Genomic DNA, 243,793 nt, shown 5'->3' on the forward strand with positions numbered 1-243,793 from the left:
CCTGAAGTCTCTTCTATTGAATTAAGATCTGCCTACATATATAAAATTTTCACCAGTAGACCTTTTGATGCTGTAAAACTTTTGCACAGTAAAGGAAACCATCAACAAAATGAAAAGACAACCTGCTGCATGGGGGAAATAGCTGCCAAGGACATGAGGGATGCAGGGTTAATATGCAAGATATATAAACCGCTCATACAACTCAATATCAAAAAACAAACTCAATTTAAAAATGGGCAGATAATAATCATTTGAATATATTTCTAAATAAAGACTTTTAACTTTTAAAAATTAAAAAAAAAAAATGGGCAGAAGACCTGAAGAGACATTTTCCAAAGAAGACATACAGATGGCTATAAGCTCATGAAAAGATGCTCAACATCATTAATTCTCAGAAAAATACAGTACAAAACCACAATGAGATCTAGCCTCACACCTGTCAGAATGTCTCTCATTAAGAAGACCATAAATAAAAAATGTTGGCAAGGATGTGGAGGAAAGGAAACCTTTGCACACTGTTGGTGTGAATGTAAACTGGTGCAGCCACTGTGGAAAACAGGGTGGAGGTTCCTCAGAAAACTAAACCTAGAACTACCATTCCTGGGTGTACATCTGAAGAAAATGAAAACAGTAATTTGAAAAAATACATGCACCACAATGTTCAGAGCAGCATTAGTTACAACAGACAACCTATGGAAGCAACTTAAATGTCCATCAACAGATGACTGGATAAAGAAGATGTGGTGTAACACTGCTATATATAAAACAGATAAACAACAAGGACCTACTGTGGAGCCCAGGGAATGAGATTCAACTTCTTGTAATGAGCCGTAATGGAAAAGAATCTGAAAAAAATGTATCTACATGTATTTATAACTGAATCGATTTGCTGTATACCTGAAACTAACATTGTAAATCGACTACATTTCCATAAAAAATAAGAATTAAAAAAATGTGATATATAGTGCAATGGAATATTACTCGGCCATAAAAAAGAATGAAATAATGCCATTTGCAGCAACATGGATGGACCTAGAGATTATCTTATTAAGCAAAGTAAGTCAAACAAAACCAAATATCATATGATATTATTTATATATGGGATATTTAAAAAAATAATATAAATGAATTTATTTACAAACCAGAAACAGACTCACAGACATAGAAAACAAACTATGGTTACCAAAGGGTAAAGGGGGAAGGGGATAAATTAGGAGTTTGGGATTAACAGATACACACTGCTGTATATAAAATAGATAAATAACAAGGACCTACTGTAGAGCACAGGGAACTATATTCAATATCTTGTAATCTATAATGGAAAACAATCTGAAAAAGAATATATATATATGTATATAGAGAGAGAAGAAAAAGAATATATATATGTATATATATATATATGAGTCACTTTGCTGTACACCTGAAACTAACACAACATTGTAAATCAACTATACTTCTATGAAAAATAACAATAAATACATAATACTTGTTACAAAATGGGATCATGTTCTTGCAACTTGCAGAATCAGTGATGTCTGTTCATCCTTATGAGTTCAGCTGAACGCAACCCTCCCTCCCTCTTTTCAGTGACTACCTAGCACTTTCGTATTGATGGGAACTCGTTATTTATAATAATGTGCTGCTATCAGTAAGATACAGATTCCTTCCAAGGACACAGACAGACAGATCCTATAGATCTATCTGAATTTTTGCAGACTACAGTCCCGGAGAAGAATTGGATAGATCAGGAAGTATTTTTAACATTTTGAGACCAAAAAGCCATATTGCTTTATACTCTCATCAGCAATGTACCTTTGTGGTCCTATATTCTCCAGCTCTAGATAGAATTGTGGGGGAGAGAAATGGCTTTTTCATAGCTGTTTTAATTTTCAAGTCCCTAAAACTACTGTGGAATGAGCATCCTTTTAGGGAGTTATTAACAGCTGTGTTATTTCTTTTGTGAACTACTCACTTTCCACTGGCTTTTTTGTTTGAAGGCACTTTTATAGCAGCAATACTGATTCTGCGCATACACGTTACACACATTTTCACAGCCGTGTGTCTTTTAACCTTGCTTGTGCTGCAGTTTGCTTTACAGGAATTTTGAATTCCTATGGAATAAATCTGTGATATTTTCCAGAGCCAGGTCAGTGCCCTTCATTCTACACATGTGGAAACCACCCGAAAGAGGTCAGCCACTTGCCCAGTTTTATATCCCTAGTTAGTATGAGAGCTGGCATCAGAATCCATGCAAATGACCAGCATGTACATAAAAAGGTGCTCAACATCACTAATCATCAGGGAAATACAAGTCGTAACCATGAGGTACCAGTAAGAACAGCTATTATCAAAAAGACAAGAAATAATAAGTGTTGTGCAGGATGTGGAAAAAGGAAACCCTTGTGCACTGCTGGTGGGGATGTGAATTGGTCCAGTCATTAAGGAAAACAGTATGAAGATTCCTCAGAAAACTTAAAACTAGGACTGTCATATGATCCAGCAACTCTGCCTCTGGGTATTTATTCGAAGGAAACGAAATCAGTAACTCAAGAAATCCAGAGCCTCGTGTTCACTGCAGCATTATCTACAACAGCCAAGACATGGAAACAATGTGCTTGGATAACAAGAGATAAATAGGTAAAGAAAACGTAATACACACACGCGTGCGCGAACATTATTCAGCCATAAAGAGATGGCAATCCTGCCATTTTCAACAACATGAATGGACCTTGAGGGCATTGTGCTAAGTGAAATAACTCAGACAGAGAAAGACAAATACTATATGATCTCATTTACATATGGAATCTAAAGACAATAAACAAAAAATGCATCAATGCAGACAACAGACTAGTGGTTGCTGAGGTGGGGTGGGAGGAAACCTGTAAAGGTGAACAAAATGTGCAAACTTCTGGTCATAAAGTACATAAGTCCTGGGGGTGTAACTGACAGAACAGTGACTATAGTTAACAATTCCATATTGTATATTTGAAAGTTGCTAAGAGATTAGATCTTCAAAGTTCTCACCAGAAGAAAAAACAACATTTGTAACTATGTGCAGTGATGTGTGGTGACCAGTTCACAACAGGTACAGGTATCAAATCACCACGCTGGAAACCGGATACGTCACACCGATACAATGTTACATGCCAAATAGATCTCATCAGAGCAAAAGAGTCCAGTCCTTTCCACATGATGCTCTCCAACAAGGACAAAATAACAACAAAAAATTGATAAATGTAACTGATGGGTCTAATCATGTTCTAGCAACTGTAAGTTGGAGCAGGGCACCAGGGGAGAGAGAGAGCTTAAAAGGGCTGGAGTGGCCGGGACCATCTCTGTGGAAGAGAGCGTTTACGCTGGGCCCTGATGCGTGAACGGTTCGTGAACTGTTAGGAGGAGGACAGGCACAAGGACGGAGAACCAGACTCTTCTTGGCGTGTCCATGGAATTACAAAACCATCCCGACCAGATCACGGGATGTACCCTGGAAGTAGGGTGGTCAGGGGATAGTCATCCACAGAGAGGTGTTGCTAACGCCATCAGAACAACGGATGCTCTGAGTGAAGAGCAGGGGAACTGAGTCCTTCCACCAAAGACTGGCTCTGTGCTGCCTCTAAGCCACAAGGTAACAGAGCTGTGAGCTGGTGGTAAGGCGCCCGGCGGGAAGCGGAGGAGCGGCCCTGCCACTGCACTCGTCCTCTCCCTGCTGGGTGTTGAACAAAGGGGGGGGGGGCAGCACCCAGCTTGAGATCTACCCACCAAAGTCTGCAATCTGCTCACAGACTATCAAGGGCGGAGTTTTGAACATCATCTGGAACATCAACTGGAAGGGGCAAGAAGAGGAAGAGGACCCAGCCTCGGGACCACAGAAGGAGCGTGGAGTCGGAGGGGAGGCAGCAACAGAACTAAGGAAGAAGCTTTCCAGAAAGCGAAGGTGGTCGGTGGCATCAGCCGCAGCACAGAAGCCAGAGGGAAGGTACCGGGTGCAGGTGCCGGACGCAGCAGGGAGGCTTCGGTGGCCACGCTTTGTGCGTCCTGGCCCTCCCTCCACAGGGAGCTGCCCTCTGTCCAGCCTGCTGAGACACACACATCTCGAACCAGGGGTGACTGCCCATCGTGGAACCGTGGCCAGAGCGGGCTGGCGCTTGTCCCGAGCCAAGCCCGTCAGCCCTTCTCAGGAGCGGAGCGGAAGCCGCTCTCCCAGGGGGACAGCGCGGAGCGGGAGGCGCAGAAGCCGCCGGCAACTGGCCGCGCGGAGGCCACTGGCGTGCGGCAGCAGGAGCGCGACCGGCACGCGAAGGGAAGGCAGGAGGCCGATGTGCGGGGACAGGACTTTCAGGCTCCACTGGTCCCTGGCATCAGCTGCGTGTCTGTCCTTCTCTGGTCTGTGAGACCAACCCCAGGATCATTCAAATAAACCCCCTCCTCACGTAAGGCAAGTCGTTGTAAATCACACAGTACGCATTTAAACGCAAACCGGGGGCATGAGTTTCTCCGCCAGGCTGGGTATTTTCTTAACCTGCTAAGTCACTGAGACGAACGGCTCAAGGGGACGAGGGGCATGGCGACGCCCAGGTCCACCTGTCCCACCCCTGAACCCTCATTTCTGTCCTGCTCCATCTCCACGGATGCCGCTTCAGCTCGAGCCCGCATTCCTGAATGGACGTTCACAGCGGCCTCCTAGCTGGATGCGCTGTCTCCAGCACGGTGTTCCTGAATTCACTCACCACACTGATGCTTCTAAAGCCTGAAGCCAGCCTTCTCGCTCTCTATGGACAAAGCCCAAGTTATTTAGCACCATATACAAGGTTCGTAACGACCTGGGGGGCCTGCCAAGCCCCCCAGGCCCACCTGCCGCTAGTCCCCAGCTTGCGCCTCGCGCTCCAGGCACGTGTAGCCGTCCGCTGAGCGCGCCGTGCCTTCTGGGTCCCGGCACATGGTAAACATTCGCTAACAGCTCATGGACGGGAACTGCGTCTGTGCCTCTGAAGCTGCTCTTCTGTCTGAAGTGTCGTTTCCACCTCCCACCTCCCTGATCCACACAATTCACCCCAGTACCACTTCAGCCAGGTCTCCTTCCCTGATCCTTCACCGCCCTTTGTCCCTCCATGCCCCTCAGGCATGACCACCACGGCCCCTTCTAACATAAATCGTGACTGTTGGCCCACTCCTCTCTTTCCTCCCGCTTCCTGCCCCTGCCAGGTGGGCTTCGTGAGGACAGATCCTTCCTCTCTGTGTCTGCAGCCTAGGAGGTGGGGGCGACCCACAAGCGATCACTGGCAGAGGGGCCGAGCGGACAGAGCGACACCCACGCGGCTGTGGGAGAGGCTGAGAGCCACCCCGCCCCCCCCAGACGCAGGTTCTGCGGCTGTTAGTTTAGCAGCCAAACGACACCGGGTGACTCACGTGCGAGGCACCGCGCTGCTTGCAGAGCTCACCTTTAGCAGCACGTGCCGTGCTGCTTACTGTGGGGGCCCCACACGGGGCTTTCCAGGACACAGCCTTCAGGGTGTCTGGACGCTGCCATACGACTTCCCCAAGGTCAGTTATCTGCACAAGGAACTTTCCCGTTTGGTCGATTCCAGGGGTTATGCCGTTGACTTCCTCTGTTCCCGAAGAGTCACGTTTTCCCTGAAGGGAAGGTGACGTTATCGACACAGGATGTCATGGGACAGCGGAGACTGGCTGAAGGGAGGTGTCAGGAGACGGTGGCATGGCTCCGCCCTCGAAGGCATAAACCCTTCAATCCGCAAGTCCACATCCATCACCATTACTAACGTTATTCTCAGCCACCTCGACACGTGGTGGGTTGCCAGCCTCTGCAATAGAACATGGTGTATTAGGAAATACGTCTCTGCATTGTTCTCAGGGAGAAAGCGGTGAGAACAAAAGGAAGGAAGCAATAAGGAAAGCAAGCACTTTACGGAACACTTACGATACGTGATTCCATCTATTACTTAAACCTGTTGAGTCTGACCTCCACACTTTCACAGATGGGAAAACTGAGTTCAGAAAGATTAAGTAAAATTTGCCATCAGATTTTACAGTTTGATAGAGTAGGAGTCGACTGAAGTCTAATTCTAAAGCATGATTGCTTCTTACTAAGCCATCTTCCTCTCAAAGAAAAGAAACAGAGACGCAAAGGCAAATGCGACAGAGTCCGAAGCCAAACTTTCCAGCCTGAAAGCTTACTTAAGAGTGCTTATTTCTGAACGTGATTTCAGAGGATCTTCCCCTCACACTTTATATATTTCTTGGTTAATTTTCTTTTCTTTCTTGGTTTTTTAAATGAGCAACAGTGCTTTGGTAAATAGAAGTATATTTTTTAAAATACTGTTAAGTACAGAAAACTGAACCAGACTGGTAAAAAAAAAAACTTTTTAAAGGATTATCCAGCACTGGTGAGAGATGCAGGGAGAAAAGGGTACATCACACACTGCTGACACGTAAACTGATGCAGTTTTTTTGGGAGGGTAATTTGGCAACTTCCACCAAAAGACATAATAAACTTACCCTTTGATCCAATTGTACTTCTAGAAATCTATCCTGCAGAAATATTTGTACCGATACACTCAGATCTGCATGTATGATCAGAGCAGCCCTGTTTGTAATAGGGGGAGAGAGGAAGTGGGGGCACAGAGGGCAGGGGAGGGGAGGAGAGGAAAGAGCCTAAACTCATTAACGGGGGGCTGACAAAACGACGTGCAGTAAAACCACATCATGGAACATAAATAGTGTGATCATTAGAAAGGACGACGAGCACTGCCGTGCGCGGACGTGGCGGCACCTGCACCGACGTGGAGCACGTGTGCCAGCACCGGTGTGGAAGCCGACCTGAGACACAGGTAAGACACCAGCACATATGTGTGGTGACGCCATTATGTTCATTAAGTGTGAATATAAGTTGTGGGTACATAAAGAATAAAACTACAGAAAATATGTATATTCATATAGAATACGTGTGTGTGTGTGTGCATATGTGTGTGTGTGTACACACAAACACACAGATCTAGCAGAATGTGTGTGTGTGCGTGTATGTGTATGTGTGTGTGTGTGTGCATATATGTGTGTGTGTATATATGTGTGTGTGTGTGTGTATATGAAGTGGAAAGCCTATAAAGCGGTCACTTCTGGAGATGGGTGTGGGACCGGGCATTTGTACAGGTGACTTTCACTGTCACCTGGACTGAGGCCGACCAACATCTCCTGTAAAAGTGCAGCAAGTAAACACTCCAGGCTTGTGGGCCACGCGGCCTCGCTCACGACTTCTCGACTCCGCCACTGACAGAGGTGTGTGGCTACGTTCAATGACATTTTATTTATGACAGCTGAAATGCGAATTTCACACAATTTTACACGTCACAAAATATTATTCATTTGATTTCTCAGCCATTTAAATGTCGAAACCATCCCTAGCTCCTGGGCCGTAGAGCAGCTGCCTGGTTGAACTTGGCCGGGAGGCCATTGCTTGCTGGTTCCCACCCCAGAGCTACAGATAATATTTCAATATATTGGGTTACGTGTTTATTTAATCTCACCTGTTTCTTTTTACTTTGTTTAATGTAGCTACTAAAAAAATTTAGACTGTGTGGTTCATGTTGTAATTCTAGCAGACAGAACTGCTCTAACATACCTCAATATTACTTTGAATTGTTTTGCAAGAAGCTTCTATTTATTACTTCAGTATTTTTAATAACATTGAGATGATCGATCATGCCTATAATCTACAAGCCAAAGATTCACATAACTTTGAGAAAATATATTAATTTCGCTGAAGAAATTACTGTAGTAATTGCAGGAAAGAAACTTTTTATCACTGCTCTGTTAACTGCTTATGGCCAGTAGAAATGTCCAAATATTCTGCTGTTTTTACAAAGAGAATGTGTACAAAACAAACATCCAGCTGAAGAGTAAGTTTTTTAAACTGTGTAGACAGCCATCAAAATGTCAGTGATGCGTCTGACAATGTAGGGACGGTTTCATCACCAGTCGCTACTCAAATGTCACATAAATGCTGCAGAGACGCAGGGAAGCCGTCTACACAAACGTCTCTGAGACCCTTTCCCACTCCCTTCCAGCATATTTTTTCATTAGGAAAGAAATATGCATCCCCATATTCCTTGCAGAATCACTTACAACAGCCAAGGTATGGAAGCGACGCAGGTGCTCATTAACAGATGAACGGATAAAGAGGGTGTGGCACGCTTACACGGTAGAATATTACTCAGCCATAAAAAATAATGAAATCTTGGCATTTATAACAGAATGGTTGTACCTAGAGGGTATCACGCTAAGTGAAATAAGTCAGATAGAGAAAAACAAACACTATATGATTTTATTTCTATGTGGAATCTTAAAAAAAAGCCACAAATGAACAACCATCACAAAACATAAACAGAGTTACAGAGTTATAGGTACAGAGAACAAGCAGGTGTTTGCCAGGTGAGGGAGATTAAGAGGTACAAACTTCCAGCTGCAGAATGAAGGAGTCCCAGGGACGAAGCGCACAGTGTGGGGAACACAGGTAATAACGACGCAGTGTCTGTGTGGTGACACATCGTAACAAGCATTATCGGGGTGATCAATTTGAAATGTACGGGAATATCGAGTCACTACACTGTGTAACAGGGACTAACACAGTGTTGTAGGTCAGTTACACTTCAAAAAAAAAAACACACAGAAAAAGAGACCAGATTTGTGGTTACCAGAGGCAGGGGAAGGAATTAGATGAAGGCAGTCAAAAGGTACAAACTTCCAGTTACAGGGTGAACACGCGGGACATAACATACAACATGATACATGGAACTAACACTGCTCTCTGCTCTATATGAACGGGGTTGACAGTAAATCCTAAGAGTTCTCATCACAGGAAAAAAATGTTTTCTATTTCTTTAATTTTGTACCTGTATGAGCTAATGGATGTTCACTGAACTTACTCTGAGAATGACTTTACGATGTGTGTAAATCACTCTGCTGCACACCTTGCACATACACGGTGCTGTATGCCAAGTATTTCTCACTGAAACTGGAAAAAAAGAATCTTTTTTCACTTGAATCCCTGTTAAGCTCTCCTCTGTTATAACTATCAAATGAGACAAACACCTGAAGTCCATGAATGCACTTCGCACATGAGTAAAAGATTAATGACAGTGGTTTCAGGATTTTAGCCTCATCTCCGCCTTACAAGTGGGACATGTTCTAAAAAGTTCATTAGCAAGTCAAATGTTTAGAACCCGGCCTGCATATATATGCATATATATTCACAAGTGTATGTGCACATGTACATACAATTTAAAACAACACATACAGTAATACACATACATACCTGCATATAATTTAAAGGTACCACGTCAAGATCAGGATGCAGATGCCAAGAATAAGTTTCCTCTTCCTGGTATCAGAGGGACTCCCTTCCCAATTTTCTGCAGCACTGGACACTCTTAAGCAATTAGGAATTTCTTGACACATTCTTGGTTAATGATTGTGTGTGTTCATCACAGATCGTTTTGTCCCAGGGGACCTTTAGTATGAAAAGGAGGAAACGTAAGTGTGATAATATGATTACTATAGTATCTCCTTATATTTAGAGGGAGACCAGAGCCGCAGTGCGGCATCAGAGGGTTGAACCGGGACTGACCCGTGCCAGCTGGAGTGACACAGTCAGCTTCAGCACAAGAACCTTCTGGTAACCAAATTGTCACGATGCTGTGATTTTTATGAAGTTTCTTTGAAAAGCATGGAATTCATTCCTGGAATATCAGAAGGTCACACACATCATTTAGGCCGCCGTCCCCAGAGCTACCGTAACTGAGCTGATTCGGCACCGAGGGCTCAAGTGTTTGAGGAACGGCCACTGTGACAAGCCAGCGTCAGCTAATACTAACTCCATCTTCCAGAGAACCAGCAAGAAGTGCATCTTCAGTGTTTCCTACGTGAAGCCCCCTGTGAGCAATTTCTTTCAGACCTTAGTGTTGGAAGTGCTTCTTTTCCTGAGGAATCAGGGTTGGGTTGGGTTTGGTTTTGTGTTCCCTAAAAATAAGGGACGTGTAACTGGCTTTTTGAGCTGACCCCTGGGGCGCTTAGAGCCAGGTCTGAGTTCAGCTGCAGGACCTGGTCGGCTCTGGGGCCTGCAGAGCTGATTTTTTTTCACCCATATCTTAACTTTTCACATTTATAAGATCCTTATTTACGAGGTCCTGATTCTTACTAAATGTTTAAAGTACACAAATATACTTACTTACAAACTGCCTCATGTCCTTTATGAATCAAGGTAGAAGTATAAATGTACAACTAAGCTTTTCTATTTTTGCATCATGTAATTAATTCTCACTGAGTCTCTAAGTCAAAATATGCACATGAGAGAGACACAGCTCACTGCCTGATACGTGGAAGGGTGGCAGCCCAAACGCACACACAAAGCTAAGGACGGCTGGGACTAGACGTCCTCGGGTATGAGCCGTGTTTGGTTTTCACGCGTGTTCACCTGTGTAGCTAAACGCAGGCACGTATGGAACCCTGAACAGACAGAACCTTCCCCTTTTCTCCTCTTGAAACAGGTACAGAACAGACACTCTGATCTGCTCCTTTAAGATCCATGGCCAAGGCATCTCTTTATGCCACACAAATATTTTTTCTCATGAGCAGAGCACGTAAACAACACTTGAATCTACTAAACCCGGCGTTTGTGTGAAAGTGATTTTAGAGGCCACTGGAGCCGCATGTTTCTTTTCGATCCTCTGGTGTCTCTGGAAAACAGTTCCTAAACCGCCATTCCCATCGCCCCTTTAATCTCTGTGAATCGGCCATAAGAGCTGCGTCAAGGCGTCTGCCGTCAGTTATGTCCCCGACGGCAGCGTGACCACATGGGCACTACCACTGACTATTCTAGAGAAAGACTGCTTTTCTAGAAGAAACCATCACACACAGCAGACTATTTATGGAAAACTAAAACTTCGTACGTGAAGCAGTATTCATTCAGATCTTCCAGGCGGCTTTGTAACAGTGAGCACGTGAAACACAAGTCAAAGCCATTACCCTGTAACGCTCTCCATCCCCTGATTCCTGGGACAACTTGTGCGCAACATTCACCCCAACGCGCCCTCCACGGCTCAAGGCTTATTTATCCTGTCAAGAAGTGGGCTTCAAACAATTACAAATTTGATTTAAATGTTTTCATCGTGTAATTGTGAAAAATCTTTCAGCCGCTGAAAGGCTTCCATTTATTCTCGTAGGTAAGTTAGTTGTGTCCGTTTTTTTCAAGCTGATTCTGCATATTCATAGATGCTTTTTATTTTGGAAGAGATGGTCTACTCCGAATGTTCCATGTTTCTTCCATTAGATAGTTATTGATGTTAGGGGCATACTGTATGCCAATGAGAAGCTGCTTTCACTCAAGCCGGGGCTGATTTCTCAAGAAATTATTATTTGGTGTTTTTGGCCAAATTCCAATAGCTTGTGGCTTGTGGCCCTTTCCACAAAGTGAAACTTCCACGGCTTCTAAAAGCAAACACCTCGTCGGAATCACCTTTTCAGTACCACCGCTGTGGGATTCCCTACACAGTTAGAAGATCAAATTTAGTACCTAATTTTTAAAAACTTAATAAGCACTGGGTTTACTGAAGAGTCAGATCTCATTACTAGTTTCCTTTACAAGCTGGGTATTTTGAAGCAATAATTAATAATTTTCAAGCCCGTCTGACAGGTGTGTTGTGATTTAAGACCATTTTCCTAGGTATTTATTTATTTTTTTAAAGGAAACCCTATGAGGTAGGTTTTCTCTCTCAGGGCACTCAATCTCTGTATAAAGTAGCTTAACGAAATCATTTCATATCAAGCTTTGTAGTGCAAATTATTGAATCAACAATTAAAACTGTTTAAAATCTACCAGAACTGATGCTGCCTCACGCAGTGAACACTAGCCTGTTGCTTCAAGCACGGCCCCAGCCCTGCAGCACGCGCCCGCTGTCAGCACCGCCCTAGTTCTTACAAAGTGCATATAGTAAAACTTTATTAATAAATGCAACAAATACTTTATCAAAATGCCTAAAATTGAAGTTTCTCCTTCAAAGTAAGCGCTAGCAACAATTAACCCGATGACCTGACTCAGGTGTCAGAACGGATCCCTCCCTTGATAATGACAAAGTCACCTGTAAACGTCAGGTGATACGTGTTTAATGGGACTTGGAGAAAAAGAGACTTTGCATTAAATTCAATGAGCCTCTTAGATTTGGATAAGTTGAGTGCATGTGAGACAAAAGTTACAAAAGTATATATTTTTTAAAGCTCTGTATATTCACTCCAGTCAGCTGTGCACAGAGCTCCGGTACAACCTTTAGAATGACTAGCTCTCCTCACACAAACTAATAAACAGAAATACAATTTTGCTTAAAATTCAAAGGATTCTTTTTTCCTAGAAAAGAGACATTTAATGACATGCGAAGACGTGTAAAAAATGTCAGGCGTTGTTCAGGGGAAATGCTATTATATTCCAGAAAGTTTAAACGTCTACAGAAGCAAGACACACGAGTAAACTTGTTATTCACAGTAAGAAGCAGACCTCAGCACTGCCCTCGCTTCCCATGTCATGTGTTTCAATGCTCGCTCTGAAAGTCATTTTTAAAAGACGGAAAAACTTGAGTTTCCAGCCCAAGCCCATCATCCTGGGCTGCGAGAGCCGTGCCACACTGGCCGATTTTTGAATTTTCACTCCCCTGGTGCAGCTGAATGCTGTCTCCTACTGAGACTGAAAAACCAGAGGTGCCAGCGGCCCTAGAAGGGGGGCTTCTAGTTTTTGTCCTTGTTTTTAGGAATCACTTAATTGGACCTCGCTATTATTATGATTCCAACAAATATCATGTCTTTAACGCCTACCATTTACTCTCACGTTGTGCTAATCATCATGTTAATTTAAAATACATCCACTGGTCAGGAAACTATCTTCACTCTAAAAATCTGATTATCAGATTATCATTTTTAAAGTAAGAGTTAAAATGCAAGGAGTTTGCATTTTGTGAAAAATTACAAAAGGAAGAGGTGGGGGCACCAAGTTCTCCAGCCTCCTTCTCCTGTCCTCCCGGCCCCACTTGCCCTGGCCCGGCCCGGCCACGATTTAGTGCGCAGGGAGCAGCGACCGACCGGGGGGCTGAGAGCGAAGCCTGGTGGGACACTCTGGGTCTGTGAAAATCTGCTCCCAGGGGAGGGGGAAGAAGGAAGGACGTCATACACACAAGGTGTAAAGTTATCCCAAGAGACTCAAATAACTGAAGTGAACATTTAAAACCAAGACGCCACAGGAGGACGACAACAAAATGAGAACCAAATTTTAGAAACTGGTGAAATCGGCAAACATTTAAAAAATGACTTTTTAAAACCTTCTTTCATCTCTATAGCAGTTTTGCTTCCTCTTTATATTCTCAAATGTTGCTACAAGATACTGGTATCCTGATATGTTTCCTTTTATTCCTTCCCCACTGTAACGCCAGTATTTTAAAGCTACTTCTTCAAAATGAGAATTTTATTAATCAAATTATTTCACAACTATTTTAAACTAATCACAAGTATAATTAAGTGTCTTGTTTCTGAAAGGCATCTATCTTTTTGAGTGTCAAGCAGAAAGTTATATTTTCAAATACTGTTTGTCTTAAGACGTTAGAAATCTGTTTGCTACCCTAGAAAAATAACGTTCCCCTTTCAGCAACTGGCTGGTTTCTCAACATCTCTCACGCCCCTTTCTCTGAGCTTCTGTCTGACAACAGCAAATCCTGTATCTGGGGAAAGCTTCTACTTCACAACTGTTTTTGCCAAATATTTTTGGCCCTAAGGTTAATTAACACATCAGAAATTTTCAGTAAATACCACATTTTTGTCAGAAAGCCAAAAGAGTCTACTGAATGTTTAGGAAATTCTTCTCTATCTGTCTCAGCCCATTTATTAAGTTTTCAGTGGTAAGTGTGATACATAAAATTACAAAAACCTAAACTATGAAAAAAGCAAGGGATCAAACCACATGGAGCCTGCCACCCCTCGTGTAATGGCAGCACGCTTCCAGACGTACAGACACCCCAGAAGAAACAGCTACCAGTGCCTCTGAGGAGGGCAGCTGGGAGGCCGGAGGGTGGGAAGGGGAGCGACAGCTCACTGTATTCTCTTTGAGCGTTTGTATTTTTTCGCTGAGTGCCAGCATTGTTTTTACGGAAAGAAAAAACCCAACAAGAAAACATTCCTCAGAAATACGTTTCCTGTGAAATCCAATGCAGTCAACAGTGTTCAAGAACCTGCTGAGGATGTATTTTCATACAAAATTCAGGCAGACAATAATGTGAAATGAATTTGATAACAAGTTTTAATGGAACATCAACTGGCTGGTTCTCATTTCTGTCTGTATATAGATGTTCATACACCTCTTCTAGGCGACGTCTATTTTCAGAATCATCTGCACACATCCAAGCAGTGTTTCCAGCATGAAGACACATAATTTCTGGAACAGGACACAGACAAGTGACAGGGAGAGATGCTAAAGCTTGTGGGGTTTTGCCCCAAACTGACCACCTCCAGGAAAGGAGTGTGATTTAGGATGGCAAGTTCCCAAGTGGCCAGAAGGCGACTGCAGGGAGCCTCCGGATACGATAAACGGCTTTTTTATTTAAAGGTGGGGGCTTTCCAGATGGAAATGGGCTGCAGCAGGGCCCACTGCAGCCGAAAAACAAAATAAGCAACAACTCGTAGCTTAACCACTCGATGTGAACTGCTACCCTGAAGTTCTATAAACATATTACATGAGATAAAATGTACAGCCTGAAAGCAGAGTAAATGACAACGACTGCCTGGGGAAAACCTGTCATTGTGAACACTTCTGCAGTTTGGATAACTAATCACCATGAAGATTATGATAATAGGTCTCATTTCTGAAACATGTTTGAACTTGAAAAATAAAATACCGTGGATCATAAATGACGTTTATACCCAAAGATGTGTTATAACAACTATTTTTACTTACCCTGTTGTCTCTGAGGAAAGTTTGACGTGGAAGACTTCCTACTGTTATTTAAGCAAATCAAGTAAACAATACAGTTTGAATTAAACCAAAACTTAAAAGCCAAACTGCAGCTCTCAAGATTCCAGCAATCACTTAAATACATACATAAATGCTTTTTGTGTCTCGCCAATTTAAAAAAAAATTAGGTAGGCAACTGCAGCACTGGTGAGGATGAAGACCTAGCCTGACTGTCTCAAGCTCCGGAAAGACCTGGAAAGGTATCATCGTGTTAAAAACTGTAGCAATTTAATCTTGCTAAGTCAAACTAACATCTGTAAACAATCATGGTAACTTTTCTTTTTTTCTTTAGGGAATTACAATTCACTAGTATTCTACACACTTGCCTGGTTGACTCGTTCTTCCCATAGGTGACCATTTTGGTCTTTTCCTGGCCCCGTTCCCCCCCCCCTTTGAAAACTCACTGAAATGAACAAAACAGCGAATAAAACAATTAAGAGCAAAACCACACAAGACACTCCAACAAAAGGGCTGAAGCCAAACAAGAAAAGAAATGGCTAAATGTCCTTCCCTTCGAGATATGTGCTATTTACTAGGTCTTATGGGCTCTTGGGTTAAACTGGAATTGTTCTCACAATTCTGTTCTTCTTTTGTAAACAATAAAATCTTGCTTAAGAAAGTTCTCTCCTTGTTTTCTTCTGCCCTGGTCTCCGGGAAAACTTGAAAACTGCATCTTCCTTTCCCTGTTGTTGCTTTTTTTTTTTTTTTTAACTTCAGGGCTTTTTCCAAAATTTAGTCAATATGCTTTTGCACGCTTCTTTTGTCTTATTCTTTGTCGTGTTCAGCATTCAGTGGAAAGTTCACAATGTCGAAATTCTTCACTATGCAGGTAAATTTACAAACCAAAGGATAGCAAAGTTTTTTTTTTTTTAAATCAGCTTACCTACGGTTTTGTATTTTTCAAGAGAAACTACCATTTTCACCTGATCTCTGCTTCTATTTCATATTCCTTGAGCAGGTTATATTTTTCAAAGAACAACAAAAAGACCCATTTCGGGTGGCTAGAAATATCTGGATTTGGGGGCTGTTTTCTTTCTCTTCTTTTTGATCGTTGTAGGGATACCCTAAGCTGGATATTTTTACTTTGGGGGGGGGGGTGGAGGGGCACAGAAAAAAACAAAGGGAAAGAAACCTGCAAAGAAGTTTACAGGTGCAAACTGAACAGGAACATTGAAACAGACGAAAATGGACCCTTTCCCTTATCCAACCTCCATCCCCAGAGAGTAGAAACAGCATACTTACAAGTTAGCACCTCTGCGTTTGACTCTGTGTGTTTTCTCTCTTCTTTGGATTTGGATACTTTGAGCTAATTTGGAAGTGCCCGTTTGGTTGCTCAGAAAATGATGCTTAAGAGTCTAGGTATGCATAAATTAGAAGCCCTGTAGCGGCAGAGGACGCTCATTGTACCTCGTCTCTTTATGTGCTCTTATGGTGGGAACCAAGAGCCTTATTTTCTTTTTCTTTCTTCTTCTTTTTTTTTTTTTTTTAAACACTTTAGATGACGGAGCGAATGAGAGACTGGTAGCGGAAGAGGACCAGGCGAGCCCTGCACCCGCCCGCCCGCCGCCCCCCCCCCCCCCCCCCAGTTATACTGGACCTCGCTAGGCAGTCACTTCAGGAAAACTGGGGTCTAGATGCGCAGAAGCGCGGAGCCCTTCACACCAAGCCTCGACGCCGGCCTCGCCTCGTAGTTTCTGATTCTGGGGCTCGAGGGCGGGGGTGACCGCCGGGATAGGGGAGGGAAGGATGGAGAAAGCAAAGGGGGGTGATCTTCGCAAGGAACAGCCAACTGCCCCCTTTACCTTTTTTGCCTGCACTGTGGGGAGGTGGGGGTGCGAGAGAAAAAGATGTCAATGACCATTGTTTGCTCGTTTGGGATGTTGCTCCGCCCCCCGAGTCTGTCGTAAACCTGGCGCCGGACTAAAATAAACCCCAGATCCCGCAGCTCGGGGGGTCGCCGCGCCGCCGACTCCTGGTCCCAGGCGCTGCCGCCGCGGCCGAGGTGGCGGCCACCAGCGGCCGCCGCATCCCGCCCGCGTGCGCCCGGGGCCCCCCTACCTGGCCGTCCGCCGAGCCATGTCGTTGAGCCCCAAGCACACGACGCCCTTCTCCGTGTCCGACATCCTGAGCCCCATCGAGGAGACCTACAAGAAGTTCGGCGGCGCCATGGACGGCGCGCCGCCCGGCCTGGGGGCGCCCCTGGGGGCCGCGGCCGCCGCCTACCGCGCGCCGCCGCCCGGCCCCTCCTCGCAGGCGGCGGGCATGCAGCCCCCGCACGCCATGGCGGGCCACAACGCGGCGGCGGCGGCGGCGGCGGCAGCGGCGGCGGCGGCGGCCGCGGCCGCCACCTACCACATGCCGCCGGGCGTCTCGCAGTTCCCGCACGGCGCCGTGGGCGGCTACTGCAACGGCGGCCTGGGCAGCGTGGGCGAGCTGCCCGCCTACGCGGACGGCATGCGGGGCGGCGCGGCCGGCGGCTGGTACGGCGCCAACGCGGACCCGCGCTACTCGTCAAGTGAGCGGGGCCAGGAGCGCGGGACGCAGGGCAGCGGACGGCGCGGGCTCTTCCCGCCGCAGCGCGGGGCGCGCGGGGGGCGCAGGGGCCCAGCCGGGGGCGCGCGGGGGGGTCCTGGGTCCCGGGGCGCGCGGGGTGGGGGCGCAGGGGCCCAGCCAGAGCCCCGCTGGCTGACCGGCCTTCCCCTCGGGCCCCTCCCCAGTCTCCAGGTTCATGGGGCCGTCGGCGGGCGTGAACGTGGCCGGCATGGGGTCGCTGACCGGCATCGCGGACGCCGCCAAGTCGCTGGCGCCCCTGCACGCGGCGGCGGCGGCGCCCAGGAGGAAGCGGCGGGTGCTCTTCTCGCAGGCGCAGGTCTACGAGCTGGAGCGGCGCTTCAAGCAGCAGAAGTACCTGTCGGCGCCCGAGCGCGAGCACCTGGCCAGCATGATCCACCTGACGCCGACGCAGGTGAAGATCTGGTTCCAGAACCACCGCTACAAGATGAAGCGGCAGGCCAAGGACAAGGCGGCGCAGCAGCTGCAGCAGGAGGCCGGCCTGGGCCCGCCGCCGCCGTCCCCGCGCCGCGTGGCCGTGCCCGTGCTGGTCAAGGACGGCAAGCCCTGCCAGAACGGCGCGGGCCCGCCGACGCCCGGCCAGGCCGGCCCGCAGCCGCCCGCGCCGACGCCCGAGCTGGAGGAGCTGTCGCCCAGCCCGCCCGCGCTGCACGGCCCGGGGGGCGGCCTGGCGGCCCTGGACCCCGCGGCGGCCGGGGACTACGGCGGCGGCGTGCTGGGCGCCAACCTGCTCTACGGCAGGACGTGGTGACCGCGCGGGCGCCCGGCGGGGTCCGGCCTGCGGCCCGGAGGGCCTGCGAGCCACGGCGCGGGCCGACAGGAGACGCGCCCGAGCGGACTCTGCACGCGGCGATCGGAAGCGAACGAACGCGTCCCGGGGACGGGCAGGCTCGGAGCCTCTGGGCTGGGGGTGGGGACAGCGACGGCCCCAGGGCTGAACGATGAAAATCACGCCGGGAGGCTCTGAGGTTCCTAAGTTACGTGAAAAGCCGGCTGAGTCCACATCCACCGCGTTCCTAGCCAGAGCTCTCAGAGCTTTAAGCGTTGGAAACTTGGTGTTTGTAGCTCTAAAAATCAATCCAGCTTTAACAATTTAATTCTTCTTGAAGTGGAACTTATCTTGGGAGATTAATTTTCGAAACCCCTCCCCCTTTAAGTGCAATTTCATTAATGTTTGGAAAGTAAATTGAACTGTAGCTCAAGGTGGATCACGCACACAGCAACATTACTGCCGAGGAATTACTGCCACTTAGAGAAATGGAAAAAACATAATCAGAACACTGCTTATACAGATTGGTACAGCTTTTTTAATTTAATGCTGATTTTTAAATGTTTTGATCATTATCTGGCAAGTGAGTGTTTGTGTATTACCCTAAAAGAGGATTTCCCTCCCCCAGGACGCAGCTCATCAAAAGAAGGAAGGGTTGTAAACTACTTTTTATACGGAAACTGGCCTCCCAGAATCAACGGATGAAATAAGTACGCCTTCGCCTTCTGCAGGCATGTTATGTGCTCTTTCTAAAGCATTTGCTTGCCTGAATGTGAACACCTTGGTAAAACACTAGAACCGGTACGCAAAGTTGCTAAAATAGACGTCAATTAATCTACATTTCAAAGCATACCTAAAGAAGGAAGAGAATAAGGTGATTTATTGAATTGTAATCAGTATGTAAAGAGTAAGTATTTATAATTTTCTCATACTTAGAACTTAAAAGGGGTTGCACACCGATTTTGTTGGTGTTTTCTTGTACAAATAATATATTTACTCTTTAATATGCCAATTTATATTTCCTATGTTTCAAAGGATATTTAAATATAACTTAAAAGAACCTTAAATGCTTTTTTTGGTAAAAGTCAAGTGGTCATTTCTTTTTCACTAAGTTGTACAGCTTTGTTTTGGTTCACACTATTTGGCATGAAGTGACAACAGAGCTCAGTTTAAAAAATTAAAGCTGAAGAACGTGACCTTGTGAAATGAATGAAAAGTCAAGACATGACGTGGATACAGTGTGATTCATAAATGGTCCAAACAGTTACCAGAGACCCTAGACTTCTTATACGTTCGAAGTTTTAGAATTACAGTTTGAAGCATTTTATTTCACTTTGTTGTTTGGGTGTTTTCTTAAGTGCATTCTTAAGGTGTTTTAGAAGTTGCACGTTCTCAAAATGTATGTTGTATAGTAAATAACAACGATAAACTCCAGGTCCTTTCACAAAGGGAAAAAAACAAAAAGGGCAAGGGGGTAAGCCTTTATCAAGGGACTGTGAATGCAGTTTTGTAAAATGAGAACTGACTTTTAAAACATCTTAGAAATAATTTTCGCAGAAACAGTAATGTGAAAATGATGCAATACACCCACAGAAAATTTCTCCAATTTGGGTTTTTGCATATTAATAGAGTTGACTTTCAAAATGTTAACCAAGCTAGCGTAACTATTACTGCTGTGCCAAACTTCAAAATGCTTGTTTATATTGATTTGATTCCCTCCTAGTGGTACCAGAATTCTGAAATTTTACTTTGAGAAAACGTATTCCAAAAGTTCACATGGCTTGTAATTTTTTTCTGTATAGCCCACTACTTATAAAAAAAAAAAAACAATGGCTTATGGACTAGAGGCTCCAAGTAACATATTTGAAGAAAAAGTTCTGCACGGACAGCTTTTTCCTTGATAATTAATTTCTGGAACAAAAACCCCTGAGACTAAGTGAACTCTCTATCAAAAAGATCATTAAAAAGAAACAGCCTTCTTTATGCAATATTCTCTGGACGTGTATTTGGTGTAGGCGCAACTTTTTCCTTTCAGCATTCCTTTAAATAGTAAAGGACCCAAGCCAGAAGTAACTGCTGGAGGGCTTAACATTCTGCACCCAGGAACGTGCTGAGTGTATGTGTGCACATCCTGAAATTAGGATAAATTTGAGTTTTGAAACATTGAAATAGAAAATGTTTTCACTATAGAATTCCACATTCTGATGAATGCAAAACAAGAGCTTTTTTCTTCTTTTGCAATTAGTGCTTTGCAGATCTTTTATAAAAACACAAGCGGCCAGACTAGGTGAAACTCATTAACTGAAGAGGAGGATAAGTGTCTTCACAGCTAAGAGGGAGGGCTGGCGCAGGGTCTGAGAGGAACAAAGCCCCTCCATGGTTTAGCAGAGGCCGCAGCAAAACTGGGCTTCAGAAATGCTAACTGCAGATGTGAGACTTTCCTAAATGTTTTGGGAGTTTATGGTAGTCTAACTTGTTCTCTCCCAATTGAAGCACAGAAACCAAAATCCAGGATCAAAGTTGCAGAGAGGAACAGCAGGGACTGCAGGTACTTTTCTGAAATCCGTGTTGGGATATAAAGTGCGTGCGTGTGTGTGCGTGCGTGCGCGTTCGCGCAATGCTGACGGGCACAGGAAGAGTGCTTTGTATCTGGAAGGATCGGAGGGGGGTTGTAACCCAGCTGTCTTCTGTTTAAGGCTTTGCTTAGAACTCAAACCTAATGTTCAGAACAAGTAGTCAATCAGACTTTTAACAACACAGATGTTGTGTTCAAACTCCATTCTGCTATTGACTGTTTACTTTCAATTTAAAGCAAATCAGAGACACAATCCTGTTTGGTAAATGCAAGCACCTTCTGAAGACTTGCTTTGTTAGCTGCATTGAATACTGATGATTTAGAAAAACTTTTAGAATAAATTTGTGAACCATAATGACCAAGACCCACAGGTTGCACTTTTAGTTATGAATTTGTGCATAAAGTAATGCACTATTTAGTAGCAAAATAAATTTCAGATGTAGTTCAAACCATGAATGATGCTAACCAGCTGCTTAACATAACACTAACATGAGTGGATAAAACCCTGTATGTTAAAATTAAGTCCAGTTTTTAAAAATACCGCTACTTGCCATGCCCAAATCCAATGAGATACATCTTATTAGAAATAAAACAGACTTTTACTGCCAGTGAGAACTGGTGAGCATCTGGAGAAGAGGCAAAGACGACTGGAAGGCTGGGAAATGCATGCCCATCTGGTCAGGAATTCGCTCTCCAGTAAGTACTGAGATAACTCTGATTTCAAGATCACTTTTATTAAGTCCAGAGGTAAAGGAAGCTTCTGAGAGAGGTTTTTTGGTTTCATTTATTTTTTGCTTTAGAATGTTTATCTGCAATTGAATGAAATGCCTTTTCTTTCAGTTTTTTAAAATTCCACGTAACCTCCTTTTTCAGTAATTGTTTAGGCATTTCTAGCAGACTATTTTGCAGTAGTGAATGGCTGTATTCCCGTTTCACACCCAGAAACTGAAGCATGTTCCCTCTTTGGCCCTCATTCCATGTATGCCGTATCAGGAAACAAGCAACGCAGGCGAGCGCGCAAGAAATCCATCGAGAACGGGCCATTTGTCATTTCGCTGGTTCGACTCCCCCGGTTAGCACTGGTGGAGCACTGGGCCGCCAGGGGTCTGGGGGGCCCGGCTCCCCGTGGCTCTGGGGGCAGGCGCGGCGTCAGACGAGTGGGATGCAGCCGGGCAGCCGCTCCCGCCCGCGAGTAGGGGTGGGGGCTCCAGTGGACTTCGGAGGATGTCTCCATTCTCGATTTGGAAGCGCAGCTGAATTCGCTTCCGTGCAGACTTGGAACTTAGAACAGCAGCCTCGGCAGCAGCAGTTTCCTTCCAGGTGCGGTGTTTGCACCCGCGCGGGGAGCGGAGACGACGCGGGGCCGGGGGAGAAGCGGCCGCGCTGCGCCCAGGGGTGGCGGGGGGAGGCGGATGCGGGGGACGAGCCGCGCCCTCCGCCTGTCAGTCGCGCAGCCGCCGGCCTCCCTGGCGCGCACGGCCACCGGACGGCAGCACGCGGACCGCCTTGTGCCCAAACCTCACTTGATCTTTACGGGGATGACAAGGGCTCATCAGGGGCTCTCAGCGCCACGTTAAGGTCGGGCTGTTCCCACGTTCGGAGATTCTTCAGTCTTAGATGAGGCCCCGAAAGACTTGGCCCCACTTAAAGACAACATAATGGGGTATAGTTAATTAAATAAAATTGACCCGTTGATTTCATTTACATCCGAATATGGAGGTGATATTTATAGCTTTAAACGTTGCATTTAAAGTTGTAAAAAGTGTTTACTTGTTGAAGTGACAGGGCATCTTTCTGGAAGATTCAAACGTGGGGACAAGTTGGAACGAGATGAAGACAGAAGGAAGCGAGGGTGAAGGGCTAGCAGGTCCGGAGGTGAGGGCTCACCGCCGGCCAGAGGGGGTCAGTTTTCCATCAGGCTTTCTGTTACATGGAATGGTGGAAAAGCCAAGTCAAAAACGGTTGTTTTACAGACACAGGATAGCTTAGGACAAAATTAAACCAGACCAAAAGTAAAGACCCGAGAAAATGCAGGTCGCGTGGAGGTGTGGGCAGGGGTCCGCGTGAGGCTCCACACAGTGAGACGTTAACATGGGCTCCTTTGGAATAGGCGACGCCTGGTTTAGGTGCCACACCTTTTAACATCTGCAAGATAGCTTAACAGAGACATTACCACCACTTCAGCCTATCATGAAGGAAGTATGTAACGGGTGTGTTAACTCCCAGGGGAGAGACTCTTTATCGCAACAGTAAAGAACCCTGCTCTACTCACCCATCAGCAGCAATGAACTCAATAGCTTCAAAATTCCTTCCTATCCAAGGTTAAGGTGGGTTTTTTTTCTTCCAAATAGATTTAAGAGTAACAAGTGTGCCTTTGTTGACTATTAAAGCAAAAATGTCCTAAGTCAGAAAGTCAAAGAGAAGCCTAATTTCACAATCTGAGGCTAGAATGGAAAAATGGAAACAGAGCAGCAAGTCTTTATACGTGCTTCTAAGTTTTTTGTGGCAAATGAAAAATGCATATGGAGTGCTGTGTGTGACTTGCAAGCACAAATGTAAAGAATCATACAGTGTGCTTAGTAGCAGGAAAAAAATGAGTACAAACTGAAATCTCTTGTGAAATAATGCAAAATATATGCCAAGCAGCATAGACTATTTAGCTAGGAATTAAACTTTTCAAGTTTTCTCTCTTTTTTCACGCCCTCCCACTGTGTTCTGTGCACTTTCCCAACTGCAGTGTAACTGACCTACGCACTGTGCTGGCTCCAGGTCCGCAGGCATTTGACGCTTCTACGCGCCGCGCAGTGATCGCACGTAGGTCCGGTTTCCCGCGTCACGGTACAAAGGCGCCGCATTATGATGAGTGCATTCACCACGGTGTACATCTCACCCCGCAGCTCGTCCACTTCGTACCTGGGAAGTCTGCACCTCAGTCTCCCCCAGGAACTCATTCACCCAATCCCCGAACTTTCCAACTTAAAGATTTAAACCAAGTCCTTTAAGCTGCAGCACAAGTCCGCATGGAACCTATGAAGTGTGAACGATTCGCCCTCACAGAGACCGCACAGCTGGCCAGAGCAGCCGCGGACACACACGCTAACACACGGGCTGGCTGGGCCGCCCTGCTGCCCACGGCCTCTCAAAGGCTACTTCTGCACTGCTTTCTCTTGACATCTAATTGTAGAAATGAACTGTTTTCTGAAATACCCATTTAAAGAAACCATATGCTTGGCCAAGATTTTCAAAGTTGAAATACTGTAAAACAACAACAACAAAAGAGACTGGAATGTTTTGTTTTTGTTTTGTCTTTTTTTTACTAAAGTCCAGAAATTTCCATATGACAAGTACGTTAATGAAATGTTCCCAAAGAAATACTGAACAATATACACTCTAGTTGGCTGAGGGTTCCAGCTCAAGAGTTCATACCTAATTCCTGTGCATTAAAAATCAGCATGGCTCTTAGATGATCTAGAATACACTGTGTTCTGAAATCCACAGCTGGTTTGATTTTTAGCCATAATGAAAAACCAGTATTCCTGTTCCACCAAATGTGTTTTACAAGCAATAATAAATTCAGATCCACTGCATTATGCAACACACACCTTTGGAAAGCAACATAAAACAGTGAGATCGGATCAGTAGAAATATACACAGTTAAAAGAAATACACAAAGTACTGTAGTTTTATTAAAAACTACTACTTGAGAAAGAAATCTTTCCACAAATAGCATAAAATTGTAGAACTGATGAAAGAATTTGGGAAAGCTTTACAAAACCCTAATTCCAACTGTATCTTCCTGAGGGCGGTGGCAAAGGGTATTTCCTTCCTTCTCTGGGATATCCCTGGGGGAAAAAAAAAGAAAAACAAAATAAATGAAGAGTTTAGTTTCTGGATTAACACCCCTGCAAAGAAATCAATCTCACTTCTCCATGGAAAGACACACCATCAAAAAGGTGGCTGTGTCTTAAAAGTACAGCACATGCGGGCTTCCACAAACAGGTGCTTTGGTCTGCAGCTTCACAGGAAGCTGGCTGCAAAGGTGGACATTAGCATAAATGCCACCACTGACTACTGACCAAACAAGCCTCAACAAGTGCTTAAGAAGTTCCTTAAAATGCACACAAACGAAGGACAGTCAGGTGTTCTGTGCAGGCCTCCCTCCTCCCCACCCCCCACAGCAATTCAAGCCGCACTGCGGTGTGAGGCGCCCGCACCACCTCCAGAAAGTCCTCGCGCTTAACCAAGGCAGGCGCCTGCTGCTGCAGCTGAGGCCTAATGAGCTATTAACTACAGGAATTTTTTTGTTTGTTAAGCTACAAGTAATAGAGCGTACCACGTCAGCTCATTACATCATCAATTACCAGCAACATACTTCCTCATATGCTTGCAAATCCCATTTCTGTACAGCCTACAGACAAGACGTGCCGCCTCCCCCATCACCATGCCCCTCAGGCCTCCGGGATTCTGACGTGGACCCGTCCCCCTGCTGTCACCCAGGGCACTTCACTGGTTTACAGTACAGGATGAGGATGTGCAGACCCTCAAGGCCACAGGATGTAGGCTAAGGCTTTGTTTAGCCATATAAACTCCACTAAAAATGTAGTGAAGTCATAATTTCGTTTTTAACAATGAACTTTTATAATTTAATACTGCTTCAAAATTGCGATTTAATTAAAAATCTCAGCAGAAGCATGTACTTCCAAAAAGTCTTAAAAGAATTATAAATGTACCAACTGGTTTATGTCTTTAAGTGAAGAATTTTACCTCCTGTAGGGGCTCTGCTGCTAAAGGGAAGGTCTCCCCTAAAGGAGGCAGGAGAGGCGATGAAGCAGGGGCAGGGGTCACAGACGTCCCAGCTCTGCCGCCAAACAGCAAGAGGTTTAAGGTTTTAACTCCTGACTTGGAAGCCGAGCTGACCGCACGGCCCGCTCTGCAGGGCTTCCTGCAGCTGTGGCACGCCTCCCTGTCAGTAGTGTGCATTTTCTAGGTTGCCGAGTGCCACCTGTACCATAAACGGTCTCAGCCTACTGGCTCTGATGACACCAGTGTTAGCGATTCTGGGCCGTCAGTATTCATAGTAATAGTCTATGAACTGATTCTAAAGAACTATAATAAAATTTTCTCAAAAGACAAGATGATTATTTTCTTGTAAAGTGAACTGAGACTTCTATGAACACACCAAAAATGTGTGAAAAAAAAAAGACTTTTCTTAGCTGTCAGAGCAAAGGGACACACGGCAAGACCCTGGGCCGGAAGAGTAACGAACGCCCGTGGCCCCGCAGGCGGCGCCAGGCGAGCAGCTCGAAGAGCGGGGCAGGTGGCCGCAGGTGCCGGCCCGCCGACACCACGCACCCTGCGCCCCAGTGCCCGGGCCCCGCCCTCTGGCAAGGATCTGATGAGACAGCATGTGAATACTGGCCAGGTTGCAAATGGCCAGGCAAACAGTCCACAGTCTTAAACGCTGCTAAAACTGGATGCTAGAAAGAGAAGGAAATGAGCTCACATGGACTGCCTCTGCCCAGGAGCTTCCGTGCTCACTCAGGTAGACACAGCTGTTTAAGTCTAGTAAAAACAGCAAAAAATGTGTATGGAAAAATCATGTAGGAGATTTCTGTCCATGAAGAGAGAGAGCAAACGAATGAAGACAGAAAACTTCTAGGAGGAATAAGGAGCTGAAAAGGTGTGATGTTACTTTCAGTTTCTAGAAAATTACCATTTATTTTGGGAGATCTAGTTTCTATTAAAACAAAAAGCGATTTCCTTAAAGGATAAGCAATGCGTTTTGGTGAGGGCCCGTGTTTAGCACACTAAGTGTCAGACTGCTGTGAGCAAAGGGGCTTCTGGTCTCAAAATTCTTCAGCATCCTCAAGGTAGAACGTATTTAGCGGGCAGATACTCACCAGGTATACACATTTTTAACGAGGGATCCAAGTTCCGCCAACCTATTCTACCAACACCTTATCGAGCTGTTTCAATTGAAATATTAAAAAAAAAAGAGTCCCAAGAGGCATGGCAAAGGGAGCAGCAAGCTTCTGCCCACACCCGCGCTGCGTCACCTGTCTCCCCCCGCGATCGTCGCGTCGGGGTGGGTACCCGCCCGGCCCCGCGAGCATCTGGTACTGGCTTGGCTGGAAGGCTGCGTTTTGGGTCTGGAGCATACGGTTCCACGGCAGCAGAGGTTCAGCCCCAACACCTCTGTGGAAAAGCATAACGTCTGCATTAAAAGCCACGTGCATCACACAGTCCAAGCCTAGAAACTGGCGGGTATCCTCCCCAAACTCTAGACGACCCAGTCTGCCTGCAGCTGTCGTGTGCGACGCGCAGCACCAGAGTGGGCTTTATGTCGCTCGTACCTAGTGTGGTTTAAGGTGTTTCATGAAGTATCAGACTATTTAAAAGGGTGTTTAAACCCACTTGAATCAGAAAGGTCTGACTAAAAAAAATATTCTGTTCGCCTTCAACTGTAAAATTTCCTTTTTTAGTCACTTAAAGATTCGGACCCAAGATCACGAAGCTGGCAACCTGTGAGATGCTATCCGAAGAGTAAACATGTACAAGACAGGAGAATGAGGCTTTATTTCTAAAAAAGTCCAGGCTCGTTCTTGGAGTCTATTCTTTCTAGTTAATTGCAGGTTGCAAATGAATTCTTACTGCTGAGTATTTTGAATCCAGGGTAGGGGACTTGGCTGTTTTTTCCCATCCATTATTCTGCTCAATATGTCAGAAGGTCTGATCGGGAGGAAACCTTTTCAAGTTCTATTGATGCAGCTTTCAATTGACCACGGTGACCTAGCAACACGAGCACTAATTGGCCTGGGCTGACTGGCACTGGGTGTGCAGCTTACACGGGAACACACATTCAACAGCCATTGTAACCCAGTGTGCCGGCCCAGGTTACTAGTCAAAAGAAATGTTTTAATTGTCTTCAAGTGCCTATTTTAACTTTGCAGATACAAAGCAACAGGTATGATGTTATCAAATCATAACAATTTAAAACTGTCACGTAAATAATCCAGCAAAGATCTACCCTCTAAAGGCAATCACCGCGCAAGACATTCTTGGCACATCTTCCTCAACTTCCACCTTACAGAACAGTCACTACACGGAATAAGCAGGAGCAGAACCCTCCAGTATGTTTTAACATTAGAAGCTTTGGAGCCATTACTGATACTGGGAGGAACTACAATAGAACTTTAAATGGGCTGAAGCTCTGACCAGCTGGGAGCAGCTACAACCACGTTGGCACATGGATCTCCCTTCCCAGGCCTCGGGGGGGGGCCCAAAGCCGGGCTCACCGGTCAGTGCGCTCTCCTCACAGCCATTCAAGCCCGAGTCCACCCTCTCTACCCTCCCCTCTCCTCCCTTCAAGCGGAGCTTCCCTTTTTTTTTAAACACCAAAGATCATTACTTTGTGTGATGCGCCAAGAACAGCTCTCTGAAGGACTCTAGAAAGGCCAGTGCTATTCTTCATGGTTAGTGGTGAAACCACAGTCCTAATAATACAATTTGCTGTATAATAAATATAAGTGAAATAAAATGAAATGAAAAATCTGTATCTCAGAAAGAATATGCATATATTCAGGGCTGTCAGTTAGCTTTTGCATTCACTGATACAAAGGTATTTTAGCAAGACTGCCTCATCTGTTTAGCAAGAGCAGCTCCACACAGAGAGAGCGGCGTCGTCTGCCTGGCCTCCGCAGGACTGCGGGCTCAAGGTTTACGCTGTGACCAAGGAGGTGCATCGAAACCGGGCCATTAAGGCAAGAGCCACTGCCAGACAGAAGTGCAGCCCACACACTGGATTAAATGTGATCTATTCTTCTTTTTGGTTTTACAACGATAAAACTCACTTGAGTTTCAGGAAAATCTGCTGGTATGGATAAAATACATTATAAATGCAATTTTAAGTGATTTTGTTCTAAAAATAAGTTAGGAAAAAAGCCACAGTTTAAAAGCACAAAGTTCTCCTTTTTGTTTGCAAATACTTACAAGCTGAAATTTGCCCTGGAAAATAAACTCTAAATCTGGGATGGAAGCACTGAGAATGACACGTTTTAAATGGACTGGGGCAACTTACCTGAGGCGATTGGCATTGGGAACAACAACGATAGTCTTAAGTTTCTAAGCTAGTGTTTTGGAAAGCAGCTGGCAACGCGCCATAACTACGTGCTACCCTCTGGGGTATTTCTCATTTACAAGTACGGCAAATCAGCTTTTAAAACTCTTCTGTGACTAACTGAGCTTAGCACCTGTACAATGAAAATGGAACAGCCACCTTGGATCTGGCCGGCAAAAAGCCTCCTCCGCCTCCGCTGGCAAGAAGGAGACAGAGGCGGGGGCAGGTGCGGCCCCGCCCAGCACCCACACCGTGGTTGCTGGGTGTCGCTGTGGGGAGGTGGGGGGGGGCAGGGTGTTCCCCGTGTATTGTGAAGTGAAATGAATTTATGAATTATAAATTTTATCTCAAAGTAGGAAATAACTCAAGAAACAATGTAGTTTTTTTTAAAAAGGTACAAAGTTTTCTTCTCCAACAGGGGTCTCAACCAAAAGCTCAGAAGAGTGCAGTGGAAAAGCACTGAACTAATAACAATGCTCAGTAAACTGGTCCTAGCAAGAACTCTGCCCACCAGCCGCGACATCTCAGCCAAGTCAAGGTGACTCCGGGCCTCTATCTCCCCCCGCGCCTCGTGAGGCCAGCGGCGAGGGTGCTGCCCGCGCGGCGGGGCCGCGCGAGGGGCTTCCTGTGTGCGCTGAGCGGCCAGCGGTGCAGGAGGTGGAGGCTGTGCTCAAGTGCTGTTTTCTTTACGAATAAACAGTGTATTTCTTAAAGGACCACAACTTAAGACGTAAGAAAGATTCTATTTTGCTCACATTTAACTTTCGCATTATGGTGTGATTTCAGTTTCCGAGTAAAATTAAACCAAAAATGTCCCCCAAACTTGTCCCTAATCTGTTGGGCTCAGAGTTGGTCAGGAAGACAGTATGTGGGCTGGGACAAAGACAAAGGGTGTCAGGACACACAGTGGTGACCGTAGGAAACCTGTTCTGTGTAGAGCTCTGGGACTGAGGAAGGTGCCTGGGGCCGGGGGCGGGGAGGGGCTCCTCCCGCCTCCTGACAAGTCCGGAGGTTTTACATAATATGACTCTGGTGTCAGTTGTCCCAAGGAGTTTTGCTCCAGGGAACAGTTCCTTGGTAAAGAATGCTACGGAAGAAAGACCTCAGATTAACTGCCGCACTTTTGTGGGCCTCAGTCTCCCCATCTGTAGAAACACCAACATCGACTTCACAGGGCTGCGAGGGAAATCAGGGAACTCGCGTTTCTAAAAGCATGTTAGCCCAGGGCTGGCACTTCAGAAGCAGATGGTAAGTATCAGTGATTAAAAATAATATGGGGGAAAAAGCAAGCAACAAAGTGGGGAAACCAAATTTTAAAATCAAACGACAAACGTAATGCAGAAAATTATTTAAAGTGAGATTAGTTTGAATGTGATAATATGTAATTTAGGAAAAATTTACCCCTTATGGATTTAATTTGTTTGAAAATGGTGCTACTCTGAAGATGCTGAAATAGTATATACTGTGCGCTTTAAGCACTCACACTGAAAACAAAACGTAAATACAGGCGGTATCAGTTTTTAAATCAAAATGCAGCTTGCACCAAATAGCTGGTACTATTAATAAACAACCGAATAACAATTTCCTTTATCTTCTTGGAAAAAATAATGAAATCAAGTTTTGGAGTCGCTAAAGAAAGAATTTTCTTAAAGGGCAAACAGGCTATAACCCTGTTCAAAGAACAACACTTAACTCATTTCAGATGTGAACAGATCAGACCGCTAAAATGCAAGGAGAGAACAGAACAGAACAGAACTGGGAGGGCAGAGAGGGAAGCCTTACTATGACGGGGCTTAAATTCATTTCAGCATTTACTGATGCTGGCAAAACCAGCATGAAACGATGGACTTTAAAGCTGCCCTTAAAAAATTATTCCTCAGATGTTAATATAATTATTCGTGGCACGCCTAGCTGTCATGTCGCGCAGAAACCACCTGACTCCAGAGTGCACAACTTATCAATGGAAGAACACATGTCAAACATCCCTCCTTATTAAACCATGTCACATTCCTTCCAGTCCGCCGGCCTTATTAGACTGCAGATCCCATAATCCTCTCCTGAGACCCTTCTGCGTTTAATTCAGTTCAGCCTTAAGTAGTTAAAGAAACTGTTTTCAGTGGCAACTAATAACCACTGCCCTGCAGTGACACTGCACCACAATAGGCCTGTCGGCCCTGAAAAAGCTGCACCAAAGAAGCTGATTAGGACTTCAAGAGGTCTGCAGCGAGAATCAATGGCTGGTCTGTACCGACGCTGTGTCGCCGGCGCAGAGATGATAGAAGTGGAACACCATTAGTTATGCCTCATTAAGCTGCACAGAACTTCTTAAAAGAAATTTGTTTAGCCTGACCAAAACCTAATACAATTTTAAGCTCTCTGTGTTGCATTTTTCAGGGCACCTCAAAAGCTTCAATAAAATAAAGGCCAAGAACCAAGAAAAGTAGGGAAGCGTATGCACACGCGTCCTACTGCAACGTGCGAACAAGCTATTTCCCTAAAGGACACGCACATGAGACCCCACCCGGGGGGAGAAGGCGTGCTTCAAACCACCGAGGACGCCCAAAGCTCAAAGGCTGATGTGAAAAAGCATTCGAAGGTCGTGTTTGCTTCCATGTTACCTGTCAAATCTTTGCTGCTGGAAAAGTGGAGGAGGGCCCCGCCAGGAATCCGGGGGCCTCATATCTGGAAGGCAAACAGGAAAGGGTTAAACAGGAGATTTTTTTTTTTTTTTGACAAGTAATCACTATTCAGCTACCCACATATCTTATAATGAAAAATTCTTGAAAAAAATGGAGACAGGCTATAAACTAAATAACTAGCATAACTACGTAAACTGGAAATGTCAAAAGACACGGAACCAACAGAGTCAGCACATTTGATTGTTACACTACTTTTCCTTTGCTGAATGAACAGTTTTAGAAGCCATGGTCATTAAACTTACACATTTCTCTCCCCCTTGCTGTGTGTGTGTATGTAAAGGTACATTTTTTTTATATTTATATTTTGAATGCCGTACAAAAGGGATTTCAGTTTTATTCATAAATACAAACTGAATGAAAAGTAACTTTAATAGAAATCCTAACATTTGCCCCAAACATGCCCACTGTACGAGAGCCCTGACTTGCCTGGCTCTGCGAACAGGAAGCAGACAGCTCTCTCTCCAGCACAGGCCAGGAGACATGTTCATAAAGGGACCGCCCACTTCCCTATTGTTTTCTGACAGTCAAACCTCTTCCCCTAACACAGAGCTAAGCTGGCAACATCCAATTGCAAGGAAGAGGCTGCTGGCCCTCTGTGTAAACGGTGTGATGGGTCAGCAGGCTGATGTCAAACAACCGCCATTCTGGTCCCCAGTCCCAGTCACCTCGGCCACCCTCCAGCAGGGTCTGAGTGTGACCTAATTAAAACAGCTGTTCCAGGAGTTGTCTAATGAGGTCTCCGTGTAAGGACAGGAACCTCCTCCAGACTCCCGAGACCCAAGGACAACAGGCTTACCATAATGTATTCAGGCTCACATTTTAATGGAAACACAAACTAGAAACATGCTTTTCGAAATTACTTTCTTAAAGGAAAGAAGAAATGAAAGCTTATCTCTGGTTAGGAACCCAAAAATGCTATCTGGGTTTCCTTGAAGAATAGAAAAAGGGAAGGAAAGCAGCACCGTGCTCTAAACCCCTGCGAAGGAGACTGGATGAGTAAGGCCCACGGCGCCGACAGCGCGCGCAGCAGGGAGCACTGGGCTCCTCCGCTCTGGGCTTTCTCCACCTCGCCCCGGCCGCGGTGCCGGCCCGCACGAAGGCCCCTCTGTGGGCAAACCACCCCTGGGGAGCTGCCGCCAAGAGCCGCCACCCGCAGCCACGACCTCCAGGTCCCTGGCCAGGGCGAGCGGGAAGCCCTCACCACCGTCACTTCTGAGCTGGGAGAAGGCGGCATCCTGGCCGACCTGGATGAGGCCCCGTTTCTCTCTTAACAACCAGACGGGTGGTGCTCAAGCCGAGAGCAACGCTGAGGAGGCCTCACAGACGTGGTCACCGCACGCTCGAAGCCTGGACGGAAGCCACCTGACCCCCAGGAAGTGGGGCCAGGGGCCCCAGCCCAGGCCCAGAGTAACTTCTGAACCACTATGCAGACGTACACTGTCAGAAGGCACAATTAGAAGAGAGAAAAACCAGAAACTCTTACAAGACAGAATCATCTCGCCTGTGCGGTTTCCTTCTATGGGAAAACTCAAGACACACTTACTGCGACACATCGTGATTGTCCCTGAGTTCCGGGAAAGCAGTCTACTGAAAGCAAACCCAGCACTTGGGCCACTTTTTCTGATCACTGCTTGGCTGAATTTGTAGGCCATAACTACTCAGATGGTGTACAAAAGTTAGGTTAGTGAAAATCGGTTAAAATGTTTCCAGAAGCATTGCATTTTCATGTCTTATATATACAAAATTAACTAACGTAACAGAAGTCACAAAAGAAACACAGTGACTTTCATGCAGATCCCTGCCTCGCTCTACGCGTTCCTGTCCCAGAAGCATGGCGGTCCCCTGGGAACGTGCCCCTTTTTACCATGAAGACTTAACGCCACGATTCTGGTTGCACAGTGCCCCTACATACGATACCCTCACGGGACACACACTCCCTCCATGGTACTAATAAAAGCATCCATGGTACTAATAAAAGGATCCCTAAGAAATGTTAAAACTGAAGGAAGATTTAAAAAAAAAAAACACATTTACATTAAGAAAAGTCCTCAGAAATGTTTATCCTAGTGTTTTATAAAAAATGAAGGCAGGGAAAAAGCAGGTACCTTTCCTCCCAGAACCGTGTCAGTGGAGGGCAAGCCCTCACCACCCAGAATACATGTTCGTCAGGCCTCAATGGGCCACATGTTAGGCTGAGCACAACAGAGCTTCTAAGTGGAACTGGAAAGTAAAGCTCACCAAGTACAAACGGTTCTTGTTTGGAGGGGGCGCTTCTCAGTAGTCTAACCACACACCTGTAAGTGCCCAGACGGCGGCCAAAGTCCCCCCGTCAAGTCCCATATGCCTGGGGCTTCCCGCCCTGTTTTGCTTTTACTATTTCTCACCTTCAGGACAATTTTCTCTTTCACATAAGCTTGGCACAAGCAAAAACTATAGTTTTTTCGTTTAAAACCTAAGCAAATTTGCTAAGACTTAAAAAAAAAAAAAAAAAAAAAAACCTCTGTCACACATTTAAATATCTCTTGCTTTCAATCCAAAAAAGAAAAAATAAAAAGGATCAAAGACAAGCTTCAAGGCTGCCTCTAAGCAAATCTCTTCATGTGGCTCTGAGCAATATATATGGCCCTTAAGTGTTCGTAAAGCAGGAATACTTCCTGGCTGAGAAGCAATGAAGTGGAATGTAAAACAAACTCATCCTCCTCCGTTTGTGCGGCTCTAGCAGGAGCTCCGTCTGAGAGGGAGGAAAAACTCTGAGGCGGTGAACTGCGCTTCAGACAGGTACCAGCCAGGGAGACAAGCGACAGCGACTTTCTCCCTTTGGTCTTGAACGGCGTATCCCGTTCCTCACGCTCTGAGGCCACAGGCACCCAGCCTTCGCCCACAGCTCCTCGAGCCACAGCTTCCCTCTTCAGCGCGGCCGTCACAGGAGCCCCCGCGCCCCTGACCGCACCGGTCAGCGATCCCTTCCCACACGCGGCTCCCCGACAGGCTTACCGACTGGAGCGCGGCGAGACGGCCCCGCTCCCCGCGCTGCACACGCGGCCGCACCACTCACGCCGAGCGCTCGGCGCCGCGTCCCCGCGCCCGGACCGCCGCCATCGGCCCAAAACGGACACGTCACAGCCAAGCCCGAGAGCGACAGAGAGGAGTGCCTGCGGCAGACACTGGACAGAGCTGGCAGTGTCACCAAGGCTCTGCTTGGGCCTAACTCTGCACCACGTGAGGAGCAGCTGTGACACTGAAACTAAAAGGCTGCCGAAACGGTTCAGAGCTCAACTTTACCAAAACAGTGTCTAACCAAATGTTAAAGTTCAAAATTCTACGAAGAGGGACGCGGACCTTCTCTCCCTGGGCGCTTGCGCAGTACTGCCCGCGCGCTAGGCACCGCTCCGGCGTTCCTGGGAGGCGGGCGCGCTCCGCGCCGTGAGAGACGAGCGCGCGGGGGCGCCGGCAGAAGCCGCCCGAGGCCGCAGGGCCACCGGGGGCGCCGTGCTCTCAGCCCCCACGCTCTCGGCGGCTCCAGGGCGCATGCTGCCGGCTGACGTGGCTCCAGGTCATTTCATGTCGGGAGGGCCAGAGGAGAGCCGTCTCCGAAGCTCAGGGTCTCAAGAAGGCAGGCCTAGGGCCTGCAAACTACCTTCAGTATTTTCAAAGTTCAGAATTCACATTATTACACACATCTAATCAAGACAGCATGCTTATTAACACATGCACTTTGGTAGTAAGCGTCTTGACAAACAGATTTGTGGGGAGAAAATAAGAAAAGGTCTTGGGTACAACATTTAGCACTCAAAAATACATATAAATATACACGTTAAGTGTGAGGGATCAGATACAATTAGAACAGGACAGAGAGAGATGAATGAATATGATGGATGGATGGCTGGGTGGGTAAGGTGGGTAAGGTGGGTAAGGTGGGTGGGTGGGTGGGTAAGGATGGGTGGATGGGTGGGTGGATGGATGGGTATGGTGGGTGGATGGGTGGGTGGATGGACAGACGGACTGGCCAGCAGACAGGCAGGGATGAGTTCTGCCTGCATAAACATGAAATCTAGAGGTCACAAGAGACCATGAAATAAAAATGTCAGAAAAATCCTAATGACAGTAAACTTAAAGAAAAGAAAAACCAAACCTTACATTGAGCTGTATGTAGAGAGTACTGGGAAAACAGAACCATGAGCTTCCTTTCCTGGCACTTGGCAGCATCTGTCCGTGCTAATCACACAGCTGTGCCCAGCGTGCTCCCCGCAGTGACCACTCCAGATTAGAGACTGCAAATTCCGCTAAAGGCCTCCTTCGCCCCCCAGTGCCCACAGTGCACCCAAGAGCCTCATCCCAAGTCTTCTCTCGCCCTCACTTTGCACGTTCAACTGTCAAGTAGCCCTTACCAGGGAACAGGAAGGTAGGAAACACTCCTCACTTGTTTTCTGAGGTCAGAGCGTGTGAAGAAAGTTATAAACTGATCTCTTGTAACACACAGATGAAAAAAACCCCATAATATTCTGACACATAGAAGGTAGCGACATCCAAAAAGCGACATCCACAAAGAATCAGGCTTATTCCAGCAATGCCAGCTCGGTCTAACAGTCAAGAATCAGCCTGTGTAATTCACCATGTAACAGAATGCGAAAAAAAAACTACCATCCCAAGAAATGGAGGAAAAGCATTTGATAAAATTCAACACCCACTAGAAACAAGGAACAGAAGGAAACCCCCTCAGTCTAATAAAGGCTATTTATGAACAAAAGCACTACAGCAAATACCACATTCAACGGCGAAGCAGGACAAGTTTTCCCCTTAAGACTGGGACTGAAACAAAGATGCCCCACCACCACTGACACCCAGTCACACCAGGGTCCCAGCCAGTGCAATCAAGCAAAAAGACCAAAAGGCACTAAGATTAGACAGTGAATAAAACTGTCACTATTTGCAGAAGACATGACTGAGCAGAGAAAAAGTCTGAAAGAACATACAAACTTACAGAATAAATGAATTTTAGCGAGGTTGCTGGATACAAAGTCGATGTTCAGAAGTCAGCTCTTTATACAGAAGCAAGCAACCAGAGAAGGACATTCACAAGATATTCCTTACAAAAACATCAAAGTACATCGAGTATCTAGGAGTGTTTCTGTCCTCCGTGTTTTACTGGGGTGATTTTAGGACCTACAGAAAAGCTACGAGAAGAGCACGAGGAACCCCCACACGCCCTTCACCCCCACTCCCCGGACGCCGGCGTAAACCTCTGCTCTTCATGTGACCCTAAAGGGAAAAGGCAAGGCGGCAAGAGGAAAAGACATTTCCAGTACAAAAACTCTCACACCCAGAGCATAAAAGAACTCCTACGGAGCAGAAAGAAAAAGACCATCCCGCAGAAAAACAGACGAGAGACTCAAGCAGGCACGTCACCAAGAAGGGCTCCCAGGAGGGCAAGAAGCATGAGGAACGATGCTCTACTACGTCACCAGGGGAGGCTAGCTCAACGGCACGTTTTTTAAGTTTTAATTTTTATAAACTATTTGGAACATTCAGAAAAAAATTTAAATGATCTGACGCGTAGATTTAACAAATGTTAGCGTCTTGCCACACTGTCTCTGCCCGCCATGCTGAGGCTGTCTGGCTGAATGGAGAAGCAAAGGCTTCACGAAGAAAGTGGCTTTGAGAACCTGGCACATGACTTATACCTTCTTAAAAATGAGCACAGCCACGGAGCTCAAAAATAACATCAAATGGGAATGCAATTTGACATTAATGCAAAATCTGTGAAGCCTAACATTCAACTATTTCCTCCCATTTCCGCTGCAATCCAAACACTATGTAATTATTTTCATGGTCAACATTTCTGATCCACTTCTGTCCACAAAACAAGCTATAAGGGGCCAGGGAAAGGCCAAGGTCTTCACAGAACCCCAAGGTAAAGGCGCATTTCTACCCAAGGCAATGCCTGTCGTCCTGCCAGGTAGTTAACGAGACACAATCTGGATGAAGAAAGGGATACTGCTGTTTTTCAAGTAATTAAGTGGTTCCGGTTCCGGATCTGCTGCACCTGACCTAACCGCTCCACTGCTGGCGTTAACCGACCATCAGCAGCGTGCCCTGCATACCTGCATACGGCCGCTCAGTAGACTTACAAATGAAAACAAGAAATCCAGCGCACAGTATTCAATTAGCTACAAACAGATAAGATACAAAATACCTGAAAGATTCTGCATGGAGTATTCTCTTCGAGTTCTTCTAAACGTTGTAAGCCCACTATCTCTGCACTGACACAATAAATCTTTTCAGCCATGAAGACCAGAAACCACCCTTCGTTGCCGTACTTCATTCAGCATGTAAAATAACCAACGAATGCAAACTTACTTGACATCAGTTTGGGGATCTGGGCTTGTCCTCTCAGCAGCGGCCGGTACAAGCTCCCCTGGTAGGTTGCAGGTGGTGGGGCAGCATTGTTGTAAACGCCGGCTCCCGAGCCTCTCGGCATGACATGGCTACGAAAGGACCCGGACCAGAAAAAAAATTATTTCCAGATATGTCCATCACGCCGAGGACGACATCGCGCCCCCGTCTCACCCACACAGCGGATTAAGACAACGCAAACCTGAACGACTGGTAATGAACCAGGCTCACAACACTGCCTGATGACGGCGACAGCAGCGCTCACCTGTCACACCAAGACTCTTAGTGGACAAGCATGTCAGTATTTATCAATTACTTTATGCAGAAAGTAATTTGAGGCCATCTTTTTTTTTTGCATTGTATTTAGTTTTGTCCTCAAAGAGCCGCACTGCTGCTGTCACTATATCGCTGCCCTTTGAACAAGGTGGGTCTGAACGGTGCAGGTCCACTCACATGTGGATTTCCCCAACAGTAAGTACCAGAGCACTGCACAGCCCATGGGGCGGAGAGCGGGCTCTAAGTCACACACAGATTTTCAACTGCTCGGGGGTCAGTGCCCCTGACCTGCAGCTGTCAAGGGGCAACTGTATATGCTACTATTCTTCATCTTACGGTTTTCAATTGATGACGTTGAACCTCCCCCCGGTGTCTTTCACAGCCTCTCTACGTGTGGCACGCACCCCCGCAGAGCACTTGCATGCTCCGGTGCCTCGCACTGTACCACGCCTGTCCACTCGCTCAGCACCAGCAGCACACACGTGGGCCCTAACGATGCTCCTCTAAGATCACTTTCTCAGGATAAATTCCGAGTAGGAACCCGGATCAAAAAAAGTTCAGAGTACCTTCAGAACTTAAAACGCTAGAGATATTTCTATGTTGCTTTCCAAAATGGCTGAAATAATGCAAAAAATCTTAAGAATATTTTAGATTTGCCTTTCTTTTGCTATTAAGAATGTAGACTTCCAAACAAAGCAGCACAGTGACAGCAAGCACTCACACAGTGTTTAGGAAGCAGAGCGCCCCATGACAGCTCCGCAAGGCAGGTGTCACTGTCATTCCCATCTCACACACAGGAGATGGAGACACAGAGCGGCTCCGTAACTTGTACAGAGACACCAAGTGGTGGACAGAGCGTCTGAATCCAGACAGTTAGGATGCAAAGCCCGTGGCCTTCACCACCATGCCACACTGTCCCCTACGAGTCACTGTGGAAAGGACATGCCAACGGTGGTGAAGCCCCACTCTGAATCTCAGGGTTTCCCTGTGAGTCGGAAGTATATGAGTTCCCGTCGTCGGTTCGTGAACAGGAGCTCACCAGCATTCACCCGCACACGCGGCCCTTCTTAGCCTAGCTCTCCCTGTCACTGTTTCAAAGTCCCTCTCTGTCACAGACAGCTGTCCCTACCACCAGGAAGAGGACAGTCTGACAGCAACAAGGGCAGAGGGCAGAATCAGAAATTCACACAAGAGGAAATAAAAATGGCCAGGAGACATAACAAGAGACTTGATCCCACTCACAGGCAAAGAACTGCAAACTCAAGCGCCGGGGAGGCCACCACCCAGGAGCAGTGGCTCTGGGCACTGAGGCCCTGGGCCACGCGGCCCCACGGGGACTAGGCTGGAGTTTGCTGAGGGCAGAGGGAAGGTTCTGTTCTTCTGAAATAACTGTCAGAGAGACAGTGAGATCTCTTAGGAGAAAATGATGGAAATCTCAAGCAACACAACCAAAGTAGCAGGAGGGAATTTTTTAAAATGAAGGAAGAAAAAGTATCAAAGTCATTAACATGTCTGCAAAGTGGCTGTGTTTAATGGTCTCAAATGCCCGTGGCCTAAATGCTGGCTGATGCTCTGTGGAAGACCCAGGAAAAGCACAGCACACACAGACAGGACCTCCCACTCACCCCAAAGTCCTGAAGGCCGCGGGGTCCAGGTGGACGGGCCGCCGGTCCCGGCTGAAGCCCAGCTGGGGCTTCCACTGCCGTCCGTTGCTGGATTTCTCCCAGTCGCTGGGTTTCAACACCGGTGCAGGTTTTCTAACCATTTGAAAACATAGTATTTTGTTATAGGGAAGAGCATTATTCACAGAAAACCAGCCCAGAAAGTATATTTTATAACTGCGTTGTTACCTTGCTCCCGGAAGCATTACGGCCTTAAAAACGTAATCTTCAGCGAACTGTGGGTCTTTAAAATTAATACTAGAAGAAAACAACACAGGATTAAGTGATGTCACTGGATTGGCCCTGCTTAATTATTATCTAAAGGTACTTCTGATCTTCAAACAGAATAACTAAAATTTAAAATCTTCTCTAAAAATTATTTTGTCAGTAGATTTTGCCAAATGGCCAAATGGCTAAAATCTTCCCCACCAAACTGGTGCTAATTTCTAGGACAGTCCTCGGGTAACTTTCTGGGGAAGAGCCGTGTTCTAGCTAATTGTGGGTGATCACAGAGAAATAACAGACACTGCCTGCCCAACGCTTGAGAAATTCCAGTATGATGTCAGAGACAGGTCGAAGAGGTTTACAGCAACAAGAAAGAAGAAACACCTTTCCTTTTGTTTGGCTCCTGGCAAACACTCTCCTCCTAGCATCTTAGGGAAGATCAGCTCTTGTTCTAAGAAGGATGCAAAGACCAATAGAAGTATTTGCAAAATCAGAAACACCACCACAAAGAAGCCACAGGGGGAGGAAACAAAACCTCCCGTGTTAGAAGCCTGCTCTGCTAATGTGTGCTTCTTCGACAATGTTAAGAGTCATAATCTGAAAGCTACGTGAAGGCTGTACATTCAGACTCTTACAAGCTGGGTCAAACCACCTTGCTGGGCGTGTGTGTGTGCTGGTGACACAGCCGTGCCCCTTCCAGGGCCCTGGATATGCGCCTGGTTTATACTTAAGGCTGCTCACAGCTTCAGTGCTCACAATGTTGAAAACTGTAAAACCTAAGAGTATGAACACTACGAATAGTAGTGGACTGGTTAAAGAAACCATGGTTCTTTCTAAAAATGGCATCCTCTATGAATATTTTTTTTAAATGTAGCAATGAAATACGTAATGACATGGGGAAAATACACACACTGCAGACCGGACACATACTCATCATAAGGTTATTCGTACAATCAACCGTTTCCTCCTCTGTGCTTTTTTCATATTTTCCAAAATTCTTCTGAAGATTACAAATTACAGTTGCAATCAGTTAAAAAAGCTTTTACCGAACTAGTCGACATTTTAGATAGCTAACTTTTTTCTCTTCAAATACTGACACTGTAAATAATTAAGGGCCCACCTGTTACAGACAATTTTCACTGCCGTAGGATTTAACTGCATCTTTGGGTACTTGGTAAAAGAACACAGAAATAGTTTCATTTACAATAAAGATGCCATGAGCTCAGGACAGCTGACCGACACTTCATTCACTCAGTCTGCTCCTCCTGGGAGGCCCTCCCCATCGGCAACTGTCTTCAGCTCAGAAGCTCGCCACTAGAGGCGGCTTCAGGCAGGGCCAGGCAAGACTGGCAGGCCGGAGGGTTTAAGAGGGCGGTAGGGGACGTCTCAGTGTGCGGGTTTGTTAGGACTTTGCAGGTACAAAGTAAAGACAGAAAACCGGCAGTAAAGCAAGACTTGCAACAAAAGGATCTCAAAGCAGCTCTCCTGGTGTCAGCAGAGCTTTTCTGCAGTTTACCTAACAACTTTCCAGAGTGCCCGCTGCACACGTGGCCTCACGGTGGGACTGGAGGGCACAGACACTGACCAGGCCTCAAGCCTGCCACCCCTTCTAACTGGGAAAAGAAACAGCAAATGTCTACTAACAGTGCAGCAGGGAGGAAAGTGGAAAAGACAGCCACGGGCGCAGGCAAGACGCTCACTCAAGGTGTGCACACGCCTCCCAAGTGTGGGCTACACGCACGTGGGGGACGGAGGGGGGGTCCTTCACGTGGGACCGACAGGCTGTGGCTGAAGGTGGGACAGGATTGGCTGCAGGGTGACAGAGGAAATAGATGGAACAAAGACATGGAGGGGGGCCCACGCCAAGGAGCAGCTCTGTTTAATGGGAGCGGCCTTCCCAACGGGGCTCTGGGAGAGACGGAACAAGCCCCACGAACAGGGTCTGAGTGACTGCTCTCTCGGTTCTCCCAGGGGAGACACGTCACCAGCACCACTCTAAAGGCACAGGACCCAGACCGATTCATGCAACAAATGCTTTAAGTTCTCGAGACTTAATTGTCAGGTGGGACCCCAGGGGAGAAGCGACGGCTTGGAATGAAGACGGACGTGAACAGAAGCGGGCGGTCAGACGGCGGGCTGAGCTGGAGCACGCCGTGTGGGGCTCTGCGGCCCACGAGCGGGGGGGGGGGGGAGCCACTGCAGGCTGCGGTGAGGGAGGGACACGGGATGCGGGTCAAGTCACCATTCAGAAAGAGCCACCCGGCCACCCAGTGTGAGAGAGAAGGGCGTGATGTCGCGTCTGGGCAGGGAGCGCGGGGCAAGCAGAGGGGAAGGCAGGGCTGGAGATGGAAGCAAGGCCATATTCGGGGCAGGGCTTGAGGTCATGCCCAGGAAGAGGTGAGTCTAAGAAATGAAGGAGCCAGCCAGGTAACTGGCTCCCGGGAAGGAGAGAGAGTCCCAGGTTATGGGACAATCTCTCCTGAGGGACAATGTTACAACAAGAGGTCTAATAAGACAGCTGAGACTAATGTTTGGGAAAGCAAATTCATTTACTCATCAAATACGTGCAGTTTATTGTGTGCCAACTATTCCTCAATAAAACTGCTTTAAAAATTCCATTACTCACGCTGCTGCTCGGAAAGGGAAAAAGTTTCCAAGCCAACAGGGAAGCCACCTCCAGGGTCCTCCCCTCCGAGACCCGTGCTCTGCAGAGTGGCCTGCATGCGCCACACAGGGCAGCCGGCAGGAGGCATGAAGGGGTCTCAGAAAAGAAGTCTGGGGGTCCCTGCAGAAGGGACACAACTTCTGATCTGAAAGATTAAGATTTTCCCTTGGATCTTTGAGAACAATCTGAAGACTTACTCTCTCCTAAAAAGAGTTACTAAGCTTCCGCTGATTGAGACATTTTAGTATTTCAGTTTGTTCCCCAAAATACATACTAAGAACTATGATGCTTTCAGAAATTAAAGAGCTAAAACACAACTCTGCTGTACTGCCCCCCTGGGGTTAACATCAGCCACAACCTAGACCCCCTGCAAGTCAAACAGACTCAGGCAGGAATCCGCAGACAAAGCCCCAAAGGGTAACGGGTAACTTTATTTGGATCCAAACTTTCAAAGTTCCTGTGGTTTTTTCAGGTTGATGTAATTCCAATTCTTTCAGAAAGAGCATCAAAAATAACAGAAATAATCTTATTATGCTAAAATATGCAAGTAACGATGAAAGCGATAAAGGGGAGAATACAGGTTGCACTTTGACCATCTTCCACGACCAGAAGCACAAGGCATTACTCGGGGAGAGTTCTGCAGGGGAGGGAAGCAGGGACACCGAGGCAGTGAGAAGCAGCCGGAGGGAGGAGATGAGGTAACAGCGGCCTCTGGGCAGGCTGAGGTCGAGACCTGAGTGTGGGGTCACACTGTGTCTCCTAGCTCGGTTAAACAGGAGTATTTCTGCCACTTCCAGGTGGAACAGCGCCCACGCACCCAGCTAAGCTTCCAGCTCCCAGCCCAGCTCCCACATGGGTGTACAATGGGTCCCTTCCTTGGTGGGTAACTGCCCTATTATTTTAATCACTTAACTGTCTTCATAAACACACGAAGGACAAAATAAATAAAAAACTTAAACCAAAGCCTAGCTGGAAGGAAGGAATCTGAACAGCGCTTCTGTGTCACAAGCAGCACTTTAAACACCAGCCCTAAGAAGAAAACACCACGGCTAAGTTGCCACAGAAAAGGACGAGAAGGCGTAACACCCTGCCCACTCCCACTCGCTCTCAGAATTCTCCTCAGAAAGGCTGCTTTAAGGACTAGCACCGTTGGAGTGTGCTAGCAGAAAACTCCAAATAACAAGGTTCATTTTCACTCTGTGTTTCCCTGACACGTTCCATAACTGACGCCACTAAGCAGTGTCCCGGTGCACGCTGCTCCTGCAGGGGAAACGTCATGGTTCATACACCTGACATTTTAGGGCACTTACAGAGTTCACAGGACCTAAGATGCCTTTTCTGACGCCCCGCCAGGAGAGGCTACCCGGCCCCGCGCCCTGGGAATTCAGCACTGCAGGCAGCGAAGGTGCCCCCTCCCGAGCGCCCTCCACCCACGTCTGGTGCTTCCCGGCGCGCGGTGCTTCTTCAGGCCTGGGACTCCAAGTATCTGCTGGGAGTTGTAGGGACACTGCAGTAATGGTTACACTAAAAAAACCCATCTTCACGTACATTCACATTTAAAAAAAGTCCCCTTGAAGAGACAGAACATCCTATCCCGTGCCTGCTCCATCCACAAGTGAACACAGAAAGTGAGAAACAGCCTTTGAAGAAGGAAGTTTGGGCTCCTGGGAGACTTCGGCAAACACGTGTTCTAACACTACCAACAACCAAGCTTTGACCTGGGCTTAGAAGGATGCCAGGTGCCAGGAGAGAAAAAGAGGACCCTGAGAATGCTGCTCATTAAAGTGACACCCATGAAGGTTATCTAAATGACAGGCTGCCTTCAGAAGAGCAGACAAGCAGCGGAGGGCAGGCGGCGAAGGGCAGAGCCCTCCCAGCAGCGGGAGGACGGCACAGAGATGGGCACTCAGGAGGCACCACCTGGAGAGAGAGGAGGCGGCGCCCCGGAGCGGTGGGGACTCAGGCACAGCCCTGGGCTCTGCCAAACTACAGCAGGAACCAAGGTCCAGGAGGGGCGGCAGTGTTTACGGGGAAGACAACAGATTCAGTGGGAAAGAAGGCGGGAGGAAAAAAACCAGCTGGGAGGGCACTACAGCAACCCAGGAGAAGAACGCGCAGAGCAGGCTCCGTGGGAGAAGCCAAAGACTCAAAATGATTTAAGAAAAAACTACTGCAGAGCAACGGTGCAGACACACAGAGCAGCGCGAAGTGAGAACCGAGCTCCTCCATCCGGGCACCCGGGGAGCAGGCGGCCCGGGGGCAGGACCATGAAGCAGGTGCGGACACCGGTCTGAGCCGAGACAAGCAGGGTGTGCATCCACTCGCGCAGATGAGCAGAAAACTGCGCTGCTGCACCAGGAAGACAACTTTTTTATAATTTTAAACCATGTACAGGTTTTATAGAATTAAAGTTCACAAAGAATTATTCTAAAAATACTATGCCTAGGCAATTTGCCACGGTGGAGGACGAGCAGGACGAGGAGAACCAAGGGAAACAGCGCAGCTCTCATCAAAGGTAAACCACTGCGTGCTGAATCACTGACAGAGTCACTATTAAAAAAATCCCAGGTCACAGCTGGCTGTGTTCTTCACGGGTCCTTCCGTGAACTTAAGACACTTCAATAACCTCTAAAATACACTTTCTCAACGCCGCAGGCAAGACCTAAGGCAACGAGAAGGACACACCTGAAGCCAGCGTGAGGACACAGCTCCTCGATCTGGACTGTGACCTGGACGACACAGAGAGGGGACGGGAAAGGCCAGGAGTCCAGAAAGAGGGACACCACTGGCGCCAACGGCGACAATTCCAGACCTTTGTCTGTAAAGCAAAAACGACACTGGGGTACACAACAAGCCTGGAAACAAACACACGCCACGAACCACAGTGAACTGGGTCCTGGTCTCAACAACACCCCTCCGAGAAAACACTGAGAACTACCTCACAAGGTTAAGAATTAACTTTACTCTTTCACGAATCTCTAGGAAATCAACTCAATTAAGTCAATCTTATCACGAAGTTATTTTCAACATACACCTGAATATAGACCTGGATCTGAGATCTGCTTTATAAATTTAATTATCTTGTGAAAACACTAGACACTGGATGATACCAAAGGCCCCTGCAGGCTCCGAAACCACCACCACCACACAAACAAACCTCCAGGACCCCTCAGCTTCGCAGCTCTTCCCCTGGGCAAGTCTCCACACTAATTAGAAAGTTAAGTAGAACTGACTGTTTCTAGAGGGCTGGGAAGGAAGGCCCCTGGAAATAAGGAAGAAACTGCATAGCACGGGCAGACACGGGGCAACCCAGAGAGCACCGGCGGGGAGAACGGGCCCCCAGGGCCTAACGCACAGAGTCCTCGCGGCTGCCTGGGCCAGCCTGTGTGCCGTGGGCAGAGCCGGGCTGAGGGTCCGCAACTCCGCCCTGAACAAAAGCCCGAAGACAAAGAGCCAGGACAATTACGTGTAAAGATAAACAGAAACTGGGTAAAGGTGAATAAAAGCAACTCCTCTGGGAAGCGCTCCATATTCACAACAGTTTTCCTTAAGTAAAAGCCTAATTGCTATTTAAACCCATTAACGGCGGGAAAAGAGACACGCTTCTACTTCACAGTAAGAAATCCAAGACTCGCTGCGAGTGGGAAATGGCACGACTGCGTGGGACGAGCATTCAGGAGCAGCTTCCAGTCCTTGAATCAGCACAGCATTTGCCCTGCTTCTGTCTAGAGACTGAAGAAAACGAACACAAACCTGCCACCGGGGTCAGTAACTACACACAACAATCACACAGATGAGTGGTGCGTCTGCTGATTTTTTACATTCTAAACATTTTACATACTCAGCAGAAAATGCTGTCACCACTGAAGAAATGAACTATAAATTTTCCAGACAGTAGATATCAGTCCTTATAATAATTGTTGACAAAAAATTCCCAGATTCATTCCATTTCATCTTAATCAAAATCCAGGATACAGAAGTTTTGTTTCCAAACTCCATAGGGCCACGACTGTAATGTAATTAAAATGGTCACAAGCGGCATGGGTCTCTGCGCCCCCACGGCGAACCCCCTCCCTAATCCAGGAAGAATCAGAGGTTGTCAGGGGAAACTGGAAAGCAGAGAAGCAGGCTTGTTAAATCAGGAGCCTTAACAATATACATAATTTAAAGTCAAGAGTCTCTGCTCTGAGGTCTGCAACACGGGGACTCGCCGATCTCAAAGTGCTGGTGGGATAACAGCCACAACCTCCCTGAGAACCGGAGGTCCTTTCTGAGCTCACGTGCAAGTTCACAGCTGCGTCCTGGGCGGCTGCCGTGCATCTCGGGACACTCACCTGACCGCGGTGTTCTGTGTCAGGTCCCGTAACAAGGGAACCGGAGAGCAAACCACCCTGAAGAGAAACAAGACAAGAGCCGCCTCTTTGTCAGCTGCTCCTTCTGGGCAAGCGGCAGCCAGACGCTGCTGCTCGTTAGGCTTTGAGGAAGGAAATCGTTAAAGTGCACCAGCAAAAAGCAATATAATCCCACATATCTTTAAAAAAGGACCCTGTCTTCCTCGTTTGTAATCTCACTAACAGAAAACAATTAATGGGCAAAGGGTTTATATCAGAATCTGTACAGGAATACCTACAAAACAAAAGGGGGGAGGGGACAGAGAACTGAATAGAAGAACAGAGCAGCTATTTCATAAATGAGGAAAACCAAATAGTTAAGTAATACACCACATGGCATTCCATTTCATCAGTAATCAGAGAAATGCAACTGTCAACAGGACAAGATAACCAGAGTCCGCCACATGGGCAAAAATTAAGGTCCTGACAGTCCCAAGGGTTGCAAGACCCCAGAGCAACAATCTCTCCCAAAAACTGGCAGCACTGAAATTATAAACCAGTGTAACCACTCTGGAAAACCAGCAGATCTACTCCTGGACCTACACCCTTGAGCCGCAGCTCTCCAACTCTGATCTCAGAACCCCTCTTATGCACTTAACAACTGAGGACCCCAAGAGCTTCTGCTTGTGTTGGTTGCAACTATCATTATTTACCTATTAAAAATTAAAACTAAGTAATTTTAAAAATACTTTAATTTAACAGTAACAGTGATAAACCTATTATTAAAAATCTAGTAAGACAACCTTAGTAATAAACTTAATATTAATTTAAAGAACTTTTAAATGAAAAACAACTACATTTTACAAAGCAAAACAAAAAAGACTATCATTACTTTAAATTTCTTCAATGTATAGCTTAGTATCTGTCTTAATATTAATATTAATAGCTGGATTCTGTTATCCACTTCTGAGTTGACCTCTTGCGTTATCAAACTACATTTAGCCTCTGGAAAACCAGCACACACTCGAGAGGAAGAGTGAGAAAGGCAAACAGCATCGTAACACCCTGGTCCTATTAGGAACAGTCTTGACCTCGTGGGTCTCCTCAACGGGTAGTGACAGGGCTACTATGCTGAGGAGCTGAGCCCCGAGCCCAAGTCTTCTTGAGTCCGGGGGTTTCTGTTACTGTTGCTTTGTTTTCTCACTGCTTTCTCATTATTACTAGAAAAAGAAACATTCAGGCAACAAAGCAAAAATGCTGACAACTAAACATCTTCCCAGCTGCCCCAACTACACACAGATGAATGCTTACTGATCTGGAAGAATGGCTTCTTCATCCAAAGAAAACCTTCCTTGAATCCCATGACAGAGTTCAGGCGGTACATCCACCGACTGTGGAAAAACACATTCCTGATCATACACCCCAAAAAATGGAAGGCGGGGACTCAGACGCACACCTGCACACCAGTGCTCACAGCAGCAGTGCTCTTAATAACCAAAAGGTGGAAACAATTCAAGTGCCCACCAACAGATGAGTGCATGAAAAAAATGCAGTGTATGCACACAATGGAATCTTACTCAGCCATGAAGGGAAGGAAATTTTGACCCGAGATGGCTGAACCCTGAAAAATTACACTAAGTGAAGAGAGCCAGACACAGGAGGACAAATGCTGACAATGCGATTCACGTGAGGGATCAAGTCACGCAAATTCACCGTCAGAAAGTGGCAGAGAAGTCACCGGGGCTGGGGAGGGCGAGTGGAGAGGTGCCATTTAATACTGGTTACTGGGTACAGAGCCTCCAACTGGGAGGACAAAAAGGTTCAGGAGATGGACTGAGGTGATGGCCACACATCATTGTGAATGGTCTTAATGCTACAGAATTAAACACTTAAAAATGGTTAAAATGGTAAATTCTGTTTACATTTTACCAAAATGTAAAAAGTGTACCCTGATGAAGTAACCCAACAAATACACCACGTGAACACGCTTCCTGACGGCGCGGCGGCCGCACCTGCGTGGAGCCCGCCCGGTACAGCTCCGAGATGAAGTCGTGCAGCGGGTGCTGCCGGCCCACGAACAGCACGTCGCCGCCCAGGCTGTTTCTCCTGGCTGGGGGAGGGAGAGAGGGGCATCAGACGGCTGTACTTGCAAAAGCAGTAAAAGGCATCCAAATTTTATAAACTTAATTATAAAGTTTATGAAAAATAAATTAACAGCAAGAGGCCTAAATATGTGACACGGCTCTGTAGGGAAAAAACTAGCAAAAAGGCTTCACAGATCAATGACAGTCAGGAAAGGATCACTAAAAGCCGTCTGAGCACAGGGCTGCACGGGGAGGCCCACGCTTCCTTCCCTCTGCGGAGCTCAGCGTCTCACTGCAAGACACACATAAACGCTCCCTGCGGAGACACAGATCGTGTCGCCTGAGCACAAAAACTATCCTAAGGATGGTTGACAGAGGAATTATTTCTATAGGTCTATTACACTGGTAGTCAACAAATTTTCCAAGAGCCCACCCTGCAATTTCTCAACATTTTGAGTATCAGAATTAACGACAAAATCCCACTTTTGTGAAAAATAACATGAGCAAGCACTCTCGTGTCACAATCTTCAAGCAAAGTTACTGGTACTGAGCCGGGGTTGGGGGCGGGTGAAGGGAAAAAGGGAGATGGAGGAAGTCAAGCACCTGTCAGTTTAAGATTTTCATTTAGTGATGATTCAATTTATGGATAATAAATTTTAAAAAACAAATTCAGCTTTTGTTACAAAGAAGTAAAACCAATGATTTATGCCCCCTTCTATAAAAAATTTGACAAATGGAAAAAGTCAGATTTTAGAAGGAAACGTGAAGTGTGTAGGACGCAGACTCAGCGGCAACCAGGTGAGTGCAGCCTTACCCTCTTCGGGAGTGAGGTCCGGGTACACCTCCTCCAGGGCGGCCCGCAGTCTCCGCTCGTCCACGAATGGCAGCAGTGCGACACCTGGGGAGACCAACGCACACCAACCCCGCCGCTGTTAGGTCGCCTAATTTCCAGCTGGTCCAAGCAAACAGTTCTAGTAGGATGCTCCTGCTAATATAAACACTTTGGAACTGAGCTCTAATTTTTAGCCAAAATTCAAATGTAAAAGAAAAAATTCCAAATTTTCCATCCTTAAAATGGCTCATATAGGAAACCATGTTTGAGCTTAACTCTGCGATAATAAAAATTCTAAATTAAATGAACAAGAGGCCACCTAGACACAGTCTCTTTCTCAGCCTCACTTACTGGGCGCCCGCGGGCAAGTGGCCAACCTCCCAAGGGCTTAGGTCTGACCATTCATCCTTCTAGGACCTTGGTGTCTTCATGTTGAGATCATTCAACAGGAATACTCGTAAGTGCTGTTCAACTAGATTATTCGAAATGTCTATTCCAGCTCTAAAACCACATAGCACTGTTTCCATGTTGAAACCTGAAGACCACCTTTTACACACAAACAGTGGAGACCTGTTTGCTTAAATAACTTTGGGGAGGGTAGGAGAGATGCTCATTTTCAGGCTGAAAGCTGTCGTCCGGCACGTGCTGGACTTAAGGTCACCGTTCTACCTGGACCCACGTGCACCACCACCAAGGAAGTGCGTCAGCAGCACGGTTACCTCCGACCAAGAAACGCAGGAAGTTACAAAGCGCGTCAAGTTCTGCTGTTACAGTAGAAACAGCATTTTGGCCAAATAAAAACTTCAACATAAACAGCAAAGAGAAATGCCAAATAGAGCTAAATAATTTTGAAACTACTGCCACTCAAAACTGCTGTGTTTGTGATGACTCCCTTTAAAGTGATGAGAAATGAAAGGTTTCCAAAGTTGTTTATTATTTAGCTCCCATATTTTCAAAGTTAGGAAACGTGTGCCATTGTACTACCTAGTACGGAGAATATATATGTATTTTCTCACGTTAAAAAGAAACTAAGTTCTAGCGGGAATCTTATAGGGTCTAAAACATGATTTCAAGGTTGTTTACATCTATCCTGAGTCAGGCTATTTCAATCACCGGTAAGCACTCAGATGGAAAAACCCAGAAAGCTGTTCAAGTTTAATTAGTCACACACCTAAGAAAAGTTGTATCATGAAAAACAGCAACATTATGTAGCTTTGTCTTCTACCTACTAGATTTAGGACCTAAAATAATCAGAAGGGCCTTCCTACAATGCCAGCGCCAGAAGCCAACTCCACGCAGGAAGCAACCTGCAGGCCAATGACAACCACCTGGTCCTCCTGGCAACACACGCGCCGCCCTGGCCAGGACAGCCGAGTGCCCGCACCAGCTGTGACCCCGGCGGCCCTGGCAGCGTTGGAGGACGAGCCGACAGCACCCACACCCTCCCGAGCACCCACCCCGTTACATGCTCTCACTCACTCGGTCCTCTCCACAACCCAGAGGCGGCCCAGACGGTAGTACCGTGCAGGTAGACACAGGGGTCAGACTCTCCGGATTCAGCTCTTAGCTCTGCCACTGTGGGACTCCAATCAAATTACTTAAATTTTCCATTCGTATGTAAAATACACAGCATTCGAAATGTCTCTGCTATACAGTCCTCTACATACTAAGCAAATATGAAAACACAACATTGCTACCATTACATACAATGTTGGTAAGTACACATGTTCAATAAACGTTGGAAAAGTACCCAGCTATGTTTCTCTTCTACCATTTTAAGATGTACTCGGACAAGAACCTAACGACTATCATTACTCTGCATGGGTTTTAAAGACGTGTGAAGAAAAGACTGCCTCTCCCAACAGGACTTCATTTTACCTCAAGAACAGTGTGTTCTTGTTAGAACCTAATAGATGAAAATATTTATATAAAATATAAAAATATTAAAGATCGGAGTTTAAACCCAGCCTAAAATTCATCTGGAATCTTAAGCCAAAACAATCTTGAAAAAGAAAAATACAGCTGGAAGACTCACGCCTCCGGATTCCAAAGCTTACCAGAAACGAAGGCAGCATGGTACTGGTGTCAAGACAGATACACCGACCAACAGAACAGACAGCCCAGAAATGAGCCAGCACACGCAGTCACCTGATTCTCAGTAAGGGTGCCAAGACCATCCACCGCGGAAAGGGCAGTCTTCTCAGCGAACGACGCTGAGAAAATGGACATCCACATGCAAAAGAATGAAGCTGGGCCCTTCCCCTACAACATACACAGAAATTAATTCAAAATGGCTCAGTGCCCTAAATGCACACACCAGAACTACAAAACTCTTAGAAGAATACAGAGGAAGTTCATGACACCAGATCTGGCAGTGATTTCTTAGATGTGACACCAAAAGCAAAGGCAACAACAACAAAATAGTCCAACAAAAACTGGACTTTGAAAATTTTAAACTTTTGTGCATTCAAGGACCCTGTCAACAGAAGATGATGACCCACAGAACGGGAGAAAATACATGCACGTCACGTATCTGGTGAGAGATTAGTGTCCAGCACATATAAAGTACTCCTGTGACACAACAACAAAAACCCGTTTCAAAAATGGACAAAGGACCTGAATAGACCATTTTCCAAAACAGACACGACTCCTCTGGACGGTTTCTACCACAGTGACAGTCAGTGGTGACCTGCACGCTTGCATATTCACTCATTTAACAAAACACTTACACAGACAAATGCACTTACATCTTCACTTCACTACCCCCGTCCTTCTACGCCTCCTCTCCCTCTCTTATCCTCCACAAACGTATTAAAAACAACCGAAGACCTCAATCCATTTACCTGGGAAACACGACCACAGAGCACAACACCTACAATCGACAAGACACAGGCCCATTATCACTCTGCTATGAAGTAATATGGAATTCCTGTTACTACAGAAACCAAAAGTCAACCCTAAAATCTCATCAAATAATCACTTCAATCTGTAAATTACTCTTTATTCCCCTTTGCTCCACAACTCTCTTTGAGTCATTTTACAGGTCTTCTGCACCATGGGGAATAATCAAGGAAAAAGAGTGAAAACATAATTTTACCAAACATGCTTACTACTCTAGAAAAACATATGGTGGAAGAAGAGGTAAACATGACTTGGTGAATGGGGTCTGGTGCACGACAGCTGGCTGGCTGCCTGTGCGAGAGACTTCACTGTGCTTTACAATCAGTCATCATGCATTTTTGAGCGGGTAAGTATCATCTTAAATTTAGTACTAATTTCATATATTGTCTTTCTTACAAAAGCTGTGAACAGAGGAAATGAGAAAATAATATACAAATAAGAAATAAACTTTAAATTATGATTAATGTCAAGCATTTAAACTAAATTTCTAACACACTTTTCAGAAGTGTCCCTGGAGTATGAGCAAACCTCTACAAGGGCTCACACCTCTACGTCCCTCAGCAGCCTCACAAGGGGTCAGTGACTGAAAGCAGCACGTCCCAAGTCCCATTAATTAACTATAAGGAGATTCAAAAAATAATGATTAACCTATTTCAACCCAGTTTACTGTTTATCAGAATGTTACTATTAAAATTACTAGCAATCACTGCTAATCAGGTGGGATGGAAAAATATCAAATTTTCACATATAATTCTGAAACATTTATCTTTTACAGGAAACGTTTTATCCCATAAATCATGTTTGCTCAGAGTTCCAGCAAAAAGAGAAAATTGTTTCAACAAAAAGGACTCATGTCTAAACCTTACCTTGCCATGCATACTTCTTCCCATTCAAGTCAATGGCAAAGTCTTCAGGGTAGAAGTCGATTATGCTAGAATCCTGCACCGGGGAGAAACGTAGACTCAAAACGCGAAGCCACACATTTCTCTTGTAAAGGAGTTAATGTAACTTCTGATCATGTTATCAGGCTTGATAAGAAAACGAGCTTTCATTCCTTTTTAAAATGGTATTCTTTAAATTGCAAGTTTAGTGAAACAAAATAAGTAATTTTATTAACTGTAATTTGTAAAAGATGAAAAAAAGGCATTACTATAGAACTTTAGAGTGGACAGCTGTGCGCCCAAGACAGGCAGTGAAGAGCTTACTGACTGTGACCACCCCACCTCCCAGCTGAGTCTCACGCCTCCCAGGGCACAAAACCAGCTTGGAGGGGATTCCAGGCGGGCCAGGTTTCTGAGCTCTGGCAGCCACCACGAAGGCTGGAACAAACAAAAATAATGGCTTACAGGGAGGCTGAGAACACAACACCTATTCTAAGAATTTTCCCCAAACACAAATCAATTTTATTTGCTGGTTAGGGTACCGATGGCCAAGGGAAGCAGGAAAAAAAAGCAGTGAAAAATACACAGAAGAACTCAAATACTTTCATTTGTTTCTGCACTTCACGCTCTTAAAGACGAGATGCAAAAGCAATTGTGACTATTGCTAGTAAAATGTACGACAGAAACCCAGGTCCCAACACCCTCAAAGCACTGAAAGACTCACAGGGTCACTCATGAGCTTCCGCCATGACGGAGGCAGAAAGTTACCACTTGCAGCTGGAAAAACCCCCATCAGTTGTTCCAGTGGTTTAAACTGCAAAAAGGAAAAAAACTTTAACATCTGACACACAATTTTTATCTAAGCCAGAATTCTATGAATTTTATGGCCCTGAATAATTCGGCTTACCGGTTTAGTCCCCTTCTCAAAGTCAGAGGGCATATCCGCAATACCTTCAAAGTCGGAAGCAAACGGCGCGTAGTGGAACGGGTAGTACCACTTCCAGGACGCACAGCCCTAGCCGCCAGACAGCAAAGCCCACAATGATGTCAGTGACACACAGACAGACAGACAAAGACTAGACTATTCAGCCTATAACATTCCATTTATAAAACACATGACTTCTGTTAATTTTTCCACAAGTCCTAAAAGTTATTTAGATTAAATCTGAACTTTTAAAATTTCATGTCAATGACCCCTTGATTTAAAAAATACTGCAAAATGTCTTTAATAATCAGTAGCTAATACCAAACTTCATATTAACAAACACAGTCTGGTGAAGATTTTCATCCTTAAAATGTGGCTGGTGGCATTTTTCACAACTCTGGAGCTGCTGTCATCAAACACAATGAAGAGCAGCTGAGCTGACACTCCCTGGGCCGGCAGGCCTGGAGGGGACCGCAGCGTGACTGAGAATAAAACAGGGAAAAGTCTTGCCTTACAATTCCCTGTTATACTTTCAGTGACAAATTTCTCTATTATAAAACTATTCAAGTAAGCCCACCAAAAAACCCCCCAAAAGAAAAGCAAGTTATGCCCATAGAAAAGAGAGGTCTTCCTGGTGTGTGTTTGGACCCTGTGCCTGGTGAATTAAAATCTCGGCAGGAATAAAACATGAAATTAGAGTATTTTATAGGTGATGCTTAGTGCATTACTTTCTACTTCCTAGGCTCCCCTACTCCCAGATCACACCAAACTTCACTTGCTTCCCTCTCCAAGCACCCAACCAGACAGAACCGCCGGCGCTACAGCCCCACGTGGCTACCTGGCCTCTCACCAGTCTGACAGCTCAGTTATCACAGGCCGTTGAGGCAGACACGGGCCGCTCCAGCCAGAAAGCCCCTGATGTGACACCACCACCTCAGAAGGAGGAAGTGGTATCATTCAAGATCCTCAGATTCTTACCAGAATTTTCCAGGCTTTGCCCTCTGTTCAGTCATTGAACGCCTATCTATTAGCTACTCAAGTATTTTTTCATTCCAATTTTAAAGAACACTAAACTTTAGTCATTCGAAAGACAAAGTATACTCAACGATACCCGACGTGGAAGCCCTTCAACACAACATACATTAGCTTTGTTTGTATATTAACACCTAAGGAGGTTTAGAACCAAATTTAAAGTGATGAATTTCTAAACAAAAAGCTTTAAAAAAAGTGAGTCTAGGTTTAATTCAGAATACAGCTCAATGGCACACATTATTATAGAAACTATTCTCCTAAAATGACTAAAAGCTGGAGATCTAAAGGAAAGCATTCCCTTTGTACCTGGTAATAATAGCGAAGAACCCAGCAGAGCCCTTCCACGTAAGACTGCACAACTTTGCGACGGAACTTCTCATCGGCCGCGTCCACGTCGAATTTGTTCTTGTAGTACCGCTGCTTCCAGCCGGCTTCCCACAGCCTAAAATGCAGGCAAAGCCAGTTCACGCTCAAGTAATGTGCTTTTGGCAACTGTCTACCTGTGCATCACCCAAACCAACTTACATTCAACATCCAGGTGCAGCGTAAATAAGTCAGACAGTAATGTCAACAAACACAGCTTCATCTGATTATTTCTAACAAGTCTACTTTCACAGGATTTATTACCAACTCAAAGACACTTAAACATCAGAAACTCAAACACTGATTCTAATCGAATCATTATAGAACCACATTTTAAAAAAGAATAATCACTAAAGTAGACAGAACACTTGTTTGCTCAAATGTTCGTATTTGTGGAATAATTCTAAAATTACATTTTAAGATTCAAATATTGCAGGTGTTTTTAATAGTGCAAGTTCCTCAGTTTGTTAAAATATATTTAAACTGTACAAAAAAAGTCAGTTAAATTACTTAAAAAAAAAAAGACTTGCTTGGGTAATTCTTTTAGAGGTAAAAGGCAGTTTATAAAAGAGTAAAGTGTCTACCTAACCCACTCTCCCACCCTTGGGCCTTAGGCGCTCTGAGCTAAGAGCCACCGGCCAAAGACAAGGCTGGGCACGCGCAGGCAGGCAGGCAGGCAGGCGTGTGTGTTCTGATAAAACTCAGAGGCAGGTCAGTCAACTCACTACACAATCATTAATCACTGAAAATACAACATGAAGAACCGCATTTTTCACCCGGAGCATATGTTTTCCTAAGCACTCACTTCTCATTCTCTAAGAAATTAAAACATTTTCTTGAAGGAACACAAAGCAGCAGGAAAACAAAAAAATCCCGCCCGACCAGGAACACCAGGTAGGGCGATCCTACACTAAGGCTGCCCACTGCCGGGCGCCGGGTCTCACACACTAATTGCGGTCATGTTTCAGGACACAAGTGTGCCCTGCTTTTCAAAAGTTTGCATTACACCACTCTGCTTTTGCAAAAGACCTACATGAATACCTGTTTTCTTTAACCGAAAGAAATCCAAGGAGGATTTCTGCTTTAACCAAAAAAAGAAAGTGGAAATGACGTTCAGCGTGTTTTCCGCGAGGCTTTACAGGGCAGCGGGAGTGGTCCCGCCAAGCCCTGCCCAGGGACCACAGCCGGCATCCAGCTGCCGGAGAGCTGAGCACCTGGGCTTTATCTCCGTTCATTCTGTGCATCTGCTGGCAGATGTGTCCTAAGGCCACTGCTTCTTCACTGCACGCCACGGTGGCTATGACAGGTGTCACGGGCACCTTCACTTTGGGACAGTGGGGGACCTCATACCCTACACACACAAAGGATTCACAGAACACCAACCAGGAGAAGGATTCTCTGTCTGTAATGTGGACTGTCACCATTTTACAGAAAATATTAACAAAATAGATGCTAAAAATCCCAAGCATTTCTTTTGGGGGTGGGGCAGTAATTAGGTGTTTATTTATTCTAGTGGAGGGACTGGGGATTGAACCCAGGACCTTGCACGTGCGAGGCATGCGCTCTACTACTGAGCTATACCCTCCCCCCTCAAGCACTTCCTGAGAGAAGCATTCCTACCTCGATTATCCTCAGCACAAGGATTAAATGATAAAGTACTAAATAAATCAAGCTAACAATTAAGCTAGTATTGATCATGATGGCTTCACAATAAAACAAAAAACACTCTCAGAGGAAAAGCCATTGTCACAGAAGCAGAGCGGTAAAACTCAAGTCAGGTAAGTGTTCGATGACAGGTCACCAGAGATCTCAGAATCCGACATCAAAGGACGTCTGGAAAGCGCAGAATCACACATGACACCTGTCAAGTTTCTAATCACAAATACAAATACAGCATCGACACCCCGTGTAAGAGGGTGAACTGTGGACCACTGCTGTTTGCTTAACTCTGAAACATACCATTCTGCTAAGTTCTTAATGAGTTACTGAGACTGCTGGCCTTCTGCACTTGAAGCCCAGGATTCAAACCTGGATATAATTACGGGAGAGGCTGTCAGTCTTACTATAATGATGACCTCAAACTTCTCGACAAATTAAAGAACAAAAGATTCCTACTATAAGGTGGTAAGTATACTGCTAAAGGAAAACTCTGTCATGAAACAGAACCGTGCATATGCCAAGTCTGTGGCTTTTAAAACTACATATTTATTTCTTAACCAAATGACTTTTGCATATTTCATCTTGAGGAAAAAACTTCTCAACTGAGATTAAAGCAAGCCACATTATGTATCCAACAGTAACTGAGCCTTCTGGGTTAAGCAGCTCGCAGATTCAATCTCAGCACAGCAACATTCAGATCGCACAGTCTGAGCTCAACACCTCGCGTCTAGCTGAGCCGGGGCCTGGTCTCAGAGGGAACGCGGCTCGGAGGGCGAGAACCCACGCGCATACTAATCTCCATGCTTGGGTTTAACGGCTACAGCTTACTCCTCTCCCTGGAATTGACTGGCTGTTCCAACCCTCCACAGTAATTACTGGTGGATAAAAAGATCACGGGCAAAGATCTGACGGCACCGAGGCTCTAGGCTAAACAGCATTAATTAGACCACCTCTATTTCAGCAATTTGCTAACAAAGTGCTACCAAAAAAAAGGCGTCACCTGACGTTATCCTCTGGCTCAGGTTCACTGTCACTGTCTTCCGCTTTTCGTTTAATCCCTCTCGGAGACGGGGAGCCGTCAGAGGTGAAGCTCGTGTTAGGAGACACCGAAGGACTCTGCAGACAAGGACAACGTTCAGAGGAGGATTTAATTATTCATTTCACACACGAAGTTACACCCAGCCGCTATCAGAACCATGCTTCGTGCTACTACGCTTTTTAAAGAGCTGGTAAACAGACATGGTAAACGTATTTAGAAAACCCCAAGACTGATCTGGCCTGTCGCACTTCCCCCAAGAGTAACAACGGCGCCATGCTTCCTGCGCTGAACCTGAAAAGAATTTGAACATTCTGAGGGTAAAAACTGCTTCAGAAGAAAAACGAAAATTTTAATTTTATAGATTTTTTTTATACTACTACTTAAATTGTCTTCCTTTGGTGATTCCCTGTTCTTAGGAATTCATGATCACTTTCTACCATCAAATAGCAAACTTTATGTAAAGGGGGAAAATACATACATACATAAATTAGTAATACATAAAATAGTCAAGCTGGTGAAAATGAAGTTAAATGCTACGTGTTCAAACTAGTACAACCCCTCTGGAAAGCGGCAGTTTAGCAAGACTCTGCCAGATAACTATTACATTATTTTACACATACTGTTTAAAAATTCAATGTAGACATAAACCTCTATTGGTCATCTTAGAAAAATGCACACCTTACTAGTACTTCAAAGACCTAGATATCACTTTAAATTCAGTACCACCTCTTCCTTTTGTCCCTAATTCAATGAAGACAGGAGCAGCCTACAGGATTTTAATATTTAATTAAAAAATTAAAATCTGCAACTGTAGTTTTATGTTAAATGACCAAAAACATAAGTGGCAAAAAAGGTTTTCATGGTAAAGGTTTTTCCTGTTATTCACGGTATATTAGGTATTTCGAGTAAATTATTTTTAAATTGAGAGCTCCGGAAGATATTTTAATGATACTGTAGCTAAAACCTTAGCATAAAGGTAACTCCCACCACAGGCTAAGAACGTTTGTTACAACAAAGCAAAATTGTATTTCACATAGAGTTTAAAACACTTTCCTTTTAAAAATGTATAGTGTCAATTTCACTCATGATGCCGTGTGGCCAACACTGTCCCCAAACCTCCACAGAACCAGTAAGGCAGTCAGTCCAGGAGGGCACTGCTGCACCTGCAAAGCGAGATGGGTGTGTTCGGGCAGATCTGAGCCGGGGGCACAAGGTCGCCCTTCCGGGCAGTGGAAGCTGCAGCCTCAGCGTGGAGCGGCGGTGACGGTGTTCCCTCTTCAGAGGTTATTGCCGGGATTAAGTGAAATGAAAGGTGTGAAAGATCGAGCGCACACCTGATTCACTGAGTCATCACTGCTACCTTTTAAACCCCAGGCTAATCCACCTGGATTAAAATTACGAGAGGAAGCTGTGTAAAAAGCAAACTTTCCCGTATTGACAAAAGATAAATTCCATCTTTAAATAACAAAAATACACTTCTGAGGAAAAGAAAAAAGGTGGGTGTTTGCTCTTTAATGCTAAACCTCCACCCTCACTTCTCCTGTCTCTACCAACAGAAGGATTCTTTCCTGAACATACCAAATTCATACTAATTCATAAAAAAATGTCTTTTTTAAAAAGCCGTTTTGCAATCAAATTCTGTTAAATTGAGAAATAAAGAAACCGTGCTTCAGAATGTAAAGATTAAAAACACATATTTATGAAGAAACAGAACCCACGTGACCACCGGCAGACATGCGTCATGCACTAACACGCCCAACAACTCCAAAAAAACAGGGCAAAGAAAGCCACGCCGAACAACAAAACCCAGAACTCCAAAGGTCATCTTTAAATGAACTGGTAACATGGCTTCATGACTTCCTTAAATTCGGAACATTCTAGATGGAAATCCCTCTGTGCAAAGACTCCAAGAGAAAAAACTGCGTCCAGAGGAATTAAATAAGGATCAAATAAGCAAGGTGAACACCAACCTCCCGACTCTGACACCATTTCAGCGGTTATCATCAACAGTGGGCGGGTTCTGTGGAGCCTGAACAACCACTGGAGCCCTCCTCAGGGTACTCACGAGCGGCAAAGTTCAAACCCGCCTGCCTCCCAGACATTAAGAAAGCAGCATTCTATCATTCTCATGGCCGAGAACGCCGGCCACTTCCAGTCCCACTCTGAGGGGTTGTAGTCCCTGTGACCTTAAATGACAGACATCAGCGTTTTCTGTTCTACTCAAGGGTCTCACTGCATCCCCTTTCTCTGACCCTCCACACCCAACCCTGTTCATGAGCAAGGGATAAGACAAGAAAACAAAAATGAAACCAAACAAAAACACAACAGGAACCCAAGCGCCTCCTCTCAGGAGATGCAACGCCTCCTTTCTCAAATTCCAAATCTAAGGTCCTGAAACATCTAGTTGAGGATATATGGGAATATAAATTCAATCAGTCTCTCGATATGGCAAAAAATCCCACATATGGGATTGCCCTGTAATAAGGGATGCGAGCATCAGCAGGATAACTACTAGAAAAGCAAAACTTCAGTGTCCGAATCTATGCCATTTCCTCGGGTGTATCACAGGAAAACTGCACACAGCATCTTCTCCTCCCCCTACAGAACTCCCTCTCACGCTTACGAGCCTGAAGTGAGCAACGGCTGCGACTCCCTGCAGCCTGTACGGTAGTTCCCGCACCCCTGCTCGCCGACCTGCTGCGGGCCTGGAGCTCCTGATCTCATCAGCACAACAGGGAGCTAGTGGACAGAGCACAGCCTTGCTGGCTGGGACCACCTGCTCCTGCAGTTTGGACGACAAAGTTCAGACGAAGAGGGGTACCATGAGGTACCCATTCAGTTGACATGCAGGGGGTTTACAAACGGAGCAATCAGAGCCTGGGCGGTGAGAGCGGCCCTGAAACACCCTCGCTCTGTCCGCTGACTGGGCTGGCGAGGGTTCAGGCGGAGAGGAGACCTGTACTGAACAGACTGAGGAATACTGTTCTGCAGAACGCCTGTAACCGAGCCCTGGAAGGAAAGGCAGGCCCTCCTCTCGGGTTGCACGCCGAGGCAGCTGGCCATCCCCCGTGCTCCCGGCGCCGTCGCCGCCGTGTCTTTGGAGAGAGGGGGCACCGCGGCCCGGCCGTGTCGCAGGCACACACACTACGGGGCTGTCTACGCTCACGTGCACGCTCTTCTCGTCCACGTCACTTAGGTGTTTTCGTATTGATAAAGATGGATTTAAGAGAATTAACATCATCTCAAGGCAAAAGAAGTTGAGAAAAACTACAAAACAGAACCACTCCAGGCTAAGGGATTACCTCACACACAGCGGCAGGGGGCATGCAACAGTCCCCACCCTCAGTGGGCACGGAGGCAAGTCACTTACGGAGCTGTTCTGCATCCTCATTTCATAGGCTGCTTGTCTCGGGTTACTGGCCACTTGAGATCCTAGCGAACTTCTTGAACCCAGGGCATGAGGAGTTAGTATTCCACCAGGGGAGAAAGACGGTTGATCTCTCTAACATAAGTGGAAATAAACGAACATAGAAATTAAATCACAACACAGAGGACAGGAAGAAACGAGGGCAGTGGGAAGGGTCCCCACTGTGGGCACTTCAAGGGCAGAACAGTTTTCCGCCAGCATCACGGGGTCATCCACATCTGACACGAAGGCGACTTGCCCTGCAAACAAGTCCGTAGCAGTAACCCTGCTCCAAGGGAACACACGGCGCCCGTTCTGCTGCGACTGCACGGACTGAGAGCGCCAGCTACTTTCAGTTCCACGCAGGAACTGTTCAAGCCTCATTAGGCTGTTCTGCTATGTTTACCTACAATTTCCTAACACGTTCAAGACATGATTTTAGGCAAATAAAAATAACAAATAATAACAAAAATATAACATTTACCTTAATGGTTAAAAAAAAAGTCAAGAGTTTGATTTCTCCGTAGGAAATACAGCTTCTATTAACCCTTCACCTTGCTAGAATTTAACTCTTTACTGCCAATTAATTAGAGCTATGATTACAGCTATAACAGGTGACAGCTGTGGCTGACTGATAGCTACTGACACAAAATAATATCTGGTACAAAATAATATCTAGTACTACATATAAAATAAATAAGCTGCAAGGATATATTGTACAACACAGGGAATATAACCAGTATTTTATACTAACCATAAATGGCATATAACCTTTAAAAATTGTGAATCACTGTAGTCCACCTGAAACATGTACTACTACGTGAATTATATCTCAATAAAAAAACTAATTGAAAAGAAAGTAAAAAATACATAAAGTAGAAACCAAATACGTTCCTCCCAATCTAAGCGGCTTGGAACCGTCCTGCAACAAGTAACTCTACTCTTCTCCTTTCTGGGCTCCTGAAATTGCTCAAACCCCATGAAAGAGGAGAATAAAAGGCAGTCTCTCAACTGCATGAGTTTAAAATTCAACAAGGAAGACAAGAATCGCTAGAGATAAAGGGAAGGACCGCTCAACCTGGACTACAAGCAGAAGCAGCAAGGGAGGCCGGGGAGACGGCAAGGTGTGCGGGGTCCGGAGCAGGCACCTTCTGGAGGGGCCAACGGGAGGCAAGGCTCCAAGTCAGGAGGGACGGGGTGCGCTGAGAAGAGAGCAGGGGGAGCTGGCGGCCAGGGCCCGACCAGACCTCAGTGCGCACGGCAGCCACACTAAGGGTCACTGGTGACTTCCAAGCAGAGGAACAACATAGCTCTGATACCTTGTTCTAGGAAGATGAACCTGACAACACAGGCTTGCAAGGGGATACAAAGGGTCGACTGTTCTTACCACAAAAACAATACCTGATTCTTGTAAAACCTCAGACAGCTGAGTGTCACCTGCCCGCTCCTGCCTACTGAGTGTTTCCTGCAGACTCTCTCTGGCTTGCAGGACAGTAGCAATAAATAAGGATCTCTTTAAAGTCAATACCAGGTAAGAAGGCAGCTGGGTGGGGACTAAGTCCCTAAGCAACCCCTCCTGGGAAAGGAATAAAAAGCTCAGCAATGACCACCCTCCTCCCCAGCTGCGAGCTTAACACCGCTGCCAGCCTTGTGAAATTCGGGAAGACTCACCTTCATTCTCTTTCGTTTTTCTTTCTGTCGTCTTCTAAAACTGTCCTAAAAGTATAAAATCCACATATTCTGTCAAATAATTACACAAAAATGTAAGAGTTAAACATTACCAGGAATGATTCAGGAGACAATTAAAGTTTTAAAGGAAGACCCCAGAAACCAAGGCAACAATTAAACTAGGCAGTGGAACGTGCGCTCAAAGTGCTGCAGAGCAGAACTCTGGATGGACAGAGAGCGTTCTAAACTGAGTTCAGATACAATTTAAATTTTCCCTCTGAATTTTTTTTTTCAGATTGCTTTTCACACCGTTTCAGGAAAGAATGCAAGAGTCGTGACAAAGACCCCTGGTTTCACGCTGGAGTGAATAGGCTGCCGATGTGGAGAAGACACACATGAGAAAACAAGTCTCTAAGTTGGAACTGAATACAGCTCATCATCAAGATGACCACTGGAAAGAGTCAACAAAGCAACTTAATAATGAGGCCTGACAGGTCCTAACCCTGAGACACGAACGGCACAGCGGCTGGAGAGCAGTGGGGCGCTCCGCCAATCCTACCCCCCCGAGTCCAGAATGCTGACCAAAGACAGGAAGACAACACAGACGTCTGCACTGCTTCTTCCGGGCTGAGCTGAGCCACAGCAGAGGGGCCAGGCCCCTCCACTCGTTTTCAAAATGCAGCCACGGTTTCAACCGGACAGGACTGAGGGCCGATCTTGTTCCCCACATGCGGGGCCACTCAAAGGCCTCCTTTACCTCAGAAAGCACTGAAGTGACAGCTGGGGTGGCCATGGTTGCTGTCCGTCACCCTACTCGCTGCACTGCCACCCCTCTGTGCCAGAGCTGCACCCCGACACGTGGTGACCGGCTGCCCTAAAACTCCTGAGACGGGAACACCGCCCATCTCCCTAACCATTAAGGAAACTTCTCCTATCTGACCACGGCCCTCCCTTCCTGGCCGCCAGGACCCTGCACTCACCTGCCCTCCTCTCTCATCCTGCTGCGTCTCCACGCAGCTCCCTGGCCTCTTCGTGCTGGTGGCTCTCCGGGCCCGACACTTGGCCCTCTCCACTTCTCTGCTCTCACGGAAGTAATCATCCAGTCTCGTGGCTTTAAACACCATCTACCTGCTGACGACTCTCCTACCAGGACCTCTCCCTACTCATCACCCAACCTGGGTGTCTCAAACGGAACACGTCCAAAGTGGAATCCCCACCCTCAGCGCTGCCCCTCCCAGGCTTCCCATCACAGCTGCTCAGAAAAATGCTTGGGTCATTCCTGACACCTCCTGTCTCACATCGAGGATTAATCCGTTAGCCACACCTGCTGGTTCCAGCTTCAAAACATGCTCAGAATCCTGCCACCTGTTACCTTCTTCACTGCCGCCACGCTGGCTCCGATGGGCTGGCTGCCTCTACACAGCAGCCAGAGGGATCGCTCTACAGTACGTGTCACACCTCTGTCACGTTTATGGTTACAAGATGCAGACTGAGAGCTGAAGTCCTGTTAACGACCTACAGGGATCTCTCAGCTCGGCCTCTGCCTTCTTTCCGACCTCTTCTCCTGCCCCCCCCCCCCACTGGCCCCTCCGTTCTGCGGACACCCGTGTGTGCTCCTGCTCTGCCACAGCGGTCCCCTCTGTCTGGGATGCCCCTCCCTCACACAGCTGCACAGCTGACCCCTCACGTCCTTAGCTCTTGGTTCTAAGCCGTCTGTCAGCAAAGCCTTCTCCAGTCGCCTCTTCTAGGACGGCAGCCTCCCCATCCTGCCTTCCCAGACGCTTCCTCATCTGCTTTATGTTTTCATTTTTTGGAGGGGGGAGGTAATTAGGTTTGTTTACGTACAACAGAGGTACTGGGGATTGAACCCAGTGCCCCGTGCATGCTAGGCAAGCCCTCTACCACGGAGCTGTGCCCTCCCCCCACCTATCACTCTCAAACACATGACACAGTTCACTTCATTTTTGCGTTTACTGTCCATCTCCCCCAGAGAACTCCAGCTCTACGAGGTCAGAACTTCTATTTTTTTGTCCTTTTGTTTTCTGCTGTATCGGTAACACTCAGAATACTACCTGGCACAGGGTGAGCACTTAATAAGGATTTGCCAAATAAATAGCATCTGCAAGAAGAAAGGCAAACACCAAAGCTTGTGGAGTAAAAGGCGTCGCACTGACCTAGCCGCTCAGCCTCAGCAGTGAGCACGGAGGTAGCCCCGGTCTCCTCTCTGGCCCGCTGTCTCTCAGGGAGGCAGTCACACAAGCAGAGCAGGCCCACCGCACACAGATCCTACTCATGTTCAGTCCTTTTCTGTCCTATGAACTCCTTTGGAAATCTCTCAAAAGCCGCAGACATGCTTTCCAGGAAAACACATGCACCCAAATACTTATACTGAATCTCTGAGGGGTCATAAATTTTCCCCAGTGCCCAAGCATACTGACAGACGTCACACGACGTCACGGACACCAAAAAGACCCAAAGCTGTGAAATGTCCTCTCTGCCAGGCCAGCGGGAAAACAAATTACACACTTAACCCTAGAGCACTGTGGTATCTATCCAGGGTCATACATCCCCCCAACACCAAACACCGATATTTAACAGGACGGAGCCCGCTGAAGCCACGTAGAAGGACTTTCCTGGCATGACGTTTGTGCACCGAGTGGCACGTGGCAGGTACAGCTTTTTCTTAAGCGTCAACGGCAGCAGGTCAAGTGTAGCCACCGTGCCTGGTGCAGAATTAGTTAAAAACGGCCGTTCCGGCAGATACGCGATATCCCAGACCAAGCGAGGTCTGTTTTTTGAATTTCACATGTAAAGCCTGCCAAGGACCCAAGGCTCTGAAAGCACACCTCCCTCTGCTCTGCAAAGGGGTACCCAGAGTTCCACAGCGGAGGCCGCCAGCCCCAGGCTGCAGAGCTGAGGGACAGACACTCCTGTCAGATACAGCACATGCCTCGCTCAGCCGGGAGACCATGGAGCAATGCAGCCGTGCTAGTACGTTACTACCGCTCAACAGCCACATGACTTAGAAAATCAGTCTCTGAGGGGAATTCCTTCACTTCCTTTCTGCTCATTTTACCCACCGCTCGCCTCCCTTCCACTCCCCCATGGTCACCCTCCAACCCACTCTGCCTCCCGGAGCTGCCCCTCCACCCTCGGCTCCCGGGGTGCCCCAGCCCTGGCCGAGGATGAGGGGCCTGTCCATTGCGCTCTGACACCTTGGGCAGCACCAGCGCCCCGCTCTGGGGGCTCCTCCCAGCTCCCTGGGACAGGCCCCACCTTCTCCCAAAGCACCCGCACTCCTGAGGGTCCCGCGGGAGGCACTTCACTCCATGCACGCTCCCAGGGAGTTCAAGTTCACTCTTACAGTGAAGTGTCTCCCCTCTGCTAGTGGTTCTCACATTTCCTTTCAAAGTCTGCTGCCAGGCGCTCTACATGTGCCCATCCAACTGGTCCACGGACTGCCCTCCTCTCAGGTGTCCAGTGGCCCCTCAAACTCAGTATCTCTTCTCATCCCCAACCCATCCTGCTCTCCTGGGTAGATGAGGGGGACCTGCTATTTCAGTGAACGGCACCGCAACCTCCCCACTGCCCAAGCCGGAGACCTGGGCTCCTCACCTGAGCCCTCACCCGATCATATGAAGCCAATTCCCAAGTGCTTTGTGATTTTATTTCCTTTTTTCAGTCTACATTTCTTAGAGCTGTAAGTCTCTGCTTTGGCGGATGCAATCCAACCCAGACCCCATCCACTCTGCTACCAGAGTACAGAGTTCCTAGATCCAGAGCAGAAACACTGCCTACAAAACTCGGCAGCCACTAGTTCAATTCCAGCACTCTTCTAGCTGTGGAATTCTCATTTCATGTCCCATTGATTAGACAGATGTTTGGATTTACATCTTAGTTAAGAGTAAGAAAAGAAAAAATTACAATGCAACTCTCACAGTGTGCAATACACAGCTCCACACAGCAAGCAGCACAACCTTTATACAATAGTCAAAGCACTGGCCACTCGTGATCACGTTGGTGTTTGATACACTGTAATGATTTAACAGCGCGCTCAGAGAGGTTAAAAGGACAATCACAGGGTCATCATAGCCTATTAGAGACAGGAGCAATTTAGCTACTGCAATAGAAACACTTTACCTCATCATCCTTTCTCTTTTTAAAAATGCTATCCTCAACTTCACCAACTGCTAACATGATCATCTGTACTCTCTGCAGATTGACATAACCACTTTCTGTAAGGTAACCCTGTAAGTGATAAAATACATGTAAAATGATCTCCTTTTAAAAGCAAATACTTCTGTTTTGAAATTATTCAAGAGTGAACTTACCCCAGTTTTGTGTACCACAGTTTTGTAAATGTTAACCAAACGGTCAATTGCACCTTCCCTGCCGCCAGGAAACAAACATTCCGCATTAGGACCAGCGTGCACTGCGAAGGCGGGAAGGCTGCGAGGGCGGCGGGGGACCTCCGCGCACGCGCACACACCTGATCTCCAGGGACGGCAGGTGAGGAAGGAAGTCGTTCCCCACAAAGAAGCACATGAAGACCCAGTCGTCGATGCTCCTCTCCACGTCGAACGTGAACGGCAGGCTGGCCATGGTGAGCTCTCTCTCCAAGTACTACAACCGACAAGGGGCGCCGCGTTACGGCTGCCAAGGGGCACCCCGCCTCCGAGCCCCGGGCTCGGGCCGCGGCTACCTACCTCGCGGAGCACACTGAGCCGGAGGAAGATGAACTCGCCTTCTGCACAAGGAAGACTGTCTGCAAGCTCATCGTGCTGCAGGGAGGGGGGAAAGGCTCAGCCCATCTACTCTGAGCCCTGCATTCTCACCAACCGAGCAAATACTGTGGCTTTTCTAAAGACAGACCCGCTTAACGTTACAAGTATTAACTAAAAAAAGAACTCACCAAACCATTTGAAAAATAAAAATCACCCATAATCTGAAACACACCCAGACCAGGGATCGGAACTGTTTTTTTGTGAAGGGCCAGACACTAAATATTTTGGCCTTTGAGGACATTTATGGTCTCTGTTGCATATTTTTTCATGTTTTATTTTGTTTTTACAACCCTTTAAAAACAAAAAACCTTAGCTCAGAGGCCAAATCTGGAGGGCTGTGTTGTGAACCTGACCCTCACCCACCCAGTACTGACATTCTGATGAACACCTCACCTTCCCTGTCAACGTGTATACTTATCAGCTGCTTTTCTCACTCAACATGTCTTTTAATGAGGCACCATATTCTTAAAACACAGAAACCCCTTTAAGAGAATGGATGGTGATCAAGTGAACCCCAAATATATAGCAACTAGGAGTAACTTACAAGTACCAAGAAGTTTAAAATATTTGATTCATAGTTCTTTTTAAGAATAACCACTGGAGATAAATAACTTCTACCAACAAATCGTGTGCAGTGGGCTTTATTAGCCACGAGACCTCAGCCTCGCGTGGAGACAAGCTGGGTGAAGAGACAGTGGAGAGCAGGAGCGAGTGCGCCGTGGCTCTGAACGTGTTACTTTAAGAGCTGAGGAAGACCACCTCTGTCAGGGTGACAGGGCAAGCAGGCAAAAACCCAATCAACCACGGTCTCCGCTTCAGCCATTCTTAAAATGAGGCACCTGAATATACTTAACGCCACTGAACTGTATACTTAAACATGGTTGAAATGGTACATTTTCTGTTACATGTATTTTATCACAGTAAAAAATAAAATTTAAAAATATTTAAATGAGGCTACTGGCATCTCAAAGTTCTTACCTTCCCCTTCTTTTCTCTTGGCAAACCTTCACAGTCCTTCACCTCATGTCCCAGCTGATTACAGAGCCCGCACGGTTTGGGCTTGTTTGGTTTGAACTCTTCTCTGATAATGGTAAAGTTGGGCTCATGTGTAGCAAGGCCGAGCATAATGAGATCAGCTGTCAACAACAACACCACGCATGACAGTGGGCACGTTCTGAAGGCCCTGAGTGCAACAAAGCAAGACATCGCCGCAACGGGAGGCACCAGCGCAGACAAGCCCAGACGGGCACAAGAGCAGAGGCAGCAAAGCCGCAAAGCCTGCAGACTCCCTAGCAGGAAACAGGACGGCCTCCAGACACGCGGGCCTAGGACACAGACTGCCTCTCGAGAGCCAAGCATCTGGAAATTTTCCACTTAAAAGACATGTGCAATCATACAAAGAGGGTGAAAAATGTTAAAAAAAAATTAAAGATAAGTGAACATTAATCACAGATTAAACAACTCCATTCTAGTTCCCTCTCAAACAGAAAATTTTTAGAATTTCCAGGCAACCACAAATAATCCATCACTGTACACCCACCCATCGACTTGCTATGTTTCAATCCAAGAGACTCAGACCCCAGAGAAGCAGCTTACCATCAGCTCCACACAGGCAATGGTGAGTGTTTGGGTCGTGGTTGGGCTGGGCTGAGGAGGGGAGACACGCAGTTACATCAGTGCACTTCACCTCACAGGCGTATCCCATGTCACCTAGTGTTTTCTACACAACGGCTTGTTTTTTTAAGTGAACATATAATCAAACATTTACAAGCGTGCTTTACCTCTTTGTCTTCTAATGTAATCCATGATTTTATGTTCCCCTTCACCAGGGACACTAGCATCAGATAAAATAACCTACAAAAAGCAAAAAAAATTTTCAGCCGCCTCGAATTTTCTAGCACAAAAATCAGTAGAACTGAATATCTTAAATTGGGATAATTCTATTAATAGAGTGTTACTAACTGGAAATTTTTCTTAGTAAGGTGTTTATGTATTAGACATCAAAATTATTTCACTGGTTAACTTACTACATGGAATATTAAAAAACATGAAATCTTTAGGTCAAACTTAGCCATTAGAAAAATAGATCAGTTTTTCCCAAGTTCCTACTGTTCTCACTGCTGCTCGAGTGTACAGCACAGAGCTACAGAAGCCCCGAGAGTGCCCATGAAATACAAGGTACTGTGCCTAATTAACAGGCAAACAAGCTTATGAACCTCAAATTATATAAAAGTTGCCTTAAATCTTACTTAAACACTTAGGAAACAGCTATTCTTTAAAGGCAGCCCCATGACTTTAACTTTGCTGTATTCCGATCTCTGGTAACAGAAATCAATCTCACGTACACATATTTTAAATACCAAGTCCCACTTTACGGCTTCACCGTGATGGGAACTGCCACAGAGACGAAGCTCGGCTGTCTACTCCTGGACCACGCAGGGCACCCACCCCATTCCTAACAGCCCTGGAAGCTTCTCTGTCCTCAGTCAACCAGCATTTTATGGTGGAAAAGGACAAATAAAAACAGACATATCAAAGTGCAGCCTCAAATCATCCCCCTCATCTTTCTGGAGTACCAAAATGCGAAACTTACCGTCAAATTTTTCCACCCAGGGTCATTATTTAAACGATCAGCTATGTAATAGCGAAGGCATTTAGCAAGATTGTCCATGAACTCAGTTCCCTAAAATGACAGAAGGAAATAAATTAACCTACCGTTTAAGAGTTAGCAATAGCCAGCAAAGTATGAGACCACTTACTGGGGTAATACAGTTGCTGTCAAACCTCTCTTTTATTTCTTCTGGAGGAAGAAAGCCACCTAGAGAAAAAGGAACAATGCTCTGTTTTTCTCATAAAAAGTGAAGTAAGTTAGTCAGTATTAGGCCAGAACAACAAAACAAAAAGTTCAAATAAAAAAGAGAAGTGCTGTCACCTGAGGAACAATGTTCGCCCTTTTCTGAAGAAAGGAAGATTCCTTCCCTCAAATTTAAAGTAAGATTTAATATGACTGCCAAACAATAAATGGTACACAAAAGATACATACTGTGTTATAAAAACAAAAACTATGTTCTTCCTAATGCCCCTGAAGCAGCACGCGCACGCACGCACGCGCGCACGCGCGCACACACACACACACACACACACACACACTAGGGGTTCTAATACTGCTAACAGTTCTTAAGATAAAGGGGTCTTAGAAAAACAAAATTAAAATGCGGAGTTTAACACAGCTTTATATGCTAAGAAATGACACCACCAGCTAGAGGGAATTTAAAATCCTACTTCTTCCTCTATCACTGATGAGCTTTTTCTCAAGACACAAATATATCTCTTAACATCTTAAGAAAGATAGCTTTAAATTCTGTTACAAATACACACAGGTTTGAGAGTATTAAAGACAAGCTGCAGCTGAAGTGCACAGAGACCAGAGCACCCCCAGCAAAGCTGAAGTGACACCAAAGGGACTGTCATGACAGGCTTGGGCGCTCTTTTTCCACCTGCTGAACACAATAAACTGTGGCTTTCTTCCCTGGTCTACCACTTTGCCTCCTGAACAGTACACCACGCACGCACCCCGCTGGCCGGGCCCCGCCTGGCACCCAGGCCTCTGGTCAGCAGCAGTGCCGCGGGCGTCAGGGGCCTGGCGGTCCTCCTCTCTGAGGGCAGCTCCTCCCTCTGTACCCTCAGGAATTCCCAGGCTCTGAGGAACTGCAAAGATGACCACGTTCCACTCCACAGCCCCCTCCCGAAACTGAAGGGACGCGGGGCTCTCCCTACCTGCTGCCCCAGCCTGCACTGAGATGTGCAGGGCCAGGGGAGAGCCCGGAAACACGGGTCCCCTCGCCCCAGGCCTCCTTGGCAAGTCCTGGGTTCTAAGGAGCAGCACTGAGCAAGCCACCCACACTGATCTGAGGACAATGTTCACGGAACTGTAGCTCTTTAACAGACCAAGAGGAAAAGGGAGTCAGGAGCACTCACGTATTTGCACTTTGCAGACACAGGGAAGTCAGCTGAGAGCTGCTCTCGCCCTCAACGACCCTGACAGTCTGCGCTCCCCGCCGGGGCTCCCCTCTCTCTATTCCCCAGTTTCCCTGTCACTACAGGGTTTAGAAATGAACAAGCTTATTAACAGAATAAAGGATTCTGTTAACTACTTTTCCTCAACAGCGGATATAAATTTTCCTTGGGTATCCTGGGATCCTGATTAAATTAAAATCTTAGCTATCTGTGGGGGGAAGCTGGCCCCCTACCCCTTCCGCACACATCTTGTAAGAAGTCTGACTCGGAGACGCACACTCTACCTCTTGCCAGTATCTCCTCCCGGACGCGCTGCTTCTCCGCCGCCGCCTCCGTTCCCTCTTTGGACGCACGGAACCTCCGAGAGCGCTGCTGGTTCATCTTCGCGCGGGGCGCCTGGGGATGCGTATTTCACACTCACGTGTGCTATTCCAAACACGCGCACGAGATCCGTGCACTGTTTTGAATCGGCTGGTCTTACAAAAATAATATACTAAAACATAGAAGCTAAGTAATAAGTCTAAACAGTCCTTCTGTGACAGACAGGAGATCCCAAGAGCTCAAATCTGGACCAAGCACCTTAAGGTCGAGCTCAGTTAGGTGAGCAAGTGACCTGCCAAAGGGACAAACATCCGACAGCATCAACACCGCAGGGCCCCCGACTTAATGCCGGGTCTGCGGGGTTATGGTGTCTCAAGACACCCAAGAAGGAAAGCTCACTTCGCTCAAAGACGCAGCCAGCACACAGTGAGCTGTTAGCACGAACCCGGACTGGAAGACCTTCCCTTTGCCATGTCTGAAAGGAAGGACAGTCTCCAAGTGGGATTCACACGACCCCCAAACCCTTTTTGTATTTCCCGCAATCAGGTTCATAATTACCACTCTCTCTGCAACGAGGCACAGCAGGTATAAAGGGAACAAGGTTTTAATCAAACGTACTTGTCAATCACTCTAAGCAAATAGAAACTTAAACCACAGGATGAGTGGAGTGAACTGAAGGATGCAAGGTTTGAAATCACTGAGCGGAGCCTGGGGCTAGAAGGGACTCTCAAGTATCCTGTCTACGTAAAGTAAGTTATCTCGTATCCTCTTTAAACAGTTCCCTTTCCTGCAAAACGAGACCACCTCATCTAACTCTCTCAGCTAGGAGTTCTGCACTGATATGTTACAGACGAGTGTGCAGGCACAGGTGCACGCGTGTGCACGCTGCACACCTGGTCTCGCAGGAGGGCCGCCTGCAGTAACGCAAGAGGCCTTCAAGACGCGGAACTACCGTGAGCTGGAGTATGTTTCAAATCAGACACACTCCTGTTCCCTTTATTCTTTCCTACGCTTTAACTGAAAGTTAGGTTTTCAAATATAAGACTTTGAGTAGAGAATCTCACGGAAAAGTTACTCTCCTGGGACCCAAAGTTTCCTGTATTTACGAAATCATCCCATTAGCCACTAAGATTACTAAATCTAAAAGAAAGGGAATCTATGTGCATACGGCTAAGTAAGTTTAGGGCCACAATTCACCCTAATTTCCATGGACCCTGATGTACAGTCTGGCGGTCATTCACAGTGAAAGCTACCTGATACTGCTACCTGAGTAAGTTGCTCTGCACTTACGTTATTTTGATGACTGCCCACCGCCTGCAGGACAGCATCCAAGCTGAGCGTGGCAGGAAAGGCCTTCTCAAGCCCATCTTTCTACTTTGCTTTCCCGTCTCAACACCGGCAGTCACCCAAACGTGTCAGTGCCATCAAAGACACGGGAAGGGTGTTGACCTGACACATCTGAGACACCTGGAGGTCCTCCTTCCCCACGCTGTCCCATCCACTGCCCCCATCTCCAGTTATTCTCTACCCTTCAAACGCTGGGGCCAACGCCCCCTCCTCTCTGTCTCCTAACGCCCCTGAGGCACTGACTCCCCCTCCCTCAAAGCCCTGCACGTGTCTGCACATGTGGTCTAGTGCAGGTGGGCGAAGGCCCTGAGTAACTGGCCCTATTCATTTAACCGTCTCTGTCCCTTTAGTGACAAGCCCTCCAAAAGCAACAGCCCCACAAGCAGCCCCAGCACCTCCCGGTATCTCGCCCAAAACAGGAGCGCGCGTGCGCGCACACATGCTCACGCACAAAGTTTGAATGAATGAAAGATGAAGCTTTCTTTCTCAAATTCACCACAATCAACGTTCTTCATTATTTAGCTGACTTCATTCTAGACACTGGGGACACAGGAAAGACAAAACCAGAGGATTCTAAGTTACTCAGCACGTACCACTCCATCTATCGCCATGTAGAGAAGGCGTCTTGGCCTCACAATATTGAAAAGTCTGTCGATGTATTCAAAAATCGCAACCATCATTTCATCCTCGTTTTTGGGTGCTGGTCTGGAATGACAAGCAAACAGTGTAATGCAACACAGCCCTCCCCTGCCGTCTGCCATGTCCCCTCTGCCGTCTGCGAGGTCAGTGACAAGAGCAGGTCACGTACTTGTCCTCAGGATGAGTGCAGGGGTGGATGATTCCGTTCATATCCAGATACAGATTATCAAACTCCACGTCGTTTGGGTTGGGCTTGCTGGCATCGACGGGAATCTTCACGCCGTTGCATTCTTTCGGCTGTGAGGAAGGGATAATTCGGGGTAGTTTGTTCAAGTCTGAAACTGACACATCCTAGGCTCAGTATGAACCCGTGTTTCATTTCTCAATTGGAAATAAAATACTTATTGTAATCTTTAATTCATCAGATGAGAAGCTATTTCACTCCTTAAAGCTTTCAACACAAGTTAATCCTGACTACACGGGGGACAGTTAGCAGATTCCCAAATCATTCAACGGTCCCAGTGAGAGACCACAGGAGCCATCTTAGACTTCATGTCCCTCACCCGCCCCACCCATTATCAGTAAGTCCTGTCAATCTAACCTGAGAAATGCCTCTCGCTTCAACTCCTCTCATCCCCGCTACCAACATCAGGCACCACCTCTCACCCAAAAGATGGCAGCAGCCTTCGCAGGGACAGCCCCACCTCCAGACTCCCCTGTCTCCAGCCCACCCTCTATGCGTCAGTCAGTTTTCTTTCTTAAATACAAATGTGGCTGTGTCTAAATCTTGCCTGGCCTTTCCGAAGCCTGCCAGAGCAGGTGCAGACCAGTGAGCCGGGCCCTGACGAGCCTCCTGCCCCGGCCGCCCCAGCCCCTCAGGGCTCTGGGAAGCTGCTCTTCCCCCTCGCGCTGCCCCTGCTCCCCCTGCCTGCTCCCTCAACGCTCACTTCCCGAAACCTCATGAACCTTCCAGGGTCTACGCTGCTCGCTTTGTAACACTCTGCACATGTCTCCCAAGAACCTCACTGCTCCTGCATTACCTCACCATTTCGCTTGCTCACTGGTTGTACGCCCGTGGTTTTATAATGGACTGGCCGCTGTAACCCCCACCTGCGCTGCGAGTTCTTCAAGGGCCGAGGCCTGCGCGGCGTGCACCCCTGCAGGCAGGCAGCTGTATTTTACAATAAGCATTACCTTTCTCTTTATCTTCCAGAACTTCAGCAAATGATAAGAATATGAGATAGGTTTTTATTCTTAGGTCTTTTATTCTTATTAGTAGTAAAAATTTAAAAATAACACAAAGTATCACTGGTAAAAATGAAAAATTGTGAAGAAATTAAAGGCCTATCATATACATGCTACATCATGGATGACCCGCAAAAACATTCTGCCAATGAAAGCCAGTCACAAATGACCACAGCCAATCCCGCTGACACGACCCAGAAGAGATACATCTTTACACAGAAACAGATGCGCTTCAGCCTGAGGTGGGGGAGGGTGCAGGACACAGGAAGTGACTGGAAATGGTTACATTTCTTTTAAGAGTGATGAAAGTGTTCTAAAATTAGATAACTGTGATTGTTGTACAACCGCATGTGTACTGGACCCACTAAACAGTATACTTTTAACAGGTGAATTTTATGGCATATAAATTATATCCCAATAAAGCTGTTTAAAAAAGGAAATAAACAAAAGGTCTACTTAACTAGGTAAAAGAAGAGCCCAAAGAATGGATTAGAAACTGCAGTACGTCCATATACCAGAATATCAGACAAAAGTAAGATTCAAAGAAATAGAGCTGGAAGCTCACCAACACCTCGCTATGCCAGTAAAGCGAGGTGCGAAGGAACGATGCGGTCCACCGCTTACAGAAAGTTACAAAGCAGAGACAGCAGCATCAGGCACTGTTCAGGGATAAATTCGTGTGCTGCAAAGGCACAGAGAGCCAGGAATGATAAACACCAACCTGAGGACAGTGGTCATCTCTGAGAGGGGAGGAAGGAGACTGGACTTCAGCTTGTATTTACAACTGGGAGAAATGAGTAACTAAGGGGACTAAAGGGCAAAACAGGGGAGAAGCTATCAAGGCTCTGGGCACACACCCCACGAATCAGCAAAGAGGGGCTTGATCAGAAGCAGGGAATGGGATACGTGGTAAGGAAGCAGGTCAATTTTGGGCATCTGTCAAAGAAGATAATCCGATGGCTCCAAAACAAAAACAAAAACAAAAACAAACTCTCTGCCTCTCCAACTGACCTCCACACTCCAAAGTCCACATTTCCCTTCCTCCTGAACCAAGCAGACTGCACATTCAGGAGAACCCAGACCCACTCTCATCATGCTCCCCTGGAAGCCAGTTAGTAAGTATTTTAGACTTGTTGACCATGTGATCTCAGCTGCAATGACTCACATCTGCCTTTTAAAGTAAAAGCAGCCATGAACAATATGGACACGAATGGGTGTGGCTGTGGTCCAATGAGACTGTTTACAACAACAGGAGGTCACCGGCATGCTACACTGAGCGATGAGTGCGGCTGCAGGAGAATTTCTACTCCCACCACCTACACAGTACAGCCTGGGGGCAGGGCTAGGCCGGTCCTTATTTTCAAAGAAGGACTCCAGGCATTCCCACTAAGAAAACTGAACGCATTTTCCTCTCAGGAGTTCTGAGGATATATTATTCAACACATTAATTATGTAAATTAATGTTTGTTTTTTCAAGAGAAGATTCTGCTACTCTACAAGGGAACTCATCCTCCAAGAGCCTTGTCAAATACAAGGCCAGTGCATCTCCTGCTGGGTTCAAGAGAGATGCTTCATTGATCCAAAGGCAGCTAATCTGAACCCTAAACCCAATTCACTTCAAATAGCTTTTCATTATCTTTTGGGTTTTCCAGATGATAAACTGAGCACACCTGCAGCTTCCTTCCCATCCCAGGCCACACAGAAGACTGAAAACAAACAACCACAACTGCGTAACTGCACTGGGAAACCAAAAGGAGAGCTGTCTGCGACTGAGAAACCCCGGGGCGGGGGGGCCTGAAATGCAGAAAACTGGCAGATCTGATCAGAACACACAAACGCAAACATGCAGGAGGAAGAGAACACAGGGGCTCGGGGCCTGGGGCTCACAGGACACCTTCTGCTCGGCCATCAGCACCAGCAGCGGGAAGAGCTGGGTGGGTCAGCCCCACGCTCCCCCGCCACCGCCCTCTCAGGCCCCAGGGGAGACAGGCATTCCAGAGGACACGGTGCTTGGGGAGGAAGGGCTGTCAGCGCCCTGGCTGGAGGGACGGGGTACCCCTGCCCAAAATCTGGAGGTCAAGGCAGCTCTGCGCAGCCAGAAGCCCCCTTCTTCAAGGCACAAAGGAAAGGACACGTATCCCAACTAAGCAGTGGAGAAATTACCCAGCTTGTGCACAGATATACCGAGGAATCAAGATAAAGGACGTCTTTACTGGAGTAAAGATAGTACAAATATACAGACAGTGAATCAGTATAAAAACACACTCTACAGTTTTGAATGAAACCCCTAAAGTGACTCTCACAGCGATCCACCCTTCTAGGCAGCCTTGTACGGCTGCCTGGTTCCTCAAACATGAGGCGGAAACCACCACTAGTAACAGCTAAGTAAACGCACTGTATCTCAGAGCAGCATTGGAAAAGCCACGGACATGCCTGCGCTTCCGCTGTGAGGGGGTTCCCACTGCTGGACGCCAGATGCCACACTGCAGAGCCTGGTTTGAAGGTTTCCTTAACACAGCTCGGAGCTCCAGGAAAGAACTGCAAAACTGGTGATATTTTGGAGAGAAAGGGTCAAAAAGCTACCGAAATACTCAAATTACAGTATTTTGGTTAAAAATTCAGGCCATAAATTTTGACACAGTTGCCCAGTAGAAAAACTTATTACTTTCAGTGATGAGTGTTTTTCCAACTTGTATGCACAGTAGGTCTCCATTTTTAGTGTTTCTCAGCACGGACTAATCACCACGAACACTCACAGAGCACGTAAACCGGGCGGGCACCGTCGCACGGGCTGTTACCACGGCTCCTTTCCCTCTCCCCTCACAACCCCAGGAGGTACAGAACAGCCTGCTGACACACGAGGACAGAGATGCTTAGCGGGGTTGGGGGTCCTTCCAAAGTCACCCTTCTGCCAAGTGCAGAGACCAGAATTTGAACCTTCTGGATTCAGGGCTGGTGTCTTAAGTCGCATGTTAGGCCGATTAACTGTAGCTTCACTAGATCCCACGTGGACTTACTGACCACTCAGAACGCGTGGCAGGGACGACGGGCAGAACCGCAGAGGACACAGAGCACCCAAGACCTGTGAATGCGACCTTCACCCTCCAAGACACAGCACGTGGGAGAGCTCGGCTCACCTGCCCCGGCTGAGCTGGTGGCAATCTTTTAAACAAAACATTTAAAGCCTTTGGAAACAGTCCGAGGCGCAAACAGTAATCTAGTCAGAACAGAAACCTAGGAAGACTCAGAACTGACCCCACTTGTAAGGAGAAGCCTGCACCCACAGGCACGAGCGCAGCGAGCTGTGGTGACAAGGAACCGAGCAGCAGATGCACCAAGGCGTCAGACGGCGGGAGGAGCCCTCCCGGGGTTGGAACGGGAATCCCAGAAACGAGTCCCTGGAAGGAGCCACATGTTCACAGGGTCAGGCCACAGAGGAACGCGTGCCGTGGGCACTGCTGAAAGCAGCGGTGCCATGGACAGCACTGAATGGAGACTGCGCCCGGCAGCCCAGTGGCTGAGTGGGAGCACGCCCCACCGGTGCCACGGCCGTCCCAGGGGGGCTGTGGGTGCACCGCACGGCACCTCCGGGGGGCAGCGCCGGAGCCAGGACACACCTCACTGACGTAGCCCAGCCAATACGTGACCACGAAAACCAGGAAGACACCTGGGAAGAGTCTGCAGGGACCAGCACCCAGAGTCACTAAAATATATTGCCTAAAGCGTCCTCTTTGCAGCAAAAAACCACCAGCACAACAAAACTACCAGGCAAAACACAGCAGAGAAACAGAAGGCGGCCCTGCACTGAGAAACAGAGGCACAAGAAACCACCTGTGAGTGTCCAGATGTCAGCTTTAGCAGAAGGGAGCTTAAAGCTGCCATTATAAACATATTCACTGAACTAGAGACATATGGTTAAAGAACTAAAGGAAGATAGCATGACAATTTGTATCAAGTAGAGAATATTAACAAAGGCAAGAAGTATAAAGAACAAATAAATGGATCCTCTGGGGTTGAGAAGCACAGCAGCTGAAAAAAAAAATTCATCAGAGGGGCTCAAGTGTGGACTGGAACTGGCAAAAGAATTTTCTTCATGTTTTCTGCTTCTTTTTAAAAATTGCACATTTATTTATTTGTTTGTTTATTTATTTTAGGGGGAGGTAGTTAGGTTTATCTATTCATTTTTAGAGAAGGTACTGGGGATTGAACCCAGGACCTCATGTATGCTAAGCGTGTGCTATACCCTCCCCCTGAGAATTCTTAAACTCAAACTCAGATAGATTAATAGAGATTATGCAGGCTGGGGAGTAGAGAGGAAAAAAGATCAAGAAAAATGAACAGAGCCTGAGAGAAGTCTGGGACAAAAATAAGTAAAGATATATATCCTTTGTTTTCTTAACTACTATTGCAAAAAAAAAAAGCAACTGTATAAAATGATACTGTGTAACCCACTACAGCTCACAGCACACAACGCAGTACAAACGGGATACGTCTCCCGGTAACAGCCCGAACGGTGGGTAGGCGCAAACTGCAACGCACCGTGGACGTGACTGCAGACGGTAAAGGAGTAATTCTCGCAATGCACTGTTGGGCTTGTAGCATTAATGCATATAATACATGTAATGACAGACCAAATAAAAAGGAAACTAGGAATCAAGCCATACAGCAGTAAAGGTTCCATATATTACTGGGTTTAAACTAGTATAAATCTAAAGCTGTTAAGATCTATGCAGTAAACCCTAGAACAACCACTTAAAACAGATTTTTTAAAAAGATCACTAATGAAATCTAAATGCTACATTAAAAACACATATAGAAAACAGAAACCCAACTATATTGATAACGTTAAATGCGAGCTGATTGAATAATCCAATCAAAAGACAACCGTCAGACTGGATTAAAATTGATCCAGTTATATGCTGTCTACAGGAGACACATCTGAGATTCACAGATACAGAGTGAAAGTAAATGGATGGGGAAGAATAACCACCACAAGAAACGTGGAGTGGCTGCACTCATATCAGACAAAACTGACCTAAAAAATTACTAAAAGTAATGGCATTTGATAATGATAAAAAGGTCAATCCATCAAGAAGATATAACACTTAGAAACATATATATACCTAATACCAGCATGAAAATACACATGACTTTTAATAAATGATAAAAATGAAAGGAACAGACAATTTTCAATAATACAAGCATTACCAAAACCTCTCTTTGCTATCAGGAGACACGACTGTAGGGTGGCCACTGTGTAGGAGGGAGCAAAGCCCCGAGTCCCGGGGTACTAACGCTGTGATAATACTCTGCTTCATGATCTGGGCGCAAGTCACACATCTTCAGTTCGTGAAAATTAACGAACTATACATATACTTAAAAAACTTCAACATATGAAGAGTTTAAACATTTAAATTCCTATACATGTACATACATATTTGCGTATAAATACTTCAAACAGCTTCAAAGATCCTTAATAAAAAAAAGCCCCGATCCATGCTAAACATGGATGAATCTTGAAAACATTATGCTAAGTGACAAAGTGAAATAAGCCAGATACAAGATGACAAATAGTATGATTCTGCTTATATTAGTCCCAAAACAGGCAAATTCATAAGACATGAAGTAAGGGGAAGGGAACAGAGAACTCAGGCGAGTAGACAGATTCTGTTTGGGATGATGACAAAGTTCTAGGAATGACAAACAGTAATGGCTTCACAATATTGCAAATGTACTTAATGCCACAGAATTCTATATATAAATGGCAAATGTCACATTATGCATATTTTGCCACAATTAAAAAGAGGAGGGGCAGCAATCATCAAACTGTATATAAAAACAAGAACCAGCCGTATGTTGTCTACAAAGAACACTTCCTATATAAAGACTCAAGCAGGCCAAAAGTAAAAGGATGGAAGTAGACCATGATAACACTAGTCAAAAGACCTGCTTATATTAATATCGGACAAAACAGATTTCGAAGAATATTACCCATTTTATAATGATAGAGGAGCATATTCAGCAAAAAGACATAACACTCCTAAGCGTTTGTGCACCTAGTAAAAGAGTTTCAAAATGCAAGGTGCAAAAAGCAACAGAGCTGTAAGAAGAAATAGACAAATCTAAAAAAAGTTTTTATAGAAGATTTCCATACCCCTATCAATTACTGGCAGAACAAGAGAGACAATCAGCAAGCAGTGTTCCCGTCTCCAGTACCCATCACCCAGCAGGACGACGTTTGTAGAACACGCTACCCAACAGCAGAGCTTGTGTCTTTTCCAAATTAAAATGAAACATTTATCAAGACCATACCCTGGGCCATAAAATAAGTAAGTTAAGCTTTCAAATAATTCAAATTACACAAAGTAGGTTTTTTCTTTGTTTTTTGAGAATTATATTTTATTAGGTGGACTTTCTGAGGACTTCAGGCCCAGGAGGCAGCTTCTCAGATAGCTCTGAGGGAATGCTCTGTAGAGGGAAGGGGGGAGCCAGGGTAAACAGGGGTTTTTGCAACAAAGACCAGGTGGCCGGAACATCAAAAGATCACTGTTAATTAAGGAAAACCAGATTATCTCAAGTTAATGAACTTCGTGCTTTTCTACATATGGGAAGATGCAAGAGTCTGGGCTCACCGAAATCATTCCTTTGATGAGCACCTTCTCTACCAAGGGCTAGTATCCTGATCTTTCCCATCCTGAGTCCCCTCAGGGTGCACCACCAGCGGTGGCTTCTGTCGCTGAGGGCTTGGCAGTGGGCACCATGGTTGTCTCCATCCCAAGTTCCCTTGGGCTCACCGTTGGGGGCTGTGGCAGTGGCTGATGCAGCATCCTTTGCTTGCTGATATGGCAGGCAACATTTTTCATTCACAAAGGGTAGGAAGATAAAATTCAAGAAATCAAAGTATTGCTTACGGTTTCCTTTTCTGTGCAAAAGCTTGTAAGTTTAACTAGGTCCCATTTGTTTATTTTTGCTTTTACTTCTATTGCTTGGGTAGACTGCCCTAGGAGAACACTGCTGAGATGTGTGTGAGAGAATGTTTTGCCTATGTTTTCTTCTAGGAGGTTTATTGTATCTTGTCTTATGTTTAAGTCTTTGATCCATTTTGAGTTTATTTTTGTGTGTGGTGTAAGGGAGTGTTCTGGCTTCACTGATTTACATGCTGCTGTCCAGTTTTCCCAACACCATTTGCTGAAGAGATTGTCTTTATTCCACTGTACGTTCTTGCCTCCTTTGTCAAAGATTAATTGACGAAAAGTTTGTGGGTTCATTTCTGGGCTCTCTATTCTGTTCTATTGATCCATATGTCTGCTTTTGTACCAATACCATGCTGTCTTGATCACTGTAGCTCTGTAGTATTGTCTGAAGTCTGGGAGGGTTATTCCTCCAGCCTCATTCTTTTTCTACACTAATGCTCTGGCAGTTCTAGGTCTTTTGTAATTTCATATAAACTTTATTACGATTTGTTCTACTTCTGTGAAATATATCCTGGGTAATCTGACAGGGATTGCATTAAATCTGAAGATTGCCTTGGGCAGCACAACCATTTTGACAATATTGATTCTTCCAATCCAAGAGCATGGGATCATCTTTCCATTCTTTTAAGTCTTCTTTAATTTCCTTAATCAATGTTTTGTAGTTCTCCATGTATAAGTCTTTCACCTCCTTGGTTAGATTTATTCCTAGGTATTTTATTACTTTGGGTGCTGTTTTAAAAGAGATTGTTTCTTTACTTTCTTTTCCTGTTGATTCATCGTTAGTGTAAAGAAATGCAACTGATTTTGTACATTAATCTTGCATCCTGCTACCCTGCTGAATTCTTTGATTAGGTCTAGTAGTTTTTGTGTGGACCTTTTAGGGTTCTCTATACACAGTATCATGTCATCTGCATATAGCGACAATTTTATCTCGTCTTTTCCAATTTGGACCGCTTACAAAGCGACAACCTGTCAGCCACATCCAGGGCAGATTCCATCCTGTCCAGGCCTCTGGCTATGCTGTCAAGCTGCTCATCCTGATGGTGAAGGGCTCTGGCTGTATCTTCCAGATGTTTCTGGGAACAGGCCATCAGACAAGTCAGCTCCTTCCCCTTGGTCATGGGGGAGGAGGATGCCTCAACAGCAGCTCCTGGCTGCGTCACCAGGGAAGTGTGAAGACAGTGAGACTCGGGGCCCGCACCGCTCGACAATCTCTGAAGCTGGGCGGACCTGGCACTGGGTCAAAGGCGCTGGAGCCCCTTCTGTGCCTGCACCAGGGGAGGGCCACTGCACGTAGCGAACATGCCACGAAGTAGGTTCTTTAAAATAATTCAAATTATGGAAAGAAGGTTCTCTAAACTAAAAATCAGTAACAGAAAAAAATGCTTGAAAAATCCTCCAAATATTTGAAACTTAAGTAACACTCTTCTGAATAACCAATGGGTCAAAGGGGACATGAGCAAGTATTTTTCACTGAATGAAAATGAAGACAATATGTCAGTGTGTGGGGCATGCTCCTGGAGCAGGGCTGGCAGGCAGTGTATGGCACTCAGAGAAGCAGCATCTATGCAATGAACTCAGTGGAGGCAAGAAAGAAGGACAAGAAACACAGCTAAACTCGAAATGAGCATAAGAAATTAGTCATAAATATAAGAACAGAAACTGATGAAACAGAAAGCAGAAAAATAATGGAGAAAAATCAATGAAACCAAAAGCTAGTTCTTTGAGATCAGTTTAGCCAGACTGATAATGGAACAAAAGAGAAAGGACAAAATTAGCATCAGGAACGAGAGAAGCAACATCACTACATTTTCTACTAATATTAAAAAACTAATAAGGAATAGTATGAACAACTGTCCAGAAAATGGGTAACTTAGATGAAATGAGCGTAATATGTGAAAGACACAAGCTACAAAAGCTCATTCAAAAAGAAATAGATAATCTGAATAGCTCAATGGTTATCCAAAAACCTGAATCTGTAGCTAAAACTTCCCCCAAAATGTCAGGTCCAGATGGCTTCACCGGTGAATCCTATCAAATATTTAAGGAAGACATAACAGGAAATGTACGGAGACTCTTTCAGAAAACTGAAGGCATACATCTCACAACTCAGTATGAGGCCAAGGTTACTCTGATACCAAAACTGGACAAGGGGGGGAGGGTGTAGCTCAGTGGGAGAGCGTGTGCTTAGCATCCACGAGGTGCTGGGTTCAATCCCCAGTACCTCCATTAAACAAACAAACAACGGATTATCGCCCCCCAAGAGAAAGGATGAAAATTCTCAGTAGTTAAACAACTAATGATTAATAAAAATTAAAAAACTTGAAGTCTAAAAAAAAAAAAAAACTGGACCAAAACATTACAAGAACACTACAGATAAATATCCTTTTTGAACAAAAATGTAAAAATTCTCAAGAAAATTTTGGCAAATTGACTCCAAGAGTATATAAAAATAATACACCATGACCAGGTGAGATTTAATCCAAAGAAATGCAAAGTGCATTTAACATTTAAAAATCAGTATGATTCACCATTTTAAAAAATTAAAAAAAAAAAAGAAGCACAGGATGAATTAAAGTATAAAACAGCTCTAAGAAAACACAAGACAAAATCTTGATGACCTTGGCTTTGGCAAAGATTTCTGAAATATACCACAAAAAGCAGGGATATAGAAGTCAGACTCTACTAAAATTAAAAACTTTTGCTCTTCTTTGCACTGCTAAATAAAAAGGCAAGCCACAGATTAAGAGAAAATATTTGCAAAAAATACATATGTTAATATGTAAAAAAAACCCTCTACAATTCAATTATACAAACAACCCAACTTAAAAATGAGCAAAAAATCTGAACAGACACCTCACTCAAGAATATATATGGAAGGTAAATAAGCACCCAAAGAGATGCTCACCACCCTTGGTCATTAGAGAAATCCAAGTAAGAACCACAGTGGGCAGCCAAAATTAAAAAGACTAACCATTCTAAGTGTGGACAAGGAAGCGGAGCAATCAGACCTCTCACACACTGCTGGTGGCAATAAAACAGCACAAACACTTTGGAAAACAGTCTAGCAAGTTTTTTTTAATCAGACACCTACCATACAATGCAACCAATTCACTCCTAGGTGTATTCTCTAAAGAAATAAAAGCACGTGCCTACACGAAGAGTTGTATACCAGCGTTCACAGAAGTTTTTTTAATTGCCAAAAACTGGAAACAGCCCAAATCATCAATCATCAATCATCAATCAGGTGAATGAATAAACAAAACGTGATACATGCACAACACAAAATACTATTCCAAAAAAAACCTCCAAAAAGCTATTGATACAAGTAACAACATGGAACACTTTCAAAATAATTATTCTGAATAAAGTTAAAAGGTTAAAAAAAAAAAAGAATACATATTGTATAATTCCACTTATACGAAACTGTAGAAAATGAAAACTTATGGAGAGTCAGAAACAAATCAGTCTCAACAAAGATGGGCAGCAGGGAGGGCTTGTGGGGAGCAACAACAGGGGGCAGAAGGAATGTTCCAGAGGTGACGGCCATTATCTTGGCTGTGGTGATAGGTTCACGGACACATGAGTCAGAATGTATTAAATTCTACATTTTTAAATATGTGCAGTTTGTTGTAGGTCAATTATATCTCGAGGGAAAGGCAGGGGAGAAGAGAGGAAAAAGAAAAAGAAATCAATCTAGGAGGACTGGTATTCAGAGTTCAGAGGGCACAGAGAAAAGGGGAAACAAGAAAAAAATTAAGAGCATTCCCCACAAGCCTCCAGACTCAGAGTCAGTCAAGTACTGATCAAAATTAATTGAAAAAAAAATCTCTAAGTACATAATCTTATGCCATCAAGGATAAAGAGCTTCACAAATTTCAGAAAGAAAAATACAACAACTACAAAAGAATGAACGCAAATGAACACAGACATGAAGACCAGGGGCTTCCTGGCTCTGACACATTAGCCACGTGACCTTGAGACACACTCAAGCCCTTTGTGCTTCAGTGTTCTCATCTGTAAGAAGGAGGAGGAGGAAGAGGAGAAATAGTTATGTGGCTGTTATGAGGATTTAATAAATTAATCTGCAAAACGCCCAGCACATGTTAAACACTATATAAATGCTACCTCAACAAACAAATCAAGTTAACATTCAACGTCTCATCAACAATTCTGGATGACAGAAGTCAAAAGAACAACGTTTTTAAAGTTTTGAGGGGACTTATTTTTAAACCCAAGCTCTGCCTAGCTAATGATCATTCATGTGTACAAGGGTAGTATGGACTTAGAAAACTCACACAACACTCCTTAAGAATTCATGTAAAAATAAAAAACAAGGAAGGTTTTAAACCAAGAGAAATAACGATTAGAAAATTGTACCTCTAATTGAAGGGATTTTTAAAAATCTCCGGGAGCAGCTTTCCAGCAAGCCTACATAACCAAGTGCGGCAGCAAAAGGAATAAAGACGTCAAGCAGTTAAAAAGAGGACTTGATATAACATCTGACAAAAGAGAGTTTGGATGGGGAACCAGGTGTAGTGGAAAACAGTCAACACACACAAAAGACAAGAGTGGCACAAGGGAAGAAACGGAATCACAGCACATACTGTGAATCTACACAGTGACAATAATCACCAATGCCATTTGATTTTTCCGCTTTTAAAACAAACCTGTACAGCCAGAGGCCTGACAACTTCGTTTTGGCGGCCAGCAAGGCAGAAGCGCAGCTGACAGGAAGGGCAACAGAGGTAGAAAAGCTAACATCCAACCTTTGAAAGCAAAGAGTCAAAAGATACTTTGTATAGGAGATGGAATTAAAAAAAATAACAGAACACACAAGTTACAAAGTTTACCAATAGAGAAATGAAGCTAGTGCTTAGGAGATGTGGGGAGGGCTGTGTATGGGACTACATCCTCTTCTATTCTTGCTAAAATTCAATAAAACCAAACATAGTTAAAAGTGGTTATCACTGGAGAGTAGAAATTTGTTAAGACGCAAGTAAAGTTAATAACGTTCGATAAAAGTTTTAAAAGCAAAGGAAATGAGCATTCAGTTTAACAGTTTCTCTTTGAGAAAAACACGGAGAGTACTGGAAACGTAATAAGAACAAGGCTTTCAGTTCTTCCTCGGACGGAATCTAAGCAAAATCAAGATCTCACCCAGCCTAAGGAAAAAGTTCCCAGTGTCGGACGAGCACGTCCTTCAAAACCGAAGCGGGGAGGAACATAATGTGGCCCTGAACCTTCCCAATCCGGACAGTCTAATCCAGAGTACAAAATCCAATTCGGACGGAACCACAGAAACGCTAAACACAAAAGTCAAAACCGGCCAGAAGTCTGCGTAACACTGACAAACTACAGCAGCAAGTGTCCCGTTCAGGTGCGCCAGGAATTCTGAAACTGTCAAAGGCATGCGGTCCAGCAGGCCGGCCCCTAGACAAGGGGCACTTGGGGGACCGCTGTCCTGTCCCGGACGTTTCTGAGGCGCCGCTTTCTCCGCAGGACCTGCCTCTCCCGCTAGCAGAAAACCATTCGGGCCGGGCCAGGGAACAGCGCAGAGCTCGCCGCCGGGACTACTTCCCCAGGTCGGTAGAGGCTGGCGTCGGCACCCGCGCCACCCTCACCGGCTAACTCAGCCGACCAGCCGCACGCCGACCGACAGCCCGGGAGCCTCTCCAGAAACCCCGACAGCGCCGAGCGGGAGGGAACAAAGCCATGGGCGGGGCCTTCCGGCCCGGGAGCCGGCGGGCGGCGGGGAGCAGCCCTCCCGCGAGCTCCAGCCGGCTCGGCCCTTGCCCCGCCCAGGACCCCCGCCCAGGCCCGAGTCCGAGCGCCCGCGCCCCAGCGCGCGTCGGGCTCGGCTGCCGGGGGCGGAGAGGAGGGCGGGCCCCCGCACGGCGCCCAGGGGCGGGCGGCGGACCCAGAGCACCGCGGCCTGGACGCGTCGGGGCTCCGGGCTCTGGCGCGGCCGCCCCGCGCCTCCTCACCTTCTCTTCCACGCAGTTGACAATGATGGACGGGTACTTGCGGCTGAGCCAGCGGAAGAAAGCCGGGACTCCCATGGCGGCGGCGCAGCTAAAGGCGGCGGCCCGGCCCGCGGACGGACGTAACCAGAGAGACCGGCAGCGGCGGGACCGCGGGCACCGGCACTTCCTCCCACGTGCGCGCCGGCGACAGGAAGTGAGGTCACGGCGGCGCCGCCGGGGAAGCCGGGAAGGAGGGTCGGGCTGGACTGGGCGGGGTCGTCTGGGGCGGGACGTCGGTGGGGCGGGGCCCGGGGCGGGGCTCGGGACCTGGGGCCGCACTGGGGAGGCGCGGGCTGTACGGAGCCCACTCCGGAGCTTCCCCCGCCCCGGGCGCCCCTCTGGGGGAGTTCCCGCCCGCGCTCCGCAGGCCCCGGGGAGGCTTGGCCGGTCTGGTCTCCTCTCTCACCCACCTCGAGTCACGGTAGAATCTAAGCATCTGCACGGCCTCGTTACGTCTACTTCCCGGTTTCTCTCAGTTCTGTGCCACAGTACGTACTTTTTTAAAGTATTTTGCATTAATGATGGCTGGTTTGCATAAATAACTCACTTTAAACGGTTATAAAATGGTATGTGGCCAGCGTTTGGCATCTAATTCGGCCTTCCAGATACATTTATGAGTGTAGAATAATTGCTAGCATCGCTCTCCGGCATTTATTGGAACGCTTACAACGTGCTGAAGCATTGGCTGAGGGGTTGTCTCGTTTGTGGGTCACTTGGGCGTTCTGAGGGTGCTCTTACCAACCTCATATGAAGGGTGAGAAGGCAGGTTGGTTGTAGAGGGGTTAAGTCACTTGCTTGTTCACACAGTTTGTGTTTCAGTCCAAGTAAAGATCACTTAATTCTCCGTCCTTGGACTAAGATACTTTTATCCTTTGTTTGCTGACGGCTTCAGATACGTATTTTCAGCATATGAAAAGGGAGGTGTGGAAAAGGAGGGTACTTCCGTCCACTTGCTCAAGCCTGGAAGTCTGTCTCCCTGGAATCCCCTCTTGGCTTGACACTCACACTCAGTCTCAAAGGCTCACGTCAGGCGGCCTCTGTAAAAGCATGTCTCCCTGCCACCTGGCGTGCGGTGGTCCTTGCCCCTCCTCTGTGGCCCGATGCCGCCCTGTTTAAACTGGCTGGCGTGGACATTAGAGGAAAGGCTATTAGCCCGTGTTTTACCCAAGGACAGCCAAAACTCTTACGGGGAATTGGTGGTGGTGAAATCCCTCACTCCCCCTAGAACCAGCCCCTCCTCGAGTATGTGGGTCCCTGGAGGGCGCCATGATCTTAGGGGCACACACGCTGTAGGCAGTTAGAACGAGGGTGGACAGGTGGGCATTTGGGCCATGGAGAGTCCTTGCCCAGCATGGACTTCAAGCCACAAGTAAGGCGAGGCAGCCCCTCCCGGATGGCGGAAAGCTGGAAGGCGAGAACAGGGCTTGTTACCAGTTTGCAGGGGAAGAAGCAGATTTCCTCCCTAGTTTCAGTGCTTTTGAGTTTAACTGAACCCCTCTTCCTGAAGTTTAGTTGGTAAACCTGTCCTGTAATCCCATGAGCCAGTAAATTCTCCTTTGGTCCTAAATTGTTTTGGGCTAAGTTTCTCTAAAGAGTTCAAACAAACCAGTAACAGAATCCGGAGTATACACAGCTAATTCACCTAGGGGCTGACATTGCTTTGAGGAAAAGAGGTACAAAAGTTGGAATCTGGGGCGCTTGGAAACGAGGCCTGAAAGGAGGAGAAGCGGGAAACGTGAAAGGTGATGGGAGGATGTAGATGAAGTGCTGCGGCACCTCCCCCAGCCCAGGGTTTCCAGCGGCGCCTGCCAGACTCAGGCTTGCTGGGGGTCGGGGGAGGTTGGTTGTCGTCGAAACTGAAAAAGAGAATGAGTCCTGTGTTGGGGTCACTGTGGTCTAGAACACAGTGCCAGGCTACGTAACAGAGCTCAACAGCCAGAGGAGACAAGGGGAATTTTTTAAGCATTGGAAATTAGCTGGAATATTGAACCAGTCTTCGAACTTCTGCAGGCTGGGAATCAGGAGGTTTTGAAACACTTTTGCCCAGACCTCCAGGGGGGCAGAGGAAGGCCCCCAGCTGACATCTGGATTACATTAATATGAAGAATAATATGAAATGTACAGGACCCAGAATGATTGTAAAAGGTTATAAATTCATTTTAGAGCCTCCTTTTCATTGTCATTATAGAAAATAATCTTTGAGCTGCCATAACCAAATACTGTTTACTGGGTGACATTCTTTTTTTTTCAGTAGCGGTGCTGGGGATTGAACTCCAGGCCTCATGCCTGCTAAGCATGCACTCTACCACTGAGCTATACCCCCACCACCCAGAAATGTAATTCTCACAATTCAGGGTGTTGGGAAGTCCGAGATCAAGGAGCCAGCAGGTTCTATGTCTGGTGAGGGTCTGCTGCCTCACCGACCGGCGTTTTCTCACTGACTTCTCACGTGGCCAAAGGGGTGAGGAATCCCCTTGAGGTGTCTTGTATAAGGGCACTAACCCCATTCACAAAGGCTGTGCCCTCATGACCCAGTCATCTCCCAAAGGCCCCACCTAATACCACCACCCTTGGGGTCAGGATTCCAACATGTGAATTTGGGGGAGAACACAGACTTCCACCCTATCTATAGCAGCCTATAATTCGGTACAAGTCCCAGCAGGCTGCTAAGGGTAAAGTATGAACTGGATTTTGTCATTTATACAGAGAATGTGTGGGAATTGATACCAAGGGTGCGGGATGAGGGCAGATGGAACCTAAAGTTGGATCAGGCCAGAGTTCCTATGCGGGCCCACGGAGCAGGGGTCCTGCATCTGATGTGGCTCAGGGAGTTAGGAAGGCCTCTAGTGGTGTGGTCAGTTAGTTGGCTGACACATGGACAAAACAGTGGCCCATAGTGAGTGAGTTAGAAATGCTGGAGCTGCCCTGGTTTAATGTAAGGAAGGAGAAAACTTGGGCCTACTTTCCAGATGGTTCTGCAGGATATGCAGGCACCCCCCCCCAAAAAAAGTGGATGGCTGCAGCCTGCAGCCCCTTTCTTGGACATCCCTGAAGGACAAGGTGATGGGAAATCCTCCCTGTGAGCAGAACTTTGAACATCACACCTGGTTGTTCATTTCACTTTGAAGGAGAAATAGCCAGCGTGTGCTACTGGCTCCTGGACTGTGGCCAGTGGTTTGGCTGCACGGAAGGGTCAGGAACAAGGAACACAGCTGGGGAGTTGGTGACAAGGATGGGTGAAAAGCATGAAGGTATTTGTGTCTCATGTCAGCGCCCACTAAAAGATAACCTCACCAGAGGCGGGTGTTAATAACCTTTTGGGTAGCATGACCCATTTTGTGGATAACAGCCTCTTTCCCAGCCACCCCTGTCATTGCCCAATGGGCTCATGAACAAAGTGGCCACGGTGGCTGGGATGGAGGTTATGCATGGACTCAGAAACAAAGACTTCCCTTCGCCAAGGCTGACCTGGCTACAGCAGCTGTGTGCCCAACTTGCCAGCAGCAAAGACCAGCACCGAGTCCCCAATATAGCACCTTCCTCAGGGTCATCAGCCAGCTCCCTGGTGGCCAGTTGACTACTCTGGGCAACTTCCATCATGGAAGGGGCAGCATCTTGTTCTCACTGGAACAGACGATTATTCTGGATACAGATTTGCCTTCCCTGCCCACAGTGCTCCTGCCAAAACCACCACCCTTGGACTTGCAGGGTGCCTTATCCACTAGCCTGGTATTCCAAGCAGCACCGCCCCTGGACAGGGAACTCACTGCATAGCAGTGAAGTGCAGCAATGGCCAATGTCTATGAAAGTCCCCATCTCTTCATGTCCGCCCCCTCCCCCCGAAGCAGCTGGCCTGATAGAGCCGTGGAATGACCTTTTGGAGACCCTGTTACAGGGCCAGTTGGGTGGCAGTACCTTACAGAGCTGGACAAAGGTCTCCAGGAGGCTGTATGTGCCCCGTATTTGCTGCTCTTCTCCCACAGTCAGAAGTCATGGGTTCCGGAAAGAGCGGGAATTGGGAGTGGCACCTGTCACTATTACCCCTAGTGACCTACTAGCCAAATATTTGCTTCCTTTTCCCTCAACTGCATACTCTGCTGATCTAGAGGTCTTAGTTTCAAAGGGAGGAAAGTCATAGCTCCCCCAGGAGACACACAGTGATTCCATTGACCTGGAAGTTGACTGCCACCTGGGTCACTTTGGGCTCCGCCTGCCTCTGAATCAACACTCAGGGAGGGAGTTACTGTGCTGACTGGGGCGACTGATCCTGAATACCAGGGGCAAAGGGGCTGACGCTCCCCAGAAGAGATGAAGAGTATGCCTGGGAGACCGAAGATGCCTAGGGGCTTCTCTTAGTTCTGCCATGCCCGGTGATTAGACTCAGTGAAGAGCTGCCACAGCCCAGTTCAGGCAGGACTGCTTAATGGCTCAGACCCTTCCAGAGTGAAGGTGTGGGCCACCCCATCCAAGTCTAGGACCGAGACCAGTGAAAGCACTTGATGAAGTCAAGGGGGATGTGGCATTGGCAAAGGAAGGAGGCAGTTCTGAACACCAGCCTTGAACCAGCGACCACCTACAGAAACCACCACTGTAACTGCCATATTTCCTTCTTATTTTGCTATGAATGTGTTTGTTGGTGTGTGTACAAAGCAAATATCTTTGTTTTCTTTCCTCACTTATCCTCTTATCATGTAACATAAGATGTATTGACTCTACATCACAGCATTTAAGTATCATTAATTTTACAACGTAGTATTTAAGCTACCACAGCATATGATTTGAAATCCCAAGTGAATTGTACAGATGATAATTGCTACAGACATTTTAAAAAGACAGAGATCTAGCCACCTAATGGGACCATCACACATGACAGGGAGGAGGTAGGATGACAGCGAGTCTTGAAATCTCGGTAAGACTGGATGGAAATAAGGAGGTGTGTGTGGAAGGAGACACTGTAAGTTCCCTAGAGGCGGGGACGTGTCTTTATGTATCTTGTGGGCATTCCGTAGATGGTCAATATTCTTACTGAATTGAATTCTTAGAGCAGCAGTTCTCAAAATGTGGTCCAGGGACCCCTAAGATCACAGAGGCCCGATCAGGGGGTCCACGAGGTTAAAACTATTTTCCTAATAATATTACAGTGCAGTTTTCCTTTTCACTCTCATTCTCCAAGTGTACAGTGGAATTTTTCAGAGGCCGTGTGATGTAACATCTCAGCAGGCTGGACATCAGAAGCAGATGTGGCAACCCAGTTGCCTTCTATTAAGCCAGACACTGAATAATTTCAAAAAGTGTAAAACAAAGCCAGTTTTCTCACTAATTTTGGGGGAGTTTGAGAAAAAATTTATTTTCATAAAAATATGTTAACATGTTATGGGCTTTTTTTAATTTCTAAGTGAATTAATAATAATTTATTTTAGTATTTTAAGTATTTTAAATTTTTCTCGGATTTGATTTCTAACATGGCAAGTATTGGCAGTTGTAATTAATTTGAACAAAAGCTCTCTGGGATGCTCAATAATTTTTAAGTGTATAAAGGAGTTCTGAGCCCCAAAACTTTGAGAACCTCTGTCTTAGAACATAAAAATGGAAATGGAGTCTGCAAGTTTCTGCTCTTAGAGCCCACCCAAAGCTACTTCTTCAGATTTCCATGATTTTGATATATTCTGATCTTGTCTCAAATGCTCCTGGCAACCTAAAACCACATGAAGTCATTATCACCAGGTGCAATCCACAGGTACAAATGGACATGACCTTGGTGAGCAAACATACCAAACATGTTTGTTCATCTGCAGTCCTGTCCTCACTGAACTTCAGAATGCAGCTCAGAAATGTGAGTACAGAAAGGTAATGCAGAAATGTGACTGACTGAAAGATGTGTCTGGTTTTTTTTTAAGGCCTCAATATGTATATTTAGCTCTAAACTTTCTCAGTCACTGCTCACACCTTAAGTTAACCAAAGACATAAAACAACAAACAGCATACCCAAAGTGTGGGAAAACAGGGTGTGTGTCCATAGTCAGATGGCTTGGGAGCTCTGGGTTAAACTGAGTTGAGTGCACTACCTTTCTGTGGCTGTCTTAGAGCCTGTTTGCACGCCCCATCTCTCTGTTTCTCTAACCAGGAAACATCTTTTTCTGGCGAGGCGTTTCGTGGGCCTTGTAACCCTCAGCTGCTATGGGAAATGATGCTGTGTACATGTGTGATTAAGCCATGACTGGTGTTTTAGCAAGCATGGCTGTGTGTATTCCAGTTTCAAAGAACAGGATTTGACCAAAACCACAAATTGAAATCCATACTTGTTGTTACATAGATTTTGAGGACAAATCTCATGTTCTGAAACATGACCCCAAACAGTTAAAGTCTGCTAACACATGATTTGCTTGTAAAGCAGGTACGAGAGGTCCTAGATCCAGCACCGTGAAAGGGTCTCAGTCTATTTCATTCCATAATGTGGTACTTGAGAAAATTCTGGCAGATTTCTGTTTATGGCCACAGGTTATATTGTCTCCTAAAGAAAAAAGACATTCTGTCTCCTGAAGTTTACAGAAGTCACATGTTCAAGGAGATGAACGGTAGTAATTCCCTCCAGGGGTATAAATGGATGGAAAAGGCCTCGTTTAAAGGGCAATAAAGTGTGAAGTACTCAGAAGTGTTGAAGGTGCGACCTTAACCCTGCAAGCTGATAGCAGGCCCAGACGTTTATTTACAGTGACACAAGGGACACTGATCTGCCTTTCACTAGAACATCTAATCCCCCTTGTTAAGGTGTGTCTTTAGTGGACACCTGCTTTCTGTTCAGAGTTGGCAAGCTTGGAATACAAATGTGACTGCCCCGGCTGACATTCCTGACTGAAAAAAAAATCATGGAGATAAGAAATCATCAGGGAAATATATCAACTCGATTTCAGTTTGCCTCAGAGAGGACCTTGCCTGAAGAGGATATTGGCTTTGTGGTAGAAATTGTGGTCTGTCAATTACAATAGAAGTGGAGATGAATTACTGAGGCGCACACGAACCCCAAGATCTCTCTACTTAGTCCCTAAGTATGATCGTAACAATTGTAGATGTCTCTTCCTGACGTCAAGTTGTTAACAGAGTCCAGTTTTTGGAACAGAAAGTCAACACGAATCAGAAACACCCACAAACACTGCCTGTCTGCTCCAGCCAAGGAACTGAGGGAGATCCGGAGTATGATTCTCTCGTCAGGACCTTGCAGAGGATGATATAAGGCATAACCACGTTCACAGCTAAGTAGCAATAAGCCATTTGGTTTTTTTTTAATTGAAGTATAGTTGATTTACAATATTGGATTCGTTTCTAGAGTACAGCATAGTGATTCAGTTTTACATATATATATATATATATATATATTCCTTTTCATATTCTTTTTCATTATAGGCTATTACAAGTTACTGAATATAGTTCGTTGTGCTGTACAGTAGGACCTTGTTGTTTAAGCAATAAGCAATTAGAATAGCAATTCAAGAAAAAAGGGGGGGGCACAGTTATTTTCCATCAAATTAAACAAACACAGCTTACTGTTAAGAGTTCAGAGCAGAAAAAGAAAAGGTTGGTGGGAGCAGGGAGTCGAGCAAGAATTTACAGGGCAAGTGGGACTGGGAACCTGTTTTGAGGAGCGAGCACGATAGAGCGAGCTTCACTAGAGCCCGCCCCCAAGCCCCGCACGCATGCGCAGGCTCGTCTCCTTTCAGTCCTGCGCTTTCTGGCCGCGGAAGTCACACTGCTGTCCATGGTGCTGAAGTGCGGGGCCTTTATGTCCCGGGCTGCAGCTCCTCTTCATACGAGAGGACCAGCACCGTAGGAAAGTCTCTCCTCTGTCCTCCTTTTGCCTTGTGCAGTGCTGTGCCCAGTTTTGTTTTTTTTTTTTTAAGGGACTCTACTGAGATATAATTTATATATATTTAAATGTATACATTTTAAGTGTATAGTTCAATGAATGTTGACAAAGATACGCACTTTGGAAACCACCACTACAACCAACATACAGAACAAGTCCATTGTCCTCCCCTCCCCCCACAATTCCCTGTGCTCCTGTGCGTGCAGTAACAACTCCCTCCTCACCCCCAGCCTCAGGCAGCAACTGTTGACCTGCATTTTGTTAGATTCGTCTTTTTCCTAGAGTTTCCTATAAATGAAAGCTACCATTTATAGTCTGTTGTTTGACTCCTTTTACTCAGTATTATGTTTTTGAAATTCTTCCACCTTGTGTGAATCAGTCTTTTTGACTGTATAGAGGCACCACAATTTGTTGATTCATTCACATGTTGATGGATATTTGGGTTGTTTCCAGTTTTTTGAAATGAAGCTTCTATGAACATCCATTTACAAATTGTGTGTGTGTGTGCGTAAATACTTTCATTTCTTTGGAGCAAATACTGGGAATTTGGGTTGCTGGTAGGTGTTGTAAGAAACTTGTTGTAATGTTGTAAGAAACTTCCAAACTGTCTTCCAAGTAGCTGTACCATTTTACCTAAACATATGTTTGATGATCATAGGAATGGCCTCCGTGAGCATTCTTGTCATTGTCAAAAACCCTGGGAGGCTCTCTGATTTCTATGGAGAGGAATTCATACTCTGGACTAGTGTCTTTCGTCCTCTACCATCTGCCTTTACTTTGCTTTTTTACCATCCTGGTATATACTTACTTCACTCATTCATGCACCATTGAATTACTTGCTTGTCCACAGTTGAGCCAAACATAAGTGACAGTGCTTCCAGGTCTGCACATGGATTTGCACTAGTCCAGCTCCTCTTTTTGCCTCATTGTCCCTGTGACCACACACCTACCACCCAAATGTTCAGGGTTAGGCACCAACTCAGATGCGTGACTCACCACATTCTTAAGACAAATTTCACAGACAACATTAGTCTGAAATTGTATTTGTCTCTAAACATTCCAAACATGTTTCTAGGATTTCTGAAATCCCCGCTTTGAAGGGAGGGGAGTACAGAGGGCTCTCTCTTCACAGATTCAGTCTACAAACATTTAGTGAACATCTGCTTTGAGCAAAGATGGGAGATACTGTAACCAAGCAAGACCCTGTGGGGCCTTCCCAAGACAGACTCCTTCCTCATATCTTCTGCTGTAGCTCCTTTCAGAAGGACCCAGGTAATAGTATCTCATGCAGATTTCCTGAGTTTTCAGATGCTAAAGTCCACCACCAAATGGAAGAAATCAACTATTCGATGATCACAGGCATGTAGCCCCCAGACTTTCTGGCACCTAAGGACAACGTGATGGTGAGCGATCAGAGAATTGTGCACAGCTGACCACATAGCTTGGGATGCCCTTCCCTCAGCTTGTCTTTAAAAAGCCTCAGCTGAAAAGCTTTAGGGAGCTCAGATTTTTTGGGCACCAGCTACCCATGCTCCTTGCATGACTCTGCAGTAAACCTTTTTCTACTTCAAAGCCCAACATTCCAGTTTGTTCTGCCTCACTGTGCATCAGCACACAAACTTGCCTTCAGTAACAGTTTTGGTGAAGCCAGCCTAGGAGTTTGTGCTCATGGTGGGTCCACCCCAGCCAGCGGTAGCCCTTTCCCTAGCAGCTGCCAGAGCTCATTTCACTCCAGGGAACTGAGAGGGACTGTCCTTGACGGGTGCTGGCCGACCCAGCATGAGTCTGTCTGGAGCTGAGAAACGTCCAAGGCTGCATCTGCATTCGGTGTCGCTGGAGGTGAGTGGCTCCAGCTTACACAGAATTCTCTCCACCCGATCTGGGCTCATCCCCTTGTGGGAAGTGAGCCACCTGGGCTCATTGTGAGCCACTTTGGGTCTGTTCTCTTTTGAGGGCTGGGAGGATCTGATCGGAGACCCCCACCTGGGAGTGGAAGTGGGATTTTTAGATGGACACCTCTGATTGTCTGTGCGACCATAGCTTATGTGTTGTTTGTGTTTTTGTGGTATCGTTTTAGAGCGAGCGACTCCTGCTTGTGCAGGATGGGAAAATTCTACCCGCTCCACCTGGGTTCATTTCCTCCTGGAAAGTGAACCATTCTGGGCTCACTGGGAGCCACTCTGGGTCTGTTCTCTTTTAGAGGGGGGCCAGGCCACTCTGGAAGCCTCTGTCTGGGAGTGGAAGTGGAGTTTTGGGGCTACACCTCATCTGATCCTTTGTTTGTGAGACTGTGTTTGTTTGTACATGTGTGTATCGGTACTCGCATTGGCCGGTTGAGATGTCTTTGCTGAGTAACAGGGCTCGCGTGGGACAAGTCCAGGGTATCCCTCCCTATGGCGTTGGCATCACCTGGGGTGGAGAGTTGGTTGAGATTCTCCCCTTTTGGATTGATGGGTGCTGGTTGGGAATCTCCCTTTTGGGGCCAAGGAAACTGTGACCCTGAGAGACTGTTTTGGATTGTTTTCTTAATTGCTTGATATTTGATAACATCAGCTGTGAATAATTCAGTGTGGCTGCTTGGAGCTCTGTTCCAGGACATAGTCGCCCTAGGGAATATTTTGCAAAACTGGGAGATCTTAAGCTATGCTCCCATAAATAAAAGAAAATGATACTTTTTATTGTAACACTGTGGGTTCAGTTCTCTCTGAGATCTGGAGAACAGTGGTGCCTGACGGCCCTGCTATTATATCAAAGCAGGCCGTTTGCAACCTGGCTTTTATCTTAAGGGTGTGTGTGTGTCTCAGTACCCGAGTCCAAATCCTGTTCTACCTGGTTTTACTGAAAGTGTGAATGTGAGTGAATAAATGACATGTCTGCTGGATATTTGGGAACCAGGGAAAAAAAAAAAATCCCTGAATACAGCCAAGATGGTTGGGTTTTGTGAAAACAGTTAGAGGAGGAATTTGCTCTTCTCCTCCTGAGTCTTTGAGACGTAAATGATCTACCTGGGCTCAAAAAAAAAAAAAAAAAAAAAAAAAGTTTTTGGTTTTTTTTTTAAATTCAAGTGGAAAAACAGATCCTTGGTTCTGTCTTTATGTGAAAAACTAACTTGTAAATGAGCTCTATTTAGTTGACTTGGAAGTATTTAATTTGTAAGCACTTACTTTTAAGTGTAAAAAAAGCTAGACAGAAGAGATTTCAGCTTCCCATGATCTAGGAAATATGCAATACGGATCTGATATTAAAGCTAGCTTAAGCTTATTGGTATAATCAATGTAAAGTTGTCTCTTACTGTACCCAGGTTTACTGAGGGCCAGTAAGTTCATGTTTCTGTTGCAGAGTTTGTTAGCAGAAAGAAAAAATTAACTCGGTACGTTGAAATTCTTGAGTGAATTAAATGCAAGCGAGCTTCTGGGTGAGCCCTTTAGAAGCAATTGCTTTAGGAATGTCTACTTAGAAATGAGCTCTCCAGATATTTGGTAACTTGAAATGTTAGGGTTGTGCTAAATTAAATTAAACAATGAAAGTTTATTGAATGGTTGAAAGCTAGGTCATTCCCAAACAAAATAAGATACTGAATCACTGGAAACTGAGATTTTTAACAGTTGGGGGTTCTAATTTAAATATGTAACTAAAGCTTCTAAAAATAATAAAGGAACCATTTCAATATACAATAGGAAAGTAAGATGATATGCTTTGAGTTAAAAAAAAATAGTATGAGGAATGGAATTGCATTTTTTTAAAAGAAAGCATTTGGTCCTAGAGCTGGTTATTTCTAGATGGGAAAAAATAAGGGACAAACTAATGTGGCTACAGGAAGTTGTGGAAAGTTTGTAGAGAGGGAGCCCTGAGAAAGGAGTTCTGCACGTGGTTAGGCTGAGATGAGGTTGAATTTAATTGGGTGAAAGGATTTTGTTATTAAAAGGAGGCTGGTGCAGGACTGGATCTGGTTCCTCTCTGTTAAGAGAACAAGTTTACTTGGATTGCTTCTGATAGCAGACCGTGTGAAACTTTTTGATATTTTTGATAAACGTCCTATGAAATTCTAATTAACGTTCTTTTGACTTCAGCTAACTTTGGGATGCTTCCGAGGGCCCTTGAGGCATCTCAGAGAAAAGCACTAAACTAGGACGGCTTGACATGCTGAATTGCACAGGAAGCATAGTCAACTGAGTGATAAACCTCCTCAGGCTACGTGGTGTGGATGAATGTCATTAATACAGACATTCTGGAAATGTACAGAGTTTCTGAAATTTGGACACGTCCTGGTATAATGCTGCCATCATAATTCTGGTTGTTCCCTTAGAATGTTGGGTGTCACAGTGACTTGATTAAACCTCCTTGTCAAGGACTTGGTGGTCAGACCGTTTGCCTTGCCTTCTTGGGTCTTTTGTCATTTTTAGACAGTTGAGCTGATGCTTTGCAGGGCTGCTTCATCTTGAAGAGTATTCATAAATAGGGCATTTGACAAGTGCAGCTTCCTTTAGGTGGTACCACTGAGATGGGTAAGTTATTTAAGGTTCTACTGGAGACTGATTTCATGGAACTGTTGCTAAGAGGGGTTGATTACGTGGCATTTGGTGAAGTGAACGTGGTTGAATGTGGTTGTAGGTTTTTTGGGTTTGTCTGAGATATGGCTGGCTTTGAGCTATGTTTTGTAATTGGACTATTTACCAACTGTCTCCTTTGTCTCCCTATCAATATTGCCTCCAATGTTTGGGATAGAAAGAGAATTCCCTATTGGAGTTGACACAGAGTATAACTACTCATGACGGATAACAACGCTTGCTTTAAGTCTACTGCTGAAAGCACATGTGCGGTGCTTGTGTAACAGCAATTGGGTGTGAGTGGTAAAACGTGTGGCCTCTAAGGTGTTTCCCCATTTACACACCTCTGAGCCTGCTCACGGTCTCTGATTAGTTCCCTCCCCCCTTGTTGATAACTAGGCGAATATAAAAGAGGGCTAGCGCCGAGGGACGTGATCTAAACCTGGGGCAGAATCTACCACCTCAGCGTCAAGGGACAGATATTTTGATCATCATTGCTTCCTACTGAAAGGTTTGTAATCAAAAGGAGAGATGATGGGAAAATCTGCACACATTGAGGTATGGGGAAGTCATTCTGCCTTGTGCATTGTTTGATGTAAACTTTACTGACCAAAGCGGCCTGTTTTATGGCCTTTTGGACAGGCATTGTACATCTGTTTTGGCCTGGAGGAGGGGAATGCATTTGAAAGTCAAAACGGAGTAGCTGTGGTTCATACATCCAGGGTAAAACTAGGTGGTCACTGTGGACCTGATTTTAGACACATTCCTGTACTGTTGAGAACTCTAATTTTCTGAGCTGCGTCATGCTCCAGACACCACCAGCCATCCCTAGAGCAGTGTCTACTGGCAGCTGCAACCTTATGACCTCAAGTTCTCTCCTTTTGTAACTATTGCATTTTTAGACAATAAAATTGCTTTAGATCAGGTATCAGCAGAAAAAGAGACATGTAGTGGCCCATAGCTCTGGTTTTATGTATATGTTAATACCACATCTAAAGTCAGAACCTACTCAGATAAAAGTAGACAGCTGGCTGCATGTCCCCGCAGAGGGCCTGGTCTCCAGGCTTCCTCTCCGGAACTCCTTGGGGAATGAGACCTTAATCATGCAAGACCAGGACTTGGGACTCAGGAATCTTTCCAGCTCCAGGCCCGTGCCCCGGCCCGAGGGAGGACTCCTCCCTGTCTCAGTGGGAAGTTGCCGGAGTGGTGCCCACCCCACACCCTGAAACACTTGTGGAGGGATGAGACAGGATTGGCGGCGGGAACTGAGTTCCTCTGCCGGGTTTGTGATGAGCCTCTCTACCCAAAATGCCACCCTCCGATGCATGCAGTGTGGCAAGAGGGATGTGGTGTGACTGCTGAGGTGGGTTAGAGAAGGCAGACAGCCTCTACCTGGCTCGATCTCTCCCCTTCTCCCTTTCCTCCCCTCCCCCTTCACCCCTCTCCCCCTTCCCCCCTCTCGGTCTCTCCCCATCACCATGCTGTGAGGAAACCCAGCAGCCACAGGGAGAGGCCGTGTGAGGTGTTCTGGCCGACAGCCCCAGCTGAGGTCCCCGCCTTTGGATAATTCCAGTCCCCAGCTTTTGAGCTTTCTGGCTGAGGTCCCAGACACCACAGAATGAATTGTCTCCACTGTGCCCTGTCCAAATTCCTTTGCCATAGAAACTCAGGGATGACAATAGTTTTGTGCGACTGAGTTTAGGGGCAATTGGTTCTGCACAAGAGATGATAGAAAACACCCCGTGCTCACCATCCAGAATAAACCAGAGCATTTCATCCCCACAGGAGGTTCTCTTGTGCTCTTTGCAGTCGATGCCTCCCCCACACCAGAGGTTCCTCTCTCACTGTCCTGCATTGGTTTTGCTTATTCTGCAGGGGGAAGACCCTGGGGAGGAAGGGAGTGAGGGATCTAGGCGGAGGGACCAGCCAGCGTAAAGGCCCCCAGACAGGACGGATGGAGAGTTGGAGAAGCAGCGAAGAGGAGACTGACGGGGTCTGAATGGTCAGCATGGGAGCCCGGGGTGTCTGCAGGTTGCAAGAACCGGACGTGAGGCCTGAGCCCTCACTTTCCACTTGTTGAGGCCTAGGTCCCAGTCAAGGCCAAAGACCCTCGAGGAGAACAAGAGAAAGAAATCCTGAGAGCCTAGGAGAGACTTCATGCTCAGAACTAGGAAGTTGCAAGACAGAAGCAGCCCTACTAGCACCCTGGGGTGGAGGTGAAGAAGTTGTTTTGCCCTTTAAATAAAGCCCCTTATACATCGTTCCCCCCGGGCGTGAGGAGGTTCCCTGACAGCGACCTCCAAAAAGAGTTAGCGGAGCCGGGTATCAGGGAAAAGAAAACTGACTCTTTTAAAAACGTGTTTTATTTTGAAATAATTTCAAACCCTCAGAAAAGTTGCAGGAATAGTACAAAGAATCCCATATCCTCTTTATTCAGACTCATGACTTGTAATCATTTCCCACATCTGTTTTATGGTTCTCTCTCTCTGTCTCTCTCTCTCTCTCTCTCACACACACACACACACACACACACACACACACACACACTCTCTTTCTCTCTCTTTTCTGAGCCATCTGAGTACGACTTAGAGGTAACATGCTCCTTTACTCCCCAGTATCTGAGCGCGTTTTCTATGAACAGAGAAATTTGCTCACACAGCGATCACAATCGAGAAAGCCATTGATAAAATACTTTTACTAAGGGAACATTCCCTGTTCCCTGTCCCCGTGTTGCCGTCTGCCCAGCCTCCTCCTTTACGGCCGCTTTCCCAGCCAGGGCGCAGTCGGGGACCACACTCTTGCACTGGAGTGTCTTGTCTTCAGCCTCCTTCAGCCTGGGGCAGTTCTTACTCCTTCCTTGTCCTCTTGAGCTTCACATTTCTTAAAAGTACAGGCCAGTCCTTGTGCAGGAAGTCCCTCTGAGAGACCGGCTGGCGTTTCCCCATGACGGCTGTTGGATTATGCATTGGGGGGGTAACTGCCCAGAAAGGGAGCTGTTTTCTTCTCCGTGCATCTCGGGTCCGTGTGCCCCGTGCTGGTGGCCTTAACATTGATCTCTGCTTTCTCCACCATAAAGTTCCTGTATTTCTCTTTGTAATTAAGGAGCAACTTGAGAAGGAGTAGTTTGAGACTATGTAAATATCCTGCTCTCAATCAAATGCTCATGCGCTAGTGTTGGCTTCCTGCCTCGGTATTATGACAGCTGCGCAGCGGAGATGCTTCTAAGTGCGTCACTCCTCCTACATTCATTACTCGGCGTTCTGTGGAGACATAAACAGGAGAGAAAGGGAAGCTCCTTTTACAGTAGAATGCCACCCGATAATGTATGCTTCTGTACATACGTACACACACACGTAGATATATACAGATACACCAGTAATGTGTATGTAATTTATATAAACTCTGCAGTATCCTTGGCATTCTAATGTTGAAACTATGTGTATGTGTAAATATATATGCACACTGTGTGTGTACGTAAACATGGGCCGGTGGATTCCTATTTATAGTTTAACCTGCCCTTATTTATCCTGATGCTCCAGTTTGGTCGGTGGGAGCCCCTTCAAGTTAGCGTCTGCTTCCTTTTGCTATATTTTCATGGCTTTTAGAGTATGTCTTTTCTTTCCAGCACAGTAAGATGTTTCCAGCTCATCTTTATTTATTGATTTTTGGGAGGGAGGGGAGGAGATAGTTAGGTTTATTTACTTATTTAATGGAGGTACTGGGGATTGAACCCAGGACCTGGTGCTTGCTAGGCTCGCACTCTGCCACCAAGCTACACCCTCCCCCCTCCGGCTCATCTTGAACTTCCCCTGCTCCAGTGCTGGAATCAGCCATCTCTCCAGGGTGCCCCTCGAAGCCCGTTACGTTTAGAAATGAAATTCAGTCTAATGAAGACGCAGACGTGTCCGTGTCTAAAAGCCCCACGTGCTCCGTTGGTCTATCCACTAAGCTCCCCGTCTTGTGACAACAAATCTTTCCTTCAACACCAACATTCCACATAAAATTGAATTTTATCTCATTTGATTTTCTTTTACGTCTTAATTATTTGTGGTTAACTCACTGTAGAATGATTATTAAAAAGAAAATTTTGACGTACTCTGTTTAAGTGTCTTATGAAGTATATGATACATTTTCCACCCTTTTGCTTTGTGCAGAATGAGCACTCTCAGCCATACGACAGGATGGGTAAGCTTTTATAAACCCATTTGGACACCTACTTAGCCATCACTTGGAGTACTGTTTGCATGGGGAAAAGCTTTCTGTGGGTAAAACAACCAATTAAAGGACTTTGAAAGACAGGTTATTCACAGATGTGTTCAAAAGGCAGGTGAACCAGCCAGTAAAGTTTAAATTCCCCTTTACTCCTGAAATTCTCTCTGTAATACCTTTTGAAACTTACTCAAAGCTCGATCTTGCAGTTGGGGGAAAGCATCCTTCTGGCACAGGACTCAGGCACAGCATCCTCTCCCAGGTCCCTCCAGGGGTCAGTTCAGGAAATCCCTGCCAAACGAACTTCAGGGGAAAAGCGGTTGGTTTCTTCTGTCGCATGTCTTGGAGACACGGTTTGCCCGAAGTGTTAGAGCGCCGACAAAACCAGGTGTGAAGGATAATTTGTTGATGCCACAGAGGTGCAAGGCAGTTCTTCTCAAAGTGTGGTCCTTGGACCAGGAACTTGTAAGAAATGCTTGTTACGAGCCCCTGTCCCCTCTAAACCTCTGTGTCTGAATCTTTGGAGGGGGGGCCCAGGAGTCTCGTTTGAACACACCCTCCTGTTGATTCTGATGTCCCTCAAATTTGGGAGCCACTGTTCCAGGGAGAAGGGCGAGGGTGGGGGCTGCAGAAGCCAGCTGGCTTCCCTGGGAGCACAGGCTGAGAGCAAGAAAGTGAAGCATCTCAGACTCGGAGGCAGGTCTCCTGCCCCCGGTGGAGCTCAAGCAGCGCAGCTGGCCCAGAACCACGCAGGCAGATGAATCTGAGCCTCCAAGGAGTGTTCTGTGTCCTCAGAAAATCCACGGTGGACAGTATTAAAAGACATGCTGAGCATGGCGGGGAGGGTATAGCCCAGTGGTAGAGTGCATGCTTAGCATGCACGAGGTCCTGGGTTAAAAAGTAAATAAACCTAATTACCCCCGGCCTCCCACCGCCTCAAAAACGCTGAGGCATCTTAAAATTTTTAGGGGTTTATTTGAGTAAAAATCAAACAAGAAGGAAGCAGTAAGGAGCACGTCACCACCAGGAGCTGGGGAAAGACTTTCACACAGTAGAGCTGAAAGCAAAGCAAATGATTTTTTTAACTGAAGTGTATTTGGACATAAAACATTGTGAAAATCTAAGGTGAACAACCTATTAATTTGATGCATTGTGTGTATTGTAATGGGATCACCAGTGTAGCAATAATTAGCATCTCTGTCTCGTTACATAGTTATCACTTCTTTCCAGGGGGTAGAGTGACTAAATCCTAGTCTCTTGGCAGGTTTGGGGATGATAATGCAGCACTGTGTCTGTACGCGTTATACTGGGCATAGATCGCCCAGGCTTCTTTACTGCTCGTTGCAGGGACCCTTCCACAGCATCTGTCCTATCCCTGCGCTGCCCTGCGCTGGGCTGCCCTTAGGTTCTCATGTCTCAACCTGGAGGCGTTTCAGGCATAAGTTTTGGTTTGCTCAGCTCGCTGTGTGGGCATGAGAGCCACCTCAACCTAATGGCCTCTTCTGAAAATGAGTTCAGTGCCAGTGAGAGCAAAGGTACATCTCTGCTCGCCGCCGTGGCGGTTCCCCAGCCCGCGCCTGGCTCTGTCTCAGCGCAGTCCTGGGGGCGCTGGTTTTCTCCTGTGGGTCGGACCTGGCAGGTGAGGATGCGGGGAATCCGAGGCACGGAGCGAAGGGAAGCCCAGGTGGACCTTCTTGTGGGGAAAGCATTGGAGGCCGGGGGCAGAGGGCTGATGGGCAGGGTCAGAGGTGCAGGGGGCTTCTCCCCAGTCTGTGGTCGCCTCTCGTCGGTCAGGGAGCAACCCCTCACCCCGCCTTCGTGATGGGAACGTGGCCTGGCCACCTCAGAGTCCTGTCTGTGATCACCAGGGTGGGGAAGGATGGCCGTCAACCTAAACGGCAGCTATGATCATATTTGATAACTGCCTAATGTCTCAGACTAAAGGTTTCTGCTGCCCTAGAAAAGGAGCTGGCTGCTTTCCACGGAGGAAGCAGAGTTAGAATGGAGGGGTCAAGAGGGGTCATGGGCCAGCTCCACAGCTGAGCAGGCAGATGGGGACCCACTGTGCGGCTCTGGCCTCACGTGGGCTGACGTCGGCTCCCGCTGTCTGACAAGAGAGGCTTGGAATGACTTGAACTTCAGACGTCTGCCAGAAATGATGACGCTGGCTGCTGTGATGAACACTCCTCTGACCAGGCAGCGTAAGATCCAACCATGCGCTCCGTGTTTGATGAGCTCAGGCCAAGATCGGCCTCCGAGGGGAGAGCCTGCGTCTCTTCTGCTCACTCAGAGCGGGACTCGAGAGCCCTACTGGGCCAAGAGCTCTTCAGGGATCTCCAGGCTGCCCAGCAGGGGTGCTGCCGACCTCTCGGTTCTAATCAGTGGCTTTTCCCCTGAGGCCCTAGAGAAGCCCGGACTGCAGCCTGTCTTCCCAGCTCTCGCAGGGCTGCTTCCGCAGGAGGACGGGGGAGCATTTAAGTCAGCTGGACATCTGACTTCCCAGGCCTAGTGCAGCCGCGGGGCTCCTGCAGCGTTTTGCTTTCCGGGGGTTTCCTAGGGGAGAGAATCAGAGGCAGGAACTGGCTAAACCAAGGTCACAGTCCCTTTCCCTCTGGGCAGAGGGCTCGCAGGAAAGGGCGCCACCTTAAAAGGACTGAGATCACAAATAAACCTCCCGAAGTGCTTGTAAGCATTTTTACATTTATTAGAATAAAATATTGCCTCCCCCACGCGGTGTACAGGCAGTCGGCGCCCCAGGCTCCTTCCACACAATGCCAGCTGGAAGCGTGTGGGTTTACCTGGCTTTGGGCCAGGTCGTGTGCAAACCGAGAAGAGCGGTTACTGAGCCTGCGCCCGTTTCTCCAGGCGAGAAACTTTGTGTTTGCTGTCCTGACTAGCGCTGCCAGCCTCCCGCGTCCTGAGCTCCCGTCTGTCCCTGCGGACGCTTGCCCGCCTTTCCCACCAGCACAGGCAAGTTGTTTCCTTTGGGTTGTTTCTTTCACCCTCTTCTTACCATTGCTGCAAGACACTGTCACCTTCCTCTCCCCGTCCCACTCCCAGGTCTCACACTTTCTAAGCACCCCCGACCCGAATGCTTCATCTCTGCTCAGAAAAGGTAGACGTGAGGGGGCCGGAGGCTCCCATGGTGGGGGAGCTCTTGGACTTGCTACCCAGAAGCCAGTGATCCACCAGGAAACAGAATTAACCTGGGACGAGACCCATGAAGAAGCCAAGACGCCGAACAGCGAGGACTCGAGGTGTTTATGTGCGACCATCAGTGAAAATGGTGCTCGGGGAGGCCCTGACTCACCTAGGCTAGGCGAGTGGTGCCAACCGCAGAGCAGTGGTGGCCCTCGTGATGCCCACGGCCTGTGAGGGAGGAGGGCAGGAAGGGAGCCCAGAGTTGCCCGGGTGAGAACCACACCATGGCTTCTAGTTGTGATCTTTTTCTTCAGTGAAATGCCTTTCAAGAATTCTTTTTTTTTTTTTTTTTCATTTCTGTAATGGAGGTGCTGGGGGTTGAACCCAGGACTTCGTGCCTGCTGAGCACATGCTCTGCCGCTGAGCTGTTTCCCTCCCCCGTCAAGAACTCTTCACGTCTATAAAAACCAACTGCAATGAGGAAGACTTAGGCTTCCTGGAGTTAAAATAAAAATGCTGTAAGAGAGATTTGGGGGCACAAGTCGTGAAGTTAGAGTAGGGACTGCTGCTGGACGGCCTTACTGAGTTACTGCTAATTGAATTGTACGACAGTGACATTGAGATTTGGTGGGAGAGGGCCTCCTTCTTCAGAGACTCAGGCTGGGGGATGCAGGCCATCAGGAACAAAGGGGAGGTGGCCATGGGGACAGAGCGTGCAGGGCGTCAGAAGGCCCAGCCATCTGCTCAGGACCAGTCGCAGCAGGTGGGAGACACCCCACTGTGAACGCCCGCCACCTGCGGATAAACCCACCCGAGGCACAGAGACTTCCAACAGCCATGGCTCAGCTGCTCCCTCCCTGTACTTGGGGCAGGTATCCCATCTCTGCTTCTCGCAGCCTCCCCGCCTGTGGTGCCCCAGAGGGCGGGGGCCGAATGGAACGCCTGGCCATCGGCTGGGTTCCTGGGTTCCCGGACACACATCCGTCCTCTGCACGTGGCTAGCGTGGGCTTCCACCCAGCCCATTCTGGGCTCAGAGCAGCCAGACTTCTTCCCGGCCCCCGGCTCCCCTCAAAGTGCAGAAGTGGAAACTGCCAGGCCTTCCTCAGCTTCAGTCCTGGCTCCAGGTCACAGGGGCGGGCCAGATTCAAAAGATGTAAAGACCAGGAGGAGGAGGAGGGGGATCCTGGGGGCCACCAGGTGGACAGCCCACCACGCACAGAGGTGCAGAGCGGTGGCCAGAGGAAATCAGCTGTGAGCCGGCAACCACAGGACCAGGGCGCATGAGAGATGACCGTGTCTCAGATATCTCCCCGATCACACCAGGGCACCTCCGTGGAAGCGCAGTGACCAAGCTGTTCCACGGGAAAGGGGAAAACAAGGGTTCCCTTATGCAGCCCCTCCCCAAGGACTCAAGAAGCTTGTGTGCACGGGGGATGTGATGTCAGGTGTTTCCTGGAGCTATCTGACCATGGCGCACACTTTTGAAAAAAGACTATCATTTGCGACATTAGGAGTATAAAGACTCCAATTTGGATTTTTAAAAAACTTAAATTTAATAGCACTTTTGAAAAATGGTAAAATATACATAAATGTACCGATCATCGGCATCTGGAAGTGAAGAGTTCAGTGGCGTGAAGTACATTCACACTGTTGTGTGACCATCCCCACTGTCCCGTCTCCAGAACTCTCTGCGTCTTGCAAAACTCAAGACGCGGCACACCTGAAACCCTTAACTCCCCGCTCCCGCTCTTCCCAGCCCGGCAGGAGCCACTGTTCCACTCCTCGTCTCTATGAATGTGGCTACTCCAGCTCCCTCTGATTAGAGGAACCGCACAGTGTTTGTCTTTTTGTGACTTGTTTACAGCTGTCTCTGCTTTCTTTTGATGACTGTTTGCAGGGAGTATCTTTCCCCATCCTGTCAGTTTCAGCCTATTTGGTCTCTGGATCTAAAGTGAGTGTCTTGTGAGCAGCATGCAGCTGGGTCACGTTTCTTCTAATCCATGCCGTCAATCTCTGTCTTTCGATTGGAGAGTTAAGTCCACTGACATTTAAAATAATTACTGATAAGGAGAGACTTGTATCATTTTGATTTTTTTTCCTATATGCCTTACAGCTTTTTTGTTACCTCATTTCTTGCGTTACTGGCTTCTCTTGTGTTTAGTTGATTTTGGCAGTGAGATGTTTAATTTCCTCCTCCCTTCCTTTTGTGTATGTTCTATAGCTATTTTCTTCGTGGTTACCACGGGGATTATATTTAACATCCTAACGTGACAACACTCCAGTTGGAATTTATGCCAACTTAACTTCAATACGTCTAAAACCTCTGCCCCTGAACAACTCTGTTCTCACCCCTTTTTAGTTATTGGTGTTATGAAATTATGTCTTTTTTTGTTGTGTCCAGAACACACTAGCAATTCGTTTTCTATGCATTAATACGTTAAAATTTGTATTAAACAAAATGTAGAATAACAAAACCAAAGTTATAATAACAGCTTTAAAAATAATACTTTTGTAACACCTTTACTGTGGTATGGTTTCTGTTCAGTAAACTACACATATTTCAGAGGTACAACTTGATGAATTTTGATGGATGTGCACACCAGTGAGACCACCACCACAATCAAGGTAGCTGTCATTTCCATCACACACCAAGAGGTGCACATTTCAAATTCCCAATTTACCCTTCCCACCCACTTTAATCCCAGGTAACCACAAGTTTGTTCTCTGTGACTGTGAGTCTGTTTCTGTTTTGTGGATAAGTTCATTTGTGTCCTTTTTTAAAGATTACACATGAAAGCGATACCATATGGTATTTTTCTTTCTCTTTCTGACTTACTTCACTTAGAATGACCATCTCCAGGTCCATCCATGTTACTGCAAATGGCATTATTTTATTCTTTTTTATGGCTGAGTAGTATTCCATTGTATACATATACCACATCTTTTTTTTTAATTGAGTTATGGTTAGTTTACAATGTTGTGTCAATTTCCAGTGTAGAGCACAATTTTTCAGTTATACATGAACATACATATATTCATTGTCACATTCTTTTACCGCATCTTTTTTATCCAGTCATCTGTTGATGGACATTTAGGTTGTTTCCATGTCTTGGCTGTTGTAAATAGTGTTGCTATGGCACTATGTGTCTTTTTATATTTTCCCCCAGATAAATGCCCAGGAGTGGGATTGCTGGATTATACAGTAAGTCCATTTTTAGTTTTTGAGGAACTTCCAAACTGTCCTCCATAGTGGCTGCACCAATTTACATTCCCACCAACAGTGCAGGAGGGTTCCCTTTTCCTCCACAGCCTCTCCAGCATTTATCATTTGTGGACTTTTTAATGATGGCCATTCTGACTGATGTGAGGTGATATCTCACTGTAGTTTTGATTTGCATTTCCCTGATAATTAGTGATGTTGAGCATCTTTTCATGTGCTTGTTAGCCATCTGTCTTCTTTGGAAAGATGTCTAGGTCTTCTGTCCATTTTTGGATTGGATTGCTTGTTTTTTTTATATTAAGGTGTATGAGCTGTTTGTATATTTTGGAAATTAGTCCCTTGTTGGTTGCTTCATTTGCAAATATATTCTCCCATTCTGTAGGTTGTCTTTTCATTTTGTGGATGGTATCCTTAGCTGTGCAGAAGCTTTTAAGTTTAATTAGATCCCATATGTTTGCTTTTGCTTTTATTTTCATTACTCCATGAGCTGGTTTAAGAAAACATATTGCTATGATATATATCCAAGAGTATTCTGCCTATGTTTTCCTGTAGGAGTTTTATAGTCTCTGGTCTTACATTTAGGTCTTTAATCCATTTTCAGTTTATTTTTGTATATGGGGTCATAGAATGTTCTAACTTCAGTCTTTTACAGGCAGCTGCCCAGTTTTCCCAGCACCACTTACTGAAGAGACTGTCTTTTCTCCACTGTATATTCTTGCCTCCTTTGTCATAGATTAATTGCCCATAAGTGTTGGGGGTTATTTCTGGACTTCCTATCTTCTTTCATTGATCTGTGTGTCTGTGTCTGTTTTTGTGCCAGGACCATACTATTTTGATTACTGTAGCTTTGTACTGCAGTCTGGAGTCTGGGAGCGTGATTCCCACAGCTCTGTTCTTTTTCAAGACTGTCTTGGCCATTTGGGGGCTTTTGTGTTTCCATACAAATTTAACAATTTTTTTGTTCTAGTTCTGTGTGAAATGTAATTGGTAGTCTGATAAGGATTGCATTGAATCTGTATATTAGCTTGGGCAGTATGCCCATTTTAACAATATTGATTCTTCCAATCCAAGAACACAGTATATCTGGCCATCTGTCTGTGCCATCTTTCATTTCTTTCATCAGCATCTCACAGTTTTTGGAGTGCAGGTGTTTTGCCTCCTTAGGCAGGTTTATTCCTGGATATTTTTTCTTTCTGATGTGATGGTGAATGGGACTGCATCCTTAATTTCTCTTTCTAATATTTTGTTGTTAGTGTATAGAAATGCAACTGATTTCTGTGCATTAATTTTGTATCCTGCAATTTTTACTGAATTCCTTGACGACCTCTAGTGGTTTTCTGGTAGCATCTTTAGGATTTTCTACGTATAGTATCATGTCATCTGCAAACAGTGACAGTTTTACTTCTTTGTTTTCAATTTAGATTCCTTTTCTTTTCCTTCTCTGATTGCTGTGGCTAGGACTTCCAAAATTATGTTGAATAAAAGTGGTGAGAGTGCGCATCCTTGCTTGTTCCTGATCTTAGAGGAAATGCTTTCAGTTTTTCACCAGTGAGCATGATGTTAGCTGCGGGTTTGTCACATATGGCCTTTATTATGTTGAGGTATGTTCCGTCTATGCCACTTTCTGGACAGTTTTTATCCTAGATGAATGTTGAATTTTATCAAAAGCATTTTTTGCATCTATTGAGGTGATCATAAGGTTTTTATTCTTCAGTTTGTTAACATGTTGTATCACATTGATTGATTTGCAGATATTGAAAAATCCTTGCACCCCTGAGATAAATCCCGCTTGGTCATAGTGTATGTTCCTTTTTATGTATTGTTCGGGTTGATTTGCTGGTATTTTGTTGAGGACTTTTGCATCTATATTTATAAGTGATATTGGCCAGTAATTTTCTTTTTTTGTGGTATCTATATTTGGTTTTGGTATCAGGGTGATGATGGCCTCATAGAATAAGTTTGGAAGTGTTCGTTCCTCTGCAGTTCTTTGGAATAGTTTCAGAAGGACAGGGGTTAACTCTTCTCTAAACGTTTGGTAGAATTAGCCTGTGAAGCCAACTGGTCCTGGACTTTTGTTTGTTGAGAGTTTTTAAATTACTGATTCAATTTCAATACTGGCAGTTGGTCTATTCATAGTCTCTATTTCCTCCTGGTTCAGCCTTGGCAAACTGTCCCTTTCTAGGACATTGTCCATTTCTTCTAGGTTGTCCTTCTGGCTGGCGTACACCTGCTCACGGTGGCCCTTATGATCCCTGGTATTTCTGTGGTGTCAGCTGTGATGTCTCTTTTTTCATTTCTGATTTTATTAATTTGGCCCCTCTTTTTTTCCTGATGAGTCTGACTAAAGGTCTGTCAATTTAGTTTATCTTTTCAAAGAATCAACTTTTAATTTCATTGATCTTTTCTAGTTTTTTAAAGTCTCTTTTTCATTTTTTTTCTACTCTAAATCTTTATGATTTCTTTTCTTCCAGTAACTTTGGGTTTTGTTTGTTCTTCTTTCTCCAGTGGCTTTAGGTGTGAGGTTAGGTTGTTTATTTGAGATTTTTCTTGTTTCCTGAGGTGGGCTTGTGTCACAATAAACTTCCCTCTGAGAACTGCTTTTGCTGCGTCCTGGAGGTTTTGGATCATTGTTTTCATTTTCATTTGTCTGATAGTATTTTTTTATTTCCTCTTTGATTTCTCAGTGATCCATTGGTGGTTTAGTAGTATATTGTTTAGCATCCATGTGTTTGCAGTTTTTGCAATTTTTTTTTTTTTTTTGTAGTTGATTTCTAATCTTATAGCATTATGGTCAGAAAAGATGCTTGGCATGTCAATTTTCTTAAATTTACTGAGGCTTGCCTTGTGGGCCAACGTGTGGTCAATTCTGAAGAATGTTCCATGTGCACTTGAGAAGAATGTATACTCTGTTGCTTTCGGATGGAATGCTCTGTAGATATCAGTTAAGTCCATCTGGTCTAATGTGTCATTTAGGGCCTGTATTATTGACTTTCTGTCTGGGTGATCTGTCCATTCGTGTAAGTGGGGTGTTACGGTCCCCCACTATTATTATGTTTATTGTCCATTTCTCCTTTTATGTCTGTTAACAGTTGCCTTACATACTGAGGTGCTCCTGTGTTGGGTGCATATATGTTTACAATTGTTGCATCCTCTTCTTGGATTGATCCCTTAAGCATTATGTATTGTCCTTCTTTTTCTCGTGTAACAGCCTTTACTCTAAAATCTATTTTGTCTGATATAAATATTGCTACTCCAGCTTTCTTTTGGTTTCCGTTTGCATGAAATATTCTTTTCCATCTCCTCATTTTCAGCCTGCATGTGTCTCTAGCTCTGAAGTGGGTCTCTTGCAGACAGCGTACGTATGGGTCTTGTTTTTGTGTCCATTCTGTCAGTCTGTGTCTTTTGGTTGGAGATTTTAAACCATTTACATTCATGGTGATTATCCATACATTTGTTCTTATTGCCATTTTGTTAATTGTATTGGCTTTGTTTTGTAGGTCTTTTTCTCTCTTCTTTTTGTTCTCTTTTCTTGTGATTTGATGAGAATCTCCTTTTACATTTGTTGTAAAGCCAGTTTGGTGGTGCTGAATTCTTTTAGCTTTTGTTTATCTGTGAAGCTCTTCGTGTGTGTGTGTGTGTGTGTGTGTGTGTGTGTGTGTGTGTGTGTGTGAAGCTTTTGATTTCTCCATCAAGTCTGAATGAGAGGCTTGCTGGATAGAGTATTCTTGGTTGTTTTTCTCTTTCATCACTTAAAATATATCATGCCACTCTCTTCCGGCCTGTAGAGTTTCTGCTGAAAAATCAGCTGATAACCTTATGGAAATTCCCTTGTATGTTAGTTGTTGCTTTTCCCTTGCTGCTTTTAATATTTTCCCCTTATCTTTAATTTGTGTCAATTTGATTACTAAGTGCCTTGCTTTGTTTCTCTTTGGGTTGATCCTGTGTGGAACTCTCTGTGCTTCATGGATTTGGGTGACTGTTTCCTTTCCCAAGTTAGGGAAGTTTTCAGTTAGTATCTCTTCAAAACTTTTCTCAGGTCCTTTCTCTCTCTCTTCTCTCTCTGGGACCCCTGTAATGCGAATATTAATGCACTTTATGTTGTCCCAGGGTTCTCTTAAACTATCCTTGTTTCTTTTCTTTCTTTTTGCTGTTCTGCAGTGGTGATTTCCACTAATCTGTCTTCTAGCTCACTGATCCATTCTTCTGCCTCACTTAGTCTATTCTTGGTTCCTTCTAGTGTATTATTCATTTCAGTGATTTTATTCTTCAACTCTGTTTGAGTATTCTTTATATTTTCCAACTCTTCACTAAAAACTTCACTCTGTGCATCTGTACTCCTCTTGAGTTCTCTGAACATCTTGGCCATCATTACTCTGAACTCTTTCTCAGATAAATTGCCTGTCTCCTCATCACGTATTTCTTCTGGGATTTTATGTTGTGCCTTGGCCTGGGAGATATTCCTCTGCCACCTCATATTGTCTTTCTTTCTATTTGTATTTTTAGGTAGATTAGTTACTTTTCTTGAGCTTGGAGAGGTGGCCCTCTGTGGGAGATGTCCCATGCGTCCCAGTAGTACGCTTCTCTCATCGTCACCCAAGGACCAGTGTCACCAAGGACACTGCTCCCAGTGTAGACTGGCCTGTGTTTGTGGATTCCTTCCACAGGCTTTGGGATTGTTATTTTCTTATTTCTAGTATCTGCCCCTGGTGGATGAGGCTGGACTAGAGGCTTATGCAGGGTTCCTGGCAGCAGGAGCCAGTGCCTGCCCACTGCTGGGTGAGGCTTGGTCCTGGACCTCTGGTGGGTAGGGCTGTGTCTAGAGACCTTTGTGGCTCGGGAGGTCTGCTGATGGGCGGGGCTGTGTTCCCAGCCTGTATGATGTTTGGCCTGAGGCTTCCCAGCCTTAAGCCTGCTCGCTATTGTGGGGCACTAGGTCTTGGTGCTAATGATCCAATCAAGATGTCAGCCTCCAGGAAAGCTCATGCAGATTAACACTCCTGGAATGTCCGCCACCAGCTTTTATGTCCCCTGAGTGAGCCCCAGCCATGCCGCACATCCTCAGGAGAGACCCTCCAAATCCAGCAGGCAGGCCTGGCCCAGGTTTCTATAAAATCACTGCCTCTGCCCTTGGACCTGGTGCACGTGAGATTCTGAGTACACTTCCCAAGCAAATGAAGTCTTTTTCCCCCAGTCCGGTGGGGCACCTGGAGTTAAATCCTGCTGGCCTTCAAAACCAGATGTCTTGGGGTCTCCTCCTCCCAGTGCTGGAACCCCGGGCTAGGGAGCCCGATGTGGGGCTCAGAGCTCTCACTTCTGTGGGAGGGCCCCTGCGACTTAATTATTCTTCAGCTTGTGGGTTGGCCACCCCGGGGGGAATGGGGCCTGATTCTATTGTGAGCACAGCCCTCCTACCGTCCTGCTGTGGTTCCCTCTTTATGTTTCCAGTTGCAGAAGATCCTTTTTGCTAGGTTCTGGTCTTTTTTCCCCCCCGATGGTTGTTGAGCAGTCAGCTGTGGCTTTGCTGTAGTCATGAGGAGAGGCGAGCTTGTGGTCCTACCACTCCACTAGCTCTCCTAAGATAATGCTTGTGAAAAAATATATTAGTCTCTTAAATCATGTAGAATATAAAAAATTGAGTTATAAACCGAGTTTCAAATAACACTAGCTTTTACAATTGCCCATGTATTTATCTTTACTGAGATACTGATTTCTTCACACAGCTTCAGGTTACCGTCTAGTGTCCTTTCATTTCAATCTGCAGGATTCCTTTCAGTATTCCTTGCAGGGAAGGTCCAATGGAAACCAACTTTCTCAGCTTTTGTTTATCTGAGAATGTCTTAATTTCTGGGGCAATTTTGCTGGATGTAGGGTTCTTGGTTGACAGTTTTTTTCCTTTCAGCACTTTGAATACAACTGCCCCACTGCCTTCTGGGTGGAAAGTTTTGGTGAGAAATCTGCTGATAACCTAACGGAGCACCCCTCGCAGGGGAAGTGTTACTTCCCTCTTGCTGCTTTTAAGCTTCTCTCTTTCTTGGCTGCTCTGCCGCGTGATTGTAGTGAGTCTCGCTATGGGTCTCTGAGTTCCTCTTACAGGAGTTTGTTGAGCTTCTTAAATATTTACAGTCATGTCTTTCATCAAATTTGGATGAAATATTATTTTCTTCAAATAATCTCTGTCCCTTTCTCTCTCTCTCTTCTTCTGAGACTCCCAAATGTGTTTGTTGGTCCAGTTTATCATGTCCCACAAGTCCCTTAGGCTCTGTTCACTTTTCTTCAACTTTTTTATCTTTCTTTTCCTCAGACTCAATAACTTATTGTCCTGTCTTGAAGTTCACTGATTTTTTTCTTCTGGCTGCTCAGAATGCCTTTGAATCCCTCCAGTGGATTTTTTATTTCAGTTATACACTTGTCAGTTTCAGAATTCCTTCTTAGGTTTCCTGTCTCTTTACTGATGCTTCCACTTTGCTCGTATGTTGTTTTCTTAACTCCCTGTGTCTCCCTCCAGTTCTCTGAGCGTCTTTAAGGCGGTCGTCTTTGTCTAGCAGTTCTGCCCTCCGGTCTTTCTCAGTGGTTGTTTCTGTTGGTTTCTTTTTTTCTTTTTCTTTTTTCCTTTGAACGGGTTGTTCTTTCCTGTATGCTTTGTGAATTTTTTATTGAAAACTGAACATTTGAATCTAATAATGTAGTAAGTCTGGAAATCAAATTCTCCCCCTTCCTCAGGGTTGGCTGGTTTTTTTGTTTTGTTTTGTTTTGTCTTGCTTGTTGTAGGTCATGTATAGGCTGGGGATCAGCCTGAGGTATAAACATACGTTCTCAGGTCGTTTTTCAGCCTGCGTATTTCCCTGGGCTTATGTGGTGACTTTATAAATTCCCTCGAATTTGTGGTTCCTTGCGGAAGTCCTCGATTTTAAATATCTGGCCCCCAAAAGGGAAAAGTGGAAAAACAAAGAGAAGGGGAAGGGGGATGGATCCTGGCCCTTTGATTCCCCTGGAAGTTGATTCAGCTGGACGGGGAGGGGCTTGCAGCACTGGAGGGGTTCAGCATGGGCCACCTGCCTAGTTTCTGCACCTCCAAGATCAGAAGGCGCAATCAGAACACAGACCCCACTTTCTGGAGGTCAAGGTCCTCATTGCCTGCTCTGGCTCCCAAAGCTGCCCGTAAGCTGCTCCAGGAACTCGGGCACAGCTGCCTGCCGTGTGGATAAGGGGTGTCGGGGGGTGGGCATCTGCCACCATGCTGGGAGCTGAAATTGGCCAAAATTAGCTGTAATTTACCACACAAGCCCTCCTCCAGAAGTTTAGAGCCTTGATGTAGACCCCAGAGTCCCAGGACAGTTTCATCGTCCACGTTCTGCCAGTACAGAGACAGGTAAGGAGACCGATTCCTGGGGCTTCCTGGTCCACCACCTTCCCAGAGTCCTCCCTCTGCCAATTTGGATCCTTGCCCTCTGGACACGCAGGACGAGTTTCTCACTGCATCATAGCTGAAGCTTCCCCCTGCCTGTCCTCAGTGCCCGCGTGGCACCTGTGCCCTGATTCCCACATGCGTGTTAATAGTCTTTCTCCTCCACGTCCTCCCAAGGGCACTTGCTGAGGCTCAGCCTCACCATGTGAGACTCAAGAGCCCAACACGAGCTCTCTTGGAATGAGAAAATTCTAACAGCTCACAGGGAAAAATGATTCCCTGGTCACGGGCCTCTCGCATCACACACGTGCCCAGAGTTACTGAACCCCCAGCAGACCACTTGCCAAACTCCTATTGGTCCTTTGAGACTCAGCCCGCAGGGAACCTCCTGACTGAATCCACGCACAGGCAGTCCTTTGTGTGTTTGCGCAGTGCAGCAAACAGGAATACTGTTAGCTGATGTTCATTGCGTGTGCTTGTTAAGTGAGTGAGTGTTACTTCTTACGGTATTGCAGAAATGTCTCTGAGAACTGTTTGATCCTTGAGACCAAGTGCAGGCATCTCTGAAAAGGGAGAAAGAACTGGTCCTTGGCAAGAATTGGGACTGGGATGCAAGGCTGACAGCCATCCTCGTGGCCCTGGAAGGAGCCGTGCACAGTTTGATTTCAGTTGACTTCCTACCGTGGTCATAAATGTGCTCACAAGTGCGAGGAAGGCCTGGGAACAGGGCCCTACAAACGCCCCGTAGGAAAGCACTGCGGTGACTGAGCGCAGGGGGCTGCGGAGCGTCTTGCTGGCTGTTTTCTCCAGCACGTTCCCTCGGTTGGGAAGCATCCGGCTTTAAGTCTGGGAAGGCAGGAGGTGGCTGGCGTCCTGTCTGTCAGTATCATCTGTCTCCATCTCGGAGCTGCCAGCCCGACAGCTGGGGAAGAGCAAGATCAAGTTGACTGGCAGGATGTTTCACATCAAATGAGCTTGTGCGGAATAATCGTGTGATAAATGAGGCTCTAGAGGAACCTGGGTATTGCCCTCGTTCCAAAAGTGAGATGTGGCCTTCCGCAAGCTCACAGAGCCATCTGTCATCAAATATCAGCCCTGGTGTCGGTGGCTGGCCTGGCCGGAGGAAATGGGAAACATTAGCTAAGGGAGGCAGATGACAACACCACGTCTTTCAAAAGAAAAGATTTACAGGGCGCTACCTCTAGGAGCCAGAGATTTCTGGAAGATTTTGAAGTCACTGTATAAAACCACTACCCAAAGCGGTTAGACTTGAAATCTTGGCTGCTGAATGCTGATGCCTCTTTGCGCAGGATGAGCTCAGTGTCTGTCACTCGGGGTAAGTTCTCCAGTAATACAGTCCTTATCTGCTTGGATTTGGGGCTGGTGGTGCCGCCATCCCCTTTAATGTGTTTTCGCCAGTTCGCTACATCAACATGTGAGCGTCACCGAAGCACTCTGCTCATGACACAGGTGCTGGTGACAGGCATCTGGGAAGTGGATGAAAGCTTGAGAGCTGGATGACAGCTGCTAGGGTTGTAGTTGTTTTTGTTGAGGAAAAGGAGGAGGGAATTCACGAGCTGACCTGTGAGAGAGAACGGGGCGTAGGCACACCTCGTAGGTCCATAGGCCAGCGGCTGGGACCGACCAGGTGGCAGCGGGGAAGGTCTGGGAGGGGCAGAGAGGCACGTTGGTCATTGGAAAAGGAATGCGATTAGAAAAGCAATTCACTGAGATGGAAAGTTCAGGGATAGCCGAGTCCCAGATGCAGCAGACTTTATGGGCCTTGTCTGCGTAGGGCGTTCAGCCGGGCTGGCCCCGGAAGGGTTTAGTCCTGGGGGATGTGTGGTTTCCTGCTGGGATGCGAGACCCTGGACAGGCCTCCATCGGGAGCTCTGGGGATGGGTCCCGGGGACAGAGCTTAGTAAGGTCGACTTTGGTGGTTCAACTGGCAGAATTCGCCTCTGATCGGGTTTCCCTGTTTAGAACAATCCCTCCGCAGTGTGTTCCAGGAGCAGGACTGGGGGACGTTGGCGGCACAGACAGTGGGGTGATGGTCCCGCCCCCTCCCGCCCCCTCCCGCCCCCTGCCGCGCGCCCTGCTCACGGCGGAGCCTGCAGAGCTGGGACCCGCGCTGTCCACGCACCCCTGGGGCCAGCGTCCGCTGCGGGCTGGGTGCCCCCCGTCAGCCGTGCTGGTGTGAGACCTGGAGAGCGGCTTCATTCCAGGGGCTGGGAATGGGGGTTACTGTGTGATACTGGGGCACAGAGTTCCAGGGGCACCAGACGCAGCACAGCCCTGGAGAGGGATGGTGCGGGCGGCTGTGCAACAACATGAATGGGCTTCCTGCCACTGAACCGGACACTTGAAAGTGGTGATGATGGTAAATTTTATGTGTATTTTACTATAATTGGAAAAATATTTTCTAAATGAAAAAAATTTTAAATTAAGAAAAGAAAAAAATCATTCCACTCTTGTGCATGTGTAAAGAGGAAAATACAGGCCAGTTAAATACGTTCATGCTTTTTAAAAAAATTTTCTTAAAATTGAGAATAGTTGATGCACAGTGTGGGATTGGTTTCTGGTGTGCAGCATGCTGACTCAGTTAAACATGCACACACTCACATGTACATTCTTTTTCATTACAGGTTACAAGCCGTTGAAAATAGTTCCCTGTGCTCTACAGTGGGACCTTGTTGTTTATTCGGTGCATAGTAGTTTGTATCTGCCAATCCCAAACTCCCGATTTATCCTTCCCTCTCCCCTTTCTTCCCTGTTGACCATAAGTTTATTTTCTGTCTGTGAGTCTCTTTCTGTTTTGTAAATAAGTTCATTTGTGTCATTTTTTAGATTCCACATATAAGTGATCTCACATGAGATTTGTCTTTCTCTGTCTGACTTCACTTAGTGTGATGAAATGGCATTGTTTCGTTCCTTTTTTATGGCTGAATAATATTCCATTGTGTGTATATATACCACATCTTCTTTATCCAGTCATCTGTTGATGGACATTTGGGTTGTTTCCATGACTTGGCTGTTACAAATAGTGCTGCTGTGAACATTGGGGTACATGTGTCTTTTTGAATTATATTTTTCTCCAAGTATACGCTCAGGAGTGGGATTTCTGGATCATATGGTAAGTCTATTTTTTGTTTTTTATGGAACCTCCATACCGTCCTCCATAGTGGCTGCACCAGTTTACTTTCCCACCAACAATATAGGAGGGTTCCTTTTTCTCCACACCCTCTCCAGATAAATCGTTTGTAGACTATTTAATGATGGCTATTCTGACTGATGTGAGGTGATACCTCACTGTAGTTTTGATTTGCGTTTCTCTAGCAACTAGTCATGTTGAGCATTTTTTCATGTGCTTGTTGGCCATCTGAATGGCTTCTTTGTAGAGATGTCTAGGTCTTCTGCCCATTTTTTGATCGGGTTGCTTGCTTTTTTTATACTAGGTTGTATGAGCTGTTTGTATATTTTGGAAATTGGTCCCTTGTCAGTTGCATCATTTGCAAATATGCTCTCCTATTCTGTAGGTTGACTTCATTTTGTGGATGGTTTCCTTAGCCGTGCAGAAGCTTTTAAGTTTAATAAGATCCCATCTGTTTATTTTTGCTTTTACTTCCATTACTCCAGGAGCTGGTTCGAAAAATACATTGCTGTGACTTGTGTCCAAGAGCATGTTTTCCTCTAGGACTTTTGTTGTATCTAATCCTACATTTAAGTCTTTGATCCATTTTGAGTTTATTTTTGTGCATCCGGTCAGGGAATGGGTGGAGCACTCTTGGTGGTAGGTTTTTCCCTTTCATCACTGTAAGTTTCCTGCCACTCCCTGAAGGATTTTTGCCGAGAAATCAGCTGATAACCTTGTGGGAGTTCCCTTGTATGCTATTTGTTGCTTTTCTCTTGCTGATTTTAATACTTTCTCCTTATCTTTAACCTTTGTCCATTTGACGACTACGACTACGTGCCTCTACTTGCCTCTGTGTGCGTCTCTTCGGGTCAGTCCTGTGCGGGACTCTGTGCCTCCTGGACTTGGCTGTTTCCTTTCCCAGGTGGGGGAAGTTCCCAGCCGTGATCTCTTCAGATATTGTCTCAGCCTCCCCCCCACCCTGCCGGGCCCCTGTAATGCGAGTGTCGTGCACTTAATGCCGCCCCAGGGCCCTCCTGAGCCTTCCCGTTCCCGATCACTGCCCCCTCTGCCCTGCAGCAGTGGCCTCCTCCGCTGCGTCCGCCAGCCCGCTGGCCTGTTCTTCTGCCTCGTCCTCCGTCTGTTGGTTCCTTGTAGTGCATTTTCATTCCACTTGTTGCATCTTTAAGCCTGTCCAGTTCATCTTTATATTTTTCACTCTTTGTTTGAAACTTCTAACTCCCCGCTCTCTGCACCCATTCGTGCCCCGAGTTCTTGGCGCATCCTCACGACCATCACTGTGAGCTCACTCTCGGGGAGACTGCCTGGCTCCATGTCACTTAGCTCTTCTGGGCTTGTGTCTTGTTCTTTCGTCTGGAATTCCTCTGCCGCCTCATTTTGTCTAAATTTCTACTTTTATGTTTACTACGTGGCAGGTTAGTTATGTTTCTAGACCTCGGAGAAGTGGCCCTCTTTATAAGAGGTCCTGTGTGTCCCAGAGGTACACTCGCCTCTTGTCACCCAAGGGCCAGGAGCCGACCGGTCCCAGGCTGCGGGACTGTTGTCTTCTCACTTCCGGCTCTGCCCCCTGGCGGTGCGGATGGTCTACGGGCCTCTGCGGGCTTCCTGGTGGGAGGGGTCGGTGCCCGGCCTCTGGCGGGTGGAGCTGGGTCCTGGCCCATTGGTGAGCAGGGCCATGACTAGAGGCAACTGTCAGGAGGTCTTTAGGCAGCCTGTCTGCTGACTGATGGGGCTGGGTCCCACCCAGGATGTTGTCTGGCCTCGGGGGTCCCAGCAGGTAAGCCTGCAGGCTGTTGGGTGGGGCCAGGTCCTGGTGCTAATGATGCAATCAAGATGTCAGCCTCCAGGAAAGCTCAGGTAGATGAACACTCCCCGGATGTCTGCCACCAGCTTTTATGTCCCCACCATTGTCACCGTTTCATCCAAGCCCCTGGCACCTGTTCGGCAGCTGCTGATCCAGCACTGACTGACTCTTGTCCGGCCAGCACCACACAGCCCAGCCTGAGCTGTTAAATCGTGGGGCGAGTGAGCCCGAAGCAATGACATATTTCTCTTGAGTTTTATTAGCTGGTGAACTGGATGAGCCTCAAGCGCGGCGGCCAAGGTGCTTGATCCAAATGGAAATCTCCTTCCCTGTCTGAAACCCCCCAGTGGCTTCTGAACACTGACCAGCGGAGCCAAGTCCGTGCTCTGCTGCTCGGGGTGCAAAATGCTTCACCATCTGCTTCTTAAAAAACTTACGAACTATGTGAAGCTCACAAAAGTGTGGAGAAGAATGTAACATGAAGTCTCTGCCCAGATGTGACAAACAGTGGCAGCTGTTGACACTCGGCCGTACTTGCCTGGAATATTCGATTTTTAATCTAAAGGAATAAGCAGTCGCTGGGGCGTCGGTGTTCTGTGTGTGACCCGCCCCCCTGTGGTCCCCGTCTCACCCCGGAGCCGGCCGCCCTCCTGGAGGTGTCGGGGGCCCTCGGCCCATGTTCTACACATTCACTTTATATGAACCCTTTCCTCTCTATCAGCCACACGCTGGACTGTTCCGTGCTTTTCGCTTTCATATGTGTTTTATTAACTGTATAAATCCCCCAGCAACATACGTCTTACAGCTTTCCTGGGGGTGGGTGCTAATGTTTCCGAATGTTCACCATTTTGAACAATACGGCAACTGACGTTTGGAGCGTGTCTCTGTGTCAGTGTTGCTCCACAGCAGCTCTGTTAGGAGAGACAGAATAAAGCCACACGTTGGACTCATATATGTCACTTAAAATGTTCTCGTAGCCACATTAAAAAATATAAAAAGGGGGAGGGGAGGAAAAAACATAAAAAGAAACTGATGCAATTAATTTTAGTAACATTTTAACCCAGCATGCCCAGTGTGTGCATTTCGGCATATAACCAGCATGTTAATGGAACATCATAGTCTTTCTTTCCTACCAAGTTTTCAGATCGATACGAAGTTTCCGTTTGGGTCAGATATGTCACTCCTGCCTGGTGATCCCTGTGTAGGACGCTGTGGCTGGAAAGCAGACATTCAGAGACGAAATCACAGGGTCGCGGAGCACATGCCACCTGCAGCCTTGCTTGATATTACAAAGGTGCTCATCACAGTGTGTGCGGGTTCCTCCTTCCGGGTCCTTCCTGACTCGGTGGTCTGCCTGGAACCTCGGCTCGGCTGCCGGGCGTGAGAAGTGTTTGCTTCACTGCTAAGTCTGGGTGCCTTCTGATGCTCACTGATCACTTGGCTTACCTCTTCTGTGAATTTCTCATTCCGACCCTTGGTTCGTTTTTCTGAGTTAGTTTCCGTATTGACATGTGATCCTTTATGTACCCCAGCGGCAGGGATGTGATGGGCAGGCACCCTACAGATGTCATGTTCCGGCCCACGCTTTGTCTTTTCCTCTTGCCAGTGTCTTCGTCACACAGAAAAGCTTAATTTCAGCGTAATGTTTACCAGCATTTTCCTTTATGACTTTGTGCATCTTCTGTGTGGGTTAAGAAATTCTTCCTTGCCCGGAAGTCTTAAAGACACTTGGCCAATTTTTTTTTTCTTTAACAGGTTTGAAGTTTTCCTTTTCGCATTTGGCTCTTTATTCCAGCTGGAATTTCCCTCATGTTTAGGGTGATGTAGAAATTTAATTTTACCACCATATACCCACCAGGATGGCTTCTGGAAAAAAAACCCAGAAAATAACACGTTGATGAGAATGTGGAGAAATGCAAACACTCATGCACTGCTGGTGGGAATGTTAAATGGTGCAGCCACTGTGGAAACAGTGTGGAGGTTCCTTTTAAAACGAAAACTAGAGTTACCGCATGAGCCGGCAATCCCGCTTCTGGGCATTTACCCACAAGGTTGAAAGCAAGTTCTCAAAGAGGAATTGCTTATGCTCACGCTCACAGCGGCTTCATCCACAGTAACTAAAACACGGACACACCCCGAGCATCCATTGATGGATGATGGAGAAACAAAAAGAGGCACATACATACCATGGACTATTGTTCAGCCTCATAGAAACGGGACATTCTGATGCAGGCTGCAACACGGATGAATGTTAAGGATGTTACACGGAGTGAAATAAGCCAGGTGCTGAAAGGCGAATACTATGTGATCCCACTCCTATGAGGCACTTAGGCTCATCAAGCTGTAGAGACAGAAAGCAGGCTGGTGGCTGCTGGGGCTCTGGGGAGGGAGGACGTGTAACGGGGAACAGGGTTTCAGCACTTAACGGGGATAAATGTGGAGGTGGTTGTGCACCATTATGAATGTATTAGATACCACTGAGCTGTACGTTTAAAAATGGTTAAGACAATAAATCTGAAGTATATGTAATCAAATTTTTTTTTTAAGTAGGAAAAAAGGTACTGGAGGAAGTGGAAGGCATTAAATGTGCCCTGGCTGGCTGGATGGATGGATGGTTAGGTGGATGGGTGGATGGGTGGAATGGTTGGATGGGTCGATGGGTGGGTGGATGGATGAATGGGTGGGTGGGTGGATGGTGGGAGAGAATAAGACAGCGAGGGAAGGAGAAGGGCCTTCATTTTCTCTAACCCAGAAAGAGAGAAGATGCCAGGTATTAAGAGATGGCCAGGAGGGGAAAGCAAGAGAGCTTCTACCTGAGTCTCAGAGAAGCAGGGCTGTCTCCTGAGCCCGGGGTAGGGGTGCGAGGCTGGCAGAGCGGGTGTGGGACGTGCTCTCTCAGGAGCAAACAAAAGGTGGCTACAGATGTCACTAACCACTGAAAGAGAAACTGATGCAAAATAAATATTTTATGATTGCCAATAACACATTTAATTTCGTGCTTTGCCATGTGGATTGCCAGCGGGTCCAGCACCATTCATTGCAAAGTCTGTTATCGCCTCATGGATTTCTGAAACGACATGTCTGGACCCAGGTCTCATGCCTGGGAGTTTTTCTGGGGCCTCTGTTCTGTTCCACGTTTCCATCCCTGGGCCAAGACCACAGGCCTGATTACGGTCTTGATAATAAATCCTGGTGTTTGCCGTGGCCGAGCCTCCTCCTGCCTGTCCTTCAGAGCTGTCTTGACCCTTCTGGACCTTTAATTTCCTTATTTAAACATTTAATGACCAATGTGTCAGTTTCTGAAGACGACCTGTTGGGATTTTGATTGAAATAGCATTGACTTTTTTAATCAATCTGGACAGAATTTGTGATCTGATCAAATCTTCCCGCCCATGAACATGTAGTTCACGACCGTCAATAGCTGTTTAAAATGTCATCTTTCACTAATTTCTTAAAAATTTTAAGATTTTTGACGTGCAAGGTCTATCACTGTAAACAGCATCTTTAAGCACATTGTTTTCAGGCTGGTGTCATCATCCTGCTGGCTTTTGAAGCTGCTCTTATATCAAAACCCTCCCTGGTTCTCATGCTCTTCCTGGAGGGCCTGCGTCGTCTTTGCAGACACCGTGGAGGCGCTGACCTGCGGCCATCCCTTTCTCCCTGCCATGCTGCCCACGTGTCCTACACCAGCTTCACATAGCGACCGTGTCATCGACATGAGCTCTGTTGTGGCTCTGGGCCCTTAAGCTGTCCCTTCTCTGCCCATAGAGACTCCTGCTCCCTCCAGCTCCACCCTCTCCCATACAGATGTCACCTCCCATGCGAGGCTTCCCTAAGGCAGCCCCAGAGGAATGGTCTGTTTGCGCCCCTGAGCTCTGGGGGCGCAGGCAGCTACCAGAGCGTGTGGCCACCACGTGGCGCACTGCAGGCTTTGTCTCCTTTGCTGGAGTGTGGACACCAGAGGGGAGTGACAGTCAGATCCGTCCTCGTGTCCCCAGGGATGAGCCCCGTGCCCAGCACACGAGAAGTGTCGGAAAGGCCTTGCTGACAGGGCAGATGGTAAAGCCGCGTCTGCACTCCAGTTGGCAGGGGCTGGGAGGTGGCCACCCCATGGCTAGGATTTAATCCTTCGCACTCTGGGCTCTGGGGCTTGATTTCATCGTATTAACTCAGCCCGTGAAAGCTGGATGTATGCGCAGGAAGACCAGCGTCAAACAGTAGCGAAACACGTACTGGTCTCTGTTTCCCGACAGCAAGCTGCTAAGATCCGGGGAATTTCCTGGGCAGCTGCAGGGTGCGCCGGTCACTGGGAAGGCCAGGCCGTGATCAGGACCCTGCAACTCTCAGCCGCGACCTCCTGGGCTCCGGCGAGCGGACGGGGCTGAAAGCGGAGGTACTGAGTCGGCCGTGCCTGCGTGATGAAGCCGGGGTGCAGCCACCGTGGAGGCGGCCGGCAGGCTCCCTGGCGCTGAGCGCCCCGCGGGACCCTTCCTGGTACCTGCCTGCTCGCCTCAGCCCTCGATCATCTCCTTTTATTATGAAGTGGTGAACGTGCACAGGGGTTTCACTGGGTCCTATGAGCCATTCTAGCAAATTAACAAACCCCAGGAGGGACGGTAGGGACCCATTTGCAGGCCAGTCGCACAGAAGCTGGGACCTGGGGGCCCCTGGAGTGGGGTCAGTCTGGCCTGAGCCGCGAACCTGTGGGGTCGGCACTAACTCCGGGGTCAGACTGCCCTGAACTGTGGGACGTGCAGCTGGTGTCAGAGCTGGTTGATGTGGGAACCCCTGGCCCCCAAATCTGGGGTCGGAAGTCTCGAGTGTGGTGGTCGTCCGAGTGAAAGGCAGATGCAGGTGGTGAAGCCAGGCCGTGGTGCGGCCCTCACCTGGGAGACAGGCCCCGCGGCCCCGGAGCTGCACCCCCGCACGCGGCCCGGCACCCGGCCCTGGGCGCTGCCATTTGCTTAGTAGAGTTTTAAAGTCAGTTCTCTTCTCTTCCCTACAATGTATCGTAAAAGGATACTTTCTAGCAGCTCTTTACATTTTAAACCAGGGTCACTGGGTAAGTAACAGAAAAGGAAAAAGAAAACGTATTCCATTTGAGCTGCACCTGTGGAGGGGGTCGGCCCCAGGCCGCTCGGCTAGGACGCACCCACCCCGCAGGCGGCTTCCGCACACAGGGGTGACCTCCAGCAGGGCTGTCGCCGGAGGTGTCAGCCAGAGGGCCCTGTGTGTTCCACGAGCATCGCTGACAAGATCCAGTCAGTGTCCTGGCTGAAGGCTTTGTTTTCTGGACGTTACTATCAACTCAACTCCAGACTAACTTGGGTTTCACCGACTTTTCCATTAACGTCCGTTTTTTGTTTCAAGGATCCCACCCAGGACTCAACATTTCACTGCGCTGTCTGTCACGTCTCCTTCGGCCCCCCTGCTCTGTGACCTTGTCTGTCTTTCCTTCGTTCTCAGGAACGTGGCAGTGTTTTCTCTGTTGCTAGTGGTGTCGTTTCTGCTGAGAAACCACCGCTCAGTGCAGGGTCACAGGGGGTTCCCCCCGTTTCCCTCTAGGAGTCTGACAGCTTAGCTCTTACACTGAGGTCCTTGATGTGCTGAGTTATGGCCTGAGCGCAGTGCGAGGTGGGCTCCACCTGCCTTCTTTTGCACGAGGCCGCCCAGGGTCCCAGCATCACTTGTTGAAGAGACCACTCCTCCCCGCCCTGAATCCTTATTGAAAATTGACCATCAATGTGAGGCTTGATTTCTGGATGATCAATTCTAGACTCTATATAAATCAGCAATGCTTCACTGATCCATGTATGTGTGCGCAGCACCACGCTCTCAATCACTGTGGCCTTTCAGTAAGTTTCAAAACTGGCACGTGTGAGTCCTCCGGCTTTCTCAGGGCTGTTGTGGCCATTCTGGGCCCTGAATTTGCATATGAATATTTCTACAAAGGAACCAACTGAAGATGGATGAGCACTGTGGCTGGTCGTCCCTGTGCTTTCTGGTAACACTTAACAAATGTGCCAGTTCATATTTATGCCATGAAATTTCACTGGAACAGTAACATGGTCCCAAGTTTTCACGTTAAACAATTAGAAAACACAAAATAACACGTTTATTGTGAACATCCCATCTGAACACAGGGTTTTAGTTTGTTGACAGGCTTTATTTCCAACAGGTGCTACAGCTTACAGGTCATAAAAATCATCAGAATCGTCAGTGGGCGTGTTACGGTTTCTTGGACGTAAAGCAGCTTCAATTTCTGAGTTGCTGTCATCAGACTCTCCCCAGAAGGCTGGAAGAGGAACCGGACACTGGTCAGCATCCCTGCATGCGGGCCAGCTTGGCTTCAGCAGCCCGACCGGGTCACTGGAGCCCTGGTCCGGCCCAGCCTCCCAGGCCCCTGCACGGCACACCTGCCCAGACGTGCCTGGAACACAGCTCAGCCCTGCACAAACGTGCCCATTTCTGTGTGGTCTACACCTTGTTACGGAAAACGCTCGGCAGAGCACGTTCTTTCCCTTCTGCTCAACTCTTTACGGCATGATCGGGGCTCGGAAGCAGGGGGCCAGGGGGTTCCATCAGCCCAGACACCTCACCACGCCCCTCCATCCTCAGTAGAGCCCAGAGGAGGGAAGTCGTGGGGAGGCACAGCAGCGAGGGTGCCACAGACACATGTTTACTTGGGAGGGGATCCTGGGGCCCATGATGGGAGAGGGACCCGGGGAAGACAGAGGCCCCTCGCAGGGCAGGCAGTGGACAGCTGGGGTCAGTCCTGCGGGGGTGGGGGGGCTCTGAGAGGCTGCGGACTCTCCCCAAATCTTCCCGCAGGAGAGGAAGGAAGGGGGCCATTTATCCACCAGCTCCAGCCCTGGTTGGCTGGGGTTGTTCTCAAGCAGGGGTCAGCTCCCTGGGTTCCAGGTCGCTCGTGAGGGCTGAGCTGGCTCCTTCGGCCACAGGAAGCCCTTGGGGGCTCCAAGCTGCCTGGGGTCTGGTGGTCCAACACTGACCACTGTGACTGCAGACCCACAGGCTCTGCCCAGCTCTGCGGTGATTTTTCATACACCCCATTTAATCCTTGCCCCAACCTGGTGAGTACAAAGTCTCTGTTTTATTGAGCAAATTGAGGCTGAGAGGTTAAGTAACTGGCCACAATCACAGTGACAGGGGGTGGTCAAGCCAGGAGTCCCCCCAGGGTGTCTGACTCAAATCCGTGCTCTGGGCTGGGAAGAGGATCTAAGAGACAAGAGGAGAGGGAGACCAGGCGCAGCCGCGGAAAGCCAGCGCTGGATGGAAGGAGGGCTCTGAGGGATGCAGAGGAGCTCCCTGGACAGAAGGACTGTCCCAGAGAAGGAACAGCAGGAGCAAGGGCACTGAGGCACGAGTGTGGCGCAGTGGGAAAGCGCCCACGGCTGGACCCAAAGAGGACAAGACGCCGGCAGGGGTCTTGCAGGCGGCGGGGCACTGGCTGTTCTTCCCCTGGAGTGCAGGGAGGACAATGGGGGTTCCGAGGCGGGTGTCCAGCCAGGGGAGGGCAGCCGGGAGCGGGGAGGGTGGGGGAGTTTTCCACAAGAGCCGTCAGGTCACGAGCAGTGGGTACTCGGGGGCATTCGCGGGGAGGACAGGGACTGAAGTGGGAAACATTTCATGGTGGAACACACTGGTGTGGGGGCCAGGATGCCCTGCACTGTGGTCCACGGCCCGAGCGTCCTCAGACAGCCCTGGCCCTGGAGACCGGTGCTCAGAGAAGCCCCTGTCCCCTCCGAGGCCACCCCCCCCCGCCACCTGGAGAGCTGCGGGGCCCGTGACACAGGCAGGCTGCGGCCCACAAGTGTGCAGATGACCCACGCACCACAAACCACTCTTTTAGTTAAAACGCAAAATCAAAATCTGGTCTCCAGTTAGCTCTCTTACCTTTAGACTTTAAATTGGTAGTTGGTTTCCTCTTGTTTTCATACCTGTAAAATAAAGACATAACCTGAATCCTGAAAAAAGACAGGCTAGCACCTTCACAGTGAGCATGGCAGCACATGCGACTCACCACCTGGCCAGGCACTCTACATTTCCTCCCTGGGTGTTAAAAGCAACACGCAGGCATCAGGACCCCCGAGGCCCAAGGCTTCTGCAGGTGTCCTTCCAGGAGGGCTCGCAGTGCACCTCTGCGGGGATGGGGTGGCCTCGGGGTCCCGGAGAAAGCAAGGCACCCTGGACTCTGCTGTGACAGCGGGCAAGGACGTCCCGGAGGGACAGAGGCAGGCGAGCACACGCCGGGCCCCCAGCCCTGGCTTTGAGCGCACAGCATGCCCAGTGCTCACTGCTCACTCTGCTCGGCCACGAGAGCACCTCCCGGCTGACTCGCCCATCCACCACCAAACCCACGGCCCTTCTCCTGTCTCAGCCGACAGACCCCCGCCCTCCAGTCCCTCTCAAGCCCCGGGTCACTCCCCTGCCCCACCCCAGGCCCTGCCCACCCCCAGCACCTCCCAGGGTCCTTCCTCTTCCCTGTGCACCACCCCACCCGCTCGCAAAGCCAGCATCTCTCGCCAGACCGTTCTGACAGCCCCTGACGGGTGACACCACGTCCCCCTGGTCCCCTGCAACCCACTTTCCCTCGGCAGCAAGAGTGGGCTTGTGGACCACAAATCTCATCACTCTGCCTCCTCACTTACAACACTTCAGTACCTCCCCTGTGCTTCTGGCAGAAGAACTAAATCCTGGACAGGGTCCAAGGCTGATGCCCAGACCTCATCGGACCCTCCTGTGTGGCCTCACTCCCGAGTCATCATCGAAGTTGCTATTTCACAGCCATTTGTGTCACTGACATGTGACCCTCCCCGGGCTATCTGTCCACAGGAGCAGCACCGCAGCGTCGCAGCTCCCCCCCACCCCCACCGGCGCCCGAGCTTGAGCGCAGTGGGTGCTCAGAATGTGCAGAGTGGACAGATGGCCCTCACCATGCACGGGCCTTGCCTGAAGGCATTTGGTCAATTTAAAAAAAAAAAAGTTAGCTTTTTTCCCTTTTTTGTTTTTTTTGGGGGGGAGTAACTAGGTTTATTTTTTAAATAAAGGCACTGGGGACAGAACCCAGGACCTCGTGCCCGCTGGGCATGCGCTCCACCCCTGAGCTGCACCCGCCCCCTCGGTCAGATGGAACCCGGCTCCCACGTGAGCTCAGTCAGGCTGTTCACGCTTCTTCCCAGAACCAGACACGGGGTGGCCGCGCGGAGGGTGGAAGGTGCTGCCGGGCGCTCCCTGCGCCGCCCTCTCCCCTGCGGGGCGGCTTCTTTTCCCTACGGGAGACCGTCTCTGCGTCTCTGGGAGTCGACCTGACACTGCAGTTCCAGGCTGATCTTTACCACACACAACTCCCAGGTCGACACATCTTCCTCTGCGTCACACGGAACGTGGAAGGCCAAGGCGGGGCCCAAAGGGCGGCATGAGAACTTCCCGTGGACTGGACAGAGCCGTCAGCGGGGCCTGGAGTCCAAGCACCTCCCCTGCCCGAGCTCGGGGACGCATCTGCGAAGAGGTGGACGGCAAGCGGTCCCTGTCACACCTCCAGCCCTGGACGAGCTGGGAAGGGACAGGTGGGGCTGTGTTACCACCACCCTTGTCCAGGCGACACTGAAACCGCTCACGTAACCTTCAGGAGTCGCACGGCACTGTTCTTGGCCTTTCCCCAACCACAGAAAGTGAGCATGGCCTCAGCCGGCGGGCTGCACGGGACCAGGCGGGGCCTGGGCCCAGGACTGTGGGGCCGTCGTGAAGCGCGGCCGCGGGGTGCTGCCTGAGCATCGACCGAGGAGCCCGCCGCCCCGGACGGTCGCGGCAACCGCTGGACTCCAGGGGAGCAGACGCGGGCATTTCCCCCACACGCTTACGTAATTAGCCTGGATGCCTTATTGCACTAAGACCACAGAGAACTGATCAGATTGAGTCAGTGTGAGCGCGTCCCTGGCCTCGTCACAGCAGGACAGCGGTCTCTGTGGTGTCCCCCCCACCGCCCAGTGAGCCCCACATGCCCACCAGTCAGAGGCTCCAGTTAGTGCGGGCCACGCCAGCCCAGTCACACCTTCCCTCTGCCCGTCCATCAAGCAGTCTCAGTTCGTGACGCATTTCGGTAACTGCTGGTAAATTCCCTCGCTGTTGATAAGGAGCCAGGGCGACGCGCGCAGCCAAGCGCTTCTGTCCTTGTCTGTGCTGCCCGCACGGAGGCGGGCGGCCAGGGTCTCACCGCAGGTCCCACGGTAAGCCCGGCCCCCAGCCCGGGGTGAACGGCGCCAGCTGTGACCCAGTGACCCGGGCACTAAAGAAAATAGTCAAAGTTGTAAGCGTCGGTCGCCTGTTCATTTTCTATGCACAGAAGGCCAACAACACCGATAGAAACGGTCCACACGAGTAAAAAGCAAGGTGGCAAGGACGTCTGCTAGCATTCAGTTCTGCCTGCGGGCAGCACGTAGAGACAAAAGTGAGACAGAAGCAGCCAGGAAGAGGCCTGAGAGCGTCTGGAGGATCGAGCCAGGGCCTTCGCGGTGGGGGTGGTGGGGCCCAGAGAGGTTGAGGGATGTGTCTCAGCACACAGAGCTGGGCGGGGCGGGGCGGGAGTGGAACGGGATGCTCTTCCCAGCTCACAGAAGCTTACAAAACACACGTTCAAACCATGGTCTCCGCCCCCCAGAGAAGCAGTAAAGCAGGAGGCAGGGGGTGGATGCTTCCGGGAGCTGTCATGCCCAAGGCCACTCCCTCAGCCCTGCAAGTTCCCCTCCTGAGCAGGCTGGTCTGTGAATCAGCAGGAAGGCCCCCTTGGAGCATCCAAAGGGCTCAGAGATGGCCCTGCGGGGAGCGGGGGCCAGGGAAGCAGTCTGGCTGCACAAGCCTGTTTGGGAGGAGGTGGGGCTCAGCTGCAGGGGGCCAAGGACAGGTGAGGCTGGGGCTGCATGAAGCCTCCTCCTCCAGGAGCTGATGGACAGGAGCGCTCAGGCGGATGGGAAACTCCCCTGACAGGCCTCCCACCAGCGGGGCAGGGCCTCAGGGGGCAGCAGTTCCATGTTCACTCCCTCCTTCTCTCCGCAGATACCACACAGGTGACAAGGTGACAACGCCTCGGGCTCTGTGCTCTGTGGCAGCAACAAACAGGACGTGCTTGACCTCGGCCCTCAGGGCTCTCATGCTCGGATTGGGGACAGACACCAAAACCATACCTGCCACTGCAGAGGGGGCTGCGGGGAGGGCTGAGGACTGATGGCGGCAGAACTGGGGGTAACATTCCGGCCCCACACGTGCCGGGGCACCCCCGCCCTCATCCAGCTCAGGGCCAGGAGGCAGACAAACACCCCTTCACTGGCAGACTGGATGGAGGGCAGGCCAGCACCCCGAAGACACACTGGTGGGTGCTCATCCAGCTCCTGCTCCCGAAAAACAGGGGTGCAGAACACGCGCGGACAGGATGGAACCAAAGCTGATGTCTGTGTGCACGTGCCCCGGCTCCCGCAACTCATGTGGGTAGCGCGATGGGACACAGGGGTCCTGCGGCCGGGGTACCTGACTCCGCAGAGGCGAAGGCACTCATGCACCTGGCTTTTATAAAGAAGAATGCTTGCGTGGACAGCAGGACCGGACACTGATGATCACACACTCAAAGTGCAGCGGTGACCGAGCACCACTGACGGAGAAAAGCCCCTGAGCAGCAGGCTGCGTGAGTGCAAGGCAGAGGCCGGGCGGCCGGGCAAGCGGAGGGTCCTGGGGCTGCAGCGCAGGGCTGCCTCTGAGCTGGGGAGGGGGAGGCAGTCAGGTTTCTTCATTGATTTCTGCTTGGAGGAGGTACAGGGCACTGGACCTGGGACCTCTTGGGTGCTAAGCGTGCACCCTAGCACTTGAGCTGCGACCTTCCCCTGCATTTCTGAAGGAAGGCAGTAGCTACAGGCCACCCACACGCACGCCAAGCTGCCACGGCTTTGAGGCCACGTCCGTCGAGACGCCGAGGGCCCTGTGGGGAACTCGGTCTGTGGTGCTGGGGACAGTGGGGGAGCCCTGGCGGTTCGAGGCTCTTGTTAGAGGCCTGAAAATAATAACTAACCTTCCAGATGTGGGCTCTACACTCTGAATTCTATAACTTTAAATGATTTTGACTGCTAGGTACAATCAGAATTAAAATGTCTCATAGCATCTTCTGCTAGAATTTTCTTCTAAACAGACATGTGTCTGAAAAATACAAGGCAAAAAAAAATTTTAAAATTCAAAAAAAAAATCCCAACAAGTGCGCCAACAGACCTCTGAACCCTCCCTTTCAAGTGTCCGAGGCCGGCCAGGTCGAGGACAGTTTGACACAGTCTGAGCGCCCCCTGGTGGCTGGCCAGGGACCCTGCAGGTACCATTTTCAGGGAACTTTACTCCTCCCCTTCAGCTATCAAACCAGAGACTGTTCTTTCGAGCTTGGAGTAGAAAAAATAAAGTAGGCGGGCTTATGGCAAGAAGCGTTTGGAATACTTATTAAGAAGCTGCTAAACTGGGAGAATTTATGGAGAATGTAGATTTGCTAAGCCAGAGACAGAGATGGGGCTTTTATATTAGAACCTAGAGGACTTTCTGGAAGACCTCATTTTTATTTCTTGGGACTGCTGGTTCCTGGTGATCTTCACATTTCCCCGGGGAAATGGCACACGGGCCGCGGAGGAGAGACGGCGAGCACTGGCTGCAGCCTGGCGCCCTCCGCTGGCCGCTCCCGTGGCTGCAGGGCTGCCCCGAAGGCCACCCACGGCGGCCCCCAGGGTGTAGGGGGCAGGGTGCCTCTGCTACCTCTTCCCTAGTCAGGCTGCAAGCACATCCTTTCCTTTTGGCGAAACATCATATTGATCCAAGCCAGAAACTGGCGGCTAAACTACACTGTCCGCTGAACAAATGGATGGGGAGGGTGAGGCGGCTTCCCGGGAAGGTGCGGGAGGCAGTGTCTGCAGGGGAGGAAGCTCTGGCATGCACCCTGAACAAAAGGGGACAAGTGGGCTTTACTCCGAGAGCCGCATCCTATTAGGACTCACTCCTTCCTACATCCTTTCATCCCCACTCAACCACAAAATGATTTTGCTGAAGCAAAGACAATGGTGGAAAAAGATTTACACTGAAAGAATCTTTAATAATAAACTGTTGCCGATCTGCCTACTTGCCCATGATTTATAATACAATAAACACAGGATTCTGTTCCGGCTCATGCACGGAGGCCGCGGCTCCGGCAGAGGGAATATGAAAGCACTGGGACCCCACCACCATCACAATGAAATGAGCAGGGATAAATGTGCTAAGAGTATCTCTTTGCATCTTTTATAGCTGGTGTGTATTAATCTGTAACGCTTATTAAGAAAGTCATTGCTATGCAAAGCAGCACCAATCCCTTTCTCTGGCTTTTCAACAGAGTGCACTGTTTAGCCAATAGGACGGACCCTCGGGCCCTCATTCTGCATTCATCGCAGGCAACATTTGCACAATGTATCTCTCAAAGGCGGCTGAAAGGAAGGCCTTAATACTCATGTAAACAACTGCAAACCAATTACTTAATGAATCAGCCCCACACATAATGAGGTGCAGACAAAGAGCTATAAATGCATTTTTGCGCCCAAGCCGCTGCTTTAAAGTAAAATCCCTCAGCTGTAGTTTGGGCTTAACTAGCACATCATAATTATTGTCTCCAGGACATCAGAGGAAGCCATTTTTTTTTAAGGTCCAGCAGGGTCTTTTTTTTTTTTTTTTTTTTTTTTTGAGGTTGCTCATCAGCTCACTGACAAAACAGAGCAAAGAAGAATTTGTAAAAGGGCTGCGGCAGCACCGCACTGCCATGTTTATTCTCAAGTACTGGGTTTCGAGACCACTTGTAAAAGCAATAAAGCACGAGGACTGACTGCGGGACGTGGGAGCCTTGCATGTAAGCCGCTACGAAATTGCAGTGAATTTAGGCGCAGGCGGCAGAGCCCGGCTCTCCACAGCCCAGGGTGGCGACCACCACGGAGCCCTGCACGAGGCCCTTGAGGCGACACGCAGAGCGCTGAACCCGCACACCCCACGCCCGGGGCTCCGCGGCACACCCAGAACCACGGGTTGCTTAAAGCCTTTTTTCCCTTCCCTTAAAAGGGATGATGTTATTACCTGTGATTCAGGAAATTAATTTCATGCAGAAACAACAGGACTAACAAAAGGCCCCCGCCTCAAACTGAAGGGGAAAAAAGTTTGATTTCATAATGAAATATAAATGCAAGACGCGAAATGATCAGACTGAGAACACGTTCTACAGGATCCGACTGCTTGCTGAGTGTACTGAAGCTTGCCCAAAGAATATATATTTAAAAGGTTTAAGAAGAACTGGGCTTTTTAGTGCTTCAAAAATATAAAGGGAACAAACACTTCTAACAATCTTTAAAAACAAAAGGGATGTGTTACTAAACCAAACGGTGACATCAAACCCTGAAACTACCTGTGGAGTTTGTTTCCTGCAGGTCCCTGCAGCAGCCCTCGACCTTGCATCTGGCACAGCCGTGAGCAATGCAGCGCTTTAGCGCCTCCTGCCCCGAACGCACCCTCACTTCCTTCAGAAACAGAGACGACAACTCAGATCTTAAAGATACTTCCAAAATTAAGTAGTTCCCTAAAATCAAACTTACCAGGTTTCTGAAAGCAAGAACTTAATTTCAAAGAATTGATCTCATTTAAATGTATTCCAGGTCCTGAAAATAATGTTTTTCAAAACATAAATGAAACTGAAAATTTTTTCCATTGTAAAAACACATTTCTGAACAAATAATTTTACCTTACTGGACATCAGAAATGTAAAGTTCCTGTTTTAAAATTTTATCGGGGTGAGCAGTTAATTCAAATGTAACACAATCACCTAAAGACATCTTTTGAGGAGAAATCTTACTACAAATGCAGACTTGTGCTATCTTAAATGACATTTAGCCCAACGCAGAAAGGTAGCTGTTTCACCAACGACTGCTGCTTTCCACAGCCATAAATTCTCCCCATGTGGCTCAACGCCATGGCGTGGCATTTCACCCCGATGACAAATCTAGCGCTCGACTCCCTTATCAGGGCTCGAAAACTTACAAGATCTGCTACAGTTCAACAAATGCAAAAAGAGGAATTTTGTTCCTTATGGACAATAAGCAAGAAAGTATCAGAAAGGGAAAGAACCACCCAGCCCAAATGCTTGGTAAAAGCGCGGAGCACAAAGCAAGCGCCCAGCAACGGCTTGTGCACATATCCGCGTCTCCCAAAGAACAGGCCACTTCCTTTCTCTGGAGCCCCGTCTCCCTGCCCTGCCCGACACCCTCCATTGTGTGCTTTCTAAGAGGCCCTACTGGGAGCAGCTGTAGACGCTAATTTGTGGTTCACTGAGGTGTCAACTGAGTCTTAAACCAAGGAAACAGCAGCTGCAAGACAATACTTGGCCCTGGTGCAAATATTTTCAAAGGTAGACTGAAGTTTCAACTGTCATTTCAGAGAAACAAAAACCTAAACGGTAACCTTCCATCGAGTCACACAACAACATAACACCAGCCAGAGTGTAGTTCATGGAGAAGTGACATTTCTCATCTTGGGGCCGCTGTTCAGAAAGGCCCGCGCGACTTTACCTTGACAAAGGGCTCCCTTCGCTAGATGAAAAGCTAGCTTCTGAGGCGGTTTTGCGAGCTGTCTTTGTCCGGAACGTCCTGCTGCCAGTGTTCAAACCTGTGATGAGCACAAACGTGGAGAGTGAGCGGGGCTGCGGCGGGGGAGCCACGGCCCCCCGGGAACTTGTGAAACAAACGTCAACAGGGGACGAGCTGTTCGCCGAAAGCCAGGCGCGTCCGAGGCTGAGGAAGGCCACGCTGGCTGAGATGGGAAGGAAGGGGGCTTTCCTGTGAGGCCTACACAGAAGCCACAAAAAGCAGGAAATCAACCCATTCAAAGGGCACTGCCTCAAATGGCCAAGACCCGTGTGGGCACGTGGCTGTCCTGCGGCACCAGGCTCTGGCTGCCCGACGCTGCCCAGACACCGGGAGCTGGGGACCGGGTCTCGGAGATAACCGACTCCTCCAGATGATGGTTACAGCCCACCCATCCTGAAGTCCCTGTGCCCAAGCCTCTTGTTTTCCTCTCTTGCAGAGAACAAGTCTCCACTGAAAACCACCAAGGCCACCTCTGACCAGCCTGGACAGGATGGCGGGGAAGATGTACTGTCCACCCCTTTCCCTGGAGCCGGGGACCCAGGCTGTCCCCACGGTGCTCCCAGCGAGCAGGCAACACTTGACCTCTGTGTCCTGGGTGCCCTCAGCCTTGGATATTTCTGCCACAAGGCTGATTCTCAACGGGCGGGCAGCCAGGATCTCAGACAGAGACGCATGAGCATCTTGGCAAAACGCAGCCGCTGGGCTCCTAACCCGTGCCCCACCGGCCTGCATGCAACCTCTGCAGCAAAGCTGTTCTCTTAACAACGTGCCCATGTTGGGCCCCAGGACGGTCTGCACCCCCTTAAGAAGACCAGGGCTCTTCAGACACGAGGACAAAGTGGCTCTCCGCAGGGACAGGCGCAGAGCCAGAGACCCAGCGTCTGGCACAGACAGGAGCTGGAACGCGCGCTTCTGGGGGCTCCGGGTTCAGAGTGCACACCCAGCCCTGCCTGTGACTCTGGGAGAAGTTCAGCCCTGCGGTGGCCCTCCCAGCCCACTTCCTGCTTCTCTGTTGGGCTCAGAGAAGTCCTAAGGATCAGGGTGAGGGCGAGAATGAAAAAGGGACGCGTGACCAAATGCCAGATAAACTCCAGGGCTGCATCAAACTTCAGCGACAGCCAACACGATCAGAAGCACATCTAAGCCCAGCGCCGGGGAATCTGGAACCTTGCGAAGCACGTGGTGTAACTCTGAGTGAGGACTAAGGGGCCGAAACCTCGGGGTGCCTGGCTGCACAACCCGCACTGTGTGCATCACTTCACGTGGGTAAGTTAACAGACCAGCACGTGGACTGTCAGCACGTTACCAGTGCTGCAGTTTCTGATGCGCGGCCGAGGGAAGACACACCCTCTGAGCCGGTCTCAGCAAGTGGGTTTGCAGCGCCACCTTGCAAACCGCGTGTGCCTGCTAGCGGGCTGCAGTGCTCTGAGCGAGGCAAACTGGTAAATTAGGGGGTTGGACAAACACTCTGACACCCCTCTGGACTGATTCTGTGACTCAAATGTGAAGAAGGTGATGAGAGCAAACAGGGAAGGGCTCACAAGGGCTGCGTCTTCCCAGCGCGATGCAGACCTCCACTGGGCAGAGCCCGTTTGTACCTTAACAAACTACCAGGTCTCCTGCTTGAGGAGTTGAAATAACCACCACCGCCGTGGCCAGCCCTCCCGGGGGCTTCTCTCCAGCAAGCCCTGCACCGGGCATTGAATGTGCAGAGGCTCCCTGAACCCTCAAAGCCACCGAAGTAACTGAATTTTGCAGCAACTAATTGTAGCACTGATACTGCCCAGGAAACAGCTCGCCAAGGACAGGCAGCGAAGTCTGCTGTACCTAAATATGCCCTTTCAAAAAGAATCTCTCTGATGAAGACATCTTGGAGGCAACTGGGAAGTCTGAATATGGACTGGGAATTATGTGACATTAAGAATTCACTGTTCATTGTGATGGGTGAAATTCCAGCACGGTGGTTTATATGACAATAGGAAAGTCGTTAAAGTGTACTTCCTTCTGTATTAATCCATTTACAAAGGGAGCTGAAGTAACTTTTACTAAATGGAAGGTAATAAAAACTCTGAAAAATAATGAAAATGTAACATAAAATACAAGAAAACTAAGAAAATTACAATTAAAAAACAAAAATCCTAGATTGAAGGAGCTACATTTAAGCTTAAAACTGAGCTTTCCTTGGGACTTACAGTCTTTCCATTTAAAGAACGCCAAGTCCCCCAGCATTCTGGGACGGGGGAGGCCCAGACGACACTCCCCACTGCTGATTAAGAAACTGGAAGATGTGCAAAGAGAAGGAACTGGAGGTATCTCCTGTGGCGCTCAGGGTCAAGGCACCCTCAGGACACGGCTGGCAGAGTCCAAGGGCCCGTGAGGCCATCGCCAGCACACACCCTGGAGGGAGGCCTCTTCCGAACTCCTGTTTGTCAAGGACTGGAAAAGTGACCCCATGACAGCCTGTTACAGAGCAAAGCCCAGAAACCTTCCCAGAGGGAGCACCCTTCCCTGACAACGCAGCCCTGGCCACAGCCTGGCGTCCCAGACACTGGCCCGTCTGCCTGCTTACCTGGCAGTGGCGGCACAGAGGCCTCCGCCTTCTGGAGCCTGTCTTCAGTTTGGCGTGCGCCGTCCTGAAGGGTAGACAGCTTCAACACCTGGTAGGCTTTCGTCTCTACAGATTAGAAAAAGGCACAGAAAACTGGGCATCCGATGTGCAACAGGATGAAGGTGGACCCCAACCTTCCATCATCCACAAGAATCAACTCAGGAAGGATTCAAGACTTAAATGTAAGACCTAAAACTAGGGGAAAAAACGTAGGAGAAAACTGAAAACGTAGGAGAAAAGCTTCAGGACACTGGACTTGGCAGGATTTCTTGGATGCAACCCCAAAAGCACAGTCAACCAGACAGACAAGCAGGACCACCTCCACCCTAAAACCTCTGCATGTCAACAGAAACAACCCACAGACCCCTCGGCCCGCTCTCAGAATAGGAAAGACTGCTGGGAAAAGCAGGAAATAAAAGTCCCGTGACAGCCCCGGGTGACGCAAGCTTCCCCACTGCCCGAGTCCCAAGGATGCCTGAGTGGAACGGAGGGCAGAGAGTCAGAGTTTCAGCAGAGACACACCCAGCGAGGCAGCATCCGTGGGCACAGACAAAGGGCTCCTGCGGTCAGCACGGGGCGCTGGCTGTCGGCTGCACTCCTGCTTTTGCTGGTTCAATTTAAGAACTTAACCACAAACCCCTAATTACTGGAGTAAAACTACCATCACACTGAAGAATGGAAATACAACTTACCCTGCCCTTCTGAGAAAGATCAAGACAAAAATAAGTATCTAAAGTGAGCATTGCATTTTGGAGTAGGAAATGCTATGTAATTAAAATATGTACACAACAGGTCCTCTTTACCTCTGAATATACTAAACCCTAAGGCAACCTTTTTTTTTAACGTTGCTGGATTGTGAAATCAGTGTACCCTGGAATTAGCATTTTGAAAAATGTAGTTTAGAAAACACCAGAGGCAGCCTGTGCAGAAGGGGAAGCGCTGCCCTGAGTGCCTTCTCCGTGCGCCTACCGGGGGCCGGCCCAGGACAGGCGGTGTCTCTGGCCGCGGGTCTGCCCCACGGCCCCGCACGGCTCAGCGGGGCGGCGTCCCGCCACTCCCCAGCTGCCACCTCAGACTCCTCGTCACGTGATTCTGGGAGCACGGAGAAGGTATTAATAAAAATCAAAGATGGAGTGTCTGAATTCTGAAAAGGTAAAGGAGCACCGTTCAAGAGGTAAAAATGCCGTTTTGTTTTTATTTTCTGGAGATCAACCGAACAGTGTTTTAGCTCTCAGGACACAAGGCCAGGCCTTAGTGACATTCTGCCACTTCCACATTCAGTTAAATTTGTTTGGTCAAGGAAAAGGTAGCAAAGATAGAAAGAACTTTTTTAAAAAGAAAGAAAGAAAAAAAAAAAAGCAGCTCCTTGACAAACCAAGTCTCCTGGTGGCCGGAGCTGGGGTGGCCTCTGTCCACTGCCTCAGGTAAATCATCTGACTCCAGGGAGCCAGCCCTCAGCTTCTCAGAAACCAGGGAAACACGTGCTATTTATTTTCAGGAGAGGATTTTTGTGAAAACTATCAGGCTAGTGGTTGTGAGGTGATTTCAGACAGGGGGAGTCCGTATGCCGCCCAAATATAAGACTGTCTCGTTACTGGTCTGAGCCCCGGATGGAAGACTGGGAGGGAGCTAGCCAGCACAGGGGCCAGGTGCCCACAGGGCAGGCCCCGCACGCCTTCCATGCTGGTTCCTTCTTGAAGGATGTGGACCCTTTCACGGGCTGCCCATCAATGCTGCCGAGTCTGCTTTCAATGGTACAGGAGTTTGGAGGGAGAAAGCTCCCCCCGCCCGCCCGCTCTGACGCCCTTCCCAACCGCGGCTCCGCACCGGCACTCAGTCCTTGAACCTCCTGGGGCCCCTCTCCAAGCAGGGCCCTGGCGCCTTTGTCTGGGATGTGGCTGCCCTGACCCAAGTAGTAAAGGCTGGCAAAACCCAGGCCCGTCGCCTGCCCCACCTCCCGTTCTGTGAGGTGCGAGGGCAGAGTGGAGCTGCAGAGGAACAGCGTCAGTGCGCTCAGCTGGAGGAGCTAACATTGTGCGGGGCAGCAGGAGGGACCCCCAGCAGCCGGCGCCCAGAGCGTCTGGTCAGAAGAGCTGCACAGAATAACACTTGAAGGACTGAGATGACGCAAAAAGGGAAAACAAAATTAAAGTTTGGTTAAAAATATAACCAGGAGAGGTTAAAGACTGCAGCCTGTGCAGAACCAAAGGAAGAAGGGCTCGGGTACACAGGCTCTGTGAACAGGCCGGACAGGGCAGGCCTGGAAGTGTGGGCACTCTGGGGCCGCATGCCCAGACAGATGTGACCCGGCTGGGGGAGCAGTGGGAGGGCTGACCTGCAGCCTGCTGGAGACCTCGTGCCCGGTCCAGTGGGGACAGCTGTCCTCTGGCCTCAGCCGACGGCTGCCAGCAGGGAAAGTGGCCAAGTTTGCCGGATTTGTGCTTTTAGAAGAAGTTAAAATGTTGCACAGGCCGAACAGAACATAGCTGCAGCCTTGAAAGTAGACAGCAGTGAGCAATTTTTCATGTGTTCACTGAAAGTGGCACAAGAACACGTAGAGAAACTTCAGCCACGGGGTACAGGCTAGGTGTCAGTCTAGGCTTCTCAGCTGAAGAGCTGCCCGAGCCGGGCCACAGCGTCCAGGGAGGCTACAGCAGCTGCACGGGGGGCAGGACGGAGCTGCCTGCACCAAACGGCCCTGGCTTCAGGCTCTCTGGGGGCAAGAGTGCACGTTCTGCTAGGGGAGCTCACACAGTTCAGACATTCTCCTGGAACAGCCCAGAAGCCTCAGCCAGGATGCCCGCTGCACTGAGGCAGGGCTCCGGCCTTGAGGTCTGCGGCATGGCAGGCCCAGACTTCTCCAGAAAGAAGGACAGTGAGGAATGAAGCGGGTAAAAGCCGCACGGTGTAGCCCCACCAACCCACAGGTGTGAAAGGAGTTAGGGGAGAGACGGGAGCCACGGGAGCACATGGAGACGCTCCAGCCAGCCTGCTGCAGACAGGGTGGGGACAAGGGTCACACAGGCCCAAGGTGCGAAGACCCTACGCCCGCCAACTCGAGGACCACGCGGCCCCTCAAGGCTTCACTTGGTAGCCTGTGACTCAGAACTCCAGAGAAATACTTCCTCCCGTTAGTAATGATGCTGAGTAGTGCAAACAATGAGAGAAAACAGGGATTTCTAAGGAGACAATGACAGTCGACGAGGTGCCCCAGAGAGCTCGCTCTGGCTCTCTGCTCCAGGGGGCTTGGCGATACTCAGAGCTGTGTCAGGATTTAGCTTCCAAAGTAGGAAACACTGCAGCTTAAAATACAAAGTAAGGCAAGGGGGCCGGGGGCGTAAATCTAACCTTTGCTATCAATTCCAGACTGATGACACAAGGAGATAAATTCATTTTTCCCTCCTTCATTACATAAGCTGGCTGAACCCAATCATCTACCTTCCTGCAAAGTGGTGAATGATCACTGAGACTGTTTTTTCCCTTCTTGATATGCATTTGGTGTCTAGGAAATGGAAACAGAAAATGAAAACGTGCTGAATAAAAGGAGGCAGGAGAGACGATGCTGAGGAGAGAAAGAAAAAGCCCAACTTCTTACCGCCGTCCTTTTATATGCAAATGTACACCTGCTAAAATACTTCTAAATCTACAGAGAAAAAGAAAAAGAGAGTATCTGATGAACAAGTGCTTTTAACAGCCCGTTACAAGAGCCAGATGAACAAGCGGTTCACCAGCCTCGGAGGGGTGGCTCTCAGGCAGAGGGTCCGCCGTGGCTTTCGCGGAAATCCCTCGTGAAAAAAAGAAGAGTTGGGCCCAGAAAGGGAACAACAAAAGGAGATGCGGACAATACTATCGCTACAGCTGGAAAAACGGCCTTGAACTGACAAATAGCTGGGCACTTCTGAGTCAGGAAGGATAATTACCATTCCTGTAAGAAATGTATAGAAATTCTCAACTCAACTTCAAAAAATATTTTCTGTCCATGAGCCCCTCAGGGCTGTTACTCTCCACGTACTTTACGCGCACGTCAGTTTTCCATGCACACTGCACCAGATGTGTCGCTAATGCAGCAAACCCAGTTGCTTTTGTAAAATGAAATGAAAATTGTGGAATATAATTCTAAAATTAGTTCTTAAGATACTATTACTTAAAACACAGAAATCACTTGTCCAGTAATCTACTCAAAACCTTTAGGGTAAGGGTGCTTCCACAATTCTGAAACACAGAAGATGCATCTACACTTAGGATTTTGTTTTTAATGCCATCCATCCATGTGAATGTGAGACACACGGGCCGGGCCCACGGGCAGTCCCCTTCCACATCCAGACCTCCCATGGGAACCCCTGCTCCAACGGCGGGCCTGGCCGCGCGTCTCCCGCCCAGCACCTCTCCGGCCTGGTGCGCAGCCCCGGGTGCGCAGGGGGAAAGCAGCTCCTGGTTCAGGTGAGCCGCCTGCTGCTGCTGCAGAGGGCAGGTGTCTACCTCACACTCCGAGTGTCTCTGGGGCAAGTCAACAATCACACCTGAAGTCAAATGCCAGGCTTCCATGGGCCTTTAATGAACATTCCCAAACTGAACTGAAGCAGTTTTGCTGATACTAATCACATGCAAATTCATAACCACGGCACTGCCACTCACCAATGCTCAGTCACGGGAGGTGGATCTTCAACCCTCAAGGTCATGGGATTGTTAACTTTTGATTATCTTGATCAGGAAGCTGTATGTTACTGCTATAATTAAATAGTTTCTTAAAAACAACATTTTTAGCAGTTTGCACTCAATGATTTATAAAATGAGAAGAACTGGAAATAAAGACAATATTGGCATCATCATCACCTCTAGGAGGGCAAGGAATAATCTCTGTGCAAGATGAACCAGGAGCTAGAAATTTAAAAAGAAGAAATCTCTCCTCATACTCTGTAGTGGGCTGAACAGTGTCTTCCCTCCCGAGTCATGTCTACTGAGAACCTCAGAATGTGATCTTATTTGTAAACAGGATCCCAGCAAATGCATCAGCTAAGGATCTCAAGATGAAACCAGCCTGCATTTATGGTGGGCCCTAAATCCAGTGACTGGGGTCCTGCCAGGATGAGGACATAGGGACACAGAAAAGGAGGCAATGTGATGACTGGGGCAGAGAGTGGAGTCACCTGGTCCTGGAGCCACAAACCAGGAGCCACCAGGGGCGGGAGCAGGCCAGGCCTCCCGGGAGCCTCGCAGGGCCTGCTGACCCTGATTTCAGGCTTGGGCCCCTGGAGCCGAGCGAGTGCAGGCTGTCACGGCGACCCTGGGCAGAGTGCACCCCCCCGTCCCTGGTGGTGGTGACACAGCTAAAGCCCAGCCTCTCCTCTCTCCACCTGAGTCTCCTGCATCAAGTGAGGGTGTCTCACTACGTGACCTACAAGGGCCCTTCCAGCTCTGAGACCCCAGCTTCACGTTCTCAAACCCAGGCAGTCACCTGTTACGAAAGCCTGCTGCCTGGTCTCGGCCCCTAGGGGCTCGCGGGAACTGGTCGGGGGTGTGGCTGGGGCACAGGGTTCTGCTGTGCGGCCACGGGAGAGTTTCACAGGCGCCTTGAGTTCACTTGCCTGAATGCACCCAGTCAAGCGCTCTGCAGAAAGGGGTTTCCCATTCCTCCATGACCATGGCACAGAGCAGCACCAGCCTGCCACGTCCTGAGCAACGAGTTCTTGGCTATGTGAGCAGCAGGCCCCAAGGGTGAAGCCCCACTAGCCCAACCCGTCACAGGAATGGGGCCACACAGGCAGGGCCAGGGACAATCCAGCAGCAGACAGTGGTTCCTGGGGCCTTGCCTGAGTTGGGGGCTCCCTGCCCCAGGCACAGCCCAGACACCCTGACTTGACTGACTACGCACTTCTGGGAAAGAGCAGGTGACGCGGCTTCTCGGTGATGGCTCAGCAGGGAAGTGCTATGCCCCTGGACTCCAGCCGTCCAAAGCTGTTACCCCAGTTTTCTCTCCCAGGATAAATCAAGTCACCAATGACAATGTGGCCATCGTCTATTTCCAGCCTTTCCCCAGTCTGATGTAAAACTCAAGCAATAACGTTTGGGGAAGCACTGCCCAGAACCTCAAGTGGCACCCTTCACGTCTCTGCTGACCTCCCGCAAAGCTTCTAAGTGGACGTACCTCGTATGACCTTGAATCCTTCGGCTTGCCAAAGAGTATCAGTGAGAAATGGCAGTCAGGCAGCCACTTTCAACACAGCTTGACCAAGAGAACTGGTGTCAAAAGAATGAGAGGCTGAATGGACATTCTTAGAGGCTTAATCCTCTCCAGATAAAAGCTGAGAGCCCTTTTCACATGGAGCTTAAGGAGATGCGTTTTGCCAGGATGGGCACGTGGGGTGGGAAAAGTGTCGGTGGACTGAGTGACTGAGAGTATTCTGGCCTGAATCAACAAGTGATCAAGGAAACTCCTTAATACTCTCGTTTTTATTCATTCGCCCGACAAACTGCGTGCCCACTGTGTGCTAGACACCATGTTGGAGGCTGGGCTTTTATGACATTTAGCACAAGCTGCATCATTTGCTCAAACTAAAACTCCTTGAATTTACTCAAAGGTAAGTTTAGTACAAAAACAAATAAAATTGCCAATGTGGGAAATTTCACTTTGGGGGTATAAGCAGTTCAGAGGGAGACTTTCTCTCTTCCATCCTGGCCCAAGTGCTCCAGGGAAACGCACCTGACCCACTGCTCCCTGCGTGTGTCCCAGGCCTCATGTCCTCAGGTTCACCCCTCCCAACCAGGGCCACCGGGATGGTCTGCACTTGGAGGTCTTTGCCAGCTCCCACCCCTCTAGGCTTTGTTCATCATTGCTCTCAAAACCATCCTTGCAAACCTCACCTTTTGTTAAGACACATACTGACGTTTAGCTGGTCCAGACACCCTGATACAGGCACCTCTCTGGTAAAACCAAAGAGGCAGGGTGGCGGGATGGAAGGGGCTGAAGGTTTAAACCCTGAAGTTTGAGTGTGACTCAGGATCTGACACACCGACTCTATGGCCCTGAGTAGGGCTCTGAACCCTGGCCTGTCTGCAGAACGGTCTGTTCACCTGCAGGGCTGCTGTGAAGGTTAGAGATGATGGAGGCTTGGTGGGGAAGGGACCCAGGCTTTGGCTGTCCCTGGTACTCTCAGGACTCTGCCCAAGTAAAAAGTGAAATATATATGCAATTTATGTTCTATTTATCATGTACAGAAAACCACACAGTCACAGCTAATCACATTACTGATATTCTACCTGGATTCTTCAGTGTGGACAACTAGACTAATGAAAGGGCTAGACTGTGTGGATTGTGTTAACAGATCCTGGGCTGTGGCCACGCTTACTGTGTGTGTGTGTGTGTGCGTGCGTGTCTTGTAAATGTCGGCACAGAGAGGAGCCAGTGTCTCATGCTGGTGATTAACAAGGCTGACGCCTCAGAGTGACAGCAAACTCTTTCAGGATGAGCCCTGTGCCCAGAAGACCTACGCTGGGGGGAGCAGCAGGCAAGAAGCGAGACGACCGAGAGCACTGGCTCGTCTGGTCCCTTCACTGTTGGGGAATGAGAGCCACAGGCACTGAGATAAGAAGCAGCATCAGAGCTGCCAGAAACAAGAGCCCCCCTCGCGCCCTGGGAGAGCCGCTCCCTGCCGTGGTTCAAGCAGGTGGCAGAGAACCTCTCACCTGGGGGACGTGCAGCTAGACCGGCCTGAAAGCTCTCCGGGGGCCTTGCTGGGCAGAGCCACCATCTCTGCGTGCCCCCACAGCACGCTGGGGTCAGACCCCCAGGACCTCTGACCTCTGCACAGTGCACACTGGAGACTTTCAGAAGACTCTTGTCAATGAACCGTTTACAAGCGTGAACTCGTTTCAGATAACTTTCTTCTATGTGAAAATGAAACCCTTCCTGTGAACAGCCAGCAGGGCTAACGTTCTGTGAACCACTCTTCCCTCTCGTGAGGACAGTGGTTTCCCCAAAGCAGCCTCTGGAATGTTCCTTTCTTTGGAATATTCTAGAAGGACTGCAGCCCCCACACAAAGGAAAGCCTCAAAAGAACCGTCATGAAGGGGGAGCCAGACTCTACTTTAAGTCAAACTCTATGCGTGCCTTACGTTACCAGAGGCCAAATCTCCAAATAATGATGGCAAAAGACACACACATTTAATGACGAGACCAAGGTCAAGAACTAGAGATCAAAGCAGCTGTGACCACAGACAGCCACGGTGTCGGGCGGTTGGGCACCCGAGCCCCCAACACCAACCCCGGGGGTCGTGGCCGTGGGGCGGGACCCGAGGCTCTCCAGCTCAGGAAGTTCTCTGCATGTCTCCCAGGTTATCTGTGTCTAGTCCTCTGGTGCACAGCAGGCACGAAGCATTTTTTTACTGATGGGTCAATGGCAGGACACTAGGATTACACTTTCTCTAAAAATCTTCACGGCACACAGCCCTTACGACTTCCAGGCACATCGCACCTCTTCCCACACGAGGAGGAGAGAGATCTGAAACCCTGCTACTTAACTATCTCCTCTCTTATAAAGAAATTCTGAGACAGATACAGAGGACAGACTGGGGGTACCAGGGGCGAGGGGGAAGGGACACGGGTGATGGGGTCAACGGCACACACTTCCAGTTACAAAAGCGGGACGTCCTGACGGTGTCTCGTGCAGTGTGGTGACTATGGTTGGCAATACTGTACCGCACACTGGAGAGCTGCTGAGAGTAAACCTTACAAGTTCTCATTCCAAAGAGACAAAACTGTTCCTGAGTGGTGACAGGCGTTCCCTAGGCCGACTGTGCTGAACTGACCGTCTTGCAGTGCAGACAGTCAGTATGGTGTCCACCAGACACTGAGACAACTAAGTCAATTATACCTCAGTTTTTTAAATCCCATGGGTAAACCGCATCTGAGTTAATTCTGGGGACAGTCCCTGACTCGCAGCGAAGGGCGACTGGAAAGGACACTGAACAGATGAGGCAGAACAGGCAACTCATTCTCCCCAACAAGCCCTTCTGATCCCAGCAGGTCGTCAGCTGCTCCCGCTCGCAAAGGTAAATGCAAAAGAAAAGTGTCAAAGGCTCCTTGGGTTAATTCTATTAATAAAACCCAACGGGGGACTCTCTGAGTTTTCTCATAATGAGGAATAACAATGCAATAAACATATCACTGGGAAAATGTTTAAAAGAAAAGAAAACCTCTGAATTTTAGGGTGAAATACTATGTGATGCAGAATATACACAATAATTGCTCTACTATAAACTCCTTTTTCAAAAAAAGAGTTCATCACAGAAACATGGATTTAAAAATTAATCACCAGGCCATGAATTGTACTGCCGTACAAGAAAGCCATTCTTTCTGCTTATAAACCGCAAAACTACCACACATGCAGACACATGCCTCAGTGCCCCGTGCCCCGGTCTATCTACTCGTATAAATATTTAAAGTCAGACCTCTGAATTTATAACGAAGTAGCGCACCACTTTACAAAATAAGGCACTAGTAAATTTCAACGTGCGCCAAACAGAAGTCTGCTCAGAATACTAACTGCCGCTGCGGCTGCTCTAAAACTCAGACAAGCGAGGACGTTCTGATCTCATCTAACCAAGCCTAACACATGTGCAGAAATCTTAATAGGTCTTGAGGAAACCTCATCACTAAAATGTTTAAATGTTCAGATGGGCTTTGTAGCTGGGGCCCCAGCAAGCGTCCTGTCTGGCACTTTTCCCTGCTCTTATTATGACAATACATATCCAATTATCACAGGAAAGGAAAAGAAAAATCAGAAGCATCTGTCGTTTGCCCCAGAGTGACGGGGTGCCCTGCAGAGCCTGAAGCAGGTGCTGGGAGGCTCGTGCTGGGGGCGCTCACGTGCGTAAACGTGTAGCATGACTGTGAAGAGCTCAGCAGACACGGTCACCCTCCCCCTTCCCGAGCGCTCGCGGAAGCTCCAGCACGTGGCGGTTGGACGCGCTGGCTCTTAGCGGAGTCCACAACCACGAACCAGACGTTCAGGTGACTAAGAAGGCTGACTCCGCTTCTGAGGCCCTCAGCCACGACGTTACCTGTGACCGGCACCCCCGCTGCCACACTCTCCTCCTCGCTCTCGTCTCCACAGATACTTGAAATGTCTAAAAACCAAACACATGATAAAACACATTTCAGGGTTATGTTGCTGAAACAGGCCTTTGGTTTTTTTAGCTGCATTCCTTTGATTTTCATTGCCTCCCCACCTCCTCTTTGGGGTTAGTTTATTTCTGGTCCGAAACAGACTACTCCTAAAAGAAAACCTATTCAAAAGCTAAGGCATCTCCATACTGCTTTCACGCAAAATAATTAAGCCTGACATCCATCGAATCTGGGTGGGGCTCAACCCAAGTGAGCCTGTGCACACGATCAAGTTCTGAACGCCCTAAGCAGCTCCTCGGGGTCTTGGAAACACCACCCTAGCAGTTTAGGGCATGTCTTAACAGCAATACTACGATAATCACAATTTCTAGATACTAAAAACTGGGTATTACATTTTGGGGGTCATAAATTCATTGAGTCTTAATCATGTGTAGACTTTTATAAAGTTCTATTATAATTAAAAAGGTTGTTTGCTAATTATGAGTAAATTCTATTATCAAAAACTTCACAGGGCTTTATGGAATCATTTTAGTGGAATCATCTTCCTCTCTGTGGGATGATCAGAAGTATCCACTGTCGATTGTTGGTTTTGTTAAGGTTTCATGCCTCATTGGCAACCAGCAGAACTGCAGACCTGCAATCAGGTTACCCATTCCCATGAGACTGGCTGAAAGCATCGATTTTGGGAAGGGGGTCTAAATGGGTAGCGGGGTCTGCATCCGGAATTGGAGGCACTCCTTAGGCAGCGCTGTCTGATGGGCACACATCAGGAAACGGGGTGTCACGCTGACTCTGAACACATTTTTGCTGGATGGACCCTTAATGACAGCTACCTTGTCCCCTGGTAGGAACGCTGCTGAGCCACAGAGCGGGTTTTGCGTCCTTTGTTCCACTCCTGTCACTCCTGGTGGACGGCGACCCGCGTGATGACTCACTGCTGCCAACAGTCGACCTGCCGTCCTGCTCCTCTGAGAGGGCCCCTCCCAGTGACGCTGCCGCCTGCCAGGTGTCAAAGAAAGCACCAAGACATAAAAACACACAGGAGCCACGTTCCCCTTGGTCTCAAAGACCCAGGCTCCAAATATGAATATTTTAGGTCAAGCTTTACTGAGGAATGAATTGCCTCCTGACATTTAACTGAAATTAAAACGCCTTCAAGATAAAAGAACATCTGATTATTTTCCAGCGTAATTTAATTCTTCTCAACAACTTACATTCACAAGAATACATTTTTTGAAGACTGAAGCTTATGTAACGCAGTGTTTTTCTACTTGGGGGTACGTATCTGAGACGTGCCCACCTCTGCTAATCTGGGCTGCTTTATCCAAGATTTACTCTTTTCTCACATGAATCCTGTTTTTCAGGCATCCAAGACAGTTGGTTTGGACTGAGAAGGAGATCTGGAAAAACATGGCCCTGTGGTGTCACCATTCTAGAAACAACCCCTGAACTTCCTCCCAACGGGCAGACTGTGGAGAAATGTCGGGGCTGGGGCTGAGGAGGATACACCATAGTGAAGAGAGAACAAGCCTTGCTGGAGGTCACAGCCTTCAGTCAGGACAAAGGCACGCTGCACTTTGCCTCTCAGTCTGGGGCAGCTCGGGGACTCAGCTGCCCTGAGCTGCCTGTCTGCTTCCTGAGGGCACCAAGCTGTCTCACCCACATCGCCCCACATGTCCTGTGCAGGGAGCTGGGCACAGATGTACCACAGCCCACCTGAGAGGAGGAGAAAAAGGGGCCACTAACAGGACAGGTTAGTAATACCTGTGTTGGTTAACTTCAGGCCAGCACTCTTCCCAGGAAGTAGACACACACTGGGAACCAGAGGTGAACGACCAGTGGTGACATCGTCTGGCTGCCAGAGCACACATGTCTCTCTCTTCCTGCTGGCACGAGGAAGTCTGCCCAGGGCTGTGAGGGGAAACCTCTGTGGCAGTGTGACCCCTTCCATGGAGCAGACTACAGCAGCAAACACAGGCCAGGGCCCAGCCCAGCCTGTGGGGAGTGGACACGAGACCCTGCAGGTCAAGGTGAGGTGAGGAGCTGGACAAGGCCCCACAGGTCACCTCCAGTCCAGGGCGAAACAGTAACAATGAAACCACCTAGCAAACCAAGGAGGAGGCTGTGAAGAAAGAAGTCAGGGGAAGTCCCTGAGGCAGACAAGGGGGATCTAGCCTGTGAGTCCGGCTCTGAACATACTCCGAGGCCACCACCATCGGCCTCGACATCCCTGCAAGGCTCCTGCCTCCAGCCCTCTTTAGGACCAGCTGGCCTCTGGGACTCCTGGCCTATCCTGGGGGCTGGAGGCTGACTGTAGGCGACTTAAGAAGGAGTCCTAGCCTCCTTGACCAAAGAACCTGGCATCAGGTTAGTCTTCCTGTCTGTCCAGTTTCTGTAACCAGGAGCTTTTCCTCCGTTTGTATAAAGATGGCCTCGGGTTTTACTCTCATTGTTAACAACTCTGTAGAATGACCTGTACAGAGTCCCTGTTTCTGCAGACAGAGGTTCAGGGTACAGCCTTTCCCTGGAAGCTCAGGCCAGGGCTGGTCCCCATCACTGGCTGCCAAGTGCCCCAACCCCAGCAGCATGGACCCACACGGACCACTGCACCACACCTGCTACCAGCATCTGTCCAGAAGATAGGACCTGCCACCTCCCAAGTCAGTACGCTCTCTGGACCAGCCTAGTGGGTCTCATTTCTAGCTCTCTGCCAGTCCTGGTCTGGTTTGTCTGTTCCCATAGAGAGTTAAGCTCCTATTCCGTGTACCCAATAATCCTGGATACATAAAAAACATTTTAGAATATGAACAAAAAGAACTTACGCACTAACTGTAACTAATAATTACTTGGCATGACTTCGTAACAGCCACTGTCTTACACATTTTAAGAATAAAGCTGTAAAGGCCTGTTGAAGGGTTCTGCTCTTTCTACTGTAGAACCTACAGACACGGAGAATGTTCTAGACTGTCAGTAACTCGCATGGCTTCTCACCAGTCCCTCAATGATTCACACATCCCCTTAATATAAGAGCTTCTTTTGCTTTAGTTGGGTTCCAACTGGGCTTCTGAAGAACCAAACTGACTTGCTATAATAGCCCTGCAAACATCTTTCTAACAAGCCCCTGTAAGCTGGGTGAGAATACCAGCCCACAGCTCTACACAGAGCCTTTTTTTTTTTCAACCACAGTAACCACGGTGACATGAGTATTGGGGACACTGCAGGTTTTCATGTATTTCATACATCTTATCCTATTCATCTTAACACTCACATCTCCAGGATTTCTCTTTATTTTTTTGATAGGAGTGTTTATAAAAGGACTCATGTTTTAAGATAATTCTAGAGATCATTTCTCAAAGATGAGTATTTTACATCTATCATGATTCTGACGGTCACACGACGACATGAGAATGATGGGCTTGACTCTGCTGGACCATGAAGCCCAGAGAGAGGGCAGATCTGCCCGGGGGGTCATCTGCAGAGGACCTGACAAGCAGGGGATAATGATGAGCAGGGACAGAAACAAAAGTCAGCCTCAGACAACGAATGGTCAGAAGGTCCACTCAAAAGTCCAGCAGAAAACAACACGTGCAGAGTCAGGAAAACACCTGCGAGGCATTCTCAAGATGTGCTGTTTGCAGCCCTCTGGAAAGGCCCCTTGGCAGGAAGGCCCCAGTCTGAAGGGGCCTGCAGTGTGACACTGAAAACAGGAACCCAGACCCACCCTGCCCAGGAACCAAAGCCCAGAGAAGAGCAAGCAGGCGCCGCGCCCACCCCATGCCCCCGCTGGGCCCGGGGCTCCGCAAAGGAGGGCGCTCTCTCTGAAAAATGCCACCAAAGATGGCCTCCTGGTGGTGCTCACGAATGGACTGTGTGCAGTGTCAGCTCACCTGTTAGCTGACAAAGGCTCTCGCTCATCTCATACATTTGGCGCCCGGGGCAGGGGCGACTGGAGACTGTTCTCCAAGGTCTGCAGCCAAAGTCAATGCCGACAAACTAGTCCCTCACTCTCCTACCTCCCAGGAGCCAGGAGAAAGTGCTAGAAATTCATGCCAAGGCGCACACTGCCTGCAGGATGACTGATGCTGACAACTCCATGTTTCAGATCTTGTGCAAAATAATCATCTTGTGAATTACACTTAGTGGGACACCTAGAATTAACTGGCTCAATTCCACTAGCGTTTTCTCAAAGTTCTAGATCTAGAACCCTAGGAGTCATCTAGGCTGACTCTTTTTTTAGGCTGACTCTTAATTTACATCCATAAACTTATAAATTGTGATATTCAAATGCATAAATAGATGGATGAAGACATTAATGGAAAAGAGTTTGTATCCAAACACCATTAAGAAAAATAAAAGGTGAAAATCAAACTGTTTAAAATTGTAGCAAATTGTACAAATTTATATTAAAATAGTTCCCAAAAGTCAATAAGAAAAAAAATACTACTAACCTAATAGAAAAATGAGCAAAGAACATGAACTGCAAATTATAAAACAAGAGCTACATATGGCTCACAAATGGGTGGGAAAAGTCTGACCTCAACTGTAATGCAAAGGTCAAGTGAACAACAAAAGTTGGCTGTCATTTGCACTTCTCAATCTGGTGCTCCAAAAAAAATAAATAAATAAAAGTAGACAGTATCCCGCTTCACAAAGAGCTCAGGGGAAGCTGCTTCCTCCTGGTTAACTGACGACCGCGCAGGTGGGAGCAGGCAGCGCAGAGCAGGACCCGAGAGCCCACTCTGACTTAGCACTGCCCCGTCTAGGAGCTCACTCCCAGGAAACAGCAGGCATGGCTGTAAAACCTGAACTGCTCAGGTGTGCTCTGAAACTAGAGGAAAAATGAAAAACAACTCATAGTGTTCAGCACCGGGAGCCTGGTGGAAGAGACGGTGGCGCAGCCACACAGGGGTCTCCGTGCAGCCGTCGGGCGTGATGCAGAACCTCTGAGGGGAAGAAAGCACGTTCACCATGACAAGTGGGGATGAGGAAGCCACGCACGCAAACAGCACCACCCACCACACACTGTCAGGATGTTAAACGTTAAACACCACACACTGCAATGTCAACAGGGTTGTACTCAAAAGAGTCGGATAACAGGCAATTTTCTTTTCTTCTGTTTACCTTACTATTCCAAGTTTGTTTTTTTCCGTTAGTTTTATTTAAGAAACATGCTAGCTCTAGAAGCATCTGATTTCTGCAATGGGTGGTACAAATACAAAGTGGACATGAAAATACTTAATAAAATAAAATTACCTCCCATATATAAATCCACGCTATTGACGCAGACACAGAGGAGCAAGAGAACGAAACACTGCAGACAGCACGCAGCGGCTCCCCTCCTGCAGGTTCACCTGACCCTCCCTCAAGACCCTCCTGTGCGCACCAGATGTCATCTTCCAGTTTCACAGAGAAACGCACGCATCATCACTTAGGTGCTATCTGAATTGTAAGAGAGGAAGGAGATTTCATCTGTGTAGCAACTGAAGGAACGGGGAGGCATTCACGTGAGCCAGCGAGCAGGAACTCAGGAGGTAAGAATGAAGCAGCAGCCCTCACTTAGGGAGGGGCGGAGGGGCTGCTCCGCTTTGCCTGCAGGAGGTCCCCTGGGTGGAAGCAGACAGCACTTAGGAGAAAAGGAGTATTAATATACTTTGTATTTTAATGAAGCATCCAACTCACTTTTTTTTCCCAAAGTAATAAATTTTTCTGATTTAAAAGTGGGCGGCTCAGTTATGTAACGGCCTAATAGGTGAGGCGGGTGCTGCAGTTCTTATCTGGTCTCCAGGGGACATAATCCGGGTGTTGGAAGCTTTATTGATGTATTTACTCAAGAGACAGGACTGACTGCAGCGGACAGCAAGGGGCCCACAGGTAAACATCATTTACATGCGGCTGTTTAATTATCCATTTACCCAAGAGATCACAGTAAATACTCCTGAGCTTCATTAAAGTCTCAACCAAGTGATTTCCAGTAGAGCTTCCTTAAATTCTGAAAATCTCTTACTTTTAAGATTTTTATCTACAAAGAAATATTTAACCCATACTATTTACCAAATGTATATATTGTTCCATGAGGGAAACAACTTGAAGACATGTGACTGTGCTAATCACAGAAAGATGACTCCTGAGTCGCAGCCGTCCTGAGCCGGCAGCACCATTCTGTGTTCGTGTCTGCCAGCCCCATCCTGCCCACAGCACGCCGGGAGCGCTGCTCTTCAGGGCTGTGCGTTTCTTCAGCTACAGCCCAACAATCTGAGAAACCACCTGCTTACTTCTACTTTTAAGGATGGATTTTGTCACTCATTTACTGGTAATTTTTATGGTTGTCACTAAGATGATGATTTAAAAAGGAACAAAAAACCCACTAGGGGAGGCAGAATATCATTTGATGCTTAATTTATTAATTGGGCAGTCCCTTCCCATTAGTAACAGAGCTATTACTGGAAAAATTATGAGTGAATTGGTTGTCTGGAACTTAGAATAAGTTTTCTAACAAAAACACCATCTTTTTTCTTTTAAGATGATTTGATGGCAAAGGACCAATACTTATTTCACCACTGACATGGCTGAAATGTGACGCATTTGCAGCAAATAAGAACAGAAAATGACGCTGTTTCAGAATAGTACTAAAATACAATGGGTAATAAAACCTGAAAACAAAATCCTTCTAAACATCTACATTTTTCAGTAGATATGGAATGAATCGAAAAGGCTCTGTTCTTCCTAAAGAACACTGTTCTTTCGTGAAGAACATTCACACAAAAGGTATTACACTGCAAACCAAACCAAACCAAACCAAACCAAACCATGAGTTACTTCCTGCAGCACACATAAAGTAAGCCAGGAGAAGGAAAACGTGCAGGAAGGACGTGCACAAGGTTGTATCTGAAAAGGGCAGATCTGCGCAGGGCACACAGGGCTGGATCTATACCTGCAGTCATCACTGCAGAAGGGGGAACTCGGGAGGAGGAAGAGGAGAGGGGGTCTGAAACAACAGGGCACAGGGGTATCCACATGCGAATGTGGGTTGGTGAGTTCACTGCATCCCCCCATGTACGTATGTTTGGAATGCTTTAAAGTCCTTCTACTCTCTTTTAATTAAAGGGCCGAGGGGGGCACTGGGGGGCTGGAGGTGCTCTGAGAGGCTGGAGCGTGATGGCAGCGGGCCTGGACTGCACAGCGACAGGGGCTGTGGCTTTGGGACAGGTGACATGGTCTGCCTCCAGGAGGGGCATACGTAGGATCCTTGAACTTCGCATGTGATAAAAATAAAAACTTTAAAAGATGAAAGCCGGAAAGCCCTACATTACGTACAAGGATGAAAGAACATACTTTGAAACAAGACAAACTACAGGACATTAAACTTGGGGGAAGGAAGGCCAAGTTTCTGAACATGGTTTTCCAGGGAATAACAGAGACCAGGATGCGGGGAACCTGGGCTCTGGGTCCTCCCCTCCCATCTCCTTGGGAATCTACCCAGTCTCTCCCTGGGCTCCAAGTCTGAGCCGCAGCAGGCCCCTCCTCCACCATCCCCTCCCAGTCCAGGCGGCAGCATTCCCGGAAGCCCTGCAGGGCCCCACCACAGCCCAGCTCGGAGAGCTCCGTGACCTTCCACACTCCTCTCAGCCGAGCACCAGCCCCTCAGCCTGGGCCAGCCCTGCCCGGTGGGCCTGGGGCTGCCCTGCCCTTTCTCGTCCCCGTCCCCAGGCTGCCGTCCACTCTTCACCACAGAGAACGACTCCTTCTCCTGGAAGAGTGCTGGCTTTCCTCGTCTGTTCTTTGGCTCCTAACAGCCCTTGTCCATCAGCAACCTGTATTTTAAAGGTCGCTCCACATTGCCCTCCACTCCCTCAGACACGAAGTCTGCCGTCACTGCTTTTCCATCGGCCTGCTCCCTTCTCAGAGGGTCCACATCCCCAGCCATGCTCTCCTTCCCTGAAAGGAGGGGCTGCATTTTACTTCTGTCTTTCCCTCTAATGGGTCTGGGCTGATGCCTATGGACAGAGACGGTCAATACATATTTGCCGAGTTGGCATAAATGACCAGACAGCATTTTTAAAGGAAAGAGAAAGAAAACCAGAATTTTAAAAGAAGCTTCTAAGTTCCTTGGGAAAATGCTGTGGTAGGTATGTTTAACTGGGTTACCTCCAGGACTGGAATTAACTTTATGTGAGGACTTGAGACTCCTACACAAAACACTGAGCAAAAGATCAGACAGGTCACACAAACAAACAAACCACAAAACCTCACTTACAACTTACCATTTCTTAAAAATATGTTAATCATCGTTAAGAACATAATTTATTTCGTCAAATGACTAACTTGTACATGCTGAAACTTATTAAAAAAAAAAACAAAACTGCTAACCCTTGTCCTCTGGTCCATGCTTCTGACTGGGAAAACTTCAGACAGCTGAGCGGCCCCTTCCTGGAGAGAACTGTCGTGCCCTTTCAAGGTGGCAGCATGCTGACCCAGTCCTGCCCTCGGCAAGCCTGAGGCTGGTACTCGTTCAAACCTACAAAACAGCAGCAGAGGACACATTAGGGATTTGTGGCATTGGGTTACTGATGAGAGCCCCACGTTTTCAAAGGCCCCATAATCAAGTTAGTAGGAGACAGCTTACCCAGCAAAGTCTAGAACCTAATGTATGCTGGGCTAAGGGAGTTTCCAGAGTCCATGTTTCTTTTTCTTTTTTTTTGGTAACTTTTATTTTATTTTCATTATGATTTCTTTGCTAGCAAGCATTCTTAACTCCATCACCACACTGGATCCACACCAGGATCCAGGTATTTTGTGCCGCTGCTACCATCTAGCCCAGGTGGCGTGTGGTATAGCTTGGCAGCTGATGTCTTTAAGCTCACACTGTGTGGCCTAATGCGTGGCTGTGGCCACAGATCACCGCCGAGGTGGCCAGGCTCCTCTCAGATGTGCTTAAAAGAAATGGACCCCACTTCCATCTCAGCTATGGTTTCTCCTGTTGCACTCTTACCTTGGGCCACTTGCCACGGTTTTTAAATTAAGACATCATTAGGAGAGTTAGAAAGTGAGCCTACGCTGCTGCCTGGACTATGATATTCAGACACTAAAAGGGATCAGGGCCGCTTAGAAAAATGCCCTGTTCTGGGTCTGGGGCAGCAAATGCACAGGATGAGCCCAGACACCCCATCCCTGCAAAAAGGAAGGAAGCATTCAAAGACGACTGAGTTGTGTGCAAAGGCCCTGGGGCTATCTTGAAGGGGATCCCATTGGCCAAAGACAGGACAATTTGAGCACCAAAGGAATAATAACTGCAATGGACTGAAACACAGCAAATATATAAAAATACATGAGCTCTTTTAAAAATTAAATACATAAATAAATTGTAAAAAGTAATTAAAACCTTTGGATTCAGCCTTAAAAAGGAAGGAAACCTTGTCACATGCTACAACACAGATGAATCTTTAGGACATTGTGCTAAGTGAGAAAAGCCAGTCACAAGGAGGCAAATATGGCAGCAGTCCACTGCCACACGACCCCGCAGCTGTCCAGCAGAACAGTGAGCGCGAGGGGCTGGGAGGAGGGCGAAGGGGAGAGTTCTGTTTAACGGGCACAGAGTTTCAGTTTCCTCAGACGGAAAGGTTCTGTGGATCTGTTGCACAACCATGCAAATGCAGTTAGCACTACTGAGCAGCACACTTCAGAGTGGTTTAGATGGTAAGCTCTGTGCTTTTACCACAGTTAAAAATATAAACGAACCAGCCAGCCTGCGGAAGCCACTCGGGTAACAGGTCGTTATTCTGGAAACTAGTTAAGTAAAGGGATATAATCAAGCATTTATCCTGCCTTTGTGGTTAAAAAAATAAACTTCAGAGTTACCAAGCTGTTGACGGGGAAAGTTTTTCCAACTAATCAATGCAGAAGAAATGACTGAGTTAGAAAAGTCACCATGGTGCAAGTGCAAATTAAGGACCACACCTAGGAAAGGATCATGCTCCTGAGAAACCTGCGTGCTGCCAAGCTCTGTGCCAGAGGCACCAGTCGGCCAGTGCTTGAGTCCACGGACGGGTCCGGGCAGCAGGAACAACAGGACGACCGGACACGTGCTGCCCGAGGAGGTGGGATGAGGAGGCCCAGCAAGGCCTGTGATGTTGTTTTGCCAAAATACTGGCTTGGAATGTCATCCTGTATCTGGACCTAACCACCAGTTTACAGGGAACATCGTATTGCATCCTGAGCCAAACACAGCAAATGCAGGACTTTTTTTTTTTTGCTACAATCAAGGCAAACTAACAAGGACTAGATAATAAAGAATTTTGTTAAATGGTAAAGTATTAAATTAAAGAAGTATTTGTGAGTGAAGAAAGCTGTCTGTTTTAAACTACTCAAGAAAAAAATGTGGGTGATGGAAAGAGATAAAACAAGACCCGCAAACTGCTGACAACTGGTGGATGCGGGTGGGGGTACATGGGGCTTCACTGCACTATTCTATCTGCTTTTGTGGATGTTTAAACATTTCAAAGTACAAGTGAAAAAAACAGTGTATTAATATCCGCAACTTACTTGGGAATGCATTGGAATAAAAGGCTGGAACTGACAGATGGGTGGGCAGGGGAGAGACAGATTTGGGAGTGTGATCAAATGTCAACAGTGGAATCTTAGTGCTGAGTATGTGGATGTACAGTTCTTTTCACTTTCTGTATGTCTGGAAATTTTCATAAGAAAATGTTGGGGAAATGTTAGGGAAAAAGTCCAGGTACAATTCAGAACCTCCTTTAATAAGTCTTAATTGTTACAACCTTTGCCTGACCTAACCCTGGTTTTTCTCGAGATGTGATGACAGTGGGGTTCATCACTGGAACCCCTGAAGTTACTTTAAAACTTCCCAGAAAGATCCTAAGGTTCCAGCTGGTTTGGCAGAAAGCCCCTTCAGGGACATGCCTTTCCTGGTGACATCTAGACTTCACCGATGTAGAAAGCCACCCGACTCCTTTGTTCTGATTCTATGTGAATGAAGCAACCTTTGCATTTGTACTTGTTTTTGTTTCTGTTTTTAAATAGAGGCACTGGGGACTGAATCCAGGACCTTGTGCATGCTAAGCAGGGGCTCCACCACTGAGCTATTCCCCACCCCCATACTCAGTTTTGCAACAGAGTTCTCGGCTAGGAAAACGCACTCACAGGCCATCAGCAAATTCTAGTCCAGTCAGCAGATATATTTCTCACAATGAGTTAATAAATTGTGTTTCGAGCTTGAAAACATGTTTTTAGTTAGGTTGAATTAAACTTGAAAGCGATGAGTTAAATTAGTTGGGATGGACTGAATTATCAGAGACCAGTCTCTCTGGTGATGGATACATGTGATTTCTGCAGAAAGTCGAGGCAAGACTCTGGTTACTGATACCTCTGCCAACTGTGACCACGGTTTGGGTCCTGGCATGAAAGAATCAGCTAAGGTTCCTAAAATTATTATACTTGCTTCACAAAAGGACAAAACCCCTTAACTGGCTTGCGTGGGGTCAAAAAGCACATGAGCTTTTGGAGGAGGAAGAATATCCAGAATCTAGAACCAGGGAGAGTGAGGGGGGTGGAGGGGGTGGGGATGGGGGTGGGGGGGAGGGTGGAGCTCCCAGGTGGAGCACATGCTGAGCAGGCACGAGGTCCTGGGTTCAGTCCCCAGCACCTCCATTAAACAAGTACATAAGTAAACCTAGTTACCCCCCCAAAACAAAACAAAAAGAATGTTAGAATCTGTGACTTCTGAACAGCTAAGCCCACACTTAGCAACAAGGAGGGCACAGGCCATGGCTGGCCTTGCGTGGAGTCCCGCCCCTGGTTCGACACAAACACACCAAGTCAGAAAGTCTGCGGAGTGGTACAAAGGACTTAAAGGAGTTTTTTCCTCTTTTTTACACTTTACATTGGAAACTTCTTAATTATCAATGCCACACAGAAAAAAACAAAGCGTGACGTCAGCTCAATAATATACTCCTCCAATTAAAAGTAAACAAAACAATAGGCTTTAAATAGTCTATAATTAATTTCACATACCTGGAATGGCTTCCAATCAGAAAACTGCAATTTAAGCAAATATTCCAACACTTCCTAACTGCAACTGATTAACAACAGATTGGTAATTTGACCAAAGTTTTAAACTCAAAGTAATAAATACCTTGAATTTCATTCTAAACACAAGCGAAATAAAATAAAGAGATTTCTACATACTGTTCTCCAAACACTATAAAGCTCACTCAGCTTTTCAGCCTTGTGTTGCGGCACAATTGGGTGGCTGCATCTGCAAGTAGTCCCTGACAGAGACAGTTAGTTGCACTTGGAAAAAACAAAGTCCTGGGGAGTCTCACTATGGTTTCCACATAAGAAAAAGTAACTTAGTAAGTAATCACTTTTATGGTAATATACACTTTCCAGGAGGTAATAATGAACACATTTTTAAAATCCTTAACCTAGTGAAAATCAATAATAGGATGATAGCAATGGTTTTGTTTTCCCTTTTAAGATGCTTCATCTTGCGACTTAGAATTCAGAAGTCTCCACACTGTCTCTCAGAGTATGCTGCAGGACAGGTGTCCCATTTCACAGATGGGATTAGAGAAGACGCTGACTGCCAGCATGTGGTCGGGGGCACAAGCAGGGCCACTGCCACACCCAACACAGACGGCTCTGTGCACAGGCTGTTAGTAGTCCCAACTCTCTGGAGCCTGTGCATTCTGCCTGGCTTAGAATTCTGTGACACCAACGTCATTAACAATTAAGGAATGGAAGTAGGTCATTCTCTTCAAATCTGCGTTTCTGGAATGACCAGTTGACTGCTTCAGTCCAAGAGACATCACAAAGCAGCCAGAAATATTTCACTTAGGAGAACACCCAGCAATAAGCCCCAAGTGCCGAGAGGCACTGGAGGGGGAGAGCGACGCGTGCCTGACACCTGTTAGAAAGAGGCCACATTTACCACCTGATAGCTAGCTCTCACAGGTCATGGAGACACTTGGCACTTTTTCTGAGGCTAGAGGGTAACCCAGGGACAATCAGTGTGCATAAACCGCATCCCCAGTCATGACACACAGGGTGACTCTACTTGTGGCAGCACATAACAGTGACGTTAGCAAGCATTCCTGACTTGTTATCTGGCTTTAAAAAATGACTGTGGCAAAGAAACAGTTCTGAAGGCTCCAGATATTAATTTTAAAATTTGTGTTGGTCGTAAAGAAGGATCATTTCTTGGGGAAGGCTGATTTACACAGAACTGTAGATCAATGGTCATGTAAAATGCAGCCTCTCATGATGGAAATCAGCGCTCTATTATGCATGTTGAGAAACGTAACAAACGTTCGTCTAGTAGATGTGGCTTTCATGTCTTGTCATCCAAGTCAGTCTGGCAGCCCAGGTTAAGAGAGTCACACAATGAATCATTAGGTCTAACAAGTCAGTCTGCAAAGAGAATTATAAATGCATATACGCTTTTTACGCCACGTATCACAACTGTGGTTTATGCCAAACAGTATATCAGCAGACAAAAGGCAATGAGAAAGCAGTGGGGGTGGGTTACAGAGCCCCACCGTGGCCACCAAACGACCAGAAAGATCCCTCCCAAGACAGTCTCTTCCACCCCCGCGTAAAGGAGCATTTAAGGCTGCCGTTTTTCATTTCACAGGATAAGAACGTGCATGAGGATCTCCGTGCACTGCCCTGCACCACTCTAAGTTGAAGAAGTCCTGACCAGGAAGGTCACTTCCAGCATTCTCTGTAGTTTGGAGGCCGGAGGACAACGCAGAAGGCAGTGCAAACACATTCCAGACTCGTGACCCCCCACGTGTGGCCTGTAGAACAGGGCCACGTGACAAGGTCCTTCTGGAGACGCTACCCTGACTTCCCCTCATGCCTTGAGGGGACCAACACATAGAAGATCACATCCTCCTCCCTGTTTCCAGCGCTCACGTAGGGGCCTGTGGGGCTAGCGGAAGAGAGAGAGCAATGCTGGACATGGGACCACCAGACCCAGGCCCCCTCACTCTCTCAGAAGGGCTCTCACAGACGCTGCCCTGCCAGCCACACCTGAGCAGGAATCTGTTCTCTGCTAGGAAAGGGCGGGGTGTATTTTATAAGAGGAAATGAACGCAGTCCTCCAAATAAAAATCAGGGTGAGGACACTGGTAACATTCACACACCGTGAATCTGGCACCGGACACCAGCCCTGGACAAACCATTATACACATTACACATCTGTAACTTCATGTATTCAAGCCTACAGAGATGCCACATAGCTTCTGAGGCCATGAGAAGAAACCCAGACGGCTGAAAAGATGGCCGGATGGTATAGATTTCTGACTGACTGAGGCAGATGTACAAGAACCTTGGATCATATAAGCCAACGATCCTGCAGACAACTCAGCCCCCCACCTGACGCCCCCCACAGCAGCCCAGCTTTCTAGCAGTCACGGCGCATCCTCGGAGCAGTGCTCTCAAACTTGAGGGAGCAGAGTCCCCTCACCCACTCACTCAAACCCGGATGGCAGGGCCCCACCTCCAGATTCCTGATCCAGTGGACCTGGGGTGGGGCCTGAGAACACGCACTCCTAGCAGGCTCCCAGGGCTTGTGCATGTGGTCGGCCCAGGAACATACCTAGGGGCCTGTATCACCAGCATGGCCCTGGAGACTCAGGACCCATCGAGGTTTGGACCGGCCTGTAGCTGGCGGCTCTACCGTTTCACTGAGATGCGCGCGCGCCAGACAACGCCAGCAGGTGCTCCCTCCCCTCGAGTACGCCTGAAAGCACCGCTGTGAGCTGGGACTGGGAGGGACACATCCAATTAACAATTAGAAACAAACACATTCACAAAGAAGCAGACGGTGAGTTCTGTAAAACAGTCACACGGACGGCTACCCGAGCCTCGTGCAGTGCTGACCGTGCGGACTGGGGTTCTGCGCCCCTCCTCGGGGACAGGAAGCGCCCCCCACCCCAGGAGCAGCTTGGCGGCAGCAGTACGTGTCACGTCCTTCACTGCTGCCGCCCCGGGGGGAAAGCCTTGGGAGCTGGTGAAGGACAGCTGCTCCGCAGGCTTCAAGGTCTTCTCTGAGTGTCACTGTGACCACAGAGCCTGTAAAATAAAACAGGTGCCGTGTGAGGGGCCATTTAAGTGCAGACGGCCACCTTCTAGAATCTATGGTGGTTCTTCCTGGCTTACTGACATATATCTGTAACACAATCTAGACGTAAAAATGCAACGACGAGACTGTCTCTCCACAAAGATGTAAAAATGGGGCAGTTTGGAAAACTTGTGTGGATGTGGCAGTTTCAAATCCATCAGAGGAAGTAGTTTTTAACCCTTTGAAGACTTTAATGATGTTCAAATCCACAGCTGTGCAATCTCATTTCACACTGCACCTGATAGGAACGCCAGATAATCTCAACAGTAGAAAAGACTAATTTTATATTGTCAATCATAACAAAGTTAGATCTCTTTGACTCACAGGAAATTTACTTAAATTGTCACTGCGAAGAAATGGAAAACTGCTAGCTGAATGAAGTACAGGTTTCTGAATGCAGAAAAATGACTATTATTTCTCCTTTCAGATCCCACAGCAATACATTTTTCTTTATTCTTGGTAAGAACAGGAAGGCGTGGAAAGAGGCCTTCATCACCCACCTGCAGTCTACCTGGGGCTGGTGGAGTGCAACCACCTGGCCGCTGTTTCAGGTTAGGTCCGTCACCATGTCACAACAGCCTCCAAAGAGACTGGTCAGTCACTTCCTTTAAAAAAAGGTCTGTCTGGGGGAGAGCATGATTCTAAAAAGCTACGGAAGAAAGTATCAAAAGACCAGGGGCAAACCCTGAGCAAGGGCCAGGGCCTGAAGTTTCTGCACCTCTCCCAAACCCGAGGACAGCAGGCGACACGCAGGCACTGGTGCGCCTAGCGGCGGGGGTGCAGGGGAGCCCCCTGCAGGGACGAGCACTTCATCTGTGCCATTCTTAGGAATGGCGATTCGAGAAAGCAGGTTAGTGGTTTCATCGCTGTGGATGGACACGGCAGCCCTGATGCCGGAACCTGCACCCCCCACCCCGCCCAGGACCACAGCAGGGCTCAGGGGGCAGTGCTCAATCACACCCGCTCGTCCAGTCGGAACCTCCATTTTTTCCAATCTGATCAGTCAAACGGCAGGCCCGCTCAGACCAGCCGGCCTCCCGCCTGTCTGCGAGCTACTGGCTGCCTCCTTCACAGGCATCTTCCTGGCCCTCCCACCCCTCCCGTCCTGAGCTTCTCCAGCACCAGGCTGACCACACCCGCACTCTGCCATGACCCTTGGATGCCGAGTCTTCTCGACTAAACCGAGAGCCTGCCGAGAACAGTAACCGGATGTGGGATCCCACAGGTGCTGAAGACACACTTCACGATGCTGTGCTGACTGACAGGCCAAGATTAAAAGAAGATTAGAGAAATTCACAACACACCTATTGTCATGGTCTGTTTTGATATGTTGGTGTCACACCAGTTGGGGGCTTCCAGGGCTTGGCAACGAGTGAGCAACAGACGGCCACAAGCACTGTCCCCACGGAGTTAGGGTGGACACCAGATTAACTCAGTGCTTGTCTGGCTGAAGGATGAGCTGGTCTATGTCGAGGATTTCTAACAGTTATCTCCCCATGGGATATCAAACTTCGTCTGCAAAATATCCATCAATCTTTTGCTGAAAATAACTCTCCCAAGTAATTCACACACTGTATGAAGCTAAAGATTAAAGACTATGTGTTATGAAAACACTATTTTAGGATTCAAGATCCCAATTTCTTTCACGCCTTCTATTTGATTTTCTACAAAATAATCCAGCCAGAGGGCCTCGGCCTGACAGCCTGTGTCCAGTCTCTCCCAGGATTTGTGGACCAGCCTGGCACCAATGCCTGGGCCCTTTCATCTGTTTGTTTTCTGCAAAGTCCAGCAGGAGGACAAACCTGCTGGATGACAACTAATCGCTAGAAACGTGAGCAGCACTTGAAAGAGGTGCATTGTATTTTATCCAACAACAGTTAAGCATACAATAAATAGAACTCTTTTTTGGCCAAGTTTAAAGTAACTGCTTTCCAAGAAAGCTTCTTTTCCGTCCTTCAGTTACACAGAATTTAGGATATAATTTAAAAGAGACAATTCTATGCCAGGCTAAAGTAAATACGCAAGGTACATTTTTTTTAATGAGAGAATGAGAGAAAAAGTGCTAGATTCTTGCCTTCAGTATCACAAGCTGAGAATTACTTCTTGGCAAATGGAAAATAAACTTTCCCTTAACTCTAGCAGGTGACCGTCACACAGGGCCGTGGGTGTCATCTTCGGTGGCCTCAGAACTCCGTGCTTCAGCTGCAGTGCTGCGAGCTTGACTCTGGGATTTTATCTTCTCCAGGAGACAGCAGTCAGTCTCAAATGGCCTGGTGATCACTGACTATAAGTAGGGCTGAGTCTGCTTACATAATTAACGTAATATAATGTCCGTTGTTAAAAAGTTTTAAGAAACACGTTTTATTGTCTTCTCAATGAGGTTAAAAAATCATAAAGCAGTTGGTCACATCCAGAGCAAAGTTTTAGGGAGGAAACTATTTCAGAATGAGCAACAACAAACAGACATCACCGTAGGGGTGGCCGTGCGTGTGAGCCTGAAACTGAGGAATAACCCAACACATCAGGTGGGAAGAGGCAACCGGGTGACCTGTCCCTGCGGGCCGCCGCAACTCGCAGAAACCCCCAGGCTGGAAACGCAACTTCTTTCTCCTCTTGGCTTCGGTCCCACCTTCCTTCCAAAACATAAGGTGGCTTTGATCTTTATACTAAGAACACACGGTCTGGGTGGAAAAGATGATTTTTAAACTACCATTTCATCGGTTCCTAGGTCTGGTTTTCTGCACTTAATTCCCAAGGAAATTGGTTGATTATGATGAACAACATTTAAAACTCTCCTAAGACCCATGAAGGTTCTTAAGTTTAAGCAGAAGTAACAATGCGTTCACGCACCAAACGCTCAAAGCCCACAACTGCTGCAAAATACAACTAACGAACCGGAGCCGACGGCTGTCAGTCAAAGCCTGAGCCGCTAACTGAATGTGTGTCGCTCACTGGTCCTCCCGAAGCAATTTAGCACCTACACCAACCAGAGAAAACCTCCCTGACCTCCCACCCACAGGTACCAAACACAGCTGAGAAGCAGAGAGGCCCGGAGAAGCGCCGCTTCCATGAAGATGCAAATTGAGATTTAAACAGGGTAACAATCGGCCTGAGCTAATCCCTTTACAGAGGTGTAAATGCTGTTGAGGGCTGAATCCCGGGCTGCCAGCTTTTGTTCAGCAGCATCACAGACAAATTTCACCCAAGAGCAACGCCAAGCCTCCAACTCTGAGGACGGCTGATAAAACAGTTTCATCAAGGCAGCGCAATTTGTTTGCTTTGATATCAAACTTCCCGACCAGGAATCCAGACGTGTGAACGTATAAACCGCATCCAGAATGAGAGCCCTGGGAAAACACACTGGAAGCCACCCTGTCCGGCCCGCCGGCCGCCTGCTGGAGCAGCTGTACGTGCGGCCACAGTGAAGCTCATCGGGGGCTCTGTCTGCACACGAGACGGCTGTAGGAAGGACAGACACACACAGCTCAACAGCGCTTCTCTTTTCACAGGCTGGCCTCCAGGCCCATGTTTTGGTGGCAACCTCAGCCCCATTGTGCAGCCCTCTGGGTGGTCCCTCCCAGGGGGCCACTTGAAGGGCGCACAAAGCCAGGAGGGGGGTGGGGAGGGGACAGAGGACAAAGGCCAGAGGAGGGGCGGTCCTCAGCAGGCCGGGACCAGGGGTCAGCAAACAAGGCTCCTCTCTTTCCCGGGGAAACAAGGGCCCCTTCTCTTCACCTGGAGACAGAGCAACCAGGCCGACAGCTGGACCGCGGGGCTGGGCTTCGCGGCGCCGTCCCGCCCTGTGCGCTAACATCCTGCTGCGTGAGCAAACCCATGCCTTTTCCCCCTTGTTGGCTTCAAAACAGACCTGATCCTGCCCCATTTCAATTCTCAGAACTACTCCCTCTCCCAGGCCGCCTTTCTTTCTTTCTTTCCTTTAAGTTCCTTAAGGAGCCACTGGAAGGCCGGAATTTCTCATGGGTGTTTCCCTCTGCCCTTCAACAGGGACACCCAGCCTGAAGCCAGGACGTGCCCTGCGTGGCCGGGGACCCCCGTGGCGGCTGCAGGGCCCTTGGTCTCAGCACGCTTTCCCCTTGGGAGCTCTGGGGGCTCCAGCTTCCCACTTGGCTCAGAAAAAGCCCTCCCTGCTCTGAGGGTGAAGGCTGGAAAACATCTACTCCCAAGCAGCAGACTCACACAGACATTCAGTCCATCAAAATGACAAGCAAATTAAAATGAACTTACACTGACGAAGGAAGGCAGTGAGAAAAAGAGAGACAGCTAGCGGGCAGCCATGAAAGACGGGGACTTGGAACGTCTGCTCACACCCCTCGGACGTGAAGGTCCCACCGTCCGTCTCCCAACCAGGACTCCCAACGGTGCGGTGAAGCTGGGAGGCCATACTAAGCGCTCACTTTCTTCTTCGCTTTTGGCTTCGGTTGTCTCATCTGCTTGGCCTACCGCACGCACTCCCCAGAGTCCTCGCTAGGGGAGGCCTGCCCACGCAGGCATCCAGCTTGAGTCTTCCTTTTCTAATCCCACCTTAAAACGAATTTGGTTCTCCCAGAAGCCCGCCACCAACGGCTCAAAGTCTGCTCTTCAGAAGTGAGGAACAGAAGTGAAACACTGGAAGTACCGTGAGCCATAAGCAACAGAGAGGAGGAAAGTGTGCAGATTGCCCCCAACCCCCAGGCTGCATCTCAGCTTTGCTCTGAGGACCCCGTCCCCACTGGAACTCACCTACCTTGGGTGGGGCTCCAGGTGGGCACAGGATCCAGGTACGAGCTGGGGGCACACCTGTGCTCCCGGGACTACGCAGGGCGTGGGCACATGGTGTGGTCAGAGCAGTGGAGACACGCTGTGTCTGGACAGTGGCCCTGAGGGAATGGAGCCCAGGAAGGGAAGGAGAAACTGTGGCCAAGGGCATCACCTGGCGTCCTCCACTGGCTGCTCCTGTACCACCCCGGAGCTGACACCTGGGGGCACAGGGACGGGGAGGGGGGGAGAAGAGGGAATGTTTATGGTCTAGCTTTTTGCAAAAAAGGCTGCTTCCATCTCAGCCCGTTACCATGACTCCTGCCGGTGATGTGCGCAGAGCCGGCCCAGGACAGCACTGGAGTCAGTAGAGGGGACGGGACAGCCACCAAAGGCTGTCCTTGCTCCTGACAGAGACCCAGGAACAGAGAATTCCCTTCTGCCCTCCTGGTGTCTCGACGAGGCTCTTGGCACTCGTATCTCTGCTCAGGAACCTCAACCAGGCAGCACAGGCTGGAGGAGGGGACCAGGCCTCACCAGTCTCCTGTGTCCCTCCCAGCCCCGAGCTGGCACGATGGCCTGCCCCCTGCTGAGCCCCACCAGGCCTGCAGAGGGCGCCCTCTGCAGTGTCTGCTGGTGGCAGAAAGACTACCCCAGGGGGGCTTCTACATCTGCCTCTGGGGCCTGGGCTGGGGGACTCCAGCCAGCCGGGCTCACTGATGGCAACACCTGCCCACGGCGTCCCCCGAGGCCTGCTGGCGGCCCCTTTTTCTTGGAAACATGCCACATTCCAGTCTCTCCTACCTTACCTGGGTCTTAAGACAACTGGGGCCTGACTCCCAGGGTCTCCCTCCAGCTTCTGAAACCAAGGGTAAACTTGTTCCACTCAGAAAAAACTGCTTTTCCATCTCAAATCTGTACGGAAAGAGGCCCAGTTCTGCGACACCCCCAGCAGGATTTAGCCCAACCGCTGGCAGAGGAGCGGGTCTACGACACATCTACCCTAACTCCATCTCCTTCACCCCTCCCTCCCCTCCCCTCCATCTCGCTTGGTAGAGGAGGGGCAGCAAGGGACATGTGACGTTCCTGAGGACGCAAGAACACCAAACCCTCAGTGGCACCACCCGAAAGACCAGCAGGTGGAGTGGGGAGAGCCAGTCTGGAAGCAGGCCCGCAGGGCTGTCCCAAGGGTGCGCAGAAGGGCCTGCAGGGTGCGGGCCAGTCTGGGCCCTGAGCCCTGGAGTCTCACAGCAGCATTCTGCCCTGAGAAGAAATCGCTGGGAGTGAGCTCTAAATTGGTCAAAACTGGAACAATAAAGGGCTGAAAAAAGAATCTTTCCACTTAAAGCGAGGAGGGGAGAGAACCAAGAGGTCTAAGAAAGTAAGAGGCCGCCCCATCAACATTCTGGGAGAGCAACAGGAGAGGGAGCTCTGGGGCCACCAAACCCGGAAAGCTGGCCTGGGATGCAGGAGAACTTGGCTTACCGGAGCACGGCCGCAGGGGGATATTTCAGGCGCCCATCAGCAGATGTAGGTAAGGATAGCTCCACGGCACAGGGATGCTGGAGTCAGTGAGATACGGTGTATGAAGTGCTCAAAGGTGATTCCGGCTAGGATTATGATCACTAGTAGTGTATCAAGCTTTACTCACCCCCTAAACCTGTCCCTAACATGTTGATATTAAAGATGTCAGGCAGGCCAAGGGGAAGTATGGTAAAACGCTACTGTCCCACCCCACGTCGTCCCCGCTGGACTCGGCTCCCTGGCCCCAGAGCAGTGCTGAGCCCGTGACTCCCCGGTCCTGCCTCCAGCCTCCCGACCCGGCTGCAGGCTGACAGCTACTCACACAGCCTGCTCAGACGTTCCCGCAGCGGTTAGACTATGCTTTCCTTTATTATAAATTTTCAACTCTGATTATCTTGTTTCTGGAAGGTATCCCCCTTTTTAGGAAAACTTTTATCACACCCATTTGGATGATTATTTTCTGGCTGGACCCTGAGTTCTGGGGCCTCATTGGTGACCTTGTGTCCTGATGCTCAACACAGTCATACTTAAGGCATGACACCTAACATTTCTCAGTGAAAAAGGCTGAGTAAGTAAAATGCCCATTTTGTCATGATTCTGATTCTCTGATGCTAGAAATTAAATTTACCAAACACCAAGAGTTAGAAGTAGGAGCAGCAGAAGCCAAGTTCATTTCTAATTTAAAAAAAATGGGGGCTGGCCACTCCTGTTTCACCTCACGTATTTCCCTGAGTCTTGACTTCTGGAACCATCCCATCAGAGCACCATTCATTATCAATTAACTATCAAATTGCCAATATGTGCCAGCCACTGTACCAGGTGCTTGTGCCAAAAACCAAACCCGATGAAGGCGATAAAGGAGAGCTCAGAGGTCAAGTTCAGTTAGTCAACGTGGTACTAGTCAAAAGGAGAGCCAAGGTAACAGCCACCAAAGGTCGCAGCTCTGCCATTCTTCCTGCCAATTCTCAGCATGTCTGGCCAAGGAGAGAGCTAGAGAACAACCCCAGCCACACAGGTAAATTCTTGATTTGTTCCTGGTGGTCACCTCTAGTTAAAGACAGGGGACTAGGGGCAGGGCTAGCCCGACAGGAGAAATAAAGGGAACAGGTTCATATTCCGAGTACTTTTTCATAAATAGGCATAAAGCACAGCCACATTCTGAAACTGCATATTCTGTGTGTCAGCAGATGGTCATGAGTTTGGAAGGCTTTCGAGAAATCACACACAGGAAAACAAGAAAGCATTGTGCACAGCCTAAAGGGACAAACTGTTAACAGACGTGAGAGGGCTCATGACAGGGAGAGAGACGAGACGGAAGAAGAGAAAGCCAGCCCCGGGAGAGACTTAAAAGGTGAAGGCAAACTAAACTAGAAATGACTTGGCCAAACTATGCACTTCACCGTTAAACCTGAAAGGGACCGAATGAGACCTGGTTTCTGAGGCCTTCAGACAGGAAGGCGCAGCCAAGCAGCAGTTACTGTGAGGGAGAAGCAGGCAAGGGGCGCGGGGCTGGGTCGGGGCGGCCTCGGGCGTCGACGCTGTTTCTTCACCGGGCGAGGCTATGGGGTATTCGCTCCGTGACAGTCAATCGAGCGGCACACCCCAGACTCATGCCCTTCTCTGCATGTCTGCGGTACTTCCACAGCAGCATTTACCTTACACGGTGCATGCGGCAAGCTTCCTGCAGTGCCATCAGGGTAGTGCAGTAGTCTCTGCACTAAGAACAACAAATACAAAACACGTCTTTGATAGCATTCGAGAGAGAAAGTAGTAAAGAATCACAGAATCAAAGTCTAGAGAAAAAGGAAATTCAGAGAGATGAGTAATTTTTGGAGCACCTTTTCTTTGAAGGGCATGTGTCAGTTTCTGAGAAAGCAGCTGGCAGTGTGAGAAGCTGAGTGGAGCTCCAAATGACCCCAGAGAGTAGGAGAATAAAAATTCGAGTCCAGGACCACCAAGGAAAAGGAACCTTAATGAATCACCCACATTTGGAGCTGGAAATGCAAAGGGCCACTTCTTACAGATAAGGGTGAGACAGAAATTGTCTGGCCCTCAGGGGGACTGAAGCCTGGCTTCAGATCATCTCAGTCTTCAGACCTGGATGAAAATGAACCAGGTCGGCTTCTGCTCCAGACGCTGCGAGGCGCAAACGTAAACCCTCTTTAGAGGACGAGGGCTCTAGGCCTCCAGCCACTCCAAAAACGCTCCTGTACAACATCCAATAAGAAATGACCAGAGAGTGGAGAAAAACAAGACAGAGTGATTAAAAACAGAGAAATAAAAGAAAATACAAACAGACCCACAGGGAATAATGAAGATACAGTAACTAAGGTATTTACATTGTCCTGGAAGAGTGTAAAAATATTAATTCACAATAGATTTTGAAAGGTTAGAAACTTACAGATCAAATGAAAATTAGTAAATATCCAGGTCATTAGAACTATGGAGTCAGCCAGCTTGAGCTCATGGGGACACGCAGAACCCCACACCCAACGAAGACTTCACGGTACAGTCTTTTCAAGCATCCACAGGCATCTGAAAAAAACTGGCTACAATCAACAAAGACCAAACAACAGTTGTTGTTTAGAGCACATTCTGCCAAAAATGTGATAAAATTGGAAATCTGCGATGAAAAGATAGTCCTCCTTTCCCCCGGTATGTTTAGAAACTAAAAAAAACCAAAAAAACAAAAAAAACTTTTCTTTTTTCCTGGATTGAACCCAGGACTTTGTTCATACTAAGCACTGATCTACACCAACCCCCAAAATCATTTTTAAATAATGCCTATTTAAAAGTATAATCCTTGTAAACATTTAGATAATTAAACTTATCAAACTGAATGACACCAACAAGTGTTACTTGTGGGGACCCGTGGGGTGCAGAAACGTAGTACGTCAAGGGAAATTCAAAGCCTTCAGAACATATGCTTGAAAATGAGGAAGACTGGAAATTAGGCATTCAACTCAAGTCAGAAAAAGAACCACATAGTAAAACCGAGGAAAGTAAAGAGGGAATAATAAAGATAATAACAGAAATGAAAGAGATTTTTTTAAAGCAACAGATGGGATCAAATCTGGTTATTTGAAAAAATAAAATAGACAAATATCATGTAGGATTTGATGAAAAAAATAGGGCAGACAAAAAATTATAAATGAAAAGAGGGGACATGAAACAAACAAAAGAAAAAACCTCACAGACACACAGATCAGATTAGTGGATCAGATTAGGGCAGAAGTGGGATGGGGGAAAATGTGTGAAGGGGGTCAACTGTACGGGGGCATGCGACAACGATCACTGCAGTGTGTACACATGTCAGACTACACGGCTGACCATTCAAAAAAAAAGAAAAAGAAATAAGGGAACATGACAAATGATTATTGACACAGGAAAAATTCTAAAATATAACATGCTCACAAATTTGAAAACTTAGAAAATGGATCTCTTTCTGGTACACTACACATTTTCAAAACTTACCCAAAATAAATGAAAACCTGCGTATACATATAAGCACTTAAGAACTGGGACAAGTAACCAAACAAAATTTGCGGGAAATTTCACCAGCCAGCCTGTCGCTGGTGAAAGCTCTTCAGGCTGTAACTGTCATGAGTCCTCAGTGTTACCCTGGCCCTCGCTCCAGGTCACCCCTCTTCTAACCGAGGCTAGCAGCCTCTAATGAGGGCTGGGGTTGGCCAACCGAGACTTCTTTTAACATCTGCACGCACACAACATGCGGTGACAACGGCTGTAGTTACCGCCTACCTGGCTGACAATCAGGTCTCAGGATTACCTCCCTCTTAGAAACCTGGTTATGAATCTTTAAAAAATTTAAACCCAAATAAGGAAAAGCCTCAGGTTTTTCAGTTCAAAATAGGTGAGCTAACAGGGGAGGCACAGACACGACTGGAGAAGGACGCGCGGGCAGAGCGAGCACCCCTCCCCTGCCCCGCCGGCACTGGGTTAGTTTTCCAAAAGTGCAATGCACGACCTGACTTTGGGAACAGTCGCCAGAATATGTGGGGTGACAAGAAAAAGCTCAGGGGGGCACCTGTGTTGAGGGGCAGAGGTCATGTCCAGGAAAAACAAGTGACGGTGAAGGAAAAAAGCAACTGAGAACAGACACCTGCAGGACACTGACTTCATAACTTCGCTTCCAGCCCCTCTTCACATGAGCTCTGGGTAAGCTCTGGAAGGACACAGTTGTGGCCCATTACTCCAGGTGACATGGTTTCCAGCAGTAAGCCTTCCTCAGATGCGACGACTTCCCTCCTGTATTTACCTTTCAAGAGGGGCTGAATTAAAATCACCGGGTGAGAGTCAATCTACGTAGTGGCATTCTCACAGCCTCGAGGAAGCCAGGCTTTCATCCGGCTTCGCTTAAAAAGCAGTATTCCCTCTGGCCCTCAGCCTTATGCCGGGGGAGAAAGAACAAAGCAACTCAGCACGCAGCCCGCGGGGCAGAGGGAGGCGCGGGCGCGCCGGCCGCTTGTCTGAGGCTTGAAGGCACAGAAATCAATGTGGACAGAGTCACAGGCCAAACTGCCGCTGCTTGGTTTCCTTTTCTTTCTCTAATTAAAGAATCTATTTGCTTCTTGAGCTTCCTTATTCAACCTTCCTGGTGACTCAGAGAGGCAGGCAGTGGAGGGTTATTGGGAGACGGTTGAGAGTGCAGGCTCTGGACCCAGACGGCTGTGTTTGAAGCACGCTGAGCCACTCTGTGACTCTGAACACAACCTCTCTGCGTCTGTTTCCACCTCTATAAAATGGTGATGACAGCAGGAACGACTGGACTACCAGAAATAAAGGTCTCCCCACAGTGCCTGGCACAGAGTTGGTGCTTTAGAAGGAATAGCACTATTTGGCGGGGATTCGCGTGGCAGAGCAGAGTACCTAAGGGCATGAGTCAATCTGGGTGTCAGCTCCATCTCCAGCTAGCTTTGTGACCTGGGAAGGTGACTCAGTCTCTCTAAACCCCACCCCAACCACCCTACTCAGCATCTGCAGTACAACCCTGCCTCGGTCCTCCTCACTCTTCACTGCAGACTCCTCCCAGATTCCTTTCTGGTTCCTTCTGGTCTCCCTGACCTTGGATGTGGACTCAGGCCGTGGGCTGCTTCCTGTGTGCTTATTTCCTAACATTCCTCTCAGGGCCCCGGCTTTAAAATGCATTTATACTCTGATGACTCAGTAGAGCTGCAGGATACAAAGTCCACACACAAAAATCAGTGATATTTCTATACAAAGAACAATCTAAAAAGGAAATTATGAAAATAATCCCATTTGCAATAGCATCAAAAAGAGTAAGATACTGTTTAAAAATAAACTTAACAAAAAAGGCAGAAAACTTGCACACTGAAAACTACAAAACCCTGTTGGAAAAAATTAAAGAAAACACAAACAAATGGAGTGACATCTCGTGTTCATGGAAAGGAAGACTTAGTATTGTTAAAATGGCCGCACTACCCTGAGTCACCTACAGATTTAATGCAATCTCTCAAAATCCCAGTGGCATTTTTTACAGAAAAAGAAAGAACAATTCTAAAATTCGTACGGAACCACAAAGGACTCTGAATAGCCAAAATAATGTTGAGAAAAAAGAACAAAGCTGGAGGACTCACATTTCCTGATTTCAAAACATATTACAAAGCTACAGTAATCAAAATATTTGGTACTGACATAAATACAGATATAGAGACCAATGGAACAGAGTAAATCCATGCACACAGTCAATTGATCTTTACCAAGAGTGTCAAGAACACACAATAGGAAAACGACAGTCTCGTCAACAACTGGATAGCTACATGCATGAGTAAGAATGTAACTGGACCCTTATGTTACGGGACGCAAAAAATCAACTCAAAATGGATTAAAGACCTGTAAGACCTGAAGTTGTAGAACTCCTAGAAGAAAACAGGGGAAAAGCTGCCTGACACTGTTCTCAGCAAAGATTTCTTGGATATGACACCAAAAGCACAGGCAACAAAAGCACAAATAGACAAGTGGGTCTAAATTAAACTAAAAAAATTCTATACAGCAGAGGAAACCAGCAACAAACTAAAAAGCAACCCACTGAATGGAGAAATTATTGGCAAATCATATGTCTGATAAGGGGTCAATGTTCAAAAAATATATAAAGAACTCATAACTCATACAACTTAATAGCAGAGGGCAGAGAATCTGAATAGACATCTTTCCAAAGAAGATATACAGATAGCCAACAAGTACATGAAAAGGTGCTCAGCATCACTACTCATCAGGGAAATGCAAATCAAAACCACAGTGAGATACCATCTTACATCTGTTAGAATTGCTATCATCAAAAAGGCAAGAAATCACAAGTGTTGGCAAGGATACAGAGAAAAGGGAACCCCTGTGCACTGCTGGTGGGAATGTAAATTGGTACAGTCACTATGGAGGTTCCTCAAAAAATTAAAAATAGAACTACCATATGATCCAGCAATTCCACTTCCAGGTATTTATCCGAAGAAAATGAAAACACTAACTTGAAAAGATATATGCATCCCCATGTTCACTGAAGCATTATTTACAATAGTCAAGATATGGAAGCAACCCAAATGTCCATCAATGGATGAATGGATAAAGAAATTGTGGTATATGTTTACAATGGACTATTAGTCACCCTGCAATTTATGGTAACATGGATGGACTCTGAGGACATTATACTAAGTGAAACAAGTCACTCAGGGAAAGACAAATGCTGTATGACCTCACTTATATGAAGAATCCCCCCCCCCCACAAAAAAAAACTGAATTAATAAATACAGAGAACAGATTGGTGGTTTGGTAAGCAAAGGGTGGGAGGAGGCCAAATGGGTACAGCAGTAAAATGTACAAACTTCCAGTTATAAAATAAATAAGTTCTGAGGCGGTAACGTCAAGCATGGTGACTACAGTTAACAACACTGCATTATATATTTGAAAGCTGCTAAGACAGTAAATTCTTAAAATTTTCACAATAAGAAAAAAAGTTTAACTATATGTGGTGATGGATATTACTAGCCTTACTGTGGCGATCATTTCTCAATGTAAACAAATATCAAATCATTATGTTGTACACCTGAAATATATATATAAGGTTATATTTCAATTGTATCTCAATTAAAAAAAGATAAAAATATTTTCAAATGAAGGATAACTAGCCAAAAAAAAGTTAACTTTTCATCCACATGCTGGAACAAATGGACATCCACATGCAAAAGAAAAAAAAAAAAAAGAAGAATCTAAACACAGACTTCATACACTTCACAAAAATCCACTCAAAATGGTTCACAGTTCTAAACATAAGACACAAAACTATAAAGCTCCTAAAAAATAACCTAAGAGAAGACAGACCTAGGGTTTGGCTATACCTTGGGTATAGCAATGACTTTTTAGATACAACACCAAAGGCATGGATCCATGAAAGAAATAAATGATAAACTAGACTTTATTAAAATGAAAAACTTTTACTGTGCAAAAGACAATGTTAAGAGAATAAAACAAGGCATATATACTGGGAGACAATATCTGCAAAAGACACATTTGATAAAGGACTGCTATCCAAAATATACAAAGAACTCTTAAAACCCAACAGTAAGAAAATTAACAACCTAATTAAAAATGGGCCAAAGACCTTAAGATAGCTCAACAAAGAAGATGTACGTATGGCAAATAAGCATATGTAAAGATGCTCCACATCACGTGTCATTGGGGAAATGCAAATTAAAACAACAAGATACCATTTCACACCTCTGAGAATGGTCCAAATCCAGAACACTGATAACACCAAATGCTGGTGAGGATGTAGAGCAACAAGAACTCTCATTCACTGCTGGTAGGAATGCAAAATGGTACAACTGCTTTGGTAGACAGTTTGGAAGTTTCTTATAAAACTTACTAAAGTAATGAGACTACTAGAAGGAGAAGAAAGAGAGAAAGGAGAAGAATATTTGAATTAATAATGGCTGAGAATTTTCCAAAGTTAATGACAGACACCAAACCAGAGATCCAGGAAGGTTGGAGAACCCCAAGCAGGATGAACACCCAAAACTGAACAGAATATCATAAAAATCCTTTATGTGTACGCATGCAACAGCAGAGCATCAGAATACATGGGCAAAAACTGATAGAACTGCAAGGAGAAAAAGATAAATCCACTATTACAGCTGAACACTTCAGCACAACTCTATCAGTAACTGTTATGTCCAGCAGGCAAACAGTCAACAAGGATACTGCGGAATGGAGAGCGTCTTTATTCAACTGGATCTAACTGACATTTATAGGACACTTCATCCAACAATAGCAAAATACACATTCTTCTGAAGCTCACGTGGAACATTTGCCAAGACAAACCACATTCTGGGTCATAAAACACACCTCAACAAAGTTAGAAGAACAAAAAGTGTCATAGTAAGTGTGCTCTCAGATCACAATGGAATTAAACTAAGACATCAATCACAGAAAGATAATAGGAAATCTAAAAATGTTTGGAGTTTAAACAATGTATTTCTGTATAAGACTTCTCATTTGACCCATGTATTAAGAGAAATTTAAAAATATCTCAAATTGAATGAAAATGAAAACAACAACATCAAAATCTGTAAGACGCAATGAAAGCAGTGCTTATGGGGAAATTTATAGCACTGAATGCCTGTTTTAGAAAAGAAGAAAGATCTAAAATCAATAATCTAAGCTTCCACCCTAGGGAATGAGAAAAAAGAAGCAGATTAAATCCAAAATAAGCAGAAGAAATAATAAAATTTAGAGCAGAAATCAATGAAATTGAAAACAAGAAAATAAGAAAGAAAAATCAACAAAACAAAAAGCTGGTTCTGGTCCTTAAAAAAAAAAAATCAACAAAACAGATAAACCTCTAACCAGGCATATCAGTCTGCTCAGGCTGCCATAATAAAATACTACAAACTGGGCTACTTCAACAACAGGGATTTCTTTTTCATAACTCTGGAGGCAGGGAAGCCCAAGGCCAAGGTCCTGACTGATCTGGTTCCTGATGGAACTTGTACATTGGCCACCTTCTGTGTCCTCACATGGCAGAGAAAGAAGAGCTCTGGTGTCTCTTCCTCTTCTTATAACGGCTCCACTAGCCCTGTAGGATCAGGGCCTTACCCTTCTGACCTCATTCAACCTTGATCACCTCTTCACAGTCTCTATCTATAGGTACAGTCACTTGGGCACTGGGGCTTCAACATATAAATTTGGGAACAGAAACATTTCATAACACCAGGCTAACTTAGGAAAAAAAAGAGAGAAGACACAGATATCAGAAATAATGAGGCCACCATTATTGATCCTACAGACACTAAAAGGATAATAAAGGAATAGTAAAAACTCTATGCTCACAAATTTGATAACTTAGATGAAATGGACCAATTTTTTGAAGTATACAATCTACCAAATCTCACAGAAAGAGATACAGATAATATCAGGAGAACCATTTAACTTAAAGAAATTGAATCAATAATAATTTTCCAAAACAGAAAGCACCAGGTCCAGATGGGTTCACTGGTGAATTGTACCAAACATGTAAAGAAGAAATTATACCAATTCCCTACAATTTCTTTCAGAAGCTAGAAGCAGAGGAAATACTTCCTAACTCATTTTTCCCCCTAACTCACTTCGTAAGGTTAGCATTATCTTTATACTAAAAACAGATAAAGACATTACAAGAAAGGAAAACTACAGATCAGTATCTCTCATGAACATAGACGCAAAAGTCCTCCACAAAATATTAGCAAACTGAATCTAACAATGTATAAAACATTATATACCATGACCAAATGAACTTTATCCTAGGTATAGAAGACTGATTCAACATTTGAAAATCAATGAATGTAATCTATCACATTAACAGGCTAAAGAAGAAAAATCACATGATCTTATCATTAGGTACAGAAAAAGCATATAAAAAAGTCAACACTCATTCATGATAAAAACTCAGGATCCCAGGAAATCGAAGAGAACTTCCTCAACTTGATAAAGAACATCTACAAAAGCCTACAGCTAACATCATACTTAATGGGGAAGAACAAGATTCTTTCCCAACAAGAGCAAGAACAAGACAAGGATGTCCCCTCTCACCACTCCTCTCACCATTCCTCTTCAACACTGTCCTAGAAGTCCTAACTAACAAAATAAGAAAAGGAAATAAAAGATACATGTAGGTTGAGAAGAAATAAAATTATCTTCAATCAAATATGACATGCTTTTCTATGCTGAAAATTCCAAAGAATTGACCAAAAAAAAAAAAAAAACCCCAAACCCTGGAGCTAATGAGTGATTATAGCAGCACTGCAGGATATAAAGTTAATATACAAAAGCCAATTGCTTTCCTATATAGCAGCAATGAACAATTAGAATTTGAAATTAAAAAAACAATACCATTTGCATTAGCACCAAAAAGGGAAGTATTTAAGAATAAGTCTAACAACATTATGTACAAGAAGTATATGGAGAAAACTACAAAACTGATGAAAGAAATCAAAGAAGATCTAACTAATGAAGAGAGATTCCATGTTCATGCACAGGAAGATTCAACACTGTTGAGATGTCAGTGCTTCCCAGCTTCATCTATGGACACAATACAATTCGGTCAAAATTCCAACTATTTATTTATTTATTTATTTTTGGATATTGACAAACTGATTCTAAGTTTATAGGGAAAAGTAAAAACCTCAGAGGAGCCAACACAGCACTGAAGAAAAATGCAGTCTGAGGCCTGAATACTACAAGACTTCCAGATTTACTATAAAGTAACTATACTCAAGACAGTGCAGTACTGGTGAAGAAACAAATATATCAATGGAACACAACAGAGACCAGAAACAGACTGACACAAATATAGTCAACTGTTCTTTTATGAAGGAGGAGAGAGAATTCAGTGGAAAGAGGATAGTCTTTTCAACAGGTGGTATTGGAACAGATACCCACATGGAAAAAATGAATCTAGACACTGACCCTATGCTTTTCACAAAAATTAACTCAAAATGGATCACAGATCTAAATGTAAAATGCAAAACTATAATATTTCTAGAAGATAACATAGGAGGGAATTTGGGTGATCTTGGATTTGGCGATGATTTTTAGATATAATACCAAAAACACAATGAAAGAACAAAATTGATAAGTTGGTCTTTATTATTAATAAAAATAAAAACCTTCTGGGGCTCTCAAGATGGTGGTGGGTGCCTTGAGTGGCTCAGTTCAGCAGTAGTGATGGGACGGCACTCACTGAGGGCTGGCCACTCCTAATGGCTTGAAAAAAACAGAACAAAACAAAACAAAAACACAAAACCTTCTCTTCTCAAAAAGACACTGTTAAGAGAATGGAGAGACTAGCCACAAACCAAAAGAAAATATCTGTAAAACACATTCTCTCCGCGATAAAGGACTTGTATCCAAAATATACAAAGAGACTTAAATCTCAACAATAAAAAAAATGAACACCCCAATTAAAAAACAGGCAGATCTGAACAGACATCTCACCAAAGATATACAAATGGTAAATAAGTACATAAAAAGATGCTCAACATCATACGTCATCAGGGAAATTGCAAATTAAAACAATGAGATACCACTACGTACCTATCAGGATGGCTAAAATCAAGAAAACTGACAACACCAAATTCTGACAAGGATGGACAACCACAGGAACTCTTATTCACTGCTCATGGGGATAAAAATGGCAAAGACACTGGAAGCAGTTTGATGGTTACCTACAAAGTTAAACGCAGTCTCACGTACAATCCAGCAACTCACTCCCAAACGAGCTGAAACCTTATGTCCACCCAAAAACCTGCACACAGTCTACAGCAGCTTTATTCATCATTGCCAAAACATGGAAGCCACAAAGATGGTCTTTCAGTAGATGAATGCATAAGTAAACTGTGGTACATCCAGATAATGAAATATTATTCAGCACTGAAAAGAAATGAGATACTGAGCCATGAAAAGACAGAAAGGAATCTAAAATGTATTTTGCTTAATGAAGGAAGCCAATCTGAAAAGGTCACATATTGTATGATTCCAAATATATGACATTTTGGAAAAGGTAAAACTACAGAGGCAATAAAAAATCCCTGTTACCAGGGGTTCGGATGATGAGAAGGAAAGAGAGATGAGTGGATGGTGCAGGGAAACTTTTCTGTGTGACACTGCAAAGGTGGATGGATATCGGACATCATGTATCCGTAAACACACAACACAAAACAAAGTCTCAATACATTGCTCATTCACTAGAGAAAGAACCAGAGCAAGTAACACGTGCAAGAGAAACCGCTTGTTGGTTAATGCAGACGTGCACACCCACCTTTCCAGGTCCCTGCCAGTCTCCCAGGTTCCACCCCTGCTCACCCGCACGTGGCCCTGTGTGAAACGCACCTGCTCAGATGGTGAGGGTACGGGAGATGGTGAAGGTACAGGGAAGGACGAGCGCAGGTTACTGGCTGCTGGGCTGCTCACTCCGCCACCCTGTCATCATGAGAACACATCTGATCCGGCCTGTTTTAGGTCACTACGCGGAGTGACTTCTACCCATTGCAAAGTTACAATCTTTGATTCCAATTTGTCAACTGTATTAATTTTCCACTGCTGCCTCACAAATTAAGGACGTAACACAAATTTATCTCACAGTGCCCAAGGGGCACGGGTCTGGGTCTAGGTTAGCGGGGTTCTCTGCTCAGTGTCACTAGGCTGAAATCGAGGTGTTGGCTGGGGCACAATCTTATCTATGGCTCAGGGTCTGCTTCCAGGTTCACTGGTATTGGCAGTGTTCAGGTCCTTGTGACTGAAGGCCTGAGGCCCTCGGCTCCCAGACACCGCACACCGTTTCCCACCACCCGCCTTTGCAGGATGGCAGCTCATGCCTTCAAGGTAAACAGGAGAATATCTCAGCAGCCTTGAATCTCTCTGACTTCTGTAAGAGCCCAGTCCTTTCCAAAGCCTGATCTGTTTACATCAGGCCCACTCTAGATAATTCCTCTTGATTAGCTCAAAATCAATTGATTTGAGACTTTCATTGTTTCTGCAAAATTCTAAACCTGTCATACAACAGCCTGCCATGCGGGGGAGCTCCACCAACTCACAGTCCCGTGGGCGCTGGAGGCCAGGGGGCTACACAGGTGTATGCCAGGGGGCAGGGATCTCAGGGGCCATCTCAGAATTCCGTCTGCGTCTACCTGATGAAACTAATGGATGTCCGATTACTTCTCCCGAGTCAAGTTACTCACCATGCTACTCTTCTCTCAGAAGAGCCTTCAACGTTCTGTGAAACACAGAGATGAACCTAAATATATCAGCTGGATATTCAGGGCCTTTCTCAACCAGGTGCCAGGCAACACATCAGCCCTCTGCTCTAACAACGCCTACTGAGTGTGCTTTTAGTCACACCCTGCCGGCTCTGCCCCTTGTGTTCTCCGTACCTGCACTCCTGGTCATACTCTTCCTTCAGACCCAATTTACCCCACTCCTTCCTCCTCCTTATTCAAAGCCTGTACAGCCTTCAAGATGCTGCATCGTCACCTGTATAAAACCTTTCCTGACCCTTTACCACCACTCAGCGGCACCAGACATGCTGAAACATAATACAAGGCAGGCCTTGCTTTATTGAGCTTCGCAGATACTACGTTTTTTTACAAATTGAAGGTTTGTGGTAACCTTGCATTTTCAAATAATGGTTAGCATTTTTTAGCAATAGGATATTTTTAAATTAAGGTATGTCTGTTTTTTAGACATAGGGCTACTGTACACTTAACAGCCGACAGCATAGTGTAAACGCAGCTTTTACGCACACCGGGAAACCAAAATACCAGTGTGACTTGCTTTCCTGCGATACTCGTTTTATCGTGGGGCCCTGGAACTGATCCGGAACATCTCGAGGTGTGCCTGAAGCGACCATCATCGCTGCCATCAAATTGGAGGTTCCAGTTTCCTGATCACATCCTTCCGTGTGTCTTCCTTTGTCCCACCTCTTCACCTCTGTTAACTAAAATTCATTCGAGGAACTTTTCTCCAGGCCCCCTCCAGATCCACAAGTAAACTGAGATAGGGACCTTTGAGGTCACAGTGGTACTTGGTAAGTAGGATGCCACAGCCTCAGGTTAAGAATGACCCATCAGAGCAAAGGAGACGGGCCCATGCTGAGGAGGAAATAAGAGGACGCCGGCAGGTCAACCAGCATCACTTAGAACCACCTTCCACCTCCTCGTGGGGAGGACCTTCACCACACAAAGCCCACAGGCTCAAGCTGGGTGACACAGACACAGAAAACCACCACTGCTGACGGACCTTTCATTCTGGGGGTATTTTATTAAGATAAACACTCAAAAATTCCCCAAGTACCTCCACTTTCCAACAAATTTGGGAAACCATATCCCCAAATTTCAAGGAGCTCAGTTTTAAGTCAGAGGAAAAAGTCATTCATACAGGACAACAGGAGATAGAACATTCGTAATTCTACACACATACTCAACTTGTTTCATGGCAGACAGAGACTGAGCCCTGGGAGGTTCACTAGTCCTCCAGTTAGCCTACCGAAGGACTAACTTGCCCAGTGAGCTGCTGTAAAAAGCAGCCTGCAAATACCAGCCTACAGTAGAAGCGCTCTCTCTCTAGTAATAAAGTGTCTGATGATGTCCGTAGCACCCACACCTCTGTGATGAGACAGACGTGCTGTTACTAGGAAAAGGCACTCGGTTTGCCTCTGCAATGAAGCCAGCCTCCCAAGGGCAAGAGCCATACTGGCTCTTCCGTCCACAGTGCAAGCACTTTGCACCTGGATGCTCTTAGTCAGCATTTCTTAAACATCAGTTTGCAGTCGGTCAGACTATGAATCAAACTTCTCACCGAAAGGAGATAATGAGCGGTTAAGAGGCAGCATATGAACAGGGACCGTGGCACTTTGAAGAGAACACAGCCCCTGGCACGCAAGGACGCCCACCACCTTCTCACTGCTGCTGGGGCTGCTGGGAAGAAAGCGCAGAGGGCGGCGGCCTCACGGTGCACCGACGTCCCGGGGGGCCCGCCCCAGGCCCGTGTGTCGCTCCTGTGCCCCTGGCCTTGGCTTCCTCATTGTGAAAGGCAAGCCCCACCTCAGGCTGTTGACTTGGGTTCCTTCCACCCTTAAGAGAACTGACGCCATTAGTGCTACTTATATTGTAGGATTGGTTCTCAACAGTTTCTACATTTTCTGTAATTCCGAGTATCTCCAATTACTAGTAAAAACCATCATATATGAGCTTTTATGAGTTGGATATTATAAGTACTCAAGATACATAATACTAATGTTCCTATTTAACCTTAAAAATTCCAATGTCCTCATTTTTACATTCAGAAAAGGAAAGCTGGCTTAGAAAACCTTATTAACTCATATTTAATCATATGACAAAAATGACACTATGGCAAGGGATATAAGGATTACGCGTATCAATTAGACACAAAGTTCTTAGTCTCTAAAGCTGAATTCCTAGTAAGTTTAAGTGTTCTTGTGTTAGAACAACTCCAAAATGATGTATTTTCTCAAAGGATGGCAGGTATGGGGTGGGAGAATGACTTACGAATTAACCATGGATTGTTTAGATACAATTATTAACTGCCAAGGACCATGATTTCAATGATATTCAGAGTCTCAAAGCTATTTCATTAAAAAAAAAAAAAAAGGAAAAAAAAGAAAAGAAAGAAAATTACCCCTTATCTAGAAGACTATTTGTGAGACTTACGGAGCTTAAACCTTCATGGCTGAGTGTTCCGTAATACATTCCCCATGAAATGGTCTCTGAAAATGCCTATAATTAAAAACAGAACAGTAAAAAAAAAACAAAACCAAGCGGCTTACTCTCTTGTTGGTGAGTTAGCGGAAGATTCCTTTTTTGAATCAGGAGAGCTCAGGGTTTGCAAAATACAATGATGTTTCCCTGTGAGTGGGGCATCTCCTTCTTGCCCAGCGAGGATTAAATTTAAGGCCTCGGTTCCGTCTTCTCCCTCCACGTTGTCACCTGGATTTGGCTGTGGTTCTGGGCTCTTTAAAATCAGATCATCTTCACTTACAGACACTGTGAGGTCACTACTGCTGATCGAACTTTCCTCTGCCTCCTCTTCCTGCATTTTCCTGAAAGGCTTCTGTGACTCTGGGTCCCCACAAGGAAGATGATCTGTCACAGGGGATATAAACAGATTACTGATCATGAACTTCAGGGAGAAGTGGGTAAGATGTTCTACCTCACAGAGCAGAATTCGTCATCCATGAGAAATGTGCAGAAACAATCCACAGCTATTTGCAGTATTTTAAAACTTATGAAAATTTTAAAAAAATTCACAGTGGGTTTAAAAAATCAGAGAACTTACTTGCAAAAGTATTTCCACATGTGTATTTAAGAAATCATCAGAATGGAATTTGTTGGCAAAGTAACCACTTTGTTTTTTGACAGATAAAATTAGACAGTATTTGTATTCTTACCTAAGACCACCACCGCCCAGAGAAACTAAATACCCACAAAAATCAGCAGACAATCGCAGCCTCTCGCCCCACCTGAGGAAGCTGCCCAGGCAGACGGCCTCTCTGGAGGACACTTGTTTTCGGATGTGCCGTATTCTGAGGCTGATGCCGGAGGCACTGGCAGTCCGGCTCTGTCTTCCTCTACTTCATTATGTTCCCATGTCAGAATTGCTCCCTCGGATCCCTCGGATCTGCTGGAACTGTCACCCTTTAAGTCACTGGCTCTGTTCTCTGGACTTAATCTTCTCCATGACGGGGAATGGAGTTCAGCAGACTTCTGGCCCTCAGATAAATTACTTCTGCCCTGACGTGTGCTGCCTTCCGTCTCCAAGCAATGAGTCTGTTCCTCCTCGGACCACGCGCCAGCTGTGACTGGCGTTTTCTCACCCATCTGAAGACATGTCTTTCCATCTGTTTTGTCAGACTTACTTAAGCACCGCGTGTCACTATTAGTTTGTACTACACAGCTGCCTGTCACATTTCTGCTCTGGGCTGTCTGCCGGTGTGAACGTGGGTCAGGGATTGAAAAGTTCTTTGTGGGCTGGGGGGGTTTCTGCTCCGTACTGAAATCTCCCATGCTTGAGACAGCTGACAGGTGACGGCCCATAAAGGTTGTTGCTGGCTGATACAATCCTCTTGACACGGCTGTCTGGCTGTTAATTTCAGCCAGCATTACAACCTGTAGCACCAAAAAAGAGATGCAGGTTAAACATACTGTGTATGAACAACTGGGTTATTTAGGTTGTTTTCAGAAATGAAATGAGGTAAAGGCAGCCTGACCTATGAAATCAACACCTCCCACATTTTACAAAGCTCATGGCTTCCTGCAAAATGAATGACCAAAACAGCGTAGTCCACACTGTTTACATGTGATAACGATGTTGGCTCACAAGGCAAACACTGTCTAGAAACTGTGGAATCTGTATTTTTCAAAAAGAGATACATACATTACATTGCAAAACACGTGCATGTACTTAATGCCACTGAACTGTGCACTTAAGCTTGGTTTAAATGGTAAATTTTATGTTCAGCATATTTGAGCACAATTGAGAAAGTAAGCTGTGAGTTCTAACCACTTTCCACAGAAGATTGGGCTGATGGAGCTAGGGAGGTGTTTGACACCAAGAAAAGGGGCAGCATGTAAAGGGCTACTGGGGCTTTCAAAACTCTATTTCTAGTATTGTGTGTAATAAAAAAAACCCTCTAATAACCACATACTTATGATTGAATTAAAATATACTGCATGTGTGCAAAATAACCATAATTTCCTATCAAACTGCAAATAACAACTGCAATTTTTCCTGAACTACTTGAAGAAATTTTAAAGACATTTAAAGCAATTTAAATTTACTGGCATGTCTACGGGGAGAATGAGCACTGTCTCTTCCTTAGAAAGAGGTGGGGCGGAGTGCGGAGAGGAACAGAGCAGTCAGTTCAGTGGCCTGATCTGGGGCACACAATGGGAAGCAGACTGGGAAGTAACAGTCCTACAGCCTTAGAGAAGTTAACTGCTTTTCTTCCAAAGGGATCAAAGCTTCTCCACATACGTAACACATTTAGTCCACAGAGGACGGGAGAAGAGATGGAGAGATGCATTTGCACCCCTCCTCTGCAGATGGAAAAACTGAGGCCAGTGTTTTCAGAGAGAACATGCCATTCACATGGCTGAGACAGACGCCAGGACTCACTTCTCTACAAACATACTCTCTCTCCTATTTCCAAAGATAAAACAAACAACTTTGAAGCTAAAACAACTAAAAAGGGATGTCAGAGAAAGAGTAGAACAAGGACCTCTCAACGTCCTCTGCTCTGTAAAAGAAACAATAACACTGGAAAACATCTTGAGAATAACTTTTCAAACTCTGGAAATTAACCAAAAGCTTGCAGCAATCTGCGGAGCATTGATTCAAGAAAAACATCTGAATCGTGGTAAGAACGGTGCACCTCACATTTTAACTTGCCCTATTCCCACTTACCCCTCCTCAGATCTAGAGTAACCTTGGAAATCAGCAGCCTTATAGACACTGAAAGGGAGCAAAGAAGGATCGGAACCCCTTCAAAGCCCACTGCCAGAGAGCTGTCGTGATCTGACCTGTCTAGTGAGTTTCCGCAAGACCACCCTCACAAGACTGTGTTTATTTGACCTGACTTAGAGCGGACATCATGCAGAGAGCCTTTCCCCTAGGGGCAGTTATTAAAAATAATCAGAAGTAATTGTTTAATATTGAGGCTGCCTAAGGCAATGGATAACAGTTGGGCAAACAACAGGGTAACTGAAATAACGTAAAAGGAAAAGCTGGTGAACGAGATGTTCACAGGGGGCTTTGGAAAGCTCCAACATACTACTGGAAATCTAGACTACGGGCAGCTCAGGAGAAGTCCTGAGAAGGGCCTAGGCTCTCACTTCAGGCTTACCTTGAAGCTCTGCGCTGGCACTCATGTGATGGCTAAGGTGGAGCTGTAAACTGCCCGGATGAGTGTTGAAGGTGTGCCCCAAAACACACCCAAAGCCCCTTGGCAAGGACTGTGAGACTTACTGGTTTCAGGCATTTAAAGAAAGCTCTGTCTAATCATTGGCTGGTATCTAAGCTAACTGAACAGAACCTCAGTGACAACATATCACAAAGAATACAGACTTTACATAATTAATTCAGAAAGTCACTAAACAAACACACAAAAACAATAAACTCTGGGCAGGGGTAGAAAATGATGCTCAGAGTGGCCATATTTTTATTATTTAAAATGTCCAAACGTTAACAGAAAGTGACGAGTCATTAAAAGAAACAAGAGGGTATGATCCATACAGAGTGGGGGAAAGGCAGTCAAGAGAGACCATCCCTGAGGACGTGCAGACGTTGAATTTACTAGACAAAGGCTTGAAGTCAGCTAGTTTAGATACGTTCAAAGAACTAAAGGAAATCATGTCTAAAGAACTAAGGGAAAGTATGAGAAATATATCCAAATGGAGATGATCAATAAAGAGATAGAAATTATTTAAAAAACAGAAACAAACAGAAATTCTGCAGTTGAAAAGTACAATCACCAGAATGAAAATTCAGTAGAGGGGCTTGGCAGAGAAGAAAGAATCAGGCAGAGAAGGAAGAATCAACATACCTGAATATAGGTCAATTCAGAGTCTCCAGATTGAGGAAAAGAAAGAAAAAGAGTGGAGGAAAATGAACAGAACCTCAGAGACTGGTGGGACATCATCAAGTTCCCAAACTTGATGAGAAACATTAATTTACACATCCAAGAAGCTCAACAAGCCCAAGTGTAACAAACTCAAAGAGAGCTTCACCTAGAGGTACCGTAATCAAACTACTGAAAGTCAGAAAAAGAGAATCTTGAAAGCAAACATAGAGAAGGGATGCCTCACATAGAAGGGATCCTCAGTAAGCGGTGACTTATCATCGGAAACCATGGAGGCCAGGGAGCAGTAGGATAACATAATCAAAATGCTGGAAGAAAAAGACTGGCAATCAAGAATTCTATATCCATCAAGACTTTCCTTCAAAAATGAAGAATTAAAGGAAACAAGAAAACAAAAAAACAAACAATGAAGGAGAAACAACACTGTAATTCAAATACACTTCAATTAAAAAAAAAAGTTAATCCAGTTTGGTGCAGCCATTGTGGAAAACACTATGGAGATTCCTCAAAAGACTAGGGATAGACTTACCATATGACCCAGCAATCCCACTCCTAGGCATATATCCAGCAGGAACCCTAATTCAAAAAGACACCTGCACCCCAATGTTCATAGCAGCACTATTTACAATAGCCAAAACATGGAAACAACCTAAATGTCCATCGACAGATTACTGCATAAAGAAGCTGTGGTATATTTATACAATGGAATACTATTCAGCCACAAAAATGACAACATAATGCCATTTGCAGCAATATGAATGTCCCTGGAAAATACCATTCTAAGTGAAATTAGCCAGAAAGAGAAAGAAAAATACCACATGACATCACTCATAAGTGGAATAAAAAAAGAAAGAAGGCAAATGAACTTAAATATAAAACAGAAACAGACTCAGAGACATAGAATACAAACTTGTGGTTGCCAGGGGAGAGGGGGGTGGGTAGGAATAGACTGGGAGTTCAAGATTTATAAGATACTGACAGGTATATATAGAATAGATAAACAAGTTTACACTATATAGCACAGGGAAATATATACAAGACCTTGTGGTAGCTCACAGTGAAAAAGAATGTGAAAATGCATATATGTATATTCATGAATGACGGAAAAATTTTGCTCTACACCAGAAATTGACACAACATTGTAAACTGACTAACTCAATTAAAAAAAAAGTTAAAAAGAATGAAGGAGAAATAAAATGTTCCTCACTAAACAAAAACAATTTGTCACTCTTGTACCCTTCCTATAAGAAATACGACAAGAAGTCCTTTAGGCTGAAATGAAAAGACATTACACAGTAATTCAAGTCCATGTTAAGAAATAAATAGCACTAGTAAGGGTAACTACATTGTATTTGGGCTATAAATACTTTTTTTGTGTGTAACTCTTTTTTCTCCTACATGATTCAAGAGACAACTTCATCAGGCAATAATTGTAAATCTATGTTGTAGAGCAGCATATAAGATACAAAAACACAGTTTGCATTACAATAATATCATGAAGGAGCAGATAAGGAATGGAGCTATACAGGATCGAGGTTTTGGCATGCTACTGAAATTAAGTTGCTATTAAATTGTTAAACTTGATTTAAACTGTTAAAAACAGTTTGAGATACAATTCACCAGTCATAAAATTCATACTTTTAAAGTATACAATTCAGGATTTTTAAAGTATATTACAGAGTTGTGCAGTCATCAGTCAACTTTTGAACATTTTTATCACCCCAAACAGAAACCCCATTCTCTTTAGCAATCACTCCCCATCCTCCTTGATCCTCCCTCAGTCCTAGGCAACCGTTTACCTACCTGTCTGTCTCTAATATTTGCCTATTCTGGACATTTCATATAAATTGAATTACACAATATTTTTTGACTAACTTCTTTCATTTGACACAATCAGGGTTTATACACACTGTAGCAGGTGTAAGTGTTTCATTCTGTTTAATGGCTGGTGACATTCCATTGCATGGATACATCACATTTTGTTTATCCATTTGTCAGATGATGAACATCTGAATTGTCTGCACTTTTTAGCTATTAAGAAAACTACTGCTATGAACATCTGTGTACAAGATTTTGTATGGATACAGGTCTTCACCTTTCTGGCATGTGGAGTTGCTGGGTAATATGGTAAGCACGTCTTAACATTGTGAGGAACTGTGAACTGTTTTCCAAAGTGGCTGCACCATTTTACATTCCCACCAGCAATTATTTAAACTTCATTACCAAAAAAAAAAAAGAAACTTGCAAAAATTAACTGCCGTGCACTACAAGGCAATGCTACATGTGAAGTGGCTCAACACTTGCAAAGTAAAATACTGGCTCCAGTAAAATACCAGCAGGGCTTCCACAGGGGGGCAGCTTTCCCACCTGCTGAGATCAGGCACCAAGACAGGTGTTTCTTTTTTTTTTTTTAAGATAGTCTGTCATTTTGTTTGCTTTGCAATAGGAAATGGGGTGGTCTTGCTTTATTATGTGTCTTCTCAAAGCAGTTTTCACATTATTGTTGACAGTGGAATAATATTAGGAACTGAAAAGTTTTTTGAGAGACACACGTTATTGCCAAAGGAAGGAGCGTGTGTCAGTGTTTAAGGATCTGACACAATGATCACCTTTTCTAGGCCTTCCTATTACTTTCTGTAGTTGAGTGCTTGAGGTAAATCTATAATCCAAGATTTTAGTTCAGTTCTTCCTTTTCCTGTCACAGTTATCCATCTGTAGTCTCTTAAAAAATACTAGACAGATGTTACAACTGATACCACAGAAATATAAAGAATCATAAGACTACCACAAATAACTATATGCCAACAAACTGGACAACTTAGACGTGGATAAATTCCTACAAACATACAACCTATCAAGACTGAATCAGGATGAAACAGAATCTGAACAGATCAATGACTAGTAATGATACAGAATCAGTAATTAGAAACCTCCCAACAAACAAAAATCTAGGACTAGAGAGCTTCACTAGTGAATGCTACCAAACATTCAGAGAATACATACCAATCCTTCTCAAACTCTTCCAAAAAACAGAAGAGAAAGGAACTCTTCCAGACTCATTTTATGAGGTCAGTGTTACCCTATACCAAAACCAGACAAGGCTGCCACAAGAAAAGAAAACTACAGGCCAATGTCCCTGATCAACATAGATGAAAAAATCCTCAGCAAAATATTACTAAGCAGAATTCAACAATACATTAAAAGAATTATACACCATGACCAAGTGGAACTTATTCCAGGAATACAAGGATGGTTCAATTATCTGCAAATCAGTAAATGTGATATACCACACCAAGAAAATGAAGGATAAAAGTCCTATTATCATCTCAACAGCTGCAGAAAAAGCATTTGACAAAATTCAACATCCATTTATGATAAAAAAAAAAACTATCAACAAAGCAGGTACAGAGAGAACATATTTCAACTTAATAAAGGCCATATATGACAAACCCACAGCTAACATCATACTCAATGGTGAAAAGCTGAAAGCATTTCCTCACAGATCAGGAAGGAGACAAGGATACCAACTTTTGCCATTTTTATTCAACATAGTATTGGAAGTCCTAGCCAGAGCAATTAGGCAAGAAAAAGAAATAAAAGGCAACCACACTGTAAAGGAACAATTAAAACTGTCCCTATTTGCAGATGGTATGTATTATATATAGAAAACCCTTAAAGACTCTATCAAAAAACTGTTAAACAATCCCATTCACAATTGCATTAAAAAAAAAACCTAGAAATACATTTAACCAAGGGAGTGAAAGACTATAAATTGAGAACTATAAGATGCCAATGAAAAAACTGAAGAAGACATAAATAAATGGAAGATATTCTGTACTTATGGATCGAAAGAATCAATATTAAAATGTCCATACTATCCAAAGCAATCTACAGATTCAATGTAATCCTATCAAAATTCCAATGGCATTTTTCACAGAAACAGAATCATCTTAAAATTTGTATGGAACCACAAAAGACCCAAATAACCAAAGCAATCTTGAGAAAAAAAAAGTAAAGCTGGTGGCATCATGCTATTTGATATATAAGTTCTTTGATTCCAAAATATATTACAAAGCTATAGTAATTAAAACAGCATAGTATTGGAATAAAAACAGACACGAAGATCAATGGAACAGAATACAGACCCCAGAAATAAACCCACATATACATGGTCAATTAATTTACAATAAAGGAGACAAAAACATACAATGGGCAAAGGACAGTCTCTTTACTAAGTGGTGTTGGGAAAACTAGATAGACACTTGCAAAAGAAAAACTAGACCACCACCTAATACTATGTACAAAAACTAACTCCAAATGAATGTAAGACTTGAATGTAAGACCTGAACCATAAAACTCCTAAAAGAAAATACAGGTGATAAGCTTTTTGACGTAAGTCTCGACAATGAATTTTTTAATCTGACACCAAAAGCAAGAGCAACAAAAGCAAAAATAAACATGTGAGACAACATCAAACCAAAAAGCTTCTGCACAGCAAAGGAAACCATCCACAAAATAAAAAGGCAACCTACCGAATGGGAGAAAATATTTGCAAATCATTTATCTGTCAGGGGGCAATATCCAAAATGTATATAGAACTCATAATTCAAGAGCAAAAAATTATCTGATTAAAAAATGGGCAGAAAAATTTGAATAGACATTTTTCCAAAGACAACACAGAGATGGCCAAGAAGTACAAGAACACATGCTCACTATCACTAATTATCAGGGAAATGCAAGTCAAAACCACAGACAGATATCACCTCACACATGTCAGAACTGCTATTATGAAAGAAAAGAAAAGAAAAGAAGTAAGTGTTGGTGAGGATGTAGAGAAAAGGGAAACTATGCACTGTTTGGTGGGAGTGTAAACTGGTACACTGTGGAAAGAGTATGGAGGTTCCTCAAAAAATTTAAAACAAAACCACTATATGTTCCAGCAATTCCACTTCTGGGTATTTAACTGAATGAAACAAAAACACTAACTTGAAGAGATACATGCACCACAGGTTCATGGCAGCATTATTTACAATAGCCAAGACATAGAAGCAACCTAAGTATAACTGATGGTGAGTGGATAGAGAAGTTGTGGTAAAAATACACAATGGCATATTATTCAGCTATAAAAAATGAAATCCTGCCATCTTCAACAACATGGATGGATTTTGAGGCATTATGCTAAGTGAAATAAGTCAAAGAAAGAACTATACTGTACGATCTCTCTTACATGTGGAATCTAAAACAAACACAAACCAAGCCCACAAATATAGAGAACAGATGATGGCTGTCAGAGGTGGGAGGTAGGGGATGAAAGAAATGGGTAATTTTTCTTTAGGTTAAATAAATTGACTATATATTGGGAGCTGGGGAAAGTGACAGCAAAGCAAATGAATATACTTGAAAATGCTTACTAGTGAACAGAAAGTAACTTTTAAAATCAGGAGTTCATCTTTACTGGGGGAAGGGGAGAGGACCTATTATGGAGGTATCAGCAAGGTTAGAACTATTCTAACCATGTGACTGGAAATCAATGACAGCTTTCAGAGCAGGCGACTCTTGACTATTACTGCACTGTGAAAAATACATTTGTACTGTATTTCACGTTTTGCAGAATGCTAAGGTAATCTTTATTTTTAACATATTAATTTTTTTTCCCACAGACAAGGGAACTGGTAAGTACTAAGGCGAATGCAGAATGCAAAATGGAGCTATCAGGCCTAATTTCCAGCTTTTCACACAATATAATACTGTTCTTACTTTCTATGTAAGCAAGTCCTTAAGTCATACTAAGATTGCCAGAAATTCCTTAATAAAAATTTACATATAAGATGCTGAAGGAATTATTTACTTTATTGTGTGTTATAAACTGAATTGTGCGCCCCCCCCCCTTATGTTGAAGCCGTCATCTCCAATGTGACTGTATTTAGAGACGGGACTTCTAAGGAGGTAATTAAGGTTAAGTGAGGTCACAAGGACAGAGCTTTAATCCAACAGGACTTATGTCCTTAGAAGGGGCAGAGACATCAGAGATCGCTCTCCACACACATGCACAGAGAAGCCACCTGAGGACACAGAGAGAACAGCCATCTGCCGCCCAAAGAGACAGCTCTCACGAGAAGCCACCCCAGTTGGCACCCTGACCTTGCCTCCAGACGCCCAGCCTCCGGAGCTGTGAGAACATGAATTTCTGTTTAAGCTACCCAGTCCATGCCACTGTGTCGTGGCAGCCCAGGCTGACGAGGGCATCACGACAATGTGGTTTTTAACTCTTCTTTCATTCTGCCACTGGGACAGCTTATAGACGCAACTGAATGTTGACAACCGAGCGAGCACACAAGGAGAGGTTACTGGCCATACAAGCTAACAGAGGATGGAACTACCAAAATTTTAAAATGGATCCATTAAATTTAGGCTTCAAAGGTATGTTCTGTAAGTTATTTTGTATTGTAATCACCTAAAATCACCTACGACCAGTTGTTACCACCAGGTAGCTTTACCTCCCGTTCGCTAATTCAGAGGCACCTCCCCTCCCCACCCTCCGCCCATTCCCCCTGCAGGCCTCTCCACTATTGAAGGTACGTGCTGAAAAACCGGCACACCCTTGTATGGTCACCTAGTGGAGAAGGAGACGATGAGGACAGTGACGGCGGGGAGGGTGGCCACAGGGTCAGTGAACACTTGTCCTGCACCAGGTGTCCAGCCGACTTTTATGCATTACCTTTTCTAGCCCTCACAACCACCACGGTATCACTGCCGCTCTGGCAAGGTTCAGCCAGGTTGAACAATGTGCTCTTGGTCATTGGAGTCAAACCCAAATACAAGGACGCCAGTGCCCATCGCCTGTGCCACAATACTCAAAACTGAGTAAGTTAAACTCAAGTTGCGTTATTAAACTACAACTTTTCTGAAAGAAAAACCATAAAAATTCCTAATAATGAATCTGAAGTGGATGTCTGACTTCTTACTAAATTCAACCAGTACAAACTCAGGCAGCACCTGGGTCAGCTGGAATATTACCACTCACTCTCTCCCAAGGTTAGGCGAAAACGCACCATCTAAATGAGTAACTCAAATACTTCACGCGATACATCTAGGCTGGTTTTATTCAACCAGGAATTTCTCCCAACTTTTGAGAAGCATTTGGCCAACACCACCTTAGAAGGCAGTACAGCAGGGTGGCTGAAACACGGACGCTGAAGCCAGCGTGGTCTGGGTCAGAGTGTGGGCTCTGCCTAGCAGCACAGTCCTGGGCAAGTTAATCAACTATCTAATGCTACCAGAATTAGAAGCAGGAGGAACCCCCTGCATAACCACTGCCACATGGCCCCTGCAGGATAGCTTCCAACCGTGGGAGCAGAGCACCCCAAACAGCCTTCAGCCCTGTGATGCTCCTCTCTGGTCCTTCACGTTCTCCAGCCCTGGGAGAACAGAATCTTTCTGTGAAGCATCCAGTCCACTTCTGCTTTTAGTAGAATATGTTTCACAGTATAACAGTTCAAAGAAACTTCACAACCCCCACCCCCAAATCCAGGCTCTCACTCACAAATGCCATCTCGTCTCTCTCGGTACAATTTATGTGTTCATGTGCTGTGTATATGCTCTAGTCACTGCTGCTACTGAAAACTGAGCAACAAGAAGAGCATGCCTAGAGACCAACGGAATTAGAGTTCACCCCAAAAGAGAAAAAGACAATGTGTAACAGAGGAGAAGGATTACTGTATTGCAGTAAAACCTGTGAGGATCCAGACGGGGCCTGCACTTTGTCTTCTTGCTGTCTGTTAACCACCACCACCGAAGGTTACTAAGTACACTCACCTGGAAACAAGCCTGGGGGCCAGCAGGCCAGTGATGACGCCCCACAGGACTCTCAGGAGCAGCCACTGGGTGCAGGAAACACCGGATGACACACTGTGAACCAAGCTAGACTTTCACACTGAAAACAAGGCAACTATGACCTGACCCGACGGCTCTCCTCAGTAGAGCACCCAAGTTACTTCTTTTGGTTGAAAAGTTGCACAACCACTTTCTAAAGATATATTGTTCTATAATTCAGAATTATCATTAACTTGATAGCTCCTCTCCCCTTCATTAGCGTTTTCCACCCAATTAGCTTTTTCCACCCCAAGTCAGGTCCTCGGTTCAGCCCTCACATCTGAACACATGTGAGATGTCCTGGTTTCCTCTGCCCCGCCAGCCCTTTCCTGCAGCTCATCCCGCACAGCCCGGCTGGGGACGCGACTACTCCAGGCACAAGTCCTTCCTCCACCTGCCTCTGCACGTGCGCACTGACTCCGGGAGGCGATCTCAAGTCCTCGAGCCTGGGACTAAGTTCCATGATGCACCTTTCCAAGCTTATCTTCTCCCACTTCCCGACAAGAACGTAAGCCTTCAGCCAGACCCACAACCACCCACTGGGCTTCCTGCTTCTACACCCTTGCTCACAACCTCTCCCGACCTGAGAATGTCTATCACATCCCCCATGGCTGACACCTGCCCACCATCCTCGCCAGCCCACACACCACCCGCCCCACCAAGCCATGGATTACTCTCTCTCCATGTGGCTCACATGGCCTGCCCCATGTAACTGGCACTTGGCACGTGCTATCTGGTGCCACAGAAAGAACATGACTTTGTGGGGAGCACCCTGAGGGCAGGCACTGCAGCATTCTGAGAGGGACCCACTGTGGCTTCTCAAACAGAGTATGTGTTCAGCAACGATTTACTTAAGTCAACCACCAGCTTCTGGCCAGCCCCTGGAGCCCAGCGCTCTGGGCACAGAGACTAACCCTTAGGACCGCCCAAGGAGGAGGAGCATGGGTTCCACTGAGCAACAAAATGAACTCAGGTGATCCGGAGCTATTCTGGGTCAGTATATAACAAGGATTAGCTAATTCTGGATTGTGCTGAAATGTCTTCACCTTTCACGTGCTGAAACATCAGTAGGAAACTGAAAAAGGCAGCATATAAATGTCTCAAAACATTACCTAATTGATTCTTACATACAGCTGACAGTCAAAGCTTTCAAGGAGATGACAATTTTAAAAACACTTTTCTAATTATTCTATGCAGTATTTTAAGGAATTGTTGGCTGTATGTCTCTTGCCCTAATTTTAAATATGACTTAAAAGGAGACTATATAAGTATATGTAAGGTTAAGGAATCAGTAGTGCAAATAGGAAAAAAAAGTCTTCCGTTTTACTTAAGTACCATTGACACCACCACACTAACATTGTGTCTATCAGGAAAGGCACAGAAAGAACAAATTGGTTTATAGATGAAAAAACATGCCAATTATTTCATGACCAAATGTCAAACAGAAAGGCTGCCTGAATGGTTCAGAAGTCTATCACAACTACCACATTTGGTGTACATTTAATGGCACAGAAATCATTTATCATTAAAGGCCTTTTTATATGGGTCAAGGCTGCTGGAGCTTGCGGTTTTGTATCTTACAGTTTAAGAATGCTCTAAATTCTAGGTTTTTTAACTTTCTAATCTTTGGGAAGAAAAACTAAAACTTCCTATACACTCAGATTAATGCCTGCTAATGCACAGAAAAAAGAAAAACTAAAACCTTACTCCTACTATAAAAACAAAATCATGTGGCCTCTGTTTCTTTTCTGATAAGAGTCTTAAATACCAAACAGTTAACTGCATAATAACATTCACTGGCAGCCAGGCAGCCTGCTTAGCAGATACATAAAGCAGGTAAAAGGAGAAAAAGTTAATTTCTTGGCTGAATGATTCCATCGGTAGCTGCAGGGCGGACCTGAAAGTCTCTCAGTAAAGTAGCCGCTGATTCTTCTATCAATCTGTCGCACACATTCTCTTCCAAGGAAAGCATTAAATATGAAAATCATATCCCGTTATCATCTGTCCCCAGCTTTCGGCCCAGCAAGCTTTTCTTAATGAATGCTGCAGCCTAAGGGACAGCGCGCGCGGGCTCCTCGGAATAATGGAGTGACGCTGCCATTTCTGCTTATTACAGTATCGCCTGGCTGAGGGGGTTTCACACAGTCACAAGTGACTACTCTTGCCAGCATGCTCCAAGTTATTACAAGATGTTTTCAGACATTTCATCTAAAAGAGCTTTACTGCTTTTAGTGAAGAAAACATCTATGGTCTTGAACAGAATCATTTATATGGAGATGGGTGGGAGGATTAGAAGCTGGCATTATGGCAGACACAGCGGAATTTATTTAAGTATTCCTTGCCATTCTTTTTGTCTGTTGCTTGGATATGCAGTCCTTTCTTTCCACTTTATCTATGAGAAGGTTAAAATGTATGAAATTATGTATACGAAGAAAAGAAGCAAAATGCCACATTTTGTTTACTTCTCGCTTAAAACATTTCTGGACCAAAGAAAAAAGAAGCTACAAAGAATTACTTTGGAAAACACAATTTCACCTACAACAACACTGAGATTTTCTTTGGAGTCTATCTTACACCCACAGTGACTGCCTTACAGCAAATTTAATTGAACAAGATATTAAAGCAATACTCTATAAACAAATGTCTTTAAATAATCAATTAAGGTTTAATCAAAAAGATCTTTGTAATAAAATGATTTTACTTAAAACAATATCTTAACAGATGAACCCTCCAAAAATCCTCTGTTAACAGAAAGTTTATCATTTAATTTATTACCTTTTCTCTGTCTTCATCTTTCAGTTCATGTTTTTCCCCCAGGCTATCTTTTGAGAGTAGCTGCATCTTCTTAATTTGAGCCTCATACTCAATCTAGAGACAAGCAGAGTTTGATCTTGTGAAGGGTATTATTACAACTAGCACCTGTCTATGTTTTCAGTCTTTACGACATACTAGGAACGAAGCAGAAAGTAAAGGCTAATATTACTGAGAAAATTCAACTTACCTTAGAGAACGGTTTCACAAACAACACATTATGAATTCTGTAAGACGTTATATGTTTTAAATAAAACTTGATGGATTTTTTACTTAGTCTTTTATCAATTTAGGAAATAAAACCTTGATATATTAAGCTACCATGAAAATCCAGTTACTTTATTATGAAAGTAACACATTAGATAGTGTTTTCTCGGAAAAGTTTTGTCCTTAAAAAAGGAAAAGAAAGCAATCCTACTGAATTCTTATCTGTATGGTATCTACGTAATATCATGGTCCTATTAGTCACAGCAACAGAGTATATTATTCGCTAGATCATCAACTTAAAATAAATTCTGTTTTCCATGAATACAAACACACTGTAGACGTCAGTGATCAGCACCATAGGAATCAAGTTTGCTCTGGTGCTAATAACGACATACAGATGTCTGCATCATTATCACACTAGAACTGATGAAAGTGATTCCATCATAGAACGACTTTTTCTTAAAAGGAAGGCATAAAAAGCACTTTGATTCATATGTTGGTAATTAAAGCCTTAAAAAGTCCCTGATTGTGGTCCATTGCAGATAAGTATCAGAACATTTTCTAAATTAGGCAGTGATGCATTGCAATTAGAAACACTCCTCTGAGATAATCAAATTAGAAAATTGTTTTCTTAGCAATTTGTTTTCTGAGCCTTTGTTTTGGCATATAAAAAAATGAACAGACAATAATAACCAAAACTGACTTGCCTCCCTCAAAATATCTTAAAAGGTATTACACGCTGCCCCATTTTTAATAACAGTTAAGCAGGGATTTCTTTTTTCTCTATTAGAATGCTATTAACACAACAGATAGCAGCAATGATACAAACAGATACCTAATTAAATAAGTTTCATAAGGCCAGTACAAATGATGAAATAAGCCAAGAAAAGATATAGAAATAAGGCAATTAAGAAACTACAATTTATATCTCTCTGTTCTATACCCACTCCTTTGAACTCCAGAGAGATTTAATTTTTAACCCAAGAGCTTTAAACAGGTATACTCTACAAATTCCAAGAGAAAGTATCTTTAAAAAGAGACAGGGGCAGATTACAAAATAAACAAAACAAACAGATTTATTACATAATAACCTTAAGCAAAAATGCTTTGTTCCTGTGGCTACAAAAGCTCTCTGAGATCAGCTGTAAACATGCACTGGGCATCACACCTGATCTCCTCATTCTGGGATCATTCGGTAACAGCTCCTAAAGACAGAGCACTTTCTCATGGAAATATGAGAGTATTAGTCCATTCATTTCACTGAAGCAAAAAAGTGGTAACTGCATTAGGGCTTCATAAAGAACAGCGAGGAAGTGTCTTTAAGAGTCCAATGTAGAGTGTTCTCCATGCATCTGAAAAATTTATTGAATTGTAAGTACTCCTCTAAATGAATAATGCAAATAAAAACTGTACATTGTATTTGAAATTGAAATAGTTACTGTGATAAGTTGATAACTGATACAAAATAACTCTGCATGATTGAGGCCCATGGATTTGAACTGTTCCTGCTCGTCTTCTTTGCCTTTTATTTTTATACGCAGTACTTGGTTGTTATCCATCCAACCCTCCTCCTGAACACTGGAGAGCAGGGGTTTTCAACCGTGCTCTGCAGAAGCCACAGGGCTCCCCAGTTCCAATTCCTCCTTTACCTGTAGTTAAGCAAAGGGTTCTGCTATGTTTTTTGGGGCAGGGGGAGTTTACGTGGAAAACACTACATAGTTGAATCTCTCCAAGACCTGCTAGCTAAAGATACCTAATGAAGCAGGAGAGCAGATGTCTACCTGCACCTATTTCTCCAGCCATTAGTCTTTCGCATTTTACTCCCTGTTTCTTCTCTGATCAGGTCCCATGTGCTGCTTCTGCCTCCATGAGACATCAGGCCTTGCACTGTATCCTTTCTCCCGGGCGCAGACTCGGGCCCTATTCCCTCATCATGTGGCCTGGATTCCCCACGGTCAACTTGGCTGCTTCAGGGGCCAAACTACTCAGGCCCCAGAAGCATCTGCAGGCCCAGAGCCTCTCTAAGGACAATCCTTGCATCCAGCAACTCGCCTAGGAAAATCTGTTTTAATAAACCCAAGAGCACTGAATCAGCCCACAAGGAAGTGGCTCTGTGCTGTACTGCTTCGCAGCCCTGGGCTAGCTGCTGCCCCTAAATACAGGAGGCCTGTCCTGTTCACTTCCTTACTCTGTACAGGCAATTCATTTCAGCTCAATTCATGAAATCTGTTGACAGTGATCTGGGGTCACAGGCGGAGGAGACGAAGGCCCTGGCAGATCTTTTGTGTCTGGGATAGCTCCACACTCACGACCCATCCCGTTTTCCAATGTGTTCCTTCTGTTCTCCTTTATTCTTATTTACACTTCCTCAATTTCCCCTCGTCACATTACCAGCTGCCTGAAAGCACCACCATTACCTTTTTTTCATACGCTTTCTGTTTTTGTTGGTCTTTGGGACTGTACAGTAATTCTCTGTTACAGAGCTGCACAGGGCTTTAAGATCAGCTGGCTTGGCCTCCTCATTTACAGGTGAAGAAAGGCTACACAGAGTTATGTAAATTGTCTGGTTTGATTCTCAGATGAATATGAGACATGGAGCTACAATTCACAGTCTTTGTGTTTTCTTCTATTTTTTTCCAGCATACAGGCTTCTTAGATGTTGAACTTTTACCAGCAGATATGGTGGGATATTTATTTATTCAACCAGTACACATTAACAGGCAAAACATTTGGTTGGTAAAATGGGATCTGCTCCAGACTTTGTCCTCCAGGAGCCTGAAGGTCATGTCTGCCCACAGTGGCTGTCACAACAATTAGGAGGAACTAAGTAAGAGCTCAAAACATTTGCTCTCCTCAAATTTTACCCTCTACAGGCACATAGAACCTGATGACAGAATTTTCAGTAAGAACCCTATCTTTAAATAATGACATTCTATCTTCAGAACGCCTCTGCTATTAAACACAAATGCTTCTGGAGGAACACCATGGGGCACAGTCAGCACCACCTTCGTTCTCACTCAGCTGTCCATGGTCCATAAGAGAGGACAGAAATGGGGAAAACTTCAGTGGGTGCTTACTGGGTGCGCACTCCAGGACACGCTCTGGGCCAGACACGGAGCGCGCTGGGACGGCAGACGAGGAGCTGGCCGTGAGGTGGGCAGACGGACACGGAAACGAGGACAGCACCGAGGGAAGTGCCTAGCGAGCTCACTATGACACAGACGCCAGGCAGGAGGCAGGGACAGAGGCCTTCTAGCTGAAGGAGGTAGGAGATAATGTGAATGTGGTGCTTTCAAGGGAATCCAAATCGTTCAGCAAGTGTGTCAAAGAGAGCGAGAGTGTGCACGTGTGCGGGATATAAAGACGTAGCAGGTTGTGGGGGAGGCATGGGGGGATGGGGGTAGGGGATGGGGGAATAGTGAGGAAAACGTGGGGGTGGAGGGGAACGTGGGGGAGGGAGAGAGGGGAAGAGATGGGGATGTGGAGGAGACAGGTGGGGAGATGGGGGAGGGAGACAGGAATCGGGGAGCAAGCAGAGACAGGAGGGAGGGACGGGGGTGGTGGGCGAAGGTGGACGGGGAAAGGCTGGGGAGAGGAAGCGGGAACAGCTGCGAGTCTGTGTGAGCGAGACAGAAGGACCGCATGTGTGTGCTGGTGTGCATGGTCAGAAGTTTTTGAAGCCGTGGGGTGGTGTGCGGGCGGAGGCCAGCATCTGGGCTCTGTCCTGAAAAGACCAGGCACGCGAGGATTTCAGGCATAGGAGAAGCGTAACCAGACAATGACCCTCCCGACCTGGGGACCCTCCCTGAGTGCCCAGCATGCCAGCCTCACACCGGCACATAACATGGAAGGCTAAGCAGCCGCTGGCGACCCTCCACACAGGACCCCGGGACCTGCCTGGTGCTCCCACAGTCCAGCACCCTTATCTCTGTGCTCACGGCTCCTCAGGAGCTAGGAGGCCGCCCTGCCTGCAGGAGCATGTGGTCAGTCAGCTCCCCCCCATCCTCAGTCAGGGATGCTCAGGCACCCTGTACGCCTGTCCCAGGTGCTCTGAACTACCTGCCAGGCGCCGATCGTGGTGGTTGACAACACCCCTGTTCTGCCACCCATCCTCCCGTCTCCACTCCCCACCTGCCGACCAGCATCCCTGCCCTTCCCAAACAGGCCCCTCACATCGGAACCCTTGTCTCAGGGTCAGCTCTGGAGAGCGCCAACCTGAGATTAGAACAAAGGGCACCCCAGCAAAACTGCTCTAAGAACCAGCTGAGGCCCTTCCACCAACGCTGCTAAGTCGGGGAGTGGGGGGCAGGAGGAGGGAGAGAAGGGCACAGTCTTCACCCCTGTGAAGATACTCCTGCTGACATTCATGAAGTGAGTTTATTCAGCCTCTTTATCCATCCGATTAGTAGCAATACAGCCACAAAACTGTACTTTCTAAACTACATGACATCACTATCCTTATAAAGCCCTGAAAATAATTATAGGCCCCCAAATACAGAAATAAAATCCAAAAAAATCCATTGAGCTTCAAAGCTTTTAGCCCATTTTAAAAGACCTCAACATTCTATAATTAAGAGGTCCTAGTCCTACAAAGAGGGAGAAATTCAGTAAGAACCACATCTTTAAATAATGACATTGTATCTTCAGAACGCCTCTGCTATTGAACACAAATGCTCCTGGAGGAACGTTAATACAATTTGGGCAAAACCCCCACTTCTCTCACACTGCTTCACTTGGCTTCACTTTCTGGAATTTCACCAGTTAAGAGGTCCATCTGCAGTCACTGGACTCTATTCAAGGGAAAATACCCTGGTATTTTGGAGTGTATGTTCAGAACACCTGGCACCTAAGACTTCCTTGAGGTCAGTCAGCAAAGGGGTGAAGACCTGAGAGCCAAGTGGGGTGGGATTGAGGGAGACAGGGGGCTCCACACCCCTAAGGTTACGCCTGGACGCTGGCACAAAGGGAGAGGCAGGAAGACACCAGAGACAAAGCCCGCTCGGATGCTCAGCTCACCCACGGCTTGCTGAGTCAGTGGTGTCACCAGCATAAGCGTCTGGTTTCTTGGGAACGTAAGGCATCCAGCCTCGGACTCAGGGTCACAGCCAAAGTACAGTTCTCCACAGAACACACATCCCTCCCGACTGCTGCTACATGATCTGCCCTTTTATGCCATCGGCAGATTTCTTTCTAAAGGCATTTCTCGTGCAAAATTCAAAGAGGAACACCTATGTAATTTTTGAATGATATTTATGAATAGAGCTTTACATAGTCCTACAAATTTTGTTTATCATTCTCTTCCTTAAAATGGTTCCCCACCCTGACATTATTTAGCAGCTCATGATAAGGTTTTTAAACACATCCTATCATATGCAACAAATGCTCTCAGTATACAAATATTTACGAAGGATGACGCTTCCTTTCAAACTGCTCCCTCTCACATTTGGTTATAATGCGACAAACAATTAAGTACAGCATCAGTAAGAAAATAAGAAAAATAAGAGGAAAACTTCTATTATTTCCTTTATTTACTGGGAAGAAGAAATTCCCTGCTGTGTCCACCACTTTAATTTTCTCTGCGCAACCTCTGAAAAGAAAAGAGGTTTACAATATTGATAACAACTGCTTTTGAGCTAAGCATTCTGCCTGAGTACTGAGAGAAGCAATGTGGAGTGCTGTCACCAAGACTCACTGCTGCCTGGGCACATCTAGCCTCCAGATCTTGGTTTCTAAATACCTTCACCCACTCAAAGGGACCGCAGCTCCTTGGGTAAGAGGCCACTTTCATGTCTGAGGCATGAAAGTATAAGTAAACCTGGACCACATTGTGCCCAAGAACAAAGAAGGCTCAGAATTAATGGGGTCATGTCAAAAGGATAAAGGGGCCAATTTGAAGAGACTCTCACTAGCAAAACTTGGGAAAATATAAGCAACAAAAGAATAATTACAGTAATTTACAATATACTGACTAAATACAAATTCACAAGTCCGTGGTGATTAGGAGAGAGAGAAGAGATGAGAGAAGGAAAGAAAGCTCTTCTTTACAGAAGAACGCCAGCTAATAGATGCAGAAGATGGAATTAGCAAACAGCGCTTCACAACCTCCACTATAACTGGCGCAGGCATCATTAAGGGTCCTGAAACCACTAGGGAAAAGGCTGCTGAGGAACAGGTATTCCCAGGATATCAAACCACCACACTACAGATAATTTACTGCTTTACAGAGGGAAACAAGGCGCCTTACGACAGAGAGACTGGAGATCACCATGTTAACCACGGCACCAAACTCAGCCTCGCTCTAGGACCGCCTGATGTAACGCTCCTGACAGGTGCAGCAGGACACGTGTAGACCCAGTTGTGATTATTTAGCTTTAATTAACACTCACAAAATCAAAACTTCAGTCCTCAGGGTCACAAGCCACATTTAAGTGCTTAACAGCCGCGCACGGCTGGTGGCTGCCGTATTAACAGCATCAGTCCAGACAGCACATTTCCATCACTACAGAAAGCTCAACTGGGCAGAGCTGGTCTAGACAGAATGCCCAGTTTATGGGAAATATGGGGGACACTACACAAGTTTAATGATGTCTCAAAGAAATAACATGAGCATTCTACAGGCAACTGGCCTGCCTTCTTCAAAAGCCAGTGTCATTAAAAAAAAAAAAAAAAGAAAAGCGGTAAGAGACTGAATTAGATTAAGAGACTTAAAAAAATAACCAAATGTAATGTGTGAACCCCCATTGGCTCTGGGTCTGGAAAAATAGAGACTTCTGGGGGGAACTGGAGAAATTGCAATATTGCCTCAATATTAAAGAATATTATGGAATCACTACTCATTTTCTTAGGTGTGACAACGGTATTATGACAATGGAGGAGACCGCCCTTGTTCTGAGGGGATCCACACGCAAGGTTTTAGGGAGGAAATGTCATGGTTTCTGCAGCATACTTTCAATGGGTCAAGAAAAAATACATACACGCAGGCAAAGCAAATACAGCAAAGTATTTACAGCTGTTACAAACCCCCACAGACAGGAGGGCTCACACACAGCTGAGACGGGCCGCTCCCAGCTCTGGAGGCTGCAAGTCGGAGACCTAGGTGCCGGCACTTACCTCCCGGTGAGAGCCCCCCCACCACGTCATGAGCCACTGCCCCCTCTGCTTTCATGGGGGAAGGGGCCAGGAGCTCTCTGCAGCCTCCATTATGCGGCACTAACCCCACTCACCAGAGCCCCACCCTCACAGCGTGCGCACCTCTCAAAGGCCCCACCTGCTAATAACACCACTTTTGGAGGTTAGGATTTCAACATCTGAATTTAGGCAGGGGGACACAAGCATTCAGACTGTAGCATGAATGTTCATTATAGTAATTCTTTTAATTTTTCTGTGTACTTAAACATTTTATAATAAAAAGCTGGGGAAGACTTTGACAGAGGAAAAAAAGTAAGGGAAGTGCTGAAGCCAACATGTCCTGTAACCAGACGCAGGGGGGTTAACTTGGGCAACAAGCCCCGAACAGCACAAGTGGTGACAACCAAGCCCAGCCCTTCACGCTCGGCACAACTTGTGTAGCAGGAGGTGACCCGCAGCCTAAGGCAACGGGGAGCCCGGGGCACAGAGGGCAGGGATGGCGGTGGTGGTTCTGGATCGTAGAGCCCCCGGGTTCCCCTCCCTGTTCTCCCCCTTGGCCTCCCCGCCCCCTGCCCTACCCGGCCTCCAGGAACAGAGGCCAGAGGCGCCCAGGCCACAGAAGCAAAGCCCTCTAAGGAAGGAGGCCGTCCTAGAGGGAACCCCATGAGGCCAAGAGAGACCACGTGCCAGGCGCTGGGCCGTAGTGGCCAGGCCGGTTTAAGTTAACTACCTGTGTCATATAACAAAGAAGAGGTGTTCCAGCAATTCCTCAACTAAAGCAGAAGTCTGAGAAAATGCACTTTCAAGTTCTCTGAGCAGAAGCTGGCCACGTGGTCTGTCTGCCACCCGCTACTCCCCTCTTGATCCCTACAGCTCCTGCCTGAACCTGGATTTTCATGTTTTTTCCATTTCTTTCTGATACACAGTTTACAAAGCTCTTTGGTTGATCCTTCTGCCCTAAAGCTTACCTTCCTTCAATTTGTCTTCCGTGTTGCTACTAACTATATCTCTAAATACAAATGCTATCATGACAGTTACATCTGCTGTGTTTCAGTAACTCTCCCAATTTTGCAAGATAAAAATCCTTCTTCCTAGTGTTGTACTCAAGTTCTTTCATGGTTAGTCTCATTTTTCTGACTCTTTTTTTTGGGGGGGAGGGTAATTAGGTTTACTGATTTATTTTTTGGAGGAGTTACGAGGATTGAACCCAGGACTTCGTGCATGCTAAGCATGTGATCTACCACTTGAGCTATACCCTCCCCTACTCTTCTTAAACACTCTATGCTTCTTTTATATTGGGAGTACAAGCTCCTTGAGTTCTACATCTATTTAATCCTTGTACTTACAGTGCATAGCACGCAACAGCCACTAAATACGTATTTAGATACTGAATGAATAAACAGTGGATTCAGGCAGAAAAGTGAAAAAAGAAAATATAAAAAATTTTAAACAAAAAACCCTGAAAGTTATTTTATCTAACCCCTTAACAACTAAAATACTAATATCTGACAGCTTTATTCAGTGGTGTTTCCGTATCATGTCAGTGGGTATTGTGGTGTCAGCATTCATATCAACTAAAACAGCATCATGTAAGAGCCCCTCCTGGTCTCAGAGCTGTTCAGTATCTTGACCGTGATGGTAGATACACAAACCTGCACCTGCTAAAACTGCATACTACTTAACATAAACACACACAGATGAAACTGGGGCACTCTGAGTCAGACTCCTGGATTGTATCAATGTCAACATCCTGGCTGTGACATTATGCTACAGCATGCAAACTGTTACCTTTGGGGGAAACTGGGCAAAGGTATACAAGGGATCTCCCTGTACTATTTCTTACAACTTTGTATGACTTAACAATTATTGCAATAAAAATTTCAATTAAAAAAAAAACAGTCGGCCACACGGTAATGAATTCCCAGAGAAAGCTGACAGCTAATCTTAAGGATGAACAACTGAATATTAATGACTGCCACGGACCTGAAACTTACAGCTAAATTTCCAATTTTAGCAAAAAAAAAGACAAAAACCACCCCCATAGTACGAAAACAAGACGTCACCTTCAATTCTTGAAGCTTCTCTGCATTTGTGGCAAAGTGCCCAGCATGAGCTTGGACCTGCTCAAACCTCTTTAAATATTCTTGGTTCCGAGTACGCGCCCTCTTTTCTGACTCACATATTTCCTTCAGGTATTTCTTTAGTTTTACATACTTCAGCTTAACTCTGGAAAAATAAAAGCAGATTTTTACACAATGGAGTTAGAACTGAAGAAGTCTAAAGAGGAGAATTTTCTTTAACAAAACTGTTAATGACACAGGGTATTCTAAGGTATTTTACCCAAATGCTGAAGCCTAAAGGACAAGGGTACATGTGCATTTTTAGAGAGGAAATTAATGCAGCATCACTGAGGTATCACATCTAGGCATAACTCTCCTGAGAAACGGATACAAAACCACATTATACCATTCACACATAAAGATTTATACGGATTTCTTTCTCAAAATTAAATGTGACTTCAAGAGCAGTGACTATGTGGCCATGTTCAGATGGACAGCTTGTTAACATTCTTTTATGAGACAGACAATTTCAAAACCACCTGCTCATACAGAAACAGAATCCAACAATAAACCACAGTCTCTAAACATCAAGCAATTTTGAGGGGGGAAGGTATAGTTCGATGGGAGAGTGCAGTGCTTAGCATGCACGAGGTCCTGGGTTCAATCCCCAGCACCTCCATTAAAACAAATAAATAAACCTAATTACCTCCCCCCTCAAAAATAAAAAAATAAGCCAAGAAATTTTGAAATTTAAAATGCCCTAAAAGCTCTCAGATATTTTAAAGTTTTGTTAGAAATTGCAATGACATACTAAGTGTTAAAATATTTTACGATATATGGACTGTAACTCTACTCAAATTGTGAGAAAACCTTTGGAGACTCTCATTCAAACCCAGGGTCAAAGCCAGCAGGCGGACGGCTGAGCAGTGCCGTCCACTCCCCCCGCAGAACCAACACTGCTCCTCCGCCGCCTCCTCCTTCACGAGTATTTAAGTCATAAAAGAGCCTGGTACACAGCATTTCTACTGTTGGCTCAATAATTATTCACCATTCTCTTTTCAAGCAAAAATAAGTTGAAAACTGCAAAATGTTCACCCTCAAAAACAGATCTGCAAAGATGCTGGAAATGTTAAAAATGAATCAACAAACCTTCAACTCCCACCCCTAAGCCAGTAATTGTCAAGAAATTTTTTATTGTGATAATAATTCTGATCTTGGTTGGCTGTCCCCATTTTTCCTCCTGAACAAAAACCTTAAGGCTGGGTTTACTGCAGCCCACGTCTGCCGTTTCTGACACAAGTGACAGTGATGGAGGTGGAACCCAATGTACTGTCTTTCACACGGGAGTGATGAAAACTAAACCGGGGTGGATAACAGAGGCTCTGGAAAGCCACCGTGCCAGGCTTCTCCTGCGCTCCCCACACTCCCCCGGCTCAGCCTGTCTTCCCAGCAGCACCGGCATGGGCTGCACCTGCTGTCCAGCCTGTCCAGGGCCGCTCTCCTGAGCCTGCAGCAGGGAAAGCCTGGATGTGAAGAGGGGTTATCAGCTCCTGGGGTGGCCCTGACCACAGGGGCAGGGGGGTGGGAACCAGCAGGTAGGGAGCCCCCTCCTGCTGCCCCAGAGTGGACACTAATGAGGGGCAGGGTGGCGTCTCCACGGCTCATCTGAAGGTCCGGACAGATGGAGCCCCGGGGCCCACAGTGGGGACCAGCCCCGTCTCCAGGCTTATGTGACCACTTCCTACAATAAGCTACCACCTGCCCAGATCCGGTCTCAGGCGCTGCCTGCTGGGGGAAGCAGGCCGAGGCAGCCCTGTCAGACAGTCTGGGTTTTCTCCTGCGGGCAGTCAAAGGAAGCCTGCTTTTAGCAAACCACACCCCTGTCTCCCAGGAAACAAGAGGCTGAGAGAGGACGAACTCAGCAAATGGCAGCCTGGTGAAGGTCCTCATCCTCTCTCACGTCACCCGGCCCACCACCACCACCACGCCAGGAAGCCCCCCAGGAGCAGGCTGCGGGAGAAGCCCGCACTCCGCCTTCCATCCCTTCAGTCGGGAGCTTGAAAGGTGGCAACGGCCACGGACCCTCCAGCTCTGGGCCCACCTGTGAGGCCACAGCATCTCCAGCACTGCTGTCTCCTCCTGTCTCTTCCAGAGCCACCAGAACACACAGCTGCCTACCATGAAGTATGGACACAAACTTACAACCGAAGGATCACTTTGAAGATGAGAAAACAGAGGGGCCTGATGAGTGATTTGCTCTTACAGTATTCTTGGTTTCTCTCTCTTCTGGATGAGAGGTTTTCATTTTGCGCTCATATTACGCTATGGCTAAGTCACAAACTTAACTCTATCATAGCCAGAAAACCTTCATGTGAATAATAAAGGTGGTAACTTTTGGCTTATGGATAAAGTTCAGTTTCCATAAAACAAAAAAAAAATTAAAAGTTTGCTCTTATAATGGAAAAGAATCTGAAAAGAAAATATGTATGTATGTACATGTATAACTGGATCACTTTGCTGTACACCAAAAACTAACACTGCAAATCAACTATACTTCAATAAAAATTTTTTTTACGTTTGATCTCAATGTTAGAGTAAATAACCTAAAAAGGATAACACATATACTATCCACGGCTCAGAATAGTTTGAACAGTCATTGTCATACACCCACAAATGAGACATCCACGCAGCCCTGTCTACAACAGTTTGTTGGAAGGTCACCTACAGTAATTATGCCTTAATCATCACACAGACTCAGTGTGTTTAAATTGTGACCAAAAAGGTAAGTAAGACTACAGTGCATCTCATTCTTAAGATAGTTAAGCAAAATAGACTCCTGAAATAATAATGCAAATACCAAATAATGAAAATACAATCATTTTTACCTTATACTTTAATCAAATTGATTCTTACATTTGATGCTGATTACATTAAGTTGCAGTGTTTACCTGAAACAGTTACACATTAGAAATAAGAGAATGGTAACAGTACTACAACTATGTTATTTATAACATACATCAGAGTTAAATTTTAATTAATATATGCAAATTGGTTTTAAAACTTTCTGCTATCATATCTTACCTGCATATGTCAGATTGATTATATTCATAGAGTTTCCTTTCCAGGTCCAGTCTCTTCTTTTCACTATAATATAGAAAGAAAATATTTTATGAATTAATCATACTGATCAGTAACAGGCAGTCAGATTTAGAACACGATCTCCTTTGAAATCACACCTTTGTGAGAAAGTTTCCCTGGTCTAAGAAGCAGAAAATGCCAGCTGTGTTTGAAACTCAAGATGCAAAAACACTAGGGAAGTCTAAAAAGCGAAAAGGATACCAATATGCAGCAAAAGGAACAGGATTCTCAAAGAAACAGGGAAATGTATAAAAGGCTGGGAAGCAGGTTGATTCATTCAGCAAGTATCATGTCTTGAGGGCCACGAAGATCCAGGCTCTGTTCGAGGCCTGGAGACTGACTGACATGGTGAACAAGCTAACCAAGGCCCCCACCCTCTGGCAGTGACATTCTAGAGGGAAGAAGAGACAATAAACAAGATAAATATGCAAAATACAATATGGCCAGACATCTCTGAAAGCGATGGGGTGCCACCAGGTCTAGACACAAAGCCTCCATAAATCCATCCCAGGCTGAAGACTGCTGGCTGGCTCTGCTCCAACCAGACAGACCTGGGCAGGGCACAGGCAGTGCTGTGTTAGGAAGAGGCCTCTGAAAAGCAGACCTGGCCTTGCTCATGGTTAGCAGAGACCAGGGCCCCTAACACCATTACTTCAAATTTGGGGCATTTAGCCTGTGATGTCCAGGTGAGCACTGGTAGTAAGCTGGAGGACAGAGCTTACTTCCACACCTGCACACCAAACCTGGGCAAGAAGCGGGGGAACTCGGCAGCAGAGGAGGTGGCAGCAGCAGAAGCCAAGGGCTAGGGAGCAAAACTGCTGAACAGGAAGCCATCCCAGTTCCAAAAGAGCCCCTGGGAGGTGACATGGACAGTTGGTGAAATCTGACTGGGGGTCTGTGGGTTGGTATACCAATGTTAGTTTCCTGACTGGAACGGTTAAATGGTGCTCATGTAAGGCAGTACCCTCATTTTTTTTGGAAATACACACTGGAGTTTCTGGGAGTGACGGGGCATCGTATCTGAAGTTCTCAGATGGTTCAGGAAAGTTGAGTGCTTTTATAGACAGGCAGATAGACTGAAAGGGAAAAAAGAAGATGTAAAAAAATGTTAAGAGTTGAGGAATTGGGTGAGGGGAATATTAGAGGTCTTTATTCAATACTTGCAACTTTTCTGTTGCAAGCTTGAACTTATTTTAAAGTAATTTTAAAAATCACCTTTGACCTCTAGTGAAAAAGGATCAGTTTTTACGGGAATCCGTAACCTCCCAAGCAGCAGTTCTTCTCAATAATAAACATAAAACTTCTTTGTTCCTGCTCTACCTTGAGTACATACAGATATCTGCTGGTCATACTTCTCTATTATGACACTTCAAACACTGAAAAATCACAAACACATCATCATGGCCTTCTGACTCCAGGCAAAAGGATGCCAACCTCATGAACTCTCACAGGTCACCTTCCAACCATATCCACACCACAGTGTCCCAATGCTGACTCTCATTTCTACTCTAAAATCAAGACAAAACAAGATATTTACCCCAATAAAAGGCCAGAGAAAGGCTTACTGGGAGGATCATCTGGCAATTCCTGCATCTTAAATCTCTATTTCAGAATCTTTAAACACCCAGCCCTGGCACCTATACCTGTAGGCCCTGGTTTCAGTCACCTCTAGCCCTGACCTGGACCTTTCAAAGTTTTACACAGCTGGGTGGTCTGTAAAGAGCAGCCGCGGGGCTTAATTTTTTCCTTCCAAGCCACTTGTTATTCTGTTTTTGTCTCAGGTAACACTGCAATGACCCACCTCTAAGAGGAGCAAGACAGGGCAAGTTGTTTTTATCTCCCACTCCCCGGGTGTGTCCAGACTGTCAAGGAGCTGTGACCACCCAGGGTTGCAGCCTTTAAAATGATTGGAGAGTTTTAGGAACCACAGTCCTTATGGTCACTGGAATTGGTTAAAACAAACAAACAAAAAGGTACATCCAAACACTCAAATAGGACACAGATGATGATAGACATTGCTCACCATTTTCAACTTTTTTACTTTACGGCTCATAGCTCGACTAGAGGAAAAAAAAAAAAAAAAAACCTGAGGCCTTACTTTATATATTACTCAACGCCCCTCATTTCTGGTGAAGAACCAGGTCAGAGAAGCTGAAAGACCTGCCCATGGTCACACAGCCGCTCCTGGCCTAGATTGTAGATTTCCATACTTCTTCTGCCATTTCCTCTGAATCCACAGTTACTTGCCTCTGCACTTACCAGCTAGGCCTTAGAGTAAGCTACAGACTTTTAAAATGAAAAATGAATACACAAAGTAACAGATCTGTACTGCCTTAAAAATAAAACAAACCTCCAAATGCAGAACCATGAATAGGCTATAAAATTTGACTCAAATTCCTTATATAATTTCAACAGCCTCACCTGCCTTAATAGTTAAAGTATTAAGTGTTATAAACATAAAGTGAGTAATAATCATCACAGTCATTATACCATAAGGACTATAAACAGCCAATCGTTCCCAGCACGGGAAGCAAAAATGATAACTGAAATTAACTTAGTTTTTAAAAGATGCCATTTGAACCAGTAACAGTGGAAAATTAGAACTTGGGTTAAGAGCTACAAATAACCAAAGGCCTGAGGTAACTAAGCTACTCTTTGACCGGAACAGAATCAAAGAGCACTTTAAGGGTATACTGATGAACCGAGCGGCATCTTGTCTCTTAATTATCAGGTATGTGCAAACACTTAATAACACCTCTGAAATATCACACTGCCTCTTTTCCGCGTTGACTGGAAAATGGTCATTATTTAGTGGCAATCCGCGGCTACTCGGCTTTACACAAGACATTCACAACTCTGGGACACCAGCTGGTTGACTTGGGGATTTCTTCATTTCTTCCATTCTTTCATCATTTATCAAGCCCCTCCCCAACTTCAGGTTCTCTAAGAGGAGCTAAAGATCCAGCTAGATGCGGTCCCTGTCCTCCTGGAATTCTCAGTCTACCCAGGGAGCGAGTCACTTAAGCCATTATCCAGAAGGGCTGTAAAGGGAGGGCACGTAAGTTAGGAAATGGCGGATGGGTACTTGGCGCAGGAAAGGCCCTGCAGGAAGTGATTTCTTCAAAGCTGCAGGTGAGGTGAATGGGTGAGTGAGCAGCCACATGTCAGGAAGAAAACAGGACGCAGAAAAGGGTTAATTGGTAAAAATATGTGAGGGTAATTAAGAAGGCCTGTGATGGACGCTCTATAAACATTCGACAAGAATTAAATCTAGCACAGGACGAATACAATTACTTTTCAAAGCCACTTACTTCTGCCTTTACCTTACGTGTAATTACTGTCATTTTAGAATTGTCACACACAGCTCTCCTCTTCACTAAAATGATTCTGCAGCTTTTAACACTCATTAAACGTTTTGTTTATCAAGAGATCCAAAAATCTATTTCCTTTCCTGTCAACTAATGAGATTTCCAACTCCAATTAATTTAGCAGCTAAATATTAATCCAACAACTTATCTTTTATGTAGTTATTTACAGTAAATTGTTTTATAATCTTCTCTCTTCAGTGGTTCTTATCGCTCATGTCTTAATCAAGAACCCCCTGACGGCTGGACTTCTTAATCAAGAACCCCCTGACGGCTGGACTTCTCTCTCTCTCTCTGGAAATTTCCCCCCTTCCTGGCAGATCTGGCCCCCAAGGTCTCCTGCATGTCAACAGGGCGTGGGTCTCACACACAGACACACACTCGCTCTCCCGCCGCGCTCCCGGCCCTGTCACCGCCGAGGCGGTGCGGCCGTCAGGGCGGGATGACAACCTGAGGAGGCCCGGGCGGGGCGTGTAGCGGGGCCTGCCTGAGAGTGACAGGCAGGAGAACTCCCACTCTCGCTCCGGGGCAAACCCGGCGACGCGGCCGCTACCCCCGCGCAAGCCCTCCAGTGAGGGGACGTCTCTGGTCAACTAAGCGCTCCAGGCCCCGCCGTGACCCGCGGGCGGGGCAGGGCGGCGGAGCCCCGGGCCGGCCGGTCCCCCGCCCCGCCCCGGGGAGGCCGTACCTGTCCCGCAGCCCTTGCTGGAGGCGGCCCAGCCTCTCGTAGTAGTCTGGGCTCGCCTGGGGCGCAGACGGCGCGGAGGCCCGACGCATCCTGTCGAGACGCCGGCTCCTCAGGGTAGCGGAGCCCGCGCAGTCCAGACGACCGCCCCACCATGCACCGCGGGTAGACGCGCGCCAGACGCCGCGCAGGGGGCGGGGCTGGGCGGGTAAGTGGGCGGGGAGTCAACCTCCAGGGGCGGGGCGGGGCGCCGAGAGTGGGCGGGGAGCTGGCCCGAAGGGGCGGGACGCCGTGGAGGGGCGGGGCAGCCAGCCTGGAAGGGCGGGGCGTCCGGGGAGGGGGCGGGCCGAGGCTGCAGGCAGGTAGTGGAGAGGCGGCCTTGGGGGATCGGTCCCCAGCCCTCTCCGCCGCGTGAGTGGCGTCTTTCTCTCCCCTGACCGTTCAGAGTTCTCACGAGAGAGACTCTGGCCCTCCTCCTGGCGGGGGCCTTCTCTGAGGGCCAGATCAGCAGCCGACCCCGCGATCCCCGCCCCCTGGATAGAGAATGGAGGCCGGGCGGGAGTGATTCACGTGATCATTTTTGTCTTTGGTCTCAGATTGCTTTAATTTTACAAGGTGTATTCTCTCCTTCCCTCCCTTCTTTCCAGAATTTGCTGAGTGCCAGCACTGTGCTAAACTTTTTCTCCTACTAGCACTTAAAGCAAAACAAAGCACAAAAAAGACAAAGACAAAACCCACAGTACTAAGCAAGTATGCTCAACCCTGACGGAAGAACAACCCCCTGACTTGAAAACCCAAGCTGACCCCGCGGCTGTGGCTAGGGCTCGGGTCACGTTAACGGTTGGTGAAGAGCAGAAAGTTGCTAGCAAATGGCTTGCAAGCAGACATGTGTGCAGACAGCTCGGTAGACAAACACCCTGTACAACACTTGGCGGGGACTCTACAGCCCCCTGCCTGGCCTCCAGTCCCTTCTTCCACTGCCCAGCCGTGTGACCACGTACAAATCACCCTCTTGACGTCCCGGGTTCCTCATATTACAGGGAGGCTGTTCCTGCAGGGCCCACCTATGTCCTTTCTGTAATGATGAGACTCGTTAATGTAAGTAGCAGAAGGGGGCCCAGCACACGGGAAGCATCATCATCATTACCCACGTAGGGGAAAAGCTTCTTGGAGATTGATAACCATATTCCAAAACCCACAGGGAGGAAAAAAAGAAACTATAGAATTTCTTTAGTTTCTTATTCTTCACTTCTTTTGTTTCTTCTCAGTCATTAATTTCACTTAACTCGTGTGCTAGGCGACAAACTAGTAAATAGATCAGCAGCAGCAGCAGTGGACCATTCAAAGCTCTGCGATGTAAAATTGACCATTCAAAGGCCAGACTTCTCTTCACATTTGCCAGGTCTGGAGCAAGAGTATGGATGGAGACTCTCACACCATCTATTGAAATGTTAAATAATTATAAATCAAGATGACAAATTGTAGATAAAGTATGTCCTCTCCTACCTTGACTAATGTGTCTCCATAAAACACATGGGAGCTCATATGACTCAATAACAAACAACCCAATCAAAAAATCAGTTGACATAAATAGAAGTTTCTCCAAAGAAGACATACAAGTGGCCAACAGGTACATGAAAAGATGCTAAACATCGCTAATTACTAGACATATGCAAATCAAAACTACAATGAGGTATCACCTCACACCGGTCAGAATGGCCATCATCAAAAAGTCTACAAATAATAAATGCTGGAGAGGGTGTGGAGAAAAGGCAATCCTCCCATACTGTTGGTGGGAATGTAAATTGGTGCAGCCACTATGGAGAACAGTATGGAGGTTCCTAAAACACTAAAAACAGACTTACCATATGATCCAGCAATCCCACTCCTGGGCTTAAATCTGGAAAAAATGAAAACTCTAATTCAAAAAGATACACACACCCCAATGCTCCTAGTAGCATTTTTGCAACAGCCAAGACATGGAAGCAGCCTAAAGATCCATCAACAAATGAATGGATAAAGATGTGGGGGGTGTGTGTGTGTGTGTATGTATATATATATATATATAATGGAATATTAGCCATAAAAAGAATGAAATAATGCCATTTGCAGCAACATAGATGGACTTAGAGATTATCATACTAAGTGAAGTAAGTCAGACTGAGAAAGACAAATATCACGTTATATCACTTATATAGAGAATCTTAAAAAAAAAAAGAAACAAATGAACTTATTTACAAAACAGAAAGAGACTCACAGACATAGAAAACAAACTTATGGTTACCAACAGGGAAAGGGAGGAGGGTGCGGATAAATTAGGAGTTTGGGATTAGCAGATACCAACTGCTATATATAATATAGATAAACAACAAGTTCCTACTGTAGAGCACAGGGAACTACATTCAGTATCTTGGAATAACGTATAATGAAAAATAATCTGGAAAAGAATATGTAGATTCATAAATGTATAATTGAATCACTGCTGTACAGCAGAAACTAACATAACATTGTAAATCAATTCAACTTCAATAAAAATAAATAAATAAATAAATAAATAAATAAATAAATAAATAAACAAACAACTGACCAACCACAGGAGAGTTTTGTTCTTTAACCCCTTTCCCATCTCACCCCTTAATTCTCCCCACCCTCTTCCTGCAGGCCCAGTCCTGCCCTGCAAGGGGCTGTACACACAGTCAGAAATGTGTCTCCCTCCTCCCCCACCCCACTCCACAAGTCCCAGCTCTGTCCTCACCCCCATCTCAGCCTCCTCTTGGCTGTTCCTTGGGCTGAATCGTAACCACACCAATGATGGTCACCCTTGCAGAAAGGACCCAAGTAACAGGTCTTAAGAGGCCTTGGAAAGGAGCAGGGATGTCAGGGTGGTGTATACCTGGACTGTGTCCTAGAAAGGTGTGTGTGTGTGTGTGTGTGAGAGACAGAGAGAGAGAGAGCTCCATGCAAGCATGTCCCCTGGCCCTGGGGCCTCCATGCCTTGTATGGAGCGGCATGGCCAGACAAAGCCAGAACAGGCTGTGTGATATCTAGAAGCCAGGGCAGGGGCCCTCTTGCCTGGATCTAAGGGTGGTACTGATGTTACTTTTATTTCATTGTTATATCAAATCATTGTATTAAATTGATCCCATGGTAGTGTGCAAAGGTTTACCTCACTGATTTTAGTGCAAACAGTATTTTGCTACAACCCTGGCAGAAAAAAAAATGCATGTTTGGTGATATTTTATTTAGGTCCATGTCTTCCCAGATTAGTTTTTAAGGGAAAAAAATCCCCAAACAACGAATGTAACTAATTATTTTCAGTAAATACACAAATGAAGCCATCTTTTAGCATCCCAAATTTTTCTTAGGCCATTTTAACAGAGTCTAAAATTAAATATAATTAAACAGTAAATAGATAATTCAAAATAATTATAATTTGCATTCTTTGCTTGATTTATTAGTAACACATGACAAACCTAGATGCAGGGTCTGTTTATTAACAATAACACCTTGCAAACTAAATGAATGTTTCTAGAGTATTTATGCTAAAATTATGCATTCTCAATGGCAACAGACTTAATAAATTTGGAGTTCTTCACTTAGAATATTTAATTTGCTGGAGCATTCTCTTTTAATATTGTTCTTAAATCCCTTTCTATTAGCAGAGATGATTTCTGTAAGCTGCTCTGCTTTTAGCTCACCTGGACCACAGGCCAACACGTCTGCTGGATGACCAGGTTTCCTGTAAGCCACAGAGTAGCTTAGCTGGACGTCAAGAGAAACATAGCCTCACCCACTTATGTTTCAGAGGAGGAGAATGGTTCAGGGCTCTCTGTAAGGGATTTGCCCAAGGTCACACCACCAGTCATTGAGGTCACATAAATGAGCCTAGTTCCAAAGATGGGTCCCTGATGCCCTGCTAAGCAAACATCAAGGAAAGCCAATGTTTGATCCCAGCAGCCGAATGGATCTTAGGGTGGCTTATATGAAATTGCTGCTGTTTTTGGAACTCTAAAACGATGGATCAATGAATGGAAAATTGATTTTGGAAATACATTGAAATCAGGATTTTACATTTTAGAATGTAAACGCCATACAATTTTACAATTAAATTCTGTGTATTTGAGTCAATAACTGCTTGGAAATTGTCTCAGTTTCCTAGGACATCCATAATAAGGTAGCACAAACCAAGTGGCTTAAACAATAGAAATTCATTGTGTCATCATTGTGGTGGCCAGAAGTCTGAGCTGCAGGTATCGGCAGGGTGGGTTCCTTCTGGAGGCTGTGAGGGAAAATCTGTTCTGTTCCATGCCTTTCCTCCAGCTCCTGGTGGTTTGCGGGCCACCTTCGGCTTTCCTTGGCTTTGGGAGGGCATCACTCAATTCCTGCCTTTATTTTCATGTGGCATTCTGCCCGTGTGTGTGTCCCCCCAGATTTCCCCTTTTATGAGGAGACCAGTCCTATTGGATTAGGGGCCCACCCTTCTCCGGTGTGACCTCATCTTAACCAATTACACCTGCAATGACCCTGTTTCCTTACAAGGTCACATTCTGAGGTCCTAGGAGTGAAGACTTCAACATAGGAATTTGAGGGGTGGGGAGGAGACACAATTCAAACTGTAGCAGACAGGAACATGGGACAGTATCTCATTTTGCAGTCACTACACAGAAATAGTAGACATTGCACCTTATACAGTTAGAAAATTCAGCTTATAAGTAGAGGTGACTCAAAAGCAGAAGGTAGGGGGAAAGTACGTGGTGTCACATGTAGACGTGTACGTAGCCCCTCCTGCCACGGAGCGTTTACACTGATGTAAGCATTTATTGTCTCATTTAAACCCCATGAGGGGCCTTTGAGGGCCCCACAAGTTTAAGCAACTGGCCTAAGATCACACTGCCAGTGTGTTTTTAGCCAGCTAGTGGTAGTGTTAGCATTTAAACACAGACCTCTTCCAATTCCAAAGTCCACTCTTCCCTATCCTCCAGTCTATATGGCCTTGAAACTCATTGTTTGATAGTTACTGATACTTTTGTTTTCCTTGTATGAGATGTGTAAAAATACATACCGTGTGACCCAGAAGGGCTTTTACACATACATAGTTCATCATTTGGGGATAGTATTCCTTGACATAATACGCACTTTCTACGTACTGTGATACAGCACTGTGTGATCACCATTCTGTTCATTTTTTTTCCTCAGAAAGACTACATTTCCCATCCTTTCTAGCAGTGAAATGGGTCTACATGACCTAGTCTGGGCAATGAAATATGAGCAGAAGTGACACAGCCACTTCCAGGTTTGCCCCCACAACTGTACTGTCTTCTCTACTTTTCATTAGGTGGCCAGTTGGATGTCAGAGGACCCAGTGGAGAACTCTGAGGCCCTGGAAGAAGAGTGAATGGCTGCAGAGAGCACAGGACTGTAACTTGGGCAAGAAATAAATCTTTGTTTTGTTGAGTCACTGATCTTTTGGGGTTGTTTGTTTCAGCAGCTAGCATTACTTATCCTGACCAATACACAAGCATTCCAAGCAATGATTGCACAAATACATCAAACTATCTTTCCACAACATTCTCAGTGAGGAATTTATGTGACTATCCAGATGGTCAAGGAGACTGCAGACCTGGAACTCTGAGATTAAGGGTCAGTGTCTGAGGAGAGAGGCCTAGCCAGCAAAGGCAAAGCTACAGTGAAGAAACATCTGAAACAGCTCTATCCACTGGGACCTTCAGCAATGATGGAAATGCTCTGTTCTGTGCTGTTCAATACAGTAGCCACTAGTCATGTGTGACCATTGAGCAGTTGAACGTAGCTGGTGCAACTGTGGAACTGAACTTTTCATTTTGTTTCATTTTAACTTACTAAAATTAAAATTTTAGAGAACATGTGTTTAGTTGCTACTGTGTGAAACAGTGCAGATCTAGAGATAAAGCAGAAAGATGTTTCAGCATGGTGAGGATGAGGGGGAGGTCACAAGTCACTGGGAAGTAGAAAGCCAGAACTAATAGATGAGATGCCATTCTTGGTGGGAGGTAATAGTGACCCCCAGGGGGAGTGTGATTGTCAAGTATGTGCCCACTTGGCAAGGCCATGGTACCCAGTTGTTTGGTCAAATACCAGTCTAGACATTGCTGTGAAGGTTTTTTTTTTTTTTTTTTTTTTTTTGATGTGATTAACATTTAAGTCAGTAGATTTTGAGTAAAACAGATTGCCTTCGATGATGTGGTGGGCCTCATCAAATCAGTTGAAGGCCTTAAGAGAAAAGAGTGAAGTCTCTAGAAGAAAAAGCAATTCTGCCTCCAGACTGCCTGTGTCTTAAGGGCTGCAACATCAACTCGTGCTGAAATGCCCAGCCTGCAGGCCTGCCCTCTGGGCTTCGCACCTACTAGTCCCCACAGCTGCGTACACCAATCTTTTAAAATCGACCAATCTCTCTCTCTCTCTCCAACTATAGATATATGCGTACCTTAGAAATATTGTGGTTTCGATTCCAGACAACCTAAATAAAGCAAATATCACCATAAAGAGAGTCACACGATTTTTTTGGTTTCCCAGCATATACAAAGGTTACATTTACACTCTACTGCAGTCTATTAAGTGTGCAATAGTTTTATGTCTAAAAAAAGTACATACCTTAATTTAAAGTATTTAATTGCTAAAAAATGCTAACCATCATCCAAGCCTTCAGTGAGTCATAATCTCTTTGCAATAGTAACATAGAAGATCACTGATCACAGATCACCACAGCAAATATAATACCTTATAAGTTTGAAAGATTGAGAGAATTACCCAAATGTGACACGGAGACATGAAGAGAGCAAATGCTGTTGGAAAAATGGCACCAATAGGCTTGCTCAGTGCAAGGTTGCCACAAACCTTCAATTTGTACCAAAAAAAGCAGTATCTGTGAAGTGCAATAAAGTCAAGACCAAAAAATGGGGTATGTCTGTGTATCTGTCTTATCTATCTATGTATCTGTCTGTCTGTCTGTCTATCTATCTACCTACCTGTATCAGTCATGCTGGTTCTCTTTCTCTGGCGAACCCTGACTAATACAGGAGGACAGGAGGTTACTAAGAGTGTTTTGCTCTAAGACATTTGTAATTGTTCATTTAAAACAATAAGAATTGGGTGCAAATTCCAATAAATAAAATGAAAACATAGATTTCCACGTTTTATTTCATATCACGTAAACCAACAACTAATGTGTGGGTCTCTAAAATATGCGTGTTCCACGAAAGCTAAATAAGAACTGAAAAACTGTATGAGTGGTTGTGAACGAGATGGGCTCACTCTGCCGCACAGCTCTTGCGTGCCCAGGATTTCCACTGAAGTCCTTGAATCTGTGCTTCCATGAGGTCTCCAGGATTATCCCATTGTTGACAAAAGGACTCCTCAGAGGTGATGGACTCGGAGCATCGAAGCCCGCACTCCTCTCCCTGCAGGACCGGATGGTGGCTTGGTTCCGCCCGGCAGGGGATGCTCTGCCTCCCTGCAGGTGCTGACGTCACGCGTGAACGCTCTGAATGCTGAGATTCATTTGGTGGATTTCATAATTGTTTGCCACTTGGATGCACTTCTCACCAGAGTTCAACAAGTACTCCTAACCACAAGGATTGGAAACAAAGGGATGCTCTAGGCTTGCTCTTAAAACTCGCAGGCAGGTTGAAACCACAGGGTTTTGCATAATAAACACCATTTAGTTGGGCGGCTCTGTGTTTGTGTTTACGGGGTGACAGAGTGCCGGATGTTGAACGTTCTACTTTTCACATCATCTGCAATTATCTATGGCGTGTGTCTTTGTAGACCTATTGGCTTCATTTCTTCCTGGGGCACCTGGGTGGTGACTGCCACAAAGAACACCCTCTTTGCTCCAAGAAGCACTTGCCATCCTGTCCTGGAGAAGTGGTAGAACACAGAGGCTGAGAATTTTAATGTATTACCACCTCCTCTTACAAGCTGTGTGACCTTGGGCAGATTACTTAACCTTGCTGTTTCTCAAATTCCTCAACTGGGAAATGGTGATAGTAACAGTGTCTTCCTCTTAGGCTTGTTGAGAGGCTTAAATGTGGTGATTTGGCCTGTGTGATGCCCTTAGCATCATGTCTGGTCAAGTTATCCTTCAATAAACATAAGCAGGTATCACTTCTTAGAAGGCGGGAAGAATATCCCTTTGAGAGATGGGGAGAGTCATTGGAGGTTGTATTTACCCATTTTTATGTATAATTGTGTGTATCTGCAAATCCCCAACTCCCAATTTATCCACAGTTCATCACCACAACTCAATTGTATGTCTTCTACAGAAAGACTGGATTTGACATTCTTCAGCCCAGCTCTGGGACCAGAACCCCACCAGAAGACCACCCAAAAGTACTGACTGATGGGAAATTTTAAGAAATTGAGGTATAGTTCACATATCATAAAATTTACTCTTAAAGTGTACAATCCAATGGTTTTCATCATATTCAAAGAGTTGCACAACCATCACAACTATTTAATTCTAGCATTTTTATCAACTCCCAAAGAAACTCTGTATCCATTAGCAGTCACTCTCCATTCCTCTGGGCCCCCAGTACCTGGCTACCACAAGTCTACTTTCTGTCTCTGTAGATATTCCTATTCTGAAAATTTCACGTAAGTATAATTACACAGTATGTAGCCTGTGTCTGAAGAAGATATCATTTTCTCAGTGTAATAGGATGCTCGTTATGAAAGCTAGCTTCATGGGTGGGGAAGGTATAGCTCACTGGTAGAGCATATGCTTAGCATGCTTAAGGTCCTGGGTTCAATCCCCAGTAACTCTAATTTTTAAAAAAGCATATTAAGAAATGTGGAATCTAAAAAAAAAATGATACAAATAAAAAATATCTTTTATAAAAGCATCAAATATGAAACACTTAGAGACAAATCTGACAAAAGATGTGAAAGCTCTGTGCACTGAAGACTGTGTGTATATAGGTGAGAGACATTAAAGACGATCTAAATAGATGGAGAGAAATACGGGTCAGGAGACCCAACACTGTTAAAATGTCAGTTCTCCCCAAACTGATCTATAGATTCAATGGAATCCCAACCCAAATCCCAGCAGGCGCTTTTACAGAAATTGATGAGCTGATTCTAAAAGTCATACGGAAAAGAAAAGGACCTGAATAGCCAAAATAACTCTAAAAAAGAAGACAGTTGCAGAAGTAAGACTGATTTCAAAACTTATTACAGGGCAACAGTAATCCACTACCCTGCTGAAAAGGAAACCGTCCCACTGCTCCTGCACAATTTGGGTGGAAGAACTCAGTGGACGCACGGAAGCTGGAAGGTGGGTGGGACTGGGCGTGAAGAGGTCTCAACCTGAACCTGTCCTGGGCCAGTCTGTTGCCTGTCGACTTTAGCACCCCAATGCATTCAAGGAAAGGACCTTGTACTTACTGATTATATGCTTGCTGATTTTCTGGGGTTTGTTGTAATATGAGGAATGGCACTCTTTCCAGTTCTCTGCATCACCCAGCAGAAACTGTGAATTGATGGAATGAATTTTAAGTAAAAAATAGAGGGAATGAAACGATTCAGGTGTCTAGAAGTGACACTATGAAATGAAGAGAGAGAGCCCTGGGGCAGCTGGATGTTGAAAGGTGTGGAGAGAAACAGCCTGTCGGGAAGCACAGGGGCACGAAGCCAAAGCTCTCTATCACTTCCCCGTGTTCAACACCCCACGAGGGTCCTTCTCCAGCACTCTCTAAACTGCCTACCTTTCTAAAGCCTGACTATTTCAAAGCTGAATTCTCCTTAGGAATACATCTCTAATGAGCATGTTTGGAAACTGTGACAGTATTATCTTTGGGCAACAAAAGGACAGAAGGGGAAAGAATTATCTGCGAGGGAGCGGAAGAGGAACACAAAGATTTCCCATGACCCCTCAAAGCTCAGAGAATGCACCTGGGCATTCCAAGAGCAGGAGAATAATTGGGCCTCATGTTATTTCCATTAAAATATTCAACTACATCTCCGGAATATTTTGGCCACATCATCAAAGCAAATGATTACCTCTTATCCTATAGAAAGCCTGGAGACAAGGTCAGTGTCATTGTGTTTTTCAAAAGCATCAGATAAAACCTCCCTTGTCATAAAACCACAGAAATAATTTATGGTTTCTTTGAGTAACTTTACAGCAAAAGCGAAATAAAGCCTCTTTAACCTTAACTTACCAACTATTTAATTAACTCTATAACCTCTTCACGTCCTACAACTTCCACCGTTTAGGAATTGGTCTATAGTATCTTATTTCATTTTTATTAATTGTTTCATATTTTGCTTGTCTTGGTCTTAATATAATGTGTACTATCAACTTATTGACAGCAAAATAGTCCTTCTGATTAATGAGTCTTGAGATTCTGAGAGCAGGAACGTTTGAAGGGACTTAAAAGGTAAATCTAGAGGATAGTCACTGCAGGGATGATGACACTGGTCCAGAGAAGTAGGATTTAGTAGACAATGTCAGATTCTGTTCTGATTAGCTACTGTTGCATGATAAATGATTTTTTTTTAAAAGATTTTTAAAATTATCTTTCATTCTTCTGTGAGTTGACAGGGCTCAGCTGGGTGGTTCTTGCTTGGGTCTGTATCAGTAAGGATTCTCCGGAGAAACAGAATAAATTATATATACAACTGTATAATTCTTTCTCTCTCCCTTCATTCCTTCCTCCTTTCCTTCCTTCCTCTATTCTCTCTCTCTCTCTCTCTTTCTTCTTTGGAATTGTCTAGAAACTCAAGCTGGAGCTGATGCATCAGTCTTGAGGCAGAATTTCTTCTTCTCCAGGAAAGCTCAGTTTTTGCTCTTAAGGCATCATGACTGGGTGAGTCCCACCCACAGTACTGAGGATACTCTTCTTACTTAAAGTCAACTGATTTAGATGTTAACTACATCATCTACAAAATACCTTCACAGCAACATCTACATTAGTGTTCATTTAAATAACTCAGTACCCAGTACCATAGCCTGGCCAAGATCACGCATAAAACCATGCCGGGTGCCTCATATGGTTATAGTCAGATGTCTTCTGAAGGCTCTCTTGGGCTGGACGTCCAAGATGACTCACCATTGTGGCTAGTGGTTGATACTGGCTGTCAGCTGGGAGCTCAGCTGGGGCTGCTGACCAGCATGCCAGCCTGTTCCGTCTCCAGGTTTGGAATTCTCTCAACATGGTGGCTGGGTTCTGAGAGGGAGTATTCTAGAAGCCAGAATTCCAGGAAACAGGAAATGGAGCTGGGACAATATTCCACCATGTTTTGTTGGCAAAGCAGTCATGGGGCTCACTCAGATTCAAGAAGGGGCAGAAATAGATTCCACCCCTTGAGGGGAGAGTGGCAAAGGCACACTGCAGAACATATGGGCTGCGAGATTTAGCTGAAGACATTCCTGGAAAATACAACGGCACAAACAATTTCCATGCACGTTGGCCTGCCATCCAACCACCAGCACCCGAAGCTCTTTGCCTCAGAGCTTCTTTGGTGGCCAGAGTCTGCTCTGCCTCTTGTGGGGCAGGTCTGCAGCGATGGGAAATTAGCACCAAACCAATGGGAGAGCTGGATGCTACAAACCCCTTACCTCCCAAAGCTCCTGTAGCAGGATTAAGCTCCAGTTGCAAACAATGGTACCATGCTTGATAATTCAGTGTTTCTTGCTGTGTTTCCTTCCACGTTTGTTTTCCCTGCTCCCCCTACTGTGCTGCTTCCTGAGATCCCCTCTGAAAAATGTACTTGCCCTCTAATTTTTGTCTCAAGGTCAGATTCTGAGAGAACACAGCTCAAGTTATAGAGTAACTAGTCCAAGGTCAGAGCTAAACCTAGGGCTGAGTTGGCTCCCAGACAAGAATACTTCTCTTTTTTGCTGAATTCTGAAAGAGGTTCAGAATATTAAAGTGCTTAACTTTATTGAGTATTGGAGAGAGGGCTTAAAAAAGCGAAAAATTCAAAGTTGTGTTCGCTATCTTAAACAGATGTTTGGAAAGAGCACTGGACAAGAAGTCAAGAAATGTGGGTTCTAGCTCTTACTCTGTGAGTCATGAATAATGAGTCGTGTCCCTTCCCCAACTCAAGCAGTAATCACACCTCTGGCATTTCTGGGAGACTCAGATGGGATGATATCTGCAAAAGCAGAATCATGAAGAAAAACAGTCAAATGAATGGAAGGGATTAATTTTTCTCATTTTTGGTGGGTCCTTTAATAAAACATTTGTGTTTTAATTTTTTTTCACAAGCTCACATGGACTCTTTTTTTTCTTAGAGCACAGTGTATTTTTATTTTTATTCATTTAATTTTTTAATTGAGGTATAGCTGATTTACAATATTGACTTAGTTTCTGGTGTACAGCACAGTGATTTAGTTATACATATATATTCGTTTTCATTATAGGTTATTACAAGCTATTGATTATAGTTCCCTGTGCTGTACAGTAGGACCTTGTTGTTCAACTGTCACATGGACTCTTTTTTAAAACATTTTTTATTGACGTGTACTTGATTTACAATGTTAGTTTCAGGTGTACGACAAAGGGACTCAGTTATACATATACACACGTATAGATATTTCTTTCATATTCTTTCCCATTATAGGTTATTACAAGAAATTGAATACAGTTCCTTGTGCTGTAAAGTAGGTTCTTGTTGTTTATCTGTCACCTGCACTCTTGATCCTCATTCTGTACTTCAGAAGTAGACAGCTGCCTAGTCCACCAGCCCACTCTGTCTGGATAATTTCAGGTTATCCTGAAGTCTCCAGTTTTAAAACAAAGTCTTCAGATGTGACTTTCAGCAGGAGTTGCCCGTGGCCCACTCTAACTAGAGCCTTGTCTCAGGCTGGACAGCCAGGGTCTATTATTGCAGAACATACATAGGCATGAACTGCCTGGGTAAAGACATTTTTTTCCTCTGTTGGCTTATTTTTTTTTTTAATCACACCATATTAAGACTTTCCACCTCTTACTAGCTTTTTAGGATTTATAAATTTCACCTAGCAGTGTGTGTGTGTGTGTGTGTGTGTGTGTGTGTGTTGAGGTTTTGATACCCATCTCTTTGTGTTAGCAGGATAGAAAAATGCAGACAACAGATTAATAGGAGAGCAACTATCCCAAGAATGGCCTTGGACACATTTAATAATATCAATACTGCTCTGTGGTAAAGCATAACCACAGCGTCAAGACTTACACACTTATTTGCTAACTGAATTTATCGCACTTTCTGGTTGAAAAGGTAAAATGCAACCTACCTGCTAACGATTTTGAACACGACCTGGGTTTGACATTTGTTTTTATGCTATATTTTTAAAAGGGAAATAATTTAGTTTGATCTACGGTTTGTTTAGAAAACTTTGCCAACTTAACTAAATCCACAGCTACTCCCTGCAGGAATTGGCCTTGCCTTGCTAGACACTTGCCTTGGTTTATGCTAATGTGGGGAAAGTCTTAATCTGGGAATTACACATCTCTCAAAGACTAATTTCACAGTAGATATTTTTAAAAATGCTGGTTGACAGATTCCTACCTACACTGCCCTCTCTACAGGGGGCAGGGTGCTCCTTGGTTTACTGCTCTGCCGGTGTGTTAGATCCTGAAGGCCAAGAACTAATTATTCTCCTTTCTGCCACCAGAACAACTATTTATGACCCCTTTCTCCTTCCATTGCATGGAACCAAATCATATGAACTTTCATTTAATTGGTTTATTTACTCTTTAAAAAAAAATCCGTCTAATAGAAATAGGGAAGGGGGGACTAGAAAATAAAATCAATTTCTAAAAACAAATCTTAGAGTGAAACACTAATTTTTAAAAAGAAAGTTTTTTTTTTTTAAAGAAAGCCTCAAATTCAGAATTTAATCTGAAAAAATCCTTTATTTGCATCAATAATAGGCAAAAGACAAGAAAGTCCTCTTTGAGCTGAGGGGAAAGTTGTCCTTGGAAATGACTTCAGTGATAGGATTTCATCTGTATTTCAAAGGCATTAATTTCATACTGTCCGCAGTAGGTAATGAGGATGCACAAACACAGGTCAGATTCACCCTCCGCAAAACCCGCAAATGGAGATGCTGTCGATTGATACGCCCGCCGGCCGTCTTAATCATCGTGATCAAAATCCGAATATTCAGGAAAGGGGCCCGAGAGGGATGCTTTTGGATTTTTAACAAACCCTCGACCGAACTCAGAAGCCCAGCCTGCTTTTCAAATCTTTTTCCAGGCCTGAGACCCGTCCGCTCGCGTGGGGCTGGCAGTTTCTCGAGTGCTCCGACGCTCCCCCCTCGTCCCCCAGACCCAGACACTCCCCGACCCCGCGAGCGGGTCTGGGCTGTCAAAACACGCGGCGGCGTGTTGAGTCCCAATAACTCGCACGATGATTAATGAGCGGCTTGATAATTTAATATCGCGTGTGATTAAATTATAAGGCGTGGGGGAGGGGGTCTGGGCCGACACCGCCGAGCGAGCGGGTCTCGGCTGCGCGCAGAGCCGCGCACCTCCTCGGCGCAGCGCCCGGCGGGGCTCGGCGAGCGGCGGGTCGGCGCCTTCCCAAGGTCAGTGGGTCTGGGAGGGGCACCCGGGGGGGCGGGGGCTGGGGGGGAAGGGGTGGCTTGCAGTGGGGAGGGGAGTCTGAGCGGTAGAGCTGGGCGAGTGGCCGGCTCTTCTCCCGCAAAGGCGCGGAGGAGCCTGGAGATGGCCACAGGCGAGGGGAAATCTCTTCCTTAACTCCCCGCCTTTCGGCCACAGGGCCTTAGGAAGTCTCTGGGACCCCGGGACCCCTGAGGAGAGGGGACGCTGGGCCTGGCCCGGCTGGATCTCCCCCCGCCCCCCCCCCCCCCCCGCTCCTGGACTTGGAGAGGATTTCCCTGCAGGCGGGGAGGTGGCAGTCGGGTTGAGCCAACACAAGCCCCTTTCTCCTCAGGCCTCGGCCCCTAGTCCTGTCCAGTGCTGGGTGGGGTCCGCGCCAGCCTGGGTCCGGGCGCCTCCGGGAGGAGAGAGGGACTACCCAGCGGCGCAGGAACCTGAATCCCCGGGAGAGCGAAGGGGTGCTAGCAGAAACTCGAGGCGCATCTCCGGGGTTCCCAGCTTCCCTTACTGCGGCGCGCGAAGGCGATCTAAACCCGTTTGAGGTTGCTGGGGGACTCCTTGCTGTCACTCCCTTCTTAATGGACGGTGGACGGGCTCGGGCGTGACCACCCCTTCCTCCGGGAGAAGTGGGAGCGCGGGTTTGCAGGCGAACGCCCAGCATTGGCCTGCGCGGGTAAAGAGGCCTGCTGTCCTCACGCTGTCCCTGCCGCCACCGCGCGGTTCTACCCGGAGTGGGGCGGCGGCTGCTTTTGCTGCGGTGCATGGCGCCGGGGTGGGGCGGGGACGGCGGTCTCGGAGGGGGACCCAGACAGGCCACTCGCGGGCATAGGGAGCGTGGCTTCTCACTTCGTGATCGCATCCAAGGGCTTTACAATCAACCCGGAGAGGCCCTGGAGAGGCGAGATGTCCCCAGAAGCCCCTAGGAAACGGCATCCTGGCCCATTCAGACGCTGAGCAGAAGTAAGTGCCACGACCGGGGTTCCGGAGGGCCGGGTGAACAGGCTGTGCCCCGGGCCTGGCAGGACTACCGATGCTGGCTGGATTTGCAGCCCGGCGCCGGGTCCTAGGAGACGCCGCGGGCGGAACCCAGTCTACCCGTTTTCCTTCAGCCAGAGAGGCCCAGGAGGGGCCGTCTGGTGTCTGGTGCCTTGGGCTCCAGGTGCGGTGGCAGAACGTTCCCCACCGCCCCTGCTCCCCGCAGAAAGGGATCGAATCTTCCTCAGGGTGGTTCCTCCAATATGCGGCAATTTACCATCCTCCCCCAGCTTCTCTGGATACTTGCAAGAAGCTCCGAGAAAGGGGGAAAACAGAACCACCAAATGGTCTTGTAAACAGAGGTCACAGTACGGGGGAGGGGAGAGAAAAAAAAAGTTGTCTCAAAACACCCCAAGAGAATGTAAAAAATAAAAGCTGCCTGGCTGGAACAGAAACAAGCCACAAATTGGTTATAGTAGGTTCAGCCTGAAATGCCTCAGTTAGTAAGCACAGTGTAGGCTTTACCTACAATTCCGGGATATTCGGAACACAGAAAATGCTCCTTGGGAAAAAAGTCTGAACGGTGGGGTGAGGTGGAGGAATCGCCCAGAAGCCCCCCCTCGGTCTTGGACCGGGTGTGGCCCTGGACGCGCCTTTCTCCCGGGTGGGATGGGTGCGGCCGAACCCTCCTGGTCCAGGCCCGGAAGCTCCACAGAGGGACCGCTCTCCTTACAGTGCCTGAGTAATAAGTAAAAAGGGTTCCTGGGCCAGGCTGCTGCCTGCGCCCGCCTCTGCCCTGGGGATAGTTCCGCAGAGAGGCAGCCCCAGGTATCGCCAGAGCGCGCGCTGGCTGTGGACCCCGGGCGCCGACACGCCCCACGGCCCGACGTGGAGGTTGCGGACTGCCGCTTTCTCCCTGTTCATAAAATCACTCCTTAAATTTGCTCCTCGACCGTGCTTCTCTCAGACACAGCCACCCAAAACAGTGGCTGGGCCTACCGAGGACAATTTAAAAGCTCAGGGCCAACTTTTTCCACCAAAAGGTGCCACAGGCCGTGTTAACATCAGGCACCTGCAGACACAGTATCTTCTCCAGGAATTAAATTTGAGTTCTGGAAGCGGGACTGGGAAGATGCTAGACAGAAGAGTGTCCTTGGACGGAAGGACCCCGCGGTTGTCCGTATTGACATGGGGGGAGGGGAGAACCAAGCTAGGTTGTATTTCCCGGATTATCGTCAGTCTGTTGTCTGGCCTGACGAAGCCAGGACACTGTGAGGGAGATGGCAGTCCCCAATTTCTAATGACCCCCAAAGTTGCTAAAGGAGGAACAGCTCGTTTTATGCTTTCACCCGCAAGATCGCTCGCGTCTAATGATGTCGGACACCTGCAACATGAAGTGGAAATCCGTGGCGCATACGCGGGCACGGCTGGTCCAACGTGGCAGGACGCGAGCCCAGCCGCCTTCCCGCGGCCTCCCGAGGGCAAGTTCGCGCATTGATTTCGCCGCTCGCTCTCAGCCCCGCTGCCGAACGCCATTTAGGCCAAGATCGGGTATAATGGGAAACACGATCAGCAGACAATTACCCTTTCAGAGGATTCACTTCTCCTCACAGACACTGTTATTTGAGAAATAGGATCATTTGATTTCATATTGCACTAAATAACACCCAGCCGGTTCAAATTGCCAGTTTCTTAAAAACCGCCCATTGGAATAAATTGCGGCGGCCTCTTTTGCTTTTTAGGGCAATATGACGGGCACCGGGCACAACTTGGAAAAACAGCTACAAAGCCAGCTCGGAGCCGTCGCTATTGGTGGGAACGGCTCTGCCACCCCGCAGGCAAAGGCATTCAGCCACCGGACTTCCTGCCACCGCCCCCTCCGCCCGCCGATTTAGAGACGGTTCCTCGTGGCTTTGGGATCGAGATGCCCAGCCCTAGCCGCCCGGAGAAAGCGCCTGGGGCCACGCGGCTCGCTAGTGTCCAGCGGAGAAAGACGGAGGGGGCGCGACGCGCAGATTTCCGTGTGTTGCGCCTCGCTACCGACCGGGCTGATGTGCTTGGAGGCGGCCGAGGGTCTGGGGCTCCGCGGCCGGGTCTGCGCGCTCACCCTCGCGGGTCTTGGGTTCCTAGCTGGAGCCGCCACGGCCCCGCGCCCTGCTCCCCGGGCGCCTCCGGGCCCGCGGGCCGCGGCGCTCCCTCTCTGACCTCAGCCAGGAGCCGTGGCTCGCGGACTCCGACTGGGGACCAAAGAGGAAGGAACCTCGAGAGGGAGAGAGCGAGGCCGAAGGGGAAAGGGAGGAGGGGGCGAGCTCGAGTTCGCGGCACACTCACCGCCGGAGACGTTTCAGAAAGAATTAAGCTTTTTGAAGTTGGCCACGAGCTGCGCTTTAATTAACAATCTGTTCACTGGGTGACAGTTGTTTAGCTTGGTGGGGGCGATCCACCCCACCCTCCCTTTATAGAAAACAAGATTTGACTCCTCGGTGCTTGGTTCATTTGTACCAAGGGGCAGGGTGAATTTAAGATGGCCGGGGCCAGGGCGAATCTGCCTGTTGACATCTTTATTACATTTGCGTTAATGGACCTCACGAAGGCCGATTAGATTCTCCCTTCCCCGGGTAAATTGAAGGCCGCACCCCGGAGACACCTGTGCACCCCATTCGGGGCGTGGGCTGGAAGGACCCTTTCAGTGGGTCCTGAGACCGGGAGGAAGTTAGTCTAGGCCTTCGGGGATTTGGGGGTGGGGTGGGGGGAGGCTTTTCCCTTTCCTGGAGCTGGGAGGAGCCTAGGAGCCGGGGGGGGGGGGGGGGGGTTGTGGGCATGCGTCCAGAGGGGAGGTTACGGGCGCCTTGAGAGTGGAAACTAAGTTTCCAACGCTGGGGTTGGCGCAGACTTCAGCTCCGGAGCGGTGCGGGGTGGGTTGAGGGAAGTCGTGGGCGCCGGCCCTAGACCGGGTGCCGGGGGCCTGAGTGAGCCCGCACCTTCCACTGGGCCTTGTCCCACGAATCCTGAGCCGTGTTGCTCCTTCGCGTTTCACCCAGCCATCTCCCCCAGAAGAAAAAAAAGCGTCCCCCAAAAGGCCCCAGCGTGCCCAAGCCATACCCCGGGCCGGGTTGGGCCGCAGGCCTTCGGACCTGCCCTCCAGGCCTGGGAGGAGGCCGCGACCCTCAGCTTCGCACGCCGCCAGCTCGGGCGCTGCGTATGCGGATCCAAGGCAGGCCCGGGGCTGCCACCCGAGCCCAGGGAGCGCTCCGGTCCCTGCTCCATCCAGGCCCCTGCCCTAAGGCCCTCGCGTCCTCACTCCATGCCGCACTCTACCCCGCTCCCCACCTCTTCCCCGAGGGGATAAAGCTAGGGAACCCTTTTCTGGTGAAAAGAAAAAAATCACTTCCAAACGCGATAGCTGTTTGAGCAGGCAGGAACAAGGTGGTTAAATTCGGAGGAGCCGGGAAACTGGTCTTGACGGGCTCCAATCTTCTCTGCCCGCGGGAGTGGAACCGCAGAGCTACGGGTGGAACGGCCGCACCGCCGTCATCGAGACTCTGACCCGGGGCTGGAGCCCTGGAGCTGGCGGAGGCTGCTGCAGCAGGAGCCTACGCCCCCTGTGACCCCGCAGGGGCCTCCAAGGACGGCGTGGGTGGGCCTTTCCCTCCGCACTCACTTATTTCGGACCCAAGCAGGGGCAGCGCGTGAAAAGACGACCTCCAGCAGTGGGTGGGGAGGCCTGTGTCGTCCGCCCAGTCCCGGCTGGGAGCCCCAGGTGAGGGCGGTGAGCACCAGTTGTCACGGCTCGTGTGGGTTCCGGCCTCGGGGGTTGGCCGGGACTGGCCAGTCATCCCCTTCCTCACCCTCCCTGCCCCACCAGGGTCCACGCCCCCTGGTGCGGGCCCCCGCGCTCCCCGCCCTCGCGCGCTCTGCCTCCACGTCGCCGCGTTTACCAGCGCGTTTTGTTCCCCTTCGGATTCCGGACCGAGGGGCTGTAACCGTGCTCTCCTCCGACGGACGCTAATCAAGTAATTTCCCCATCCCAGCCCCATCAAATTGCTCTTTAGCTGTTGAACCGCGGAGTTTTGCTCGCCTTTTCACATGCTAATCACGCCCATTCAGCGGCTCTCGGTGGGGCTGTTTGTCGCGGGATAAATCTCCTTGTTTGCCGGCTGCATGATTAATTGATATTGTTGTCTGGCTTTTGTGGGGACCGCGAGGAGCTGAAAGGCGGCGCGTCGTGACTGCGCCGGGGGCCGCTGGCGACATCATCGGGCTGCCGAGGTCCCGGTGAGGTCGAGCCAGGGCTGATGACATTACGCGCCCGATTTGGTTTTCCTTATTAAGAAGATGATGAAAGACTCAGAGACCCCAGTTTTACAACCCACCACCGGGGCGCCGAAGCCACAAGCGCAGACAAAGCCCAGGCGTTTGCTCAAATCAGCGAGAAGAGTGGGTGTCACTTCTCCAAGCAGGGGACAATTAAATGCATTTCGGCCCACCCGGGGATTTCAGTAGGAGTTGGACATTGGAGCACAGCGTTGTGGTTTGGCTTTTCAAGCAAAGAATAAAATCAGCTTTTGTTGTTGTTGTTGGTGGTGGTGGTTGGGGGTTGTAAAGACGGGTTAAAATCCTTAAAAGATAAGGAAAGGAAGCCAGAGCTCAGATGCGGACCTTATAAGCAGCGGTCCGGGAAAGCAGCGCGGAGGCGCTCCCAAGCCTGACCCGGGTTTGCCAAGCGCGCGGGGCTTGTACCGAATAATCGCGCGCTGACGCTGAACTCGCAGGATCGCGAAGGCCCGCGTCCGCCCGCAGGCCAAGGTTGTATTTGCCACCACCCGTCTGTGCTCTTCGCGGTCTTTCCCGTCGCCCGCAGGTGTGCAGTCAAACCCACAAATTCCTGCGCCCTCCGCACCCCTCCCACCCTCTCCCCTGCGTCCTGGGGTTTTATCCTCTACCGACAACCCCGAAAACTTGGAGATTCAATTAAATAATTCCAGTTCCGCGGTGCTCCTACCGCCTGCTTATTGCAAATATTTCCTTTTTCGAGTTCTTAAAAAAAAAAAAAGGCAAAGAGAAGAAAAGAAACTGTCGCCTTCTCTTTCACTGCGCGCAGAGTAATTGATAGGCGCCGTCGGAGGTCAGAATTTGCATAAGAATTAAGAGCAGTAAATTAATTTAATATTCCATGCACATCTCCAATTATTCCTGGAGACCTTTGTCTCCGCGGCTGCCAGAGAGGGGATTCAGCTGCTCTTCAGCCAAACAACATCTGTGCGGTTAATAATTTGATAAACAGCTCATACAAATAGTTTCTGAATTATCTGGCAGCCCAATGACTATTCAGTTTGGAAACGTTTTGGCAGGGTCTCCCCGTGTCCTCCGAGAGCCTCAGGCGTCCGCCCAGACAAATGTCTTCTTATCTTTTAAACATCAGCAGACGACAATGTGTAAAATAAGTCATTTCATTAAGTAATAATTCTGCCCCTTAAAAAACAAAACATAACAAACAAACAAAAAAACCCTTCTTGGGTCGTCAGGGCGTCCACAGGTCATCTATTAAAGACCCTGAGATAGCAGAATTCCCAGCAGCCCCCTTGCCCGGGGACTGAGTGGAGGGGAGACGGGGGTGTTGAGGAGGAACTGGACGGGGTGGGAGCTCTTTTTCCTTAATATCAGGGATTGAAACTGAGGGACTGGACTTGGGCATAGAAACATCTCTGAGGCAAGGAAGGGGTCCTGGTGGTTCGCCCTGGAAGGGGGACACAGGAGGCGGATGAGAGGGAGACCAAGGTTTTGCTGTAGTGCTTCTTCCGGTCTGTAGGTAGTATTTATTCCCAAAATAAATACGTAAGAAACACACTGAGTAATCAGGCAGCGGGGCTGAGTTGTTTCAACTGAATACAGTCCTTACCTGACTGACTTCTCTCCATTTCTCCTCCTGGCCAGACTCCCTCCACCCTGCCTTCACCCCGGCCCACACCCCATCCCCCCCCCCCCGATGGCAGCCCCCCACGAAGCCCAGGTGCAGCAGCCAAAACGTGAAGCTGGCCCAGATTTTGAAAAACAAACAAAACAGACACTTGTAGAACGATGCCACCTTGCTGTCAAAACAGATCTGAGTTTAGACACTCGCCTTTGCTCTCCCTGTCTCTGCACTGAAGATTTCACGGCCGTGATTACGTTCCTTTATGTTTCTGCACCCATAGCACAGCCCTGTTCCCAGTATAAAGTCTAGAAAGGGAACACTGGCTCTTGAATGAGACCCAGACTGCTCTAATGTTTGCAACCTGCGCCCTGGGGCTCCATTTACTGCAAGTCTGTCTTTACCCTAGAATCGCTCTGCACCAACTTCGCTGTAACACGAGGTTGGCCTAGGACCTTCATCTCTGCCTACACGTTCCTACACAGCTGAGACATACACCTCACCCGTTCAGTATTCTACTTTCTATTTTCTGCACTGCTGACAGTCCAAGTACTTGAAGCCACTGAAGACTACCCCGAAGTCCCGAGGAGTGTGGAAGCAGTAATATGATAGAGCTTTGTCCTTGTGCTCTGAGAACCGGGGAAGCACTGAGCTTAAAATACAGCCCTTCAGACTATAGGTCTAAATATACAACTTCACAATGAATACAATGCCTGCCTGGGCTCAATGGAAGAATCACTTTT

The 243,793-nt window shown here is 46.8% G+C and overlaps 3 protein-coding genes and 1 long non-coding RNA gene across 6 annotated transcripts; 2 read left to right on the top strand and 2 right to left on the bottom strand.

The window, feature by feature from the left end:
* Positions 1 to 16,718: 16,718 nt before the first annotated feature.
* Positions 16,719 to 18,374, top strand: NKX2-4 (NK2 homeobox 4). Its single transcript, XM_074346912.1, has 2 exons — positions 16,719 to 17,567; positions 17,770 to 18,374. The coding sequence occupies exons 1-2, from the start codon at positions 17,129 to 17,131 to the stop codon at positions 18,372 to 18,374; spliced, it is 1,044 nt and encodes a 347-aa protein (XP_074203013.1). The 5' UTR covers positions 16,719 to 17,128.
* A 6,257-nt stretch (positions 18,375 to 24,631) lies between these two features.
* On the bottom strand, positions 24,632 to 89,632 carry XRN2 (5'-3' exoribonuclease 2). The gene is made up of 30 exons (XM_074347794.1): positions 89,438 to 89,632; positions 75,401 to 75,528; positions 75,186 to 75,297; positions 73,209 to 73,320; positions 71,667 to 71,725; positions 71,501 to 71,590; positions 70,689 to 70,761; positions 70,504 to 70,554; positions 69,886 to 70,043; positions 68,830 to 68,904; positions 68,613 to 68,746; positions 68,455 to 68,512; positions 68,264 to 68,371; positions 64,127 to 64,171; positions 62,420 to 62,551; positions 59,011 to 59,126; positions 56,295 to 56,430; positions 54,939 to 55,046; positions 54,756 to 54,845; positions 54,017 to 54,089; positions 50,232 to 50,315; positions 49,346 to 49,443; positions 48,645 to 48,724; positions 47,337 to 47,393; positions 40,302 to 40,370; positions 40,077 to 40,208; positions 38,140 to 38,267; positions 31,702 to 31,765; positions 27,024 to 27,162; positions 24,632 to 24,809 (listed from the first exon to the last, which is right to left on the bottom strand). The coding sequence occupies exons 1-30, from the start codon at positions 89,510 to 89,512 to the stop codon at positions 24,744 to 24,746; spliced, it is 2,850 nt and encodes a 949-aa protein (XP_074203895.1). The 5' UTR covers positions 89,513 to 89,632; the 3' UTR covers positions 24,632 to 24,743.
* A 152-nt stretch (positions 89,633 to 89,784) lies between these two features.
* Positions 89,785 to 136,567, top strand: LOC141574094 (uncharacterized). Its single transcript, XR_012500761.1, has 3 exons — positions 89,785 to 89,964; positions 130,994 to 131,132; positions 135,889 to 136,567. It is a non-coding gene; the product is annotated as an uncharacterized LOC141574094 (long non-coding RNA).
* On the bottom strand, positions 130,908 to 221,751 carry KIZ (kizuna centrosomal protein). Of its 3 annotated transcripts, XM_074347795.1 has the most exons (13): positions 221,583 to 221,751; positions 217,473 to 217,535; positions 214,395 to 214,557; positions 204,961 to 205,053; positions 191,197 to 191,842; positions 190,504 to 190,819; positions 161,606 to 161,753; positions 154,072 to 154,237; positions 153,175 to 153,240; positions 143,077 to 143,181; positions 140,430 to 140,526; positions 132,730 to 132,773; positions 130,908 to 131,110 (listed from the first exon to the last, which is right to left on the bottom strand). In XM_074347795.1, exons 1-13 carry the CDS (start codon positions 221,669 to 221,671, stop codon positions 131,004 to 131,006), a joined length of 2,103 nt encoding a protein of 700 aa, XP_074203896.1. In that variant the 5' UTR covers positions 221,672 to 221,751; the 3' UTR covers positions 130,908 to 131,003. The 3 variants fall into 3 exon arrangements, with proteins under 3 accessions (XP_074203896.1, XP_074203897.1, XP_074203898.1); XM_074347796.1 differs by lacking the exon at positions 204,961 to 205,053; XM_074347797.1 differs by lacking the exon at positions 214,395 to 214,557 and having other exon boundaries at positions 221,583 to 221,635.
* Positions 221,752 to 243,793: the final 22,042 nt, after the last annotated feature.

The sequence above is a fragment of the Camelus bactrianus genome, chromosome 19 (assembly GCF_048773025.1).
Source record: "Camelus bactrianus isolate YW-2024 breed Bactrian camel chromosome 19, ASM4877302v1, whole genome shotgun sequence".
NCBI classification, from domain to species: domain Eukaryota; kingdom Metazoa; phylum Chordata; class Mammalia; order Artiodactyla; family Camelidae; genus Camelus; species Camelus bactrianus.

Bases quoted from the DNA above. Each gene is read 5' to 3' on its own strand.
- XRN2 (XM_074347794.1), bottom strand. From the start codon at position 89,512: ATGGGAGTCCCGGCTTTCTTCCGCTGGCTCAGCCGCAAGTACCCGTCC. The intron at 70,555-70,688 runs GTAAAGCACGCT...TCCCCTCCTCAG, and splicing joins TTACATTAGAAGACAAAGAG to CCCAGCCCAACCACGACCCA. The intron at 68,372-68,454 runs GTAAGTTCACTC...TATCACTTACAG, and splicing joins CTGTGGTACACAAAACTGGG to GGTTACCTTACAGAAAGTGG.
- KIZ (XM_074347795.1), bottom strand. From the start codon at position 221,671: ATGCGTCGGGCCTCCGCGCCGTCTGCGCCCCAGGCGAGCCCAGACTAC. The intron at 205,054-214,394 runs GTGACGTCTTGT...GCTTGTCTCTAG, and splicing joins AGAAGCTTCAAGAATTGAAG to ATTGAGTATGAGGCTCAAAT. The intron at 191,843-204,960 runs GTAATAAATTAA...TTGGTGCTACAG, and splicing joins AAGATGAAGACAGAGAAAAG to GTTGTAATGCTGGCTGAAAT.
- NKX2-4 (XM_074346912.1), top strand. From the start codon at position 17,129: ATGTCGTTGAGCCCCAAGCACACGACGCCCTTCTCCGTGTCCGACATC. The intron at 17,568-17,769 runs GTGAGCGGGGCC...GCCCCTCCCCAG, and splicing joins GGACCCGCGCTACTCGTCAA to TCTCCAGGTTCATGGGGCCG.